Source organism: Mercenaria mercenaria, chromosome 13 (assembly GCF_021730395.1).
Source record: "Mercenaria mercenaria strain notata chromosome 13, MADL_Memer_1, whole genome shotgun sequence".
NCBI lineage: Eukaryota > Metazoa > Mollusca > Bivalvia > Venerida > Veneridae > Mercenaria > Mercenaria mercenaria.
In genome coordinates this window covers 20,648,987-20,893,697 of record NC_069373.1, presented here as the reverse complement: position 1 = coordinate 20,893,697, position 244,711 = coordinate 20,648,987, and the positions used below count along the sequence as shown (strand labels likewise).

At 35.5% G+C, this 244,711-nt stretch overlaps 4 protein-coding genes across 18 annotated transcripts; 2 read left to right on the top strand and 2 right to left on the bottom strand.

The window, feature by feature from the left end:
• Nucleotides 1-8,817: 8,817 nt before the first annotated feature.
• Nucleotides 8,818-53,350, top strand: LOC123529461 (tyrosine-protein phosphatase non-receptor type 13-like). 5 transcript variants are annotated; one of them, XM_045309790.2, is made up of 8 exons: nt 8,818-8,946; nt 9,315-9,414; nt 35,041-35,814; nt 38,793-38,937; nt 40,994-41,090; nt 44,990-45,080; nt 45,520-45,625; nt 46,385-53,350. In XM_045309790.2, exons 2-8 carry the CDS (start codon nt 9,328-9,330, stop codon nt 47,002-47,004), a joined length of 1,920 nt encoding a protein of 639 aa, XP_045165725.2. In that variant the 5' UTR covers nt 8,818-8,946; nt 9,315-9,327; the 3' UTR covers nt 47,005-53,350. The 5 variants fall into 5 exon arrangements, with proteins under 5 accessions (XP_045165725.2, XP_045165728.2, XP_053377283.1 ...); XM_045309793.2 differs by lacking the exons at nt 8,818-8,946; nt 9,315-9,414 and adding an exon at nt 14,372-14,526; XM_053521308.1 differs by lacking the exons at nt 8,818-8,946; nt 9,315-9,414 and adding an exon at nt 19,906-19,930.
• Nucleotides 53,351-54,386: 1,036 nt separating this feature from the next.
• LOC123529462 (uncharacterized) lies at nt 54,387-124,586 on the bottom strand. 6 transcript variants are annotated; one of them, XM_045309797.2, is made up of 12 exons: nt 124,487-124,586; nt 106,605-106,781; nt 100,693-101,578; nt 83,516-83,691; nt 83,008-83,112; nt 78,055-78,090; nt 77,001-77,132; nt 73,565-74,801; nt 70,696-71,239; nt 69,282-69,525; nt 64,333-64,486; nt 54,387-63,918 (listed from the first exon to the last, which is right to left on the bottom strand). In XM_045309797.2, the coding sequence occupies exons 2-12, from the start codon at nt 106,746-106,748 to the stop codon at nt 63,389-63,391; spliced, it is 4,188 nt and encodes a 1,395-aa protein (XP_045165732.2). In that variant the 5' UTR covers nt 106,749-106,781; nt 124,487-124,586; the 3' UTR covers nt 54,387-63,388. The 6 variants fall into 6 exon arrangements, with proteins under 6 accessions (XP_045165732.2, XP_045165733.2, XP_045165730.2 ...); XM_045309798.2 differs by having other exon boundaries at nt 124,371-124,503; XM_045309795.2 differs by lacking the exon at nt 124,487-124,586 and adding an exon at nt 109,616-110,316.
• On the top strand, nt 124,385-143,776 carry LOC123529464 (uncharacterized). 3 transcript variants are annotated; one of them, XM_045309803.2, is made up of 10 exons: nt 124,385-124,463; nt 129,742-129,849; nt 131,761-131,916; nt 133,136-133,788; nt 134,058-134,160; nt 135,095-135,169; nt 139,268-139,312; nt 140,629-140,686; nt 142,054-142,188; nt 142,871-143,776. In XM_045309803.2, the coding sequence occupies exons 2-10, from the start codon at nt 129,772-129,774 to the stop codon at nt 142,966-142,968; spliced, it is 1,401 nt and encodes a 466-aa protein (XP_045165738.2). In that variant the 5' UTR covers nt 124,385-124,463; nt 129,742-129,771; the 3' UTR covers nt 142,969-143,776. The 3 variants fall into 3 exon arrangements, 2 of the variants coding, with proteins under 2 accessions (XP_045165738.2, XP_045165736.2); XM_045309801.2 differs by lacking the exon at nt 124,385-124,463 and adding an exon at nt 124,613-124,815; XR_006682147.2 differs by lacking the exons at nt 124,385-124,463; nt 140,629-140,686 and adding an exon at nt 124,610-124,815.
• A 26,666-nt stretch (nt 143,777-170,442) lies between these two features.
• Nucleotides 170,443-234,342, bottom strand: LOC123529466 (NXPE family member 2-like). 4 transcript variants are annotated; one of them, XM_045309810.2, is made up of 8 exons: nt 234,104-234,342; nt 196,420-196,546; nt 191,392-191,537; nt 189,927-190,204; nt 188,970-189,235; nt 179,514-179,692; nt 173,490-173,533; nt 171,190-171,298 (listed from the first exon to the last, which is right to left on the bottom strand). In XM_045309810.2, exons 1-7 carry the CDS (start codon nt 234,114-234,116, stop codon nt 173,514-173,516), a joined length of 1,029 nt encoding a protein of 342 aa, XP_045165745.2. In that variant the 5' UTR covers nt 234,117-234,342; the 3' UTR covers nt 171,190-171,298; nt 173,490-173,513. The 4 variants fall into 4 exon arrangements, with proteins under 4 accessions (XP_045165741.2, XP_045165742.2, XP_053377280.1 ...); XM_045309806.2 differs by lacking the exon at nt 173,490-173,533 and having other exon boundaries at nt 170,443-171,298; nt 234,104-234,339; XM_045309807.2 differs by lacking the exon at nt 173,490-173,533 and having other exon boundaries at nt 170,443-171,298; nt 234,120-234,338.
• Nucleotides 234,343-244,711: the final 10,369 nt, after the last annotated feature.

The window sequence follows — 244,711 nt, the reverse complement described above, 5'->3', positions numbered from 1 at the left end:
TTGTATAGATACATGTATCTTTTCATTCATAATATAAACAGGAATTCTCATGGATCACAACACTTCCCTGTTTGATATTATTTATTTATTTATTTTATGAGAACTTTGGTTGATTAGTTTAATATTGGTGTTTATCACATAATCGATCTTAATGGATCATCTCGCCCCAACTTATAGTGTTTAACAGCTGAAGTGAATCCAGCCGCTTTCATTGTAAAAGCAGCTTTTCTATAGACTTGCCTAAAAAATTAATAACACTGAAATTAGTATGAAATGTTAAATCATATTTTTTCAGAAGTTAGAAATGTGCGCAAAAGGTTTATTTTCACTATTTTAGGTAACCGTCCATATTTGAAAATTTATGCGCATGAAAGTGCTATTATTAATATAGGTAGCACTGTACATGTTTCACAAGATAGCCATACTTACGAATTCACTTCATTTTGTGAGCACAAAATTTTGCAGTTCCAGCCAAAAATGGCTAATTTATAGGGATATATATTAGTGGATTTAGACCTTTGAACATAAAATGAATGTAAATTTTACTTACGTTGTGATTTGATTTTGTGAATTGACTTGACCATGAAATCCATGGAAAATTAACCTGGCAACTCAAGAATTATTAACGATTTTACAGTATATCATCAATATTTTGCCTCGTGATCCAATCAAGTTTTGGATATAGTAGTATTCTTTTCAACTTCTGTCATACTGAAATACCTTCAACCTTTACCCTGCTAAATTTCTAAAATGGACTGGTCCATCATTCAATTTGGGCAGTACCATTTATTATTCAAAGGGGTGTTCAGTGAAAAATTATTGGATAACTTATTAGACCAAAATACAATGTGGCAAGACAAAAATAAGGTCGGTAGGAACGGAAGTGTTTTCCTTTCCCTTCTTTTTCCTGTACTCTGGGCTATGGTTTTGCTAAGTATGAGGGTTTTTATCATTCAAGACTTCCTTCAACCTTTACCATGCTAAATTTCTAAAATGGACTGGTCCATCATTCAGTTTGGGCAGTACCACTTACTATTCAAACGGGTGTTTCACTGAAAATATACTGACTGAATAGCGAACAGTGCAGACCACGATCAGACTGCACGGATGTGCAGGCTGATCTTGGTCTTCACTGGTCGCAAAGGCAAAATAGTTTCAGCCATCAGACTAAAGGTTAACATTTTGGGGAAAAATACTAAAATCTGTAGGTGAGCTGCTTTAATAGTTGGGAACATTAAGCTAGGCAGTCTTGCTGAAAGAAAAAATCTAAAACTTGCTAAGCAACTTTAAAGTTACAGAATTAATCAGCCATAGCAGAATTAACAAATTACACTGTGCAATCATCAATTACAGAAATACTGTCGTAAATTATTTTTTAATGGTATATTGAGTTAGCATTATTGAAACAGATCAAGGTTGTATTGACACAAGCATGCTACCAGGCTTGGGGCTGATTACTTACATCAGTAATTGATTACATTACAATTACTTTGACATTTTCTGATTACAATCACAATTAATTACTCTAAATTTGCATCAATAATTGATTGAATTACATTACTTGCTTCCAAGTAATCATGATTACATTTGATTACTTTCAATAAAGCCTTTTGTTTGGACGACAGTTATATGGGCATACATTTGTATATAACTGAATTAATATATGGTTAAATTAACTTTATTTACAAATATGATAATGGAATTAATTATTCATTCAATATTGAAATCCAGAAACTGCATTTATGACATTGTTACATGTTTCTCACTGTATGGTATCATTGTCCTTGATAATCATTAACTTGCGAAAGTTTTCATCACTTAGACAAAATTGTTCAGATCTAAAGATTTGTCCTGCAATACTAAACAGTCGTTCTACTGGAGCTGACATTTTGAACAAATCATTTTAATAGTTAGAAAGCAATCTGCAATGATGCTTGCAACGATTGAGTCATTTTATTGTTGTATTTGGAGCAGATTTTGTCCATAGCTTGTTTTAATCAAATTGTGATTGGAATAGTTAAACTGGCCGTAACATTCACATCTGCTTGTATTCGAATTGTTGCTTCTTCAAAGGGCTGTAAAATTGTGCACAGTTCGCTTAGAAGCTTACGTTCATATGAATTTAATTTCACTGTGTCAAGTTTTTTTCAGCTTTTCTTCAGGAATGTTCAAGACTGACCTTAATATCATTGTCAGTTTGAGTTCCACCAAGTAACATCTGCTGTCTTTTGCCATTTTTCACCTTTGATATCGACAATGTACTCCCAGAAATTATGGATGGGCACATTTTACATTTGGCCTTCATGGGCCCAGAACAACCCTTGCGTATATCAAAATAATCCAGCACCCACTTTGACATCTTTCAGTAAAGTCATGAAAGGACAGTTTGGTTACAATTAAATGCTCACAAAAATCTGCATTTTGAAGGATAAATTATAATACTAATAACATTCTGATTTCAATTCAGGCAAGTCATGGTTGCATTACCAAGGGTCATTGTTTAAATTGTTTTTATATTAACTGCTAAATGTCATATTTTCATATTTGTCACCTTTCCTCACTTGTGCATAATACATTGAATCCACAGTAGATAATGCAGGTGTCAGTGGATTATTGATCCTTAATAGTGGCCAAAAGCATGTTATAATGCCAATTGCCTAATAAACTTGTAAATAAGTTAAAATTACATGTATAAAAAGATGGCAATTTAGTACATTTACCATACATTTTGTACCTCTCAATTGATTAGGGAAATGTTTTTGACTACATTGAACTTATTTGGAATATTCTCCAGATGAAGTGAATCAAACATATTAGATAGATAATCACTTACATTGTAAATTTATATATTTATACCCCGATGTCATACTATTCCTTCGGTAATCAGAGAGTAATCAAAAGTAATCACAATTACAGCCACACATTTTTCACTTGTCCACGGACACTTAAAAATCCACTTGTCCATAGTCGAATTTTACTCGCTCGAATTTGTAATATTAAACCTTCTTGAAACTGTAAATAGACTGGAGAATTCTTTATTTAGAACAATGAAAAGAAAAGCATATCACAATAACTGTGGTAAAAAAATAAGCTGTTAGAATATTTGCCTTTTAATGTTTATAAAAGTCTGAAATCGCACAAGCAGGGTTCATGATCTTTTGATGCCATGCCCAAAACACTGTCCACGCAATGGTACAAAGCCAGATGAATTCAGAGAAAGACTCTTAAAATGTTCCGACTTGTTTTCAGTCATATTCCTCTGTGTGCTTTTGATTTTCATTTGGCTGACTACTGGCTCCCATATTCCCTTTGACAGTGACTTACTGTCTCAGCAGTTGGAATTCTACTAACAAACTTGTCGAAATACTTTTTTTTAAGTTGTTTATGTTGCTGTTTTTTTATCATAGTCACCGAGTTACAGTGTGCGCAAGACCTAGCAAAAGAACCAATTAGATCATGGAAAGTGATGCTTAAAGACACAGATGCATGTTTTTTTTTCTAAAACTGCAGCAATCGAGAGACTCAGCAAGTACATCACGGATTTCACACATTAAATTATCTTTATCACCCATACACTTGAAGCAACAAACAATCTAAATGATATTTTTTGTTTTCTCATTTTATACGTGAAAAATTCTGCTTGTCCGCGGACACACAGAATGAAAAATGCACTTGACTGCTGGCAAAAAAAATCACAAGTTGGACAAGTTGGATATAGGAATCCCACATCCCTGCAGGGCAGGACGGGTCAAAGAACTTTGAGCATTTATAGTTCATACATAAAGTACAGACGAACACCTATTTTTTCATTTGGTTAAATTTTATCCATTCTAAGTTAGTATTTATCCAGTACTGTTTCCTATACCAGTCAGGAATTATCCGCAAATCAAAACCCACCTCATAATCAATACAGTTTTTAAGCTATAAAAATGAATTTCAAACTTTGATATTGTTAAACATTGTCTAAGAGATGTTTATTGAACTAATACAGTTGATAAGTAAGGTCTTATTGCAATTTCTGGTACTTTAAAACAGTTAGAAACATAAAACACGTTCATTTTGAAGACTTCTTTGAGTACATTTTAATGAATTCCAACCACATAATGTGACTTGTCGATTGAAATATTTAGTACACAAAACACATTATCAATACAGGAGATCATGGCTATCAAAAGTTTTACGCTAACATTGCATACTAACATAAAATCATGAAAAAAGACAGGGAAATTAACTACATACATCGTCTTTCTGTCAGCCATGTTGGCACTGAGTTAGGGTGGCTGAACAGAGTTAGGATTATCCGGGTACATAGTGTGTACAGGGCCTTCATGGCCCTCTTGTTTTACATAGCAATTATTCATTAATTTAGGTTTAGAATTTTAATTAAAGCAGTCCTTGAAATGTCCTTGAAATCTGAAAAAAAATTGCAACATGTCCTGAAATACTACTTGAATTTATTTCTATGGAATTCTGTATAAACCATGGGCTACGCGAACCAGCTTTTTTATGCCCCCGAAGGGAGGCATATAGTTTTTGAACCGTCTGTCCGTCTGTCGGTCTGTCAGTCTGTCAGTCTGTCCGCAATTTTCGTGTCCGGTCCATATCTTTGTCATCGATGGATGGATTTTCAAATGACTTGGCATGAATGTGTACCACAGTAAGACGACCTGTCGCGCGCAAGACCCAGGTCCGTAGCTCAAAGGTCAAGGTCACACTTAAACGTTAAAGGATAGTGCATTGATGGGCGTGTCCGGTCCATATCTTTGTCATCGATGGATGGATTTTCAAATAACTTGGCACGAATGTGTACCACAGTAAGACGACGTGTCGCGCGCAAGACCCAGGTCCGTAGCTCAAAGGTCCTAAACTCTAACATCGGCCATAACTATTCATTCAAAGTGCCATCGGGGGCATGTGTCATCCTATGGAGACAGCTCTTGTTTTCTAAAATTTTAGAGGAATTTTCTACGGTAAATTGTTGTCAAAAGGAATGAAATCATACTCGGATTTTCTCTGGTGTCCTGCCCAACTGAGAGCATCAGTAGTGGGAACCAATACTTGCTGACTTTCTACTTTCCAGAACATTTCAGAAAACACTGTTCTTGTTTACTCCATTGAATATGTGCATAATGTTTGATTGGTCATTGTCAAGCCCGCTTGTGGAAGCAAAGACATAGTCGTCCAAATGGCTGTTCGGTGTATGTACATGCGTGCGTCCGTCTGTCCGGATTTGTTAACTTTGACATGCATGGAGCAATCTTGTTTATATTTGGCATGAATGTTAACCTCAGAGAGACGGAGTGTCATGGGCAAACCCCAGGTTCCTATCTCAAAGGTCAAGGTCACAGTTGGAGGTCAAAGGTCATGTCAGATCTTGTACGGCCCATAACTTTGATATGCATTGAGGAATCTTGTTTATATTTGGCATGAATATTAAACTCAATGAGACAGTCATGTGCAAACCCAAATCTCAAAGGTCAAGATCAGAGTTAGGGGTCAAAGGTAATTTTAGAGCTTGTCCAGGCCATAACTTGATAAGTATGGAGCAGTCTTTATTCTTTGGCATAATTGTTCACTTCTGTGAGACGGAGTGTCGTGCACAAACCTTACAAAATCCACGATTGTTTGCCTCAATGGGAGTCTGTTGGGTGTTAGTTTTTGAAAGGTCAAGGTTCTACTTGGGGGTCAAAGGTCAAAAGCTGATGCAGTTTCTCTTGTCTGGGCTGTAACTTAGCCATGGATGGTGATGTTCTTAAATAACTTGGCAGAAATGTTTGCTGCAATCAGTTCTGTCGCCGCCAGATAGTATTATAAATGTTAGCCCTTTGGACAGCTGGCGGGCTCAACATGTTACCCATGGGCATCTAGTTTATAAAGAGCTGTCTGTCTTGTATAATACTGGTTCCTTGATATGCTAAAACCATTTTGTAAAAAAGAGAGTGCCATTTATAATTTGTAAGTGTGTTGTTATCATCCAGATGTAAATTTTTGAGCTCCTGGCACACTTCAATATGTTAATTGCTTATTTCAAAATTTACAACTTCCTGTAAAGTCATGACAATAAATTTTGCAACAGCCTATAGATTTCCTGTTATTAAAATACAAATGTAAGATAGCTTTAATGTAATACCTAAGTAGGTATTTTGGTAATAAAATTTAAATGAATTATTGAAGCATGTTCATTTACACTTGCGCCTAATTTAAGCAATTTAACTTCCCGATGATGTCAGGATACAGCATTGATGATTTAAAGCATTATGCATGCAGATGTACGTCACAATTCATATTCTTTCAAGAAAGCAGATTGCAACATTAATAAAATATGTAGAACCTAAGTCACTACCATTTGACTTGGATAATTTAAGAGGATGAAATAAACAACAGTAGCTGATTCTTGTGAAGCAATATTGGCCCTGTGCTTACTGCATTTTCTAAAAAATCTTTATTATTTAATACTGCGAAACATCACTCACTGCTGGAATGTCGGGGTTGTCTCCAGCAATTTCTATGGTTCCCAGCCATTTTCCCAATATTTTCTTTGGATTGCTCTTAAATAACTCCATCATTTTGCTCGTCCTCTTGCAACCTCCGCGCAGGAATATTTCAAGCAAATCATGTGATGATGGTTCAACCATGTGATCCTAAAATGGTGACGCGCTTGGCAACGCCTGGTAAATCAAATGCTTGCCATAATCAACAAGCAAATTGACATTTATGTTACAACCTTTAAGAACTATTTAAGCTGTGCCATGGGAAAACCAACATAGTGGGTATGCGAACAGCATGGATCCAGACCAGCCTGCGCATCCGCGCAGTCTGGTCAGGCTCCATGCTGTTCGCTTTTAAAGCCTATTGGAATTGGAGAAACCATTGGCGAACAGCATAGATCCTGACCAGACTGCGCAAATGCGCAGGCTGGTCTGGATCCATGCTGGTCGCAAAGCCACTATGTTGGTTTTCACATGGCGCGGCTCATTTAATGTATCTCTATTTTGCAGGGTTAGATTCACCAATTTCTCCGAGTGTACTCGGAATCCTGTGAAAAAATTCCATTGTTTACATTTTCAGCAGGTGCATGTCAAAAGAAGTAATTTTAATATTACTGCATTATTGTTTTAGTTTTTGTACCCCTCGACAACAAAGTTGTAAGGGGGGGTATACTGGTTTCAGGTTGTCTGTCTGTCTGTCCGTCCCTCCCTCCGTCCGTCCGTCCGTCCGTCTGTCCATAGACACAATCTTGTGCGCACCAACTCTCCTCATCCCCTTGACACAATTTAATGAAACTTCACAAAAGTGATCAGTAACAACAGTAGTTGTTCATGATGCATGTTAGGTTCTTTCAGAATTTTCTTTTGCAGAGTTATGGGACTTTGTTTTTTGTTACTATACTATATACATAGACACAATCTTGTGCGCACCATCTCTCCTCATCCCAATGACACAATCTAATGAAACTTCACACAAGTGTTCAGTAACAACAGTAGTTGTGCATGGTGCATGTTAGGTTCTTTCAGAAAAAAAAATTGCAGAGTTACGGGACTTTGATTTTTGTTACTATACTATATACATACAGTCTGCATATGCAATCTTGTGCGCACCAACTCTCCTCATCCCCGTGACACGATTTAATGAAACTTCACAAAAGTAATCAGTAACAACAATAGTTGTGCATGATGCACGTTAGGTTCTTTCAGAAAATTTTTTTGCAGAGTTATGGGACTTTGTTTTTTGTTACTATACTATATACATAGACACAATCTTGTGCGCACCAACTCTCCTCATCCCCTTGACATAGTTTAATGAAACTTCACACAAGTGATCAGTAACAACAGTAGTTGTGCATGGTGCACGTTAGGTTCTTTCAGAAAAAAAAAATTGCAGAGTTACGGGACTTTGATTTTTGTTACTATACTATATAAATACAGTCTGCATATGCAATCTTGTGCGTGCATAATCTCCTGAACCCATGCACACAATTTAAAGAAACTTAACACAAGTGATCAGTAGTAACCCTAGTTGTGCATTGTACATGTTAGGTTCTTTCAGAAAAAAATTCTTCACAGTTATGGGACTTTGTTTTATGTTAACATACTATATACATACAGTCTGCATATGCAGTCTTGTGCGCACCTAATCTCCCGAACCCTTGCATACAATTTAATGAAACTTCACACAAGTGATCAGTACCAACCCTACTTGTGCATGGTGCATGTTACATTCTTTTAGATAAATATTCTGCAGAGTTATGGGACTTTGTTTTTTTGTTACTATACTATATACATAGAGTCTTTATACTTACAGTCCACATAATTTTGCAGTCATGTGTGCGTCAAATTGCAATGTACTGTGTCAGTGCATGCGGGGGTACATTCATCACCTTCAGTGATAGCTCTAGTTTTTGCATGTTTTACAAGCAAAATGTTTGATTTAACTATTGAAATTACAAACTTTGTACAACAAAATTTAAAAAAAATGAAAAATACAACTGGGTTGAAATTCAGCCCAATTTATATGTGATGGCAGTGTCTACTATACTGATAAGGGGAAGTAACACTGTGTTGGAGTTTGATCCCCTTGAGAGATTTGAGCAATCGGCATTTTACTGTCTTACAATCATTTTACATCAGTTTCTTTCTGCATAAGTGATGCACTACATATTTTTACAGAATACACAAATTCATAAATCACAATCACCTTTCTTGGTACAATTATTAACAAAATTTATGAAAATACTATTTTTACATTTTGACAAAATGTGTAGGCATGCTCCTTTAAACTAAAAAAAAAATACTGATGTACCATTGAAACCTAGCAATGAAATTTAAAAAGTTGCGGGTTTTGTGTTATAATGATTATTAAACGATGAATTAAGGTTGGATTACTGTGTGTGAAGAGGTTTTGGTGTAGGTGTGTATCTGGGGAATTATCTTTTTATTTAAAAAAAAGGTATGGTTTGTATCCTTGTTTCTTGAAATTTTGAAATAAAGAAAGTTTTGTTTTGTTATTTGATGAAATTAAATGATGCAGTTAGGAAAATTAATTAAATAAATCAACAATTGAAGGAGTGTCTGTGTTCAGTTAAAAATTAGTAAGGCTGTGCATCTTATTATTTAATACTTATGCACTATTTTGTGAAAAATCTTAAAAGAAAAAGAAAAAAAATGATGGGTTAATTACATGAATTAAGTGGTACATTTTTGCATTGTATTAGATGATTAAATCGTGTTTTTTTTCACTTCATATTACGACTGTGTCATTAATTATACAGGTATTTGAGTTGTATGAAAATCATTAACTATAATTTTTTATTTCAGAGTTGTTTGAATAATGAAGCTGTATGAAGACCCAGTTTTGTATGATGTGGTCCCAAATTGGAATTGGCACCACTTCACTGTACATGGTTTACCTAGTCAGGTAGGTACTTTAACAAATTATATGTGTCTTTTATATATGTTTGTTGAATTTATCCTGTTGTGACATGATAATAGAAGAATATGATGGGATGACGATGTACGGGTGTGGTATATCTAGCAGGGAGGTAGAAAATTTGAATCTCGTTTAAAGCTGATAATGTGAAACCATTTGATATTGTGGACACATTTCTTTATGTAAAAACAGTTATTTCGTTGGGAAATAAATTTGTTGATTTCAAATTTTAAGTATAAAATGAATGGGAATTTTTACTAATACGTTTGGATATTAATTTTGTTGATACACTCGTCTACAAAATCCATGAATATTAGTCCCCCCACAAAATTGATATTAATGATTTAACAGTGTAGTATAGTCTTGACTTCAGGTCGTGGAAAAAAGACTGAGTTAAGAATTATTATTGGTATCAGTTAGATGAATTTGTTTGAATCTGCTATATTCCAGATATTTGTCATATAGAGAGTTCTGTGCTTTCTGTATTTTTAGCGGGAGTATTCAAAGAATAAGAAGAGTTCTTGCACTTGTCTATGCATTGGAGTATTTTTGTCTGGATCCCAGTTTGGTTAAGTTTTCTGTGTGTTTTGGTATCTCAGTATCCACAAACAGGAATGGATTGAAACTTCACACACTTGTTACCTGTGATGAACTTGCATGTAGTGCACAAGTTCAATAACTCTGTTCTTTTGCATTGATACTTGTTTAATATGACTGTCTATGTTTTCATTCGTTAACATTTTTTAGTGGCAATGCTTTAGAATAGTCGAACATGTTGGTGATTCTTGATAGTTATAACATTATCTAGTACTTGTAGAAAGAAAAACTCTGATAATCTATTGAATAACCATGTTCTTCACTGCAAAATAGATGAAATTTTTTCGGTAAGCCTATGACACAGGACACAGATGGTGCTCCATATCAATGTCATTCATACAAAGCTCTAAAATTTTGAGGAGGAATATTATATACCGTCAAACTTCGGTATACATTTTTATCAGAACAAGCATGTTCGTTAGATTTTATACAAAATAATTTTTAACAAATTATTTGCCTGTCGTAAGTGTACTAGTTATTGACACAAATTGAAATGAGTTATGGTATATGGTTTGATAAAATCTTTGGGGTAGAGATCGCATAGAATTAGCACAACAGGTTTAGGTATTGTAAAAAGGGTGGGTTCAATCTGCCATACATGACAAATTTACTGTAAATGGATGCCCCCATATTACATGACTTTAACAGCTGATAGAAATCTGAAAAATGATAGATTATCATAATTTCTTTATGTAAAGCTGTCATTTTTACTGATGAGCAACCAGCTCTGTTGAAACTAGGTTAGCTGTACTAAGTGGGTATACCATGTTTTTTTTCTGGCCAAATTGGGGCCGAAATTGGGCCCCAATCCTAATGGCAAATAGTACGGTATGTTTTTTCCCAATTTCAAAGCTAAAATCCCAAAAGTTTCATTTATTATCTTTTTTTTTTTTTCAACTTTTTCAAACAAGACTGAAACCTTCAACATTTGAAACACAAGACAGTTTGCTAACTTGATGCTTAAGAAATAATAAATTTGTTCCTATATTTTATCAGTTAATAAAATATGGGCAGGAGTTTGGATGAGTAATAATTAAATCACGAGTGCATAGCACGAGTGGTTTAATTATTCGCATCCAGGCAACTGCTCAGATTGTTTGTACTTTCAAAGATGTTTCGACAAAATTCAATGCACTGTATGCATTGCTAAGAATAAAATGAATTTAAAATTAAAAATAAAAGGTAAATGATAGAATTTAAAAAGGAAATGAATTTAAAAGACAATGCTGTAATTAAAAATAAAATGGAAATGATGGAATTTAAAATGGATGAATTTAAAAAGCAATGTTGAAATTGAAAATAAAAGGGAAATGATGGAATTTAAAAGGGAGATGAATTTAAAAAGCAATTTTGCAATTGAAAATAAAACGGAAATGATGGGATTCAAGAGAAATGATGGAATTTAAAAGGGATTTGAATTTTAAAGGAAATGCTGCAATCAAAAATAAAAGGGAAATGATGGAATATAAAAGAGATTTGAATTTAAAAGGAAATTCTGCAGGTGAAAATAAAAGATACGATGGTAAATTATAGGGAAATAATGGGATATATTTCTTCAATTCAAAAAAAAGGGGGAATAGAAAATAAAAACTTGGAAAAGAGATGAAAAGTTATGATTATAAGACAGCAATGGGAAAATGAAAGGAAATGTAAGATTGAAAAAAATAAAAGCAATCCAACCTATCTAATTTTTAGCTCGACATTGCACTTGCCCCGGCATCGGCGTCACATTTGGTTAAAGTTTTTGATAAAGTCAAATATCTCTCTTGCTATCAGGCCTTCACTTGAACTTGAAACAGTTTTTTACTATCAATGTATACACCAGGAGAAAAATCCGTATAACCCTGGTTTGAATTTTGACAGAGTTACACCCTTTTTTAACTTAGAATTTTTTTGGTTAAAGTTTTTTGATAAAGTCAAATATATTACTATCAAAGCTATTGATTTGAAACTGAAAATAGTTATTTACTATCAATGTCTGCACCAGGAGAAACAATCCCCATAACTCTGGTTTGAATTTTGACAGAGTTATGCCCCTTTTTAAGTTAGAGTTTTTTGGTTAAAGTTTTATAAAGTGTTTATAAAGTGTTTACTGAGAAAGCTCTAATTCAGAGATAAACACCGAGAAAAGTCAAGTGTGCTTGTCTTACAGACACCTCTTGTTACTGTTAAGGATTTTTGTAAAGCATGACAATTTAAAATAAAAGCCTTTATTTATTCTTTCCTTAATTGAATCGTTGACATATTTTGTATTAAAGAGATCTACAAAAATTTTTTAAAAAAAGTAGACTTTCAGACAAATAGAATGATAAAGATAAATCACTTGGACCCAATCAAAACCTGGGGTATTTATACAGGGTTTATTGACAAAAATATATTAATTTAAGTATGAAATATTGTAATTCTATAGCATGCATAAAATTTGATAATATAGTATTAAGAAATTATGCTATAATAATATGGCTAATAAGGTATTAACCTTTAGCCTGCTGGCGGCAATTGATTCTGCCTTTGCGACCAGTGCAGACCAAGATCAGCCTCCACATTCGTGCAGTCTGATCATCGTCTGCACTGTTCACTATTTAGTCAGTAAATTTTCAGTGAACACCCCTTTGAATAATAAATGGTACTGCCCAAATTGAATGATGGACCAACCAGCTCATTTTAGAAATTTAGGAGGGTATTAAGGGTTAAATGAATTTTATCAAAAATAATGCTCTTTGTGAAGGAGAACTTTTATGGCTTTCTGGTTGACCAGCATATAACCTACATGATCTTTTGAAGTGTGAACAAGTCATGATAATTAAACAGTACATGCACCTAGGTGAGATAATCAGGATGGATAATCTAAGTTTAGCAGGCCAAGTGATGGCCTGAAACCTAAACAGCCTTTTGTTTTCACATTAATGTTTCTTTGTGTTTTATGGAGACAAACTTTTTAAGTACCATGTACTTAAAGGTTAACTGGTTACATTTGGACAAAGAACAGTAATACTAATTGTGGTTAAGAGTACAAAATTCAGCAATGTCGTTTAGCCGCAAAGTTGGTCTTTTTTTACAGAATGCTTTTCAGAGGGGTAGGAATGTGGGGCAGGGGGATGGGGATTATATTTCTGTATTTTCCTCAGCATTTGGATTCACTCAATGCTGTGTAATAATCTTTATATTACATACGTATCTGCATGTAAAATTATTATATAAAAGATTCATTTGTTATAATTAAGCTTAAGTGAAATTGAAAATATAGTTGTTAAAGAACTTTTAAACGTGACAGCATACATGATACTGACATCATAAATGACATCACTCCCACGATATGAAATTTGAACGTCAATATGGAAGAATATTGACATTTCAGTTTCCATTGAAACTTGACGGAGTTTTTAAACGAGTATATAATAATATATTCATATTCTATCAAATGTTTTAGAATGAACAGAAACAAAACTTGAAAGTAAGTAATATTATAATATAGAATCCAAAATACAAGTGTTTCTGGTGAAAAATATATTTTTTATATTTTCTGTAACAAATACTTGCTCGATCTTGTTTCATTACTTATGAAATATTATATGTGTTTTGTAACATCAGTCTGACATAATGCAGTTTTAGTTTCACTTGTTTGTATAATTATTATCTTATAAAAAAGACAAAAAAAAAAAAAAAACAACATATCTCTGAAATGTCAGTGAAATTTTATTTGTGTTGATCCTACAAGTTTTGTAAAATGTTTAAAAGTATGTGTTTAGGCAATAAATGACAGATAAAAGAGGATTACAGACAGACCTATAAAAAAAGTTATAATCATCTATACGAAAATATATTAGAGGACACAAATATTGTGGTGTTGGAAGCTGACGCATACATGTGTGTTAAATAGGATGGCTAGTATATTAAAATACACCACCCATCATAAAATACAAAGCTGCTTTGCTGCATATCATGAATAATATTATAACATAATCATTAAATTTTGTTGCATTAGATGGAATTGACATAGGTCATTCAAATATTATTACATCTGTTGAAACAATGGTTGCTGTTTTTATGATATGAGCCCTTAGGCTAAAATTGGAATGTTTCTAGGAAAACATTAAATTTTCACATCTGCATTATAATCATTGCAGTGCAGTTTTTCTAGTTGACAATAAATTTAACAATTCATTGCGAAATAATGACAATTTTATAGCTTTCGATATAGATTTATTGAAAAACTACAAAACGGATCATGTATATTGTGGTTGGTGTATTCAGTAGGTATTGATCAGTTAATTTAACTCCAACTTTTAAAAGAACATTGGGTTAATTTATCGTCTGATCAGATCTGTGACACAATAAGTTAAGGTAATTTGATCCTAAGGGGTTTTGTTTATCTGAATTGTTCGCTTTGTGGTTTGATCGACAAAAAGTGTTGTCAAACATATATCCTGCTCAGTATAACGGATAGGTTTCCGAACGGTAGGGGACACGATTTTTTTAATCGGATATGGATCTCGATTAGAGGTAATATTCAATTTGTTAGATTTTCATAAAATATCGTATTAATTTTTATTTATGATAAATTATGCTTTAATTCATGATCGCTTATGATATGTTTGTGTTAAGTAATCAAATACTGTGATCAAAATATGGACTGTATTTAAATAATTTTGAGACATTCTTTTACATGAAATTCTGCACTTTTAGGTGTAGTAGATTGCACAGTAGCTGTATTTTCAATTAACTAACAGAAGTAACAATAGAAATCATGAAAAGTTTATGTAAAATTAAAACTTTGCCAAATTTTAATTTGTAAGTTTGGCATATTTTTCCTGGCTTTAAAAGGCCTATATTTGCATTGTTAAAATGTTACTTAAGGAAAACAAGAAAAGAAACAACCAAAACAGAAAAGTGCAGACTTTGCGGTTATGATTTTACTACAGTTGACTGTGTATGATCACGATGGTGTTGGTGGTATTGCGTAAACTCTAATTACGTGCAACTCCTGCTGGATCATGATGACAATACGAACTGTGGTTAGTGAAACAGTCATGCATCACGTCATGATTATAAGATGTATATAATGTATAAACATGCAAATGATGCATGTTTTCTTTTATGTAGTTGTAGACATGCATGTATTAATGCAATGCAAAGGTATTGTTTTAGCGTATTGACGTTGTTGCGATATTCTTATTGGGAAGAGGTGGTGTGTTCCCCACCCCCCACACAAAGTTATAGGTATCAATCCCTTTCTCAGGTTTTGAAATGAAGTAGCCTCATATCCCTATCACTGCAAATAGAATGATAGATTTTTCATTCATTTCTATTGATTTTTATTTTGTCATTTTTTCGTCTGTGTGACAGTGCTTACCATTCTAAAAAGGGAAAAAAAATGTGCACATTTAATACAGTAAGAAATTCTTTAGTGATTTCTTTTAATTACTAGATTTAGCTCCCTTTCATGTCTCCACTATCACATACTTACAAAAAATAATTCAATGCTCCTTAAAAAACACTTTTAAACCCCAAACTTTTGTGAGTCAGCACAATTTTATTTACACACAAGCAGTTCAGCAACATTTGAGCCATGCCATGGGAAAACCAACATAGTGGGTATGCGACCAGCATGGATCCAGACCAGCCTGCGCATCCGCGCAGTCTGGTCAGGATCCTTGCTGTTCGCTAACAGTTTCTCCAATTCCAATAGGCTTTAAAAGCGAACAGCATGGAGCCTGACCAGACTGCGCGGATGCGCAGGCTGGTCTGGATCCATGCTGGTCGCATACCCACTATGTTGGTTTTCTCATGGCACGGCTCATTTCATGATTACTCGGTGCGTGAAAATTAGTTCAGTAGGTTTTTTTTTCTTGCAATTCAGCATTTTGCGAGTTGATGAGATTAGAGTAACTTTTGACTTCATTGTTACACTGCCTTTTAGTCCCAATAATACATTGTCAAACAAATAGTTAACGGCCATGGTTTTTAACCGATATATTGTTTTATTTGTAAGTAATTTGACTGGCGCTACCAAGATCAGATAAACATTTTGTATTAGTAGACCAAAGGTCCTTTACAATGCCGCAGGTATAGTAAAAAATTCCTCTCTTCCTAAGCTAACAGATATTTTCATTGAGAAATAGGGTATTTAAAATATATTTACCTGTTGTAGGTATACAATTATTTGTAAGGTGATTATCGTTGGGGAGTATTACTATAATAGTATGTTATGTGAACAACTGTAATCCCGCCACTTGGTTGTTATGCTGTGAAAAATTATTACGTTTGAATGCTTTGTGTACTTTCTCGACATAATCCTGTAATAATATTTTACGAAACCTAGTAGATGGACAGAAGAAATGTTTCTGTCTAATTTGCATGCAAACATTTAACATTTTTAACATTAAACAGTATTAATTTAAATGTATGAATCAGAGTATAATTAATGTACAAGTGTAACTTTGGAAGAGATAAAAAAAATGATGATAATGCATGAAAAGTTATTCAGTTGACTTTTTAAAGCATAGTTGGGACTTAGATGGCAACTGTTTTCTGTCCAAAAATACACAAGTTTCCTGATAAATGACTGGTACTTTTTCCAGAGCAATGACCTGTATAATACAGACAAATATGGGTATTTCTAGCAGTGTTGTTGCTTGGAGGTTGCACTGTAAACAGCATCTGTGATACAAATAAATCTCAGTCTTGCCAGCAGGGTCGCTCCATAGAGGTTGCACTGTAAACAAGATCTGTAATACAGATAAATGTCAGTCTTGCCAGCCGTGTCGCTCCATAGAGATTGTACTGTAAACAGCATATGTAATGCAGACAAATCTCGGTCTTGCCAGTAGTGTTGCTCCATAGAGGTTGCACTGTAAACAGCATCTGTAATACAGACAAATCTCGGTCTTGCCAGCAGTGTGGCTCCATAGAGGTTGCACTGTAAACAGCATCTGTAATACAGACAAATCTTGGTCTTGCCAGTAGTGTTGCTCCATAGAGGTTGCACTGTAAACAGCATCTGTAATACAGACATTTCTTGGTCTTGGTCTTGCCAGTAGTGCTGCTCCATAGAGGTTGCACTGTAAACAGCATCTTTAATACAGACAAATCTCTGTCTTGCCAGCAGTGTCGCTCCATAGAGGTTGCACTGTAAACAACGTCTGTAATACTGACAAATCTCGGTCTTGCCAGCAGTGTAGCTTCATAGAGGTTGCACTGTAAACAGCGTCAGTAATACAGACAAATCTCGGTCTTGCCAACAGCATCTGTAATACAGACAAATCTCGGTCTTGCCAGCAGTGTTGCTCCATAGAGGTTGCACTGTAAATAATGTCTGTAATACAGACAAATCTCGGTCTTGCCAGTAGTGTCGCTCCATAGAGGTTGCACTGTAAACAGCATCTGTAATACAGACAAATCTTGGTCTTGCCAGTAGTGTTGCTCCATAGAGGTTGCACTGTAAACAACGTCTATAATACTGACAAATCTCGGTCTTGCCAGCAGTGTCACTCCATAGAGGTTGCACTGTAAACAGCGTCTGTAATACAGACAAATCTTGGTCTGGTCTTGCCAACAGCATCTGTAATACAGACAAACCTCGGTCTTGCCAGCAGTGTTGCTCCATAGAGGTTGCACTGTAAACAATGTCTGTAATACAGACAAATCTTGGTCTTGCCAGTAGTGTCGCTCCATAGAGGTTGCCCTGTAAACAACATCTGTAATACAGACAAATCTCGGTCTTGCCAGCAGTGTCGCTCCATAGAGGTTGCACTGTAAACAACATCTGTAATACAGCCAAATCTTGGTCTTGCCAGCAGTGTTGCTCCATAGAGGTTGCTGTAAACAACATGGGTAATACAGACAAATCTTGGTCTTGTCAGTAGTGTCGCTCCATAGAGGTTGGTTGCACTATTAACAGTGTCTATAATACAGACATTTCTTGGTCTTGCCAGTAGTGTCGCTCCATAGAGGTTGGTTGCAGTGTAAACAGCATCTGTAATACAGACAAATCTTGGTCTTGTCAGTAGTGTCGCTCCATAGAGGTTGGTTGCAGTGTAAACAGCATCTGTAATACAGCCAAATCTCGGTCTTGCCAGCAGTGTTGCTCCATAGAGTTTGCTGTAAACAACATGGGTAATACAGACAAATCTTGGTCTTGTCAGTAGTGTCGCTCCATAGAGGTTGGTTGCACTGTTAACAGTGTCTATAATACAGACATTTCTTGGACTTGTCAGTAGTGTCGCTCCATAGAGGTTGGTTGCAGTGTAAACAGCATCTGTAATACAGACAAATCTTGGTCTTGTCAGTAGTGTCGCTCCATAGAGGTTGGTTGCAGTGTAAACAGCATCTGTAATACAGACAAATCTTGGTCTTGACAGTAGTGTCACTCCATAGAGGTTGGTTGCACTGTTAACAGTGTCTATAATACAGACATTTCTTGGTCTTGTCAGTAGTGTCGCTCCATAGAGGTTGGTTGCAGTGTAAACAGCATCTGTAATACAGACAAATCTTGGTCTTGTCAGTAGTGTCGCTCCATAGAGGTTGGTTGCAGTGTAAACAGCATCTGTAATACAGACATTTCTTGGTCTTGTCAGTAGTGTCGCTCCATAGAGGTTGGTTGCAGTGTAAACAGCATCTGTAATACAGAAAAATCTTGGTCTTGTCAGTAGTGTCGCTCAATAGAGGTTGGTTGCACTGTAAACAGCATCTGTAATACAGACAAATCTTGGTCTTGCCAGTAGTGTCGCTCCATAGAGGTTGGTTGCAGTGTAAACAGCGTCTATAATACAGACAAATCTTGGTCTTGCCAGTAGTGTCGCTGCATAGAGGTTGGTTGCACTGTTAACAGTGTCTGTAATACAGACAATTCTTGGTCTTGCCAGTAGTGTCGCTCCATAGAGGTTGGTTGCACTGTAAACAGTGTCTATAATACAGACAATTCTTGGTCTTGCCAGTAGTGTCGCTGCATAGAGGTTGGTTGCAGTGTAAACAGTGTCTATAATACAGACAATTCTTGGTCTTGCCAGTAGTGTCGCTCCATAGAGGTTGGTTGCACTGTAAACAGTGTCTATAATACAGACAAACTTAAGTGCTGTAGATTGGAAAATATTTGTAATGGTTTTGTTTTTGGTAATATTTTAGAAATAATGCCAATTGGGAATTCAAAATTTATCTGCAACATGTCCTAAAACACAAACACTCATGTTTTGCAAGTTAAACAAGTCGTGGTCTTCTGTGAAGAGATACTGCTTTGATCCTTTCTAGATTTGAACCCTTGACATCTGTATGAGTGGTACAATTGCGATCTACATTTTACTTTTGTGATGAGTTTTAAGAATAGAACTACATCATAACTTGTTCATTGGGGGCAGGTACTGATTTTCATTGATTTTAAAGTTGCATTAATCTTCTGAAATTAACCCTTACCCTGCTATATTTCTGTAATGAACTTATCCACCTTTCAGTTTGACAGTACCTTTAACTGTAAAGTGGTGCTTACCAAAAAGATACTCACTGAATGGCGTTTAAAACTGACTTTGAATTCCATAATCTTAACGAAATGTAGCTATATTTTGGTCAAAACCTTGAAATTTAATCCCATTGAAATTAAATGATTCACAGTTTTGCCAAGGACAGTAGTGCCCACGCTTTGTGAATCATAAAATCCAGGTCAGTCTTTTGGCACTATCTTGGCAGACTTGGTAAAAGGAACCAATTAACCTGAAATGAACATTGATTAGTGGAATATTGAAAATAAAATTGATCTGTTCTTGTGTAACTAGATACTGAATTATTGAAAGAATTAAGTAAACCATAGTAGACCTTGGGATAATATGGAACGTGGAACTCTGCTAGAACAGTATATATTTACCTGAAAGCATTTAACTAGGGATTCATGGGAGTTAAAATTTGAAACAAAATGTAGGTAGGTGTTGATGAGTGATTGATAAAAAAGTAAGGTCAGTGTTCGAATTAGTTCTTGATCTGTAGGAGTTTAATAGTCAAATTTATATGGGTGTCAAAAATTAACTTGGACCGATCTCCAAATGAACAATACAAATTGAAAATTATATGACAAAATGACTAAAGAATTATTTAAATTTATGTAGGTGTTTGTGTTTTGTTAATGTGTCATTTGATGGATTACTGAATTATTCAGTTGTTTTCTTATAATATACGTAACTTTCTTAACATAAAGGGATATGCTTTTTACCTGTGGTTAATGATTCACAGATGCTTTGATGTTTCATTTTTTTTTAGAATTTACACTTTTATCATTTAGTAAAAAGATACATTTCTTTGTGTCATTTAATATTGATGATCGAGACGTAATCGAGAAACTTTTAACCTTCTGTGTTGTGATAATTTAAGAACATTTTAATCAAACCGTAACAAAAAATTAGAAGAGAGAAGCTATTGTATTAATAAAAACGTAAGTAAATAATCCATTATTGAACTTCTTTGATGGTATTTAGTATGTAAGAAAGAACGAACATGTATTTGTTTGTTGAATTTGTGATTGTGGATTGAGTCTGTATATAAGAGGTTCATTTGAGAGATAATGAAAAGTGCAACACCCCTCACGCCCCCTTGCACAAGTTTTATTTTTTCAGCCAATGCATTTTCATTCTGTAAAATGCTATCACTTGACTGCCTATAATAAAGCTAGCTATCCATAATGCATATTGTAGTAAGAGAAGTTAACCATGTTATAACTATGAAGGGAAGTAATTTAACATAAGTATAAGAAAAGACTATTACTGGTAAATATAACAATCAGTCTGTCTTGTAACATAACTCTGTCATAGATAGTGATTTGTCTCCCTTGTTGCAATTTATTTTTGACATGTTTGTAACACACCTGTTGATAGGTGGCAATGAGAGACAACACAATGCACAAGAAACATAACTCTGTTTTGAATATTTTTCAATTTATCTCCCTTTTTACACTGATTTTTAGCATAAGTTTGTTTGCAAAGTATACTTAAAGCTGTAAATTGAATAAAACTTGGTATTAACATACATTGACCATTACAAAATAAAATCCCTTTTCTCTTCTCTTTAGTAATATATCTATGTCCTTTATGCAAATATTTGCACACTTCCTGTGTCAAGCATATATCTGTGGAGCATGCAAAAGTTTACAGATAACTCTTGCTTCAATATTAACCCTTATTATGCTGGACACAATTGATTCTGCCTTTGCGACCAGTGTAGATCTTGATCAGCCTGCATATCCATGCAGTCTGATAATAATCTTCACTGTTCGCCATTCAGTTAGTATCTTTTTGGTAAGCATCCCTTTTAACAGTCAATGTAGACTAACTCCTATACTATGATATATCTTTTTTACATTTTTATGATTGAATGTAGTAAACTGAGCCAGTCTATATCCTATGTCCAATACCATACTGAATCATTTCAAGATTATTCCTCTGTGAAAATCTCTGAAATAGACTGGCTTTTGTCTCTATGAAATTGAATTCATCAAAAAAGGAAAAAATGTAGAAATATATTTATTATCAGTCTAGTAGCTAGTCTACAGTCAATGGTACTGTCCAGATTGAAAGATGGACATTTTCATTGTAGAAATTTAGCAGGGTGATTTAAAGTACCAAAACTCAGTATATTTCAAGTTATTCATACAGCTTATCTGTACATGTTACTGGTAAAAATGAACATGTGAAGCCGAAATCGTAAATTTTAAATGTGTGAATCTTAATGTACCGGTAGCTGGTATAACTCAACTAAATTTTTGCCAATTTTTTAGCATCATTTTTTAATGTAATATTATGTGTAGAGATTTACACATACACATACACATCTTGAAATCAGAACCTCTCTGTTGTCAGACCTAGCATATTTGTGGTAACAGAATTCTTTGTATTTTAACAAGAGAACTTGTGCAACAAAGACATGTATTAAAGACAATCATAACCTTGAAACTGTATATTCTAAATCCCAAGCAATTTTTTGTTTGATTACATTCTGAAGTACTGTTCTAAATATCAGATACTGGTCAGCTGGAAAATCAGATTACAGGATTTAAAAGGTGACCATGACCCTTTTGTATTCTCGACAGATGTCCACTGTTTCATTTTGTCTTCAGGAAAACTCAAAGTAGCACATCTTTCTTAATAACTCTGCATACCGTATTTGTAACAAAGCTGCTGTGTTTAAATATTTTGCAACTGCATTTTTTTATGGATTTCATTGTAAATATTTCAGGTGACTGGCTAAATCTATTAATAATAGTTATGTGAAAGTTACAGATATCTTAGAACTATTTTAATACTTAATTTATTTTTATAGTACCTGATGAGACCCAGTGTTGATTGGAGAATCATTCTGCAGACAAACTTTTCAGAATTTTTTTCCTAAAATCTTATTAATAAACATTTTTACCTTCTTCAAGGAGAATGTCAAAAATTAATTAAACCGTTCCCAAAAAGTGCTTTAATTTACATTACTAAAATACCATAAAATCCCCCACCCCACCCCCACTCTACCTTTTCCCACCACACCTCTTACCAATGTTCCCAACACTTAAGTAAATATGAATTGTTGTTTTTAACCCTTATCATGCGGGACCCGATTGATTCTGCATCTGTGAAGTCTGATCAAAATCTGCACTGGTGGCTATTCAGTCAGTATCTTTTTTGTAAGCACCCCTTTAAACAGTTAATGATACTGTCCAAAGTGACAAGTTCATTATAGAAATTTAGCAGGGTAAGGGTTAAGTTTATTATATCGCTCATGAAAACCCATATTGGTGACTCCTTCAGAAGACTGCATGTAAGTATTTGAAGTTAGTGGGAGGATAGTGCAAGATACAGAAGACGCTCCCATTCCAGAAACTTCCCTGGTTCTTTAGAAGGCCAGGTCTAAAGCACCCATACACGGGACTCTTATCCCAATGTTAGTCATTTTAATTGGAGGAGCGGGGACCTCGAAGTCGCAAGCCCTTAGTGTTGTAGTCAGAAAGTCCACTACATCCACTCTGAAATACTGTTTGATGTTTAATAATGTATACAACTGAGCAATTTACAAGAAATTAAAAAAATTATGTCCATTATTATGTGGCCCATATGTCTAGAATTGAATATTGTGAACATAAAAAATTTCATACAACAATTGGAAATGGATTATTGGTAACGTACCTAATATTGACCATTCTCAGCAGCTGTTACATACTTAAATAAAACTTTGATTTTTACCATCAGATAAAAATTAAATTTCACATTTATAGGTTTAATAATGTATTTGTAATAATGGCATGTCAGCAACTTAATTATAACATACATTGTAAAATATGGTTTATTTTGTGAAGTTTACGTAGAAAAAGATCTTTTCATATACTATATGGATTATATATTTACATACTATTCTTTCTTGAATAATGCTTTTGTGAAATTCTGTTGACGAATGGGTTTTTGTGGACAATAATTTCTCTTTGCCCGGAGTTTAGAATGTTTGCTTTTGTTATTGGACATTTTACTTATTAGACAAAAGAAGTGTATAATATCAACATTATTATATTTTCATTCTACTGTGTCAAAAACTCGATCAAGTGATTTTCGCAACATTTATGCATTCTTTAAAGGGTATCTGGTTATTAAATTCGCCTTATGTGAAATGTAGAAGGGATTGTAGAGGCAGGAAGTCTTTTGTTATAAGGTAAGACAGTTAACATCTGTTATAATTATTTTACGGAAATCTTTGAATGGAGTTTAATAAGGTACTTATTGCAATTCTATGTAAGTTCAAGAACTGTCATTTTTTTACGAGTGCATGTTCACTGATTGCATTGTGGTTATGTTTATTTTGAAAATTCTATTGTACATTATTGATGGTCACCATTAAAATGCCGAATTGAAATCTTTGGCGATTTCATTTTTTTTTTTACTATTAAGTAGAGGAATTCACAGCATATTTCTGGAAAATACACTATCACTTATCCAGCTATAGTAAATTTAAAGCCTTATTCGATCATGTGATAATATGCTGAAGCACATTTATGTGGCAATATGTGGTCGCACAAAAACGTGAAAATGGAAATCCGCCAATGAAGTTGAAACTTTGGTATCTTTCATTTAAGTGAGAAAAAAGAAAAGTTTGAGATAAAATTGATGTTTCTAATTTATGCACAGAAAAATTGAGTGTCTGTAAGATTGTCGTCTTAAATAAAAACCATCAATATGTTGTAACATTATATTAAACGACAATTACTGGAATCTGCTTGATCATGATTTTGTTACTACCGGTATATCTACCCAGATACAGCATAACATTAACACTAAGTTTAAAAGAAATCAACATTTTTGCACCAAAATCAACCAAAAAATGTAAAAGTATGACCCTCTATATTTTTTTTATCCTCAGTGTGATATTATTATAATCAAAGATGTTGCCTCCAAAACATTACAAAACACTACATAATTTTATATACATGATAAAACTTTTGGTTAACAGAAAAATCCACCTTACAGAATCTGTATGTTTTACCAAGAGTAGGTTTTCCTAAGATTTGAGGCATTTGGCGCTTTTGTTGTGAACCTTGTGAATTTGAAATTTAAAGGTCATGTCTTTATCTTATTATGGAAATTATTTGTACTTTCTTGTTATCTCTAGAATGTTTTTTGTCCAAATCTATTTATTTTAGGTAACGTAAATTATATTATGTATTCAAAAACCTATAAATTGAATTTAAAAAAAGAACAACAGAAGAGTGATTTTATATGCTAAGTAAATGTTTGTCTAAAAACTGCAAAAGTATTAAGTATAACATATTGATAAAAAATGAGGTGGTAAATTTTTATCTAAAATCTTAAAAGGTGTTAATAATCTGTTGGGTGCTTACTTGCACAATGTCATGCTGTAAGATATTATCAGAAAAAAAGAAAAATGTAATTTACAAGTTACTGATGTTATCGTGTGTTATTCTTACTAATAGTGACTGTAAATATTGATGTTATCATGTGTTACTTTGACTGATAGTGAATATGTAACTACCCTTTACCACCGTTTTCTGTGACTATTAGCGGCTTGGTTGGCAAGAGTCAGTTGCAGTCTGTTGTCAAATATTAGCACCTCTTTTCTTAATGAAATATTGCTAGCGTTAATTATCACATGTTGCCCGAATTTATCATATACGGTTATATTTGATTTAATAATATAGTGCAACTTTTTCCTAATTTTTATTCTGACTTTTGCTGCTGTTTGTTAAATGGATATATTTGGAAATGGTCTAAAATCTTTAACAAATTAACAAAGTGTTTTGTTGAGAAAATGGCAGTATGACTGAATTTTTGCCAAAAACTGTACAGCACGGAAACAATAATATGTTTCAAAAAATATTTATATAGTTTTTAGAATACTTCATTCATCTAGTTTAACAAGAAAAGACGAAGTAAAAGTTGTGCAAAATGTTTTTGTTTATTTAAAAGTGTACCCAAGCTTGTCTGTAAATTGAAATTATAACATACTTGGAAGTTAAGTGTAAAATTTAGTGAAATTTAAAAACAAAAGGAACATTTGATAAAATTTTACTTTTATTTGGGACAATTTGGTCATAGTATACCTGTTTGGCGCCATATAACCTATACTGTGTTGGTGCGCCGTAAAACCCAAATAAATAAATAAATAAATAAATAAATTAAATTAAGTGTTAAAATGTGTCAGAAAACTTTGTCAAAAAATAAAGTGAACACCCCTGCAACTGTGATAGTGGAACAAAATGTTCCTCGAAGGACAAGGGTGACAGCAAAATCTGTGAAGTGGAAAAATGAGGTAGGAATCAAGATCTACAGTGATTCTAATTTATTATTTCCAAGTACTGATAGTGATTTTACTCTTTTTATGCCCCCGGCATCTACTGATGCGGGAGGCATTTAGTGATTGTCCTGTCCGTTCGTCCGTCCGTCCATCCGTACGAGGTTAACCAAATGGGACCGTTTCGTCTAGCATCAATACCCCTTACTAGAATGACTTGATACTAATGCAGATGTAACCTGTGACCATTCCTCATCTTCAGACATCACCTGACCTCAGTTTGACCTTGAACTTGACCTCGTTTTGGACATAGGTTGCTTTGTATCGACAAGGATGCCACCGGGGGAATCAAGCGTTTATTGAACGCAGCTTCTTGTTATACTTTTCAATACATAATTTTAAAATTGCCCTTGAAGATTTCACAACAGTCATGCTAAAACACATAATTACAAAACCAAACATTATTAGTCATTTATTATGCACTAAAGACATTTTGATGTAGCATGTTGTGTTTGCAAATACATGTATTTGCATTATTTTTTGCATTGTCAAGGCTAACTAAATTTTTAATTTGGTTAGTGTCTTAGTAGCATGTTCAAACCTTGCTGTGGTAGTAAGAATTGAGTCGCACCATGAGAAAATCAACATAGTGGCTTTGCGACCAGCATGGATCCAGACCAGCCTGCGCATCCATGCAGTCTGGTCAGGATCCATGCTGTTCGCTTTCAAAGCCTATTGCAATTAGAAAAACCGATAGCGAACAGCATGGATCCTGACCAGACTGCGCGGATGGTTTTCTCATGGCGTTCAATTCTTTTTAAACTTTGATAACCTGGTAGGCTGATACAATTTTTTAAGTTTTCATTTTATGGGCATACTGAGTATATGTATTTCCAAATAGGTAAATTTCAGTTAAATCAAAATTTAAATTTCTTACATTTTGGAAAAACAAATTGAATTTTATGCGGATCAATTTACAAACAAGGACAAAAGTTTGTAGCCCAATTTGACATAAAATACCGCATTAAAAACGGCTTTTGACAATAAAATTAAAAAAGGAGAAAAATGAGATATTTAACATTGAAAAAGTTTCTTTCAAACATGTTTGCGTTCTTTAGAGAAATGAAGCTAGTGCGTATCTTTGTGTTAAAGTTAAAAAGAAAAATGTATAAAAGTTAGAGATATATCTTCAGACAAAAGTAAAAAGTACTGAATTTTAACGTTTAACATTATTTTTTCAACAGTATTTCATTTAAACCAACCTATGGCCAGTATTAACTGACAGCTTCTCCACATGTATCAGACAGAGACCTAAGATGTTGATGATGTCTTCTTTCTACTGACTGGGCTGATGGTATTGACACTGAGAGCCATATTAGCTAGCAGGTTTAAACTTGTACACTCTACTGACTTGGCTGACGGGATGGACAAGCTGTGTGGGCTGAGAGCCCTACCAGCTAGCTGGTTTAAACTTGTGCACTCTACTGTCTGGGCTGAGAGCCCTACCAGCTAGCTGGTTTGAACTTGGCACTCTACTGACTGGACTGAGAGCCTTACCAGCTAGCTGGTTTGAACTTGTGCACTCTGCTGACTGGGCTGACGGTACGGACAACCCGTGACAGAGAAACAAGTGGGATACATCTTTTAACCGTCACCTAGTAATTAACAGGTTTAATAACGAAATGAATGATTATATGAAATGACATCACTGCACAGGTCACTTAATACAGGTTTAATGTTGTTTGGTATATAGTTATTATGTAAGAAAGCAACATCAGATATTTGTTATTTGAATGTTGAAGTGGATAGATCGAGCTTAGAGCTAAAAGCTTGTGAACAGCATATTTTATTGAATTTTTACTTAAGTTGATTCTTTTGTTAAGACTGACACAATGACGTTTGTCACTGACTCTGGCCTAAGCAAATATCCTGCCTGTTGAATAATAAATAAATTCTGAATTTCGCTACTTTGCAGATTGATTGTTTGCCGATTTTTCCAGTTGATCAGTTAGTTGGAGTTTCGCTATTTATTTTTCTAATAACGTTGCTCATAGGAGATTTAATTGTCCTCGGGACTGACAGTTAAACGAACCCAACTGTATACAGTTATATCAGATAAATAACGGGTCGTCTGTTTGCTGTATTGTTTAGCGGGTTTTTAAAATATTGAGCATGGTTTGGCAAATGTCAATGCTCTTTCGTACTTGATACAGCATGACCTCGCTACTTTGTTTTTGAAAATTGAACTCTTGTTTCTTTTCTTTTCGGATATATGACTTTATTGGGACTTAAATTACTGTACTGAGGATGTTCTGTAAAATGTGCTGCGGTCCAGAGGAGTTGGAACCCCCCAAGGTATATATCTCTGATAATGAAATCTGTACTGCAACATTGCAGACTTTTGTCTTTATCATTTTTTTTTTCAATTTTCTTTACTTTAGTAAAAAGGTGGATTAGATTATTTTCTGAGTTTTCTCTTTCTTTGATGTGTATTTTATCTTTATTTGTGCTGAATGTTTTATTATAAGGGAGTAGAAAGGTTTAAGATCAGTAATAAGAGTTTGATAGGAAATACAGAAGCAAAACTGAAGTACTCTTATTTATTAAAGGAATCTGAACAAAATATTTGAGCTGCACCATGAGAAAACCATGATGGTTATTTTTTCTTATCTTTCTCATTTTGCACAGTATTTTTATATTGATTCTCTTTTCTGCAAGGCTTTAAAGCAAATCAAGATAACTTAATTTATATTGTAGTATAAGAGGATTTTGCCTGTACCTGGGTAATATGTTGTACATATTTTGCTGTCATTAAGAGTGACCCGCTTAGAAATAAGCATTCTTTTTGTCCAATTTCTACTGAATGGAATCATGTTATCTAGAGTAATTGCGCTTGAATTGACTTTTAATTGCTATTTGTTATTGCCTTAAGATTTCTTCAGAATGACACATTTTGTCCCTTAAAATTTGCTGAATAAATTGAAGAAGAAAAATGAAATACTGAACATGGTTATTAAATAACTAAATTTCTAGATAAATGAAAATCTAAAGTAAACACCTTAGAAATATTTTTCCTTTTTGTTTGAAATGGCATTGAAAAAAGTTTGAATTACATGTATCCAACATGCACACACAATAAAACCGCTGCGTTTTTCGACACTGAAGATTTGATCGTAACATTGATAAGATTTTCTTATTGCCCTCTTTAGAAAAGATGAGATAATATTTAATTAATTCTCCATTTAAGATGTCAAGAAAGAAATTGGTGTAAAAAGAAGCCAAAATCTTGATTTTTTTTTTTTTGGAAGACTTCATAATTTGAGCCGCACCATGAGAAAACCAACATAACGCATCCGCGCAGTCTGGTCAGGATCCATGCTGTTCGCTTTCAAAGCCTATTGCAATTAGAAAAACTGTTAGCAAACAGCATGGGTCCATGTTCAGGTCGCAAATGCACTATGTTGGTTTTCTCATGGTGCGGCTTAAATTTTTATTTGACAGACATGTAGTAATTATGTTTTGACTGTATTTCAATTATCAAAAGCAACATGTCAATTTGGCCATAATTTATAGAAAAGTTGCATTGTATATACACCTACACAAAATCTGTTTCCTGGTTATATGCTGAGACTCCCAGCAGGAATTATCTCCCTTCGCATAAAGTCACTTTTTCCGTAATGAGGGTTTCACTCAAGACAATACTATTCATACCATTCAGTATGAACTTTTTAAATTTTCGAAATAAATTCATTCTTTAAAATACCATCTTGATTTTGCTGAAATTCATGAAAAGTTGAAAACCCCTGTCACAGATTTGATGGATGAAACAGAAAATTCTTTAGGAATTTTTTTTTGTTATAACTTCATCCTAAATAAATCTAAAATTCAATATAAAATGTTTTTAACAGTCTTGAAATTTGATCACTATTGGATGTAATGACTACATTTCAAGTGTTTATTCAGCGTTAAAATGATATCATTAGATTGTGATACGATTGCTCATTAATTTTAACTCGAATATTGAATAATCTAAACATTATTTGATATTGTGTAAACTTATACATTTTTGTACAGTGGCATATAATATTTCTACTACTTTACAATTCACGCATAATAGAATGGTATTTGAGACCTTGAAGAATAAAAATTATTTCTACATTTAGAAAATTGGAAATTGGAAAATTTGCGACCACAATAACACAAGGTATTTTAAAAAGTACAATCAGTTCTATTGATTAAAACAACATATAACAAAGACTTGACCCTTCCGCACATGTGGCAGGTGTCCCCGGTCTCGTGCCGAGGCAAATGAAAGAGATCGTATCATACAGGCAAATGATTGTTGAATTATAGATTTGTATAGGAGACATTGTATAGTCTTAAGTTTTAGTCATTGTTTAGACATGCTGCACTTTTTTTCAAGGTAAAGTGACTGAAGGCATGTTGCCTGACAAACATCAAAAGCTCGAAAAGGAAAAGGAAAAAAGAAAAAAAAGAATCAAGTAGAAAAATCATCCTTTTGATAGAAATAACCAGCTGAAGAATTTTTACTTTAAAGCCAAGGTCAAGGTCACCTTGGGGTTCAAATAGCTTTGGGTTTTTTTTTGCATGCAGGGTTCAAAATATTGTTCTTTTTTTTATGCTCTTTATCTTGTAAAGCGCTTGAAAGAATTTCTTAAAACTAGCATCAGTTCCCCCCCTCCCCCACCCACCCCCCAATCATCAAGTTGATGTGCACAGCACACATTAGAAGTTATTAACTAGGTCCAAGGTCAAGGTCACACATGTCTTGTAAAGCACTGAAAAGATTTTCATAGCATTAGTATTAATTGTTAACCAAAAAAAGTTCAGAGCACACAACACAAAGTATTATGTCCGACCTCAATCCCTGTATCAGAGTGATGTCTTGGGGTATTAATCGCCTTTAGTGATAGCTCTAGTTTGGATTGAAGTTGAAAAAACTTATGAGAACGTGGATTGAATCAGCTGCAGTGATTTTGCTCAGATATATGAATGTTGATCGTAAAATGATGATTATAGTCAATAAATTTAAACAGTTTGTATATAAAATAAAGAAATCAAGTTATTTTGATATAATAAATATTTACTTAGACAGAAATAAAAAAGAACTGTTGACATGAAAATTAAGTATAGTGGTAATGTACCGGTAATATGCTAGATTTTAAACTTGTCAAGAACACAGTTTGAATAGTCACTGAATTAAGAAATTTTACGTGGGACAAAAATATTTTGTTACAAGTGAATGGTTTAATAGATTTATTTATTTTTTGCTTTTATAGGGTTTAAAAATTGTGGGCGTTGTGTTAGAAATATAACTTGTGATGTCTGTATTAAGTGAAGCAAGCACATTGAGACAAATATATCAAACAAAAAATGATTCAAAGTAATTTTAACTAACATAATTGTGAACATTTCAAAAGGCAGATAAATGTGGAAAAATTTGATGAATTAGTTTCTTGTCAGTTTTATGGGGGGGGGGGGGGGGGGGGGGAATTGAAACTTAAAAAGTAAAATAGATGGGAGTTTTTTTTTATTCATTAAGATTTGAGGCAACCACCAAAAAAATGCACTTAATCTGCCTTGAATTTAAATGATTTGACGGTAAAACGAGTAATGAGATTTGCTTTATTTTAAACACTATTGTACTGTTTAAAGTATGCATGTTTTATAATTCAAGGAATAATGCAGGTAATGTTGAGAATTTTTTTTAAGAAATGATATATCACAAACAGTGATTTGTCATTGAATAAATTCATTGTTTGGTGTTTAGATGCAAAGAAATTGTATCATCAGGCAGCTGCAATGACAAACAATGATTTTATTTAACATTTCTGAAATGGACTGGTCTATCATTCAGTTTGGACTGGTCTGTCATTCAGTTTCAACTTGTTTATCAAAGGAGTGTTCACTGAAAATTTACTGACTCAGTGACTGTATAGAAAACAGGGCAGACCATAATCAGCCTGCTTGGACATGCAGGCTGATTACACTGGTTGCAAAGGCAGAATCACTTGCCACAAGCAAGTTAAATGTTAAGAGCAAGTTACTGTTCTTTCATGGATTCTAACAAGATACAAGGATCTTTGAAGACATTTATCAAATATTTGCTTGCTTTATGTGGGTTTTCTTTAAAGGTTTGATGCTATGACATCATAATTGTGACATACAAATAATGATGCTGTTGCATAATAACACACAGTTTCTGCCTTTGATCTGAGTTTAATAGGAAAATAAATGGGGTTGACTGTGTTAGAATATATTTTACTATGCAGCGCAGCCTCAGGACAACCAAACTCCAATGCAGTGATCTCCCTTGCCGCTTCGCTCATTGATCACTGCCACCACAACATTCACGTGACCATAGTTCATCATGTGATGATCTATTTATAAGTTAACATACATATTAATATGATATACCAAACTTCTGTCAATAACATATCTTGGCCAGCAGGAAAATATTCAAAAGCCTCCATCTGTTTCGGCTTGGGTCAAATGGCAGCATTATAATAGTGAACCGCGTCAAAGATTAATGTCGACATACTCGTTTGTTTACTTTCAGTTTCGTTGCAGGATACTTACCGGTCATGTAAATAAATACCTATTTTCATTCAAAATCATTATCTTTTTCATTATGGAACATTCGCCTGTGCTAATAGAAGTGTAAACTTCGAAAACATTGGGGAAAAAATAACTAAATGATTATATAACTAAAAGAAGTCCACTTAGCTGAATTTTAGCTAAAAACATTGATCAGTGAGCGAAGCGGCAAGGGAGATCACTGTGTTGGAGTTTGCAGGACAACTTGTGTCTGATAGGAAAGAAAAACAGGAAGTAAATTGCACAGCAGTGTTGCAACCACGAAAAATAGTCCTCCATGGATATTAATGATTTCACAGTATTTATCAAATTTTAACTTCTATGAAGTCAAGTAGATAAGTGTGAAATGAAAAAAAGCACTTGTTATAAAATTTATGCTGACTCAGCATGAATGAAAAATATTGTTCACAACTTTTTCCCTGTACGTATACGTTTTTTGTTAGCAACTTGTAATTTCCCCAACAAACTAGTTGGGAAGAAAGGTGAAAGAGTAACCAACATTCTAATCTGAAATGGAGTATTCAGAATTACTTATAAGTTGCCTTATATGTTCTAGATGTGCATATATACTATGCCAGTAATACTGATAACTTTATTTATTACATACTCAGTTATGAACTCTGTAAAGTTACAGTGGAAACTTAAATGTCAATATTTTTACCTACTGACGTTCAGTTTTCGTATCGGATGTATGATGTCATTTGTGACGTCAGTTTCGTGTGTTTTGTCTTGTTTAGAATTTCTTTAACAACATTTTTAATTGTACTCATTCCAAAGAACAAATCTATACAAGTTTTATGATAATTGTTATTGTAGATGCGTATGTGGTAAAACCATTATTAGATTGCATTGAGAAATAATTGAGCTGTGCCATGAGAAAACCAACATAGTGCGTTTGCGACCAGCATGGATCCAGACCAGCCTGCACGTCTGCCCAGTCTGGTCAGGATCCATGCTGTTTCGCTTTCAAAGCCTATTGCAATTAGAGAAACTGTTAGCGAATAGCATGAATCCTGACCTGACTGTGCAGATGCGCAGGCTGGTCTGGATCCATGCTGGTCACAAATGCACTAGTGGGTTTTCTCATAGTGCAGCTCATATGCACGAGTTCTTTGGCAGAATAATATTACTCTCCTAAAGTTGCGCAGTACTTCAACTTGTCTCTCGATACAAGTCTGATGACCTACAAATAAATTTGTAATAATAGAAGAATCTACTAACAAAATCCCTTAAAAGTTATACTCAGAAAATGAGAAAAGTCCATATGGATGTGAGAAGTTAGCATCACCTGATATAGAAATTATGTTGAAAACTACTCAAATTAAAATCTTATCCTTTAAATACAGTGAGATTAAACTTTTTAGCTGACATCAACCATTTAGCCTGAAAACCTATTACAAAATGATAAATGGATGTCATGGGGGCCCTGATAAATCATGAAGTAATCAGCTGAGTTTTAAATGGAAGCTGCTTTAACATGTTCAAGTATTTAAGATTTTCCTGTAATTTATAATAAATGCGAAATTTAAACTGTGTTCTTTATGTTTGATAAATCATCCATGGTATGACAAGCAGCTTTCTGAATTGCTTGTTTGATAATCTTTATCTCTCATCAGTGATAACTGAATTATGGATGAGGCAATTTAAGTATCTATGGTGAAGTGACATCATCTACATTACCATTAATTATGATAGATATTAGAAGGTAAAGATATTTATTGTGTGACGAAACAAAAAAAAAAAAATGAAACTAGAAAATTGAAGACAGAAATAGAACTAAAATTGAAGATAGAAATAGTGATTAAAGTAATCCATATCATCCTAAACTTCCTCCTCCTCCCCCTCCTCATCATCACCAATACCATCATCATCATCATCACTATCATCATCAACAACAACAACAGCACTACCACCACCACCATCATCATCATCATCATCATTAACTTTTTTTGTAGAGGGTTCCATTGGAATTGTATTATGGTAGGCTGCTAAATATTGATGTATTTGTCACTTGCAAAAATTTAAGGGCATAAAGCAAAAAAAAAAGCTTTTTACATTCTTTGTACAAATGGAGATAGTACCCTTTTGCTTTCCACTCTTAAACTATTAAGAGAAGTTATTTTGAAGAAGCCTTGAAGGTTTTGCTTATTTGAACTTTTTTTTAAGATTTTATATACAGTATATGGGGTACTTGTTTGTGCAATTGTTAGTATAATTGGAGTGACAAATTATTGTATTTATAAGGAAGAAACAACCCACAAACTGGAATGTTCATCATCTTATGAGTATTGTTCTTCTCAAAAAAGGCACAAAGGGTCATCTTTCATAAATTACATGTACGGGATTTAGGGATTTATTGATGTGTGGTTATGAGTGAATCCACATTTTGTTTCAGGAGATATTGATTCATGACTCAATCTGTGAATGAAATCAATGGTCAGACTGTTGCAGCAGACGTCAGTCCTTTGTTTCCTACCTCCTCATTAGGAGAGTTATTCTTTATGAACACAAAGGAAAGTTAATTACCGGTAACTTTACTCCTAGTGAAAACAAAAAAATGAATTTTGCTGTAAATTAAAAAAAAAAAAGGGAGTGGAAATATTAACTTTTGGATAAAACTGTAATATGTATTACAAATATTTTCAGGTTGCCTTTTTTCCCAGTGAACGTCACTGGACGTGGAAGCCCTTACAACGTGCATACAGACAACGCAGTTTAGAGCAGCAAAAACAGAATAAAATGGTGGAGTCAAAACGAAGTGAGACAATATTAAAGAATTTAGCTCAAGAATTGCTAACTGATGAAGAATGTCAACTTTTTAAGCAAGCTTTGCATCATTTTCGAGTCTCACATTCAGTTCCAACATTGTGCCAACAGCTTAAACAAGTGATAAACACAACTTCAAAAATTCTTTTGTTGGTGGAATTAAGTATGCGCATGCCATCAAATCTCCAGGAAGATTTCCATAGGTTATGTTCATTACAATTTCCAAATTACGATTCATATCTTAAAATATTCAGGAGTGGTAATTCTAACGAAATGCCACACATAATTGCTCAAGACTCCTCCGGAAAAATCAGAATTGTTTCAAGAGGAAGTGAAAAGAAGATGATGATGAAATACAATAATCAAAAACAGACATATGAGTTGCGCTCACTGCCAGGAACCAGCATTACTAGCGGTGTTTACAGCAATGGTAGTGATAGTGAGGACGATTTCGATGAAATTGAAGCAATTAAAGACAGTCAGGGTACTGGCAGAGCAACACCTGTTCATTTGAAAGGGAAGAAGAATGTCCATAAAGTGTTTCTGAACCGCCATGAAGATGGGAGTCTGGGTCTAGGTATTACAGGCGGGAAGGAATATGGGACAGAACTGATTATAAATGTTGTCGAGGAAGGCGGACCTGCAGCTTTGCAGGTATTACTGATGTGCTTTTATGTTTATTGAAATAATTTTTTCACTTATCAGCTGGTAAACTTAAAACTTATTTGTGCAGTGGAATATTTTTTTTTCTGAAAAGTTTGACAGTTTTGAGTACTAAACAATGATTCAATGTTTAATATTTTATGGAATATTTACCTGTACATAGAATTAAACATTTATAATGCTTCAGTTAGTATAACATGCACTGAAAAATCATTAGAATTTGTACAGGACTAATTTTTAGCTCATCTGGGCACGAAGTGCTCAAAGGTGAGCTTTTGTTATCGCCCTGTGTCAGTCGTCCGTCAGTCGTCTGTCAGTCGTCCATCCGTCATTGTCAACAATTTGACTGTTAACACTCTAGAGGTCACAATTTGGCCCAATCTTAATTGAAATTGTCAGAATGCAGCAAATAAAATCTTGGTGAGTTGATATTGTTCTTCTGAATGACGTGGTCTAAAAATAGTCACATGGTTAATATTTAATGGAAACTTTAACCTACTAGAAGGTCAAACATTTTGGCAATCTTATGAAACTATGAATCAAGAATTGTACACTAATTTTAAGTCTTGGAAAAGTTCAATGATTGTGTTCGTCCTGGGTGTCCTAAGAACTAGTCGTCCACCGTCAAGTCAAATTGAACTGTTAAACACTTACAGGCCAATTTTGGCCCAATCTTAATGAAACTTGGTCTAGAATGCTAACAATGATATCTTGAATGAGTTCGATATTGAGTCATCTGGGGTCAAAAACTAGGTCACCAGGTCAAATCAAAGGAAAAGCTAGTTAACACTGTAGGGGCCTATTTTATGATCATATCTTAATGAAACTTAGTCAGAATGTTACTCTCAATAAAGTCTTGGATGGGTTTGTTATTGGGTCATCTGGGGTCAAAAACTAGGTCACCAGGTCAAATCAAAGGAAAAGCTTGTTAACACTCTAGAGGTCACAATTTTGGCCCAATCTTAATGAAACTTGGTCAGAATGTTACCCTCAATAAAATCTTGCATGAATTCAATATTGGGTCATCTGGGATCAGAAACTAGGTCACCAGGTCAAATCAAAGGAAAAGCTTGTTAACACTCCAGAGGTCACAATTTTGGCCCGATCTTAATGAAACTTGATCAGAATGTTACTTACCCTCAATAAAATCTTGGATGAATTTGATATTGGGTCATCTGCAGTGTAAAACTAGGTCACCAGGTCAAATCAAAGGAAAAGCTTGTAAACATTGTACAGGCCACATTTATGACTGTATCTTCATGAAACCTGGTCAGAATGTTAATCTTGGTGATCTAAAGATACAGTTTGAATCTGGGTTATGTAGGATGAAAAACTAGGTCACCAGGTCAAATCAAAGGAAAAGCTAGTTAACACTGTAGAGGCCACATTTATGACCATATCTTAATGAAACTTGGTCAGAATGTTAATCTTGATGATCTTTAGGTCACGTTCAAATCTAGGTCAGGTGGGATAAAAAACTAGGTCACTAGGTCAAATCAAAGGAAAAGCTTGTTAACACTCTAGAGGCCACATTTATGGTTGTATCGTCATTAAACTTGGTCAGAATGTTTATCTTGATGATCTTTAAATCAAGTTTGAATCTGGTTCATGTGGGGTCAAAAACTAGGTCACCAGGTCAAATCAAAGGAAAAGCTTGTTAACACTCTAGAGGCCACATTTAAGACTGTATCTTCATGAAACTTAGTCAGAATGTTAATCTTGATGATCTTTAGGTCAAGTTCGAATCTGGGTCATGTGGGGTCAAAAACTAGGTCACCGGGTCAAATCAAAGGAAAAGCTAGTTAACACTTTAGAGGCCAAATTTATGACCATATCTAAATGAAACTTGGTCAGAATGTTAATCTTGATGATCTTTAGGTCAGTAGGTCAGGTGAGCAATACAGGGCCTTCATGGCCCTCTTGTTATGGATTTCGTGGTTATATAAATCCACAAAATTAAATCCCAATGTACAGAATGATGAAAATGCCATTCATTTTATATTCAGAAGTTGAATTCCACAAATTCATATCGCCACAAAATAGCCGTTTTAGCTGAAAGCACGAAATTTCATGCCTACGAAATTAAATGATTTTATAGTATGAGTTTATAGCATCTACATAAGACCATGCTGTTCTTTATTTCCTTACATGGTATTAATTTCATACCTAGTTTTTGCTTCATAAAGTCGCAGTGATTTTACTTTGTTCTGGCTGATGGAATTATTTCCAAATGGCTTATGTCTATTACCTATTATTAAAGACATAATTATGCTATACCAAGAAATTATTCCACGCTTGAATTAAATGAAGCTTGTATTTGTTTTGACTCATTAATGAGCCGTGCCATGGGGAAACCAACATAATGGCTTTGCGACCAGCATGGATCCAGACCAGCCTGCGCATCCGCGCAGTCTGGTCAGGATCCATGCTGTTCGCTTTCAAAGCCTATTGCTATTAGAGAAACTGTTAGCGAACAGCATGGATCCTGACCAGACTGCGTGGATGCGCAGGCTGGTCTGGATCCATGCTGGTCGCAAACCCACTATGTTGGTTTTCTCATGGCGCGGCTCATTTATTTAAAGCAGATTCAGTATTTGAGATTTTTAATTGCACTATCATACAAATGTAAATTTCCTTGCATCGTAAAATGGGTTTTGCCTGATGAGGTTGGGAGGGGAACAGCAGAGGGAGGGATTTAGGACATATTGTGGCAACTTTCTAGCTTTAATGGCTACAGAAGACACCTTGATACATCATATCTTACATGGGTAGGCAACCATCAGCAAGCTGGCACACAGAAGAATTATGTACCCCTCTAACAGTGGTGGCAAGTGTTTGGAAGACAAAGGCCTTAGCTACTCAGCAATGGAGGCTCCAACAAAGAGCATAAAAATGAGAAATTAATGAAATAAATATCACGTTTATTGATAAATCATGCATGAAGGAACTAATATTGAATAATATTTCAGGGCTTACAGGTGGGGGATAAGATATTGGAGGTGAATGGTCACAACTTCCACAACATTACACATGCTGAGGCTGTCATGATCATGAGAAATGCTTGGAACCTCATTATATTGATAGAGAGGCCCGACGAAAATGAGGAAAATACAGGTACGCTGTTTGGCTAGAATTTTATGTCTTCATCACCTTAAAGTCTACCAAATTTGAAGTATTTGGTGAAACAAACAATTAATTTTAGCTGATTTTATAACCTTAAATAGATTGAAAGCTTAACCTTGTTAATGTCTCCCTATATATTTATTGATTTTGTATGTCTTGTCATACTATGACAATATGTCATATTCTTTAAAGTCTTTAATTCAGGAATTAATGTCCTGCGGTAAGAGTCATTTTGGCTGAAATCACAAGAACTTATGCCAATAAAATTCCACAGTTATAGAGAAAGAATTCTAAAAATTTCAATATTAGGCCTAAAAAAATACTGTTTGTTTCCGGTAACATGCCCCCCCCCCCCCCACCACACCAAAAAAAATAGGGGAGGTAGGATGGATTTTTTTTGTGGGGGGTGGGGAGGATTTTTTTTTAACAATGAAGAAAGAACAATTCAAAGCAAGAAGTATAATAAACAGCGAAAATATCGATTTTTTTCAAACACTATAAAAACATTTAGGGTCGCATAGGTCGGGATATTTATACGGAAATAAACAATTTTTTAGGCCTTAAATTCTTCATGCTTTTAAAGACCACTGTAAAAATAGAGAAATATTTTAATTGCTATAAATTGACCCCACATAAAAACATTGATGAAATATGAAATGAAAATAGCATTTTTCGTGAAGGAGGATTTTCCTCATTATCGTTCTGTATTTAGCACAATGTATTATTTTTGGATTAAAAGTAAAGGTGCGCTTGTGTCATTATGGCCTTAAACCTTGTTTGCTGTCTTTAAATCCAAAACATACAAAAATCTTGGAGGAGTTTATATAACTGAAATGTCCTGATTTTGATATGTATAGCATGAATGCAGTATTAACTTATTTCTACACTAATGGGGTGAACATTTAAATATATTTTAATGAGAGCGATTTTTGACCTCTTAATGTCAATATTGAAATAAGTTTATAGAGCAAAATAGTTGTAAAATAGTTTAATATTTATGTATGTTTTTAGTAAAATGATACCAGTGTATGTGATGAGATATTTATGGGTGAAATTATGGTCATTCGAAAAATGTTAAACGTTACAGTTTCCTCATTTAACCCCAGCAAGGACTTGCATTTAAAAGACTGCCATAAATGTTTTACCAGTCAAATAGTTTGATTGTTTGATGGAACAGTGACTTAGTATTACTAAAAACCTGCCTTCAGACCCTCCTTCCCCTAACCACACACAATTTCTACCTTCAATGTGAAGATACCTTTAGTTTTTTTAAAAGAACCCAAACAACTAAAGAAATGATAAACCATCACTCTGCTACAGAAATTCGCCCTATATATTCACTAAAATGATATGCATTGAAACAACTTAATATAAAATGTGAGAATTATCTCCCTTTTCATGTCAGTTAAAATGTTGTCTACAAAAATTAGTGGTGTTGTTAACTACATATCACATAATGTCATAGTGTGAACATGTGCTAAGTAATTGTTTAATCAAGAGTATGTTAACAGAGGTTTTTAGCTCGACTATTCGAAGAATAGGGGAGCTATCCTACTCACCCCGGCGTTGGCGTTAGCGTGAGCATGAGCGTCACACAAATATAAAAGTTTGCGTACCACCCCAAATATTTTCAAAGTCCATTGAGATATTGCTTTCATATTTTGCATACTTGTTTACCATCATGACCCCAGTCTGTAAAAAGTAGGAGGCAACTCTATCAAGCATTTTGACTGAATTATGGCCCCTTTTCAACTTAAAATAAATGTTAAAGTTTGCGTACCACCCCAAACATTTTCAAAGTCCATTGAGATATTGCTTTCATATTTTGCATACTTGTTTACCATCATGACCCCAGTCTGTAAAAAGGAGGAGGCAACTCTATCAAGCATTTTGACTGAATTATGGCCCCTTTTCGACTTAGAATATGCTTATTGTAATGTTAAAGTTTTACTCATTGCTTATATTATACTATCAAGCACTGAGAATAGTCGAGCGCGCTGTCCACTGACAGCTCTTGTTTATTTTTATTTTTTGTTTCAATTTTTAGATGCTGTTGACAGAACTACCATTCGACAACAGATAAAGGACCTTGAACTTGTTGTGTTTCCATCCAACACTGGACGACTTGGCTGTGTAACACAAAGGTATGTAAAAATCATAACCTCACACTTCTTACATTTAAGGGCAAAGTCAAATAAAAAAAAAAAAGATAGACAGAACTTTCTATGTAGTTTTTAACTTTGTAACATTACATTTAATGCACCCACCATCCAAATTTTTGTTTTCGTGGAGGCATATACTAGTAGTTGCCACCTTGTCGATCTGTCCATCTTACAGTTTTCAGCGGCTTTATTCCAAACCTATTGAAATGTATTTCTGTTAAGTGAACTTGCACATATTTTTTAGGACAATTTATTTGTCAAAATATACAAGAACTACTGTACACTCCAAAATAAACCCCCATCCTCCTAATAAACGCACTCCCTCCTATTTGCTCCCCTCTCCCACCAACCCTGCTAAAAAAAAAAGAATGCTAGGTATTATTTTAAATTATAGTTATTTTTTGCGAATTGGGCTCCTAAAATAAACTACCCCTTTTAAGGATGTACGAGCGTTTTTTTCAGGATATCCACCATTTTGAAAAATGTTTCTTCAAATATTGCTTTCTAACAAAAGTTTTGCCAAAATTTAATGCTAAATCATTAAAATATGGCTAATAATGTACCATTTACCGTAACCAAATAGATTCTGCTTTTTGCGAAAAAAATTTGTTCACCCTTATTTTTGGCTGGCATTTGCCTAAAATTGACTAAGTTTTACAACTGGGTAGGGGTAGGTAATTAAACTCAAATATCTATGAAAGTAGATGAGATTTGGTTTTGATATTTTCCTGACTGATACATATAATAATAAGCTATAACTGTAATAAAATTTTTCAAGATATCACTTTATTTTATCTAGAAAATATAGATTAAATAAAAATGAACACAAAATATCGAAATTCATCAGTTTTTGGTAGTTTTTTCTTAATAAATCTCTTAGATGCACGGTGACCCCTACTTTTTTCTTTCCATTTTAAAGCATTTTTGTGTGTCATTAAAACTGCAAAATATTTTTAAAATCTTACCGTCAGAATTTTTTTTGTAGATCTAAATACATTTTTCCATTGAAAATAAAGTGGGTAAGGTAATTATGTCAACTTGTGAAAATGACAGAGATTTGTTAGTGACATTAATGCTTATTTTTTTACTGAAGTCACCTTTATTCATATTAACCTGTAAGACATGAAATCCCTATAACATTAAATGGGATATTATTTGTTTTATAAGGTACCACCATTTTTAGCCCACCATCATCAGATGGTGGGCTATTAAAATCACTCTGCGTCCGTGGTCCGTCCGTCCGTCATTCCGTCCGTCCGTCCGTCCGTCCGTTAACAATTTCTCGTTATCGCATCTCCTCAGAAACTACTGGGGGGATTTTGACCAAACTTTGTCAGAATGATGTATTGGTACCCTAGTTGTGTCCCCCTGAAAATCAGACTGGTTCAACAATTTATGAGTGAGTTATGGCCCTTTGTTTATTTCTATATTTTACATAGATTTATATAGGGAAAAACTTTGAAAACCTTCTTATCCAAAACCACAGAGCCTAGGGCTTTGATATTTGGTTTAAAGCATCATCTAGTGGTCCTCTACCAAGATGATACAAATTATTTCTCTGGGGTCAAATATGGCCCCGCCCTGGGGGTCACATAGTTTATAATGACTTATATAGGGAAAAACTTTGAATAACCCCTTGTCCAAAACCACAGGGCCTAGGGCTTTGATATTTTGTATGTGACATCATCTAGTGGTCTTCAACTAAGATTATTCATATTATACCCCTAGGGTCAAATATGGCCCCGCCCTGGGGGTCATATGATTTACATAGACTTATATAAGGAAAAACTTTGAAAATCTTCTTGTCCAAACCACAAAGCCTAAGGCTTTGATACTTGTAATGTAGCATCATCTAGTGGTTCTCTACCAAGTTTGTTCAAATTATCGCCCTAGGGTCAAAAATGGCCCCGCCCCAGGGGTCACATGGTTCATATAGACTTATATAGGGAAAAGCTTTTAAAATGTTCTTGTCAATAACTACACCATTCAAATTTGGACCACATGTATATTTTTGAGTGGCAAGATGACCCTTGACATGAGTTGACCTTGATTTTGACCTAGTGACCTACTTTCACATTTCTGTAGCTACAGCCTTCAAATGCGGACCACATGTATATTTTTGAGTGGCAAGATGAACCTTGACATGAGTTGACCTTGATTTTGACCTAGTGACCTACTTTCACATTTCTCAAGCTACAGCCTTCAAATTTGGACCACATGCATAGTTTTGTGCACTGGAAAAAACTTTGACCTTGATTTTGACCTAGTGACCTACTTTCACATTTTTGAAGGTACAGGCTTCAAATTTGGACCATATGCATAGTTCCGTGTTTCAAAATAAAATTTGACATTGATTTTGACCTAGTGACCTACTTTCACATTTCTCAAGCTACAGCCTTCAAATTTGGACCACATGCATAGTTTTGTGTACCGAAAAAAACCTTGACCTTCACATTGACCTAGTGACCTACTTTCACATTTTTAAGGTACAGGCTTCAAATTTGGACCACATGCATAGTTTTGTATTCCGAAATAAAATTTGACCATGATTTTGACCTAGTGACCTACTTTTACATTTCTCAAGCTACAGCCTTCAAATTTGGACCACTTGCATAGTTTTGTGTACCGAAATGAACTTTGACCTTTACATTGACCTAGTGACCTACTTTCACATTTTTAAGGTACAGGCTTCAAATTTGGACCACATGCATAGGTTTGTATACCGAAATGAACTTTGACCTTTACATTGACCTAGTGACCTACTTTCACATTTTTAAGGTACAGGCTTCAAATTTGGACCACATGCATAGTTTTGTATTCCGAAATAGAATTTGACCTTGATTTGGACCTAGTGACCTACTTTTACATTTCTCAAGCTACAGCCTTCCAATTTGGACCACTTGCATAGTTTTGTGTACCGAAACGAACTTTGACCTTAAGATTGACCTAGTGACCTACTTTCACATTTCTGTAACTACAGGCTTCAAATTTAGACCACATGCATAGGATTGTGTACCGAAACAAACTTTGACCTTGACATTGACCTAGTGACCTACTTTCACATTTCTGAAGCTACAGCTTTCGAATTTGGACCACATGCACAGTGTTGTGTACAGAAATGAAATTTGACCTTGAGGTAGTCAGTAAGTCTTGAAATTTGGAATACTCAAAAATGGCACATTGGTGGGCGCCAAGATCACTCTGTGATCTCTTGTTTTCAATTTTACAAAATTTCAGAAATGCTTAAACAGTCAGTGAAGAAAATGCCCTATAAAAGTAAAACGAGTTCGGTGACCTATGTTTTTTCTTCTCTTGTTTGTCTTGGAAACTACTGCTTTTCAAGCTCATAGAGTATGAAAAAATTCTTAAAGCTAGAAAAAAATTGTTCATACATTCTTAACTTAACCATTTGAAGATCAAGGAGGACTATTGCACTCGCCCAAGCATCGGCATCCGCATTGGCTGGAGTTTTTTTGTATAAAGTCTAATATTTTCTTAATTACAAAAGATACTCAATTGAAACTTGCTGTACTTCCTCATAGTGATAATGTACAATAGTGTGACAAGATGCATAACTCTGCCTTCAATACTTTCCCTAAAATATGCCCCTAAAAAGCATGATTCAGTTTACTGTTTAGCATCAAATGAGCCGCGCCATGAGAAAACCAACATAGTGGCTTTGTGACCAGCATAGATCCAGACCAGCCGGATGCGCAGGCTGGTCTGGATCCATGCTGGTCGCAAACGCACTGTGTTGGTTTTCTCATGGCAGGGCTCAAATCATGTTATATTGAAAATCTTTGTCAAAATAATTTCAAATTTCGGTTTTCTTTTTGAATAAATTAATGATACAGAAATAATGTATATTTTTTACTTCATAGACTTCAAACAGATGACTTGCTTGTAAAGAGTATAGAAATGAATTCCTCTGCTGAAAAAGCTGGACTGAAAGTACATGATCTTATATACAAGGTAAGCTTGCTCAAAGGCTATAAAACTAAGACTGGGGACCAGTCTGTGAATGCTGTAATACCATTGGTTGATTTCAAATTTGTGTTCAGAAACATCCAATCAAGTTTCCAAGTTTGGAGAGCAGTCCTGCAAAAAATATCAATATCTGGACTGTGCTCAAAATCAGTCAACCAGATACTGGAGTTTTTAGACTGGTTTTAAAAGGGACTGGACTGGCTAAAATAATCTTTTTTAAAATTGGAAGTCATTTATCCCCCATGTGTGATTTTTTTTTTGAAGAAATTTTCAGGAAAAATGTTAGTACTATGTGTACCAGTACAAAATCCAGGAATGCTTATGTTCAATAACATCAGAAAATTGCATTATTTATACCGATAATATATAATGAAAAGCAATTATTATAACTTATTTAACATTCTCTCTTTTATCTGATGTACAGGTTGATGGTGTAAGTGTACGAGAGTTGTCCGAGAAACAGATTGTAATGCTTACCAATGCAAAGAGAATCAATATGAACGTCAAACGATATGTCGAATTTGAAGGAGGTAAGTTGTGTATTGCTGAAACTATATCCATATAATGTGTTTAATTAATTATCAAATATTTATCATTCCCATAAGTTTTCATTCAAGCAGTATGATCCATTCAGCCAAGTTGTTCACATATTGATAAACCCTTGTTTATCACTTTTGTATTCATTTGCTTATTTCAGCATTGCAGCAATACCAAATAAAAAACAGAAAAATTGCAATATATTTTTCTTATTCTTGAACAAAACATATATATAAGTGTGAGCACCTATTTTCTTAGTTAGATAATCTTCGGTCTGATGTTGATGATTTTGATTCAAAGCTTGGTAAAAACTTGTATTTGTAATTTTTGGTGCGGAGAGCAAAAAAATAAAAAACCTCGATAAAAACAGGTGCGGAATCGTTTATTTAGAATAATAATGGTGAAACAAAAGTATGACAGATTCTACTTAGCTGCAATGTTTTTATTTGTAGTTTTGCATTAACTATCTAGCAGTCTGTTTAACGGTAATCGTGAAAAAATTAATAATTGTGAACAGACATTCTTAAAGTGTTATATATATATATAGGTAGCATCAACTTTCATAACAGTTTTAATAGTAGGTTTTCAGTCTTCAAATGGTTTTTTCCTGACCATTATTTGATATCTCAAATTTAAAAAAGTTGGTAAGCAAAATAAACAGATTGTAAGCATTTTCTTCATGCTTTTTTTGCCATAAATGATATGTGATATATACTTTTATTATATATATGATGCACTAATTTCTGTCACAGGAGAAGAGGTTGATGGTCCTGGAGTAAATTTTCACACACCAACGCCACAGAGACCATTCAGGAGATCGGAGTCAGAGCCTCGATCAGATGGAGGCCGCCATAACTCCTCGGAGTCCCGTCATTCCAGCCACTATTCAGGATATCCCTATGTGTCCAAAACTGAGAAACAGAGATCGGTAAGCGCCTTTAACTCTCACTCCGCTCACCAAATGGCTGGTCATCCAGAGCATTTAGTTTACGGTAATCGACCAGCACAGGAAGCTAACTGGATCATTTCACCAAAGCCTCGCGAACACAGATACACCCAGAGAAGAGGAATGGTGGTAAGGGGTGTAACTCCGCATTCATTTCCAATTCATGGCCGTAGTCGCTCTGAAGAACGTTATCGTTATGAAGCACGTCCTAAAACTGTAGTAAGAGAAATCAGTGTACCCAGTGGTAGTAAATCAAGATACATTCGAAATCGTTCACATTCGCCGCATAAAAACACGATACAGCGCGTACATCATGAGGACAATGTGATAAGAGCTATACAGATGGGTCTCGAGAAACGACAACATGCTGTAAGACGGTCTCTCTATCAGATGCCCGATCCGGTTGACTACGAATGGGAAATTTAGCAGGATATAAATAGACATAACTTATAAACTAAGTCATAGGAAATATCTCTCCTTTTCTAAAAAGAAGTACTGCAATGATATTGATGGTTAAAAATGAGAAGAAAACTTAAATGCGAAAACGAGAATGTGGTTGACACAATGATATGGAAAAGTAAATTATGCTGACATATATTTTATGCTGACATACAAGTGTATCATGATATGTACAATAATGTCATACTGATATACTGTAATGCTGATATTTTAGTGTGTAATGCTGATATGTCAGCACATTAGCATGTTATACTGATATTCGAGTAAATTAAGCTAATACTTTAGTTATGTCCTGTTGGTATTCTAGTAATTTATGCTGATATTCTAGTATGTTAAGCAGATATTCTAGTATGTTATGCAAGTATTCTAGCATGCTAAGCTTGTATTCTTGCATGTTATGCTGATATTCTAGTATGTGGGGCAAGTAATCTGGCATGTTATGCTGATATTCTAGTATGTTATTCTGACAAATATATTATGTCATGTTAACATATAAAAAAGCTATTTTTGGATTAAAGACTAGAATGTTATGCCGACTAAAATACTAAATTTTAGAAATCCTTTTACTAATATTTATTCTGTTTCTACTTTTGTTAATAAATAAGATTTATTGCAAAAGATTTTGGATACGGTAGTTGTTGTTGTTGTTGGAAGGTAGTGTTAAAATGATGACTAAAGTATATTTATTGCTAGATTATTATTCATTATTCCAGTTTTTAGCTCACCTGTCACATAGTGACAGGGTGAGCTTTTGTGATCACCCTTCGTCCGTCGTCCGTCCGTCCAAAATTTCTTGTGAACAAGATAGAGACCACATTTTGCAAGCAATTTTGATCAAACTTGTACAAAACATGTATTGGCATGATCTCTCAGTTCCTTTCAAAAACTGGCCAGATCCCATCATGGGTTCTAGAGTTATTGCCGTTTAAAGGGCCAGAATTTGCTATTTTTGTGCGTTAACAATTTCTTGTCTGCACAATAGAGGTTTCATTTATGATTTTATTTTAACCAAACTTGCACACAACTTGTATCACCATAAGATCACGGTTCCTTTCTTGAACTGGCCAGATCCCATTATGGGTTCCAGAGTTATGGTAGCTATTTTGACCTTGTCTGCACAATAGCGGCTTCATTTATGGTTTTATTTTAACCAAACTGGCACACAACTTGTATCACCATAAGATCTCGGTTCCTTTCTTGAACTGGCGAGATTCCATTATGGGTTCCAGAGTGATGGCCCCTGAAAGGGCCAGAATTAGCTATTTTGACTTTGTCTGCACAATAGCAGCTTCATTTATGATTTGAATTTAATCAAACTTGCACTATACTTGTGTCATAATAAGATCTTGGTTCCTTTCTTGAACCGGCCAGGTCCCATAATGGGTTCCAGAGTTATGGCCCCTGAAAGGGCCAAAATTAGCTATTTTGACCTTGTCTGCACAATAGCAGCTTTATTTATGATTTGATTTTTTACTAAACTTGCACACAACTTGTATCACCACAAGATCTTGCTTCCTTTCTTCAGCTGGCCAGATTCCATCATGGGTTCCAGAGTTATGGCCCCTTAAATGTCCAAAATTTGCTATTTTGGCTTTTGCAGCCGTATAGAGACTTCATTTATAGTTTTTTTTTTAATACAAACTTCCAAAATATCTTCAACAACAATAAATCGTAGGTTCCAGAGTTATTTTATATATGATTACCTCCCCTGATTGCAATCAAAATGGATTTATATCAGTAAGTACTTATAGGACTTATTTGAAATTTCATTATTGTTATTAGTTGGACTGAGACAATCAGGGTAGATAACTATGGACTGATTTTATGTCAAATTATCTCCCTTTATTTCAATTTAAAATTGCTCTATCTCCATAACTAATGAAGATACTGATCTGAAATTTCATTTATGTCAACAGATTTATTTGGCAGATCCTTCTTTTGTTCACTTACAGTATGTATTCTTTTTTTAATTACTTCCTTTTTACATTACTATAAATAGCTTATTTTTAGTAACTTTTTTATGATTGGTCGTACGGAAAAACCCGAGACCACTTTTCTGTGGTACAACATAGATGGTTCTTCCCAATTTTTAGGTGTATTTTAACATATCTATACCTTGTAAGATTTTTTTTTTCTTTTTGGTTAAATTTCTTCCCTTTGTTGTTCCTGTCCTTTGGACTTAGATATTTTTTCTTAGGACCTTCTTCTCCTCATGTGCAATGATAACAGGTGAGCAATATAGGGCCATCATGGCCCTCTTGTTGTGATTTTGTGACTAATAGTGACACGACGTATCTGTGACATACAGAGAAAATAATTTGTGCAAAACAGACCTCAAAGGATAACTTTGTCACAACATAAAAGTACACCCGTTTCTGTCTGTGAAACACATGAGGATATTTAGAATACAGTATTTTGAGATGTTTTGGACATGGTTTTTAACTGGCCAAATTGACTTGCTCTAAAGCACGGCAATTGCTAGTACAAAGATAAGCGAGGATATTATATGAATCTTTCACTGGTTGAAGTTGTGGATGGAAATATCTGGATTTGGGTAACTGTTCAGATGGTAACGAGGCTCTGCCGAGTTACTGCAAAACAGTTACCCGAGAGCCAGATATTTCCTTCCGAACTTTGCCTGGAGAGGAATTCTTTTTCTTGCATGCCATATTATACAATTAACAGGAGAAATAAAGTAACATGAATGATTTTTCTTTTAAGCGCTATATTATTAAAGTAGCTTATGAATTTAGACATTTATTAATAAATTACAGCAAAGGAGTAATCTTGCACCCCTTGGTGTAAGACCAGTTTTTCAAAACACAGGAAGATCCTGTCTGGCATGCGTGAAAACAGTATACAGTAAGGTATACACTTATACCTGAACTATATCAAACTATTGTTAAAACACTCTTATTACAAAATTATTCTAGTCTTTACTTTGGCCCATCAAATATTTACTAAAAATTAAAAAAGATCTTTTTGCAGCATGAAAAGTTGTGAATATTACACAAATAAAAAAACGCTATCCTGCTATAGAGCTACAATTGTACAAAATATGACTATGCCAGAAAAGCTCAAAGAACGGTAATATTTGAGCTTGGCGCAGGTACCTCACTGTGTCGGTGTGATGAATGAAAGATAAACACTTTTTCTTTTATTAGGAATTTTATTAAGACATAAAGGTTTGAATTTGAGCATGGACAGTGACAGGATAGTCGTAAATGACCTTTTAGCTCAAGAAATAATCTTCAGAAAAAATAAATAATTTCTGTTTATTGCGAATGACTGTTTGTCCCAACACAAGTGCCATAGTCATTTCCATCAGCTGTTAAATAATGTCGTTCTTGATTTAAATATGGTTCTAAAAATAGATTAAGGTAGTGGATGTCAAAAAAATCCGTAATTTCCGTCTATTGCGTATTCTTTATGTGCAATTTTGGGGGTTCTAGGCTGGTACAAAGAAATGTACTCATGAGCTAGCATTATTAGCAGAAGAATATCAAAATATTTTAAAATAGCATTGGAGAAAAAGTAAATCGCTCGAAAATTATCGATATTGTTGTTGATCCACTACCTTACTAGGGAACTGTTTTTGAAAATCGTTTCATTTGTGATTGTTCATACCAAGAGATACTCAACCTTTTTGCATATTTTTATACAATTTAAATATTCAGATGATACTGTGTTCCTTTCAAAATCAAAAGTTTACTCAGAACCTTACTCCTACATCTTCAGTTTACAGCTTTTGAATACTTTATGGTCATTTTTTGCACTGCCAGCTATTTTGTCTGTACAATCATTTCATGTTTCCATTTCTCTTTTGAGAAATATGTCTGAACATTATACATGTAAAAGTGAAAATAATGTATTATGCATGTTTTAACATGACTCAATGGGTAGATAAGGAAAAAAATAAAACTTCCGTCTTGGAATTTCTTAGCAGTGTTCTTTCATAGTTGCTCAGAAAAAATGTCTGTCTCAATATAATTACAGTCAAACCTGTTCTTAAGACCACCTAGCTGTAAAAACTGTGTTATCTTCTTATTTTGTGGATATGAAATCTTGTTGATTTTACTGGTAGAATTAGTTGGAATTTTCTTTGTCCATTGAGATTTTTGTAGGTGAGGGTCAGGGGTGGAGGGTAAACTTATGGATTTCACATTTTACTGATAAAATTAGTAGGATTTTTCTTTCTCCACTGGGATTTTTGTGGGTTAACTCAACAAAAGTAAATCATCCGAAAATTAATGATTTCTTAGTATTGTCACTTCAGAAGAAAATCCAGCCGGTCCCACAAGTAAAGACCACATTTAGTTGTCCCAGGTGCGGTCATTGTTTACAGATTTGACTGTATTCATAACAAATCATTTTGTAGCTTTTTCTTGTTTTTCAAATTAATTTATATCTTGTGTGTTTCCTGTATCATCTTCTATTTTGTCTTTGTTTTGTTGTGTTATTTTTAACAACCGTCGCAGTTTTTTTGTGTTTTTTTTTTTTTACATATGAAGACATAGTCAGATTGTATGTTATAATGTTACATACTGCCCTCACGTTTTATGGAAAAAATGAAATAAATCTTAGAAATTAAACCAAATTTCAAGAAAATGATTAATAGAGCAAGCATTTATTTCTGGCAGAAAAGGTGAAAATCAGTTCAAAATTGTTAATTGTAATCTTTTAAATTATTTATCCAACATTAGAAATTGTACTAATTTTACTAATACACTAGTACATTGTACTGATACTATACGGTATTCCTCCTTGAGGGAACAGACTGGTAACAACAGAGCATTTATATTTTTATTTTACAGAATGAATGTAATATATAATAGAGTTTTTCTCATCTATTTTAGTTAAATAGTTATCTGTATCCTCTGGGTTGGTGGATGGGGTGGGGAGCATGCTCACAAAATATCTTTTGATTTTATCTAAGTTTGAGATTAAAATTTTGATAGATCTAGCCAATTTCACTAGAATTTCATAATAAAATTCCAGTTGAGATTGACCATCAGTACAAAAGAATCACTTGCAAATAGTTATTTATAACTAAACATTTAATCTTAAACAAGTAATTAAGATATAAATGACAAATAAAGTTTAATTATTCAACTCATATGAGGCTGAAAATGTTTTGTGAACATGAGGCCTGTACTTTGTTTGCAGAGGCAAGGATTTGAGGGAATAGAGAAAATGATTTATCCGAATTTGACTACTGGTATGTGACATTTTACGTGATTGATAGGTTCCAAATGAACGTTGTAATTTGGTTACATTTTTGCCAAATTTCAAGAATAAAATACACGTAATGAGGAAATCCTAAGGTTATATACTGTGATATATACTAGATTAGTTGTGCAGTTGATGTATTATATGTGTGGGTCGTCGTGTAAAAAAGAACATGACGACGCAAGCATGTACACATTAAATTTAAAGTAGATTTAGAATAGGTTTGTTCCAAACTATTCTTAAGGTAAAACATAAATTTTCTTAGAATCTAAAAAAGAACTAAGAAACATAATTATAATGATTCATCTTGATGGCAAAAAAAGTCGTTAACTGCATTGACATAGAGAAGCACTTATCCACTTTTTGCATGGAGGCGTTTATTATATTTTATAGATTTCATCAGAATTAAGTCATCATAACTATTCCACATAATTTAAATACCTTAAATAAAATCATGTGTATCAGTACATTCATATATATCAGCTTTAAATACTGTTCACGACCTGTTTTTCATTATAACTCATACACTCTAAATGCCATAATTAACACTAATCTCTTCAAGATGTCTTAGACGTCAGCTTTTGCTTACATGAAGTTGTCTGGATTTCTATTTGGAAAAAAAAAAATAGTTTTCATAATATAGCATTAATCTTTATCATATCTGGATATTGATGGCTCTATTTATATTTTCTATACGTAAATATCAGCAAAATATTTCACATACAAAAATGCTGCGTTATGCAACGACAAACTTGGGATTTAATGTTGTTAAATCCAGGGCCAGAATTCTTCAGTTTCAGTCAATTGGAGATAAAATTGGTCACCTTCACAAACTTGTGTGTTGTAAAAATATATAATGGACTTGATGGTTTAAGAAAGTCTAGACTTCTAAAATCATTATCTTCAGACTTTTCAAAGTTGAATAAGATTTACACAAAATGCAACTTATTTATATATCTTAGTGTTGAAATAGGAACTTTTTTCAAGTAGTATCTATATACGTTTCCCAACATATACTTTGTTTATACACTTGTTGTATATGCCTTGGTTGGAAATCTAAATAAAAATTTGTGAAAGAATATAATGTTTGTTGTTTTTTTTTCTCCAGCAGTTAATCTCTTTATAATAGGAAAGTGACACACTGCCAGACCCTTGATCAAAATCTCCTTCACTGAAAAATGACTGGGTGTTACAAAATCCCCTTCTCTCTGAGTGTATATCAAAATCCCCTTGATCAAAATCCCCTCCACTGAAAAATGACTGGGTGTTACAAAATCCCCTTCACACATTTGCAGGGGTTATCATAATCCCCTCTGTGATTAACATTATAGATATATAGATATCAGTGCTCCAAATTATATTATGTTTGCTAAAGGCATTGTATTTACGTGCTTCATGCAATAGACTTTTAAGTTGTATATAGTTGTATTTGAACTTGATGAAATAAGTAAAAATCACAGAGGGGATTATGATACCCCCTGCAAAAGTATGAAGGGGATTTTGTAACACCCTGTCATTTTTCAGTGAAGGGGATTTTGATCAAGGGGATTTTGATTGTCTCCCTCTCTAAACATTTAAAGTCATTGATGTCAAATTTATCTTCCTACACCAGCTGTGGTTTGAACATTGTGAGGAAAAAAATCTTTCAGTTGAAGGACCTTATCTTGTTGGCTTATAGAAAACAGCAGTTCTATCAGAGTGCCTGCTGTAGTCTGAAGTAATGTCTACAGGGGAACTTGGCAAACGTGTGCATCTTAATACTGGTAAAAAAACACCATTTGTCCTAAAAATATCACACTGTTTGATAAGAATCTACACGGTACTTGGCTTTCTGCTTAACCCTATTTTTCACATTAGCTCAGCAACCTTTACTTCCGAATAATTGACAATGATTCACATAGAGTGGAAGGTTTCCAATAAAATAGCACAAAAATGTGCACTTAGCTCCTCATTGGTCTTGGGGAAATTATCCTGCGTAGGTTGTATTGTTTTTTTTCTTCAACTACACAATTGCTTTTCTAGTATCTATTATTCACATTTTAAGTGGTGCCACTTCTACATTGTGCACATACTATTATATAATGTCGATACTTTGGTTTGAAAATAAGACAAAAACAAAATAAGCAAAATATACAAATATAATTCAGTCAGCACTAAAAATACAGCAAATTGCAATGTAAGTGGCAAACAAATTTATTGAATGGGAACAATAACATATTCACCGTTAACAATATACGAAAAGTTATTTGCTAATATGTGTATGGTAATACTGTAATTTCTCCACTCCTTAAGGCTTCAACAAATATGTATCAAAAACCACAAAGTTTTGCGAGAGCACTTCAAATTCATAATCTAGACAATACAGTCTTGTAATAATGTTGTAAACCAAAATACCTGCATCCTGTCAAATTTTAATTCACCACTTTCGGTTTTGAGAAAAAGTTTGTTGATCACATTTTAATGTACCAGTATGCGTTTCTTTTTAAGAAAAACTGACTGAAGATGATATAGAGTAATGTGCCAAATCAAAGTTCACAAATGTTTTTCAACCATTGACTTAGATCTAATGCATTTCCAACTTCTATAAAATGATATCATAATCTCAGAATGCTGTAATGTGTATTTCTTGAAATTTTATTCTGTTAATACCCTATATAAAGTACTAAATAACACTACTGTTTGCTCCACAGTTTCCGTAAGATGAAACCTAATTTAAAAAAAAAATCAATTCTGTTTTCAGGATATCTTTGTTAGCATAAAAACAACATTTTCAAGCCAAACTTCTGTAAAATTGTGATTTTGCCCAACTTTTACCAAGGGATGTTAAAATTCAAAAAAGATCCTACCACCACCTTCTGAGATCTTTACAATGATGTATATATGTCTGCATCTTGCAATACAGCCGCAATTCATGAAAAAGCCCGTTACTGGTTCCGTGGATCAAACACTGACTTAAGAATTTAACAAACTTACACACTTAGTCATCAATGATTTCATCATTTTTTCATTTGGTTTATCTTTGACATTTAATTAAACAACACATTCTTCAATCTGTTTATCCAAAAATATCTGTTCTTTATAGATATGCAAATGTATGTCATTCTGATAAAAAAGTTTTTTGTAACTGAATTAGTTTAAAGATAGGAAAATATATTAATTTTCCTAATATGTTACATTTGTATTTTTATGAAGGCTGGTAAAACTGAAAAATTGCAGAACTGTTTACAAAAAATATGGAGGACGAATGATTTCAGACACTTGTCTTTTATCAAATTGTCACAGAGAACATATGCCCCTCCTGTGTATCCGACTCCTGATCCACAATCCATAGATCTGTGCTTTCCCCAGTGAACTAAGCGGGCGAGCTGCAAGAAATATGAGAAATACATGTAAATCAATGGTAAAAATTGCTTTATGAACTTTCTCTCTCATGTAACTGTATGATCAAAACCTAAATAATTAATTCATATAAACTGTGTTGACTTGATTTAGGTTTTATGACACACCAACACAGTACAGGCTATATGGCGTCATATGAGAAGGTGCGTTCATGACCCCAGTGGGCTCAAACTCAAGACCCCTAGGTTGAGCAGTCAACACTTTAACCGCTGGAACTACGCTCCCCTTAAATTTTCATTGGCACGTCCAATAATGTTATTATACACTTATTGAACGGGATGTCAGTCAGTAGTCTTGACTATTAACTGGCAATCCATTCAATAAAATGTTTTATCACATGACATCAGAAATGAGTTTTCAAGTTTTGATTTTAGTCCATTGAACATCTCTTGAATCTCACCAATCATTAAATACAAACTAATTATACAGCACAAACTTAAGGACGGGTGATGTATATAGTAAGTTATGTGATAAATATAAAAATACAAAACCAAACTTCATTCCCTAAATATGCAGCAGGTATGGCAACAAATTTAAAAGGAGAAGCATTATATACAATTTTCTACATGCAAAGTTCTATACATTGCATACAATCTCATTAAAACAGAATATATTACAACAAAAAAAAACAACAACAAAGAAACACCAGAGATTCAATAAAAATGTAACATAATTAATATCACATCCAAACAGTTATTGCTTTATAAAATATGTGTACTATCATTTGACAAATACCCAGAAAGAAACCAGCATGAAATAAAAACAAATAGGGCCATGAAGGCCCTGTATTGCTCAACTGACCTAATTTATTAATTTAGATTTCGTAAAAACACACATTTTCACAAAGTTTCATGAAGATCAGGTATAAAATATGGCCTCTGGAGTGTTAACAAGAGGACTATGATGGTCCTGAATTGCTCACCTCTTCCCATATGACCCAGTTTTGAGTATGACGTCGTTTTTTCTATTATCTGACATAGTAACCTAGTTTTTGAGATCATGTGACCCAGTTTGGAACTTGACCTAGATATTATCAAGATAAAAATTCTGACCAATTTTCAAGAAGATCCATTGAAAAATATGGTCTCTAGAGAGGTCACAAGGTTTTTCTATTATTTGACCTATTGACCTAGTTTTGGAAGGTACGTGACCCTCTTTTAAATTTTACCTAGATATCATCAAGGTGAACATTCTCACTAATTTTCATGAAGATCTCATGAAAAATATGGCCTCTAGAGAGGTCACAAGGTCTTTCTATTCTTATACCTACTGGCCTAGTTTTTGACCGCACGTGACCCAGTTTCGAAACTGACCTAGATATCATGAAGGTGAACATTCAGATCAATTTTCATGAAGATCCATTGAAAAATATGGCCTCTAGAGAGGTCAAAAGATTTTAATAATTTTAGACCTACTGACCTAGTTTTCGACCGCAGTTGACCCAGTTTCAAATTTGACCTAGATATCATCAAGATGAACATTCAGACCAACTTTCATACAGATCCCATGAAAAGTATGGCCTCTAGAGAGGTCACAAGGATTTTTTTTAATTATTTGACCTACTGACCTAGCTTTTTAAGGCACGTGACCCAGTTTCAAACTTGACCTAGATATCATCAAGGTGAACATTCTAACCAATTTTTATGGAGATCCATTTTTGACCACACATGACCCTGTTTTGAAATTGACCTAGATATCATCAAGATGAACATTCAGACCAATTTTCATACAGATCCCATGAAAAATATGGCCTTTAGAGAGGTCACAAGGTTTTTCTATTATTTGACCTACTGACCTAGTTTTTGAAGGCATGTGACCCACTTTCGAAACTGATCTAGATATCATCAAGATGAACATTCAGACCAACTTTCATACAGATCCCATGAAAAGTATGGCCTCTAGAGAGGTCACAAGGTTTTTCTATTATTTGACCTACTGACCTAGTTTTTTTAAGGCACGTGACCCAGTTTCAAACTTGACCTAGATATCATCAAGGTGAACATTCTAACCAATTTTTATGGAGATCCATTCACAAGTATGGCCTCTAGAGAGGTCAAAATGTTTTTCTATTTTTAGACCTACTGACCTAGTTTTTGACCGCACATGACCCTGTTTCGAAACTGACCTAGATATCATCAAGATGAACATTCAGACCAACTTTCATACAGATCCCATGAAAAATATGGCCTTTAGAGAGGTCACAACGTTTTTCTATTATTTGACCTACTGACTTAGTTTTTGATGGCATGTGACCCACTTTCGAAACTGATCTAGATATCATCAAGATGAACATTCAGACCAACTTTCATACAGATCCCATGAAAAATATGGCCTCTAGATGTCACAAGGTTTTTCTATTATTTGACCTACTGACCTAGTTTTTGACCGCACATGACCCACTTTCGAACTTGACCTAGATATTATCAAGGTGAACATTTTGACCAATTTTCATGAAGATCTCATGAAATATATGGCCTCTAGAGAGGTCACAAAGTTTTTCTATTTTTAGACCTACTGACCTAGTTTTTGACCGCACGTGACCCAGTTTCGAACCTGACCTAGATATCATCAAGATGAATATTCAGACTAACTTTCATACAGATCCCATGAAAAATGTCGCCTTTAGAGAGGTCACAAGGTTTTTCTATTATTTGACCTACTGACCTTTTTTTTGATGGCACGTGACCCAGTTTCAAATTTGACCTAGATATCATCAAGATGAACATTCAGACCAACTTTCATACAGATCCCATGAAAAGTATGGCCTCTAGAGAGGTCACAAGGATTTTTTTTAATTATTTGACCTACTGACCTAGCTTTTTAAGGCACGTGACCCAGTTTCAAACTTGACCTAGATATCATCAAGGTGAACATTCTAACCAATTTTTATGGAGATCCATTTTTGACCACACATGACCCTGTTTTGAAATTGACCTAGATATCATCAAGATGAACATTCAGACCAATTTTCATACAGATCCCATGAAAAATATGGCCTTTAGAGAGGTCACAAGGTTTTTCTATTATTTGACCTACTGACCTAGTTTTTGAAGGCATGTGACCCACTTTCGAAACTGATCTAGATATCATCAAGATGAACATTCAGACCAACTTTCATACAGATCCCATGAAAAATATGGCCTCTAGAGAGGTCACAAGGTTTTTCTATTATTTGACCTACTGACCTAGTTTTTTTAAGGCACGTGACCCAGTTTCAAACCTGACCTAGATATCATCAAGGTGAACATTCTAACCAATTTTTATGGAGATCCATTCACAAGTATGGCCTCTAGAGAGGTCAAAATGTTTTTCTATTTTTAGACCTACTGACCTAGTTTTTGACCGCACATGACCCTGTTTCGAAACTGACCTAGATATCATCAAGATGAACATTCAGACCAACTTTCATACAGATCCCATGAAAAATATGGCCTTTAGAGAGGTCACAACGTTTTTCTATTATTTGACCTACTGACTTAGTTTTTGATGGCATGTGACCCACTTTCGAAACTGATCTAGATATCATCAAGATGAACATTCAGACCAACTTTCATACAGATCCCATGAAAAATATGGCCTCTAGATGTCACAAGGTTTTTCTATTATTTGACCTACTGACCTAGTTTTTGACCGCACATGACCCACTTTCGAACTTGACCTAGATATTATCAAGGTGAACATTTTGACCAATTTTCATGAAGATCTCATGAAATATATGGCCTCTAGAGAGGTCACAAAGTTTTTCTATTTTTAGACCTACTGACCTAGTTTTTGACCGCACGTGACCCAGTTTCGAACCTGACCTAGATATCATCAAGATGAATATTCAGACTAACTTTCATACAGATCCCATGAAAAATGTCGCCTTTAGAGAGGTCACAAGGTTTTTCTATTATTTGACCTACTGACCTTTTTTTTGATGGCACGTGACCCAGTTTCAAATTTGACCTAGATATCATCAAGGTGAACATTCTGACCAATTTTCATGAAGATCTTGTGAAATATATGGCCTCTAGAGAGGTCACAAGGTTTTTCTATTTTTAGACCTACTGACCTAGTTTTTGACCCCACGTGACCCAGTTTCGAACTTGACCTAGATATCATCAAGATGAACATTCTGACCAATTTTCATGAAGATCTTGTGAAATATATGGCCTCTAAAGAGGTCACAAGGTTTTTCTATTTTTAGACCTACTGACCTAGTTTTTGAAGGCACGTGACCCAGTTTCAAACTTGACCTAGATATCATCAAGATGAACATTCTGACCAACTTTCATAAAGATCCCATGAAAAATGTGACCTCCAGAGTGGTCACAAGCAAAAGTTTACGGACGCACGGACGACGGACACCGCGCGATCACAAAAGCTCACCTTGTCACTTTGTGACAGGTGAGCTAATAAGTTTATTTAATGCATTTATCTACTGACCTTGTTTTAGACACAAGAAAACCCTGTTTCATACTGTCTCACTATGATTAAGCCTAGTGACTTAGTTTGACATCTAAGATCACCCAGTTATTAAATGGACCAAATAATTTATTCAGACAAACACTCTGACCATGTTTCATAAAGATCAGGTAAAAAATGTGACCTAGATTATTAACAAGGTTTTTCTATTGTTTGACCTAGTGACCTAATTGAACCAATATCCACCTCAACAAAGAATGTACTAAGCAAATCACTCTTGACTAAGTTTCATTAAGATTAGGTTAAACTTATGACTTCTAGTGCTGATGACGCATGACAAGGGAAACAGAGTGATCACAACAGCTCACCTTGGGCATTTTGTGCTCAGGTGAGCTAAAAACACAAAAAGCATAAAAAACACAAAGAAAACATTTAGTTCCTGAGATAAAGTTCAGAGACAAAGTGGATTTCTTAATATCTTATTGATTGTTGAGCTAAAACATAAATTCAACCATTACTGAATCAATATAAAACTTTCAGAATATCTTAGTGCAAAAATATGGCAAAACAACAGATGTCAGAGAACAGCAATGCACATCTATTCAAAAGCCTTGTTACTAGAAAAGTTGTATCAATAAATACCAATTAGAAAATGGGGAGTAACTTAGCAAAAAGTAAAATGAAGTTATGGATCCTATGCATTTTTCATGTCAGATCATCAAAATAAACAAGTGTGTACAGTTTTAATCCATTGCCACTAGTGGTTATTGAAGTATCAGTTTGCATACAAAAACTTAAACAGAAAGGGTGCAAGTCCAAACAGGGGCATGGTCTTGTTTAAAGCAAATTAGCATTATAGAATCTGTACACTGGTCATTACAGTGAACATGTGTGTGAAGCTTCATTCCTTTCCCACAAGTGGTTACTGAAGATACACGCTTGCATACAAAACCTTAACCAAGAATTTCTAAGTTGAAAAGGGGGCATAATTTTGTAAAAAAGCAAAATAGAGTTATGAAACCTGTGCAATGGAGGTCAGTTTATCACAGTGAGCATGTGTGTGAAGTTTCATTCCATTCCCACAAGTGGTTACTGAAGATAAGTAACGAGCTTACATACAAAAGCAACAAAACAATGTTAAGTCGACAAAGGGGCATAACTTTGTAAAAATGGAAAATAGAGTTATGAAACCTAGATCATCACATTGAATATTTGGGGTGAAGTTTCAACCTATTCCAACTTGTTGTTACTGAGATACCAGCTTACATATTAAAACTTACCACAAATTGCGAAGTCCAAAAGGCATATTGACAAATGCAAGGAAAGAGTTATGTAACTTGTGCACTGCATGCCAAATCATCACAAAGAATAAAATGCGACCAGTCAAGCTAAACAAGAGCTGTCTAATGACTGTCTAATGACAGCGTGCTCGACTATTCAAAGCCTTTCTACCTAATACTAAGTAACATATAAAAGCTTTAGCAAAATGTTTAAAGTTGAAACAGGGGAATAATTTTGACAAAAGCTAGAGTTATGTAACTTGCCAAATGATGTCATCTCAAAAAGCCATGTATGAAGGTTGAAAGCATTTTGAGAAACCTGCTTTCATGCAAAACTTTTACCTGAAGTTTGAAGTTAAAAGGGAAATAATTTAGACAAAAAATAAGCTAGAGTTACGTAACTTGTCCTGGAAGGTCATCTCATAATGCCAGTTTGAAAGCATTTGGCCTAGTAGTTTCTGAGAAATGTGTTTACATGCTAAATTTTCCTGACATGGATGAGGACGTGAAAAAAAGGGCGAGTACAAAATCTCCTGTTTGAAAAATTTCAAATAGTTGAGCTAAAAACAACACAGAGCATGGAAGTTCTACCTTAATAAATTTCTGAAGAATGTAAAATAAAGATGCACAAGTTCCTTACAATTTTGCGTTCAAGAATAGCTGAAGTTAAAAAACAGTGTTAATAGTACCAAAATATTAATTTTATTAAAAAATAAATAAACAGAGTTCAAAAACAATGTACAATTTCTACCACCAGATGTTTCTACTACTATTTATAGATTAAAGAATGCAAAAAAAATCTAGAACTGGTTTTAGGTGTGTTGGGAAAATCCAGCTCTCGGGTAGCAAATATGGAAGTGCATTGTTACTACCTAAATAGTCACCTTATAGCCAGATATTCAGATCTCCATCTACAATCTATGAAAACTTCTAACATAAACTGTCCAGCAGACTTGCATCGTAAGGCCATTCAATAAGGAGAATCTGTATTTCCACATGTAAAAAAATTCCTAGATGCAGGTACTCATTTTCCATTCCATCAAACTTTAAATAAATATAGCACTTCTGCCTTGCTACATGTTTCATTCACTACTTAGAAGAGATTTATGTTCTGTTTTCCACAGAGAAGTAAGTGGTTAGAGGCATGGTTAGAAGCACTGAGCTCACATAGCCAATTAAAGTGGTGAGTCTGCACAGCTGAAAGCAGTGAGTCCACTCAAAAGCAGTGATTCCACTTAGATGTAGTTAGTCTGCACATTACAAAGCAGTGAGTCCACACGAGTAGCCACTGTCAGTCCACTCATGAGTCAACTGATGCAGCAAAATGGAACACTGAACTAGTTTGCACAGTTAGCAGCAGTGAAAGAGTGTACTCAGATGCAGTGAGTCTGCACATTAAGAAGCAGCGAGTCCACACAGTTTGTAGCAACGTCCACTCTGAAGCAGTCAACTCAGATGTGTCAAGTCAGCACAGTAAGAAAAATCAAGTCCCCAGAGTTCGTAGCAATGTCAACTCTGAAGCACAGTCAACTCAGATGCCTCAAGTCTGCACCGTAGGAAGCAGTGAGTCCTCACAGAAGGAACCGAAGTCCACTCATATTCAGGGAGTCCACACAGTAAGTCCCACACAGTAAGATACAGTGAGTCCACACAGTTTACTACAGACAATTCTGTTACAGGGACTGCAAATACAGTTCTTGTATTCATTCATGTCATTGTGTTAACAACTAATAGGTTTCCAACAAGGACTTACCCGGCTATACATGAAATTGATATTTCAATACCACACAGTTTTTCAACACATTTCCAGTTGTGTAACGAAGTCATAGTTTTCCAACTTGTTCTGTTAAAGTAATTGACAACTTTCACACAGGAGACAGAAGTGAAAGACAAATTATTCTGGACATAATGCCTTGCGTAAAATTGTCACAGAGAACATTTTCTTGTACCTAGTGAGTAAACATGACCCATGAATGGGTGGTTAAAAGCAATCGATACCTAACTACTGGATTTAGTATCATTTGTATCTAATGGAACTATGATTGTTGGAGAGGTCCTGTTCTCCGTGGTGTCTCCACTGGTGTTATCATCATCTCCGTTCCAATGCCTGTAACTACATCTACCTTATTGTTATTGTCTAGATTGTTTAATTTCACGCTGAGGCTTGCACTATGGCCAACACCATCCTCTATACCAACATTAGCTACACTTCTTTCTGCCACCGTTATATTTCCTTTAGGTATGACATGAGAGACCATTTCATTCTCTCTTCCATCATAAGCCACACCCCTTTCACTGACAGTTATATTACTGATTGGTGATAAATCTGCATTAGGCGTGTCTACTGGTGATGATTGACAGGTACTTCTGGAGACCAATGAAGGTGACTGCTGAAGGGCTTGTTGAATGTCTGATATGATATCCTCTCTGTCAAGTTCCGAGAGAAGGGACAGAAGTTTTTCTATGGTAGCATTAGTGGAACGTCCCCAGTCACACAGTAGTGCTTGAACTGGTTCTTTAGCTGTCTCATATACATCCACTTGTTCCACACTATATCCCATTTGACCTGGAAAAGCAAACAAATGCAGTATTAAACAACAGTGTATAGTTTAACAAGTCCGAACAGTTAATTCAGTAGGGAAAGCTTAAATCTAGCTAAACTGAGGTCACAAGTTTGATCAACAGATGTTTTGTCTGTAACGATTTGTCAATTTGCATCTGACTGACTGATTTATAAGTGATTCTCGTAAGTTACAAGTGGGTTAAATACAAGTTCTGGTGAAGAATCAAGGAACACTATGAAGATTTTCTAAGTGTTAACATAAATGACCGGAAATCTTTAATAAGTTTATATGAACAAGACACCAATAAATATGGTTCTATATTTGATCAGTTAATAAAGTACAGGCAGAAGTTCGAATGTGTACTAATTAATGCACAAATGCAAGTTTTATAAAATGCTGTAGCTGAGACTACAGACCTGCAAGACCTTTCCAGTCCCTGCCCAGTGGGCTGGTCACCTTGAGTTTGAGACACAACTTGTGGAAGACAGACCAGGGTAATTCCATCACCGTCACTGGCTGTTTCACAGGCTTACTTGTCCTCTGTGAGGATACACTCTCTGGTGTCACATGCTGGAGAAATATAAACATACCATTTGCAAACAGTAATTTCTCAACCATCTTGGAAATGTAAATAGCTTGTGGCATAAAAAATGGACAACCAGGTGTTACCATGAAGGGGATACCCTTTCTTGCCTATACCCCTACTCACAGTTTCACTATTCAATTTTGCACCCCTTTTATAAAATCCTTGCTACAGCAATGAATATGTCGACATATCCAATGCCTTTCTGTTTTTCTAGTTGCTATGTATCGTGCAGCCCAAACTTCTTAAAGAAAACATCGGCTGTTTTTTTTTTTAATGCTGAATAGTAAGAAATACTATCATATATAACAACTTGCATATTACTTCTGATTTGCATCAGGAAGGACTATCGTTGTTGTTGAGTTTAACTTTTAGCCTGCTAAATTTCTATAATGGACTGGTCCATCATTCAATACCATTTAAGACACAGCTTGTGGAAGACAGACCAGGGTAAATCCACAGGTTTACTTGTCTTCTGTGAGCCTACGGCCTTCGTGATATATTCTTACGCATAAGAACTAAAAACTTGGGTTATTCTATAATAAACCATGTTTGGGAACTTATTATTTCTTAATTATTCGAAATGGTGTTAACAAAAAATTTACAGACTAAATAGCGAACAGTGCAGACCATGATCAGACTGCACGGATGTGCAGGCTGATCTTGGTCTGCACTGGTCACAAAGGCAGAATCATTTGCCGCCAGCAGGCTAAAGGTTAAGGTCACTCCCCAGGTGTCTCCAAGCATTCCAGGCAAAGGCAGGCCCCCGGGTAGATTCTCAAACCTTCTTAGTCAATTGAAAGACTTCCCCACATGGGAGAATTCTACCTCCCAGCAACAGGCATACAGTCTATAAATAGCAAAAAGGGAACCACACCTCACTGTAATCTTTCTTGAATAAAGACTTCTGAAGTTGCCCTGTCATATCTATCCACCTAAAAACAGCAATAGTTTGTGAGTAACTGGGAAATTATTAGGTCCAGTGACATAAATGTTAACAATATTACGGACTTCATTCAGGTTTTACTCTATATTTAACTTTGCCCTTAACATTCTGTTTGGCTAAGTAACCATTAAGTTTCATGCATTTTGTTTAATAATGAACAAGTAAGATTTAATGTCCCACAGGCAACGGCAACAGACCTGGCTTTGACACCGGAAAAGTGAAATATTGTGATCATGACTTTTGACCTCCTAAGCAAAAACCTCCTCCAACTGTAACCTTGACTTTGGAACCTTGGTTGTGCACTCTACATGCTGTCTTAAGGTAGTTCTGCACGTTTGGATCGAAATTTTTTCTACAATGTAGAATTTGATTAAACTCTGATTTTTCAAAACTTCAGAATGTACCCAGAAAATTCAGCAAATAAAAAGGACAGGGTCGTGTGCTTGATTTTTTGCTAGACTGATTTGAAAATTTCGGACCTCGCGCAAGTTTTCATAATGGGAGTCTATGAGAAAATAGCAACTTTCATAACATTTTCGCGAATAGAAAATTTTCCACAATGTAGATTTTAATGAAACTTCTCACAGTCGTAAATAAACATATGGCCTATAATATAGTGAAATAAAATGTATAGGTCCGTGTGCTTATTTCTAAGATATTTGGCCATGATTAAAGTGAACCACCTATTTGAAGCTGATTTTAAGATATTATTTTGAATTATTTAACGTGTCAGATGTTTTAATATCATATTTTAACTTTAGAAAGATAGAGACTGTTACAATTTAATAAATTTATTCACAGGTTGCCTTTAATTCATAAACTGATTTTTATTTCCGTACGCCGAATCCAGGCTTTATTCTACGTTTTCGGGATAAATGACGTTACGCCATCACTTCCGGTTTATCAAACGTGCAGAACTACCTTAATAAAACAAGAGGACCATGATGGTCCTGAATCGCTCACCTCTTCCCACATGACCCAGTTTTGAGTATGATGTTGTTTTTGTTATTATTCGACATAGTGACCTAGTTTTTGAGCTCATGTGACCCAGTTTTGAACTTGACCTAGATATTATCAAGATAAAAATTCTGACCAATTTTCATGAAGATCCATTGAAAAATATGATCTCTAGAGAGGTCACAAGGTTTTTCTATTATTTGACCTATTGACCTAGTTTTCAAAGATACGTGACCCTGTTTTGAATTTTATCTAGATATCACCAAGTTGAACATTCCCACTAATTTTCATGAAGATCTCATGAAAATTATGGCCTCTAGAGAGGTCACAAGGTTTTTCTATTTTTATACCTACTGGCCTAGTTTTTGACCGCACATGACCCAGTTTCGAAACTGACCTAGATATCACCAAGGTGAACATTCAGATCAATTTTCATGAAGATCCATTGAAAAATATGACCTCTAGAGAGGTCAAAAGATTTTTCTAATTTTAGACCTACTGACCTAGTTTTTGACCACAGATGACTCAGTTTCAAACTCGACCTAGATATCATCAAGATGAACATTCGGACCAACTTTCATACAGATCCCATGAAAAGTATGGCCTCTAGAGAGGTCACAAGGTTTTTTATTATTTGACCTATTGACCTAGTTTTTATCGGCACGTGACCCAGTTTCAAACTTGACCTAGATATCATCAAGGTGAACATTCTGACCAATTTTCATGAAGATCCATTCAAGGGTATGGCCTCTAGACAGGTCACAAGGTTTTTCTATTTCAAGACCTACTGACCTAGTATTTGATCACAGTTGACCCAGTTTCAAACTTGACCTATATATCATCAAGATAAACATTCTGACCAACTTTCATACAGATCCCATGAAAAATATGGCCTCTAGAGGTCACAACGTTTTTTCATTATTTGACCTACTGACCTAATTTTTGATGGCACGTGACCCACTTTCGAACTTGACCTAGATATTATGAAGGTGAACATTCTGACCAATTTTTTATGGAGATCCGTTCAAAAGTATGGCCTCTAGAGAGGTCACAAGGTTTTTCTATTTTTAGACCTACTGACCTAGTTTTTGACCGAACATGACCCTGTTTCGAACTTGACCTAGATATAATCAAGATGAACATTCAGACCAATTTTCATACAGATCCCATGAAATATATGGCCTTTAGAGAGGTCACAAAGTTTTTCTATTATTTGACCTACTGACCTAGTTTTTGATTGGACATGACCCACTTTCGAATTTGACCTAGATATCATCAAGATGAACATTCAGACCAACTTTCATACAGATCCCATGAAAAATATAGCCTCTAGAGAGGTCACAATGTTTTTCTATTATTTGACCTACTGACCTGGTTTTTGATGGCATGTGACCCACTTTCGAACTTAATCTAGATATCATCAAGGTGAACATTCTAACCAATTTTCATGAAGATCCCATGAAAAATATAGCCTCTAGAGAGGTCACAAGGTTTTTCTATTATTTGACCTACTGACCTAGTTTTTGATGGCACGTGACCCACTTTCGAACTTAATCTAGATATCATCAAGGTGAACATTCTGACCAATTTTCATGAAGATCTCATGAAATATATGGCCTCTAGAGAGGTCACAAGGTTTTTCTATTTTTAGACCTACTGACCTAGTTTTTGACCGCACGTGACCCAGTTTTAAACTTGACCTAGATATCATCAAGATGAACATTCAGACCAACTTTCATATAGATCCCATGAAAAATATGGCCTTTAGAGAGGTCACAAGATTTTTCTATTATTTGACCTACTGACCTAGTTTTTGACGGCACGTGACCCAGTTTCGAACCTGACCTAGATATCATCAAGGTGAACGTTCTGACCAATTTTCATGAAGATCTTGTGAAATATATGGCCTCTAGAGAGGTCACAAGGTTTTTCTATTTTTAGACCTACTGACCTAGTTTTTGACGGCACGTGACCAAGTTTTGAACTTGACCTAGATATCATCAAGATGAACATTCTGACCAATTTTCATGAAGATCTTGTGAAATATATGGCCTCTAGAGAGGTCACAAGGTTTTTCTATTTTTAGACCTACTGACCTAGTTTTTGACGGCACGTGACCCGGTTTCGAACTTGACCTAGATATCATCAAGATGAACATTCTGACCAACTTTCATAAAGATCCCACTAAAAATGTGACCTCTAGAGTGGTCACAAGCAAAAGTTTACGGACGGACGGACGGATGACGGACGCTGCGTGATCACAAAAGCTCACCTTGTCACTATGTGACAGGTGAGCTAACAATTGTTGCTAGTGTTATTAAAATTATTCGTTGTTTAGAAGACACAGAGGGGACATGAATTTAAGCTACTTGACCTTTTAACACAATGTGACCTTGACACTGAACCTAATGACTTGGGTCATATGTGAATTTCTGTTTGATGGTAAACATTTATGAGTAATTATTTGGAAATCGATCACACAGTTTGACAAACAGCAATTTGAACCTATGACATTGGACCTAGTGACTCAAGAAATGCACTATGCACATCATCTTGATGAGGTAAACAATGATGCTAGTATTGTAAAAATCCTTCCAAGTAGTTCAGAAAATATGGATAACTAAAAAAAAGGTAAAGCTGCATGATCTCTGACCCCACAGTATGACCTTTGACCTTGTAGAAAAACCTGCTGCAAAACAGTTATGACAGACCTATAGACAAATGACCCAATGTGCTTGACTCCAATTTAGCCTCCATATACTTTGTATCTTGAAGAATGATACAACCAAATTTTATCCTTTTTTTAACTACAGGATGTGCCCTGTAAATCTTGCATTATTTAAATTAAACACATTTTCTAAATATTACTTTTTACTGACCTCTGTATCTTTCTGTCTCCAGATTCTGATAGGATTCAGAGTATCTATTCTGTCACTCCCACAATACTGAGGTTTGGAGTCTCTCAGGTCAATCAAATGAGTACCCACAGCAGGACTCCTGTGGCAGGCCTCGCCCAGGGGGCATAGAGAACACAAGGTAAATGGAGTCTCTAGATATCGGTGACATGTCCCATATAACCAGCTGAATAATTCTGCCGGCTTTGTCCCTAAGCTCTTATCCTCTCTGCAAAACAAAAAATCATACATGCTTTCAAATAAAATACATTTGCATACAAACTAATTCCGTCTGCTTCTGAAATGTAAAGTATAATCATCAATTACAGTTTTAAAACAAAAGCACCGCCTTGTGGGTGCAGACGCTCATCTGATATTTTTGTCTCTGTATAATAAAAATATTGTCCTACCCCTTTTCTAAGTCCAAAAAGGGCCATAATTCTTGCAAAAAGCAGGATGGAGTTATGTTTCTTGCTGTACAGAGTCAACTTATGATGGTAAACAACTGTTGCAAGTTTCAAAGCAATAGCTTTGATAGTTTAGGAGAAAAGTTCACCTAAAACATAAAACTTAACCAATAAATCAAATTTTCTAAGTCCAAAAGGGGCCATAATCCTTGCAAAAAGCAGGACAGAGTTATATTTCTTGCTGTACAGGGTCAGCTTATGATGGTGAACAAGTGCTGCAAGTTTTAAAGCAACAGCTTCGATAGTTTAGGAGAAAAGCTGACCTAAACACAAAACTTAACCAAGAAATCCGATTTTCTAAGTCCAAAAGGGGCCATAATTCTTGCAAAAAGCAGGATGGAGTTATGTTTCTTGCTGTACAGGGTAAGCTTATGATGATGAACAATTGCTGCAAGTTTCAAAACAATAGCTTTGATAGTTTAGGAGAAAAGTTTACCTAAACATAAAACTTAACAAAGAAATCTGATATTTTCTAAGTCCAAAAGGGGCCATAGTTCTTGCAAAAAGCAGGACAGAGTTACGCTTCTTGCTGTACAGGGTCAGCTACTGATGGTGAACAAGTGTTGCAAGTTTCAAAGCAATACCTTTGATAGTTTAGGAGAAAAGCTGACCTAAACATAAAACCAGGCAACGCAGACGCCGATCAAGTGATGACAATAACTCATCATTTTTTTTTCTAATGACATCTTTGAACGTGTACCACTCACAGGTAAACATGTTTTTGTTCGACAGAGCTGCCTTCGAGAGCCAGACATAATGTTAACTTTCAAGCACTGACTTTGACTAGGAAAGACTTATTTACATTTTTACACAATACTGTACTTTCCATCCAAAATTGCAAATGCTTCCATTCAACCACAAAATATTTTGTTTAAATACTTATTATCAGTTTATTAACAGGAGTGATCTTACTCACGCTACAGTACACATACCTGCATAAAATAAACTTGATTCTGTCCTCAATTTTCTGATGGAAAGCTGTCACAAGGAACCCTTTGTATGTGAAGACAGCACAATTGGTTCCCGGAACTGTAAGACTGTCAATATTGTCTGAGTGCGCAGCCAGGGTAAACACGACCTGGTAAAAACTTTGACTGGATTCATGCTCTGTAAACTGCAGATATAGCTCTAGATCTTTTCTCCCAGCTAAAGGTATTTCATTACTGCTTGGCACTTGAGAAAAATACGGGATAAAAAACTCCGTCTCTCCCATTTCGGATGACTGTGGCTTACGGAATATGAGTCCATTACATTCCCAAAAGTCTATGACATTTCTGCACATAACATCTGAGAATCCGGTCAAATGAGCAAGATCGGATTTCCGGAGGAAGCCGGTGCAAAGTGTACGGCTCCATGTTTGTTTGTCCTCATATATCACAGATAATACATAGTTCAGACTGCCTAGTAGAAACTTTGGATTCAGAATCACACGACTTTCTATAGAGTGCACACCTTGAGAGAAATAAGGCGTGGCCTCTGAAATAGACAAACAAGAGGACCATGATGGTCCTGAATCGCTCACCTCTTCCCACATCACCCAGTTTTGAGTATGACGTCGTTTTTTCTATTATTTGACATAGTGACCTAGTTTTTGAGTTCATGTGACCCAGTTTTGAACTTGACCTAGATATTATTTAGAGTAAAAATTCTGACCAATTTTCATGAAGATCCATTGAAAAATATTGTCTCTAGAGAGGTTGTAAGGTTTTTCTATTATTTGACCTATTGACCTAGTTTTCGAAGGTACGTGACCCTCTTTTGAACTTTACCTAGATATCAAAGGCGAACATTCTCACTAATTTTCATGAAGATCTCATGAAAAATATGGCCTCTAGAGAGGTCACAAGGTTTTTCTATTTTTATACCTACTGGCCTAGTTTTTGACCACACGTGACCCAGTTTCGAACTTGACCTAGATATCATCAAGGTGAACATTCAGATCAATTTTCATGAAGATCCATTGAAAAATATGGCCTCTAGAGAGGTCAAAAGATTTTAATAATTTTAGACCAACTGACCTAGTTTTTGAACGCAGTTGACCCAGTTTCAAACTTGACCTAGATATCATCAAGATGAACATTCAGACCAACTTTCATACAGATCCCATGAAAAGTATGGCCTCTAGAGAGGTCACAAGGTTTTTCTATTATTTAACCTACTGACCTAGTTTTTGAAGGCACATGACCCAGTTTCAAATTTGGCCTAGATATCATCAAGGTGAACATTCTGACCAATTTTGATAGAGATCCATTCATAAGTATGGACTCTAGAGAGATCACAAGGTTTTTCTATTTTTAGACCTACTGACCTAGTTTTTGACCACACATGACCCTGTTTCGAACTTGACCTAGATATCATCAAGATGAACATTCAGACCAACTTTCATACAGATCCCATGAAAAATATGGCCTTTAGAGAGGTCACAAGGTTTTTCTATTATTTGACCTACTGACCTAGTTTTTGAAGGCACGTGACCCATTTTCGAACTTGACCTAGATATCATCAAGATGAACATTCAGACCAACTTTCATACAGATCCCATAAAAAATATGGCCTCTAGAGAGGTCAGAAGGTTTTTCTATTATTTGACCTACTGACCTAGTTTTTGATGGCACGTGACCCACTTTCGAACTTGACCTAGATATCATCAAGGTGAACATTCTGACCAATTTTCATGAATATCTCATGAAATATATGGCCTCTAGAGAGGTCACAAGGTTTTTCTATTTTTAGACCGTCACAATGTTTTTCTATTATTTGACCTACTGACCTAGTTTTTGATGGCACGTGACCCACTTTCGAACTTGACCTAGATATCATCAAGGTGAACATTCTGACCAATTTTCATGAATATCTCATGAAATATATGGCCTCTAGAGAGGTCACAAGGTTTTTCTATTTTTAGACCTACTGACCTAGTTTTTGACCGCACGTGACCTAGTTTCGAAACTGACCTAGATATCATCAAGATGAACATTCAGACCGACTTTCATACAGATCCCATGAAAAATATGGCCTTTAGAGAGGTCACAAGGTTTTTCTATTATTTGACCTACTGACCTAGTTTGAAATGGCACGTGACCCAGTTTCAAACTTGACCTAGATATCATCAAGGTGAACGTTCTGGCCAATTTTCATGAAGATCTTGTGAAATATATGGCCTCTAGAGAGGTCACAAGGTTTTTCTATTTTTAGACCTACTGACCTAGTTTTTGATGGCACGTGACCCAGTTTCGAACCTGACCTAGATAACATCAAGGTGAACATTCTGACCAATTTTCATGAAGATCTTGTGAAATATATGGCCTCTAGAGAGGTCACAAGGTTTTTCTATTTTTAGACCTACTGACCTAGTTTCTGACGGCACGTGACCCAGTTTCGAACTTGACCTAGATATCATCAAGATGAACATTCTGAACAACTTTCATCAAGATCCCATGAAAAATGTGACCTCTAGAGTGGTCAAAAGCAAAAGTTTATGGACGCACGCACAGACGGACACCGCGCGATCACAAAAGCTCACCTTGTCACTTTGTGACAGGTGAGCTAAAAACATCATCCAAATTAACAACAAAATATTCACCTTTTTTTCCCCATAGCCTCTTCTATAAATATTAACCTTCCCTTTGTAACAAAGATGTGTGAAAAATGTTTTATTTTCTTCATGAAAGAAAAACCTTTTTAAGAAATGTACCAGACAAGAAATTTAGCTGATGGTCTGCTGGTAGCAGGTTATTCACTTGTCAAGTTTTTAATGAAGTTGATAAAATAAGCCAAAATTAGTTTGAAAATAATACTAACTTCCCAACATGATTTCTCCAAATGTATTCAAATATGTCAAGATCATCTGGTGGACATCTAGCTTATAATCAGGCAGCCTAGATTTGATAACGCTCATGAACTGCTCCTCCGTGAGTAGCATTTCCTTGTCACGAAGAACGTGTAGATAGTCTACGACTAACAGAGACGGTTGTAACACATGCTGGCGCTGAATAGTGTCTGTAACAGTCTTCCACAGCAGACTCTGATGCGTGTGACTCAAATGAGTAATGTTACTGGCCGATTGACTGGACTGCAGGTTTAAAAGTTCTGGTCCAGAAACATTGTAATTCTGAAGACGAGTATTAAACGGTGTATAAAAAAGTGCTCTCACTTCATCCAGCATGTTATTCGCCTCAGCGCCACTTTCCAACAACCCGCACGACATGATATGACACTCTTCACCAGCAAAACTGCGTATTGTGTGTGATAAACTCCATAAACGTGAAAATTCCTGGGGAGCTGCGCGTAACATTTTATCACCATCAAACGTCAGTATAAACAGACTGGATTTTGTAAACAAGTATGGACAACAACAATAAAACAATTTATCATCAGGGACAACAAACAGATCAACATTAACTATTGTACCTATAGCACTGGACGACATATCACAGCTGAAATCATTTCCACATTGTTTACAGTTCACATCGCCACCTCCCCTTAGATCTGACTGGTTTACATTAGACAAGTATGAATTTAATCGATTGCTGGCGTCATACAAGTCTGAGCAAATTTTTGATGTCACTACATTTCCAAAACAATTTGTTGCCATAGAAAATTCTACATGAGTATATCCAATGTTTTGAAAAATTGTTTCCACTTCTGATTCTTTCAACAATAAATCAACATACTTTTCCGCCTCACTCCCACAAACAAATATCCGTACTTTTGGAAATTTCACAGTTCTGGGAAATGGGGCAATACCAGAATCAGTTTCACTGTTGCTAAGTGACATGTCAGAAAAGTAAATATTCTGTTGCCGAACCATTTTTACCGGATCTTTCTTCGGTTCAATTATTCCCGGAATTAAAGGATCCTGCTCCTTTCTTTCTGGAGACGGAGTGTTTTGTGATGGAGATGGCGATCTTGCAACCTGCAAGTACGTTTCTGATTTATCTGAGCTAACGCTATTCGGGTGTTGGGAGAACCCGACTGGTCTCTGAATAACAAGACGCATCGTGCTGCTTCCACTGCCGCTGGTTATAAGTCCAAATGCCTAAAAAATGTATTTTTTAAATTTTTTTAAAAGTCTTATTATTGAATTTAATCAATACAATCCCATCAGCAAAATGGTAAAATAAGAACAAATGATGTGTGGTATACTTTTGAAATACACTGCCAGGATTTGTTAAGACATGAGGAGTGGACAACATCAAATACTTTTAGACCTTAGTATCAAGATTTTAGAATCCAGGAACATTAGTAGCTTATCCGAACACCAACAGGCAATTTACCTTAGAAGTATCATATTGCCTTTGTTTATAATGTTGCTGTCACATATTTTTGTTATGAACATAAAATATACATATATTTTTTTCTTGTTAAATCCTGTTTTCAGTAATTGTTTTCTCATGTAATGCCAAATTTTTGAATACTGATTGACTTTCTAGAACAAGAGGACCATGATGGTCCTGAATCGCTCACCTCTTCCCACATGATCCAGTTTTGAGTATGACGTCGTTTTTTCTATTATTTGACATAGTGACCTAGTTTTTGAGCTCATGTGACCCAGTTTTAAACTTGACCTAGATATAATCAAGATAAAAATTCTGACCAATTTTCATGAAGATCCATTGAAAAATATAGTCTCTAGAGAGGTCACAAGGTTTTTTTATTATTTGACCTATTGACCTAGTTTTCAAAGGTATGTGACCCTGTTTTGAACTTTACCTAGATATCATCAAGGTGAACATTCTCACTAATTTCATGAAGATCTCATGAAAAATATGGCCTCCAGAGAGGTCACAAGGTTTTTCTATTTTTATACCTACTGGCCTAGTTTTTGACCGCACATGACCCAGTTTCGAAATTGACCTAGATATCATCAAGGTGAACATTCAGATCAATTTTCATGAAGATCCATTGAAAAATATGGCCTCTAGAGAGGTAAAAAGATTTTAATAATTTTAGACCTACTGACCTAGTTTTTGACCGCAGTTGACCAAGTTTCAAACTTGACCTAGATATCATCAAGATGAACATTCAGACCAACTTTCATACAGATCCCATGAAAAATATTGCCTTGAGAGAGGTCACAACGTTTTTCTATTATTTGACCTACTGACCTAGTTTTTGATGGCACGTGACCCAGTTTCAAACTTGACCTAGATATCATCAAGGTGAACATTCTGACCAATTTCTAGGGAGATCCATTCACAAGTATGGCCTCTAGAGAGGTCACAAGGTTTTTCTATTTTTAGACCTACTGACCTAGTTTTTCACTGCACATGACCCTGTTTCGAACTTGACCTAGATATCATCAAGATGAACATTCAGACCAACTTTCATACAGATCCCATGAAAAATATGGCCTTGAGAGAGGTCACAACGTTTTTCTATTATTTGACCTACTGACCTAGTTTTTGACGGCACGTGACCCAGTTTCGAACTTGACCTAGATATCATCAAGATGAACATTCAGACCAACTTTCATATAGATCCCATGAAAAATATGGCCTCTAGAGAGGTCATAAGGTTTTTCTATTATTTGACCTACTGACCTAGTTTTTGACAGCATGTGACCCACTTTCGAACCTGACCTAGATATCATCAAGGTGAACATTCTGACCAATTTTCATGAAGATCTCATGAAATATATGGCCTCTAGAGAGGTTACAAGGTTTTTCTATTTTTAGACCTACTGACCTAGTTTTTGACCGCATGTGACCCAGTTTCGAACTTGACCTAGATATCATCAAGATGAACATTCTGACCAACTTTCATACAGATCCCATGAAAAATGTGGCCTTAAGAGAGGTCACAAGGTTTTTCTATTTTTAGACCTACTGACCTGTTTTTGAAGGCATGTGACCCAGTTTCGAACTTGACCTAGATATCATCAAGATGAACATTCTGACCAACTTTCATAAAGATCCCATGAAAAATGTGACCTCTAGAGTGGTCACAAGCAAAAGTTTACGGACGGACGGACGCACGCAGGAACGCACGACGGACACCGCGCGATCACAAAAGCTCACCTTGTCACTTTGTGACAGGTGAGCTAAAAATATCATCAAATTATATTAAGATTATCTCCCTTTATGATTCTGTGTACATTCATGCGTAAAATTGACAAAAATAGTATTTTCTGTAACGATTCGTTTGAATAGCTCCTTTATATGTTTTTAACATTAAATCAAAAGCCCTATAGAACTTTGAATTCAATACAAGAAAACTAAGAAAAACACTGTCTCACCTCTTGTGCTTTCTGAATTGGTGTACCATTGACTGATCTTATCCAGTCTCCCAAATGTAATTTCCCCATTGCAGGACCACCCTTGTCAACAGACTTTACCAAAGTATAAACTTCAACACTAGTGTCCTGATTCTGAAAATACAAGATAAAGAAAATTTCCACAATTATTTCGCTAGTTCTGTCAGTTAAGTACAAACTGTTTACTAAAATACAGAAACTGATCTCACTGATTTTTCAAAAGATGAGAATAAATTATTGAATACAGAAACCTGAAGCAAAATGGTAGTTTTTAGGTAGTTCCATTTCATGTAAAGAAGTTGGGTTTAGAGCCACATCTACACTATTTAACCCTTACCCTGCTAAATTTCTATTATAATGAACTTGTCCATCTTACAATTTGGACAGTACCATTTACTGTTAAAAGGGGTGCTTACCAAAAATATCTTAGCAAACAGTGCAGACCATGATCTTGGTCTGCACTGGTCGCAAAGGCAGAATCACTTGCAGCCAGCAGGCTAAGGTTTAGGGGCTCCTGTCTCTACTGGTACAGAGCCTATAGAGTTTGTATTCATGCAGTATTATGCTTCTTCAAGTTTTACAGAAACAAACTGTAAGGCATAAATATGGTAGGTGTATATATATTTTTGTCCCGCCGCCAGAACTATGGACTACAAAAAGATAGGCTCCTTGATAGGCTATAATACAACTGATAGTCAGTATGCAACAAGCATGTACTATATGAAAATTAAAATAATACGCAAACTTTATGTCTTTGATAAAAAAAGTCATAGTTTAGAATGAGGCATCCACGATTCAAAGATTACAGATAAAACTGCATGCCACACGATGATTCTGACAATCAAAATTCTTTCAGAAGAATGTTAAGCAAGCAGTGTTTAAATGTTTTCTTGAAGAAAAGAAAAAAGATTAAAGAAAAGAAGAACTTCTTGGTATTTGCAAAGTCACTATGCTGGAAAGTCATTATGCTAGTAAGTCACTATGCTGGAAAGTCACTATACTGGAAAATTGTCTGTAGAATTTATGAATAAAATACCTTTTTGTTCAGAAATCCCTCAGCATGTCCATATTCCTAGAAATAAAGTTTCTTTGACACTGTAATGATACTGACTGCCCAAAAACTGAACACAATCATGTATAACATGTACTTTTTACCCAATCTTCAGTTACATAGTGGTGTTTTGTCCTATAGATTCCCTTTTGATATGTTTAAACAAGGGTTTCATTAAGGGCCATTTGGGTTGGGGATTTCCCCTTGCTGTAGTGGTCTTAAGCCCCATTTATTTTCCTAAAGTAAGTTCTAAATGGGAAGAGCTTCAAATCATACCTCACTATTTTGCAACCTTAAACCTATCTATGTTGCAAATAAAAGAAAACTTTCAAACACCCATTTCTAAAGACATTTTTTTTTTAATTTCGTAACTCTGTCATATATGCCACTTTTTTGGCAGAAAAATGCAGTCCTGGGTAAGTTTGACTTAAAACAGAGTGATTAATATTTTCATTACAAAAACATCATTTATCTAAAAGGCAAACTGTGATACTAGGGAAATATTTTCTGTTAAAAAAATTATCCAAGTTGAAAATTTCACAATTACTGGTCAAAAAGAACATTTCATCGTAATTATCACTTTTACAAATCACTTAGCAACCTTTTTTTTGCATCATATCTGTTTGGAATACATAATATTCAATCTTTTTTAGAAAAGATCTCATAATTGTGCAAAAAATCTTGTAATTATGAGATCTTTTCTTGTTTTTACAAATTTTTTTCTAGTTTAAAACAACTAAATACAGTGTTTCTTTATCATGAGAAAGTTATCTCAGGTTACTTGTTTAATGTAACTAGAAACCTATAGTATCATATGACATTTAGTATCAGTATCAATTGACCCTTAAAACATTTAGTATCCTATAACCCTTAAATGTCTGTATCATGTGGCCTCAAAACATTAAGTAGTATGTAATCCAAAAGCGTTTAGAAATACTCAGGAAATTTTAAGAATTATGTAACCCCAAAAGATACTCTTCTGGAAAGAATCATGTTAACAAAAACTTAATGTACTATCTTACCCAAAAATATTTAATAACATGTAACCCTAAAAGTTCTAATATCAAGTAACACAAAAACATTTAGTAAAGTGTAAAAGATCTTGAAAAACAAGCAACTATCTCATAATAACATTTAAGGACCTTGTAATAATGAGAAAGCATCTTGTAATAACAAAAATGACCTCTTCATTACGAAATAATTTTCCCATTTCAATCAGATAATATATCTTAACCCTTACCCTGCTATATTTCTAAAATGGACTGGTCCATCATTCAATTTTGGCAATATCATTTATTAATCAAAGGGGTATTTACTGAAAATTAACTGACTGAATAGCGAACAGTGCAGACCATGATCAGACTGCACGGATGTGCAGGCTGATCTTGGTCTGCACTGGTCGCAAAAGTAGAATCACTTGTCGCCAGCAGGCTAAGGTCAACATCCTCTTACAAAAGTATTGGCTCATAGCCTTGGGCCAATACGACCATCCTCGGACAAATAACACGGCCAATGTGAAATCAGTGGATTAATAACGTTATAATATTACTGCTAATTCAAGGTAACCTTAAATAGGATTTCTGAGTAAAACTACACTTATCAAACTTTTCTGACACATTTTCAAAGAAATTTTTAGTTTTTCGTAACTCTGGGGAAAAAAACCTCTAATTAATAGTATATTATAGTGAAGTACACACCCCATTATGAAGCCAGCCTATATGATAAACTCAACAGCTAAATAAGGAAGTAGTTCAAAGTGTAAACAGGAAACTGTAAATTTAACATATTACAATACTTCAGAATAGATGAACTTGTCTTCTGCGTACTTATCTACATGACTGAAACAGTCTATATTTAACAAGTGTGCCCTTTTCTTTAAATTCTTAAACTTTAAACTCCTGTTTAGAACTGAGTTCCTTAGACCCCCTCCAATCCCTCTGCAAGAAATATGGGTGAGAAGACGGTTTTGGAAATAATAAATATAACAAGAGGGCCATGAAGGCCCTGTATCGCTCACCTGACCTACTGACTTAAAGATCATCAAGATTAACATTCTGACCAAGTTTCATTAAGATATGGTCATAAATGTGGCCTCTGGAGTGTTAACTAGCTTTTCCTTTGATTTGACCCAGTGATCTAGTTTTTGACCCCACATGACCCAGATTCGAACCTGACCTAAAGATCATCAAGATTAACATTCTGACTAAGTTTCATGAAGATACAGTCATAAATGTGGCCTCTGAGTGTCAACAAGCTTTTCCTTTGATTTGACCTAGTGACCTAGTTTTTGACCCCACCTGACCCAGATTTGAATTTGATCGATAGTTCATCAAGATTAACATTCTGACCAAGTTTCATTAAGATATGGTCATAAATGTGGCCTCTACAGTGTAAACTAGCTTTTCCTTTGATTTCACCTGGTGACCTAGGTTTTTATCCTACATGACCCAGATTCAAACTGGACCTTAAAATCATCAAGATTAACATTCTGACCATTTTTCATGAAGATACAGTCATAAATGTGGCCTCTACAGTGTTAACAAGCTTTTCCTTTGATTTGACCTGGTGACCTAGTTTTTGACCCCAGATAACCCAATATCGAACTTGTCCAAGAATTTTTTAAGGGTAACACTCTGACCAAGTTTCATTAAGATTGGGCCAAAATTGTGACCTCTAGAGTGTTAACAAGCTTTTCCTTTGATTTGACCTGGTGACCTAGTTTTTGACCCCAGATGACCCAATATCAAACTCGTTCAAGATTTTATTGAGAGTAACATTCTGACCAAGTTTCATTTAGATTGGGCCAAAATTGTGACCTCTAGAGTGTTAACAAGCTTTTCCTTTGATTTGACCTGGTGACCTAGTTTTTGACCCAGATTACCCAATATCAAACTCATCCAAGATTTTATTGAGGGTAATATTCTGACCAAGTTTCATTAAGATTGCGCCTAAATTGTGACCTCTAGAGTGTTAACAGTCAAATTGTTAACGACGACGGATGCCGACGGTCGACGGACACAGGGTGATCACAAAAGCTCACCTTGAGCCCTTCATGCTCAGGTGAGCTAAAAATAGTATTCATTACATCATTTTTCTTTGTATTTTGTTTATAATTAAAAACAACCAACAGCATAGCTAAAGTATTTCTTGGAAGAAAATGTATGTTAGCAAAAATATCAACTTAAAGGCATATCTTCAAGGTTCAAAAGGTTAAAAGGACTAATGTACACATTTCTGAAAGTAACTAGTGGTACAAACTTATTGACATAAGATTTTTGCTACATATTCTTATTTTGAATAAAATGAACAAGTTGAAAAATTTCACCCAAACTGCGGGAGAGTAGCTTTAAATACTACCAACAGTATAACGAAAGTATTTCTTGGCAGAAAATGTATGTCTGTTAAGTAAGAATATCAACAAAGAGCAATTGTGTTACAGGCATATCTTTAAAGTTCAAAAGTTTAAATAAATAAAGTTTCTTAAGCCTAATTAAAAAAAGGTTTAAAAGCGAAAGATACCCACTATGTGCCCGGTGAAGGATACTTCCGAAGATCAGCATAGCATTACAATCTGCCTTTAATCTTTAGAAAAATGTTCTCTATCCTTTAAATGCTTTCAATTCTAAATATTAGACTTAACCTTTCAAAAGAATTTAGCAAACAACAGAATGAAAAATGAATGCTAGTAATTGAAAAAACCTTGTTTACAAAATTACATTTTGGACAAAACGTGCTTTTAGCTACGAACCTCGGAGTAAATAATTCAAACTGTGTACCTAGTTTAGAGTAAACAATCCTAATTTCTAGTGTTGTTTATGGTAATGAAAACCAGATCAAATTACTTATATAACTGATTCATATCATAACAAAAATAATTCTGCTATTTTTTGAAACAGGATAAAATGAAAAAGGATAAACTTTATAAAAATGACTTACTCTCTTGAAGTTTAAAAGTGGTTTTAAAGTATTGCTGTAAAGAAAACAAAGCTCCTAGAGTCCATTTTTTACCGATTCTGTTTTTGAATTTCTATTTTGTTGTTTTTGAAGACAGAAATGTCTACATCTAAAGTCCTTTGGTGGCTTTCCAGCTTTCCTGATGTAAGAGCCTCTCTAGTCACATTATAAATTGGTTCAATGATCAACTACTTAAAGCCAGTGATCATCAACAAGCTAGTGATCACCTACAAGCCAGTGATCACCTACAAGCCAGTGTTCTCCCACATGATCACCCACAAGCCAGTGATCACCCACAAGCCAGTATTCTCCCACAAGATCACTTACAAGCCAGTGATCACTTGCAAGCCAGTATTCTCCCACAAGATCACCCACAAGCCAGTGTTCTTCCACAAAATCACCTACAAATCAGTGACCATAAGCTAGCAATCACCAACAAGCCAGCAATCACTTATAAGCCAGCAATCACCCACAAGCCAGCAATCATTTATAAGCCAGCAATCACCCACAAGCCAGCAATCACTCACAAGCCTGCAACCACCCACAGGCAAGCAATCACTTATAAGCCATCAATCACCCACAAGCCAGCAATCACTTATAAGCCATCAATCACCCACAAGCCAGCAATCACTTATAAGCCAGCAATCACCAACAAGCCAGCAATCACTCATAAGCCAGCAATCACCCACAAGCCAGCAATCACTTATAAGCCAGCAATCAATCACAAGCCTGCAACCACCCATAAGTAAGCAATCACTTATAAGCCATCAATCACCCCTTGGCGACTGATCATTCATGTATCAGTGATCACCTATAAGTTAGAGATCATCCACAAGCCAGCTGAATAGCTTCCTCATGAAGGAAAATGACTGAATCTGACTGATGTGAAGGGCAAACCATTCTAGTTCAATTACCTTAACCACTCTGTTAAGAGTACCCTCCCCACAAACCTCATGAATGTAAAGTGTTCAATAAAATACAAACCTTTCCTATTTTGACTTTAAAAGAGAAGCCAAACTCCTTGGCCTGACCTTTGTCAATCTCTACCACATGTGTATTTCTACCATCCCAAACTGCCAGGTGAGGGTTCTGTAACATAATACAATATTTCATTGAAAAGACAACATAATTATGAGACTCAGTGTCTCCTTGTCAAATATTCCACAGTATACCATGTTTTGAAAACTAAACTAGCTATGGACACATCATGCACTAACACAGATGACAGACACAGGGTGATCACAACAGCACATCTTGAGCTAAAAAAAATTCTAGTGTTTTATTGGCAGGTCACAATTATTCCGTGTTAGCTATACATGCATTAAGTGTGTACTATTTCAAACCTAATGCATTGTACTATTAACTGTTAATAATGTGTAAGTAGTAATTGGTCATGTTTCTAAACATGAAATTTGGGTCTAGTATATACCAGTCAGTCTGCATGTATTTACGACTAAGAATGTTCATGAATATTCACATTTTTACACGATACCTTAAGAAGAAAATTCCCATAATCCTCTGGCAGAGGTTCCTGGGAATCTATAAATAGTGACACCCCAGGACTTGTTGTCTTCTTTGGACTTGAGCCCGGCCTTGTTCCACAACTGTAACATACTCTTGACTCTGAGGTACCAGCACAACTGGGACACTGACACTGGCTCAGATGACCTGAAAAAATAAATAAAGCTTATTTGTTTGTTTCAGAGCAAGTCACCCAGTGAACACCAGAAGCAGTATTTTCTCACGAATGGCACAGTCACAAATGAACATGTGAAGTCTGGCATTTACCAGTGACAGATATTTTCATCTAAAACAAGTGTTCTTTTTATATTATGTCTTTTCAATGATTCGAACCAATGCCTACCCATTCTATCTGCCCAACACATCATGTCATAGTTTATGTTGCAAAAATTAAACAAGCAAATTCGATGAATTGGTATCCCCCGCCGGAAGGGTCTGCGGTGAGGAACGGCAAAAAAAGATATCCAGCAAAAAGTTAAGAATGCTACAAAGAAGCAAATAATTTCATTAGTCAAAATCAAATTAACAGATAATAAATGTTTTTTTTTTTGCGTGTGTGTGTGTGTTGTGGGGGGGGGGCAGGCAGAGAGAGTACAAAACTTTATATGTTGATTATAAATATTGATGGAAAATTAAAAAAGAAAAAAAAAAAAAGATTTTTTTTGGGGAGGGGGGGGTGGTTGGGAGGGGGAGGGGGAGGGGGTGTGACCAAGGCAAGGTGGCAACCAGGTGTGGGTACACAACTTCACATGTTTATAATAAATGTTCAAGGATAAGAATGAAAGAAGTTTAATGAAATTCTTCCAGTTGGTTAGTTTGTTATGTACAAATCTGTGGATTTTTAAAGAATTAAAGGGCAATAACTGTATGGAAAATTGACCAATAAAACAAGAAAATGACGGGCATCATCAAAGTATGTTGATTCATATTTATTTCAAGTTACATGGAATTCTACAAACTTGTTACTGAGAAATGGCTGCAGACGTCTATTTTTCATTAAATCAAGGGCAATAACTCTAAGGGAAATTGACCAATCAAAAAAAAAAAAACTTGACGGGCATCATATCAGTATGTTGGCTCATGTTTATTTCAAGTTTGATGAAATTCTACCTGCTAAGTACTGAGAAATGGCTGCAGACGGACATTTTTGTGCATTTTTCATTAAATCAAGGGCAATAACTCCAAGGGAAATTGACCAATCGAAAAAAAAACAACTTGAAGGGCATCATTGCAGTATCTTGGTTCATGTCCATTTCAAGGTTGATGAAATTCTACCTGCTAGTTACTGAGAAATGGCTGCGGATGGACATTTTTCATTAAATCAAGGGCAATAACTCTAAGGGAAATTGACCAATCAAAAAAAAAACTGACGGGCATCATTGCAGTATGTTGGTTCATGTTTATTTCAAGTTCCATGAAATTCTACTAAGTAGTTACTGAGAAATGGCTGCGGACGGACGGACTGACGGACGGACAACGCCATTTCAATAACCCGCTCCCGATTTCATCCGCGGGGGATAATAAATCTATGAAATTTATAGAATCCTAATCCATTTTAAACAAGAGATGTATGTAAAACATGTATGCACCCCATGAATTGTCCCATTTTCAACATGATCACTATGACCTTGACCTTTGACCTACTAACCCCAAAAGCAATTGGGGTCTTCTACTTCATAAAGCCCTATCATGCTATCAAGTCTGAAGGTTCTTGGTCAAGTGATTCTCAAGTCACTGTGCAGAAATAATTTTCAATGTTTAGGTCTCCTTGATCTTTGACCTACTGACCCCCATACAAAACTAAGCTATCAAGTTTGAAGGTTCTGGGTTGAGTGGTTCTAAAGTTATTGAGCAGGAACCATTTTCATGGTTCAGACCCCTGTGATCTTGACCTTTGGTTTACTGACCCCCAAAACTATAGGAGTCATCTATTTCATAATCCTAATCAAGCTATCAAGTCAAGTGATTCTCAAGTTAATTGGTGGAAACTCGTTGTGACCCTGACCTTGATCTTTAACCTTCTGACCCTGAAAAACAATAGGGGTCATCTACTTCGTAAGTCCAATCATGCTACCAAGTTTGAAGGTCCTGGGTGGAGTGGTTCTGAAGTTATTAAGTGGAAACCATTCCCTCTACTGACAGACAGACACACCGACTGACCGACATACCGACCGAAAGATGCGAAGCAATAAACCTCCACTTCTTGGAAGTTGGGCACAAAAATATAATAATATTATAATGGGTGTATATATTATTATGATCTTTATGGTATATATGTACATCATTGTTTGTACTGAAGTACCTGAGTGTTTGATTATTTATAGTTCATATTCATGTTAAAGTACAGTTTCATGAAGTTAAATGATCATATTGATATCTTCACTGTTTTAAACAGTTAAATTTATAACTGAAATCCATTATTATATTTCAATAACTTACTGAAAAAAACATGAAATAACAAGTGACAGAGAATTGCAGTGTCAACAGTGCTAGGACTAAAAATGCTTCAAGGCATTTAGGATCTAAGAAACAAAAACTATTTTTACTTAAATTTCAATAGTGATCTTGACCTATATATCATGTACACAACCCTTTGTCTCAACACGGGGAACATTGTGCAGTACTAACTTAATCCATCAATGCACATAAAAGTTATTGAGCAGAAACAATTTTACTTGACCTTCAATAGTGACCTTGACCTTTGACCGACACCTATGGGTCATGTGCATGACACATAGTCTAATCATGGGGAACATTTCTGTGTAGTGATAAACAAGAGGACCATGAAGGCCCTGTATCGCTCACCTGACCTACTGACCTATAGATCATCAAGATTAACAGTCTGACCAAGTTTTATTAAGATAGGGTTATGAATGTGGTCTCTAAAGTGTTAACTAGCTTTTCCTTTGATTTGACCCCGTGACCTAGTTTTTGACCCGACATGACCCAGATTCGAACTTGACCTAAAAATCATCAATTTAACATTCTGACTAAGTTTCATGAAGATACAGTCATAAATGTGCCCTCTGAAGTGTTAACTAGCTTTTCCTTTGATTTGACCTGGGGACCCAGTTTTTGACCCGACATGACCCAGATTCGAACTTATCCTACAGATCATGAAAATTAACATTCTGACTAAGTTTCATGAAGATACAGTCATAAATATGGCCACTAGAGTGTTAACAAGCTTTTCCTTTGATTTGACCTGGTGACCTGTTTTCTGACCCCACCTAACCCAGATTTGAACTTGAGCTATAGATCATCAAGATTAACATTTTGACCAAGTTTCGTTAAGATAGGGTCATAATTTTGGCCTCTATAGTGTTAACAAGCTTTTCCTTTGATTTGACCTGGCGACCTAGTTTTTGACCCCAGATGACCCAATATCGAACTCTTCCAAGACTTTATTGAGGATAACACTTTGATCAAGTTTCATTAAGATTGGGCCAAAATTGTGACCTCTAGAGTGTTAACAAGCTTTTCATTTGATTTGACCTGGTGACCTGTTTTCTGACCCCACCTAACCCAGATTTGAACTTGAGCTATAGATCATCAAGATTAACATTTTGACCAAGTTTCATTAAGATATGGTCATAAATGTGGCCTCTACAGTGTAAACTAGCTTTTCCTTTGATTTGACCGGGTGACCTAGTTTTTGATCCTACATGACCCAGATTCAAACTGGACCTTAAGATCATCAATATTAACATTCTGACCAAGTTTCATGAAGATATAGTCATAAATTTGGCCTCTATAGTGTTAACAAGCTTTTCCTTTTATTTGACCTGGCGACCTAGTTTTTGACCCCGGATGACCCAATATTAAATTCTTCCAAGACTTTATTGAGGATAACACTTTGATCAAGTTTCATTAAGATCGGGCCAAAATTGTGACCTCTAGAGTGTTAACAAGCTTTTCCTTTGATTTGATCTGGTGACCTAGTTTTTGACCCCAGATGACCCAATATCGAACTCATCCAAGATTTTATTAAGGGTAACATTCTGACCAAATTTCATTAAGACTGGGTCAAAAATGTGACCTCTAGAGTGTTAACAAGCTTTTCCTTTGATCTGACCTTGTGACCTAGTTTTTGACCATAGATGACCCAATATCAAACTCGTCCAAGATTTTATTAAGGGTAACATTCTGACCAAGTTTCATTAAGATTGGGCCAAAATTGTGACCTCTAGAGTGTTAACAAGCTTTTCCTTTGATTTGACCTGGTGACCTAGTTTTTGACCCCAGATGACCCAATATCAAACTCGGCCAAGATTTTATTGAGGATAACATTCATCAAGTTTCATTAAGATTGGGCCAAAGAGTGTTAACAGTCAAATTGTTGACGACGGACGGACGGACGACGGACACAGGGCGATCACTAAAGCTCACCTTTGAGCACTTTGTGCTCAGGTGAGCTAAAAAGACACTGTGTCTGAAATCTACAACTTGTATGAAGTTAGGTAACTGCTAACTTCTTCATACTAGTAGTAGATTTCAGACACAGTGTCTTCTATCAAACTATCATGGACAGCATACATACAGAGAACAGGTATGTACTGGTACAGATTCCAGAAACACTGGTTAGGTTATTACCCACTGTCACATGACTGTAATACTGTTGAAAAGTTGCGCTTCAGGAATACAGCACTGAACTCCTGATCCTGAGGTTGCAGGTTCAAAAGCCTTCACCTAGGCACAAGTACGGGTTCAGAATCTAGGAGGCAGCTATAAAGCATAGTTAATTTGTGAGAATTTTCTCCAAACAATGTAAATTAAATATTTCTTAACTAAACTAAATTCCAACATAAGTAAAGGTAAATGTATTTTAAAACCTTCCAAACTTTGATGAACTTAACTGATTAGATATCTCAAGGATAGAGTCTGAAAAAAGGAAACACTGGTCCAGCCTCAAAGTGGCCACAAATACTTACATTATAACCAGCACTTTGCTGATAGTAATCTCTATTTTTGATTGCCTCCATTGTTTGTTTTTAAATGACTGATCAAAAGCACTCGTAAACAAAGTATTCTAATGATAAGACATGCTCCAAAAATGACCTTATACGTGTTTGCGGTGGTTTGTTCGATAGTTTGTTTTATATATGTTAAATGAAATTTTCAACAAAATTTAAATTACATAATGGCTAGTTTTCCTGGATTCTGCATCAGTAAATCAGTAAAAACTTTTCCTTTGCAAAAAAAAAACAACAACTTCCCCACATGAAATAGAGGTTGAGCTTAAATAAGTAGAGTTAGACACCTGATACTGTCATCCATTAAATCATTATAGTTATAACACACGAAATAGCTGTTCTTCTTTATTCTATATAAAATTGACCTATTTCCAATGACCACAGCACACAGCAGGACCCATTTTAAGTGTCTGTTACTTACATTTTCTTGAAGAATATTGTCAGTGCTAAATAAAAATCAAAAGAAAAGTGGGGGTCATGTTCGATGCAAGAAAAATATTTTCAGTCATACACACAAACTGCAAAATAAGCTAAAAAATGAGACCCAAAATTATAGTGGTGGTGTATGATCTAAGTTTTCATGAAAAATTCTGTCATGTCGTTATTTCATTATGAAAATGCTACCTACATGTCAAGCATAGATCTGTCATGTAATTTTAGCAAATAAATTGCAAAGAAAATAAGGAAAATAGCTCTACAGAGCAAAAAAAACTGAGGACTATTTGTATCCGCCATTATGCGACTACCATTTTTTTTTTGCGCCATTTTTCTATTTAGTGTCTGTATGCCTTATGGTGAACACAGCCTTGTCGGCGAATCAAGTTCACTAACTTTTTTTGCACCATTAAACTAGTTTAAACTCTCCAGTGGTGTTTTTGCCTCTGACCGATCAAAGGGGGCACTCTACTATTTTCCGTCTTCATGTATGTTTTGTAATCTGTTTAATACTTCTTTGTTATTATAGCACTGGTTTGTGTTACTATGTTAATGTGCTCAGCCACCGTGTACACAGCTTCACATACCCATAATTCCAAAGTTACGGAGTGATGTATGGATGACAGTGTTCTTTGAATCTGGCTTGTCATGTTGAATGTTTGTCTTTGTTGGGTTTGTCAATTTTGCAAAATACCTAAAGAGCTAATAGGGTCAGCATGCTTGTGGCGGAGCCACACTAATGTCAATAAATATAAAGAATGGCTATCAAACTTTAAACAGATATTACATTCTACAACAAGCGTGACCCACATAAACTTCAACAAACTGTCTCAAACAAATCACAAAATTCCACATAAAAATAAAAACTGATTCAAAATTACAATAATGAATATCACTATATCTTTACAAAGTGTTTTCTGTCTTATTTTGAATACATATCCTTCAAAGTTGCCACAGAGATTAATGTAAAAGTCAATGGCTTAATCTATGGAGCATATTTATCAATTCTAAGTAGCAATTTGTAAACAATATTTCCTCTAGATATAAAGCAAGAGTTATTTCAAGGTAAAAAGTAATTGTAAATTTTGAATTTCATTTTTGTCATATCAGGTGCAAAGCAAAGAATGCAACAAACTAATGCTTCTCAGTCAGTTTCTGTTTAGACTTCATGTCAGCAATTTCTTGATGGAAAATACTGTAAAATTATTCAGTTTTGTGGGCATGAAATTTCAGGATTTTAGCCAACAAAATACGACAGAAAACACTTTTGTAAAGATATAGTGATATTCATTATTGTAATTTTGAAGCAAGACAAGATCACGCAATGTCAAATCATGAAAGTCACGAAAATTAGCCACTACCATTTCACTCTACAAATATTAATGTTTCACAGTAGTGTAGTTTTCAAAATCCCCTAAATTGGCTTTCATAAAAAATAATTTAAACTTGGACAAAAACATAAATCTACCTGAAAAACAAGAGATCACAGAGTGATCTTGGCGCCCACCAATGTGCCATTTTTGAGTGTTCCAAATTTCTAGACTTATTGACTAGCTCAAGGTCAAATTTTATTTCCATACACAACACTGTGCATGTGGTCCAAATTCGAAAGCTGTAGCTTGAGAAATGTAAAAGTAGGTCACTAGGTCAAAGTTTGTTTCGGTACACAATCCTATGCATATGGTCTAAATTTGAAGCCTGTAGCTACAGAAATGTGAAAGTAGGTCACTAGGTCAATCTTAAGGTCAAAGTTCATTTCAGTACACAAAACTACGCAAGTGGTCTAAATTTGAAGGCTGTAGCTTGAGAAATGTAAAAGTAGGTCACTAGGTCAAAATCAAGGTCAAATTTTATTTTGGAATACAAAACTATGCATGTGGTCCAAATTTGAAGCCTGTACCTTCAAAAATGTGAAAGTAGGTCACTAGGTCAATGTAAAGGTCAAAGTTTGTTTCGGTACACAAAACTACGCATGTGGTCCAAATTTGAAGGCTGTAGCTTGAAGAATGTAAAATTAGGTCACTAGGTCAAAATCAAGGTCAAATTTTATTTCGGAATACAAAACTATGCATGTGGTCCAAATTTGAAGCCTGTACCTTAAAAATGTGAAAGTAGGTCACTAGGTCAATGTAAAGGTCAAAGTTCATTTCAGTACACAAAACTATGCAAGTGGTCCAAATTTGAAGGCTGTAGCTTGAGAAATGTAAAAGTAGGTCACTAGTTCAAAATTAAGGCCAAATTTTATTTCTGAATACAAAACTATGCATGTGGTCCAAATTTGAAGCCTGTACCTTCAAAAATGTGAAAGTAGGTCACTAGGTCAATGTGAAGGTCAAAGTTTTTTTCAGTACACAAAACTATGCATGTGGTCCAAATCTGAAGGCTTAGCTTGAGAAATGTGTAAGTAGGTCACTAGGTCAAAATCAATGTCAAATTTAATTTTGAAACACGGAACTATGCATATGGTCCAAATTTGACGCCTGTACCTTCAACAAGAGATCACAAAGTGATCTTGGTGCCCACCAATGTGCCATTTTTGAGTGTTCCAAATTTCAAGACTTATTGACAAGCTCAAGGTCAAATTTCATTTCCGTACACAACACTGTGCATGTGGTTCAAATTTGAAAGCTGTAGCTTGAGAAATGTGAAAGTAGGTCACTAGATCAATTTCAAGGTCAAAGTTTAATTTGGTAAACAAAACTATGCAAGTGGTGCAAATTTGAAGCCTGTGCCTTCAAAAAGTGAAAGTAGGTCACTAGGTCAATGTCAAGGTCAAAGTTTGTTTCGGTACACAATCCTATGCATGTGGTCTAAATTTGAAGCCTGTAGCTACAGAAATGTGAAAGTAGGTCACTAGGGCCAATCTTAAGGTCAAAGTTCATTTCGGTACACAAAACTATGCATGTGGTCCAAATTTGAAGGCTGTAGCTTGAGAAATGTGAAAGTAGGTCACTGGGTCAAAATCAAGGTCAAATTTCATTTCGGAACACAAAACTATGCATGTGGTCCAAATTTAAAGCCTGTACCTTCAAAAATGTGAAAGTAGGTCACTAGGTCAATGTCAAGGTCAAAGTTTTTTTCGGTACACAAAACTATGCAGGTGGTCCAAATTTGAAGGCTGTAGCTTGAGAAATGTGAAAGTAGGTCACTAGGTCAAAATCAATGTCAAATTTCATTTTGAAACACAGAACTATGCATATGGTCCAAATTTGACGCCTGTACCTTGAAAAATGTGAAAGTAGGTCACTAGGTCAATATCAAGGTCAAAGTTTTTTCCAGTGCACAAAACTATGCATGTGGTCCAAATTTGAAGGCTGTAGCTACAGAAATGTGAAAGTAGGTCACTAGGTCAAAATCAAGGTCAACTCATGTCAAGGTTCATCTGCCACTCAAAAATATACTTGTGGTCCAGGTTTGAATGTTGTAGTTATTGACAAGAAGATTTTAAAAGCTTTTCCCTATATAAGTCTATATGAAGCATGTGACCCCCGGGGCGGGGCCATATTTGACCCTAGGGGGATAATTTGAACAAACTTGGTAGAGAACCACTAGATGATGCTACATTACAAATATCAAAGCCCTAGGCTTTGTGGTTTGGACAAGAAGATTTTCAAATTTTTTCCCTATACAAGTCTATGCAAACCATATGACCCCCTGGGCAGGGCCATATTTGACCCTAGGGGTATAATTTGAACAATCTTAGTCGAAGACCACTAGATGATGTCACATACAAAATATCAAAGCCCTAGGCCCTGTGGTTTTGGACAAGAGGTTTTTCAAAGTTTTTCCCTATATAAGTCTATATAAACCATGTGACCCCCAGGGCGGGGCCATATTTGACCCCAGAGAAAAAATTTGAATCATCTTGGTAGAGGACCACTAGATGATGCTTCATACCAAATATCAAAGCCCTAGGCCCTGTGGTTTTGGACAAGAAGGTTTTCAAAGTTTTTCCCTATATAAATCTATATACAATATAGAAATAAACAAAGGGCCATAACTCACTCATAAATTGTTGAACCAGTCTGATTTTCAGGGGGGACACAACTAGGGTACCAATACATCATTCTGACAAAGTTTGGTCAAAATCCCCCCAGTAGTTTCTGAGGAGATGCGATAACGAGAAATTGTTAACGGACAGACGGACGGAATGACAGAAGGACGGACCATGGACGCAGAGTGATTTTAATAGCCCACCATCTGATGATGGTGGGCTAAAAAATGTACAGGTATTGTATTTTTCAATTATGAAAACTTAAGCATTCAAATATGCAAACAGTAAACTATAATATTTTAAGTAAATCAATTTTTGAATATTAAATGCCAGACAAATAAAGATTTATAAGTCATTATGCATTATACCTCTCACTTTAACATTCTGTCTTGTTTTCCTGAGTAACACGACAATTCTTCGCATGTTACCTCAAGAAGTATAAAAACAAGAGGGCCAAGATGGCCCTAGGTCGCTCACCTGAGAAACACACCATAACAGTGTTAACATGTCTGACCTAGTGATTTCATGGAAAAAAATATTCTGACCAATTATCATTAAAATTGGAGTAAAAATCTCAAGTATAAACTAGTATTTTTTATTTGACCTAGTGTCCTAGTTTTTGATCCCAGATGACCCATATATGAACTTGACCTTGATTTCATCAAGGCTATCATTCTGACCAAATTTCATGAGGATCAATTGAAAAATACACCCTATAGCGCATACACAAGGTGTTTCTTTGATTTGACCTAGTGACCTAGTTTTTGACCAAGGACTACCCATATTCGCACTTGACCTAGATTTTATCAATGCAAACATTCTGACCAAATTTTATGAAAATCCAGTGTAAAATGCAGCCCCTTTTGCATACACAAGGTTTTTCCTTGATTTGACCTAGTGACCTAGTTTTTGAACCCAGATGACCCATATTCGAACCTGAACTAGATTTCATCAAGGCTATCATTCTGACAAAATTTCATGAAGATCAGTTGAAAAATATATAGCCTCTATTGCATACATGAGGTTTTTCTTTGATTTTACCTAGTGACGTACTTTTTGACCCCAGAAGACCCATATTCAAATTCTACCTAGAATTCATCAAGGCAATCATTCTGACTTAATTTCAGGAAGATCAACTGTAAAATACAGCCTCTATCGCATACACAAGGTTTTCCTTTGATTTGAACTAGTGACCTATTTTTTGACACCAGATGACTCATATTTGCACTTGACATATATTTCATCTATGCAATCATTCTGACCAAATTTCATGAAGATAAATTGAAATATACAGCCTCTATCGCATACACAAGGTTTTTCTTTGATTTGACCTAGTGACCTACTTTTTGACCCCAGATGACCCATTTTCAAACTCGGCCTAAATTTTATTTATGTTATCATTTTGACTTAATTTCAGGAAGATCAATCGAAAAATACAGCCTCTATCGCATACACAAGGTTTTCCTTTGATTTGACCTACTTTTTGACCCTAGATGACCCATTTTCGAACTGGGCCTAGATTTTATCAATGTAATAATTCTGACTAAAATTCATGAAGATTAATTGAACAAGAGATCACAGAGTGATCATGGCGCCCACCAATGTGCCATTTTTGAGTGTTCCAAATTTCAAGACTTACTGACTAGCTCAAGGTCAAATTTCATTTCCGTACACAACAGTGTGCATGCGGTCCAAATTCGAAAGCTGTACCTTCAAAAATGTGGAAGTAGGTCACTAGGTCAATGTCAAGGTCAAAGTTTGTTTCGGTACACAATCCTATGCATGTGGTCTAAATTTGAAGCCTGTAGCTACAGAAATGTGAAAGTAGGTCATTAGGTCAATCTTAAGGTCAAAGTTCATTTCGGTACACAAAACTATGCAAGTGGTCCAAATTTGAAGGCTGCAGCTCGAGAAATGTGAAAGTAGGTCACTAGGTCAAAATCAAGGTCAAATTTTATTTCGGAACACAGAACTATGCATGTGTTCCAAATTTGAAGCCTGTGCCTTCAAAAATGTGAAAGTAGGTCACTAGGTCAATGTAAAGGTCAAAGTTTGTTTCGGTACACAAAACTATGCATGTGGTCCAAATTTGAAGGCTGTAGCTTGAGAAATGTGAAAGTAGGTCAGTAGGTCAAAATCAAGGTCAAATTCCATTTCAGAACACGAAACTATGCATGTGGTCCAAATTTGAAGCCTGTACCTTCAAGAATGGGAAAGTAGGTCACTAGGTCAATGACAAGGTCAAAGTTTGTTTCAGTGCACAAAACTATGCATGTGGTCCAAATTTGAAGGCAGTAGCTACAGAAATGTGAAAGTAGGTCACTAGGTCAAAATCAAGGTCAACTCATGTCAAGGTTCATCTTGCCACTCAAAACCATACATGTGGTCCAAATTTGAATGTTGTAGGTTATTGACAAGATTTTAAAATCTTTTCTCTACCCGTGCAGAAATATTTTCCTGTTCTCAGGAAATCCCAGGATTATCCTGGGATATCCTGAGATTCCTTTAGCAAGGCTGCATAAAAGTCTTGAAGACAGGACTTTAACACTGAAAGACAGGACTTTTGATAGAAATTGTCCTGTTCTCAGGAAAAAGACAGGACTTTTGATGGAAATTGTCCTGTTCACAGGAAAGAGACAGGACTTTTTCTAAAAGATACAGAGTGAAAGATGGTAATTAATTTGAAACATGATCTTGTAACGGTCTAGTAAGTTAATTACATCCTGGTGTTGAAGACCCATGTTTTGGGAAAAACTGCATTATTAAGCATTTGTGCTGTGGTGTTGTAGGAATAACAGGAATATATTCTATCTTTGTGGTAATTAGCAAATTATTTCTGTTTTAAACTTTTAGAAATAATACTAAATATATACCTTCATTCAATTATTTTACAAAACAATACCAGTAAGTTATTTAGAAAAGTATTTTTCTTTAAAATCAATCAGAGCGTTAAAGAGTGGTAAGAGTGAAATATGTTAGTACTGTTTAGATTATTTGTACATGCTTGATCAAAGGAAGTTTCACTCTTAAAAGGAAACAGATCATAGAATGATAAGAGCTTTTTGCTCAAAATGAAGCTCATAATTTGATGTTTCTAGACTATATATTACACCTAGTGTTTTTGCCATGTATGCACATAATTTTATTTGAACTGATAAATTGATATTTCTGCTATGACAGGTTGTATGTTTCAATGTACATGATGTATACTTTTTAACTAGAAAATATTTTTAATATTTGGAAATGATAATCCTTAATTATTATTCTTGCTGTAAATACAATTGAAATTTAACATTCATTCAATTTGTTAACTGTATTTCCCGCCAAAGAGAATTTCAAATCATGTTTACAAGGTATTCAATTACATGTTCTGGAAACTTTCCTGAAGACAGGACAATTGTCCTGAGATTTCCTGACAACAGGAATTCCTGGGATTTCCTGAAGACAGGACAATTCTGGAATTTCCTGACATTAGGAATTCCTGGGATTTCCTGAAGACAGGACAATTGTCCTGAGATTTCCTGACAACAGGAGTTCTTGGGATTTCCTGAAGACAGGACAATTCTCCTGAAATTTCCTGACATTAGGAATTCCTGGGATTTCCTAGGGGCAGGACAATTGTCTTGGGATATCCTGACTTCAAGAATTCTCAAGACATTCCTGGGATTTCCTGAGAACAGGACAATATATACTTTTATTACCTGACATCAGGAAATCCCAGGACATTCCTGGGATTTTCAGGATAGCAGGACAGCGTAGATTTCTTGTTGTTCTGGTGTCCTGTTTTTTTTCTGTTCACAGGAAAATCCTGGGATTGTCCCATTCCCATTTAACAGTGTGAAAAGTCCCAGGACTATCCCAGGAATTCCTGAGATATTTTCAGGACATTATCCCAGGATAGTCCTGGGACTTCCTGGGATAATCCCAGGATTTCCTGTTCCTTTTTCGCACGGGCATGTAAGTCTATATGAACCATGTGACCCCCCAGGGCGGGGCCATATTTGACCCTAGTGGGATAATTTGAACAAACTTGGTAGAGAACCACTAGATGATGCTACATTACAAATGCCAAAGCCCTAGGTTTTGTGGTTTGGACAAGAAGATTTTCAAAGTTTTTCCCTATATAACTCTATGTAAACCATGTGACCCCCGGGGCGGGGCCATATTTGACCCTAGGGGGATAATTTGAACAATCTTAGTAGAAGATCACTAGATGATGTCATATACAAAATATCAAAGCCCTAGGCCCTGTGGTTTTGAACAAGAGGTTTTTCAAAGTTTTTCCCTGTATAAGTCTATATAAACCATGTGACCCCCGGGGCGGGGCCATATTAGACCCCAAGGAAATAATTTGAATCATCTTGGTAGAGGACCACTAGATGATGCTTCATACCAAATATCAAAGCCCTAGGCTCTGTGGTTTTGGACAAGAAGATTTTCAAAGTTTTTCCCTATATAAATCTACGTAAATTATAGAAATAAACAAAGGGCCATAACTCACTAAAAAATTGGTGAACCAGTCTGATTTTCAGGGAGACACAACTAGGGTACCAATACATCATTCTGACAAAGTTTGGTTAAAATCCCCCCGGTTGTTTCTGAGGAGATGCGATAACAAGAAAGAAAGGACAGACGGACGGATGGAAGGAAGACGGACCACGGACGCAGAGTGATTTGAATAGCCCACCATCTGATGATGGTGGGCTAAAAATATAGCCTCTATTGCATACACAAGGTTTTTCTTTGATGTGACCTAGTGACCTAGTTTTTGACCCCTGATGACCCATTTTCGAATTCGGAAAACATTGCATCAAGGTAATAATTCTGACCAAAATTCATGAAGATTAACTGAAAAATACAGCCTCTATCGCAAACACAAGGTTTTTCCTTGATGTGACCTAGTGACCTAGTTTTTGACCCCTGATGACCCATTTTCGAACTCGGAAAACATTGCATCAAGGTAATAATTCTAACCAAAATTCATGAAGATTTATTGAACAAGAGATCACAGAGTGATCTTGGCGCCCACCAATGTGCCATTTTTGAGTGTTCCAAATTTCAAGACTTACTGACTAGCTCAAGGTCAAATTTCATTTCCCTACACAACTGTGCATGTTGTCCAAATTCGAAAGCTGTAGCTTGAGAAATGTGAAAGTAGGTCACTAGGTCAATGTCAAGGTCAAAGTTTGTTTCGGTACACAATCCTATGCATGTGGTCTAAATTTGAAGCCTGTAGCTACAGAAATGTGAAAGTAGGTCACTAGGTCAATCTTAAGGTCAAAGTTCATTTCGGTACACAAAACTATGCAAGTGGTCCAAATCTGAAGGCTGTAGCTTGAGAAATGTAAAAGTAGGTCACTAGGTCAAAATCAAGATCAAATTCTATTTCGGAATACAAAACTATGCATGTGGTCCAAATTTGAAGCCTGTACCTTCAAAAATGTGAAAATAGGTCACTAGGTCAATGTAAAGGTCAAAGTTCATTTCGGTACACAAAACTATGCATGTGGTCCAAATTTGAAGGCTGTAGCTTGAGAAATGTAAAAGTAGGTCACTAGGTCAAAATCAAGGTCAAATTTTATTTGGAATACAAAACTATGCATGTGGTCCAAATTTTGAAGCCTGTACCTTCAAAAATGTGAAAGTAGGTCACTAGGTCAATGTGAAGGTCAAAGTTTTTTTCGGTACATAAAACTATGCATGTGGTCCAAATTTGAAGGCTGTAGCTTGAGAAATGTGAAAGTAGGTCACTTGGTCAAAATCAATGTCAAATTTCATTTTGAAACAAGGAACTATGCATATGGTCCAAATTTGACGCCTGTACCTTCAAAAATGTGAAAGTAGGTCACTAGGTCAAAATCAAGGTCAAAGTTTTTTTCCAGTGCACAAAACTATGCATGTGGTCCAAATTTGAAGGCTGTAGCTACAGAAATGTGAAAGTAGGTCACTAGGTCAAAATCAAGGTCAACTCATACATGTCAAGGTTCATCTTGCCACTCAAAAATATACATGTGGTCCAAATTTGAAGGCTGTAGCTACAGAAATGTGAAAGTAGGTCACTAGGTCAAAATCAAGGTCAACTCATGTCAAGGTTCATCTTGCCGCTCAAAAATATATATGTGGTCCAAATTTGAATGTTGTAGTTATTGACAAGAGACAAGAACATTTTAAAAGCTTTTCCCTATATAAGTCTATATGAACCATGTGACCACCAGGGCGTGGCCATTTTTGACCCTAGGGGGATAATTTGAACTAACTTGGTAGAGAACCACTAGATGAGCTACATTACAAGTATCAAAGCCCTAGGCTTTGTGGTTTGGACAAGAAGATTTTCAAAGTTTTTCCTTATATGTCTATGTAAACCACATATGACCCCCAGGGCGGGGCCATAGGGGTATAATTTGAACAATTTTAGTTGAAGACCACTAGATGATGTCACATACAAAATATCAAAGCCCTAGGCCCTGTGGTTTTGGACAAGAGGTTATTCAAAGTTTTTCCCTATATAAGTCTATATAAACCATGTGACCCCCAGGGCGGGGCCATATTTGACCCTAGAGAAATAATTTGAATCATCTTTGTAGAGGACCACTAGATGATGCTTCAAACCAAATATCAAAGCCCTAGGCTCTGTGGTTTTGGACAAGAAGGTTTTCAAAGCTTTTCCCTATATAAATCTATGTAAAATATAGAAATAAACAAAGGGCCATAACTCACTCATAAATTGTTGAACCAGTCTGATTTTCAGAGGGACACAACTAGGGTACCAATACATCATTCTGACAAAGTTTGGTCAAAATCCCCCCAGTAGTTTCTGAGGAGATGCGAAAACGAGAAATTTTTAACGGACGGACGGACGGACGGACGGAATGACGGACGGACGGACCACGGACGCAGAGTGATTTTAATAGCCCACCATCTGATGATGGTGGGCTAAAAATACAGCCTCTATGGCAAACACAAGGTTTTTCTTTGATTTGACCTAGTGACGTAGTTTTTGATCCCAGATGACCCATTTTCAAACTAGGCCTAGATTTCATCAAGGTAACCATTCTGACCAAAATTCATTAAGATTAATTGAAAAATACAGCCTCTATTGCATACACAAGCTAAATGTTGACAGACGACAGATGCCGGACGACAGACAGACAGACGCCGGACATTGAGCAGTCAGGGGTGTAACTGTTTCAAGTTATCGCAATTTATAACCCATATGAGTTATTGGTTAAACTTCCATAACTTGTTTCAGTTATCATAAAATATTACAAAGCCCTCCTGTGCCAATTCCTCATTTTGAAAGAGACTAATGCAATTATTTCCTGAATCCTTGACCTTTTATCTTTCCAGCTATGCAGTAAAAATTTTTACCCAAGGCTGATAAAGTTTTAGCCAAAAATTTTAAAGCTATAAAACTCTTAATATCTCATTATTATCCCATTATGCTTATCAGGTCATGCTCAGACTAAAAGAGAATTTGATTAACCTCAGTTTGCTACTAATTTCACTTTAAAGGTCACTTTGTGAGAACAGCAAAAAGACTTTTTTTAAATAACTTACCTGAGTTAACTATATTTTATAACTAATACAGGTTATAAAATGCTTGAAAAAGTAACTGAAATAGGTTACATAACTTAAAACAGTTACACCCCTGACTGTTGAGTGATCACAAAAACTCACCTGAGCATTTGAGCTAAAAATTGGAGCTGCACTGTAACGACCAATACAACATTTATCTTTCATACCTACCAGCATGTGTTGGCACTAAGCCTTGTTCCTCAAACATTATATCCTGCATAGAGACAGCTGAATCTTTGGATATATGCAACTGCGGTGAGAGATTAAATTTCTCAGATTTTCCATGAGGTACGGGTGACAGCGCATCAGTAGCCCTCAAGTTCAGGGGTTCAAGTTCTGCCCGATCAGGACTATCTGTACTTCCCGGCTTGAACAATGGCCGCACAGACTTGTTCTCCTTAGATCTCCTCATTCCTTCTTTCTTTAACAGCGGAAAGTCAGAATTCACAGACTGGTTACTGCTGCTTCCAGAAACTTGACTGTGTCCTCGTTTAATAATTCTAGAACCATTCTTAACTTCCAAATCACTCAACCAGGTTACACTAGATTCTGATTCATTGCTAAGCCTGTTATCATTATTTTCACTTTCAGTAAATGTAGTCTCGTTCTCTATGCCACATTTTGGGTTTCTTTTCAATACTCTCTCTTGCTCCGATAATTCACATGATAGCAACGTTAAACTTATATCTTGGGTAATACTAGCTTTAGTGTTGTTGCGACTAAGTCTACCAGCACTAGCCGTACTGATAGTTTCAGAATTTTGCGATGGACTTCGTAACTGCTCAAAAGAATTCGAACAGTGCTCCTGTTTGTCTGTAAAAATGTCTACATGTTTTAAAGCAGGTCTATCGTAATGTATGCTATCCACATATGTAACTGTCAGAACGATGTTGGATTCCGGCAGATTTTGCAACTTCCTAAGAACACATTTTCCAGTAATATGTACAATACTTTCGTTGTCAATGGATACGATGCGATCAAATACATTCAACAATCCTCTACGAATACAGCAATCGTCCTTCACTTTTGTGACAACTGTATACCAGTCTGTTTCACCCTGAAAAAATATCAGGAACAAAGTTTCGTTATCTCTCAACGCAATTTCCTACTTCCTTTTAATATGTGAAATAATTTGAGCGGCAATATAACAAACATAAATTCTAGGTATTACACCATTACACAACATGCAATTAAGTGAGATAAAAAAGGCAACTTTACAAGTGTCAACACAACACTGGCATTTTATCTGAGAATTGAAGAATGTTACACAAACTTCATCAGCATGTTTCTCTAAAATGAAGATAAAACAGCTGTAGTGGTAATTCCTTCTCAATTGACAAATGATACTATTACTAATAGAGTAAACTTGTAAACAAAATTAATCTATCATAAGAATGCACCTAGTCTGTACTGTACAAAAAAAAACAAAGGACAAAGCATATCTTTACAGCAAACAAAAATATTGTAAAATAGTTTTATTTTCGAGCGCATAAAATTGCGAGGTTTTGGCAAAAATGGATTTCATGGGGTACATGAATTCCTGGATTTAAAGTTTTCATCAAAATTTATCTTAATTTATTTTGTTGGGTTTAATGTTGCTGCGACACAATTTTAGGCCATATGGCAACTTTCCAACTTTGATAGTGGAGGGGGATCCCAGGTGCCCCTCTCTGCATTATTTCATCATAAACGGGCATCTGGGTAGAACCATAAACCTTCCGTAAGCCAGCTGGATGGCTTCAGTACGTGAACAATTCAACACCCAGAGTGAGGATCGAACCCACATCGATGAAAGGCAAGTAATTTGAAGTCAGCGACCTTAACCACTCGGCCACGGAGGCCCCTTTAAATTAAAAGGAATATTACTTAATTTTGTCAACTGACGCAACAAAATCCACAACAAGAGGGTCATGGAGGCCCTGTATCGCTCACCTGACCTACTGACCTAAAGATCATCAAGATCAACATTCTGACCAAGTTTCATTAAGAAAAGGTCATAAATGTAGCTTCTAAAGTGTTAACTAGCTTTTCCTTTGGTTTGACCTAGTTTTTGACCCCATATGACCCAGATTCAAACTTGACCTAAAGATCATCAAGATTAACATTCTGACCAAGTTTCATTAAGATATGGTCATAAATGTGGCCACTACAGTGTTAACAAGCTTTTCCTTTGATTTGACCTGGTGACCTAGTTTTTGACCCAAGATGACCGAAGATTAACATTCTGACCAAGTTTCATTAAGATATAGTCATAAATGTGGCCACTACACTGTAAACAAGCTTTTCCTTTGATTTGACCTGGTGACCTAGTTTTTGACCCAAGATGACCCAATATCAAACTCGTCCAAGATTTTATTGAGGGTAACATTCTGACCAAGTTTCATTAAGATTGGGCCAACACTGTGACCTGTAGAGTGTTAACAAGCTTTTCCTTTGATTTGACCTGGTGACCTAGTTTTTGACCCCACCTGACCCAGATTTGAACTTGACCTATGAATCATCAAGATTAACATTCTGACCAAGTTTAAGATATGGTCATAAATGTGGCCTCTACAGTGTTTACTAGCTTTTCCCTTGATTTGACCTGGTGACCTAGTTTTTGACCCTACATGACCCAGAATCAAACTGGACCTTGAGATCATCAAGATTAACATTCTGACCAAGTTTCATGAAGATACAGTCTTAAATGTGACCTCTACAGTGTTAACAAGCTTTTCTTTGATTTGACCTGGTGACCTAGTGTTTGACCCTAGATGACCAAATATCAAACTCGTCCAATACTTCATTGAGGGTAACATTCTGACCAAGTTTCATTAAGATTGGGCCAAAATTGTGACCTCTAGAGTGTTAACAAACTTTTGCTTTGATCTGACCTGGTGACCTAGTTTTTGATCCCAGATGACCCAATATCAAACTCATCCAAGATTTTATTGAGGGTAACATTCTGACCAAATTTCATTAAGATTGGGCCAAAATTGTGACCTCTAGAGTGTTAACATTTTTTTTTTAGCTTTTCCTTTGATTTGACCTGGTGACCTAGTTTTTGAACCCAGATGACCCAATATCAAACTCGTCCAAGATTTTATTGAGGGTAACATTCTGACCAAGTTTCATTAAAATTTGACCAAAATAGGACCTCTAGAGTGTTAACAAGCTTTTCCTTCAATTTGACCTAGTGACCTAATTTTTGACCCCAGATGACCCAAAATCGAACTCGAAGATTTTATTGAGGGTAACATTCTGACCAAGTTTCATTAAGATAAGGTCAAAATTGTGACCTCTAGAGTGTTAACAGTTAAATTGTTGACGACAGACAGACGAACGGAAGACTACGGACAAAGGGCAATCACAAAAGCTCACCTTGAGCACTTCGTGCTCAGGTGAGCTAAAAATGAGACTCCACCAAATAATAATCATTGTATAGTAGTAATGCTTATTTAAGTTTATTTCAAACTTAGGTCAATTTCTCTTTACTTTTAGCCTGCTGGAAAGTGGTGGTAAGTGATTAGGCCATTGCTACGGGTTACCTCTAAGTAAAATGTGTTTGTTTCGCAGAGGCTGATGCTTTGTAAAGGCTGATTATTTTACGTCGAGTTTTAACGGAAAATAAAATATTTGCCTGAGTAAAAAAGTGCTTGTCTTTGGAGATTTTGTTCAAGGAAGTTATAAATGCTCTAATTTAAGTTAGCTAGTTATACTCTATACTCTACGTGGCATTTCTATGCTTTATTGTGTCTGAAAGGGGCGGATGGATTGTTATTAAACTTAAACACTGACTGACAGCTAGTTATACTAGAAGGAAAATTTGAAAGCTTCTTGTAAGTATTATAGACAGCACTTCCTCATCAACATTGACTCGGTGACCTTCAAGTAATATATCTGAAACACCTTTATCCTTAGATTATCAGTTTCTTTTTCATACAATTTTATTATTTTAGGCAATAAATCTGAAGGGAGCTTCTTCTACAGCATAGAAGTCAAGTGAAATAAGGAGGTAGGTTACCTTGTTACAATGGTAAATTCAAGTTAGTTTAACCGCAACATGTTTTTGTATTTCGTGTAATATGATGTTTTAACTGCTACAATCTCAATTTCGTTTGTCTCTGTCCCTTCAAGTTCAATTTTTATCTAGGTTTGAAGAACATGACCCTCTAAAGATATTTCATATTAAAAGAAGAAGGAAAATACGGATATTTAACACTTTTCAGCGTATTTTAGTTTCATTGATATTCGTAGAAGTCTGCATAAATATTAATTTTCCTAGTATGCACGTTAGCTTTCTAATATAAGCTTTAAATGCATATGTCGCGGGGCTCGTGTTTCCATGGTAACGCATTTTCTCTCATTTTTAAACAACTATGTATAAAAATAGGGGTTTTCGACGGCCTAAGTGGCATTCTGTTAATGACTAACATGGATATTTGGGAAATATTAGAAGCAAAATACCATGCACTTTACATGGTACCCTAGTTTTCTTAAAGTTTACAGTAACCATGGCAACATAGATGTTTAAAATAGCTTATATCTTACTTTTTGTCGTAATTTCTTATAAAAAAATATTGAATAAGATTATCTTTCTAGTTACTGTAGCTTTAAAACATATTATTTCTAACGTAAGTTATAGTTTCTTGTTATTTGCATTTATTCAAACAAATTTTACAGCTTAGAATACATACGGCAGTACCCCTCGCCTGGCATTTTTCATGGAAAAATCGTTCAGCATGCTGATATTATTCTTATGGATATTGTTGAAATGAAAATAAAAAGCCGAAGTTGTGTTTCTTAAATAGACCAGTGTCAACGCTTTTGAATTTTACATTTAGATACATAGGTCACGGGCTTCGTTTCCATGGTAACATCAATTAAATTTAAGGAATCACATTTTTCTACTAAAAATTGAACAGTTTTAGATCTTATTTTTAGTATATAAGTAACAAATTATCAATGGAACCTGAAAAATAGGTAATACAAATCAAACTGCTAGATTTTTTATTTGAAAATGGCCGTTACAAGTAACCTTTCATCCAACTATATTCCAAATAACATTGGTTACCATCATCCATTTTCTTACAATCCGCATAACGTTTCAATATAATTACATAAAAGAAGCAAAATATTGATGATTATTCAGAGCAAAAGATTCATAACAAATATTTCAGCAAATATTGTTATTTGAAGATAGTTAAAATAAAGAAAATGCACAGAAATACGTACTTTCAAGATAAAAGCTATTAATTTTGCGCGGTAACTGACACGTAACGTCATGACGTCAATGACGTCATTTTAAGGCAACATTGTTTTGAAGCGTTTCTGCGGCGATTGATTCATTATTTCTGCATTATTAAACCATAAAGTAACAGATCGGAGGCAGGTTCATGATTTGTTTTCAGGAGAATGAATATACAAACACATTTAATTTGTCGTAAACGTCGTCGTAAATCGTCACGTTAGCTTCCGGTTGGACATGCGCACATACAAATATGAAGGTAACCTACCTCCATAAGTCTGTTTTTGTTTCAAGTCACACCAACTAAAGTTGTGTTTGCATGTGTCTGTTACGGTTTTGCATCATTTCAACAATTTTTCAGTCATACAAAATTAATGATGGTGTCTGCTTGTAGTATCGTGCCCAATGCCAAACTTTATAGTGCTTCCTCACTCAAACATTATGCTGCAGACATGAAATGATACCTCACCTAGTCACGAGGAAGCTACTTGTAACATTTTTCAAGTCTGGTACAACGCAGCCAGGGAGTGAGCCCAAAACCACATGCACTCAGAAGCTGGCGTTTTACCACTAGGCTACCAAGGCAGTTGCTGACTCAACTTAGGTGGCACGGTGACTTTCAGGTGGAACAGGACCCCAGGTGTCCCTCTGGCACAGTTATACAAATGGGTAGAACCAATGACCTCAAACCAGCTGGATAGCTTTATCACATGAATAATTAGTACCACTCAGCATCAGTGGTTTCTACCAAAACAAGAAGACTTTGACAAACTGTTTGCACAAAAATGCAAATCTAGTAAATAATACACCTGAATACAAATGAAGGGTAGAAAATACCCAACAATCTTCAACATACCTTAAAAGAATTAAGTTTTATTCCCAATTTTCCAGACCTTCCCTTACAAATGATAACTTCTCTCGGTGCCGACCATTTAATCCTATCTGGTTCTCGTTCCAAAATTTGCAGTAAATGTTCATGGGAAATGGGAGTTGGGCCCATTCCCTCCACTACGTTGCTGTCATGTGGATACACCTGAAAACATACCAAGTAATTTAGCAGGAATCAATACATAGGGACTGAACATAATTCTGGTTCCAGATTTACTAAAGCTTACTGTGGGGACCAGTCTAAGAATCAAGCCTTGTGATTGGTTAATTTTATAAGAGTTCTCCAAAACAGCCAATCAGACGCTAGAATTTTTTGACTGGTCTTCTAACCAAGCCTTCTCTCCTTTGATGCTGCCCAACGGAAACTTTCACAGCAGTATGACTGTTAAAAAACATTAAAACAGCAAAGCTTTTCCTACGAGCTATATATCTTAACATTAAGTCAGTGGTAGAGAGACATTTTATGTATATATTTTATCAAGGTTGCTTAGATGATAACAATAGCAACATCTGCAGGTATAAATGGTCATCTTTAACCTTTAACTTTTTACCAAGGAATTCAAATTTTCCAAATACAACAAGAGCTGTCACTACTGGTGACAAATATCCCCTGAAGCGTGCCCAAGAATGCTACAGTTATCTGCGCAAAATATGCTAGAATAGTTTAGGTATGAACCATTTTGTGACCTTGACCTTGACCTGAGAGACTCAGGTCATAAAGGCGACACATCTTCTTAATATGGTTAACATTTGTGTAAAATTATTTTCAAATCCCTTGATAAATGGCAGAGTTATGGAGCAGACAAGAAACGGACCATGTTAACCTTTGACTTCTAAGTGTGACCTTGACCTTGGGGCTAGGGCCCTGGGTCTGGGTCTTGGGCATGGCACGTCACCTCATTATAGGGAATATTTATACCAAGTAATACTGAAATCCCTTCATCGATGGCAGAGTTATAGACCAGACAAGAAACAGACCATGTTAACCTTTGACTTCTAAGTGTGACCTTGAACTTTAAGAGCTAGGGGTCTGGGTCTTGTGCACGACAAGTCATCTCATTATGGGGAACATTTATGCCATGTTATTTCAAAATCCCTTGATGAATGGCAGAGTTATGGACCGGACAATAAACAGACCATGTTACCCTTTAACCTCTAAGTGTGACACTGACCTTAGAGGTTGGGGTCTGGGTCTTGCACAGCACATGTCTCATTATGGTAAACATTTATGCCAAGTTATTTAAAAATCCCTTCATGGATGGTAGAGATATGGACCGGAAGAGAATTTACATGGACGTACACACGGACACCCCAACATTTTGGTGTTAGATGGTCATTCCATTGTTTGAAAACAATAGAATAACCCCTTAAGGAACAAAGACTTAGTGGTTACGGAATGAATACAAAGGATTTCTATTGTTCTAGGCCACACCAGCTACCATCTAAAGTATCAACTGTTTGCTTGGACCGACTGACAGACAGTGTAATTTTAATATGCCCACCTTCGGGGAGCATAAAAAAGGGCCATACTTCTGACAAAATGCACATGAGAGTTATGGCTCCTGGCCTACTTTGAGAAAAAGTAGACCTAAACAAATATCTTACTAAACGCCGACAACGATGATCAAGTGGCAACAATACCTTGTAGATTTTTTTCAAGTGTCAGACAAGCTAAAATGAAATCCCTATATCCTAGGAATATCACTTTAAATAGAACCCATCCAGAATAGAAACAACAGATATAACAAGATCAAAGTTGCAAGAAGCATAAGTTGCGAATTGTCCAATTACTGCAGACAATCGTGACTTCTAATTTCAAACACAACAGTTGTGAATATTTATTAATAGCAACATTATCTGAATGTCTATTTTCAGCAATGATTCAGTGTCATTACAATGTTTATTCTATCAAACTGTGAAAAACAAAAGGCCTAAGTCATTCGCCAGAAACTGACTATTTGACCTTGAATATTATGTATGACACATTAAATCATGAATGGTAATAACTGTGTTTTAGTATAAAAAGTATAAAACAGGTCAAGTGTCCCCATTTGAACAAAAATGAGAGGCCCTTACAAGTGTGCTATAAACCAAATTTAATGAAGATCCACACAAAAAAGTTGTTTAAAGATATTTCTACTTTTAGCTTTATAAAATGTCCCCTTAAAGGGGCTTAATAGCGCATGGCAAAAGCACTCACTTGAACAAACTGGAAACACAGCACCATACCAAGATGCTACAGACCAAGTTTGGTGTAATTCCGACTGGTATTTTCTGCATAAAAAGATATCAATGGAAATTGTGGAAGACAGACAACGGAGATGAAGAGTGATGGATGCCGGACCATCTGCCTATACTAACAGCTCACCTTTATGAGCTAAAATATGACGCTTCTTTCTACAATTAGGGAAAAGTGCCCTGAAGAATTAAGAAATGTACATAAAGCAAACAAGTTTTCTATTCCCTGAAAATTTAACTGTATTTATAGAAGAAATTTTTTTTGACTTAATACAAAGCAGTACAAATTTGTGTAAAATTTACTTATTTCAGTATCTTACTTACTTTGATATGAGCTGCGCCATGAGAAAACCAACATAGCGCATTTGCGATCAGCATGGACCCAGACCAGCCTGCGCGTACGCGCAGTCTGATCAGGGTCCATGCTGTTCGCTTTCAAAGCCTATTGCAATTAGAGAAACCATTAGTGAACAGCATGGATCCTGACCAGACTGCGCGGATGTGCAGGCTGGTCTGGATCCATGCTGGTCGCAAACGCACTATGTTGGTTTTCTCATGGTGCGGCTCGTATGATTTGCTTTGATCTGATTTACTTCGAAAGACATTACACCAAACAGGAGTTTACAGTTCCCATTTAGTGTTAGATCATAAAGGATACATTAATTTTAATTTTTTCAATTTAGGTATCATTCAGAGACATATAGATGATAAAACATTGACATAATATACACTGAACTTTACCTTTGATATTCCAAGTTTAAATGTTCCCATTACCAATCAATAATAAACAAAAATGAAATTGCAAAATATCAAACAAATATTTTGCCTGTCCTAATCTCTTACTTCTTCACATAAATCACTGAACTGGCTGATACTGCCAGTATTCACATAACAAACAGAACAACTCCACTTTTGTTTTTATATGATCACAAATTCCAATATCACAAAGCTCCAGTTTTGTACTTAACATAGGCTTGTCTGTTTTCTTCTTACAGCGTATCTTTTTTCAGATCTAACATGTTCCGATTATGAAAATGAATGAAAACTAGACACCATAAAAACATACTATTGCTTTGTGGTTTAAGCATGAACATTCCCTGAAGAATCACAATGTGCAGCAAAGTCCAATACGCAGTTTTTTGTCTACTCTATAATAAACTACCGATATATATATACAATGTGCACCGTTTCTCTCATAATGCAACAACTTGCGATACATACACCCATCAGATACACAAAAAGATTTATTTCGCAGACTATTGTGATAAAGAGTAATATCAATTAATTCTCATCATCATGCTGTTTACACTTAAATATTTACACACTTATGGAAACTGTTGTCTCATTTGTATTCGTTTAAATACACAACTGTCACAATATGAAACCACAAAGCACAAATTATTGCAACATTTTATCAGCGCAATAATAACTTGAAGAGAAATTGTTGCCCAGCTATTAATGCCTATATTAACCTTTAGCCTGCTAAATTCCTAAAATGGACTGGTCCATCATTCAGTTTGGGCAGTACCATTTAGTATTTGAAGGGGTGTTCACTGAAAATTCACTGAATAGCGAACAGTGCAGACCATGATTAGCCTGCACGGATGTGCAGGCTAATCTTGGTCTGCACTGGTCGCAAAGGCAGAATAACTCGCCGCCAGCAGGCTAAAGGTTAAGCAGCTTTTTTTAAATGTCATAAAACCTCATTTTCTAATTCGGTATGCAAAACATAATATTAACTAAATTATCATCTGCACTATGTTGCATTTTACAGCAATAAATATCCAGCTGTTTGAACAGAGCATAGTAAGGATCCATTTAAATATTAAACCACTCAATCGATATTAAAGATGTACAATATAAGTGGTAAAATGCTTGGTCATTTAACAACCACTTCACTGATGTGTCAACAAATTTGATATAATATTTTATCAATCATTCTTAAAAGACATTGTTATCAGTAAACAATGTTGAAATTTAAAAACTATTTCCTTGTAACTGAAGCAGTAAATTAAGCAGTTCTTTGTTTTGTTTGTGTACATAAAATGATTTAACCTTTAGCCTTCTAAATTTCTAAAATGACTGGTCCATCATTAAATTTATTATTCCAAGAAATTCATGAACAGGCATACCATGATCAGCCTGCACAGATGTGCAGGGTGATCTTGGTTCTATGCAGGCTGAACTTGGTCTGCACTGGTCGAAAAGTCAGAATCACTTGCCGCAAGAAGGCTAACCGTTAAATTTGACATAATTCTTCATCTGCAAAACTCAGAAAATACTGCTGTCATATATGATGTGAAGTTTATGCAACAACAAAGTGCATGAGAATAAGTAACCCACAAAGTAGTCCAAATAATACAATGGCGTGATAACTTTTGACTGTTGCTGTCCTGTCATACATGTATAAAATACATTTATCAGATCATAAACAAGAGCTGTTGGAGGACAGCAACGCTCAACTATTCAATAGCCTTGTCAAATGAATGAATACAGAAGTAAACAAGAGGGCCATGTAGGCCCTGTATCGCTCACCTCACCTATTGACCTAAAGATCATCAAGATTAACAATCTGACCAAGTTTCATTAAGATATGGTCATAAATGTGGCCTCTAAAGTGTTAAATAGCTATTCCTTTGATTTGACCCGGTGACCTAGTTTTTGAAACCACATGACCCAGATTCGAACTTGACCTAAAGATCACCAAGATTAACATTCTGACTAAGTTTTATGAAGATACAGTCATAAATGTGGCCTCTAGAGTGTTAATGAGCTTTTCCTTTGAAATGACCTAGTGACCTAGTTTTGACCCCACCTGACCCAGATTTGACTTTGACCTATAGATAATCAAGTCATAAATGTGGCCTCTAGGGTGTTAACAAGCTTTTCCTTTGAAATGACCTAGTGACCTTGTTTTGACCCCACCTGACCCAGATTTGAACCTGACCTATAGATAATCAAGATTAACATTCTGACCAAGTTTAATGAAGATACAGTCATAAACAAGGCCTCTACAGAGTTAACAAGTTTTTCCTTTGATTTGACCTGGTGACCTAGTTTTTGACCCTGGATGACCCAATATCAATCTCGTCCAAGACTTTATTGAGGGTAACATTCTGACCAAGTTTTATTAAGATTGGGCCCAAATTGTGACCTCTAGTGTTAACAAGCTTTTCCTTTGATTTGACCTGGTGACCTAGTTTTTAACCCCAGATGATCCAATATCAATCTCATCAAAGATTTTATTGATGGTAACATTCTGACCAACTTTCATTAAGATTGGGCCAAATATGTGACCTCTAGAGTGTTAACAAGCTTTTCCTTTGATTTGACCTGGTGACCTAGTTTTTGACCCCGATGACCCAATATCAAACTCGTCCAAGATTTTATTGAGGGTAACATTCTGACCAAGTTTCGTTAAGATTGGGCCAAAATTCTGACCTCTAGAGTGTTAACAGTCAAACTTGTCGGCGGACAACGGACACAGGGCAATCACAAAAGCTCACCATGTGCACTTCATGCTCAGGTGAGCTAAAAATTGCAAAATTCACATGAAAGATTCTTTTTATTTTAGAGAAAATTTCTCATACAGTATACGAACTAGATGTGTGCCGACAGGACACAGGTGCCCCACACTTCTTATCACTATTACATTGTTTCATGACTCTATGTGAAATATTTTTAGGACAAAAGCAAATTACCGGTAAACTGTATTTTTTGATTAAGTCAAGGACCAAAACTATGGTCTCGCTGGAGTGAAATCCCAAACAAAACACTAGGTTTACAACTTCAAATGCTTTATAACAATCCTCTAATGTGTTACAACTCTGGGTCTTTTATGTGACACAAACCTTTATGCCCTTAATGCATATTTTTGGCTATGACAAGTGCCATAACTTTTGTCTTGCTATGTGAAATCTAAAACAAAAATTCAGGTCCACAAATTCACATGTTGAACAATATTACTAAATACTTTCTCAAGTTTAGGTCAAATACTTTTTAAGATATATGCAACACAAACCTTTAAGCACTTAAAAGTGTATTTTTCACTAAGTCAAGGACCATAACTCTGGTCTGAATGAATGGTCTCCCAAAGAGAACACCAGGTGCACAACTGCACAATACTTTAAAACAATCCTCTAATGTTTTATGATCTAACACAAACAACTTTTTGAGACACATGCAACATGCATTTTTATGCCTTTCTATGAATTTGACCAAGTCAAGGGCAATAACTCTGGTATGGCTGAGTGAAATCTCTATTAGAACCCCAGGTGGACAACTTTACATACTGAATAATAATCCTATGTTTCATAATCCTAGGTAAAAGACAACTGTGACAATCAAGGGCCATAACTATTTTGTGGCTGTGTGAAAATTCAAATCAAAATTAAAATGCTAGGTGCACAACTTCACATGCATGCTAAATGACAATCCTGTGATGTTTGACATTGGGTTGAATACTTTTTGAGATATACATGAAACAAATAAGATAGACAGATGGACAAGGGCAACTCTAAGTCTTGATTTTTACAAAAACAAAAAAAAAATCCTCAATTTTAACAAATATTTTTTTTTCTTTTGCTGATTTCTGACAGCCTATATTGTTAAATATGATATCCTATAGTTGCGAATAATTGTTATTAGCAACATTTATTATTATTGACTATTAAGTGTGAATTCTAAATAATGCAAACAGCATGTTGCCTACCAAACTGCAAAATAAAACTGACGCTTCTATATACATGATTGTATATAAAATACAGAACAGTGCCTTCAAAGTGATATATTATACACATTCTAATATGCTTGTTGCTGTTAAAACACGCTTACGCTAAAATGACGGCACAATATTTTTATTGCGACCAAGAAAGAGCGCTTCTGTATCTTATCTACTGTTTTATATTAAAAGCATATTCGAATCAAAACAATGTAAAGCAAAATCATGTTTTACTTAAATTAATACACTCAAATCAGGTATAAATCCCCAGAATAATTCACTCAGGCTATGTCCTTGTGAAATGTATAACATATTTTCGTGCATTAACATTGTTAAAACACAGTTTTTCTTTAATACATTATTTCCTAATTATATATAGGTTACATAGATGGGTACGGGACAGGACAAAGTGATTCCTATATAGCACCTATACCAACACAGCCTAAAGAAATTTTGATGGGGGGTACAACATATAACGAACATGCATTTTTTCATGTTAGAAAAGATAATGCACATATTAACACGCCACAATTTATGGATATCTTCATATATCATAGAAATAGTATTGATCATGAGATAAAGAATGTGGAAGTCATCAAAAAGTTATGCAATTCTGATGTAATACATTTTATCATTTTTATCTCTAGTGATTTACTATTTTAAATTTTACTTATGTATTTAAATTAAATTAAATTAATACCATTTAATTGAATTAACATAACCAGTGTCCATAAATAATTTTATAATTATAAAAGTACCGTATTTTGGGGTGTATTGGTCACACTTTTTTTTACAGTTTGCTTCCTGTGACTTATACTACAGAACATTGCCAGCCGTGGCACTCGCAAAATTAGGTGCATTTGTTACGAACGAACAAAATTGAACAAAAAGATCAATTTCAGCGGCGTTTCAAGGAATAGCGGTTATTTTCAACAAGAGCTCGTCGAACACGAAATGTCCCCCTTGATGCATTCAGTAATTGCACAAGGAACAGAAATTATTTGCTCACTGTAAACAAAAGTTCTACTGTTCTGGTTCAATGTGACATTGACCTTTGACCTATTGACCTCAAAATCAGGGGTCATCTCCTGGTCATGATCAACCTCCCTATCAAGTTTAGTGATCCTAGGCCCAAGCATTATCAAGGTATCGTCTGGAAAGGGTTTAACTGTTCCGGGTCAATGTGACCTTGACATTTGGCCTACAAAGCTCAAAATCTATAGGGGTCATCTACAGGTCATGACCAACCTCCCTATCAAGTTTCATGATCCTAGGCCCAAGCATTCTCAAGTTATTGTCTGGAAACGGTTTAAATGTTCCGGGTCACTGTAACCTTGACCTCTGACTTACGGACCTGAAAATCAATAGGGTTCATCTGCTGGTCATGATGAACCTCACTATCATCTTTCATGACCCTTGGCCCAAGCATTCTCAAGTTATCGTCCAGAAACCATTTTAACTGTTCCTGGCCAATCTGACCTTGAACTTTGACCAAATGTCCTCAAAATCACTAGGGGTCATCTGCTGGTCATGATCAATCTCCCTATCAATTTTCCTGCTCCTAGGCCCATGAGTTCTTGAGTTATCGCCCGGAAACCGTTTTACTGTTCCTGGTCACTGTGACCTTGAACTTTGACCAAATGACCTCAAAATCACTAGGGGTCATCTGCTGGTCATGATCAATCTCCCTATCAATTTTCCTGCTCCTAGGCCCATGAGTTCTTGAGTTATCGCCCGGAAACCGTTTTACTGTTCCTGGTCACTGTGACCTTGAACTTTGACCTACTGACCTCAAAATCAATAGGGGTCATCTGCTGGTCATGACCAACCTCCCTATCAACTTTCACGATCCTAGGCCCAAGCAATCTTGAGTTATTATCCGGAAACTGTTTAACTGTTCCGGGTCACTGTGACCTTGAACTTTGACATACTGACCTCAAAATCAATAGGGGTCATCTGCTGGTCATGACCAACCATCCTATCAACTTTCATGATCCTAGGCCAAGCGTTCTTGAGTTATCATCCGGAAACTGTTTAACTGTTCAGGGTCACTGTGACCTTGACCTTTGACATACAGATCTCAAAATCAATTGGGGTCATCTGCAGGTGATGATCAACCTTCCTATTAACTTTCATAGTCCTAGGCCCAAGCGTTCTTGAGTTATCATCCAGAAACGGATTGGTCTACAGACCGACCGACATCTGCAAAACAATATACCCCTCCTTCTTCGAAGGGGGGCATAATAAGGTATATTGTAAATATCCCACATAGGCCATTAAAATTATGAATTACTACAATTCCATGACATACTTGCAGTTTGAATTACATTTGTATCTTCTTTCGTTTTACACTGGGTTGGATAAAATCCGGACATGGCCGTCCTTCCATTTCTTTCTTTGTTTATATGAATATGGTGCGTAATAAAAACTTGAAAGATAAAATTTGTATTTTTATTTTTGCAAAAAATACCCCCCCCCCCCCCACCTCCCCCCTCCAAAAAAAAGATCTTATGTTATTTTTTGCACTCAGAATCAAAGGAACGCGCTTAATTTCTTAATATGGAGAGGTGTCATAATTGATGTGCAAACAATTCACACTTTAACTTGCATAATTACAGAATGTAAACACAAGCCGACACATCTTTTTTTTTCAGACTAAACTCAGCTGCCACTACTACCGATGGTACGAAACGGTACGGGGTCGAAAATAACGCTGTATGCTGAACGAAATTAAATGGTTCTACAGTATGTAAGAAAACATATTATCTTGATAGCACAGCATTTATATACAATACAAAGATGTTTCCCAGAGATTTGGCTCAAACAGGAAATACATGTAGGCTATTTAAGAGACTATTTCACAACATAGGTCTTCAGTCATTGACGTTAAACAAAATTGCTTTAAGTGGACAAAATTTATTGCATCTTTCTATCTTGAATTAAATGTAGTATCCATGAACTATCATCATGAAGTGGACATGGAGAATAGTCAATTTCATTTGACAAATCACTTGAAATTCACTTTCATCTACTTCTTAGGTAAACTCATTTTTGCTGATAACTGCTGATGGATTAAATAGTCATACACTTACTGAATGGCTTGCTTGGCTATAGTCAAAAACTATTTTCCTGAGGTCCAAAGAGCTCATTTAGTGTTTTATTTTACAACATCAGAAATAATTCTCAAAGTTATATTTCTCAAGTTTTTCTTTAGTCCAGCAAACCTGTGTTGGACTATAAACTGGTCAACAGCAAAAACTGCAGAAAGTTTATGAAATTCATTTTGACTACCAATTACCTGTAGCTTGTTTTACTAATTTCTTCAGTCTCGTAAATTTGGGCTCGACAATTACTCTACTTACCAAATAAATTTTCTTTTTTTTTAATCTTGCATCCTTGTTATATATTTCACACAATTTTAACAGTTGTATCTGATGCTGTAATGATATGAGCCGCGCCATGAGAAAACCAACATAGTGGCTTTGCGACCAGCTTTCTGTTCGCTTTCAAAGCCTATTGCAATTAAACAAACCATCAGCGAACAGCATGGATCCTGACCAGACTGCTCGGATGCGCAGGCTGATCTGGATCCATGCTGGTCGCAAAGCCACTATGTTGGTTTTCTCATGGCATGGCTCATATATAAAGCTTCAATGAAAATGTTAGTATTCATCTTGTATAAAGAAACTAATAGATATATGATCAGATCTGCGTTTTTTGTAAATGAATTATTTTCCTTTTATAGACAGTATTAATTTCTTTGATGAAGTAAACACTTTTATATTTGATACTTTTCTTACTATTATATTTACATGTATGATAATGTTATCAAAAAACACCTTTTATTTTTTCTTAATTCAGAAACCTTTCAAAGAATATATTCAAGGATTTAAAAATGCTTTGAACATCTGAAAAAATTAATCCAAGATTTCTGTATCAAATGTATATATATATTTTATATATATATAAAATATTATGGATTTTATGAATTATGTATATTAAGGTGCTTCACAAAGCACGAGTGACTGACATTGACAAGCTCATTATTCTGATCTATTTTCTCCGATATAGCTACATAATTTATTATGGATCTGGCTATACTTTCACAAAACATTTTTCGGTTTCGGCTGAGTTTGAGATTGAAATTTTGATAGCAAATTTAAATAGAAGTTCATCGAAACTGACTATCAACAAGAATAATCACTTGAAAATAGTTATTAACTAAACATTTAATTTTAAACATGCTATTTAGATATAAATCGACAAATAATAGACCTTTAAAAAAATCCGGAAATTTTGAAACAAATGGTTGTCCATAAGATTGTAATCAACTTCTTTTTGAAATAACATTTAAACTGTGTTAATTTTTACACAAGCTGAGTTTCATTTTTAGGCTACTTTTCAAACTAAAAAAAAATAATTTGTGTCTGAAGAAAAACATAATGATTCACCTACATTATATAATCATTTTGAGTTCTGTACAGGGAGTATTGACAATATTATAAATAAATGGAATTTTCTGGTACCAGCTGATCTTAAATGAACTTACAACTTATAGAATAGTTTAATTGATCGATAATCACTGATACACATTTCAGAAATCTAAAATGAACATACCAGGTAGCACAAATGCGCCACTGGGGCATTAGGACTGGCATATTACTGTGAAATAGGCAAATACAATTCGGTGTGTATGCAAGGCTATTAACATAAGAAAAGTTTGGTTGAAAACATGCCAGACAAAAAATAGTGCTGGCTTTAAGACTGAATATTCATGAAATATCTAAAATTCAAAATAACAGAGCACTGCGTTATCTTAATTCATATTAAATTTACAATACAAAGTGCGAAATAATTATGTTGCACATGTATCAGATATGAAACAGAAAACAATTTTTTTTTTTTCAAAGAATTAATATTGACCTGGAGGTTTAGTGCATACTTATCACTCTAGGAAATAAACTACTGACATAATTAGGCCTCAGCTAAGATGATCAAAAACAAGTTATCTACTGAAATAAATCACAATCTTTTTACCAAACGAAATTAATTTTACTAAAGATGTATTCTTTTGCTTCAGAAAATAAATTTTGATAGAAAAGTGGAGTTGAAACTAAAATAATGATAGCTAGTGATATCCAGAGCAACAGATAACCTTCCAGAGTCAATATTGGGTATTACCCTATCATTCTGGTTTGAATTGCAGACTCGCTAAACTGAATTGAGTATTTAAGAACATGTTATTCCATGAATTTCATATCAATTGCATATCTGTGTATTTCAGTTTGAATTTCTAAACAATTAATCATAATGAATTTGCAATGTTCATAAATTGTAACTTACATTGCACTACATGTATTTTGATGAAAAGTGTCATACACAAGTATTCTCGCATAAAAAGTCCTCTGTCCAAAATATTTTATTTTTCCTTCTGTCAAAAACACTTTGTGCCATTTTTTTAATTTTAGTGTTGTAATTTCTAACAAAATGTCATATTTAATAAAATTTATTAAAAAATAAGCAGTTTTCAGATGTTAAACCTGCGACTTAGTTAATTAATATATGAACTGTTTTGAGCTTAAAGAAGTTGATGACATGTACATAAGCCGGAGACGTTCCTGTTTACTACCATTTGGCTTATATTCGTAAAATTGCTGGTCACTCAGTTATCAATTCGGTTTGTCAATCAAGCACCATAAACCTCTTATCAACAGTGTATTTCAAACTGTGATTGGAGAATGACACATGTCCTCCATCCATCTAAATTACACTAAGTGTGACATAATTTTATGACCTCAGTGCTGTAGACTCCAGTTTGTTTGATTTTGAGTCCAAACGCTAATACACATGCATCAAATACAGAAAAAATTGTATTTTGGATTTATATATGCGTTTTGATATGCATTTTGTATATTTAACACAAATACACAGCCGATCTGTTAATTGCTCTGAATATCATTCATCATCTATTAGACTAAGAAACAGTCATTAATAAGCACCATTTCTGAATATTGACATATAAGACTGACTGCATTTTTCATATTAGGAATAGTATGTCTGAATTCATTCTCCCTACTGTCTGTATTTTATACCCTACAACTATCCATATTATCCGGATTTTCACCTATGACAGAAAACACACTGCAGCAATGTTTCAGGCCTAGACTCCTTATTAGTAACAACTAAAATATAAATATCCAAGGAAAGGAACAAGTGAAAGAAAATGTTTTTGGCATTGTAGTGTATGTCATAAGAAGAAGGAACCTCATACAAAGCCAACCTGCAGAAAGTTTCCATATCTATTCATCAAAGGCAGAGCGGAAGCAGTGGTCCACTGTGTGACTACGAAACTTCAGGTCATGAGTTTGAGCCCCTGATCTTCCAACTAAAAATTACTATCATTGGGATAAGAGTCCTGTGTATGGGTGGTTTATATCTGGCATGCAAAAGAAACAGGGAAGCTGAACAAAATTCAGCTTCAGAGATGCTGTTACGGATCTATGAGCTGAAACTAACCCTGTACCTATTAGGCTGTTACCTATTACCAGAAATCATGTTAGAAATCTGTCATGCTATAATTTCTTCAAATCGAACACCACAGACTCACCTTTTACTTGAAAATATTTTGAAACAGACTGACATAAAGTAAACCTTACAACACAACCAATAGATGAGTTATACATGTACACACAAGCTTCAAATGGGTACCGCTACACACCATTGCAGTTGTCACGTGATTGATTTTGAAAAACAAACAGGCTGTATAGAATCATTATTTATGTGCCTTTTAAATTGTGAATCGTAAGCGGTCAGCTGATTGCCGAGCACGTGAAAAGTGTCCTGTAAAATTTCTTCTAGCAAGCATTAAATTAGACCATTGTTTAACATAATAAGTATATATCTTTCCAGTCTGATCCTACCTTAATTTCAACCAGAAAATCCACAAATTTTAATGAATTTCGGAAGCAAAAATAAGTTTAGAATATCCGTTCACGATTCTAATTACACCCGATGTCGTATGCAAATTTTCAATAATTCCCTCAAAAAGCTGACTATCAGTGTTATATTTTATGATAAGCAACATCACAATTTGAGGAATTATCTCTGGTTTACTTTAGTGAGTCAAGTAAACTTAGCAAAAACCATTTTCACATGACATTCCGAATGTGTACCAGTATCCGGATAGTACTACATTTTGAATACATTTTTTTTTTTTTTAAATTCCTAGCATTTTTTCTGTTAATAAAATATTGATGAAAATTAATATGACATGAATTTTGATACATATAAGTTTACAATGTGACCTGAAACTGACATTTTTATGTTGTAACATGATCTTGGCTTCAAGCTACATATAACATATAAAAGCCCTCCACTATATATTATATCATACTCATATGAATAAGTTGACATCCCTGGTGACATTTTTTAAGAAAAAGGCTTCAATGAATGGTTTGAAAAAAATATATATAGTAATGTAAAACCCTTTGTAAACTCTGTTACTGGTTTTGGGAACATACCTTTTACCACTTTATTCTGTAATTTAAAAGTATGTGCACAATAATCATAAATGTAATGAATACATAACTATAAACATCTAGAAATGTAACTACTGCTGCGGTAACTTTCCAGTTTAAAACGGCACTCTGCCCCTTTGGGCAGCACCCTGCCCCTTTTAGACAGCACCCTGCCCTTTTTGAGCTCTAGAAATAACACTATATGAAGTTGGTATGGCGTCATCAGTTTCTCACGGGTCAGTGTGCAGCTTATGTGGCTTGACACTGGTTTGGTAACCAAAAGATGTTATGCCATAATTTAATAGCAGAGCTACCGGCGCCGCAAAGCGGTGCCGACAGCGTCGCATTACAGTTAGACGTATGAAAAAGAAAATGAATAGAGAAATCTAACTGTGTATACTATCCAGTTGAAAATTCGTGGTACTTTTTGGAATCGGTGTTGTTCGGAATTTTTCATGTGCACTATGCACACAGTAATTAATCAGTAAAGACGTCAGTAGACGCTTACTGTTTACAGTTGACAAAAGCGTCTCGCTTACTGCTTTGAATATTGAATAAAAATGCAAATGAGCGTTGATAATAAGAAATAAATGCTTAATTCAATTTCTACGAAGACAAAAAGAAATAAAACACAATATTTTCATTTTGAAACGACTTTCGTCACGCTGCCATTACTGAACTTTATTATATATACTTATGTTTGTCTCATGACGTCATAACTCCACAATGGTGTAGTGGTTAGCGAGTTCGCATTGTAATTCAGAGGTCGTGAGTTCGAACCTCACCTTGACCAGAATTTTTTTTATTTCATTTATTTGTATTATTATGAATTTTGAAAATATTGTATAACTAAAGTCATTCATGTGAAATTTAACATGTGTTTAGTTTTGATGTCAGGTTCCACTGTAGTGCCTGTGTAGTAGTCAGTAGACATAACTTAAAAAAGGAAAGCTTTAGGATCAAAATGTACAGGCATTAAACTATGAAAAGCAAATAATGCTCTTCTCCCCTTTCGCATTAGCTTTAAAATCACTGATTTATTAAAATTATCAAAAAAAAAAAAAAAAAAAAAAAAAAAAAAAAAAAACAATTTGCGATGAATTATCAACAAACATCAAAAAGGTTCTTACTACCAGCCCTATTCTATAGTGCTAAAAGATTAACCACTTTTGGGTTTAAAACAAGCTTTGTACAGTCATGTAAATTATTGTAATTTTCTCATACCAGGCGTCTATTTTAGCAGTATTTTTGACTGAAAGTTGGATACATTCTTCCTTCCAAAAGGACCAAAACTTGACAATAATGACATTTAAAAGAATTACAATAGTCATTTCCTGGATTACGTAAATTCTAATTTCTATTAACTTTGGAATTGGAACATTAACTTTTTACATCAAGTCCTCATTGCATCTACATCTACATCTACATCTTTCACCCAACCGTCGATTTCCGACTATCACTGGGCGGCGCTGTCAGAGAAACAGTTGTTAAAGAAATGATATGTTACAATGTTAAAATAATAAAAGCTAAAAAAGACAGTATGCTACAGTTAAAATGGGGCAGAGGCAATAGAATTACATACTGACCACCGCCAGCCTCTCTCTATAGATACCGAGACTGGGGCTAGATTTAACATAAGTTGGTAGGGAGTTCCAGAGATGGATGGTCCTTGGGAAGTAGGAGTTAGAAAAGTACTGAGTGTGAGACATGGGGATTAAGTAATTTAGGTTTCTAGTTGGAATAAGATGAGATTGATCGACTGCAACTGTCTGGGTCATTATTTTATAAAACATTACTAATGAGTTGTGTAACCTTCTATATTGGAGTGTATTCCATTCTAAAGTTTTCAGCATTTGTGTAACACTACTGGTGTAACTGTAGTCGTACATGACGTACCTAGCAGCTGACCTTTGGACATTTTCGACTTTGCTAGTGAGGGTTTTTTGCCAAGGATGCCAGACGCTTGAACAGTACTCAAGTTGAGGGCGGACATAGGTGTTATAGGCAGCAATTTTGACCTTTTTATTGTCAGTTTTCACATTCCGTTGTATGAAGCGAAGAGTGGAAGTTGCTTTGGAAGTGATATTGTCAATATGTTTGGACCAGTTTAGATCTTTGGAAATGGTTATGCCTAGGTATTTAGCTGCCTCACAAGTTTTTAACTCTATGTTGTGAAGTTTGTAGGGGTAGAACACAGGATTTTTCTTTCTAAAGATTCTAAGGACTTCACACTTGTCCGGGTTGAACTCCATGGACCATGTCTTCTCAACGTTCACACGCAAAGACACAGAATTCCTTTGGCTATTGGCCTAATGAGATTCTGTTAGGTTTGAAATTTTCAAAGTTCAAGCTTTTCAATTTGAAGCAGTTATCATTTTGTGACTGGTTTCCAGTATGATAGTAAGTTATGTAAAATTGTTGATGAAGTACGTGTTAAGAAGAATAACTGAACATATTCAAATATGTTTTTTTTCTTTATCTTGGTACAGATGTTAATCTGTAATCTGTACCAAACTTTCTTTTGATTATATACAGAATATTTGTGGAGTTTTCACATGTCGATAATTAATCTTGATGCAGTCTAAAACATGCATTCAGAAATTATGAATTATCATTAATAAAGAACATAAACTTCCTAAACAAATCCATAATTCTTGATAATTCCAGCACCACTCCTTTAATTTTTAACGGGCACTGGTGATTTTTCATGGGAGCTCTGCCTTTTAGGTAGCACCTAATTTCATATTATTTTTGGCCATGACCATCAGAAAATAAAAATAGCATCAGTTATGGTAGCCAGAACTTCAAATTGGACACTTCTAGGGATTAATTATACTAGATCAAGAAACTGTACTACATGTACCCTGTCCCTTCCATATTCTGTACCATATTAGAAGGTTAGGGTTAGCTTTATATTTTTATTAAATACGTATCTAGAGGTTAAGGGCTATAGATATAACGAAACTATAGAACTACTACAAAATCTAGATCTATAGGCTTCGACTATGTTGTACAGGTCTAGATAAAATATGTTTTATTTAAAGTTGGCAAGAAGGCAACATAAAACAACATAAGCTCTGAGTCTGAAGAGCTTTGAACCATCTAGAACGGTCTCCCAGACTTCTATATCTTGTATTAGTAATCTCCCATTAACATTACCAATAGTCTTCTGGATTAGTCACCCATATGAGTTACGGGTGGTTTACATGTATACACGCAAAAGAAAAGCAAAGGATGTCTAGCACAGCAGCATTTGTACCTCTCAGTCCTCTGTCGGGAACACTGGAAAAGGGCGAGGTGACAAGACAGGGCTGCTCCAGACAGCTAACACTAAAGCATATCATGAATTCTTGTTAGTATAAAAGATAAGCTTACATCTTTGTTTTTGCGTAATGTCTATGTTAAATTACAACGAAAAAAGTGTAGATCAAATATTCCAAAAAAACTATTGACAAATTATCCGGTGTTACATACAATTTGCACGTTGTGATTACCATAAGCGGCATGCGGCATTTAATTTTGCAATGTTTCAAATAATGCTAACACATTTGTATCTAAAAGTTTTTACTGACTGTTGTGACTGAGACGCCGAGACTGATAATTACATCAATTTTTTATAAACTGTGATTGAAAGTAATCAACAGTTAAACGAAAAAGGCCATTTGTCATCCGTTTTCATGGTAGGGATTGTGGCAATTGCGCAGGTAAGCATAGAATAAACAACTACTGAAAGCCGAAGTACATCAGCCAACATGTTTAAATAAAAATTACACACCTTATGGTATTGAGTGACCTTTTAAACAACATAAATTTACCAAAAAGGTAGGGGTCTTGTATAAACCAGTGGTCGAAAATATTTCGATGTTCAGATTGCTTTATAAATTATAAGAAGTATCTAGCCGTCTGGTAACTGGACGCCTAGCCTGCGTTCTAGCCGTCTGGTTATCGGATGGCTAGCAAAATCCTCGGAAGATTTTGTAGCCATCCGGTAATTGATTCCTAATAATAAGTAATAATACCTGTTATTCACTAAAGATATCGCCGGATACTTCTGTCTATCTACGTTGTATGTTATATTGTCATCTTTGACCATGATATAATGGTGCACAAGAAAAAGAAAAGAGAAAAGCATACAGAGTAAGAAAAGAAAAGAAATCGGTTGCAGTTAAGATAAGAGAAAGATAAAAAGCAGTGTACCAAACCACTACACCCCATCAGAGAGACCAATTCGGCTTGCGTGGCGCTACCAGGACACAAGGTCCCGCCGACACAGCTCACTCGTCATTTGAAAGTAAAGTAGTAAGGCATCAGATCCCCTAGAAGGGTTGGGATGACAGCTCCCTCTTGAAGGATACCAGAGAGGGAGCCTCAGCGACGTTGGCTGGGAGTCTGTTCCAAATGGGAATGGTCCTTGGGAAGAAACTGTACTTGAAGTAGTCACTAGATGGAGAGTACTGCTGAAACATATGCTTATGTGCTGCTTGTGTCCTGGAGGTTACTGATTTAAGATATGTGGCTGATGGTATATCCACTAGTTCATTTACAATCTTAAACAATAATGTTAGTTGGGCTTTTTGCCGTCTAGTTTCTAGGGAGTCCCATTCTAGATATTGTAACATGTCTGTCACACTGCTGGTGTTTCTGTATCTGTTTGTTACAAAACGTGCTGCCCTTCGCTGTACCATTTCTATCTGATGTATTTGGTCCTTTTGATGAGGGTTCCAAACTGAGCAGCAGTAGTCCAAATTTGTTAGCTTTCTTTGATATCCTGTCAAAGTTATCAAACTTATCTGCAAACACAATTTTGTGTGAATACAAACTAAAGGTCTCGCATAAATCACTGCATTATTCAACCGATAAAACGAAAGTTTGCGGAAATCAATAATGGCGAGATCGCTGTGACGTCACTCATTAAAATATGACATTTAAATCAATAGCTGATGTGTGATATTCAAAACTTTTAGAAAAACAATAGTTAAGCATTCATAATTAATCCATTTTATTTCGGAATAATAGTCAAAATTAATTAATGACTTGCTTGTTTTACATGCTCCAAGATATTTATTTATAATTTTGTGTTTTAAGAATTAAAGTTCAGGCCGTTAGAAAAACATCACTTTTTACAAATAACATGGACATTCGGAATTTCTAAAAATAGAATATCAAGGGATTTGTATACAAACATGATGTCATTCGTTTTATCGATTGGAAAATCAGATAAGTATTGATATCTTAAGTAAATAACAATTAAAACTATCCCGGCACAACCAGTTTTCGACCGCTTAACAAGCTTTCTGTCCAGTTTTGTACAAATGCATGTCCAAATCTTTGGTTAATTGTCTCACACCTTATATCAGCATAAGTGCTATAAAAGCTTACCAGTTAAGTTTCAAGTTTCTTACTGATCGAATCCCTGGCATGATGATTTTGAAAGCCATCCATAGGAAGTCATGCTGAAAATTTACAAACTAAATCCGACCACGGATGGTATTTTCCTTCCAGCAAAAAGAAACAGCACTAAACTTTTACTGTAGTTTCATTACATCATGCCAAACTTGGAACACTCAAATCGAATCTGGCAACAAACACCAAAAGCAGCATGGCAGATCAATATACTGTAGGTACTCTTGCTTAAATTGGCAGCTAGATTACAGGGGGTAGGGTAAAGTAAATGGCAAACAAAAGTTAGTGTATTATCTAAAGAACTATATTATGTGCTCAATAACTCCAGAGAGTCAGGGTGTCACATCAGCTACATTGATAACTGTCGCAGATAAAATTGTATTATATTATTGCTAAGCTTTTGACACTCCAAATATTTCAAAATGCTTAGAAACTGAAGAAAATTATTGCAAGGACAGGCATCAGGATTGCATTGTCAAAATAATTTAATAATAGTATGCTTCACAGTTTTGTTAGTATATGTTAACAGTCAGGGGTGTAACTGTTTTAAGTTATGTATAATGTAACCTATTTCAGTTACATTTTCAAATATTTTATAACCTGTGTTAGTTATAAAATATAGTTAACTCAGGTAAGTTATTAAAAAAAAATCTTTTTGCAGTTGTTACAAAGTGACCTTTAAAGTGAAATTAGTAGCAAACTGTGGTTAATCAAATTCTCTTTTAGTCAAATCATGACCTGATAAGCATAATGGGATGTTAAGAGCTTTATAGCTTTAAAACTTTTGTGTAAAACTTTATCAGCCTTGCGTAAAAAATTTTACTGCATAGCTGGAAAGATAAAAGTTCAAGGATTCAGGAAATAATTGCATTAGTCTCATTCAAAATGGCACAGGAGGGCTTTGTAATATTTTATGATAACTGAAACAAGTTATGAAAGTATTTAGCAATAACTCAGATGGGTTATAAACTGTGATAACCTGAAACAGTTACACCCCTGACTGGTTAAGGAATATACATTTAGTGCAAAAGATATATAAGTATACTGATATAATTGGTTTAGGTAAGAATAGGTAGTAGCCATGGAAACATGCAGGTTTTTTAGTAATAAGAAAAACCTCATGAAAACATGGTACTGCTATATAAAAGGAATTTATATAAACTTCCAAGTACCAAAACTGAAGGAGAATAGGTTTCTAACATGTTTTGTCTCTGCTATACACAGTGAAACAATCAAAACTGACTTGGCTTGTAAAGATTTTCGTTATACAAAGTCTTAGGCAGTTGAAAATAGGTTGTGGTCAAAAATAGGTTGTTTGGGGATATATAAAATCATTACTTATTCTTTAAGAAATCAATTACCAGCGGCTAGAAAATCCCCTGAGAATTTGCTAGCCATCCGGTAACCGGACGGAAGAATGCTGGCTAGGTGTCCGGTTACCGGATGGCTAGACACTTTCAGTTTTATATTTGTGACTGGCAATCTAAACGTCAAAACTTTGAAGGACCAAAATAATGGAGGATGAATCACAGTACATAGTCATGTAAAGTTACTGGTTTTATTGCTTGCGCATATTTGCGTGTATACATAATTATGTTTAAATCACCAGAAAATTCAGAATTTTGGATATTATTTGATAATTTTACATAAATCAATGAGGAATTGAATCCCCTTTTGATACATGTAAGTTTTATTTGAATTTATGGCCAATTCGTGAAATAATCAGCATTTATACCTATAGCACGTAAAGTGTCGGCAGCGATAAAAATTTCATCAGAAATTGCTTCATCTATTTTGGTCTTTCGAGTGTTTGACGTGAGTGGGGATATTGCCCATATGAAAAAATTATCTCAATATTTCCTAGGATCGCGTCAAGTTAGTTGGACTAACCAGTGGTCATAAAAAGCTGGTTGAAAATGTCTTGTTTAAGATCATTCTGTGTTCAAATAATTGATAAGTGGAATAACTTGCAAGACAATATTGTCAATGCAATTGAAATCTTATTTCGATAAATATCATGGTGATACTAGATTTGATACCACTAACATTTATTATCAGCCACCATTATTGTATCGTTCAACCTCATTAAACACATGAAGTGTATTAAAAAGGTTAGAAATTGATGTAGAAGAAGAGTACCAGAACTCAAGAAGATTCTACAAGACAATACAGTCATGTATCTCAGAAGAGGTTTGAAAACTCTTAATCCAGTATCTCCTTTGCCAAAGCATCAAGATGCAGCTACCCGTAAACCAGGGTTCAAATTTTCTACTTGATAAATGAAACACAGCTTGCATTTTCAATCGGCAATATACAACTCAATGAGTGTAAGGTACCCAAATATCCTTCTAAACTTCCATTTGCTCTATTGTAAATTATAGGTTCTAAGGATTTCTAATAAACACTATACATGCCTTAAACTTCATGATATTGTTATGGGTATGCATACTTGTAAGCAATTAAATACAGTGCATGTAAATAAAAGAATTATCAAAGTTAACCTTTTGTTAATGATCCCTAGCTTTCTAAAATAGACGAAATACAGTGCAATAACTGCGATTTGTCAAAGAAGGAACAGCTTTTAAGATTGTAGATTGAAAATGCCAATCATTTGGTGTAAAATTTTCACTCACAAATAAATGCAAGTTCTTATAAGGTCTCAAACTCACAATTTGAAATCTTCACCTACATTTTGGGAGTATGAGAGTTTAAATTCAAACCCAGCTACCATCATGAGAAACAAACTTGGTGAGCAGATTGTAGAAGCCAGACAAACTGACACAAGACTTAACTTGTTACTTTTTATAAAATTTTTCACTGCTTAGTTGAAGTCCTATTGCCTGGCCATCATTCCTTGTACACCCAATGGGAATGAGTCAACAAAATCCATTCCCTTGAATAGTGACCAGATATGTTCCTCTTGTCTTGCTAATTGTTTTAAATTTTCTTTTATATGAATATGGGATATCCCTTTTTCACATGTTGTTTCATTTGTAGGCAACCTGTTTTTTGATAGCTTCAACCAGGCCATACACAAATTGTAACCTTTTAATTGACCTTATGACATGCTGTTCTCAACTTCTAAAGCTTTTGACAATTACCAATTTTTTTCCATCTTTTTTCTGGAGCTGACATGCATATAATACCAGAGTTTCAAGATCAGTAAAAGAAAGACAGACAAGACATATAGGGTCAGTTGATTGTATATTGCTCTTTTTTTGTTCCAGATCTAGGTGTACATATGATGGCAGATAGGTATGGACACATCAACTACAACATTCTGTAGATTTTCTCCTTTGAGAACACCAAATATACAAAAAAAAAGTTTGAAAAAGGTACTTTTTATTTTTAACCAGGTTTTTGAAAAAAAAATGTTATTAATATTTTAGACTCACTTGTTTTTCAAAACCAGTATATGTGAAATGATATTTGAAGTTGACAGAAGACTGGAAAAGTATTTAACTCTTTTTAGCTCATCTGATTTTTTGAAAAAAAATGATGAGTTATTGTCATCACTTGAGCGGTTGTCGGCGTCGGCGTCGGCGTCTGCGTCGGCGTTGCCTGGTTAAGTTTTATGTTTAGGTCAGCTTTTCTCCTAAACTATCAAAGCTATTGCTTTGAAACTTGGAATACTTGTTCACCATCATAAGCTGACCCTGTATAGCAAGAAACATAACTCCATCTTGCTTTTTGCAAGATTTATGGCCCCTTTTGTACTTAGAAAATATCAGATTTCTTGGTTAAGTTTTATGTTTAGGTCAACTTTTCTCCTAAACTATCAAAGCTATTGCTTTGAAACTTGGAATACTTGTTTACCATCATAAACAGACCCTGTACATCAAGAAACATAACTCCATCTTGCTTTTTGCAAGAATTATTGCCCCTTTTGGACTTAGAAAATCAGTTTTCTTGGTTAAGTTTTATGTTTAGGTCAGCTTTTATCCTAAACTATCAAAGCTATTGCTTTAAAACTTGCAACACTTGTTCACCATCATAAGCTGACCCTGTACAGCAAGAAACATAACTCCATCCTGCTTTTTGCAAGATTTATGGCCCCTTTTGGACTTAGAAAATATCAGATTTCTTGGTTAAGTTTTATGTTTAGGTGAACTTTTTCTCTTAAACTATCAAAGCTATTGCTTTGAAACTTGCAACACTTGTTCACCATCATAAGCTGACCCTGTACAGCAAGCAACATAACTCCATCCTGCTTTTTGCAATAATTATTGCCCCTTTTGGACTTAGAAAATCATTTTCTTGGTTGAGTATTATGTTTAAGTATACTTTTCTCCTAAACTATCAAAGCTATTGCTTTAAAACTTGCAACAGTTTTTCATCATCATAAGTGGACACTGTACATCAAGAAACATAACTCTATCCTGATTTTTGCAAGAATGATGGCCCTTTTTAGACTTAGAAAATCATGGGTAGGACAATATTTCTATTATACAAAAAAAATCAGATGAGCGTCAGCACCCGCAAGGCGGTGCTCTTGTTTTTAAATCGATATTCTGGTTCATGCTGCCCATTTAATGGCTGTTGGCACCAAAAATATATCTTTTAATTAAGCGCTTGTTAGTATTATTTTTATAGATGAAATATTTTTTGGGGCCACTCAATTTAGAGTGTAGCAAACAGCTTGATTCCAACATACTGTTGAGGATAAAGAACTGTAGAGGTAACTGATTAGTACAGAAAAAGATGGCACGGTAATTAAGATTTTTGTTGACATGTCACTTCATACACCAGGGCTCAACAAATTGTTTAAAAGCAGGTCGTTCTGCAGGAAAAGCTGCTTAGAATTTTCAGTATTCAACCTGCAATTAACTAGAGAGAACAGATTTTTATGCTTCCCGAAGGGGAAGTTTATAGTCCATGCATCCCTCCCACATCTCTTGTCCAGAGTATTTCTCAGCAACCAGAGATTGTAATTTAGCAAAACTTCATAGGAAGCTTCACCATTGGGAGGAGATGTGCATATTATCTTTGTGTTCCGGTCTGATGATTTTTCTCAGAGTTTGCTCTTTGATTATTCAGCAATAGTATTCTGTAGCACAATTCTTGTCTGGAGTTTTTCTTAACAACCACCTGTTGGAATTTAGTGAAACATTATAGGCAGCTTCTCTATCAAGAGGAGCTGCGTATATTATTAATTACAATATGTGTTCTTGTATAGCGTTCCATCGAAGGAAAAAAGATTTGACTGTCAATATTTCAGTTTTCTGCTTTGTTCCATATATTTAAAGTATGACTCGCCCATGAAGGACGTCAGTGACACAGAATCTTTAGCATCTGTTGTAACCTCAGAGATTCGTAGCATTGCACATGCTGTAAGCAATAGACTGAAGAAAAGTTCTGATATTGGCATGATGTCATCGGATGATGATCTTTTCATATCCCAGGTAAAACTTGCTGTTGAAATGGTTCGTATGTTAACTAAACAGGTCTTAAAACACAAGTATTGTCACTCCCCTGAATAACATTACCCCAGATAGCATTACCTCTGACAACAGTATACGCATACTGCAGAATTGTTGACAATACATAATATTGTTTAAGATTTGGCAACAATACTTGTATATCTCAGAAGAGATAATTTTCAGATATATAGTTGATTAGCAGTCGGGACAGTAAATTTAGCTTTATAACACCAGAGGGGACTATAGGAATGCCATCCATCTGTCCAATCTTAAATTTGCATACTTAAGTGGCTATAGAAACAATAGGTGACTGCACTTTTTCTATGGTGTTATTCATTCCATAAGCTTTTATGTGGTTATTTTACTTTAACCTGGCTAAAAGAACAATAGAGAGAACAAAAGAGTAGCCATATGTAGGAACGTCCGTCCGTCCACAAACCTGGATCCTGCAATAACTCAAAAGTATTGAAGCTAGGTTCATAAAACTTGGTATATATATATAGAGGGCAATATGTAGATTATGCATGTACATGACTTGTGCTTCTAGGTCAAAGGTCATGATCACTTTTGAAGGTCAATTAAAAATTGTTTCTGCTCCAAAACTTTGATTATCTTAGTGCTATACACAAATATTCCCCGTGGTGAGACAACGTGACACGCACATGACCCATGATTGTCTGTAAAAGGTCAAGGTCACTGTTCAAGGTCAAGTAAAAATTTGTTTCTGCTCCATTATTGTTAATTGCTTTGAAGGGTTCTTTTAGTACTACACAGGAATGTTCGCCATGATTAGACTATATGTCACGCACATGACCCATGGTTGTTGGTCAAAGGTCAAGGTCACTATTGAAGGTCAAGTAAAAATTTGTTTTTGCTCTATTACTTTTAACTGCATTGAAGGATTTTTAGTACTAGACAGAAATGTTTCCCATGATAATGATTTAATAGACTATGTGTCACACACATGACCCATGGTTGTCAGTCAGAGATCAAAGTCACTGTTGAATGTCAAATAAAAAAAAATTTCACCGGTAAGGGACTTCTATATTGCCACTGCAATACTTGGCCGCTTGTTTAACAATCTTTAACAAATCTTATTAATTTGCAGATGATCTTGGGAAGTAATTACAATTTCTTCAACAATTTTCTGATTTACTTTTTGTGCTAATCCATGATGAGTGTTATTTTTGTATTGTTACAGAGCAAGAAAGTTGCTAGCCCAGTAAAATCAGCAAGGAAGAGGACAGTTTCTGACAGCAACTCAGACTCTAGTAGTCTTGATACCAGCTCAGATTCTGAACCTGATACTGTGAAATCACCAACTTCTAAAAACCCAAAAATGTTATCACCTAAAAAACGTGTAAAACTTGAAAGTGAAGTTATTAGTTCAACAAAAAAGTTAAAATCTCCTATTAAATCCTCAAGTAAGTCCAAAAGAAAAGAGAAAGATCATGAGATAAGTGAGGATTCTGAGGATTCCTCATTCTCAGAACATAACTCTCCAAAAGGGATGGAGAGTAGTGTAAGTAGTGTGCTCACCTCTACTACTGACTCTTCAAAAGGAAGGAGAGGAAGTGTAAGCAGTGTGGCTTCTTCAAGCTCTTCAGAAGAAAGGAAGAAAAAGTGTGACTCTGATTCAGCAGACAGTGATAAAGGTGATTCAGATAGTGACAGTAGTAGTGAATCCATAGAAAAAAGAAAAAAGGTGAAAAAGAAAAAAAATAGGGCACACAATACATCTGAGGATTCAGATTTTGAAACCAGGATGCCAAAGGCAAAGAAAAATCATGATAAAAGTAAATCTGTTGTTAGCAAGGAGTCATCACTTGGTAAAAGTGGTAGCGAAAAGTTATGGTATGTATACATGACTTAATAGGATTACATTTGGCTTTCACAGTACAGTATCTTATGAGCCAAAAATAGTTTGATGTGATAGGTGTATATTGTGACTGACAGTTTTCTTCAGCACATGTTGTATAAAATTTGGCAAACATTTAATATAAAGCATGTAATCTTTAGATACCTAATGAAGAAAGACTGATTTGATTAAAAAAAAAGTGGGGCATGCACTAAATGAAGAAAGTATTATCTCACTGTAAACTTTCCTTATCTTTTAATTGCAGGTATAAGATACCAGAAAATTTTGAAATAGACACATCTCCAAAATATTTAACTAAATCAGAAGTGCAAGGGAAACAACTCTGGTTGATAACAGCTCCAGATGATGTAAGAAAAGTTAGCCACTGGCGGAATTCTTGAATTTACTTAAATATTAAATTAAACTATTAATTTTTAATTAACCTTTAGTCTGCTGACGGCAAGTGATTCTGCTTTTGCGACCAGTGCAGAACAAGATCAGCGTGCACATTTGTGCAGGCTGATCATGGTCTGCACTGTTTGCTATTCAGTCAGTAAATTTTCAGTGAACACCCCTTCGAAATATAAATGGTATTGCCCAAATTGAATGATGGACCAGCCCATTTTAGAAATTTAGCAGGGTAAGGATTAAAACAAGTATGAAACTGATTATCTTTCTTCAGTGTGTATGATATAGTATAAAATTTCAAATGTTTGGAAGAAATGATTTTCAAACTGTGTAAGTACCAAATTCTTGGGGTTGGAAATTACCTTTATTTTACAGTTAGTAAAAAACTTGACAATTTTGTATTGGCAGAATGAAAGACGCATATTTTTTCTGATATTTGGTCTGTGCCTCAGGATATACTTGCCCATTATTGGCATTGCAAACAACATTTATCACATATCTGTATGCTTCCTTTATGAGATAAAAAAAGAAAGATTTTATAAAAAGGACATTTTTCAGAAGGATCTGGGATATCGGAGATAAAAAAAAAAGATTCATCTGCAAACTGAGGACATTTCAAGAAGTGTCATAAATATACACAATTGTATTGCTTCTTAAAATAGAATGAGCAAGTACACTTGTAGCAACTTACAAAATTTTGTCAGTAGATGAAGTTACAGCTTGCATTCTGCAAAGTCTGCTTGGATTTCAAACCCCTGAATCATGTCTTCAACTCAAACTAAATACTAATTCCAGATGTTAGCATATTGTGTGTTACGACCTCTTCAATGTACTATTTATAGAATGAGTGTCAAGAGTTGGACTTTGTTCTGAATGTGTATATTTAACTTTCAGTTTGATATATCAGTATTGCATAGACAGAAAATAGACCTGACTGGTTCCAGTATAATAACAGATGAAGAAGCTGAGGTGAGATATTGGTTAGTGGAAGGACATGGAGTAATAATTACATCAAACCTTTTTACGCGATAAAATGTAGGGATTATGCATGTGAAAACCAAGGGATTCTGAAGACGTTAAAACACGAAATGAACATGTGCTAACGATATTCTAGCATAAAATGCGAAAAAAACCTAATAAATGATTACATCCTCCCTCAGCGTCATGAAACTTCCATGAAATGTGCAGGAATATTTGAGTTGTTCTTTCACGTTGATGTCATTTCTATTTGAATTATCTGTTAAAACATCCCCGGAAAGTGACAAGAACAGCAGTTTTATGCTAGAAGAACTGTTTGTACATCATAGACCCAAACATCATGACAGCTCACTGAAAATAAATATGACACAAAACAAGCAAATTTTTGTTGAATATCGCGTTAGAATTTCATCAATATATCTAAAAAGTTGGATATATTATTATTTCTTATATTCATCTGCACCTTGAATGCAACACTGGCTTAAAGCAGCAATGTATACTATCTGGATTGTCTAATATGGACTAATAATTTCTTATGATCCATAGTGTTATCACAGGATTAAAAGTGCATTTTCTCTGTAAAAAAATCTTATCAGAAACATCTTCCTTGGTGATGCATAGGTAGTTGATCCTATATGTCTTAGTTTGAAATGTTTCATTTTTTAGCTCCACTATTTGGAGAATAGGGGTGCTATTCTGCTCGCCCTGTCGTCGGCGTTCGCATCAGCGTGAGCTTTCTTGGTTAAAGTTTTTCGGCAACCTTTGTGTTTCTGTCATATCTTTGTTACTATTGCTTATATCTTACTGTAAGTTCACATAAACATTGTCCAGCATACAAACAAAAGTATGCGCTGGGGCTGGGCCCATTATACATAAGGTCAAGGTCACCAAGGTGTTATACTTATGTTATTTTAAGGTTAATGTTTTTCGGCAACCTTTGTTTTTTTTGTCATATCTTTGTTACTGTTGCTTATATTTTACTGTAAGTTCACATAAACTTTGTCCAGCATGCAAACAAAGTATGTAAAGGGGTTGAGCCCATTATACCCAAGGTCAAGGTCACCAAGGTGTTACACTGAAGGTTATTTTTATGCCCCGGAAGGGAGGCATATTAGTTTTCAACTGTCCGTCCGTTCTTTCGTTCGTTCGTTAGTTTGTTCGTTCGTCACAACGTTAACTTTTTGCATGAAGGCACTTTACTCGCGAACCACTGCACCCAGGACCTTCAAACTTCACCTGCTGATAGTACTTATTGAGTACACGACCCGTACTGACTTTGGGGTCAAAGGTCAAGGTCAAGGTCAAAGGTGAAGGAGCTGCAGGAGGCATTTGTCACCATTAGTGACAGCTCTTGTTCAGGTTAATGTTTTTCGGCAACCTTTGTTTTTCTGTCATATCTTTGTAACTATTGCTTATATCTTACTGTAAGTTCATATAAACATTGTCCAGCATACAAACAAAGTATGTGCAGGGGCTGAGCCCATTATACCCAAGGTCAAGGTCACCGAATTGTTATACTTGGAATTATTTTCATGTTAATTTTTTCCGAAAGCTTCGTTTGTAGACATATCTTTTGATTTTAAAAGATAATGACTTGAAATTAAAAATATTTCTTTATAATCATCATTTGCATGTGTGGTTACAATCCCCATAACTCTAATTGTATTTTTGACAGAATTATGCCCCTTCCAAACAAAGTTTTTTTGCAATCTTCGCTTTCTAGATATAACTTTAGTACACTATAAGATAATGACTTGAAACTTAAAATGTATCTCTGTCATCATCATCATCAGCATGTGTGATAACAATCCCCATAACTATTGATTTGTATTTTTAACCAAATTATGCTCCTTTTATATTAAATGTTTTCACAAACTTTGTTTTCTGGACAGAACTTTGGTACTACATATGTATATAAGATAATGACTTGAAATTCATTTTACTGTCAAATCGCTGAATAGTGGAATGCACTGTCTTACGGACAGCACTTGATATTTAGACTATTACCTCCCTTGCGAAGATAACTAGATAAATGCATTATTGAACATTGATATTTTTATAATCATACGACTGCTCAAATATGCTTTTATCAGTGTAAACAAAACTTTCACAAAAGATTTGAAAAGGACCAAGCAATGAACTTTTTAATTGCTCGTTTAAAAAATGGGTCTTATTATGTTTTCACCCTTACGGGGTGGGTGGGCAGGCTAGCATGGGGTGTTGCAGGCAGAAAAATTGGAATTAAATGAAACTTATACAAAGTGAGTATCTCCTTAAAATCTATGCCAAGATCAATAACAAGCCAGTTTGGACCAGTATCTGTAGAGTTACGGTCCTTGAATAGGTCAAAATTGACATATTGGCTCGATAACTAGAGTAATTGCTTTTTGATGTCAATAATACTGATACAGAAGATGTATTACTGTAAAATCTAGGCCAAGTGTGATAACCAGCCAGTTGGATTAGTATCTCGAGAATTATGGCCCTTGAATTACTCAAAATTGCAAAAGTTGACAGTGTCTGCTCTTTAACTTAACTTGAGTATTTCAATTCCAGTGTTCAATAATTTAGTCACAATGTTAATATGCATAGTATCTCTGACATGATCAATGACCAGCTGGATAGTCCCAGTCTGTCTTGAGTTATGTCCCCTGAATTACAAAAAAAATGCAAACATTGACAGTGTCCGATTAAAAACTTTAGCTCTTCTTATTCAATGTTCCACAAACGTTAATGAGTACAGTATTTTAAAAGTCAAAAGTAGTTTGTGGAGAATGGCACTATTATTTGTTATGTTTTTCTTACGTTGAAGAATTATGGTACTGTTTCTATATCTGAGTCTGTATAAGAAGTGGTTGATGAAGTGACTATATGTACAGACAGACTGTGTGTTGAATGACTTAGTTTCAGCAGATGCAAAACAGTTTTAAGTATTTATATTTCCAGAACAAGAAACAGTTTGAACTGCTTATATTTTCAGTAAAAGAAACAGTTTGAACTGTTTATATTTCCTGAACGAGAACAGTTTGAACTACTTATATTTTCAGAATGAGAAACAGTTTAAACTTTTTATATTTCCAGAACAAGAACAGTTTGAACTGTTTATATTTCCAGAATGAGAACAGTTTGAACTGTTTATATTTCCAGAACGAGAACAATTTGAACTCTTTATATTTTCAGAACGAGAAACAGTTTGAACTGTTAATATTTCCAGAATGAGAAACAGTTTGAACTACTTATATTTTCAGAATGAGAAACAGTTTAAACTTTTTATATTTCCAGAACAAGAACAGTTTGAACTGTTTATATTTCCAGAATGAGAACAGTTTGAACTGTTTATATTTCCAGAACAAGAACAGTTTGAACTGTTTATATTTCCAGAATGAGAACAGTTTGAACTACTTATATTTCCAGAACGAGAACAATTTGAACTCTTTATATTTTCAGAACGAGAAACAGTTTGAACTGTTAATATTTCCAGAATGAGAAACAGTTTGAACTGTTCATATTTTCAGACCAAGAACAATTTGAACTCTTTATATTTTCAGAACGAGAAACAGTTTGAACTGTTTATATTTCCAGATCGAGAAACTTTTTGAACTCTTTATATTTCCAGAACAAGAACAGTTTGAACTGTTTATATTTCCAGAACGAGAAACTTTTTGAACTGTTTATATTTCCAGAACGAGAAACAGTTTGAACTGTTTATATTTCCAGAATGAGAAACAGTTTGAACTGTTTATATTTTCAGAAGAACTTTTTGAATTCTTTATATTTCCAGGATGAGAAACAGTTTGGACTGTTTATATTTCCAGAACGAGAAACAGTTTGAACTATTTATATTTCCAGAACGAGAACAATTTGAACTATTTATATTTCCAGAACGAGAAATAGTTTGGACTGTTTATATTTCCAGAACAAGAAACAGTTTGAACTACTTAATTAAATATATTTCCAGAACGAGAACAATTTGAACTATTTATATTTCCAGAACGAGAAGCAGTTTGGACTGTTTATATTTCCAGACCGAGAAACAGTTTGAACTGTTTATATTTTCAGAAGAACTTTTTGAATTATTTATATTTCCAGGATGAGAAACAGTATGAAGTTGTTGCTAGACCAATTACTAGCCAGGTATGTTTAAACCTTAAATACATTCTTACTGCACAGTTTCAATATCACTCATGTTCATTTGTACCTTTATGTTAAAAAGAGATTAGATTTAAGTTACTTGAAATTCATTCAATTATTTTAAAGACCATACATGTAATCAGGTATTTTGTTGGGTTTTAAAGTATAGTCACCTGGTTTAGTTGTCACCTGCATGCCTTGTGAACATGTTCAGAACTTTTAAGTCAATAAAATGACCCTTTATGTACCAGTAGCATGGTTATCAAACACAGATAGCTGCCAGCAAAGACCACCAAAAATGCTCTAAAACAAAAATATTTGATATATACTAGTGTACCATTACATTAAATTTGCTTAAAGTTAAGATGATTTAATTTACAAATAGCAGGTGTTTGTTCATTGCCTTTTTTTCAGCTTATACCCCGATTTCACAATAGATTATACACAAACAAGCAAAGATTTTGAGTTAGATGCATCAGTTCGGGAAATTAAAAAATAATCAAGGCCAGGGAATTTTGAAAGTGTTAGATGCATTTTGAAGTTTGGAAAATGTCAAGAAATTTTCTTTTTCTAGCTGTCAGTTGTGACATTTTAATTTCTGAAAATAGATGAAAAATCCACTATTTCTTGTTTCCTAAAATGGCTGGGTTTTTTTGTTTGTTTTTTTTTACCAAAACCATGACGAAATTATATAATACCGTGTACATTAGATTCGGTCTTAGCATGTTTTGAATTTATGGTTTTGTTTAGATGTTTCAAAAAAGTAATTAAGTATGTTAAATCTTACAACTATGACTCACCCCTTGCTTGCTCTAGCATCCACAGCTTGAGTACCAGTTGACAATTATTGTTGTTCCCAGCTGTTTTATGTTTTCCTTGCTTGGATTATCCGAAAACCCTTTATAACTCAAGCTTTTTGTTCATCCTCTTTTGACTTCAAATGATCTGTGTTTTACTGTATTCAGGGAACTAGACAACTTTTGGGGACAGGTACCCATACCCTTAGAAGGGGAATTTTTCGACATTTTAAGAAGAAAAGGGGAAGTTTAAGCCATGTATATGTAACTACTTTTCACACTTATTAATACTGTTTTCAATCATTTCTGACTGATGTGACTATATTGCAACAGTAATCTTCCTAAGAGGCACTATATAATATTAAAAGAAAGAGTTGATATCTATTTGTGTCAAACAACCTATCATCAGGGGAATTTTCTTTTGAGAAAGGGGAAAAAATATATTATTTTAGGAGGGGAATGGTACCCATATTCGGCCCCAAAAATGGCCAAACGAGTGCCCTGGTATTATATACTTTTCAGATGCCCAGTTTCAGCAGTGCAGCATCACAGTCGTCTGGTAGTGAGGAGTTTATCCTTGGTGCGTAGATGATAATTATAATTTCCTATTGACCCTGTGTTCTGTCCATCAAATCTCCTAAATGGTGGGGCCTCAGTGGTCAAGTGGCAAAGATCACTGACTTTGAGTCACTAGCCCCACACCGATGTGGGTTCGAGTCTCACTCGGGTCATTGAATTCTTCATGTGAGGAAGCCATCCAGCTTCGTCCATCATCTGTCCATCCGTCTCATCTGAAATTTCATTTATACCATCACATGGACTTGGACAATCAGTTTAGATACATATTGACTGAATTTATGACAAATTACCTCCCTTTATTTTTTATGTAAATGAATATACATTAGCAGCTTCTAATGAGATTGGTTTTAAATGTTATTTATGTCTTCCAGGGTAAGGAATAGTCATGCTAGTGCAAAAATGCAACATTTGAGCCTAGGACCCTCAAACTTTGTATGGAGATTGGCCCTGACTAGTACGTGACCCATAGGTCAGGAGGGACTGTTACAAGAAAATATTTATCCTGATGATATTTAATGTGTATGCCTATGTGATCTATGTCAAAACTTGATCTTATCATTAAGTGCAATGGTACTCAGGTGAGCGGTATAGGGCCATCATGGCCCTCTTGTTTTAGGTTTGAAGTTTAAAGGTGAAGGTCATTTGAAGATCAAGGTCATCTGTTTATAGTAAAGTTTGTAGCTAATGCCACAAGGTTTGTTGAGTGTGAATAAAAACTAAACTGGGTCATTCATGTTGGCTGTAGGACCAAAATGTTCTGTATTAAGGTTTTAAGTTTGAAGGTGAAGGTCATATGAGAGTCGAGGTCATTTATATATACGTCATTTTGTAGGAGTATGAACTAAATCGGATCATTAATGTGGGCTGTAGGCGAAATGGTAAAATCTGGTTCTTACAAATGGACTAATGGACAAATGGACGGACAGTTCAATAATCACTATATGGCCTGGGGCATAAGAACTAGTTGTCTCTTTAGGGAAGTCAATACTATACACATACCTCAATAGTATAGTAGGTATGGCTATCCTGCTTATAAGTGAAGACTGGTTTTCTAGCCTGTTTATTGGTTGCCTGCATATTCTGTAAAATCATTTAATTTCAAGAGCATAAAAGTTCTTGGTTTTTTTTCCAAAATGGCAGTTTTGTTGGGATAGGAAGTCCTGGATTACATTATTTAAAGATATAATGAATGGAAAATTTATGTGTTCATTTTGATGATATTTATGGATTAACAACCACGAAATGTATGAAAATTAGTCCTCCACAAAGATTGATGGTTTTACAGTACCTTATCAGCTTCTTTACTTAATGTTGTATGAAATTACCTCTGATATTGTAACTTTAACAGAATCACACTTTACCCTACAGGGTCAGAGATAAGTGGTCAACTGCAAGTAATAGGTTGGATCCCATGTATGCCCCAAGTGGAATTGGCCGTATCTCCCCCAAAGAAACACAGAGTACCGGAAGACCTTAAACCAACATTCGTACCATTTGGGTCAAGTAAGTAGTTGTATATCCAGTAGTTTTTATCTAACTCTGCATAGCTGCAGAAGTAGAGTACCTGATGCTTGACTGGGACTTTGTGGTCACTGTGTTGATGAATCACGGCATGATTTGCTTGTTTGTCATAGTATTTTTGATTAATACTCTTAAAATCAACCTTAAAGTGACATGGCTCCAGATCAGCATGAAAATTTGAGTTTCTTTTTACATTAGAAGGGAATTGAAATTACACGTTTAAATTGGTAAACTGGTATTGTTTAAATAGTTATTTTTATTTGCATGACACAAAGTACAGCTAAATTTCTTCTATTTTGTAACAAAGTTCAGTGTCATGACAAGTGCATTTTGAGAGTTTTCTACATAGCTTATTCACAACAAAGGTGCTGTTGAAGATAACAAGTTCCTAAAACATAGGGAATCACTTATTAATGTCTTTCAGTTGGCAGGTAATAACCCCAGAAGGTATTTTTAGAATTTAGAAAAATTTGGTGTGCTTTCAGATCTTTTAAGGAAAGATTTTCAGAGAGTGTAGTTAGGAAATTTCCACATTATGATGATGTTTGATACCTTACAAAAAACTTATGAAACAATTTTGTGATGTTTTGAGCAACTATGACTTTCAACAGTTTAATAAAATGTTATTGTTGGTGGTTAACCTTTCCTTCCTGTTGTATTCCAGAATCACCAAATAGACAGAATGGTGAAGAATGTCATAGTATTGAAAAGGTAGAGAAGCACAAGAAAAAGAAGAAAAAGAAAGATAAAAGAAAAAAGTAATTGTAAAAGATAATGCTTCATCAGACAGGTGCTACATTTGTAAATGGAAAAGTGATTTTACTGTGAAACTATTTGATATTCTGGTACTGATGATAAACCCGGACAGATGATAAAGTTGACCACCTTGGAATTATTCCATTTCAATCAGTTATTTATAAAATTGAACAGGCCATCTAATAGCAACCACTTACAACACCAACTGGAGTAAACAAGAACAAAATTGGTAAATATTCTGTATAAATAAATGACTTACATTTATCTGTATAACAAGAAAATATTTATCCAAAATTACTGGTGGGTGGTGGGGGTGGAGAGGGTGTTTTTTATGCATGCTCACTGTCAACACATAAAGGCCTGACATTGGGTCAGTTTTCATTATTTGATCCGGAATGACTGTTGCAGCATTTTTGGGAAAGTTTCAATATAAAACTATGAGGAAAGTTTTGTAAATGACAAAGTGGTCAAATTTATCATCAGTCAACGTTCGTACAGTTCCCATTTTAAATACCCCTTTCAGGGCCTCACTTCATGTGAGTTTGCTTACTAAACATAAATTTGAATTATGTAATGTTTTCAGCAAATGTTAAGCTTTATTTTGATACCAACCATTGATAACAATTTGCAGGAATAAAGAAGTTGCAGGTAAAAAGCCTCATTTTCTGTTCGGGTTTATCATCAATACCAGTTTATGTTTTCATTCAAATTTTCTTTCAAAGTTTCTAACACCAATATAATTGCAGTAGAATGCCAGTTATTATGTATAATTGTTCATGTATATTTTACTGAGTAAAAAAGTGAAGAGTAACAAGTTTGTATTTATTATGTTACTTTCCAAGTTTTGAAGTGCTAAAAGTCACCATTTCTTTTGTCACTTCCTGACACTATTTCATCAAAGTTTAAAGGAAATGTCAGCAATAAGCTGGGAAATTGGTGACAACATTTGCTTGCAGGGCCTTGGAACCTCAGATAGTTTGCACACATACAACTATGGACGTTGAGTGTATGTCACATGTGTTGGTGTATGTTCCTGGCTCAATACAATAAAAAACTGTCCACTTGTCGTTATGTGGTCTTCATCAGTCTGGATCATACCATATAAGATGACATCACAAGATGCAGACTGCCTTGGCTTGTTCCTTAGAAAAAGTGGAGTGTCTGTTTAGTATAGCCTGCACATACACAGGTACTAAGTAAGTGGGTGGAATGTCTCTTGAGTATTGCCTACATATAACCAGACATTCAGTAAGTGGGTGGAATGTCTCTTGAGTATTGCCTACACATATCCAGACATTCAGTAAGTGGGTGGAATGTCTCTTGAGTATTGCCTACACATATCCAGACATTCAGTAAGTGGGTGGAATTTCTCTTGAGTATTGCCTGCACATATCCAGACATTAAGTAAGTCGACTGGCTTTTCAGACATTCAGTAAGTGGGTGGAATTGCTGTTGCATATTGTCTACACATATCCAGACATCAAGTTAGGGAATAAGTAATTACTTTATCAGACAAGGTAACATGTTAGGCGTCCCTGTCCTCTACCTTGGCCTCACTCTACACATATACGTATACATAAAATTTTAAAAGGTGATATAGCTATAGTACAATGTAGAAATTTTCATATTATAACTGCATTTGAAGAAAGTTCAGCCAGTCAAAAAGATACGGTCTTGAGCTTGGTTTTTTGTTTGACCAATTTGAAAACACTGGTCCTCTGGTCAAGAAATATTTGAATGTAGAAAACTTTTCATTAAGTAGATTTTAATGAAACTTTTCAGACTTCTAGACTTACCTTTTTAGCTCACCTGTCCTGTAGTGACAAGGTGAGCTTTTGTGATCGTCCGTCATCTGTCCACAATTTCTTGTGAACACGAAAGAGACCACATTTTGCAATTGATTTTAATCAAACTTGCACATAACTTGTATTGGCATAATATCTCGGTTCCTTTCGAAAACTGGCCAGATCCCATCATGGGTTCAAGAGTTATGGCCCATTAAAGGGCCAGAATTTGCTAATTTGGCTTGTGAACACAACAGAGACCACATTTTGCAATCAGTTTTAATCAAACTTGCTCATAACTTGTATTTGCATAATATCTCGGTTCCTTTTGAAAACAGTCTAGATCCCATCATGGATTCCAGAGTTATGGTCCCTTAAAGGGCCAAAATTTGCTATTTTGGCCTTTGCAGCCATATAGAGACTTCATTTGTGGTTTCATTTGATGCAAACTTGCAAAATATCTTTAACAAGAATAGATCTTTGATTCCATGATGAATCCATCGGATCCAGTCATAGGTTCTGGAGTTACGTCCCCTGATTGACCCCTGAAAGAGCCAAAATTTGTTAATTTTTAACTTGTGAACACAACAGAATAGACATTTTACATTCGATTTTAGAAGATCTCAGTTCCTTTCGAAAACCGGCTAGAGTCCATCATGAGTTCTAGAGTTACTGCCCTGAAAGGGACAAAATTTTCTGTTTTGGCTCTTTCAGCCATGTAGAGGTTTCATTTATGCTTTGATTTGATACATACTTGCACAGAATGTTTATCTTGATTATCTCTAGCTAAAGTTCAAATCTGGGTCAAAAACTAGGTCATCGGGTCAAATCAAAGGAAAAGCTTGTTAACATCCTAGAGGCCACAAATATGACCATATCTTTATGAAACTTGGTCAGAATGTTTATCTTGATGATTCCTATTCCAGATTCCAAACTGGGTCATATGGGGTCAAAAACTAGGTCATTCAGTCAAATCAAATGAAAAGCTTGTTAACACTATTGAGGCCACATTTATGTTTGTTTGTTTGTTTGTTTGTTTTGGGTTTAACGCCGTTTTTCAACAGTATTTCAGTCATGTAACGGCGGGCAGTTTACCTAACCAGTGTTTCTGGATTCTGTACCAGTACAAACCTGTTCTCCGCAAGTAACTGCCAACTTCCCCACATGAATTACCAGAGGTGGAGGACTAATGATTTCAGACACAATGTCGTTTATCAAATAGTCACGGAGAACATACGCCCTGCCCGAGGATCGAACTCGCGATCCATAGACCGACTGCCTACTGAGCTAAGCGGGCGGGCTCCCACATTTATGATCCTATTTTCATAAAACTTGGTCAGAATGTTTACCTTGATGATTCCTAGGCCTAGTTTGAAATTGGGTCATGTGGGGTCAAAAACTAGGTCACCCGCTCAAATCAAAGGAAAAGCTTGTTAACACTAGAGGCCATATTTTTGACCCTATCTTCACGAAACTTGGTAAGATTATTTATCTTCATGATTCCTAGGCCAAGTTAAAAACTGGGTCATATGGGGTCAAAAATTAGGTTACCACTCAAATCAAAGGAAAAGCTTGTTAACACTCTAGAGGCCACATTTATGACCCTATCTTCTTGAAACTAGGTCAGAATGTTTATCTTCATGATTCCTAGGCCAAGTTTAACAGGTGAGCGATATAGGTTCATCATGACCTTCATGTTTTAGTTCACCTGAACATTAATTTTTCTTTGGCAATCTTTTGTGATCACCCTGTGTCAGTCGTCAGTTGTACGTTGGCCTCAATAAAATAGGTCCGTCCTTACGCTTCATTGTTCATAATTCTATAAATATCAACTGGAGAATTATGTCTCCCCCAGGAGACATATTGTTTTTGCCCTGTCCGTCCGTCCGTCCGTCCTTCCGTCCGTACGTCACACTTCATTTCCGAGCAATAACTGGAGAACCATTTGACCTAGAACCTTCAAACTTCATAGGATTGTAGGGCTGCTGGAGTAGACGACCCCTATTGTTTTTGGGGTCCCTCCGTCAAAGGTCAAGGTCACAGGGGCCTGAACATTGAAAACCATTTCTGATCAATAACTAGAGAATCACTTGACCCAGAATGTTGAAACTTCATAGGATGATTGGTCATGAAGAGCAGACGACCCCTATTGTTTTTGGGGTCACTCCGTCAAAGGTCAAGGTCACAGGGGCCTGAACATTGAAAACCATTTCCGACCAATAACTAGAGAACCACTTGACCCAGAATGTTGAAACTTCATAGGATGATTGGTCATGAAGAGCAGACGAACCCTATTGATTTTGGGGTCACTCCGTCAAAGGTCAAGGTCACAGGGGCCTGAACATGGAAAACCATTTACAATCAATAACTAGAGAACCACTTGACCCAGAATGTTGAAACTTCATAGGATGATTGGTCATGAAGAGTAGACGACCCCTATTGATTTTGGGGTCACTCTGTCAAAGGTCAAGGTCACAGGGGCCTGAACATGGAAAACCAGTTCCGATCAATAACTAGAGAACCACTTGACCCAGAATGTTGAAACTTCATAGGATGATTGGTCATGAAGAGTAGATGGCTCCTATTAATTTTGGGGTCACTCCGTCAAAGGTCAAGGTCACAGGGGCCTGAACATTGAAAACCATTTCCGATCAATAACTAGAGAACCACTTGACCCAGAATGTTGAAACTTCATAGGATGATTGGTCATGCACAGTAGATGACCCCTATCGATTTTGGGGTCACTCCGTCAAAGGTCAAGGTCACAGGGGCCTGAACATTGAAAACCATTTCTGGTCAGTAACTTGAGAACCACTTGACCCAGAATGTTGAAACTTCATAGGATGATTGGTCATGAAGAGTAGATGACCCCTAACGATTTTGGGGTCACTCCGTCAAAGGTCAAGGTCACAGGGGCCTGAACATTGAAAACCATTTCCGATCAATAACTAGAGAACCACTTTACCCAGAATGTTGAAACTTCATAGGATGATTGGTCATGAAGAGTAGATGACCCCTAACGATTTTGGGGTCACTCATTCAAAGGTCAAGGTCACAGGAGCCTGAACATGGAAAACCATTTCCAATCAATAACTTGAGAACCTCTCGACCCAGAATGTTGAAACTTCATAGGATGATTGGTCATGCAGAGTAAATGACCCCTATTGTTTTTGGGGCCACTCCGTTAAAGGTCAAGGTCACAGGGGCCTGAACATTGATAACCAGTTCCGATCAATAACTTGAGAACCACTTGACCCAGAATGTTGAAACTTCATAGGATGATTGAACATGCTGAGTAGATGACCCCTATTGATTTTGGGGTCAGTCTATTAAAGGTCAAGGTCACAGTGGCCTGTTCATGTAAAATCATTTTTTGGAAATAACTTGAGAACCACTTGACCTACAATGTTGAAACTTAATAGGATGATTGGACATGCAGAGTAGATGACCCCTATTTATTTTGAGGTCACTTGATCAAAGGTCAAGGTCACAGGAGCCTGAACAGTGACTTGAGAACCACTAGGCCAAGAGTGTTGAATTTTAGCGGGATGACTGGACATGCCAAGTAGATGATCCCTATTGCAGCTAACCATCAGTGTCTCTTTGACTTTCGCTCCTGACCCCTATTGACTTCTTGCCTATAGGACTTTGCATTGGGGGAGACATGCGCTTTTTTACAAAAGCATTTTCTAGTTTACATTGCTGCTTAGTTTAAGTCGATATTTTGTACTAATTTTTAGCTCACCTGAGCCAAAGGCTCATGGTGAGCTTTTTTGACCGCTCAGTGTCAGTCGTCCGTCGTGCATCCGTCAACATTTTCTAAAAAAATCTTCTTCTTGAAAACCACTGGACAGAATTACACCAAACTTCACAAGAATGATCCTTGGTGGCCCCCTTTCAACATTGTTCAAAGAATTGAATTCCATGCAGAACTCTGGTTGCCATGGCAACCAACAGGAAAAACTTTAAAAATCTTCTTGTCTAAAACCGCGAAGCGTAGAGCCTTGATATTTGGCATGTGACATCATCTTATGGTCCTCTCTGAAGATTGTTCAAATTGTGCCCCTGGGGTGAAAAGAGGCTTTACCCCAGGGATCTCCAGTTTCATTTTTTAAAAATCTTCTTGCCTGAAACTGCAAGGCCTAGGCTTTTGATATTTGGTATGTAGCATTGCCTTGTGGTCCTCTACCAAAATTGTTCAAAATATGCCCCTGGGGTGAAAAGAGGCCCTGCCCTGGGGGTCCCAAATTAACATAGACTTCTATAGGGGAGAAAAAATCATCTTGTGTGAAAGTTCAAGGCATAGGCCTTTGATATGTATAGGATATCGATCAAGTACGAGGTCTTTCTCTGTAGGAATGACCTTTGCACGGGCTTCTTGCGAACACAGAGTGCGAAGCGCTCAAAGTGTTTTCAAGATGCCCGTGCGCAGGTCTTTCCTACAGAGAAAGGCTGATGTACGAGGTCGATATCCGACTTACATACCGTCATTCCTTCTCAAACGATTCTGTTGAAATTTTATCACAGGCATTAGATCTATATATAACAAGCAAATTCGATGAATTGGTATCCCCCGCCGAAAGGGTTTGTGGTGAGGAATGGCAAAAAGATATATCTAGCAAAAAGTTAAGGATGTTAATAAGAAGCAAATAATTTCATTAGTCAAAATCAATTTAACAGAAAACAAATGTTTAATTAAAGAGTACACAATAAATGTATGATACTTTGATCCGGACTAAAGAATTTATTTTGAATGGGATATGCTTACTGTAATAAGCTTAGCTTTTAAAATTAAATGCAGTTAATTGAAATGTGAGCTTGAAGTTTAACTGGAATGAAATATTGTCTTTGAGTGGTTTGGCACCAGGTGTTGCTGTTTTACATGTACATTTGAACTTAAAAGATCAGATGTCCTTAAGAGAACACAGATAAGATATCTTGAACATGGCTGAGGGCAAGGTTTGTGCAGTCACAACTTAACATGTTGAAGGTTTGAACATTTAAAAAAAAAAAAAAAGGATGGAAATATATATCTATATATAGATATATGTATATATTTATTTTTTTAGGGGGTGGGGGTGCAGGGGAACGGGAGAGGAAACAAAATTTCACATGCTGATTATAAATATTGATTGAAAATTAAAAATGAAAAAAAAAAAAAAGGTAGAAGGGTGAAGTTGGAGTGGGAGGGGGGGGGGGGGTGCAGAGGATGCCTGATCAGTGGTGGGCATGACTGGGTGGAGAAGTGAGGCAGGGGAATAGTACAACTTGGAAGGTTTGAAAAAAATCTAAAATAAATGAAAAAAAAAAAAATTGGGAGGGGGTGGGAGTGGGGTTGAGAGGGGGAGGGGGTGTGACCAAGGCAAGTGGGTGACCAGGTGTGGGTGCGCAACTTCACATGTTTATAATAAATGTTCACAGAAAAGAATGAAAGAAATTTAATGAAATTCTGCCAAATGGTAAGTTTGTTATGTACAAATATGTGGATTTTTAGACAATTAAAGGGCAATAACTCTGAAGTTACAAAAAGAAATCCGTACAAAATTGTCTGTGCACAACTACATTATAGTGCTGTAAATTCTGTTAAAGTTTCATAGTTCTAGGTCAAATATATCAAAAGTTATGATGCAGAAATTGGCATATCTATAGATCTATAGTACCCTATATAGTTAACACTAGAAACTTCTAAGGGCCATAACCCTGGTGTTACTTGGGCAATCTGTCTGAAACTTGATGGGCCCCATAACCTCATAGTGGTGAACATGTATATGAAGTTTGTTTGAAAAAAATCTAAAATAAGGAATGAATTTTTTTTTTTTTTTTTTTTGTGTGTGTGTGTGTGGGGGGGGGGGTGTGATCAAGGTAAGGGGGCGACCAGGTGTGGGTACACAACTTCACATGTTTACAATAAATGTTCATGGAAAAGAATGAAAGAAATTTAATGAAATTCTACAAAATGGTAAGTTTGTTATGTACAAATATGTGGATTTTTATACAAATAAAGGGCAATAACTCTTAATTTACATATAAATCCAAATGAAATTGTGTGTACACAACCACATTATGGTGATCTAAATTCTGTTTAAGTTTCATAGTTCTAGGTCAAATATATCAAAAGTTATGATGCAGAAATTGCCATATTTATAGTACCCTATATAGTTAACACTAGAAACTTCTAAGGGCCATAACTCTGGTGTTACTTGGGCAATCTGACTGAAACTTGACGGGCCGCAAGAACTCATTGTGGTGAACATGTATATGAAGTTTTAAATAAATATTCCCAGCCATTTCCTAGATATGGCTCCGGACGGAAAGACGGACGGAAGGACGGACGGACAGACAACGCCAAAACTATATCCCTCCGACTTTCGTCGAGGGATAATAAACATGGAGACAGAAAGATTTTCCTGACACAGAAACATACAAGTAAGAAATTAATGTTGTTTTTAGAAAATTACTTTAAAAAATAAGCAGTGGGGCTCAGAAAAGTCATCATCATCATCATCACAATTATTTCTTTAATCATCCCATCATCATTATTTATCGCCACAATTATTTTTATCATCACTGTCATACAAGTGTATCGTTTATTCGTAGAAATTATGGCATGATAATTGTTATCGTACTTTGGTTTATATAGGTGTAGGAAGTGGTAATAGTATACATGTAAGGCCGGGAATGTTTGTTACCCCATCAAATATTACCTGAAAGGTTTATGCAGAATAATCGCCTGCCTACCAAAACAGTACTTCGATATCTGTATACAATTTGAAACCCCAGGAAAGTAAAAAATAGTTTCATTTTTGTAGTTTGTTCGTGTCTCTGCCAGAAATATGTCATTTATGGCTGAATTGATCTGACGTGCCGAGCGTAAGACCCAGGCCCGTAATACAAAGATCAATATCAGACGTGTAGGTCAAAGGTCATGAGGTCCTAAAAATGTATGCACATAGTGTGTTGATGGTCTAATTGAAAGAACAGCGTTTTTATTCTCTTTTTGTAAAGCGCTTGAATATCTGTCCTGGCAAGAAGATTGTAGAAAGCTTTTCCGGTACCGATTCGAAAATTTTCCCCCTACTTTGAAAGAAGTGATGTTTTAAAGATCCTGACTCTAAGTTTTGAAATATATCCTCTTAGAGTATAAAAGATCATCCTGTGTATAACTAGAAACTATATAAATGGTTGACTTGATACTTCACACAATTTAAAGAAGTAAATGAGAGGATGTGCAGTGACAAGTATCATAAATGCAGCTGACAGTTTTTTCAAAGAATAGATATGTACCTAGATATTTAGAAATTTAATGGAGGATTACTTGTGCAGTATAAGAAATGCTCATAATTATAAAACACATTGAGGACAAAGGCACAAACTGCAACCAACCTTTGCCTTTATCATTAAAATCTGTGTTGCTTAGTATTCAATTTTCCAACCTTATTCACCTAAAAATATTGTTATGAGTGGAATATGCTGGAAAATGGTGAATTATAAAACTTTTTTGTCTGCCTCAGTTTTGCAGCGGTTATTCTTTATTTTCACTTATTATTTTGATTTCACATACATATTTATTCCTTTATAGGAAATTGTGTTGTTGTTTTTTTTTTCTAACTTAAATCATGCGTACATGTAAGAAGAAATTTTAATAAAATTATGCCTTTTCTTGAAAATCCGATTTTTTACCACTGACTATTTTATTAGGTAATCATGATCAGTCAGGATAAAATCACCAGAAATAAGCATGTTACTGAAACATATTTATGCGTTTAATAGATGCTTTTCATCACTTTTTATACGCCCGTTTGAAAAACGGGACGTATTATGGGAACGCCCCTGGCGGGCGGATGGGCGGGCGGGCGGGCGGCGTCCACAGACTTTGTCCGGAGCATATCTTCTTCATGCATGGAGGGATTTTGATGAAACTTGGTACAGTTATTCACCATCATGAGACCAAGTGTCATGCGCAAGATCCAGGTCCCTACGTCTAAGGTCAAGGTCACACTTAGAGATCAAAGGTCAAATTCAAGAATGGAAACTTTGTCCGGAGCATTTCTTCTTGATGCATGGAGGGATATTGATGTAACTTGGCATAAATGTTCACCACCACGAGAAGGAGTGTCTTGCGCATGAACCAGATCCCTAGGTCTAAGGTCAAGGTCACACTTAGAGGCCAAAGGTCCGATACAAGAATGACTTTGTCCGAACCATTTCTTCTTCATGCATGGAGGGATTTTGATGAAACTTGGAACAATTGTACAACATCATGAGACAATTTACTTCCCTTTGTTGTTACTATAAATAGCTTATATTGTAACTTTTTCATTACTAGTTGTAGGGAAAAATCGAGACCAATTTTCTGTAGTACAACATGCATGTTACATCCAATTTTTGAGGTGTAATTTGACCTATCTCTACCTGATAAGGATTTTTGTGTGGACTACAATTTTTTTTTTGGATTTTTTTTTTTTCATGCCCCCGAAGGGAGGCATATTAGTTTTCAACTGTCCGTCCGTTAGTTCGTTCGTTCGTCACAACATTAACTTTTTGCATGAATGCACTTTACTCGCGAACCACTGCACCCAGGACCTTCAAACTTCACATGCTGATAGTACTTATTGAGTACACGACCCCTATTGACTTTGGGGTCACCAGGTCAAAGGTCAAGGTCACCAGGTCAAAGGTCAAGGCGCTGCAGGGGGGCATTTGTTACCATTAGTGACAGCTCTTGTTTTTTTGTTTTTTCTAAAGATTAACTTCCCTTTGTTGTTACAATAAATATCTTATATTGTAACTTTTTTTATAATTGACCGTAGGGAAAAACCAAGACCACTTTTCTGTGGTACAACGTTGATGTTACTTTCAAATTTTAGGTGTATTTTAAGGTACCTCTACCTGGTAAGGAGTTTTTATGAGGATTTAGAAAAACAAAAGAATTACAAAAATTACTAAACAACCACAAAATTAAAATTCCATTTGCAAATACAGGTGCTAGTGTAAAGAAATTTGCTGTGACGGGCGTATATTGTGACATTCTGGCACTCTTGTTTACTTCTCACGTGCTCAGGTCTGGGTCAGAACAGCTAGACCTCTGCACGAGAATTCTTTTGTTCAAACAGGTCTTTCAGAAAAATATAGACCTCAGTCTAACAAAAGAAGAGGTATGTATTTGGTATGTAGCATTGCCTAGTGGATCTCTAACAAGATTGTTCAAATTATGCCTCTTGGGTGAAAAGAGGCCCCGCCCTGGGGGTCACTTGTTATATGAGTTATATAGGAAAAAATACTTCAAAAATTATCAGATCGTATTTCCTAGACTGTTTAATCATATTTACTGACTGCGACCTTGACCTACTGACCTACTTTCTTGTTTTTATAGCTCACCTGAGCACGAAGTGCTCGAAGGTGAGCTTTTGTGATTGCCCTCTGTCCATCCGTCTTCGTCAACAATTTGACTGTTAACACTCTAGAGGTCACAATTTTGGCCCAATCTTAATGAAACTTGGTCATAATGTTACTTTCAATAAAATCTTGGATGAGTTTGATATTGGGTCATCTGGGGTCAAAAACTAGGTCACCAGGTCATATCAAAGGAAAAGCTTGTTAACACTCTAGAGGTCACAATTTTGGCCCAATCTTAATGAAACTTGGTCAGAATGTTACCCTCAATAAAATCTAGGATGAGTTAAATATTGGGTCATCTGGGTTCAAAAACTAGGTCACCGGGTCAAATCAAAGGAAAAGCTTGTTAACACTCTTAGAGATCACAATTTTGGCCCAATCTTAATGAAACTTGGTCAGAATGTTACCCTCAATAAAATCTTGGTCGGCTTTGATATTGGGTCATCTGGGGACAAAAACTAGGTCACCAGGTCAAATCTAAGGAAAAGCTTGTTAACACTGTAGAGGCCACATTTATGACTGTATCATCATGAAACCTGGTCAGAATGTTAATCTTGATGATTTCAAGGTCCAGTTTGAATCTGGGTCATGTAGGATCAAAAACTAGGTCACCAGGTCAAATCAAAGGAAAAGCTAGTTTACACTGTAGAGGCCACATGACCATATCTTAATGAAACTTGGTCAGAATGTTAATCTTGATGATCTATAGGTCACATTGAAATCTGGGTAAAAAACTAGGTCACTACTAGTATTAACAAGCTTTTCCTTTGATTTAATCTAGTGACTCACTAGATTAAATCAAAGGAAAAGCTTGTTAACACTCTAGAGGCCACATTTATGACTGTATCTTCGTTAAACTTGGTCAGAATATTAATCTTGATGATCTTTAGGTCAATTTCAAATCTGAGTCATGTGGGGTCAAAAACTAGGTCACCGGGTCAAAGGAAAAGCTTATTAACACTCTAGAGGCCACATTTATGACTGTATCTTCATTAATCTCAGTCAGGATTTTATCTTGATGATTTTTAGGTCAAGTTCGAATCTGGGTCATGTGGGGTCAGAAATTAGGTCATCAGGTCAAATCAAGAAAAGCTAGTTAACACTTTAGAGGCCACATTTATGATCATATCTTAATGAAACTTGGTCAGAATGTTAATCTTGATGATCATTAGGTAAAATAGGTCAGGTGAGCGATACAGGGCCTTCATGGCCCTCTTGTTTAGCTCGACTATACATCAAATAGTAGAGCTATTGGAATTGCCCATGCACCGGCGTCAGTATCCACTAATGGGAATGGATTGAAACTTCACACACTTGTTCACTGTCATTATCTCATATGCACTGTGCAGATCCCATAACTCTACTTTGCATTTTTTCAAAATTATGCCCCTTTTCCGACTTAGCAGTTTTTGGTTAAGTTTTTATGCCCCCGGCATCTACTGATGCGGGAGGCATATAGTGATTGTCCTGTCCAACCGTTCGTTCATTTGTTCGTCTGTCCATCCGTACGAGGTTAACCAAATGGGACCGTTTCGTCTAGCATCAATACTTCTTACTAGAATTACTTGATACTGATGCAGATGTAAACTGTGACCATTCCTCATCGTCAGACATCACCTGACCTCAGTTTGACCTTGACCTTGACCTCATTTTGGACTTCAGTTGCTTTATATGGGCCATCTCTTGGTTAACCAAATGTTACTGTTTCGTCTAGCATCAATACCGCTTACAAGAATGAATTGATACTAATACAGATGTAACCTGTGACCATTCCTCATCTTCAAACATAACCTGACCTCACTTTGACCTTGACCTTGACCTCATTTTCGACTTAGGTTGCTTTGTATCGACAAGGATGCCACTGGGGGCATCAAGCATTTATTGAACGCAGCTCCTTGTTGTATGTAAGCTGGTATCTCAGTATCAACTAATGGGAATGGATTGAAACTTCACACACTTGTTCACTGTCATGATCTGACATGCACTGTGCAGGTCCCATAACTCTACTTTGCATTTTTTTCAAAATTATGCCCCTTTTTCGACTTAGCAGTTTTTGGTTTAGCTTTTGTATGTAAGCTGGTATCTCAGTATCCACTAATGGGAATGGATTGAAACTTCACACACTTGTTCACTGTCATATGACATGCAGTGCAAAGGTTCAATAACTCTACTTTGCATTTTTACAAAATTATGCCCCTTTTTCAGCTTAGCAGTTTTTATGTCTCCCCACACCCCCCTCTGACGGAGACATATTGTTTTTGCCCTGTCCGTCTGTCTGTCCGTCCATCTGTCACACTTTATTTTTACGATCAATAACTGAAGAGCCATTTGACCTAGAACCTCAAACTTCATAGGGTGGTAGGGCTGCTGGAGTAGACGACCCCTATTGTTTTTGGGGTCAAGGTCAAGGTCACAGGGGCCTGAACATTGAAAACCATTTCCGATCAATAACTTGAATACCACTTGACCCAGAATGTTGAAACTTCATAGGATAATTGTACATGCAAAGTAGATGACACCTATTGATTTTGGGGTCACTCTGTTAAAGGGGTCACAGGGGCCTGAACATGAAAAACTGTTTCCAATCAATAACTTGAGAACCACTTGACCCAGAATGTTGAAACTTCATAGGTAATTGGACGTGCAGAGTAAATGACCCCAAGTAATTTTGAGGTCACTCTATTAAAGGTCAAAGTCACAGGGACATGAACGTGGAAAACCGTTTTTCGGTCAGTAACTTGAGAACCACTTGACCCAGAATGTTGAAACTTCATAGGATGATTAGTCATGCAGAGTAGATGACTCCTATTGTTTTTGGGGTCACTCCATTAAAGGTCAAGATTACAGGGGCCTGAACATTGAAAACCATTTCAGTTCAATAACTTGAGAACCATTTGACCGAGAATGTTGAAACTTCATAGGATGATTGGTCATGCAGAGTAGATGACCTCTATTGATTTTGGGGTCACTTCGTTGAAGGTCAAGGTCACAGGGGCCTGAACATGGAAAACCATTTCTGATCAATAACTTGAGAACCACTTAATCCAGAATGTTGAAACTTAATAGGATGATTGAACATGCAGAGTAGATGACCACTATTGATTTTTGGGTCACTGATTAAGGTCAAGGTCACAGGGGCCTGAACATTGAAAACCATTTCCGATCAATAACTTGAGAACCATTTGACCCAGGATGTTAAACCTTCATAGGATGATTGAACATGCAGAGTAGATGACCCCTATTGATTTTTGGGTCAGTCTAAAGGTCAAGGTCACAGGGGCCTGGTCATGTAAAATCATTTCCAGAAAGTAACTTGAGAACCACTTGTCCTAGAATGTTGAAACTTAATAGGATGATTAAACATGCAGAGTAGATGACCCCTATTTATTTTGGGATCACTTGATCAAAGGTCAAGCTCACAGGAGCCTGAATAGTAACTTGACAACCACTAGGCCAAGAATGTTGAAACTTAGTGGGATGACTGGACATGCCAAGAGGATGATCCCTATTGCAGCCAACCATCAGTGTCTCTTTGACTTTTGCTCCTGACCCCTATTGACTTCTTGCCTATATGACTTTGCATTGGGGGAGACATGCGCTTTTTTACAAAAACATCTTCTAGTTGGTTAAGTTCTTATATGTAAGCTGGTATCTCTGTACTCACTAATCGGAATGGATTGAAACTTCACACACTTGTCTACTGTCATGAGCTGATAAACACTGTGTAGGTTCCATAACACTGTTTTGCATTTTTACAAAATTATGCCTCTTTTTCGACTTTTGTATTCATTCATTTGACAAGGCTGTTGAATAGTCGAGCGTTGCTGTCCCCAGACAGCTCTTGTTAAGTTACAGCCCTGAAATTTGGATGGCATGTACAGTTTTGCACACAGATCTTAAAACTGACTTTCAGTGACCATGAATGTGACCTACTGACCTACTTTCCAATCTTTTAGCATGCATTTGAAACATGTGGCTCATATTACTCAAGTGAGCGATTCAGGGTCATCATGACCCTCTTGTTTATTAAAACCTATCTATTTTCAAAATTAACCATAAGAAAGACAGTAGCCCAGGGTGTTAAAACACTTAATGCAAAAGATGTCATAGATTGTGTAGTGAGATTGCTGGTAACATTTATGCTGTGTAACGGCTACCAGACACTGTTCTAGGTTTTCCAGATAAATGACAGGTCATTGTCACTTCAGGTTAATCAGACATGCAGATCTACCATAAGATATGATGCTTTGAATTGTGCAAGTGATTCAGAATTAATGAGTAGTAAGGGGAATGTCATTTCACAGTTTTAGACCGAAGTAGTCCAGTGACTTTCGAAAAAGTTCTAGATTTGGTTTAGGAACTACTACATATAATTCTTCGTTGTTTAGAAATTTTTAATTTTGCTAATGTACTTCATGTTTTGGGTGGAATATTTTTCTCATGTACTTGGTAAAGAAGTTTTCATTGACAGACTTTAATCAATATGCTTTTTAGCTTGTCTATACGAAGTATATGGAGGGCTATCCTACTTGCCACGGTGTCGGTGTCTTTCTGCGTCTCCACCTTGGTTAAAGTATTGATGCACTTTCTCTTTTTTTCTCCTTATCTCTGTTATTACTTGATGGATTTAACTCAAACTTTAAATTGTTATTCTTAATCATCACCCACATCATCTGGTACAAGGGCCATAACTCTCACACCAATATTTTATGAATTATCCCCCGTTTTTAGCTCACCAGAGCACAAAGTGCTCAAGGTGAGCTATTGTGACCGGTCATTGTCCGGCATCCGTGGGCGTCTGGCGTCCATCGTGCGTTGTCCGTCAACATTTGCCTTGTGAAAACTCTAGAGGCCACAATTGTGATCCAATCTTTATGAAACTTGGTCAGAATGTTAATCTTGATGATCTCTAAGTCAAGTTTGAAACTTGGTCATGTGGGGTCAAAAACTAGGTCAGTAGGCTAGATCAAAGGAAAAGCTTTTGAACACTCTAGAGGCCACAATTATGAAACTTAGAATGTTTGTTTTGATGATCTCTAGGTCAGGTTTGACACTGGGTCATGTGGGGTCAAAAACTAGGTCAGTAGGCCAGATCAAAGGAAAAGCTTGTGAACACTCTAGAGACCACAGTTGTGACCCAATATTTATGAAAAATGGTCAGAATGATTGTCTTGATGATGATTTCTACGTCAAGTTCGAATCTTGGTCATGTGGGGTCAAAAACTAGGTCACCCGGTCAAATCAAAGGAAAAGCTTGTGAACACTTTAGAGGCCATAATTTTGACTCAATCTTTATGAAACTTAGTCAGAATGTTTGTCTTGATGATCTCTAGGTAAAGTTTGAAACTGGGTCATGTGGGGTCAAAAACTAGGTCAGTAGGCCAGATCAAAGGAAAAGCTTGTGAACACTCTAGAGGCCACAGTTGTGACTCAATATTTATGAAACTTGGTCAGAGTGATTGCCTTGATGATTTCTAGGTCAAGTTAGAAACTGGGTCATGTGTGGTCAAAAACTAGGTCACCCTGTCAATTCAAAGGAAAAGCTTTTGAACACGTTAGAGGCCACAATTTTAACTCAATCTTTATGAAACTTTGTCAGAATGTTTGTCTTGATGATTTCTAGGTCAGTTTTGAAACCAGGTCATGTGGGGTCAAAAACTAGGTCAGTAGGCCAGATCAAAGGAAAATCTTATCAAAACTTTAGAGACCACAATTTAAGTTTGAAACTCATGAGAATTAATCAGAATATTTGTCTTGATAATTTATAAGTCATGTTCGAGTTTGGGTCATGTGGGGTCAAAAACTAGGTCACCCGGTCAAATCAAAGGAAAAGCTTGTGAACACTAGAGGCCACAGTTGTGACCCAATCTTTATGATTTTTGGCCAGAATGTTTATCTTGATGATTTCTAGGTCAGTTTCGAAACTGGGTCATATGGTTTAAGAAACTAGGTCAGTAGGTCAGATCAAAGGAAAAGCTTGTGAACACTCAAGAGGCCACAGTTGTGACTCAATCTTAAAAACAAATTGGTCAGAATGTTTGTCTTGATGATGTCGAGGTCAAGTTTGAATCTGGGTCATGTGGTTCAAAAACTAGGTCAGTAGGCCAGATCAAAGAAAAAGCTTATGAACACTCTAGAGGCCACAGTTGTGGCTCATTCTTTATGAAATTTTGTCAGAATGTTTGTCTTGATGATCTCTAGGTCAAGTTCGAATCTGGGTCATGTGGGGTCAAAAAGTAGTCAGTAGGCTAGATCAAAGGAAAAGCTTGTGAACACTCTAAAGGCCACAGTTGTGATCCAATGTTTATGAAATTCAAAACTGGGTCAAGTGGGGTCAAAAACTAGATCAGTAGGCCAGATCAAAGGAAAGCTTGTGAACACTCTAGAGGCCACAATTTTGACTCGATCTTTATGAAACTTGTTCAGAATGGTTGTCCTGATGATCTCTAGGTCCAGTTTTAATCTGGGTCATTTGGGGTCAAAAACAAGGCCACATGGTCAAAACAAAGGAAATGTTTGTGAACACTCTAAAGGCAACAGTTATGACTCAATCTATATGAAAACTTGGTCAGAATGTTTGTCTTGATGATCTTTAGGGTAAATTCGTAACTGGTACATTTGGGGTCAAAAGCTAGGCCACATGGTCAAAACAAAGGAAAAGTTTGTGAACACTTTAAAAGCAACAGTTGTGACTCAATCTATATGAAAACTTGATCAGAATGTTTGTCTTGATGATCTTTAGGGTAAATTCGAAACTGGGTTATTTGGGGTCAAAAACTAGGTTAGTAGGCCAGATCAACTCTGGTGAGCGATATAGGGCCATCATGACCCTCTTGTTACATGTAGGATCAAATATCTTTCACTAATGAACACCTTACCTTACATTTTCACTCCTGGCTTGGCAACTTGTGAAAATGTTGCATGAGAGATATTTCAGTCAGACACTGAAACAAACAAATATCATCTATTCATTCTTCACAGAATAAACATCAGTTGAAAAGAATGTTGAAAAAAAAACCACTAAAAATTTGTAAGATATTTATGACATATAAACCCCTGATTGAAATATGGCCATTAAGTGCTCAGTCATTGTGTTGACAAATGGATTAACCCAGTGATGATATATTTATTGCTATCATTTTGCACAGTCAGATTTAAAGAGTCAACTGAATTTAAATTTGACAAACTGTACAGAAATTTTCTTCCCAATATGATTCTAACCAAAGGCTTATGGATTAGGACTTAAAGTAGTCAAATCTATTCTGCCTCTTTTCAGACTAACTGATGTGCATTAAATCTTTAGTGACATACTATGATCATTAAAATGTGATTTAGTAATTTTATATTCAGACTTATTGTTTATGCGCTTGGCTTATCATGGTTAGAGTATTAAAATGATCAGATTTAATTTTCCTTTCAAAAAAAATGCATGTTGAAAGGACAAACTTAGGTCAGGTGCTATGTTAGAATTTACAAAACTAATTGGTTAGATAGTAGCAGGTTTGATATGACCCAGCTGACACTAAAATTGTCCTAGGATAAAGATTTATACTGGATTAAATCAGGTTGTGTCACCATAGTGATATATATATTACAGGCTGCTGTTCACAAGTGCAAATGTAAGATCTTTTGTTCACAAGTGAACATGTGGTCGGTAGATGAATGCTTTGTTTTTGTGGTTTAACGTAGGCTATAAAGGTCAAGGTCACATTGTCTTTGAGACTGAAAATGGTTTCTGTTCAACAACTAAAGAACATTTTGCCGTACTTCATAAGTTAATTGCCTGTGGTAAATGGATGAACAGCATTGTATTTAGGTCAGTAGGTCAAAGGTCATGGTCACACAGACCTTGAGACTAAAACGATTTCTGTTCAGTAACTAAAGATTGATGTGGCCTACAGACACCAAACTTTATAGGATTATTACCTGTGGTCTGTAGATGACCCTTCTTGTTAGCTCAACTATTCGAAGAATAGGGGAGCTATCCTACTCACCCCGGCGTCGGTGTGAGCGTCACACAAATGTTAAAAGTTTGCGTACCACCCAAAATATTTTCAAAGTCCATTGAGATATTGCTTTCATATTTTGCATACTTGTTAACCATCATGACCCCGGTCTGTAAAAAGGAGGAGGCAACTCTATCAAGCATTTTGACTGAATTATGGCCCCTTTTCGACTTAGAATAAATGTTAAAGTTTGCGTACCACCCCAAATATTTTCAAAGTCCATTGAGATATTGCTTTCATGTTTTGCATACTTGTTTACTATCATGATGTGTATAATGGCTGTTCGGTGTCATTTTTATGCAAATGAACTGTATACAGTACACTCGCGATCCTACGAAAAGCCAAGGGACTGGCCGTTTTTTCGTAATATCGCATTTTCGTTCGAGCATAGCATAGGAAATTTCGCTATACAGCACCTTAATATCTACACGTCATAACACGTGATATTAAACATGTGATGTTCGTATCGGAGTACATGTGTACAAATTTTATATGTACATCTGGTTTTACTACAAATCTTATTGAATCTGAACTCAGATGGTATGTAGAATGTAGAATGTTTTTTTTTTTCTTCATTTTTTATTCACTGTACATAAAACATATACAGGGTACATTGTTGCACGAGAAAAAAAATCGCAATTGCATATTCTGATACCCTCAGCCACCCTTTACTGAATTGTTTGGTATAATAAAACGACAATACACAGACGATCAGGACTTAAATATTGTTTTATTTTCTTTATGCAGTGATTGAGACGTATAGAAGCAAGTGTGTTTTGTATGCCAACCGATTGGATAGTTATAGGAGAAAAAAATAACCACTAACTTGTGTCATAGTGTACAGCATATGCTTCGAATTTAATTACTAAGTTTTCACACTTTAATCACTGTTTACGCCCAGCTAAATGATAGTGACACTTTCCACTCTAAAGCATTTTCACGCCGTTATGGAAGGTGTGAAAACTTAGACAAGTTGAAAACAGGCTTTAAGGGCATAACAATACATTTGTAGGAGCGCATTTTTCGTAAAATTGCATTTTCATAAAACCGTGACTTTGTTACATAGAAATAAGAAGGAAAGCAGCCGGGACCACAACATCTTTTTGTAGTATACCGGTATTTCGTTAAATTGCGATTCGTAGCATCGCGAATGCACTGTAATTGCATAAAATGATTTGAAGATACAAAATACATTTTGATATGAAAAGTGTTGAAAAGGTTAGCAAGAGAGAAGTTTATATAGGGTATCAGTTGTAAATATGACACCCCTATTTATTCAGCAGGGAGTGTGAAATTCATCCTTTGTAGATTGCACAATATCTAATACAGGTAAGATGTTGAACATAAAGATCCTGCATAATCTTTTTGAATGAAAGTTGAATTTGATTAATTCAGAATATGCAGTTCTGAATTTTAAATAGAATGTAATTTTTTTGTGTAAGCAGATCTTAACTGCCTGTTTACTGTGTTACAGTCAGAAATGCCTTAAGTTCTCCAATCAAACGGTTTTAAGACAGGTCTCTAGTAATGGAGTGACCTTTTTACGTGTGCTGAAGTTGATTGAACACATACTTGGTCATGTTGATGTGCACTTCGTGGATGGATATTGAAAAAAAAACAATCCACAGAGGCAGTCATGAGTCTAGAGTTTATGGTATAATTTCCCATCTGAATTGGAATATGTTAATTTGTATGTTTTCTTTTAGTTTAAAATGTAAAACATGTTTTTTTTTACGTTCTGCTAAGATTAAGTTATAAATAAGACATTTAAATATCGGTAAAATCAAGAATAAAATTTTGTGATATGACGTCTGCACCTATTTTAACCTTTACCCTGCTATATTTCTAAAATGGACTGGTCCATCATTCAGTTAGGGCAGTACCACTTATTATTCAAAGGGGTATTCTCTGAACATTTCCTGACTGAATAGCGTACAGTGCACTGGTCGCAAAGGCAGAATCACTTGCTGCCAGCAGGCTAAAGGTTAAGCTTTTGAATATATCTGAAAATAGTTAATTTTTGAAAGAATGAATATTGTCTTTAATAAAATTTATAATAATTTTGAAAAAAGAAAATAATGCTTCAAATCCTCATCTTCATTGCCATGTCTTAAAACTAATTGTATAAAATGGATTGATGGATGAATGGATTTTAATGCTAACTACATTTTATATCTTTTGTTTTATGCATATATAATTTCTTTAATTTCTGTTCAATACTTGTTACTACGATCATAATACGTTCATTCTTGTCCTAAGAGGACCCCATGTAAGATTAGCTTTAATAGCTAAATTAATTTACCCTCTAAAAATAAAGAATTTTCTTACTTATTTACTTACTTACTAAAAAAAATGATGCCAAACTTATTAATTTCAACCTATACTTTACACAATAAAACTACCATATAAAAAAATGATTAAGTTCAGATATTCTTTTAAAAAGTTACTAAATTCAGTTAATTGGATATTCATGAAAATGGATGATAAAATTGTTGAAATTGATCTGATATTTCAAGTTGTTGCAATAAGTACATACAATTTATCTTCATTTACCTTAAGTCATTTGCAAACAATAAGAAAATTTACAAGGGCAAATTCAACATGTAAAAGTACTCTGTTTTACTTTTTTTTTTTTTTTTTTCGTTTTTTTTTTTTTTTTTTATCATCATACTTAAAAACATCTAAATTTCATGCACTGAGGACCCACTTTCAAAAGTCTCAAACTTAAAAAACTTAAAATATTTGACTTTATAGTGATTAGTGATTATGATAAAATTTATAGATTACAAGTTTTGCGACTATGAAGTTGTGTGACTTACGGAGCGCAGTGTTGCTCCATGTTGTGTGACTTACGGAGCGCAGCGTTGCTCCACAAAAGAACAAGATTTAACATCAACGCATATTTCTGGATGCTAATTAAGCAAACTTGCATTGTGTAGAGAATTGTGGAGATCCATGAAGCAGCCGCTATGCACAAATATCTAATATATAAATATATATATATAATTTTTAGTGGGAATACATTTCGCAAGATGCACATTTTTATACGCCTGAAGGGACGTATTATGTTATGACGCCGCTGTCAGTCCGTCCATCTGTTTGTTAGCAATTTTGTGTCCACTCAGTAACTCTTGAACCCCTAAGAATCTGGACACAAATGTTCACCACATCGAGACGACGTGCAGAGCACATGTTTCAGATGGCTCACTTCTAGGTCAAGGTCATACTTGGGGGTCAAAGGTCATACCTTCGGGTGTATATTGCTCCGTATTGCGGTGCTCTTGTTGTATGTGTTTTTGTTTTGTTTTTGTTGGGTTTAACGTCTCACTGACACAATTATAGGTCATATGTTGACTTTCCAGCTTTGATGGTAGAGAAAGACCCCAGGTGCCCCTCTGTGCATTATTTCATCACAAGTGGGCACATGGGTAGAACCACCGACCTTACATAACTCTGGCACCAATATTTCATGAATTATGCCCCCTTCTTACTTAGAATTGCAGTTTAATATTGGTGCATTTTCACTTTATCTGTAATATTACTTAATGAATTTGATTCAAACTTAAAATAGTTCAGTTTGTGCTGGATATATCTTAAAAATATTTCTCCTAGAGTGATGAAACCATGTACAATGGCAAGAGTGGAGGCATCTTTGGCCAATGGACGCACATCTGAGCCGTGCCATGAGAAAACCAACATAGTGGGTTTGCGACCAGCATGGATCCAGACCAGCCTGCGCATCCGTGCAGTCTGGTCAGGCTCCATGCTGTTCGCTTTTAAAGCCTATTGGAATTGGAGAAACTGTTAGCGAACAGCATGGATCCTGACCAGACTGCGCGGATGCGCAGGCTGGTCTGGATCCATGCTGGTCGCATACCCACTATGTTGGTTTTCCCATGGCATGGCTCATCTAGTTCTTTTATGAGATTATTAGGTGTTAAATTAGTGTTAAGAGTAGAAAAGTTGAAAAGCTGTAAGTACTTACAATCAAACATTTGTAGTGTTCATTTGTTTTTAGGTTGAAACCACGAAGTGGTTGAGACCTATAATTACCGTATTCCAGAGCTTGCAAAAAATATCAGACTAACCATTTTCACTGAAGGACAGATTAATCCGCTGTAAGGTTTTTGCCCGTTTTTTCGGGCTAATCGACAGATATTCTTATTGATATAAACTGTTTTCTGAACATTGTTCTACAGTCGGTTGATATTTTCATACATATGTAAATACAATAAGGTTAAAGAATGCGTCATTTCGCATTAAATTTTTGTTTTGAAGTCTGTTGATCCATCAAGCATGGCTAAGTTGAAAAGCGAAGGTGTATTCCTTTAAAACACTTCAGAAAAACCCCAGGAGTGACCGAAGTGCATGAAAATATGCCGTGAAAAAATAGTTTGAAACGTATAATAAAGATTTCTCTAGTTTAGCCTTAATACATCATGCACTCGTCAGTAATAAAACAGCATATGATCTGAATCATTTTTTCTTGTTGTATAGGATATAGATCTGCATGCGATTCTTTCTACCTGTCCTGATTTGAATGACAAGGGAGATCACTGTGTAGGAGTAAGCTAAATGATAAACTGCTTTATTTCATTAAAAATAAATTTGATTTCTGAATTACTTCCCTTTATTCTTATTTTATCCTTATTTTTGTACAGATTTTATAATGACCGATTCGTATTATTTATTATTTAACATTTTATTTTATCGTTTCAATATCTTTGTACGATTTATGTAAAACTGAGTCAAAATGTTTGTTTAAGATTTCCTTTTTACAAATAATTATAACTGTAGTATATTAATTACTATAATATTCCACTGGGACGCTGGGCCTACGATTGATTAGTTTGACTGGAAACAGTCATAACTACGCAGCGCAGCGTAAACAAACAAAAATGAATAAAACAAAACAAAACCACTGTAACACGGAAGATGAAATAATGCACGGAGGGGCACCTGGGGTCTTCCTCCACCATTAAAGCTGGAAAGTCGCCGTATGACCTATCATGTGTCGGTGCGACGTTAAATCCAACACTGTAACACGGAAAGCTACATGTTTAAAGTGAAGCAAATGGTCGTGCTGCATGTGCACGTCTGGTCAATTTACATATTTGTCTCAATATTTAATGTAACAACCTATTTTTAGTACTTACAAGATAAATAATTGACATTCCTTGCAAATCCTGAATATATTTAGATATAAACGGTACTTTACTATGACTTTTAACAACATTACATCAGTTCCGGATTTGTATTTTAATTGTTGTTGAATTGAAAAATTCACATGAAAGTTGTCATTTTGATAAACGTTAATAAAACAGAGTAAAAAGCTACAGAGTTTTTAAAATAGATTATTAAGCAAAATAGAATCAAAGCAGTACATAACGAGAATTTATAGTGGGTTAAAAATCTCATCAGAGCTTATGTTACTTGTACTTGTCTCTCTGACTCAATTAATAAATCTTATCGTGGGTGTTTGCCTGATGTGAAGTTTCTCAATGTTGGCCTACATATGTGTCCCTGATAAATGAAACTGTTTGATTTCATTTAAGCAAAATTGAATCAAAGCATAGCAACAGGGCATTTGCGTCTTCTCCCGGAGATTTTCATGTGTATAGTACTTTTTCTTATCTCAAAACTGCATGGTAATCGAAACAGTAGGATCTTGGGGTAGATACAGGTCTAGTTTCTAGCTTGGTGGATCCCACTGACTTCTACTGTTGTTTTAGCAGGGTCGGTCGTTTGTACAAATATTTTTAACAAGGTAGCGGAGTTTAAAGACAACAACCCATGAATTAAAAAGTACGGTTGCAACATTTTTAATGTTTTGGTGTCACGATTACTTAAGTCGTGACGTCAATACCTTTTATTTCTAGGGTCGGCTAAACAAGAAGTTGATTTCGCAGAAATGTGTAGAATTATACAACCCTTGCTCCAAGAATTGTGAAAGTTGGTGTATTATGTGATATCGTGTTAAATTTTGAAAAATAATTAGATTTTTCTATTCTACCCGATACTTTGAACCAAGCTACATAGAAATACTTTTTGTACCCCCCGACAACAAAGTTGGGAGGGGGGGGGTGTATACTGGTTTAAGGTTGTCTGTCTGTCTGTCCGTCTGTCCGTAGACGCAATCTTGTGCGCACCATCTCTGCTTATCCCCTTGACAGAATTTAATGAAACTTCACACAAGTGATCAGTACCAACAGTAGTTGTGCATGGGGCATGTTAGGTTCTTTTAGATAAAAAATTTGCAGAGTTATGGGACTTTGTTTTTTTGTTACTATACTATATACATAAACACAATCTTGTGCACACCATCTCTCCTCATCCCCTTGACACAATTTAATGAAACTTCACACAAGTGATCAGTACCAACAGTAGTTGTGCATGGAGCATGTTAGGTTCTTTTAGAAAAAAAATTTGCAGGGTTATGGGACTTTGTTTTTTTGTTACTATACTATATACATAGACACAATCTTGTGCGCACCATCTCTCCTCATCCCCTTGACACAATTTAATGAAACTTCACACAAGTGATCAGTAACAACAGTAGTTGTGCATGGGGCATGTTAGGTTCTTTCAGAAAAAAAAATTGCAGAGTTATGGGACTTTGTTTTTTTGTTACTATACTATAGACATAGACACAATCTTGTGCGCACCATCTCTCCTCATCCCCTTGACACAATTTAATGAAACTTCACACAAGTGATCAGTAACAACAGTTGTTGTGCATGGGGCATGTTAGGTTCTTTTAGAAAAAAAATTGCAGAGTTATGGGACTTTGTTTCTTGTTAACTATGTACATACAGTCTGCATATGCAATCTTGTGCGTGCCTAATCTACCGAACCCTTGCACACAATTTAATGAAACTTCACACAAGTGATCAGTACCAACCCTAGTTGTGCATGGTGCATGTTACATTCTTTTAGATAAATATTCTGCATAGTTATGGGACTTTGTTTTTTGTTACTATACTGTATACATACAGTCCACATAATTATGCAATCTTGTGTGCGTCAAATTGCAATGTACTGTGTCAGTGCATGTGGGGGGTACATTCATCACCTTTAGTGATAGCTCTAGTTAAATTATGTCTTCTAGCTTATAGACTAAGTTAAGAATAAGATTCTTATTTGTCAAAACGTTATTCTATATATCTGAAAATTGTGTTTTTGATTTGTAGAAGTCGACAAAATGGCTCTTCTTAATAAGTAGTCTTATTTTTTAATACATAACGATTTGCCAGGAAAACATTCACTCAAACAGTATATGTACAATGGACTGGTAAACATAGAAAGTAGTATTGATTAGGTCAAGAATGTGTACTATTGAACTAACTTCTTAACAGAACCACATGTTTTTCGAAAGGTTTCAACCTTTCTGTGCTTTCAGCGCTTTGATTGATAATATCTATGAAATTCTTGTTGTATCAAAACAGATTAACAGCTGAGTTCTCATATACCTTTCACCATGGTCTTTTATTGCAATTGGACAGAAATATTTTTTTAGTACATAGTATTGAATTAACAATGATTATATTGGGTTTTATGCAACTTTGGGATACAAAAATAAATAGGGAGCTTTAGTTGTTACCAGTTCCGACTTTAAATTGAGCCGTGCCATGAGAAAACCAACATAGTGGGTTTGCGACCAGCATGGATCCAGACCAGCTTGTGCATCCGCGCAGTCTGGTCAGGTTCCATGCTGTTCGCTAATGGTTTCTCTAATTCCAATAGGCTTTGAAAGCGAACAGCATGGATCCTGATCTGCGCAGGCTGGTCTGGATCCATGCTGGTCGCAAAGCCACTATGTTGGTTTTCTAATGGCGCGGCTCAATTGATACTTTGATCTACATGATCAAACATGATAAAGTTGTGGTTACACTTCAACATTTCAAACATGGAATTGTACTCAGATGAGATTTCATCTTCTGTTAGTGTTCAAAATACAATGGCACTAACCCAATTTCATACTTTTTTCATTACTGTGTTTTTAATGGAAAATTCAAACTTTGGATAAAATATTTCAACACATACTGGATAGACTAAGAACATTGTGACAGCAATAAAAATATATAAGCCGCATCCGCGCAGTCTGGTCAGTATCCATGCTGTTGGCTTTCAAAGCCTACTGCAATTAGAGAAACCATTAGCAAACAACATGGATCCTGACCAGACTGCGCGGATGTGCAGGCTGGTCTGGATCCATGCTTGTCGCAAATGCACTATGTTGCTTTTCTCTTGGTGTGGCTCATACTTAAACAAATTACACATAATGAAACTACTAGTTGATTTAATAATACTTTATTGCCTCTGAACACATGATAATACATGCAGCACATATACATAATGGGTAACAGTAGCAAATGGATTGGACTACAAATTATTACAATTAGAATTTAGACCTTCCCAAGTGTAAGGTAAGCAAGGTAAGGGTTAGATACAGAATATTAATTTTAGTCAAAATGTATATCATTCATTGATCACAAGCATAACTTAGCATTTGGTCTATCATAGCATTTACAACATTTTTTGGTGGATGGATATTGTCGTTTGCATGAGCTAAAGTTATGTCCATATTATTTAATAAAATGATTCTGTCTTGTAACCCCTCGAATACTTCAGAAATAATCTTACTATAAAGATACCCAAAATAATCACTGTGTCTGAATCTTGTAGTCTGATTGACTTCAAATGTATGTGGTCCTTTTATCATAACTATGGAATATTTATTTTTTTCTAAAAACGTTTCAACGCTTTTACGAATGATTTTCATTTTTTGTCGAAAAACGCTATGATGAAATGGTAACATATGCAGGAACATATGTATAACTACAATAGTACGTTCAGTTTGTGGTATATTGTCTATACGGCGAGAGATTGAATATAAATTATAGCGCACATCGTCCCATTTATTTGTAACAAAATATGGATGAGCGTGCGGATACCATCCTGCTTTGAAATTTATTTGTTTGTTGAAACATTCCGACTCTTTATGCCACCTCCACATCCACCACTTTTCTGTGATACGTTGACATTTGAATCGGTTGAGAATTTCTTTATACCAGGCCCTGGTAGTAGAATCGCCAAACAAATATAAATGCCTATTTTCCAGACATTTCTTATAATCATTGCCCTGGAAACCTGGAAAGTAAAAAGAACATTTTTTTTAACAATACATATGCATTGACCATATTCTTGTAGACAGCTGAGATGAATTCTGGTTATACAGTAATAGTCAAAAAGATGTTGAAAGAGATTAACTTCTGCTCTTTAAGTTAGCATAGGGTATACCTAGATTTACTTCAAACTGACATTTCCTGAAGCGTAGAGTATACATAAATTCATTTCAAAATGACGTTTCTTGAAGCGACACTAGGGTATACATTAATTCATTTCAAACTGACATTGCCTGACACATAGGGTATACATAATTTCATTTTAAACTGACGTTTCCTGATGCAAAGGTTATACATAAGTACATTTCAGACTGACATTGCCTAATGCGTCCCGTGTACACAAGTTCATTTCAGACAGGCAATGCCTGGGGTGTAGGATGTACATGAGTTCATTTCAGACTGGCATTGCCTGAAGCGTAGTGTGTGCATAAGTTAATTTCAGACTGGCATTGCCTGAAGCGTAGTGTGTGCATAACATCATTTCAGACTGGCATTGCCTAAAGCATAGGTTATACATAAGTTCATTTCAGACTGGCATTGCCTGAAACGTAGGGTGTACATAAGATCATTTCAGACTGGCATTGCCTGAAACGTAGGGTGTACATAAGACCATTTCAGACTGGCATTGCCTAAAGCATAGGTTATACATATTAAGATCATTTCAGACAGGCATTGCTTGAAGCGTAGGATGTACATAAGATCATTTCAGACTGGCATTGCCTGAAGCGTAGGTTATACATAAAATCATTTCAGACAGGCAGTATCAAGCATAGGTTATAGGTAAGTACATTTCAGACTGGCATTGCCTGAAGTGAAGGATGTACATAAGTTCATTTCAGACTGGCATTGCCTCAAGCAAAGGTTATTCTTAAGTTCATTTCAGACTGGCGCTGCCTTAAGCTTAGGTTATACATAATTACATTTCAGACTGGCATTGCCTGAAGCATAGGGTGTACATAATTACATTTCAGACTGGCATTGCCTAAAGCGTAGGGTGTACACAAGTTCATTTCAGACTGGCATTGCCTTATGCGTAGGATGTACATAAGTTCATTTCAGACAGGCGTTGCCTCAAGCATAGGTTATACTTAAGGTCATTTCAGACTGCCGCTGCCTTAAGCGTAGGTTATACATAATTACATTTCAGACTGCCATTGCTTAAAGCGTAGGGTGTACATAAGTTCATTTCAGACTGGCATTGCCTAAAATGTAGGGTGTTCATAAGTTCATTTCAGACTGGTGTTGCCTAAAGCATAGGTTATACATAAGTTCATTTCAGACTGGTATTGCCTAAAGCATAGGGTATACATAAGTTCATTTCAGACTGGCATTGCCTAAAGCGTAGGGTGTACATAAGTTCTTTTCAGACTGGCTTTGCTTAAAGTGTTGGTTATACAAAAGTTCATTTCAAACTGGCTTTGCCTGAAGTGTTTGGTATACACAAGTTCATTTCAGACTGGCTTTGCCTGAAGCATAGGGTATACATAAATTCATTTCAGACTGGCATGACCTAAAGCATAGGTTATACATAAGTTCATTTCAGACTTCTTTACCTGAAGCATAGGGTTTGCATCAGATCATTTCAGACTGGCTTTGCCTGAAGCATAGGTTATACAGAAGTACGTTTCAGAATACATCAGTTCATTTCAGACTGTCATTGCCTGAAACATGTTATACAGAAGTACATTTCAGACTGGCATTGCCTGAAGCGTAGGGTGTACATTAGTTCATTTTAGACTGGCATTGCCTGAAGCGTAGGGTGTACATAAGTTCATTTCAGACTGGCATTGCCTGAAGCGTAGGGTTGACAAAAGTTCATTTCAGACCGGCTTTGCCTGAAGCGTAGGGTATACACAAGTTCATTTCAGACTGGCTTTGCCTGAAGCATACGGTATACATCAATTCATTTCAGACTGGCATTGCCTAAAGCATAGGTTATACATAAGTTCAGACTTCTTTACCTGAAGCGTAGGGTGTGCATAAGATCATTTCAGACTGGCTTTGCCTGAAGCATAGGTTATACAGAAGTACATTTCAGAATACATAAATTAATTTCAGACTGGCATTGCCTAAAGCATAGGTTATACGTAAGTTCATTTCAGACTGGCATTGCCTGAAGCATAGGTTATATATAAGTTCATTTCAGACTTTTTTACCTGAAGCGTAGGGTGTGCATAAGATTATTTCAGACTGGCTTTTCCTGAAACATAGGTTATAAAGAAGTACATTTCAGACTGGCATTGCCTAAAGCGTAGGGTATACATATGTTCATTTCTGACTGGCATTGCCTGAAGTGTATTCATTTCAGACTGGCATTGCCTGAAGAGTATGTTAAACATAAGTACATTTCAGACTGACTTTGCCTAAAGTATAGGGTATACATAAGTTTATTTCAGACTAGCTTTGCCTGAAGCATAGGTTATTCAGAAGTACGTTTCAGACTAATTTTGCCTGAAGCATAGGTTATACATAAGTTTATTTCAGACTGTCTTTGCCTGAAGGATAGGTTATACACAAGTACGTTTCAGAGTGGCTTTGCCTGAAGTGTAGGGTGTGCATAGGATCATTTCAGACTGGCTTTGCCTGAAGCATAGATTATACAGAGGTACATTTCAGACTGGCATTGCCTAAAGTGTAGGTTATACATAAGTTCATTTCAGACTGATGTTGCCTAAAGCACAGGGTGCACATAAGTTAATTTCAGAATGGCATTGCCTGAAGCGTAGGGTGTGCATAAGATCATTTCAGACTGGCTTTGCCTGAAGCACAGGGTATACATAAGTTCATTTCAGACTGGCATTGCCTAAAGAATAGGGCATACATAAGTTCATTTCAGACTGGCATTGTCTGAAGTGTTGGGTGTGCATAAGTTCATTTCAGACTGGCATTGCCTAAAGTGTAGGTTATACATAAGTTCATTTCAGACTGACGTTGCCTACAGCCTAGGTTATACATAAGTTCATTTCAGACCGATGTTGGCTAAAGCATAGGGTATACATAAGTTCATTTCAGAATGGCATTGCCTGAAGCATAGGGTGTACATAAGTTCATTTCAGAATGGCATTGCTTGAAGCATAGGGTATACATAAGTTCATTTCATAATGGCATAGCCTGAAGCATAGGGTATACATAAGTTGATTTCAGACTGGCTTTGCCTGAAGCGTAGGTTGTGCATAAGTTCATTTCAGACTGGCATTGCCTAAAGCGTAGGTTATACACAAATACATCTCAGACTGGCATTGCCTAATGCGTAGGGTGTACACAAGTTTATTTCAGACTGGCTTTGCCTGAAGCGTAAGTTATACAGAAGTCATTTCAGACTGGGATTGCCTAAAGCCTAGGTTATACATCAGTTCATTTCATACTGGCTTTGCCTGAAGCATAGGTTATACAGAAGTACATTTCAGACAGGTGTTGCCTAAAGCGTTGGTTAAACATAAGTTCATTTCAGACTGGCGTAGCCTAAGGCGTAGGTTATATAGAAGTACATTTCAGACTGGCATTGCCCAAAGCATAGGTTATACATAAGTTCATTTCAGACTGACGTTGCCTAATGCCTAGGTTATACATAAGTGCATTTCAGACTGGCATTGCCTGATGCATAGGTTATACATAAGTTCATTTCAGACTGGCATTGCCTAAAGATTAGGTTATACAGAAGTCATTTCAGACTGGCATTGCCTAAAGCGTATGGTATACATAAGTTCTTTTCAGACTGGCATTGCCTGAAGAGTATGTTATACATAAGTTCATTTCAGACTGTCTTTGCCTGAAGCATAGGTTATACATAAGTTCATTTCAGACTAGCTTTGCCTGAAGCATAGGTTATACATAAGTTCATTTCAGACTGTCTTTGCCAGAAGCATAGGTTATACACCAGTTCATTTCAGACTGGCTTTACCTGAAGTGTAGGGTGTTCATAGGATCATTCAGACTAAAGCATAGGTTATACATAAGTACATTTCAGACTAGCATTGCCTAAAGCGTAGGTTATACATAAGTGTATTTGAGACTGGCATTGCCTAAAGCGTAGGTTATTAATAAGTTCATTTCAGACTGGCATTGCCTAGAGCGTAGGGTATACATAAGTTCATTTCAGACTGGCATTCCCTGAAGCATATTCATTTCAGACTGGCATTGCCTAAAGTGTAGGGTATACTTAAGTTCATTTCAGACTGGCATTGCCTAAAGCGTAGGTTATACATAACAGAATGGGATTGTCTGAAGCATAGGGTGTACATACGTTCATTTCAGAATGGCATTGCCTGAAGCATAGGATATACATAAGTTTATTTCAGACTGGCTTTGCCTGAAGCGTAGGGTGTGCATAAGGTCATTTCAGACTGGCTTTGCCTAAAGCATAGGTTATACAGAAGTACATTTCAGACTGGCATTGCCTAAAGAATAGGGTATACATAAGTTCATTTCAGACTGGCATTGCCTGAAGCGTAGGGTGTGCATAAGTTCATTTCAGACTGACGTTGCCTAAAGCCTAGGTTATACATAAGTTCATTTCAGACCGATGTTGGCTAAAGCATAGGGTATACATAAGTTCATTTCAGAATGGCATTGCCTGAAGCATAGGGTATATATAAGTTCATTTCAGAATGGCATTGCCTGAAGCATAGGGTATACATAAGTTCTTTTCAGACTGGCTTTGCCTGAAGCGTAGGGTGTGCATAAGATCATTTCAGACTGGCTTTGCCTGAAGCACAGGGTATACATAAGTTTATTTCAGACTGGCATTGCCTAAAGCATAGGGTATACATAAGTTCATTTCAGAATGGCATTGCCTGAAGCATAGGGTTTACATAAGTTCATTTCAGACTGGCTTTGCCTGAAGCGTAGGGTGTGCATAAGATCATTTCAGACTGTCTTTGCCTGAAGCATAGGTTATACAGAAGTACATTTTAGACTGGCATTGCCTATAGCATAGGTTATACATAAGTACATTTCAGACTGGCATTGCCTAAAGCATAGGTTATACATAACATCATTTCAGACAGGTGTTGCCTTAAGCCTAAAGTATAGGTTATACATAACTACATTTCAGAATGGCATTGCGTAAATGGTAGGTTATACATAAGTTCATTTTAGACTGGCATTGCCTAAAGCGTAGGGTATACACTAGTTCATTTCAGACTGGCATTGCCTAATACGTAGGTTAAACATAAGTACATTTCAGACTGGCACTGCCTAATGCGTAGGGTGTACACAAGTTCATTTCAGACTGGCATTGCCTAAAGCGTATGGTATACATAAGTTCTTTTCAGACTGGCATTGCCTGATAAGTATGTTATACATAAGTACATTACAGACTGACTTTGCCTAAAGCATAGGGTGTACATAAGTTCATTTCAGACTAGCTGTGCCTGAAGCATAGGTTATACTGAAGTTCATTGCAGACTAGCTTTGCCTGAAGCATAAGTTATACATTAGTTTATTTCAGACTGTCTTTGCCTGAAGTGTAGGGTATACCTAAGTTCATTTCAGACTGCCTTAACGAGAAGTGTAGGGTGTACATAAGTACATTTCAGACTGGCATTGCCTAAAGCATAAGTTATATATAAGTTCATTTCAGAATGGCATTGCCTAAAGCGTAGATTATAGAGAAGTCATTTCAGACTGGCATTGCCTAAAGTGTAGGGTATACGTAAGTTCATTTTAGACTGGCATTGCCTGAAGTGTATTCATTTCAGAATGGCATTGCCTAAAGTGTAGGGTATACGTAATTTCATTTTAGACTGGCATTGCCTGAAGTGTATTCATTTCAAACTGGCATTGCCTAAAGTGTAGGGTATACATAAGTACATTTCAGACTGGCATTGCCTAAAGCATAGGGTATACCTAAGTTCATTTCAGACTGGCATTGTCTAAAGCGTAGGTTATACATTAGTTTATTTCAGACTGATGTTGCCTAAAGCATCGGGTGTACATAAGTTAATTTTAGACTGACATTGCCTAAAGCGAAGGGTGTACATAAGTTCATTTCAGACTGGCATTGCCTAAAGTGTAGGGTGTATGTAGGTTCATTTCAGACTGACTTTCCCTAAAGCATAGGCTATACATAAGTTCATTTCAGACTGGCATTGTCAGAAGTGTAGGGTATACAAAAGTTCATTTCAGACTGGCGTTGCCTAAAACATAGGTTATACAGAAGTCATTTCAGACTGGCATTGCCTAAAGCGAAGGTTATATGTAAGTTCATTTCAGACTGGCATTGCCTGAAGCGTATTCATTTCTGACTGGCATTGCCTAAAGCATAGGGTATACTTAAGTTCATTTCAGACTGGCATTGCCTAAAGCGTATGTTATACAGAAGTTCATTTTAGACTTATGTTGCCCAAAGCTTAGGGTGTACATAAGTTAATTTCAGACTGATGTTGCCTAAAGCATAGGGTGTACATAAGTTCAGTTCAGACCGGCATTGCCAAATGTGTAGGGTGTATGTAAGTTCAGTTCAGACTGGCTTTCCCTAAAGCATAGGCTATACATAAGTTCATTTCAGACTGGCATTGCCTGAAGTGTAGGGTATACACAAGTTCATTTCAGATTGGCATTGCCTAAAGTTTAGGGTGTATGTAAATTCATTTCAGAGTGGATTTCCCTTAAGCGTAGGCTACACATAAGTTCATTTCAGAGTGACATTGCCTGAAGCGTAGGATATACATAAGTTTATTTCAGACTGGCATTGCCTAAAAAAGGGTAGGGTATACACAAGTTCATTTCAGACTGGCATTGCCTAAAGGGTAGGGGGGGTGTACATAAGTTCATTTCAGACAGGCATTGCCTGAAGCATAAGTTATACAAAAGTTCATTTCAGACTGGCGTTACCTAAAGCAGTTTATTTCAGACTGGCATTGCCAAAATTGTAGGGTGTACATAAGTTCATTTCAGACTGGCATTGCCTGAAGCGTAGGATGTACATACATGTAGATTCATTTAAAGTGACGTATGCAGAAATTTATCTTAAATTGGTGTTACCTTAGGCTGTAATGTTACAATGTATTAGGAAAGTGTAATTGTTGAAGATTTGTGAAAAGAAATGTTTTCACAACAATTAAAGGATCTGTTCGACAGACATTTACATTGTATTTTATAATGGAATTTTTGATGCACTTATATTCAACTAGACCCTAAATATTTTTATGAATGAAACCTGTTCTATAATACACAAAGTTCTAAGAATTTATTGTGTTTAGAACTTTGAAGAACTTTAGAATCTTAATTAACAATTGTAATAATGTGAAAATCATGGATCAGTAGATGTAGTTAAGTTTATACAAAGAAGGACACAAATGTGTTCTAGTTATGTGTCATTCACGTATAATTTGATGGAGTACTAGGTACTACTAACCTTGATGAAAATATTGAAATATTTACTAAAGTCAGATGAAATAATGTCTTTTTTCCGACATCTTTGTGTATCACCTTATTATTTCTCTCTTCTGAAATATTTCTTTGTTTTCTCTTACTCTTTGATTTGAAATAAAGGAACAATTAATTTTACATCAGCAACTGTACAACACTATAGTAATTTTTGGCAGCGATATATTTTTTGTTATTGTTAAACAGCCCTCATAGTTAATAGCTTAAATCGCATAGACTAAAAAATGTATGCAAATATCACATGGACTTACAACAGTGTGCAAAAATCACATTGACTTACAACAGTGTGCAAAAACCACATAAATTTACAAAAGTGTGCAAAAATCACATAGATTTATAAATGTGCAAAATTCATGCAGACTTGCAAAAGTGTGCAAAAATCACACAGACTTACAAAAGTGCACAAAAATCACATAGATTTACAAAAATGCAAAAAATCACATAGACTTCCAAGAGTGTGCATAAATCACATAGACTTACAAGAGTGTTCAAAAATCATGTAGCCTGCAAAAGAGTGCAAAAATCTCATAGACTTACAAAAGTGTGCAAAAACCACATACACTTATAAAAGTGTGCAAAATCCTCATAGACTTACAAGAGATAGAATTACAAGAGTGTGCAAAAATCACATAGACTTACAAAAGTGTGCAAAAACTGCATAGACTTACAGAAGTGTGCAAAAACCACATAGAGATTAAAAGATCATGTAGACTTACGGAAGTGTGCAAAAATCATACAGAATTACATAAGTGTGCAAAAATCACACAAACTTAAGAGTGTGCAAAAATTACCAAAACAATTACGAAGATTCCATTTTCCATTAAAGAAAAAGCCAGTTTGTCCTCTGGACCGCCACAAAAGGGAACTATTGTATGATGAGCAAGGTACACTTGGTTTGTCTATTACGTGGTTATCTCCAATTTTATTTTCTACTTTAACACTTAAGGTCTGCCTAAAAGTACGTTTTCCTCTGAAATAAAGATGTTTGTAATAATGAAATAACACTAAAATATTTTGAAGTGAATGCTAACCTATAGCCTGCTAATTTCGAAAATGGACTGTTCCATTTTTCAATTTGGAAAGTACCACTTATTACACGGTGGGGAAACCACGTGACTAAATCGGATAACGTGCACGCAAAAGTGCTAAAAATAGGCCCGCTTCAGGTATGTTTTTTCACTATAACTTTTTTGATCCGCAATTGTTTTAAACGAGATAACGTGCATAAACCCCGCAATAAAAAGCTCTTTCAGCGGATATATGTAACCTGATGAAACCCCCTCCCGTTTTTACGTAATCCTTGCCCAACCGATTCGAAAGATGCAAAATATTTTGGTAACGAACACGTCTGTTCACAAGTTACGCATCTAGGACATATTCTGCAGAGAATTTTCGCTGGAATGTAGGTTTAGAATAAAGCTTGTCATTGTCCAAAGTCCTGTACCAAATATTTAACATGACTATTCATGAATATTGAAGATATCGTAAGACAAAGGGTGCGGTAACGTACACGTTGCGGTTTTCAGGAGGTAACGTACACGTCATTTTTCCCCAGAGGGTAACGTACACACGTCAAAGACTATTTATCATGCATGTAGAACATATTTGCCCTTACAGAAGAAAAAGGCCTGCTGCGTACTCTTGCTGTGTACATACAGCGTATATGATGCGTACATGATGTGTACTGAAATCAATAGTACGCAGGATATACACCGCACATACGTCGATAGTACGTTTGTAGTACACTTTTGACATGCAAATGAGCTCTGCCGCGTACTACTTGCTGCGTACATGCTGTGGACTACATAGTACACAGGATGTACGCTGGAGGAATTTAGTATGCGAGAAATAGTACGCAGCATGTACGCGGCACATACACTTTTCACATGCAAATGAGCCTGCGGTGTACTTCCCCTGCGGCGTACATGCTGTGTACTCCTGCGGCGTACATGCTGTGTACTACTGCGGCGTACATGCTGTGTACTCCTGGCCCGAGTCCTGCGGCGTACATGCTGTGTACTCCTGCTGCATACATGCTGTGTACTCTTGTGGCGAAACTGCTGTGATAATGTAAATTCCGTACCCCACCAACTTTCGTATGCAAATGCTGATCATTTGGACAGAAAAAAACAGAAAAAAGGTAAGTGACATGCATCAATAAGTATTTACCCTTACCAAAATAATGTAGATTGATGTTATCAAATAAATTAGTATGCTTTTCTCCATCCACTTTTCAATGAAATAAATCAATTTTTGTAGCATGTAATTTGGTAAACATTTGAAGAAAATGGCGTAACTGCATCAAGGGGAAACAACTTTAATGCAACTAAATATAAGTGTTATGATTTATTATAGACGATGTGTGCGTAGTATGTATTTATTTTGATTAAAATCCATCTGAGAACAATCTAGGACTGGAATTATATAAGCATTTATACACTTTTACGTCCGTAAAAAGTAGCGCACCAAAAAATTTTGGATTGATTTTTTCCAATGGGGCAAGCGCAATTAGCCAAAAACGTTCTGAAAATATACGAGCGACAAATCCGATAAACAACTTTTTAATTTGGTGAGGCCTTAATGAGTTAACATAATGAGCATTAAAGCCTTTATAAAACATGATAGAGTGGTGTTTTGCTTAAGAGTATTCAAATAACAGTGAGAGCTATTAATTCTTCTCATTCGGGCGCTGTTGAGGCATTATCTTTGTAATTATTTCATGTATTACAAAATGTAATGCAACGAAGTTCAAATAAGGCTTTTCAATTATCCAAGTTAGAAAGCTCCAGGATTAATTCAAAATGAAAAAGAATATATTTTTACACTGCATGCAAGGTGCAGCTCAGAAATCACTAAGATGTAAGCTTCACAAATGAACATTGCAAATAGTTTGGCAAATTTTTATTGTTCAGAATACCGGTAATCTGAACTATTCTATGCTATTAAGATAAAAGTTACTCGGAAATCAAGTTCTTGCTTCCAAAAAAAAAAAAAAAATGAACAAATCCTTCCTGCATGAAGTCCCTCCCGTGTATATGAAGTTTACTTCAGACTTTAACTTATAAAAAAAAACTAAGTATAAATGCCAAAAGAAATTGTACAAGTCTTTCCCGCGTATATGAAGTGTACTGCACAAATTTCAAAGTATCTGCGGTGTACATGCAGTGTACTATTTTCTTGTACAAGTCCCTCCTGCGTACATGCAGTGTACTCCTTAAATTTTCAGAGTCTGTGCTGCGTACTTGAAGTGTACTAGTGACCTCCTGCGTACATGCTGTGTACTCGTCGAAATAGTACACGGCATGTACGCGGCATGCGGTGTATGTAAAATGTACTCCTCTGGCGTACTACTGTGTTCACGGCATATACACAGCAAATACGCAGCATGTACGCCACAGAGGCTTGCTTCTGTAAGGGTGTCTTTAAATGATTGAACTGTAAACATTTTGATATTGTTAAAAAGATGCAGATGCTGGAAATAGGCTGTTTTTCTTTCGATAGGTTAGTATATACACAAAAATGCTACAGTGAAAATGAGCAGCGTCATTCCTCACCCTAACTTGGAAATAATTATACGTTTACTGCTCTTTAAACGTTTCTTGTATATCTATACATAAAAAGGTAAAATGATAAAATTTTGAAATTATTTTGCTCTAAATATATCATATGCACAACCGACCATGTATCTTTGAGTGAAAATGTTGACAGTTGTTTACGGGGGATGGAAGCCTAGTACTTGTTCTTTCCAGTAACGATGGTTAGTTTAGTTGTCCGCACCATATGATTATGACGTTTGAAAGAGGACGTAAATCAAAGACAAACAAAAATAAGTATTAACATTTAATACGCACATAGTTATCATTGTTGCACCGAGGGTAACAGCATTAAAACTATAATAATTATTATCTATTTATAGCATGGAGAATGAATAAATGTGCCAGGAGTGCAGAAAGTCTTTTCGGAGAAAAAGTAATTTAAAGAGCACGAGAAGAGACACAGTGGAGCGTGTCCTTACCACTGTTGTGGGAAAAACTACTCTTCAAAAGCCCATCTAACCAGACATCGGTAAGTTCGGATATATTCAATTCATCAAAATCTGTTTTTAATTTATCAGTCTAAATCTAAGATCATAATGTATGGGTAGAGCGTTGGACTTGTAGCCCGGAGGCCGCGGGTTCGAATTACGTCCGCAGTATTTGACTGCTACCATCACAATGCATTCGTTCCTCGCGAGTACTGGCAGAACTCAAGGAAACAGTCATGGAGAGTGGACGATATAATGTGTATGAATTTTACTCTACAATCGATCTAAAATTATAAATTATTAAAGAAACCTATACACTTTAAGTTTTTTTTCTATCAAGGATCGACTAAAATGATGCCACAGCAAGTACTAGACTCCCATTCTCTATAAGCAACTGTCAACTTTCCCAAATAACGTTTGAACGTGGCAACATTGCATGGAAAGTCTTACAGCGCTTGTAATGTTATGATTTATCCTTAGCGTTGGAGTCCTGAAATTATGGTTGCAGGGGTGTATGCGCTAGATCGAATCTAATTACTAATGTTGGGGAAATGTGTAAGTGGCTCGTAAGCTCAGTCGGTAGAGCTTTTGCCTTATAAGTAAAAGGCCCCGGATTTGAGTCCCAATCAGGCTGCATATCGTTAGCGAGGGGCTCGAATTCATGACCGTCTATCAGTAAGAGGTTACAGCGACTTGAGATAAGCGACCTTAAGCACTTGACAACGGAGACGGATCATAAATGTATGTGGTAACATTGTTCAAGAGTAAAATAAAACGTGAAAAATAAAGGTTTCCTTTAAATCTAAATTTCAAAGGAATCTTTATTCGATGGCGGGCTTTCCAGTCCGTCAGCATTTCACAACAACTTTGGCCAGGCTCCTAATATTAGGGTACGCCCATGTACTGTATTCCATAACATTAAACACTTTTAAAAAGTTCCAACATATCATCAAAGGCTTAAAGATACATGAATACTTATGCCAATGATGATCTGGTACTATAATGTTAAAATACTGTACACATGTGTGGTTGATATGAGTGGCCTTGCGAAGAAGGTAACTTTGTGTTTCATCGACAGGTCAAATTATCCATTTGATATTCATGAAATCAGTACTCAACTGTATTAAATTATTGTATGGATTTTTATAACTGAAAAATGGGACTACCTAGAGTTATGGTTCTTCGATACTGCACATCCTCCCATTGTGTTCTATCATTGTGTGAAGTAACAAATTAGCACCATTAATACTTCTTGAGTTATGCTCCGGACAAGAAGCGTGACGGACGCCTATCAGTCGGCAGACGGACAGACAGATAGACGACGGAAAAGTGATACCTATATGTCGCAGCTACTTTGTAGCAGGCGACACAAAAACTGTCTAAGTTATCTGTACTTGTTTAAAAATACTCACATTTTTATAAAATCGCAATCCAATATAGCTTAGTTTAGTTTAATAGTTAATTATAATCTCTTTAATGTTTATACATGTACAATAAATTAGGAAAAAAATAAAATCATTATCAAAACATATAAGATATTTGATTTTGTGACTTAACCGAGTCTGTTATTTTAAAGCTTTGAATGTAATTGACGCATTTATAGATCTATATTATCAGAATATGTCAGCATTTATAACTTAATCAATCATGGAATGGCTATAGTCTTTAGATATGCTAAATTTAGGTCAATACTGATATGTTGTTTCAGTAAGGAGGTCTAAATGAATATCTAGCTGACCAGCAAAATGATATGTCACTAACCTCCAGAAAGAATAACATATTACTCCCGCACGATAGTTTAAACGACAACGTGTTTATATTATTGGTTGATTGTTATGGTCCCATGCATAACTGAACTGAAAAATGTTGTCAATGATACAAATAAAGTGCATGCTGTCATATTATACAAAAAGATTTTCTGTATTGAAATGTTTTAATGAAGAAAATCATGGTTATCAAACATGTTATTCGTTCGAGTTATCGGTCGGAATTTATACTAATTCCAGCATCTTTTAACAACACCAAAAAATGTTTACAGTTCAACGGGGTCATCAAAAAGATTTGAACACATGGATTTGATTAAACACCGCTGACAGACAAAACTATATGGTTTATTCCCAGAAACCTAATCGACTTTTGATATTTGGAAAGAAAACAAGTTGACATTTAAAATGGAAACTGCTAACAATGTCTACTTGTCAAAATAACATACACGTTTAGACCATAAAATTCCAACTGCTGCTCATTTTCACTGTAGCATTTCTGTATATAATAGCCTATCGAAAGAAAAACATAAAATTCCAACTGCTGCTCATTTTCACTGTAGCATTTCTGTATATAATAGCCTATCGAAAGAAAAACAGCCTACTCCCAGCATCTGCATCTTTTTTAACAATATCAAAATGTTTACAATTCAGTCATTTAAAAACAAAGATGTTCTACATGCGTGATAAATAGTCTTTGACGTGTGTACGTTACCCTCTGGGGAAAAATGACGTGTACGTTACCTCCTGAAAACCGCAACGTGTACGTTACCGCACCCTTTGTCTTACGATATCTTCAATATTCATGAATAGTCATGTTAAAAATTTGGTACAGGACTTTGGACAATGACAAGCTTTATTCTAAACCTACATTCCAGCGAAAATTCTCTGCAGAATATGTCCTAGATGCGTAACTTGTGAACAGACGTGTTCGTTACCAAAATATTTTGCATCTTTCGAATCGGTTGGGCAAGGATTACGTAAAAACGGGAGGGGGTTTCATCAAGTTACATATATCCGCTGAAAGAACTTTTTATTGCGGGGTTTATGCACGTCATCTCGTTTAAAACAATTGCGGATCAAAAAAGTTATAGTGAAAAAACATACCTGAAGCGGGCCTATTTTTAGCACTTTTGCGTGCACGTTATCCGATTTAGTCACGTGGTTTCCCCACTGTGTATTAGTTGAAAGGGTGTTCACTGAAAATTAACTAACAGAACAGCGAACAGTGCAGGCCATGATCATGCTGGCTGATCTTTGTCTGCACTGGTCGCAAAGGCAGAATCACTTGCCGCCAGCAGGCTAAAGGCTAAATATTTAGTTCAAGTTATGAAGTCCATTGTAAGTAATTCTTACTAAGTGTGGGCTTATGGCAAACTGGATAGGACATGAGATGTATACAATGGACCTCATAATTTAAATAAGAGCTGATGGAGAACAGCAATATTCAATTATTCAAAATCATTGTCAATAATAACAAGAGCTGTCACTATTGGTGACAAATGCCCCCGAAGCGTGTCCAAGAATGCTACATTTGTCTGCGCAAAATATGCCAGAATAGTTTAGGTATGAATCATTTTGTGACCTTGACTTTGACCTAGGAGACCCAGGTCATAAGTTCAACACATCTTCTAAATATGGTTAACATCTGTGTCAAATATTTTCAAATCCCTTGATAAATGGCAGAGCTATGGACCAGACAAGAAACAGACCATGTTAACATTTGACTTCTAAGTGTGACCTTGACCTTAGAGCTAGGGTCTGGGTCTTGTGAATGACACTTCGTCTCATTATGGAGAACATTTATGCCAAGTTATTGCAAAATCCCTCGATGAATGGCAGAGTTATGGATTGGACACAAAACAGATCATGTTAACCTTTAACCTCTAAGTGTGACCTTGACCTTGGAGTTAGTGGTCTGTGTTTTGTGCATGACACATCTTCTCATTATGGTAAACATGTATGCCAAGATTTTCAAAATCCCTTCATGGATGGCAGAGTTAAGCCTGGAAGAGAATTTGCATAGATGCAAGCACGGACGCACAGACGGACGGACAGTGCAATTTTCGGGGGCATAAAAATACAGACATAAACCAGTGAAAAAGAGGGAAAAAATTTTTTGTCGTAGAACTTTCCTCTCTTATAAGGCTTGAGGAATAACAGATCAAAAAGAGATTAAAATTGCTTAGTAGAAAAAGGATCATACCTTTGTTAAAACAAGATGGTCATGATGACCCTGGATCGCTCACCTGAGTAATGTGAGCTACATGTTTCAAATGTCAAACTGATGTTAAAATATTAAGAAAGTAGGTCAGTAGGTCACATTCACAGTCACTGAAAGTCAGTTTAAAGATCCATGTGCAAAACTGTATATGTCATCCAAATTTCAAGGCTGTATCATAAAAAACAAGAAAGTATGTCAGTAGGTCAATGTCACAGTCAAATGACCCCTACTTTGGGTCATCAAGTAATTATAATTAAACAGTCTAGGAAATATGATCAGATAATTTTTGAAGTATTTTTACCTACATAACTCATATAACAAGTGACTCCGGGCAGGGCCTCTTTTCACCCCAGGGGCATAATTTGAACAATCTTGGTAGAGGACCATTAGGCAATGCTACATACCAAATATCAAAGGCCTAGGCCTTGAACTTTCAGACAAGAATTTTTTTTTAAAAATTTCCTATATAAGCCTATGTAAAATTTGGGACCCCCGGGGCAGGGCCTCTTTTCACCCAAGGGGCATAATTTGAACAATGTTGGTAGAGGCAATGCTACATTCCAAATATCAAAGGCCTAGGCCTTGAACTTTCAGACAAGAATTTTTTTTTAAAAATTTCCTATATGTCTATGTAAAATTTGGGACCCCCGGGGCAGGGCCTCTTTTCACCCAAGGGGCATAATTTGAACAATGTTGGTAGAGGCAATGCTACATACCAAATATCAAAGGCCTAGGTTTTGTGGTTTCAGACAAGAAGATTTTTTTTCCTTTATAAGTCTATGTAAAACTTGGGACCCCCGAGGCAGGACCGCTTCACCCCAGGGGCATAATTTGAACAATCTATATAGAGGACCATTAGATGATGTCACATACCGAATATCAAGGCTCTACGCCTTGTGGTTTTGGACAAGAATATTCTTAAAGTTTTTCCTAAATAAGTCTATGTAAACCATGTGACCCCCAGAGCGGGGCCATATTTGATCATAGGGGGATAATTTTAACAATCTTGGTAGAGGACCACTAGATGATGCTACATACCAAATATCAAAGCCCTATGACCTGTGGTTTTGGACAGGAATATTTTTAAAGTTTTTCCTTTTGGTTGCCATGGCAACCAGAATTCTGTATGGAATTCAGTTCTGTGAACAATTTTGAAAGGGGGCACCCAAGGATCATTACTATGAAGTTTGGTGTAATTCTAAAGTGGTTTTGAAGAAGAAGATTTTTTTAGAAATTGTTGACGGACGGACGACGGACATTGAGCGGTCACAAAAGCTCACCATGAGCCTTTGGCTCGGGTGAGCTAAAAAGAAGAGAGCTATGGGATCAGTGCACTGAATGTCAGATCATCACAGCGAACAAGTGTGTGGCGTTTCAATCCTTTCACGGCCTACCTAGTTGTGAATACTGAGATACCAGCATACATGTAATACTTAAACATAAAAACTTTGTTGAAAAAGGGGCATAATTTTGTAAAAATGCAATCTAGAGTTATGGAATCGCGTACGGCATGTCAAATCATCACAGCGAACAAGTGTCGAATCCCACCAGTGGTTATTGATATACAAGCTTACATACAGATCTTAATCAAATTGGGAAGTGGACCCCGGGGCAGATGCCAGCGAACGGGTTAGTAAAATAGCCCTACGTATTCTTCGAGTCCTAACGACATGTTCGGGACCATATACGTTACTCTATTTTGGTTGGCTAACCAGGACAGGAAAATAATATCTTGAAAACACCACCAGTGAAACTTCAGCTTAGACCTATATTGAGCGCTAAGTGAATGAAATTTAGGAAGATTGAGTTTGCTGATGCAAGGTTATGAAATGTACAACACAACTCGGCTTTAACAGAACAATTGAATGTTCTACATGATTCGAAAGGACCAAAACATATAACAATACAAATAAGTAAACGTGATTACATGTTGAAGTATCGAACAAATCCGTTCTTTGACTAACTCTAAACTACTACCGGTAGATATTTTTGCATAATTATGTTTAGAATAAACTTCATTTGTCATGCTAAATTTTATTGTCTACATGGTTTAAATGTATGTTATTGTGATCTCATATCTGAATAAATTTATCTATTCACCTTTTTAAGGCTTTTCAATACACTCTAAACCTTAACATAAGTTGAAATATCTTGTTTAACAAGATTTTTTCATCACACACTTTTCTGATAATATCTTTCATTTCTTGAAATTCGTATTAATAAGCTATTGAGTTACCTGTTCAATAACGTTTGCTCACATTGTGTAGTTTGAAAATCCGGGAACATTTCCGCTTGTCTAACGAACTGCCAGTCTTCGCACAGCAAATGCTCGCTTTTAGGTTTCCCGCAATAAAATGGCATTCCTGAGTTCATGTATGTCATATTACAAAGTTCGCTGTAATTTGTGTGCTTCAGAAGATGTATATTGTCTGGATGACAGGTAGTGATTTCGCTGTAGTTTCTACTTTTGAACAATCCCTCGAGAACATGAGTTGCTAAAACCTGATTATGGTAATATAACATTACTACATTTCGATTTTTGCTTTTGGTTACTCTAGGACTGGCATGTGTTTTGCAGTAGGTCATAACAGTTGCAACTTAAATGTAAATAGCTAGAGAATCCAGTTCTATGATCAGCCCATATTTTAACAGATACAATACTCTTGTAATTACATTACTCTATTAATCTTAAATGCGATTTGTTGCAAATCTTGACAATAGTAATTTATATGTAATCATTTTGATATCCAATTATCAGATCAACCCTTATTTTTAACAGCTAAATACTGACAGATATAATACTGATTAAACGTTTCACCTTTCAAAATTCCATACTTGTTCGAGTGACGTACTTCTGATGTTTTAATATTCATGATAATCTTATAAGAAAATGTTAACTTTTGAAAACTCCATACAAGTTACTGGAAGTTAAATCCTGATATATTAAATCATGTTAATACTTCAGTGTACGTTTTATTTTTGTAAATAATCCGAAAGTGTCTATATACCGGGTATTCAGCGTTTGTTCAGACAACAACGATTTATGTCCCCAATTAGCGGCATATAGTAATTGCAGCATCCGTTTGTCCGTTCGTCCGGATTCTACATATCCTGTCTGTATCTTTGACATTCATGTATTGAGTAAAATGACATCACCCAAATGTACAATATGTAGTACAAACTGCAAACCTACTTGTGTTTTAAGACGATAATTGGTAGCAATTGTCTCTACTGTATGTGCTAGAGTTACGATGATTGTTGAAGTCCCTGTCCACAATGCCTCACACGCAACCGTTTGTATTCCATCTTTGTTGTCAGTTACTATACAAGGAGCTGATGCCTTTAGTACTTTGTTTTGTATTCTCGCTCTCAGATGATCGCCTCCTGAATATTTACGTTTATTGTAACCATCATGAAGCGTTACAGTTGCTTGAATTGTTTCACCAATGTTGTATGTCCTATTAACATGATCTGGAAAAGAAAAGAAAACCCATCAAGTTACTTCTGTACAGAATTTAAAGATTTTTTTTCACAGCTTACACGTGATGAATTCTTTCTTTTTGAAAGGCACTAGCCCATAATATTGGAAATGTATTTTGGATTCCATGGCTGAATTCTACAACTGATGCATTCTACCCTTGACATACGGATCAAAAGCTCTTTTCCAACACTATTGCGTCTCCACAGTACGTCCTTAGCATATGCTTTTCTGGGAGACCCGTCTATTACCCATTTCATTAAATTCTCAGTGAATTAATGTTATTCATAGGTGAAACAAGTGCATTACATACCGCAGTTACTACCAAACAGACATACAAAGCCACAATTATGAAATTTTCAAAACAGTGGCGTAATTATTTGGATGGTAAAAATGAAACAACTATTTTATTGATATACACTATTATATGTGTTCGAGTTATTGTATCATGCTTTGGCAAATTACCCAAAAATCATAAGTTCACGTTAGAGCGATTGTTAATGACTGTATAACCCCACATTTTGTTTTGAAATGGCTTGAAAGTGAGAAGATAAATATCTATTCACAAAAGCTATCAAAGAAGATAACGCCCACGTCAATTTCGATGCGTGGTTGTGCGAACTTTGTAAACTGGAGAAATCAGGCATTCATGAAAGGATATTGAACTATTGTTGGAATGTTCGCGTTTGCATCCACAAGTGGAAGAAGTTCTATAATGATATAACGATGGCGAGAAATAGAGAAAATATTAAACATTTCGTCAGTGTATGCACGATTTTGGGGCTGTATAGGAACTGATATTAAGCAAATCCAAAGAATAATGTCAAAGCTATAGTAAAGAGGCAAACACATGTATTTCTGAACTGTTTAACAAAAGAACATAACTGACGATATAAAAGCCCAAAAGCTCTATGTAGGTGATGAGGAGAAAAAACTTGTATAAATTATTGTCCCTTTATTTCGTAATGCCAAACTGAAGTGATCCAGCATCCCTAATTAACCTTTAGCCTGCTTGTGGCAAATTGTTCTTGGTCTGCACTGTTCGCTATTCAGTCAGTAATTTTTCAGTGAACATCCCTTTGGTAATAAGTGGTACTACCCAAACTGAATGATGGACCAGTTCATTTCAGATATTTAGCAGAGTAAAGGTTAAAATCAATGAGTAAAGTATGGTTGGTACTTGTCAGTGATATTATTGATCGTTGTACAGAAGCTGCTTTTTTTATATCTTTGCATCGTTCAAACTTGAGCGCTTCCTCTTCCAGAAGAAGGTTGTAAAACCTTGGATTACTTGGATCACCGGTGGTATAGTCCTTTGGTGTGTAACTGGAACAAGAAAAACTCAAGGTATTCCATTCATATAGAATTTAAAAACTATATATATTGCAAGCATAAGTATACACAAATACATTTTCCAATTATGAATACCTTTCACTGAGCTAAATTACAAATACAGCCTATCCATCATCCAAACCCATACTTGCAAAAAAAAAAAAAATTAAAAACACCAAACTGATAGTACAAGGGTTATATATTAGTAATTATATACACACAAATACGCATTTACACAAAACACATGTAAAAATTAATATTCTACACAGCTTAAAAAGTAATCTTTAATATGAAAACAAATCAAACTTGTTTCTATCTATAAAAATCACAGGACCCTATATATTGTAGGTGTGTCAGTAATGTAATCAAAATGAACTCCTTAGGCTTTATTCATATAATTCTATAATCATAATAATTTCTTTTTAGCTCACCTGAGCAATGCTCATGGTGAGCTATGGTGATCAGGCTGTGTCTGTCGTGCATGTGTGCGTCCGTCCATCGTCAACAAATATGTTTTAGACATCTCCTCCAAAACAACACAATGGATTTTGATGAAACTTGGCATTAATGTACCTTGGGTAGTCCTCTTCCAAAATTGTTCAAACGGTTCCTCTTGGTTGCACATAAGGGCCGCAAGAGCTAAGTAGAAATACATTCTGCATGCCTACGGGCAGAATGTCGAGCCCGCCAGCATCTTTGGCCTCTAAGTGTGACCTTAGACCTAGGGACCTGGTTCTTGCGCATGACACTCCGTCTCATAATGGTGAACATTCATGCCAAGATACATCAAAATCCAACCATTGCATTAAGAAGAAATGCTCCGGACAAACTCATTCTTCAATTTGTCCTTTGACCTCCAACTGTGACCTTGCCCTTTGAGATAGGAACATGGGGTTTGTGCATGACACTCCTTCTCATTGAGGGTAACATTCATGCCAAATATAAACAAGACTGCTTTATGCATAACAAAGTTAATTATGGCCCGGACAAAATCGGATGGACGGATGCACGCACACACATACACCGAACCACCAAAAGTGGCGATTAAGTCGAGCTCACCACAAGCGGGCTTGACAAAAATGACCACGCCCCTGTGTCTGACATGTACTTACTGTAGGCTTTTATATAAGAAACTTTGAAAATCTTCTTCTCTGAATCAATAATAGCTAGAGCCTTGATATCTGGCGTGTGATGTCTACCATAATTGTTCAAATTATTGCCCTTGGTTCAAAATGTGTGTGACATGTATATAATATAGGCTAACATAGGAGAAACCTAACTCTGTACTTTTACAAACACACTTAAAGCCTTGTACACTGGTGAGCGCTTTAGGTTCAATGAACCTCTTGTTTTAACTTAAATTTCTAATAAAAGTACATGTTTAAGGTATGTGTAACCAGTTCGAGTAAAAAAACCTGACGTTTTCCGTGTATGTCTTTAAGGAATCAGTTTTCAAACAAGTCCTTGTCAAATTTTCAACCCTGCACATTATTTGACGAGCTCTTTTTCAACGTTAAGTTTAAAGGTTAATAAAAGTAAACAAAAGGGCCATGATGGCCCTATATCGCTCACCTGAGTACCATTGCTTTAACCAAAAACAAAACGAAAAAATTCTTACAAGGTACAGATATGTCAAAATACACCTAAATATTGGAGGTACCATCCATGTTGTACCACAGAAAAGTGGTCTCAGTTTTTCCCTACAGCCAATAATAAAAAATTTACTAAATAAGCTATTTATAGTAACATAAAAGGGAAGTAATAAAAAAAATATTGTAAGCAAACAAAAGAAGGATCTGCCAAAAAAAAAAGAGCACTGCAATGCAACGCAAATGCAGAGTAATATTCACATAAAACAAAGTCATATGACCTTTGACCCCTAAGTGTGACCTTGACATTGAATTTAGCCATCCGAAACATGCGCTCTGCACATCCTTTCAATGAGTGAACATTTGTGTCAGGTTTCTCTGAAATCCATCAAGGGGTTCAAGAGTTACAGAGCGGAAGGGAAATTGCTAACCAACACACAGACAGACAGACGGACACCGAGGCGATAACATAATACGTCCCTGTGGGCGTATAAAAAAGAATCGAGATCTTATGGTGATACAAGTTGTGTGCAAGTTTGGTTAAAATCAAATCATAAATGAAGCTGCTATTGTGCAGACAAGGTCAAAATAGCCAATTTTGGCCCTTTCAGGGGCAATAACTCTGGAACCCATTACAGGATCTGGCCGGTTCAAGAATGGAACCAAGATCGTTTGGTGACACAAGTTTTATGCAAGTTTGATTAAATTCAAATCATAAATGAAGCTGCTATTGTGCAGACAAGGTCAAAATAGCTAATTCCGGCCCTATCAGGGGCCATAACTCTGGAACCCATTAAGGGATCTGGCCGGTTCAAGAATGGAACCAAGATCGTTTGGTGACACAAGTTTTGTGCAAGTTTGGTTAAAATCAAATCATAAATGAAGCTGCTATTGTGCAGACAAGGTCAAAATAGGTAATTTTGACCCCTTCAGGGGCCATAACTCTGGAACCCATAAGGGAATCTTGCCAGTTCCAGAAAGGAACCAAGATCTTATGGTGATACAAGTTGTGTGCAAGTTTGGTTAAAATCAAATCATAAATGAAGCTGCTATTGTGCAGACAAGGTCAAAATAGCTGATTTTGGGCCTTTCAGGGGCCATAACTCTGGAACCCATAAAAGGAATCTGGCCAGTTCCAGAAAGGAACCAAGATCTTATGGTGATACAAGTTGTGTGCAAGTTTGGTAAAAATCAAATCATAAATAAAGCTGCTATTGTGCAGACAAGCTCAAAATAGCTAATTGTGGCCCTTTCAGGGGCCATAACTCTGGAACCCATAATGGGATCTGGCCAGTTCAAAAAAGAAACCGAGATCTTATGGTGATACAAGTTGTGTGCAAGTTTGGTTAAAATAAAATCATAAATAAAACCACTATCGTGCAGACAAGGAATTGTTGACGGACGGACGCACGCACGGACTGACGACGGACGACGGGTGATCACAAAAGCTCACCTTGTCACTATGTGACAGGTGAGCTAAAAACCTGAAATCATTTAAAATTACTAGTGACTAGTCCGCACCCTTAACCAATGTGATATGAACAGGTAGGTCTACTGATAGTTTTAAACTATTCATCGACTTTCTATTATAGACGGATATTTATTATTTACACATCATATTCATTCAGTGTCTACACTGCTCTTTATTGCCATTTTAGAAACTGTCTTTATTTTAAATCTTAGTAAAACTTGATTATTTCAGTTAGACTATTACAGATTTATTTATCTATACCTGCAGTATCCAGAGGTTTTTGCATTTTCGTACTGTCAAGTGAAAAATGTTAATTTATATGAATACGTTGTGTTAATGTTGAGATCCTGATTTTTCTAAAATCAAAAATGTATTTGGAAGTATAGAAAGCAACCAAGCAATATAATAGCAGACACGGTTGGATTAAGTCTGTTGATGACAGGTAATGCAATTGTGCAAAACCCCTCAAGCCGCTAAGCACCAGCTTAAAGGAACAAGAAGGCCTGACAATAAGTTAATTTTATATGAAAGCCATTCTCAAGCCTAACATATTAAAGCTGAAAGATTTTTTTTTAAATCGGACCACTATTGAAAAAGATATGACAGTTCGAAATTTAAGAAAATGGCTGATGATGCAGGCAGTTTAGTGTGCTTATGACGTCATTTACACACTGCTGAATTCTTTATTTAACCCTTTTAAATAGATTTATTTAATATGTACTTGAGTGTTAGATGTAAAACATGGTAATTGCTTTCATTAAAGCTGGAAAAAGTAGAGAAATTAGATTGTATATCAGAAGTAAGTAAATACAGTTCAAACATGTATCTTGAAATTTAATAAATACGCCATTTTGTTTTTTGTTGCTTTGGAAACAAAATAGCCGCCATTTTGATCAAATATTTTCCCTTTAACTGGAATTCTATTACAGTAAAGGAAAAAAAAGGATCAGAAAACGTAACAAAACCATATTATAAGCATTTAGGTCTGTAAGAATAATCTGCGTTTTCTATTTGTTCATCCAATAATTAAAGGAAAATTGGTAAAAGACACTGTGTGAATATAGGTAACACCGGGAAACACAAGAGCCCTTTACTCCTCCTTTTAAGTTGTTTGAAATTCTAGATTTCATTCAGATTCTATTTCATGTAATTCTAACAAACACTCTGTGTGTACAATAAGAATAAGAGCTTGCTGAACGCCTTTTAGAAATGAACGTCGAATGATTTCCTTGCATTTAGTACTATTAAACCTTTTTTTCATTTATACACAGAAAAGTAAGCCATAGAGAGTGTAAAAAACTTTGTTTCACAAACAATTGTTTAGAATCATAAACGGGTGTCATTATTAGATTTGATGACAACCTTTTTTTCATAAGATTTGACAACATCATTTAAATAAAACTGAAAATGTAGAACTATCTTTTTATATCTGTTTATAACTTATTGTCTCAGTTTGGTTATATACACTTATCTAACCATTAGCTCAGATCACATCTTACTGACAATATTTATTTATTTATTTTGCTCAGTTGCAGGAACACAATCATAGGTCATATGGCAACTTTCCAGCTTTGATGGTGGAGGAAGACCCCAGGTGCCCCTCCATGCATTATTTCATCACGAGCAGGCACCTGGGTAGAACCACCGACCTTCCGTAAGCCAGCTGAGCTGGCTGGCTTCCTCACATGAAGAATTTAAAGCCCCGAGTGAGGCTCGAAGACACATTGATGAGGGGCAAGAGATTTGAAGTCAGCGACCTTAACCACTTGGCCACGGAGGTCCCCTATTGACAATAAGTCTGCTGACAAAGACTCACCTAGTAATTAGTTCTGGTGTCACTGGTCTTGAAATGTTGAACATGCGTATGACATGAAACATGAATGCAAGTGCAATCACTAGCAATGCTGCAAGAATAAGCACCAATGTTTTCCCCTTGACCATTACTGAAATAAATAAATAGATAAATGGAAAGGAATGTGCTTCTAGATTTAATACCTTAAACTTGAAAGAAAGGCCAGTATTATACTTTAAACAATAACACAATTTATGCAATTCAGTTTAAACTAGATTATGTCCATAGGAAGGACAGTATTATACTTTAAACGATAACACAATTTATTCAATTCAGTATAAACTACATAGATGTATGTCCATAGGAAGGCCAGTATTATACTTTAAACGATAACACAATTTATTCAATTCAGTTTAAACTAGATGTAAGTCCATAGGACACAAGTGCCCCCATCCCACTCCTGTCACTGTACATGGGTTTTATATGACTCAATGTGAAACATTTTTAAGATGTTTGCAACATAAACTTTTCAGAACTTAGTGAAGTGAAGGACCTGGCCTAGCTCAGTAAAATCCCAATGAGAATACCCAGTGCAAAACTTCATAGGCGATAAAACAATCCTTTAATGTTCTATGACTCTACGTCAAGTACATTTTGACATACATGCGGTACAAACTTTTATTTTTTGACTAAGTCAAGGGCCATAACTCTGGTCTTGCAAAATTAAAAAAGAACTCGGGTGCACAAATTAACATGCTGGATAACATTCCTACATGGTTTCATGACTCTAGGTGATTTTTTAAGATATACATTGCAACACAATTAAGCACTTTATGTGTATTTTTCACTTAGTAAATGGCCATAACTCCAATCTGGCTGAGTGGAATCTCAAACAGAACACCAGGCAGGTGCGCAGCTTCACAAGATATATAACAATCCCCTAATGTTTTATGACTCTACTTAGTCAAATACTTTTTGAGATACATTGTACCCCATTATGCATATTTTTGACAATCAAGGGCCATAACTCAGGTCTGACTGATAAAAATCCCGAACAAAATCCCAGGTGCACAACTTCACATGCTGAATAATATTCCTATGATGTTTCATGACCTTACGTCATGTACTTTTTGAGATATATGAGACACAACATTTATGCCTTTTTATGCATATTTTTTACTAAGTCAATGGCCATAGAACTCTGGTCTGACTGAGTGATATTTCTCACAAAACCCCAGATGTACAACTTAACATGTTGAATAACATTCCTGTAATGTTTCATAATACTGGGTTACATACATGCGACACAAACTTTGGCGCTTTTTATGCTTATTTATGGCGAAGGGGATATTAGAAATGTTCTCCGTCCGTGCGTGTGTCCGTCCGTCCGTCCGCAACGATCTTTGTCCGGAGCATAACTCCAAAAGTACTGGAGGGATTTTCTTCAAACTTCATACACTGGTAGAACACATTGGGAGGAAGTGCAGTATGCAAGAACAATAACTCTACCTTGCCTATTTTTTGAGTTATTCCCCTTTATCTTAATTTCTTAAAAACATTTGTCCGGAGCATAACTCCAAAAGTACTGGAGGAATTTTCTTCAAACTTCATACACTGATAGAACACATTGGGAGGAAGTGTAGTGTGCAAGGACAATAACTCTACCTTGCCTATTTTTTGAGTTATTCCCCTTTATCATATTTTCTTAAAAACATTTGTCCGGAGCATATCTTCTTCACGCATGGAGGGGTTTTGATATATCTTGGCACAAATGTTCACCACCATAAGGCGGAGTGTCATGCGCAAGAACCAGGTCCCTAGGTCTAAGGTCAAGGTCACACTTAGAGGTCAAAGGATACAAGAATGAAAACCTTGTCCGGAGCATTTCTTCTTCATGCATAGAGGGATTTTGATATAACTTGGCACAAATGTTCACCACCACGAGACGGAGTGTCATGCGCATGGTCCAGGTCCCTAGGTCTAAGGTCAAGGTCACACTTAGAGGCCAAAGGTCAGATACAAGAATGACTTTGTCCGAAGCATTTCTTCTTCATGCATGGAGGGATTTTGATGTAACTTGGCACAATTATACACCATCATGAGACGAAATGTCATGCGCAGTTCCCTTCTTTAGAATTACTTCCCTTTGTTGTTACTTTAAAAAACTTTTATTGTAAATTTTTCATTACTAGTCGTAGGGAAAAATCGAGACCACTTTTCTGTAGTACAACATGCATGCTACATCCAATTTTGAGGTGTATTTTGACCAATCTCTACCTGGTTAAGATTTTCATGTGGACTTACAATTTTTTTTTTTTTTTTAAGATTAACTTCCCTTAGTTGTTACTATAAATAACTTATATTGTAACATTTTTATAATTGACCGTAGGGAAAAAACAAGACCACTTTTCTGTGGTACAACATAGATGTTACTTTCCAATTTTAGGTGTATTTTAAGGTATCTCTACCTGGTAAGGAATTTTTTTGTGGACTTAGAAAAATAAAAGACAATACAATGATTACTAAACAACCATAAAATTTAAATTCCGTTTGCAAATACAGCTGCTAGAGTAAAGAAATTTGCTGTGACGGGCGTATATTGTGACATTCTGGCACTCTTGTTCCCTGTTAGCTTTCCATTCCTTCTTTTTACAGTAGCCATATAGAAAAACATCATAGCTATACTGTTCATGAAAATTAATAAAATTTAGCAGTAAACCACCTCACCATGCACTGACTTATTCTTTCTTCCACATCTTTAAAACCCCTGATGCGGACCACAACTAAACGGTTCTTCAAAGCTTTCCCCAAAATTAATACTTTCAGACACTAACTTGCCAGGAACTTTAGCCTTCAATTATAATATGCCCGGCGGGGGGATTTGCCATGTCTAACATGGCTCTTGTTTTTACTATTTAGTCAATATATAGCCATAACTCTGGTCTGACTGTGAGATCCACATTCTAACCCCTGGTGCATAGCTTCCCGTGCTGAATAACAATCCTGTGACGTCTGATGACTCTGGGTCAAATACTTTGTGAGACATGAAGGACACAAATTCGGACGGACTGACAGACAGTCAAGGGCAACTCTAAGTGTCCCCACCCCAAAATGAAAAAAAAATGTTGGGGGTGGTGGCACAAAAATGCAATAGTCCATCATATAAGTAGATTACCTTTAACAAAGTACTTTTAAAAGTTTACAACAATTAAGTACGTTGATCCTGAACCTGTAGCTTTCTTAAAGTTCCACATATTTTAATTTACACAGAACACCGTGCATAAAAACTTACGTTCAAGTTCCCAACAGAAATAAGATCTACAATTTGCTGAGAAATGATCGACACCTTTATAGTAACATACACCTAAGATGTATCAGAAAAAAATGTTGTTTTTTATTATTTTTGTATTATTATCTATAAATGACGTAGCTTCAAGAAGGTTCTTTTGTTGGCCGATATATGCGTCGCAACGATATGTACTGTAAACCTAGAACTGTTCGCGGATACTATATTTCGCGTTTTTCAAAACATGGACATTTTCGCGGATACAAATATTCGCGGAATTACATCCATCCCGAATCCCGCGAAAATTAAATCGCAAGTGAACATATTAGTATACTAAGGTAAGTATCACTGCATAGCTGCATTTATAGTATTCTTGAGAACGTTCAGTTTTAATGCACCCTAATCCTTTTCATCCATATCAACGGTTATTCACACCTCCAATTATTGACAGTCAGTAAATTGCTGTTATTACACTCTCATTTGTTTGCCATTTAAATAGGCGATTAATCCACTTCTAGCAGAAATAGACACAATATTTTTCTTACAAATAATGTATCGTACTGGCTGCCGACTGAAAACTACATGTATACATGTCGTTCGATAGATCATATTGTATTTGTTTTTATCCGCTGGCTGCCTGACGGATAGATATTGAAAGGCTGTTGCTTCATACTTAAGTAACTTTTCAATCAATTGAAATAATATGGATTTGTGCACTCGTGTAATACAATTATGGTACTATTAATATCCAGGTATGTGTAAACACAGAACCATTTTTAGCTCATCTGATTTTTTGAAAAAAAAAATGATGAGTTATTGTCATCACTTGATCGGTGTCGGCGTCGGCGTCGCCTGGTTAAGTTTTATGTTTAGGTCAGCTTTTCTCCTAAACTATCAAAGGTATTGCTTTGAAACTTTGAATATTTGTTCAACATCAATAGCTGACCCTGTACAACAAGAAACATAACTCCATCCTGCTTTTTGCAAGAATTATGGCCCCTTTTGGACTTAGAAAATATCAGATTTCTTGGTTAAGTTTTATGTTTAGGTCAACTTTTCTCCTAAACTATCAAAGCTATTGCTTTGAAACTTGCAACACTTGTTCACCATCATAAGCTGACCATGTACATCAAGAAACGTAACTCCATCCTGCCTTTTTCAAGAATTATTGCCCCTTTTGGACTTAGAAAATCAAATTTCTTGGTTAAGTTTTATGTTTAGGTCAGCTTTTCTCATAAACTATCAAAGCTATTTCTTTAAAACTTGCAACACTTGTTCATCATCATAAGCTGACCATGTACAGCAAGAAACATCACTCTGTCCTGCTTTTTGCAAGAATTATGGCCCCTTTTGGACTTAGAAAATATCAGATTTATTGGTTATCTTTTATGTTTAGGTCAGCTTTTCTCCTAAACTATTCAAGCTATTGCTTTGAAACTTGCAACAGTTGTCCACCATCATAAGCTGACTCTGTACATCAAGAAACATAACTCCGTCCTGTTTTTTGCAAGAATTATGGCCCTTTTTGGACTTAGAATATCATGGGTAGGACAATTTTTCTATAACACAAAAAAAAATCAGATGAGCGTCCATCAGCACCCGCAAGGCGGTGCTCTTGTTATAGCGATCTATTTAAGCTGAAGCTAGAATCTTTCGCGTTTTTGTTAGATCCGAGTTTTTCGCGGCTATTTAATTTCACGGAAGTATACTACCCGCGAAAGGCGCTAATTTAAAAAGCGCGAAAACAATTCTAGGTTTACAGTATACCAAATTGTCAAGATTTTGCTATGTTACCCAAGGAATGTTCTACACATTGATATATCTCTAGCACTGAAATAGGTCCAAACTCTAAGGTGGCCATGTCTTAGACTTTGTGAAAACTGCAAGCTGCTGAGACTTATCTCATATATATGGTGGCATATTTCTGCCGCGAGATAGCTAGGTAGCTATCATGATAATATTGTAAATTTTCCGAGAAATATGTACATTTTTCTGAAAACATTTCAGCAAAATATAATATTTTCTAGATATTTTATTTCTTTCCTTAAAATATTTTAGCGCAAAATTTCGCGTTAGTGCTTAAAACTGCCACGAGATACTTGATAGCTATCACAGTAACATTCTCAACTTTCCAGAAAAGTTGTGCATTTGTTTGAAAATATTATCGCAATAAATTATCTTTTTCAAGATATGCTTTTTATTTCCAGGAAACGTTTAGGCTATTGAGATAAAGTTTTCAGAAAACTTCACTTTATCAAAAAAACATTTTTAAGTATCGCGATAGCTACCTAGCTATCTCGTGGCATAAATATGCCACCACACATATTTGGGGGGGGGGGGGGGGGGGGCAACGACGTCTACCATGCATCCCTCCCTAGACTTTTTTTCATAGGTACCAAATTGTTCGGCAGGACTTACTCTTTCAAAATAAGAAAAGTTCCCATGAGAAAACTCTTTTGAACTATATATGATTTCACTGTTTCCACGACAACCGTTCATTTTTGGAAAGGACAAGCATATTGATGACCATCAGTCACATCTTGGTCAGTTTTGGTGATAAAACAATAAAAATTGTATCAAAATGGAGCAAAGACATTGGCCTTTAAATAGCGGCACTTTTATGTTAATTTACTAATTTGCATATTCATGAATATTAATTAGAATGCTACAAAATGACAAAATTTTATTAGAAAATAATATTTTCTTAGTTTTAAACCAATTTAAATGTACCAAACAGTTTTGATCTGTTTTGAAAGTCTCTCGGTATTTTCTTCAATAGTATTTTGTAAATCTGATGGATTTTTTTACTCCAAACTAGGTATGTTTAGCTAATTTGCATAAAATGAAACACTGCCACAACCAACATCTCAGGAAACGAGATCCTGCTTAAATTGAATAAAATGATATAATTAATTTTTATTAATAAAATACCACTTATGTGAGCTATATTGTTTAGAAATATAGTTTAAACATCTATTTGAAGGAGGAATCAGTATGTAACATACTTTACACATGTAACGCACATTCTGCCGGAGGGGTTGTAGGACATTTACCCGCAGGACATTTGCCCCCCAATGAAAAAATGAACTGCTGGACATTTGCCCCCCAGTTGAAATGGCAGATAGGACATTTGCCCCCCCCCACCCCCCATTGCTTAGTTTTGGAATGGACATTTGCACCCCCCCCCCACCCCCACACCCCAATATTTTTGTCCTATATGCCAGTATATATAACTGTATTTTTTATTGTTTTATTATCAAAATGTCCGTTTCAGAAATAAGCACTGGGGGGCAAATGTCATATCTACCATTTCAACTGGGGGGCAAATGTCCAGCAGTCCACTTTTTCATTGGGGGACAAATGTCCTGGGGGGCAAAGATGTCCGGATCCCCGCCGGAGGACTCGTCTATCTATAAAACTCCACAATCGTGTCTGTTTGAATATGACTTCTTTGAATGTTTGAGCGAGGATTTTTTACAATATAGTTCCCAAGGGGAAATCTTTCTTGCTGGGGACTTGAACTGTCGAACAGCAGAATTAAAAGATTATGTTGGAAACTTACGGTTAGACAGATTTGTAAACATACCGCTAAACAATGATAGTAGCATAGATGTCACTTTGGGGTCAGGTTTGTCCATGTGTGACAATCACGTGCACAGCACGTGCGGCGGCCATCTTGAAGAACAAGCTCGCGGCGGTCTTATTATTACAATTAACATAAGTTGTGAACAATACCAAGAGCGAAACATGAATGAGATCGAATGTACATCTGTATATAAATTGCACACTGATATAAATGGATAAAAACATATTACATATATTGTGTATTAATAATTACAAAGTATCTTATATTTACTTATAACAAAGGAATAATGTATCGCGCTCTCGGAAATGTATACAAGTACATGAAAAAAAAAGTTCTTTAATGAGAATATTTCTACAAACAAGCTTAGACAAGTTCATGCTGCGTCAATAATTGATTTGTCCGTGGGTTCCCACCCTTACAGAAGCAAGCCTCTGTGGCGTACATGCTGTGTATTTGCTGTGTATATGCTGCGAACACAGTAGTACGCCAGAGGAGTACATTTTACATACACCGCATGCCGCGTACATGCCGTGTACTTTTTCGACGAGTACACAGCATGTACGCAGGAGGTCACTAGTACACTTCAAGTACGCAGCACAGACTCTGTAAATTTAAGGAGTACACTGCATGTACGCAGGAGGGACTTGTACAAGAAAATAGTACACTGCATGTACACCGCAGATACTTCGAAATTTATAACACTTATATTTAGTTGCATTAAAGTTGTTTCCCCTTGATGCAGTTACGCCATTTTCTTCAGATGTTTACCAAATTACATGCTACAAAAATTGATTTATTTCATTGAAAAGTGGATGAAGAAAAGCATACTAATTTATTTGATAACATCAATCTACATTATTTTGGTAAGGGTAAATACTTATTGATGCATGTCACTTATCTTTTTTCTGTTTTTTTCTGTCCAAATGATCAGCATTTGCATAAGAAAGTTGGTGGGGTACGGAATTTACATTATCACAGCAGTTTCGCCACAAGAGTACACAGCATGTATGCAGCAGGAGTACACAGCATGTACGCCGCAGGACTCGGGCCAGGAGTACACAGAATGTACGCCGCAGGAGTACACAGCATGTACGCCGCAGGACTCGGGCCAGGAGTACACAGAATGTACGCCGCAGGAGTACACAGCATGTACGCCGCAGGAGTACACAGCATGTACGCCACAGGGGTAGTACACCGCAGGCTCATTTGCATGTGAAAAGTGTATGTGCCGCGTACATGCTGCGTACTATTTCCCGCATACTAAATTCCTCCAGCGTACATCCTGTGTACTATGTAGTCCACAGCATGTACGCAGCAAGTAGTACGCGGCAGAGCTCATTTGCATGTCAAAAGTGTACTACAAACGTACTATCAGTGTATGTGCAGTGTATATCCTGTGTACTATTTAAAGCCCTTGATTTCAGTACACATCATATACGCTGTATGTACACAGCAAGAGTACGCAGCAGGCCTTTTTCTTCTGTAAGGGGCACTTGTAATTATACGAGATCGTTAAAAACCTATTATTAAAGTACACACAAAACTGACCTCTCTACTTGTAATTAAAAGATCCCATCAGACCCCTAAATAGAGACAACAAATGCATGCGAGATACTTGTAAATCATTACACCTAATAACCCTTGAAGTACTTTACAAGCATAGGCATGTTCATGCTTCAACATGTACGTCTGTGAAATATAAAGTTTGCAGAAATGATCAAAATTAGTTATTTCTTACACAACCTCAACATGAAATTAAACGCCTCTGTGTTTTATAGCAAAGGAATGATGTATGGCGCTCTCGCAAATGTACTTATAACGTAACAACTTAACACTTCTGTTCTTGACTGATTTTAATAAAAAGATCGTCAAAAACACGAACAAGTTATCTATAAGTCACTTATGATAATACAAGTACATGAAAAAAAAGTTCTTTCAGGCAAAATCATTCAGAAGTCAAATCATGGAAAATAGCTCGGGAGTATTCGAGAATATGATGAATTCCTTCGCTGCTGACCTAAAGGAAGTGTGTCCAGTACATCACAAAGTATGGATTAATGAAGCGCATTACAGTAAACTACATTTTGGGTTTTCGGAAGACATTTGGGTAGAATTATTGACAAGCTATATAAGAAACAGGACGAATTTGAATGTAGACTTCTCCATCATCCACACTGGTGATCCGTATACAGACATCGGGATTTATTTGCCTGGCGGTCATTATTTGGTAGACATAGAGTGTGCTTTACGCGACTTCCTGAAAGCCAAGGGGTGTCTCTATGTTAAGTACAAGGACATAACAAAAACGAGAATTGAATTTGATATGAATTACTCCACATGGATGTACATGCTCCGAAACTACATGAGCAAATATCATCCGAAAATAGATCTCAAGTGGTGCGAACATAGCTTGCAACCAAATTCCTATTGCCCTGTAACATCAGTACGGAACCTGAAGGACCCGAAAATACCTACATAGATATACTTACTATGCTCTGTGATCATCATGCAAACAGAAATTGGTAGATTTAAAAGCGTGTCTGACTTGAATTCGTTGCTGATTTGTGTTGATCAAAATGTGTATGAAGGACAGACTAAAGAGACAGTTATATAAAGAATAAATGATGGATACGTTACCATTGGATCTCTGTAGAAAAATATTTTCCGACTGTGTAGAAAGACCCTACATACCGTTATATTACATGTTGGAGTATGAGCCGTATAGAATGGTTCTTAGTAAAATAACAGCACAACATTTTCCCCAAGAATGCACAAAACAGTGGTTAAAGCAAAAGAGCACTTTTATATCTTTTAAAGACACTTTGATCGACATGATTCGTTTTTATAAGATGAATTTGAGTATTGAGGCGATCAGTGAAAGTAACTGGATGACATATATTCCTGAGAACGAGGAAATAGCACTTGATGTCAACGATGCGATACGAGGTGGTGGCCAAGAATTTCAATACGATTGGTTTCCAGTCCAAGAGATAAATAATAAACATAATCTTATTTTACTTACAAAATCTGTAGATATTATTGATGCAATTCTTCATTTAGAACTGCTAGAGACGCTTATTGCGAAGCATAATATCAATTTGTGAAACGATGATGAAGAAATAAAATACAATAAAGGAATATGTTGTTTTATTTGTGTACACCATCACATCTACTAACGCTTCATCTTTTCTTTCAAAGCAAATTCAAACGTATATGTTATAAATAACAAATGCATATTGTTTTTTTCAATCTTTTATTGCCAAAGCTTGTATCACTTATACAGGTTACATGTATCAACTAAAATAAGACACAATAAATTCATCATTCAACTTCTTGCGATACACATCAAACGGTTCTAAAATGTCCTTCATTTTTCGTCCAGAACATCGGTTCATAATATAATATACGCAATACAGCCCGCATATGTTTGAATCCGTATCCTGTATTTGACTGAAGTTCATCCAATAATGCTTCTTTAACGCTTGCTCAAAATGAACTTTGTAGTGTTCTGGTCTATTACCTAGTGATTCGAAAAATTCGTCGGGTCCTCTTTTTGGAAAATAAAAGGCCACCCAATGTTTTCCTGATCCCTGGCTCGTGTCTGTATTCGAAATGACGTATTGTCCCCTACGTATTTGAAGTTGATCCGCAGCGCATATTGTCACAGGGTACTCTTTTAACATTTCCTCGAGCTCGTAGTTATTCATTTTAAAATGTATAGGTGTTCCAATCCAAAGTATCTTGTGTCATGCTTTCGCGATATTTCTTACGTCGTGGGCTGTCTAAATCACGACTCAAAGGTGTGTCCATTTTATCCCTATGCCGCTTCAGATCACTATGCTTTCGTGACCGTCTTATTTCCAACCTAGCAATATCAACGGCTTGGGCTACGGGTGTCACAAGGTTTACTACGGGGAGATCTTCTCCTTTTTGTTCGTGTTTCATTGCTTCTCTTTCTTGTTTCTCTTTCATTTCGGCCATTTTCCTAAGATGAGCACCGCTACCCACAATGTAACGGCCCATATGATCAGGCCGTACGTATCCGTCCCTCAGGTCTTTGAAGTGTTGTATCCACTTTTCCGGGTCCGGTTTATCCGGTACCCATTTTTCTTGTTTATAATCGTATACCTCTATGGAACCCATTTTGGCATGTGAAAGTTAATGCACGCCAATCCTTCTTACAACATTCATTCATCATCATCCGATTCCTGATCGCCATCAGCTTCTTTATTATCATCCATTGAATATTCTTCTTTGCTTTTATGATCGGGCCACAACTCATTAAATAGGCCTTTTCTAAGCGCAATGGCTTGCTGAATAGATTCTTTGACAATCATGCCGTGCTGACTTCTTAGTTTCTTAGCCGACTGTAGAATCTGCTGCTGAGTAGGGTCGTTTTGTAGCTCATAAAAGTCAATTAGAAATCGGGCATAATTTTGTCTCAGTCTCTTTCTTAATTGAGGCAATTCGCCATTAGCGGTGCGACGGTAAGCTTCTTCGAAAGAGAGCCCTTGTTCTGAATAGTTGTTAACTTTAGCTTTAAATTGTTCTTTAATAGATTGTCTGAGAGGATCCTGAAAACGCTTATCCCATATCTCACGGCGTGATCGCTCTTCTATAATCTCAACTTTTCTACGTTTACCGGGAGGTCCCTTGAGCAAAGATCGTTTCTTTACAGAGCTTGTGTCATTTCTATTTTTTGTTTCATCATCACTATCATCATCAACATCATCATAATGGTCATCATAATCCTCCTCCTCATCTTCAACCTTGTCATCATTTTTGTCAGATGAGTAGCCTTCTCCATTGAAATAGTCTTCTTGTTTATATTCATCATCTGTTCGTTTTCTTTTTTTCTGGACTGTTTGCCTCGAAAATATTATCACGTAAACGGTGTTGTTCTGGGGTGCTCGATTTTAAGTCTATTACCAAATAACCGTGCGGTCTTGATGTCGCTCGTTCAAACCGTTTCATAAAGATATGTAATAGTTATAGTATGTGTGAGAGTGTGTTACCAGGATATATCAGAGCTAGGGGTACATCGAGGGTATTTTTCTCTGCACATATCGTCGAGGCCGGTAGGCCGAGACAGATATGTGAAGAGAAAAATAACGAGATGTACCCCTAGCTCTGATATATCCTGGTAACACACGAGCACTACATATTATAACTGTTTTATCGCATATTTTATCATTAAAATTTATATATTATTTTCATTTAAATTTGTTTATTATTATTTTTACTATTTTGATTCCCTTTCTGCGCCTCGCTGACTGAAACACTAAAACTTCTGTTTTAGAAAATGTGTTCCCCAGATAAAAGTACCCAACAAATTTCTGCATTGGTTTTAAATCTTTGCATTTCATTGGCCAGACATATTGTAAAACTTGTTGTTTTGTTTGTAAAAAAAATCAAAGAAAAAGAAACATTTGAGAAATCTCAGAATTTCATATATTTCATGTATTTCTGAATTTGGCAATAACTATCAAGTTTTTGAAATATTCTAGTTTATTTATTCTTTTACTTTATAAATGTAGGTGTTTGTGACAATTCTTTCTCTGTGAACTGTAAATTGGAGCTAAAATCATCTTTTCTTTGAAAGGAAAAAATTATACTCCCTTGATAGGACCTCAATAGAGAAAAAGTGTTCCGATATATATCGGAACAGTTTTACTGTGCTGATATATATCGGAACACTTTTTTTCTTATGAAACTCCATAGAGATTTCCGTGTTGATATATATCGCAACAGTTCTGTAATATCCCTTACAGAAGCAAGCCTCTGTGGCGTACATGCTGTGTATTTGCTGTGTATATGCTGCGAACACAGTAGTACGCCAGAGGAGTACATTTTACATACACCGCATGCCGCGTACATGCCGTGTACTTTTTCGACGAGTACACAGCATGTACGCAGGAGGTCACTAGTACACTTCAAGTACGCAGCACAGACTCTGTAAATTTAAGGAGTACACTGCATGTACGCAGGAGGGACTTGTACAAGAAAATAGTACACTGCATGTACACCGCAGATACTTCGAAATTTATAACACTTATATTTAGTTGCATTAAAGTTGTTTCCCCTTGATGCAGTTACGCCATTTTCTTCAGATGTTTACCAAATTACATGCTACAAAAATTGATTTATTTCATTGAAAAGTGGATGAAGAAAAGCATACTAATTTATTTGATAACATCAATCTACATTATTTTGGTAAGGGTAAATACTTATTGATGCATGTCACTTATCTTTTTTCTGTTTTTTTTCTGTCCAAATGATCAGCATTTGCATAAGAAAGTTGGTGGGGTACGGAATTTACATTATCACAGCAGTTTCGCCACAAGAGTACACAGCATGTATGCAGCAGGAGTACACAGCATGTACGCCGCAGGACTCGGGCCAGGAGTACACAGAATGTACGCCGCAGGAGTACACAGCATGTACGCCGCAGGACTCGGGCCAGGAGTACACAGAATGTACGCCGCAGGAGTACACAGCATGTACGCCGCAGGAGTACACAGCATGTACGCCACAGGGGTAGTACACCGCAGGCTCATTTGCATGTGAAAAGTGTATGTGCCGCGTACATGCTGCGTACTATTTCCCGCATACTAAATTCCTCCAGCGTACATCCTGTGTACTATGTAGTCCACAGCATGTACGCAGCAAGTAGTACGCGGCAGAGCTCATTTGCATGTCAAAAGTGTACTACAAACGTACTATCAGTGTATGTGCAGTGTATATCCTGTGTACTATTTAAAGCCCTTGATTTCAGTACACATCATATACGCTGTATGTACACAGCAAGAGTACGCAGCAGGCCTTTTTCTTCTGTAAGGGATATCAGCACAGTTTTGTAGTAATAATGTGTGTTACTATGTATAACATACTGCAAAGATCAAAGGAAAATTGCCGCACTATGCGATAATACTAGACGAAGGATATATTCTTCTTGCCAATGTAGCTACTTGCTGTCTATCAATAGGATTATTAAATAGCACCAGATACTGCGTATTCAAAGCGATATCTCTGCAGGCTTTACCTTGAGGAAACAAATTTTGGGTGAGATATACGACAGATATGTTCCTGTGGTGACTAACCTTGGTAAAGAGATCAGCAATTCTTTGATCGCATTTAACTTCAGTCATCAAGTCGTCAAAGACCAGCAGATTCCTTTGATTAACATTTATATATTGGGAATCATTCAAGTAGTCTGGAATACCGTGTACAAATTCAACCCGGGGGATCTCACGCTGAAGTTTATCATACAATGGTTGCCATTGTCCAAAACACCATATGATACGCTGAGGCTGAGGTCTTACAAGATTTGATGATAACAGTTTTCTTGTCCATTCAGTTTTTCCACTACCACTTGGTTCTGAAACGACCATAGAAAATGGATGTTGAAACGTCGTCTCTCTTGAGATGTCCCATGTTTGTAATGGCGGTGAAAAACTGTCAGTGGCTTCGTCATTTCCGCGGACATAACGTTGATGTCTCCGCATGTTGTCGACCCTAGAAAAAGACTGATGGCAAACAGGACACTGATGCATTTGTGAAACCGATGTAAGTTATATATCTTTTATCAAAAAAAAACAACACTGCTTTATTCTGTTCTATTAGCCATTCTTACGTTTTCTTGGGGTAGTGGAGAAGGAAGAGGTGGAGGAGGAGGAGTGGAGGAGGAGGAGGAGGAGGAGGAGGAGGAGGAGGAGTGGAGGAGGAGGAGGAGGTGAGGAGGAGGAGGAGGAGAAGTGGAGGAGGAGGAGGAGGAGTGGAGGAGGTGTGGAGGAGGAGGAGGAGGAGTGGAGGAGGAGGAGGAGAAAGATGAGTGGTAGAGGAGGAGTGGAGGAGGAGGAGGAGGTGTGGAGGAGGAGGAGGTGTGGAGGAAGAGGAGGAGGAGGAGGAGGAGAAAGATGAGTGGTGGAGGAGGAGGAGGAGTGGAGGAAGAGGAGGAGTAGTTGAGGAGGAGGAGGAGAAAGATGAGTGGTGGAGGAGAGGAGGAGGAGGAGGAGTGGAGGAGGAGGAGGAGCAGGAGGGAGGGGAGGTGGTGTCGATATATACAGTAACTCGTAACACCTTCAGTCATGGTTAAATTTACTTTTGACTTATATGCGTGTGATCCCTGAGTGACCAATCAGAATGCGTGGTATCACAAGTCAATCAGAGCATTGCTAAGCTATACTGACTAATCAGAACATTGCTTTGGCTCTATTAATTATATTTCTCCCTGTAAATTCATTCACTGCCATTTTGGTTATCAAAGTGTAAGGATCGGGTAAGCTTACTTTGACGCATTTCTCGCATGAGTGATTTGACTTCCGGTTTAAGTTTATTGCCTTATAGTACTTAACGAGACCTTTGGTTAGATACCCTATATGCCTAGCTTTTGTTCAATAATGAAGGAGTTAAGTATGCATTTTCCGAATCTTTTTGACGAGACCTTTCCTATGCTACCTTACTTGACCAGGTTCGAGTCTAGAAACGCGCAGATAATGTTGATTTTACGCGTGATTGATCTGAGTGTACCTACTTATAGTACTCGTCGGGACCTTCGGTTAGATACCCAATATGACTAGGTTATCCTTAATAGTAAAGGCGTGAGACCGGGTGTTTCCGAATGAATGATTCCGATTTTAACCTTAATATCTGGAAAATGGATAGAGATAGACCTAGCTATACTACACTATACTATGCTATTCTATTGTGTATGCTATGGTTATGCGCTGCTATGCTATGCTGTACTATTGTGTATGCTATGCTGTACTATGTAATGCTTTGCTGTACTATTGTATATGCTATGCTATGCTATGTTGTACTATTGTGTATGCTAAGCTATGCTATGCTGCACAATGTAATGCTTTGCTGTACTATTGTGTATGCTATGCTATGCGCTGCTATGCTATGCTGTACTATTGTGTATGCTATGCTGCACTATGTATTGCTTTGCTGTACTATTGTGTATGCTGTGCTATGCTATATGCTATGTTGTACTATTGTGTATGCTTTGCTGTACTATGCTATGTTGTACTATTGTGTATGCTATGCTATGCTATATGCTATGCTGTACTATTGTGTATGCTTTGCTGTACTATGCTATGTTGTACTATTGTGTATGCTATGCTATGCGCTGCTATGCTATGCTGTACTATTGTGTATGCTATGCTGCACTATGTAATGCTTTGCTGTACTATTGTGTATGTTATGCTATGCTATATGCTATGTTGTACTATTGTGTATGCTTTGCTGTACTATGCTATGTTGTACTATTGTGTATGCTATGCTATGCTATACTATGCTATGCTATATGCTATGTTGTACTATTGTGTATTCTATGCTATTGCGCTGCTATGCTATTGTGTATGCTATGCTGCACTATGTAATGCTTTGCTGTGCTATACTATACTATACTATGCTATACTATTGTGTATGCTTTGCTATGCTATACTATACTATACTATGCTATACTATTGTGTATGCTATGCTATGCGCTGCTATGCTATTGTGAATGCTATGTTGTACTATTGTATATGCTATGCTATGCGCTACTATGCTATTGTGTATGCTATGTTCTACTATTGTGAATGCTATGCTATGCTATTCTATTCTATTCTATACTTTACTATACTATACTATACTACAGTGTAATTTGAAGAAAAATAGAAATGCATCAATTTCAGCTATTGTTTACATGTTTCAGGTTGAAATTTGGTAGAATTTAGACTGACTCAGTTCTCAACTTGTTGAGAAAAAAATACTTATCATGATTTTAAATGCAACTTAAAGGAAATTCAAGTTCGTTTACACTTTTTTTTATCTAATTTCGTTTCAAGGTCCAGTCCTATGAAGTTGTGGTTAGTGATAACAGCAGTTTTGTATATTCGGTATAGACTGGTATTCAATTAGAAAACGATAACGCTATCTGTCAGCAGAAGAGCGTGTATTAAAGATTTATTTTCCTTTCACCGTTAATGCATGGTAAACCATTTGCTGAGAAACATTCTAAGAAATTCTATTCATATATAGGGGGCAAGTAATTACAATAATTGAAGTAAATGACCACCACTTCAAAACTCTACATTCAAAGAAATATTTAATTGAAAAATGCATGAGGCATCTTGAAGAGGGTTGCTTTCCTATAATTAATCTAAAAGCCTGGAAAAGAAGGGACTCTCTATTCCAGTTTTTTTTTTTCATATCAAGGTGTATTTTTAATTCAAATGCGAGCTATGCAGTTTGTTTCTACACTCACACATGAATTTGCTCATTGTCTATTACCATATAGTAATAAACATGACACCGCCTGGCATGAAACTAATGCCTTTTTAATGGGAATTGTCTCTTCAAAATTCTGTTTTGAAGATATGGACAAGTATGTATTCTGTTCTGTGGAACGAGGAATAAATCTTGTGAAAAAGAAGTGAATGAACAAACTATTAAGTGTGAAGCGCACTTTCAGTATTATTTTCGGCACTGTGTAAAATATGGAGTGGAGTCGTGGAGTGGAGTGGTGGAGTGGAGTCTGGAGTCGATTTTGGAGTCAATTTTGGAGTGGAGTCTTTTTTGGAGTCAAAATTGGAGTCGATTTTAGGAGTGGAGTCTTTTTTGGAGTCACATTTGGAGTCGATTTTGGAGTCTAATTTGGAGTGGAGTCAGTTTTGGAGTCGATTTTGGAGTCAAATTTGGAGTGGAGTCTTTTTTGGAGTCAAATTTGGAGTCGATTTTGGAGTCAATTTGGAGTCAAATTTGGAGCAGAGTCTTTTTTGGAGCCATTTTTGGATTGGAGGCATGGGGTGATTTCTCTCGGGTCTGTAGTCACTAAATATATGTAATTGTCTCTTAATGAAACAGTCTTGATTGATAAAATGGGTCTTAAGACAAATGGTCTCTAATTTCATGCGGCCTCTTAAGCAGGTTTTTTTTTTTAAATGTTTAAAAGGGATTTTGTGAGTGGAGTCTCATTGATGCTTAATGTTACTGAAGTGTTTGGTCTATTAATTATTATTGTCATTTTGTGGTGATTTAGGAATGGAATTCCTTGATTTTATGGTCGAAGAAAAAAACAACACTGGTTATAACTGTTTTCATCACGGTTTTCCTGGTTATAAAATTTCTGTTAGAGTCTGTGTTTAAGACAATGGTCCATGACATTATTGGTAATATATGGTTTTTACAACGGTATTAAGGTCCCAGAAACACTTTGGATATTATAATTTCAAGTAGCATTTATTTCACGAAGAAAGAATTCAAAGATATCAGCCTCTCTACAAATCTTGTTCGGTCTTAAGCATTGTTTTCATAAGAACGTCTGTAGAAATCTTATCAAACCATTAAATGATGCATAGAAATTTCCAAACTACTGAAAACAACGAGGGTCATTGCAGACTTAACGTGAAAGGGAACATAATAGCAATAATTCTGAATAAACACTTAGAACATTTTTTCGATTTCGCCCCTCAATATGTCTTTGTTGATTTATTTTAAAGTTACAACAAAACCCTGCGTTTTTTAAACCAGTGTTTTTAGAGATTTGACCATTTACTTTATTCAAAAGATCGGTCAGTTTGTATAGAAAAGGGATAGGTGATTTGCTCTGTTTTAGGGTGCATATTGGCTCGATCCTATTGTATGTACTGAAAAATATCTGTAATAAAAATGTCTCTTTACTCTACTTGCAGACCTGCTGCATATTTTTTTTCACATGCGTGTAGGTCTACTAAAATAATACATTTTGTATGAAATTTATTAAAAACAAAACAAACAAAAAAAGAACAAGGTTTACGTTCACTGTATTTACTTCAAATATACCCAAAATGCACCATTTGCTGTTCTCATTTTAAAAAAATTCTTGGGGGAGGATACCCCCGTACCCCCAACCCCATCCCTGCGTACTATGAATAAGGTCCTGGCTACTCGCCTGCAATCTTTATAGCTGACTGAAGAGTAACATTGATATTTATAAATTCTGACCTTGTTATTTTCTCAATAGCTATAGCCCTTCGTTATTTAATATAGGTATCATTTATAAATTTTGAATATTGACCAGCAAAGACCATGGCTGATAATGGTTTGCATTGTTTGCAGAAGGCAGACCTATTTACTTGTTTACTATTTAACAGTCTGAACTTAAAATTTACAAAATGCAAATCTTAAAAAATGCAGATGTTTTGTCTTTATTCATAGTTGAGCCACACCATGAGAAAACCTACATAGTTTACTGCATTTGCATCGAACTAGATCAGCCTGCACTATTTTCATCTGATGTCCGACATGGTACCCGAGAACCGTGGCAGAGCTCTTGTATGCGAGAATGGCCTGCACAGGCATGAAGCTGATCAGAATTCATATAGTTCTTTAACAATTTGTCTTACTTGAATGTGGTTTGAAAGCAAATTTTGTATGGAATGAGCAGACGAATCAAGAACCAGACTAGTGCAAATGTATTTTTTTTTTGTGAATTGTACTATTGTCTATTATAAACATAATTTTTATGCATAACACACAGTATTCTATCCTTCATTAATTTCATGAAGTATTGTCATGTCTTATAATGTGTCTTATTATATTATGCCGTTTGTAGTAGATAGTAAATATTTAATTACCTAAGTTTTTGTACCCCCCGACAACAAAGTTATAAGAGGGGGTATACTGGTTTCAAGTTGTCTGTCTGTCTGTCTGTCTGTCCATCTGTCTGTCTGTCCGTCTGGTCGTCTGTCTGTAGACGCAATCTTGTGCGCACCATCTCTCCTTATCCCCTTGACAGAATTTAATGAAACTTCACACAAGTGATCAGTACCAACAGTAGTTGTGCATGGGGCATGTTAGGTTCTTTTAGAAAAAGAATTTGCAGAGTTATGGGACTTTGTTTTTTTGTTACTATACTATATACATAGACACAATCTTGTGCGCACCATCTCTCCTCATTCCCTGGACACAATTTAATGAAACTTCACACAAGTGATCAGTACCAACAGTAGTTGTGCATGGGGCATGTTAGGTTCTTTTAGAAAAAAAATTTGCAGAGTTATGGGACTTTGTTTTTTTGTTACTATAATATATACATAGACACAATCTTGTGCGCACCATCTCTCCTCATCCCCTTGACACAATTTAATGAAACTTCACACAAGTGATCAGTAACAACAGTAGTTGTGCATGGGGCATGTTAGGTTCTTTCAGAAAAAAAATTCCAGAGTTATGGGACTTTGTTTTTTTGTTATTATACTATAGACATAGACACAATCTTGTGCGCACCATCTCTCCTCATCCCCTTGACACAATTTAATGAAACTTCACACAACTGAATCAGTAACAACAGTAGTTGTGCATGGGCATGTTAGGTTCTTTCAGCGACAAAAATTGCAGAGTTATGGACTTTGTTTCTTGTTAACATACTATGTACATACAGTCTTCATATGCAGTCTTGTGCGTGCCTATCTACCAAACCCTTGCACACAATTTAATGAAACTTCACACAAGTGATCAGTAACCAACCCCTAGTTGTGCATGGGCATGTTACATTCTTTTAGATAAATATTCTGCATAGTTATGGGACTTTGTTTTTTGTTACTATACTAATACATACAGTCTATATACATACAGTCCATATAATTATGCAGTCTTGTGTGTGTCAAATTGCAATGTACTGTGTCAGTGCATGCGGGGGGGAGGGGGGGGGGGGTACATTCATCACCTTTAGTGATAGCTCTAGTTTTTCTTGTTTTCATTTTCCTGATTCATTTTAAAATCTAAAAACAATACTTTCTCATTATTTAACATTTTAAGTTAGAAATGTTTATCAATTCTCTCTGAGTAATCTTCAGGCAACATCTGGCCCAACATCAAACCATGAAGGAACTAGGGGTCAAGTCCTGATAAGAATGAGATATCATGCTGAGGTGCTGTACTGGTACCTTCTCCAGCAGAATTGTAGAAATCTGTCATAAAGTAGAGAGTGATTTGTTGTAATTAACTATCCAATGCAATGGCAAGTTATTCTTACCAATCTGATAAGGGTCATTTGAGAAAACATCAGTAACTGTTATTGTTATTTCTAGAGGAGTATGATATTGAGCCCATTCATGATTCAGCAGTTTACTAGTAAATGTTAAGTGTGAAATATTGTATGTGGATAATTATTTGGAGGTGACATATAAACGTAGGATCTTTTAATGAATTTTTAGGTTTTATTACATTTTGATTCCAAAACTGACTCCAAATTAGACTCCAAAATTGACTCCAAAACAGACTCCACTCCAAATTTGACTCAAAAAGTGACTCCAAATTTGACTCCAAAATCGACTCCAGACTCCACTCCACCACTCCACTCCATGACTCCACTCCATATTTTACACGATGCCATTATTTTCTTGGAAATGGATTTGTGAAGTACAGAAGAATATTATTTATACATTTTTGCGCTATAGAAATACATTTGTATTTGTATTAACTAAGTGACTGTGGTTTATTTCACATCAGTCTGTAAAAATACAGTTTAATACGATCATGTTGTAAAAATATAATGTAGATTGAACACTTACCTTGTTCGTGACACAAAACATTGATAATAAAGTGCACGTAGAAATAAAGATTTTTTAGGACTAAGCGCCTCTTGTATATACTGAGAACTGACTTGATTAAGTCCAGTACTCCCAGGGTTATAATGTGTAATGAATTTACAAGTATCTCGCATGCATTTGTTGTCTCTATTTAGGGATCTGATGGGATCTTTTAATTACAAGTAGAGAGGTCACTTTTGTGTGTACTCCAATAATAGGTTTTTAACGATCTCGTATAATTACCTACAGGCAGTTGAAGTGGGAACCCACGGACAAATCAATTATTGACGCAGCATGAACTTGTCTAAGGTTGTTTGTAGAAATATTCTCATTAAAGAACTTTTTTTTTCATGTACTTGTATACATTTCCGAGAGCGCGATACATTATTCCTTTGCTATAAGTAAATATAAGATACTTTGTAATTATTAATACACAATATATGTAATATGTTTTTATCCATTTATATCAGTGTGCAATTTATATACAGATGTACATTCGATCTCATTCATGTTTCGCTCTTGGTATTGTTCACAACTTATGTTAATTGTAATAATAAGACCACCGCGCGCTTGTTCTTCAAGATGGCCGCCGCATGTGCTGTGCACGTGATTGTCACGCATGGACAAACCTGACCCCAAAGTGACATCTATACTACTAATGATATTGATATACCCGTAAGAAATTCACAAGATAAAGGTGTTAACTCTTTTTTGCACAGACTGATTGCATTGTGTAAAGAACACGATCTGCTTATTGTAAATTGGCGTCTGAAGCCGGGAAAATGCACTTACTATTGTCTAAATAATAAGAGATAAGGGGCTAGTCTAGTTGATTATTTATTAACAAATTTAAGAAATTTTGAATGTATTTCTGATATGATAACTATGGAATTGACGGAATACTCTGATCATTGTCCAATAACATATAATATCATGTGTCAGAAAACAGCTTTCTCGAATAGCGGGAACATATTAAATTGATAAGATATATTAGGATTCTGGAAGGTCTATGGATTTATTAGCATCACTGGAAGAAAATCGAGAGGTTTTTGATCGATTAACGAATACTATTGTGACTGATAATGAAGATATTGACTCGAATATAGAAATGTTATCTGAAACTATTTACCAAAATTGTTTTAAGATTTTTGGTAAGTCTGTAAATTATAAGCCAAACAAAACTAAAAAAAGAAATGAGTGGTTTAATGATGATTGCAGACGGGCTAAAAATTTATTTTTAGATAACAAAAGGAAAGTAAAGATGTGTGGAAATTCTGAAAATATTGTCGAATTTCTGCAGAGTCGTAAATATTAATTATTGTGAAGTAAAACGTAAAGCAAAGTACAACTTTTTTCAAAGGAAAAGCGCAGTATTTCTGAACTTAGTCGCAAATCACCGAAAATGTTTTGGAAAAAAGTAAACAAGTATAGAAATTCAAGTAAAACAAATTGTCGATGTTGATGTTTCATTATTTGAAAATATTTTTTCTAAAATTCTAAATACACCTGTTGAAAGTAGTTTTGTTTCAGATAATGTACATATAATAAATGAAATGGATCGATATGTTGATATTGATTGTTTAGATAAGCCTTTTGACGTACAAGAAGTAAGTAAAACCATATCTTTTTTAAGCAGGAATAAATCTCCAGGATGTGATCTTGTTGTTGCAGATTTTTTTTATAGACGCCAAACAATTTTTAACACCATATTTGGTTAAAATTTTTAATAAAATTTATCATGATGGAATATATCCCATATCATGGACAAAAGGAATAATTGTCCCACTACATAAAAAGGGGGATAAATTTGATCTTTCTAATTATAGAGGAATATCACTGATAAGTACTATGGCCAAGATTTTTTCTTTGTTATTAAGAAACAGATTGAATAAATGGTGTGAGCACCAAAATGCTTTTATTGATGTGCAATTTGGTTTTCGAAATAACAGAAGTAACAGAAGTGTTTTTATTCTTCTTAGTAATTATACAAAAGATTATTTCTATGAATAGATCATTGTACTGTGCTTTTATAGATTATGAAAAGGCGTTCTATACAGTTAATAGGAATACCCTGTGGTTTAAATTATTTGAAATAGGTATCAGTAGTAAAATGGTTAAAATGCTTTAGTCAATATACAAACATGTATCAGCTTGTGTTAAGGTTTTTTCAAATGTTTCTGATTTTTTCGAGGTTTCGTTTGGCTTAAATCAAGGGGAACCACTCTCGCCAATACTTTTTATACTCTTCGTGAATGATGTAACAGCAAACCTTGATTTTAACTCATTAACAGATCACGACTTGCAACAACTTTATATTTATTTGTTGTTGTTTGCAGACGATATGGTACTATTTACTACTGGCCAGAACAGTCTTCAGGCACAGCTAGATAGCTTGTTTATTTACTCTGTTAAATGGGGACTTAAGATAAATATTGATAAAACGAAAATGTGTATTTTTAGAAAAAGAAGACAGAATATTAATTTTCAATGGTACATTAATGATACACCAGTGGAAACTGTGAACTCTTTCTGCTATCTTGGTGTGAAATTATTGTAATGGAGCTTTATCTGAAGCTATAAAGGCACTGTCTGATCAAGCACTTAAAGCTGTTAATGGTCTATATTCACTATTTTTTAGGTTAAAACTTGATGTTAAGACTAAATTGACACTCTTTAATCGTATGGTTGAACCAATTTTATTATATTGTGCTGAAGTATGGGGCATATACGATACAAGTTGCTTAGATAGAATACATATGGAATTTTGTAAAAAGATACTCGGTGTAAAAATGCAAACCCCAAATATGGCAGTGTTGGGGGAACTTGGAAGGTATCCTCTCTCAATACTGTGCAAAGAGAGAGTTCTAAAGTACTGGTTAAAGCTTGTAAATAATCCAGATTCTATCATGACTGATATTTTTAGAGACCAATGTAACAATGTCAATTCTCTTCGATGTAGAAACTGGCCCAAATATGTCAAACTCTTTTAGAACAACTAGGATATGGACCATATAGCGCCAGATATAAACTATTTTCCAATGCTACAAAAAACGGTTAAGAGATCAATTTATACAGGAATGGCATGGTAGTATTACAAACATGCCAAAACTGGAATATTATTCAAGATTTAAAACGCTGTTTATGTTTGAACCATATCTCACAAATGCTGATAATGATTACTTAAGAAAATTACTCAGTTGTTTTAGAATGTCTTCGCATTGCTAAGCTATTGAAACTGGAAGGTATATGAACATTTTGAACTAATCCTGGAGCTTTCTAACTTGGATAATTGAAAAGCCTTATTTGAACTTCGTTGCATTACATTTTGTAATACATGAAATAATTACCAAGATAATGCCTCAACAGCGCCCGAATGAGAAGAATTAATAGCTCTCACTGTTATTTGAATACTCTTAAGCAAAACACCACTCTATCATGTTTTATAAAGGCTTTAATGCTCATTATGTTAACTCATTAAGGCCTCACCAAATTAAAAAGTTGTTCATCGGATATGCCGCTCGTATATTTTCAGAACGTTTTTGGCTAATTGCGCTTGCCCCATTGGAAAAAATCAATCCAAAATTTATTGGTGCGCTACTTTTTACGGACGTAAAAGTGTATAAATGCTTATATAATTCCAGTCCTAGATTGTTCTCAGATGGATTTTAATCAAAATAAATACATACTACGCACACATCGTCTATAATAAATCATAACACTTATATTTAGTTGCATTAAAGTTGTTTCCCCTTGATGCAGTTACGCCATTTTCTTCAAATGTTTACCAAATTACATGCTACAAAAATTGATTTATTTCATTGATAAGTGGATGGAGAAAAGCATACTAATTTATTTGATAACATCAATCTACATTATTTTGGTAAGGGTAAATACTTATTGATGCATATCACTTATCTTTGTTCTGTTTTTTTCTGTCCAAATGATTAGCATTTGCATACGAAAGTTGGTGGGGTAAGGAATTTACATTATCACAGCAGTTTCGCCACAAGAGTACACAGCATGTATGCAGCAGGAGTACACAGCATGTACGCCGCAGGACTCGGGCCAGGAGTACACAGCATGTACGCCGCAGGAGTACACAGCATGTACGCCGCAGGAGTACACAGCATGTACGCCGCAGGGGTAGTACACCGCAGGCTCATTTGCATGTGAAAAGTGTATGTGCCGCGTACATGCTGCGTACTATTTCTCGCATACTTAATTCCTCCAGCGTACATTCTGTGTACTATGTAGTCCACAGCATGTACGCAGCAAGTAGTACGCGGCAGAGCTCATTTGCATGTCAAAAGTGTACTACAAACGTACTATCGGTGTATGTGCGGTGTATATCCTGCGTACTATTGATTTCAGTACACATCATGTACGCATCATATACGCTGTATGTACACAGCAAGAGTACGCAGCAGGCCTTTTTCTTCTGTAAGGGTATACATTCCGAGCCGTTTGTGAATATTTCGTTCAGAACTGAAGAAGCATAGTTTTGGTTAGAAAAGTCACCAGAAGCCACCCTTCCTGTTTGTTTGCTCTAAAATTTCCATGGGGGAGGCTCCCCGGACCCCACCGGAAGAGGAGATTCCTCTCCACCACACTCTCCCCTTGAATAACATTTAAACTGATCACGCTACGCCCCTGTGCGATATGTACGAGAATTTCGTAATTAATTTGTGCATGGTACTGTTTACAGCGTACAGTTATCTTATACATACATGAACTTTGGTTTGAAAGGTTCTCAGAATTACCAGCGTTGACAAATTAGAGAACATAGGGCTTGTCTTATTAAGATAACCGTAAGGGTTACTACGAAAACATTGTAAATGAGCTCGGATATAAAATTTCTTTCTATTCGTCATAATATTGGGTTATGCTGCATTACTAATAGTAGACCTTTACAACGGACACGGACAATGTAAACGTACCATGTACTTATTTGGCAAAATCTGGGGGATTTCTCAAAACATAATTTAAATTGAAAAACATAACCGCTGGGATGCGTTTTATTTTCTAAGACACTAAATTCAAATGTTTTTGCCTAATTATCAAGACACAGCATATTTTTTATAATTCTTGACAGTGTTATACTCTGCTGTGAATAAATATTGTCTGTGTAAGGAGAAATGATTAGATCTACACAGTTCTTCGGTAAGAAGTATTTTGGAGGAGTAAAATTTAATTCAACATTTTGAACGTAACTTTGTCAAAATAGAAATATTTTTATGTACTGTACTTATCATGTGTCGCTTTCAGATCAACATTAATTAGAAAATATATGCTTGGGTCCCCGTAGTTTGCTAGCTAAAGCGATGTTCATCAGCGATGTTTCATGCATTACCAACTTTAATAAAACATATACTCTAAAAGTTTTTATAAACAAGAATTCATCGAAGCAAACATCTTTTCATTCGATTTATCATTGATTTCTATGAATGGTGTAAATTTCAAATTCTGTATATGCTTTCAACATAATACAGAATCACATAATTAGCTCGACTATTCATAGAATAGTGAGCTATTGCACTCGCCCATGCGTCGGCGTCGGCGTCGGCGTCAGCGTCCGCGTCCCGATTTTGGTTAAGGTTTTGTATGTAAGCTGGTATCTCAGTAACCACTTGTGGGAATGGATTGAAACTTCACACACTTATTCACTGTGACAAACTGACTTACATTGCACAGGTTCCATAACTCTATTTTGCTTTTTTACAAAATTATGCCCCTTTTTCGACTTAGAAATTTTTGGTTAAGGTTTTGTATGTAAGCTGGTAACTCAGTAACCACTTGTGGGAATGGATTGAAACTTCACACACTTATTCACTGTGATGAACTGATCTACATTGCACAGGTTCCATAACTCTATTTTGCTTTTTTACAAAATTATGCCCCTTTTTCGACTAAGAAATTTTTGGTTAAGGTTTTGTATGTAAGCTGGTATCTCAGTACTTACTAATGGGAATGGATTGAAACTTCACATACTTGTTCACTATCATGATCTGACAAGCACTAAGCAAGTCCCATAACTCTACTCTCTTTTTTTTTCAAAATTATGCCCCTTTTTCGACTTAGCAGTTTTTGGTTAAATATTTGTATGTAATCTGATATCTCAGTATCCACTAATTGGAATGGATTGAAACTTCACACACTTGTTCACTGTCATGATCTAACATGCACTGTGAAGGTCCCATAACTCTACTTGGCATTTTTACAAAATTATGCCCCTTTGACTTAGCAGTTTTTTGTTAAGTTTTTGTATGTAAGCTGGTATCTCAGTATTCACAAATTGGAAAGGATTGAAACTTCACACACTTGTTCACTGTCATGATATGACATGCAGTACAGAGGTTCAATACTTCTACTTTGCATTTTACAAAATTATGCCCCTTTTTCAACTTTTGTATTCATTCAATTGACAAGGCTGTTGAATAGTCGAGCGTTGCTGTCCTCCGACAGCTCTTGTTTTGATAAATATTCATTTGAGTGAATTATCTGTAAGGAACATATCGACAGTCTTAACACTTGCAATTTACGAATGTTTGTGAAATATATAAAGGATCTTAAATGAGTGAATTTTGTTCCTGAATTTATTCAACTAGATCTAGTGAATTAACATATTTAAAACCTGAGGCTCGTGACGAGCATTTTATTATTAAATAAATAAGGCAAGTGTTTCTTTCTCGTTCTTGTAAGTGAATCTTTGCTGTAGAATTTCCAGCATGTCATTTGAGCCGTGCCATGGGAAAACCAACATAGTGGGTTTGCGACCAGCATGGATCCAGACCAGCCTGCGCATCCACGCAGTCTGGTCAGGATCCATGCTGTTCGCTAACAGTTTCTCTAATTGTAGTAGGCTTTAAAAGCGAACAGCATAGATCCTGACCAGACTGCGCGGATGCGCAGGCTGGTCTGGATCCATGCTGGTCGCAAACCCACTATGTTGGTTTTCTCATGGCGTGGCTCATTTGTGTATTGAATACAATTTACAAATAACGACTATTTTAAGAAATAGAACACAACAAAATAAATAACAGCAGACTTGTTTTGTTTGTGTCTGTTCAATGTTCAACACCCTGCACGACCCCTGGCAACGGCTCTATCACACAAATATTAAATGAACTTGTATGGCTATTGTCTGTGTAAAGTTAATGTTCTAAACTTAAGCACATAGACGCTTATTGAAATGAAGAATGAAATCCTACATGAACGCGTGCACGAACAAGTATCACCTCTCAATCTAAAAATATGTACACAAAAAATACTATTATCACATACACGTGCACTTCGTGAACTCTATGGAATCGATATTGCAAGGCTATATTTGCATGGACGTGATCAAGTAATATGTCAATAAATCAAACAACTTAAATGAATAGGACATTTTTTTTCATATATTTATTATGCGTCACGTTGATAATGGAACTATTTTTAATCAGCAAAATTATTTTTTCCGTCTTCCTCGTGTGATGTTAGAATATTGATTTTGGGCCGTTTCAGTAACTCATACATTATAGGAATATTATGCACGCCTGCATGATTAAAGTACATTTGAAATGATTTGTTTTGTTTTTGTTTTATTCATTCTTATTTGTTTACGCTGCGCTGCGTAGTTATGACTGTTTCCAGTCTAACTAATCAATCGTAGGCCCAGCGAGATTCGAATTTTGAGACCCGTTGCCAGATACAGGTCGGCGCCTGGATCGATTCCAAAAAATTAAATTCATATGATATAGTTAAAAAGGGACCTTAATTCAAGGCCCGGGTGTTATTTTTGAACATGTCTGGGTCTTGGCTGGAGTATTTATTGTTATTATATTGTTTTTAAATGTTATACCCCCCTAAACTGCATCATAATTTCCGAAATAATAAATAGGTTATAAAAGTATTTAAATTTATTAAATTTTGTCATCCAGGGTAAGAGCCGCGACTACCTTACTAACACTCCTGAAGCGCCTGAGAAAAACTGCCACTGACCATGAACTACATCTATACTCTTAAGCTTTATTTTATTAATATCAAAACTTTAAAAACATTAAAACTTTAAAAATACGTTTAAAACATAGCCTCTATATACGTCCGATTGTTGACAGTACACAGGTTATTTATAGATTACACGCCACGCCTACTGCATAAATGTGTCATATCGATAAATATGCTTATTTTATATTCTCGTAAACATTCAATGTGCTTCACCGATACCGTTTTACTATATTTTTAAAATGCTGTCATTTTGTCATTTTTTAATGTTTTTCAGTTCTGTTTTTTGCACTTTATAGTCCAAAGTCTGAATTTAATGATTATATCGGTATTAGTTACTTTACATATTACATGTAAAAGATATTTACGATCGCGCTGTATGAAATTTTGCGGTTGTTTTTATCAAAATTCGACCGTTTCTACGTGATTTTGGTTATTTTAATGATATTATCTTCCTAAAAGTGGTCTAGCAATATAGCTATATGTGTTCTTTAGCGATTCTGCAAATTTAAAGATAAAATATATATTAATAAATGTTTTACACGCGAATCCTGTGTACCCGTCGCCTAAATTACGCGTAAGAATTTTTACTTAAAATTTACCTGTTTAGGCCTACCTGTTGTTTGTTTACCGTTGTGTGTCGGCGTCTGTATGTTTCCGGATCATCATCACTACTGGATTTTCCTATGGTGGCGTCTTTCTCGGACTGGGTCATGCTTATGCATGCCACCATAGGTCCCTATCACATATATACAGTGCTGACCAATACTTTATATTATTTTATAGCTTTATTTGATATTGGTTGCTTATGGTTTTATGATTTTATTACTGTTATTATAGAATTTGTATAGAAAAGTTAAAATTGAATAAAAGTTGCTTAAAAAGCTAGCTAAAATTTGATAAAATTTGATAAAATCAGAGTTGACCTTTGCCGAAAAACGAAAACACAAAGACTCTTATTTCTGATTTTTATTTTGCCTAAAGTTTTTAATAAAATTAAGTTATAAAAATATATTTAAAACTAATTTAGTAAAAACAGGTGACCATCCTTGCCGAAATGTAAAGTGTTTGCAAGGATGTGTCTCCTAGTTTTAAAATCATTGTCTAAAATTAGCCTAGTTATGGCTTAAAATTACGTATATGTTTAAAATCCGAACAATTTAAAAGATACTGGTTGCTAAAAGAGTATTTGGCCTTTTGATTATTATATAAAACAATAAAAATAACATATGTATATATACATTTTAACAACTAAAAGTAAAATACTATAATATAAATTATGATATTAAAACCTCTTTCGGGCTTATTTTGGTATACTTCATATACAGTCGGCTCCTGTTACTATGTTATTCTTGAATTTATTTCTAGCTGTTCATAGTTGAGGCCCGACCCTAGCAACTTTAATAGATAGCGCCCTTCACCCTGAGGACATATCGCCTGTATTGACCGCACCAGTGCCGTTAAGCCTTACATGGTACCCCCAGACGGGGTGCATATCAGCCCCCCTGGTTATTGACGCCATCTCTTTTGAACGAGGTTTAGGATTTTAACATGTTTATACACGTTTCCCCAGAGATTATATTATCTCTATTGACCGCACCAGTGCCGTTAAGCCTTACATGGTACCCCCAGACGGGGTGCATATAGAGATTCAAACCCCCTGGTACTTTGTGATATTAAATTAAGGCCAAAGTTGTAAAATTCATTGTTAGGTCGGGCCCCTCCTATGTAATGTTTATGTTTTGTTTATATTTTGTTCAAGTAACCTATTTTGGTGATGAAATGTATTAGGAGGCTGTAGACCTGCTGCTCTACTTCCTTTGGAGGGAAGAGGAGTGTTTTTCTGTCTATACAGACCAACCCGAGTTTCAGGAGTCCACATTCAAGTTCCAATCTGTGTTCTGCATTTCGTGTACACTCTTTGTGTATGTCGAAGAATACGTGGTTGAATGTTTCGTATTCTGTACAGTGTGGGCATAGATGTTTATCTGAGTAGTTCTCCCAGCCCAGACCGTTCCGCCCCAGCCTTAATCTGGTAATGATCTTATCATGGCCGGTGTTTGTGCTATAAATTTGCATTTTACTGGGGATATGTTCTGAGAGGGCGCAGCGCATTGTGTCTTGTTGTAGCCATCTCTGTCTAAAAAACTCCCTTGATTTGGCCTTTATTATGCTATTAACCTCAGATACTGCTAATTTGACCTGTTTTGGGACTCCATTTTCGGACCCTTGCTTTGCTAGTTGATCGACCCTTTCGTTTCCCATGATGCCTACATGACTCGGGACCCATATTAGGGAAACATGTATACCTATTTTACTGAGATGGCTGATTTTATGAATAATGTCAACTATTACATCAGATCTTGATTGTGACCTGCCTGTATTTATTGATTGTAATACAGACAAACTATCTGTAAATATAGCTATGTTTCTGGGCATGTTTTCGGGTATCCATTTCAGTGCATGTTGGATGGCTGTTGCCTCACACGTGAATATGGAGACCCTAGGGTCTAGTTTGAGAGCCGACGAGCAAATTTCTTTGCTATAGGGATCAAAGACAACAAAGGCCGCGCCCGCTTTATTTTCGCTGGGATTTTTGCTACCGTCTGTATATATATGGTAATGTGACCTATAATGCTTCATTATATGCATTTCTGTTATATGTTTGGCCTGGGTGGTATCTTCTGTTTTATTAATGAAGCATTTAAGGCTTAAGTCGGGGGTTGTGACCATGATCCCAGCATTATATGAAAACACCGGCTCTTGTATATTTACTTCATTTAATTGGTATTTATCTAGTAACCTATTAACCTCTCGAGTGTACGGCTGGGTTCTAAGCTCTTTCCTACCAGTGTGACCGTTTCTAACCCTTTCGATGGTACTGGGGCATTCTTTCAGTGCTTTGATTGTATTATTTATGGGCAGATTTTCACCACATTTGAAATGAAACAACCTTAATTACATATATACTCGTATATGCCTTTCAGTAACGTTAACGTTAAAATCCCGATCGGAACTTAACTTTGTTTTGACAGTGTTGATGGCATTAGGGTGAATGCTTTCAAGGTCAAAATATCACACAAAAAATAGAAGAAAAATCGCTCAATAATCATTACCAACTTTTAGTAACATCTCTAAACCGATAAAGCGGGGCAGATCTACCTATCATAAAAATCAATAAAACCAGTAATCCAATATCATCGCTACCGGACGGATTCGTTGATTTCCGTACTAATTGTTGTTGTTGTAGTAACACGGGGGCAAAAATCGATAATTAACAGCTTTGGTCATTATCTGATGCATTTACAGACGGGCGGTTTTCTATATGATATATCTGAATGAAGTTTTAATAATTATTAAAGTGAAAATCATTATAATTATTATAATACTTTATTAATTGTCAAATAAAAGTAATATTTAAGAATATGAATATGTTATCTGAAATATTTAGAAATCGTTACATTTTATACATCGAACACAGATTTACTTTCTTTTTAATGCATGAAACATCATGCTAACATATATCTATTTACAGAAAAGAAATATTTACGCACAAGAAACTGTCTCTAAATAAAATAAATATTCATGAATATGAATATGTTATCTAAAATATTTAGAAAGCGTATATACTTCCTCTATACGCGCTTTCTTTCACATATTATGAACATTAGAGTATGAGCTTTTGTTTCTAAAATATTTTCAAAATTCTAAATCACTAACGCTTTTCGATTTTTATCGTAAAGGGTAGTAAAACAGCAAGTTCTCATGTATTTCCGTAACAAAAAGTTTGTCAGTAATTAAGTTTTGAAGCCTTCATAAGAAATATAGCTTTTTTTTCAAGATATCTAAAAAGTATTTTTGTTGTCGAACGATTTGGAGACCAGTCGCTTTAAAGAAAAAGAAGTATAGAAATAAGACTTATACTTTTAAAAGGAAATATTTAACCCTTACCATGCTGGACACGATTTGTTCTTCCTTTGCGATCGGTGCAGATCATGATCAGTCTGCACGGATGTGCAGACTGATCATCATCTGCACTGTCTGCCATTCAGCCGGTAACTTTTTAGTATGCACCCTTTTCATAGTACTGTCCAAATTGAAAGATTGACAAGTTTATTATTGTAATTTAGCATGGTAAGGATTAAGCTTCTTATATCGTGCCTAAATAGAAATATCATATTTGCGTGACTTGAATAGGTACTGCTGACAAATACTTCTACCATAGTATACTTTAACTATAAATATATCGTTACAGGAAAAAATCAACATTAAATAACAATAACTTAATCAATACCTCAATTTTAGAATAGCAGACATACTAAACTATAATTTTAGAATAAATAAGTTTTTTCGTGAAATTTGGGCCAAGATCTTTACTCAGTAAATATTTACGGAACAACGACGTGAATTCTAAATTTGTACTGTCATACGATTCATGAAATAAGTGTAAAAATCGTAAAAACAAAGTTCCTGAAAGAAAGGGAAAAGACTATATAAAGACAGAAGAAAGTGAAATAAATATATTAAAACGCAAAAACCATAAAACCATAAAAATACCTATCACTTGTAGTAAGTGGGGTAACATATTTTTTATGACCTGGCTTGAAACAACACTGAACGGATACTGTTTACCCCTAGGCAATATTGTAATACACAATAAAAGTCAAAGGGTAATTTTAAGATATTTGTTACAATTAAATTATTTTATGCTTGATGTGATTGTGTGCAATCTTGGGACTAAAACAAATAATAGATATCGTATGATTTAAGAATGTACCAAAAACATGCATTAATTTAAGAATACATCTATACAAAGAAGTATAAAATACATTATAGCTCTTTGATCTATAATACATACAAAGTAGATTCGGAAAGAAGCAGAATTATCAGTTCATCAAGGCTATCTTTCAAATTCAAGTTTGGTCATATTATGAATAATAGAAAATGATTTTTTTGTTTCAAAATTATTAAAAAAAATCCCATATGAAGAAAAAAAGTTGACCGCGTTGGAGATCGGACCCTGACCGCCGCGGCAATAAAAAAGTCACCAGCGGCAAAAAATAATATAGGTACTATAGGTATCTGGAAATTAATTATCGCTATATTTCTTAAGAATGCTTTGAAACTCAATTACTGACAGACTATATTTTACGGAAACACATGAGAATTAGTTGCTTTAAGTATCTTTTTTTTTTTGCGGTGAAAATTAAAAGCATTTGTATATTTTATAAATGCGAATTGAACACTTAATCCTCCATAGCGTTATTTTAAACGACAGCAGATCTAGGTTTCGGAGTTTCTGAGTTCAACAATTAATTTGTTTTAATTTGTCTTATTACAATCTCAGTTTTTTGTTGTTGTTTTTTTTTTGTCAATGTGAAGTTGCCTACAATTTATAGGCTTTGAGCTATAACAACTTGAACCGACAAAGTCAGGCTAGCAGACGACAATATTTTCCGTAACAGCTTCCGAGTACTTACGGATAACGGCGGAAAAAGCCGGATTTTTAAAGAAATGTTCACTGTACACACTAAAATGCAAAAAGGACCAAACAAACCATTATCAAATTTAAAACAAATTACACATAACGAAAATTGAATAATTTTTCTACATTTTTAGGGGTATCGAATTTTTGATTATTTGCGGAAAATATCTCATTTTATCTGTTATATTTGAAAAAGTCAAATTTTTTAACCCGTTTCCTACAGAGTCTATATGAACTGAGGTGGGTCTATCTAAAGTAAAAAAGGACCAACCAAATATTAAAATATTTTTTAAAATAAATATTCATAATATCCGGAATAAATTAAACTTTAATTTGTGGGGTATCGAATTTTTGATTTCCAAATAGAACTTTTTCTATTTAAGTTTAAGTGATTTTTTCCTTCTTTGTTTATATATAGGCAAATTTATCGATTTTCCGATAGATCGATGTTACTAAAAGTTGGTAATGTGGATTGGAAAGCTGAGCAAAATGTTTCCAGTCTATAGCATAAGTTCATATTGACCAATTGTCACCAAAGTCTGTATAAAGCAAGCTTCTGTAGAAGCTAGTTGGACCGCCTGAGTCAATGTCAAGGTCGCCAATACTTAAAATAGAACAGAACAGAAGGTTATTCTATAAAGAAGGTTATTCAATAAGGTTGACTTGAACACAGTATAATATAATCATGGTATGATATAAACACTAAATTAGTAATATTTAAAACAGAAAAAAAATCAGTTCAATACCTCTCAATAAGACTGAAATATTACCACGAAGCTTTCTAGTATTTGGGACCGCTTGATGTAATTTTAACTACACGGTTACTAAAATAGATGAAAACCAGTTTTCGGCCAACAACTTTAGCTTGTAATAAAATATTATCCGCCAAACATGGTATATAACATGCTAATATTATGACTGATTTTGTGACTTTATTTGACGCCGCTGTTTATTGAAGCTGACTAGTTCCGAAATTTATGTTTTGAGAAATCCCCCGTATTTTACCAAAGTACATAGTACGTCTACATTTACATGTTAAGTTATTATTAAGTATTAATACAAGTGCTCCGTCATGGTCAACAAGTTGCAGAATGATTTATTATTTCAACGAACATCAAAGAGAACATTTGTTGCAATAGAATACAGATAATCGAACATATACTCAGCTTATGTTGGTAAAATGTTTAAATATAAATTGAACACCTTTCAAATGTTTTAAATTCCAATGACCAAACAATTTGTTCAATCTTTTAAACCAAAAATAAAAGTATAAACTAATAATTATTAATGTTCTACTAAACATCCTAAACAGGAAGTACTGTATGTAATGACTTTTGTGATGAAGTGTCCTGCAGACGATGTCTTTGTACAACCTTCAATGCCTGCTGCACAGTAAATGGTCCAAATGTGTTACCATCAAAGTCAAAAAATAAAGTTCAATACTAGTATTTCTAACCGGTTAAGCTTTTCCAACGAATTTGTATGTTTTGACTTAATGGAAATGTAATATCTAAGATAACGTCTGGCAGATTTTATTCTTATTCCGGGGCGTGCCTGCGCATACGCCTATAAGGAGGTTAGGTGACTATTTAAAGTCTTTCATTTGAACAATATCATCTGAATGAGATTTTCAAATTCGTTTTTGAAATATTAGACTGATTTGTGTTTTTTTAATAATCGTGAATATAGAAACACATAAAAGGTAAGTGTAGATTTCCTGGAAGCATAGAGCACAGTAAACACAGCAAGAGACACAGATCGCCAAATAGGCCTGCCACAAATAAAAACATGCACGCACGCACCAACCCACGCGCGCACGCACGCACGTACAAGTACACAGACTGACAGCGTGGACAAAACGAACGGATAAAGGAACACATTGAGCACTGCCCAGGAAGGGCCGCAGAGGCAACACATTCGAACGATACCGTATCTATTTATATTTTTCTTCTTTCCAAGTCATATACTGTTTACAAACAAGCAATTTTACAGATGAAAGCTGGTCTTCATTACTGACAGTGTTTTTTCTGTATATCATATTTGCAGTGATCATCAATTTTCATCAGTGAAATTAATATTATTGTAACCAATAGCGCAAAAGTAAACAAACCTCAAAAAGTGAGTACGGACATAATACCTGGTGTCGATAAAAGTTTTATTAATATTTCAGATATCGTACATTTTTGATCGAACATGTAAAGGTTTTCACAACTATGTCATATGATGATTACACATGTGTATATTGGGCATCCCTTGGTTTAAGTTTTCTATAGATGACATTTCGCATAGATATGTCTCACAAGAACCAAAATGCCAAAGTGGCAAACTTAAGTAGAAACACCCGAACAATGAAAGTAAAGCAAGTGTATTAATGTCATGGAAAATATGCAGGTAAACCCTGAAACGTTTAGGAAGTTTAGTAGAAGATGATCAATTAAAGTAAACTTGCAATATTTTACAAGTACGTGTTGTGTTTCAAAAAAAAAATATCCAGCATTTAACAGTGTTTAATGTTGGGAGGAAATCCCGGTGCCTCATTCGGACATAACTTAAGTCATGAACTGGTACCTGGATAAAGCCATGAATTGTTCACAAAGTCAGCTTGGCGGCTTACTCTTATAAAAAATTAGACACCTCGTGCGGAGTTTTGAACATAGGTAGGTAGGTAGATAGATAGATAATTTTATGGAACAAAATGTCATAGACCCTTGAGTTCACATTGTATATATTATAAACAGTGCATAGTATATTATGTTCAATGGTGGTGCAATCATATAAAACATATTATAAATACAGAAATTGATAATCACCATAAAATTTCATTACCAGTGTATTCTGAGTGACCAGGCTGTTTTTAAATCCTTTTACTGTACAGGCTGTTTTTAATCCTTTTACGCAGTTTGAATTAATTAATCGCCTTTTTACTAGCACTATCAGCTTTGTCTCAAATTCTCACAAATACTTTATGTATTACTTTATTTCTCCTGTACATTCCTGCTTTTAAACGCTTATGCACTGACGCGCACCTGCATAAAATACTCGCAAGGGTGTCATGCAGTATTTATAGATAGATAGTATATGATGAGGTAAAATAAAATATTGCAGAAATGTGTTTATACATACTATGTCATGATACACAATTTAATGCAAATTATACTTTCTAATATAACATTAATAAGCATTTTCTGTATCGAATAATTAGAGATCAACTTTAAAGATTGCAAATGCCTTTTCATAGCTTTCAAATAAGGTGCAACATATTACACTGACTTGAAATAAAACTTTCTATAATTTATAAATGGTTATTAAGGTAAACGGTTATCAGAAATGTGCAAGTATGTATATATAAATGCCAATTTTAAGTACAAATGAATATGTAGCATGAAGAGAAAAGTGTTAGTTTTATATAGTAAATAAGTCTACAGAGTTCAAATGCTTTATACATAAACATTGACAGATTTTTTTTTCTGAATCAGGTTAGCTAAAAAAAAGTTACGCTTAATATAACACTCTTGGCGTGATATTGAAGATTTTTCTGGATACAGAAATACCATTTAGCAATTTACGCAGTTTGAATTAATTAATCGCGTGAGAAAACTTGAAATATTTGCAATTTTATCAAAAACCTGTCAAAATGCGAATGCAGAAGTCATGCATTAAATTAAACATTGATGAAGATTTCAAAAACGATAACAACAAAAAACTTGAATATCCTTAATATGTGAATATTGCTTATGCAATCTTCACATTGTAGAGGATATTAAATAAGCAAATAAATAAACAGATTATGATAATAACATGTTCCGAATATGCGATTTGTTCACATGTGTAGCAGTTGGGATTAAGTAAGAGGTTAGATGCAGTTACCCTGACAGACACATTGTTAGGTCGGGTCTTGACAGTTGTACAATAAAATATATCACAATAAAATATATCAAGGACACAGTGTTTCAGTGACACAAATATTTTAAAACATATCTATATACTGTTGATTTACAGTTGTTGTGTCTGTATTGTATAGAGCAATTCACAGAACTCTGATTTTCCAACATTCTAAATCTGGCATAATTCATCATCAGTTAGTTATTTATCGTTGTATCGAAGTAATTCAAGGAAAAATCTGCGAAACAGATATTAAACATTTTAAAATCTTAGATAAAGTCATTAATGAATACCAGTACGGGCCAAGTATCATGCCAGAGCGATCGTGCTATTTAAGGGTAAAGTTACTCAGGACTCTATACGAAAAATGGTTGTATTCCTCAAAATGTCCGTGTCAAATGTGACAAACAAAATATATTAATGCTGGAATATAGCAAGAGAACGCATCTTGCCGAAAATGTTTCAACATTTTCAAGGGGAGGCCCCAAAAACCCAATTCTCCGGGAGATGGAGACCTCCTTCCTCACCTACCCCATACTCGCAGCATCTCTGCTTGGTTCGCTATATATGCTGCTCATATCTGGCGCACAGTTAAAAATTATCCAGGTACGCCCCTGCTATTCTTCCTTTTCTATTAAAGTTTAGGCAAGGGGACGAACATTACATGAGAATGCTTGTTGTTTTTGAAGCTGCAGATGAAAAAGTTCACCTGAATTCAACCAGTTTTTGGGGATTGGGAGCAGGGCCCTTTACAAAAGGAAAATCACGTCGTATACCAGTGACCAAAATACTGAAAATAGTGCGCATAAAATAGCAGAAGTATTTTTCACAAATATGTTACTCCAGGAGAAAATGGCTTTAGAACACATTAATTCTAAAAGGTACCGTTTATATGAAGCACTGAGATATTTTGTTGAAAAAAAGAAGAAATAAGTGGGGAAAAAAACTGAATTCTGGAAAAGGGTTGCATAAGGGGGCCACACTTTCGGACAGTTCAGCACCTTTAAAAACACTATTTTCAAAGAAGTTTACTTATCTTCGTTTCGATGCGTTTGCAATAATGTCCAAGTGCTGAACTTTCACATAACTAGCATAACTAGGTTGAACGTAGTTTTCAGCCATTTTTAAAGTTTCAAGTTTCAAGTTTATTCATAAGAACACGACCCCTAACTGGGGTGTGTGCATACATGTTACACAAATATAATATACAGGACTGAGCGATACATATTACTATGAATGGCTACATCTAACTGGACTTAGATTGATACAAAAAAAAAAAAAACAATAAAAAATTACAATAGATTATTTGCAAGTACAACTCCAGCAATCTGTACCGGCCACAAGTCCCAATATAGGGGAGGAATATTAAATGGAATGACTGGATGATAATTGCACCAAAGTCTTGTGGACCATCACCGAACACTAGAGTCGCAATCCCAAAACATTATAATATTGAGACATCTATATAATACTATATTCAGAGAGATTAAAAGTCAGGTGACTTAGCATTTACAGACAAATGTGTAATAAAAAGGAAAACACTATTGCAATTTAGATAGTACAACTTTACAGAATTTTGCTAACCTGAATAATATACTAACAATTCCTGAATTAAAACAGTGCTTTCATTTTAGTAGTGTTATGGTTTTATTATAAACATCAATGACTTAACATTTACAGACAAATGTGTAATTAAAAGGAAGACACTATTGAAATTTAGATAGTACAATTTTACATAATTTTGCTAACCTGAATAATATACTAATATTTTCAGAATTAAGCAGTGCTTTCATTTTAGTAGTTTTATCGTTTTATAATAAACATCAATCATTTAACATTTACAGACAAATGTGTAATTAAAAGGAAGACACTATTGAAATTTAGATAGTACAATTTTACAGAATTTTGCTAACCTGAATAATATACTATATAACAATTTCTTACCATCCTAGTTATCATGTATTAGCTATCATGTATATAGTTATATAGATTGTGTTACATGTGATGTATTGCACTCTCACAAATTTACTGGTATATGTTTATTATACTAGGTATTACCATGTTTTCGTATTCATGCATGTATATATTGTTGTATATGAAGATGAACTGTATATGCTTAATTCAAATAAAATGTATGTTCTGTTCTGTTATGTTTTTTTTAAAATAAAAATCAATCATTTAACATTTACAGACAAATGTGTAATTAAAAGGAAGACACTACTGAAATTTAGATAGTACAATTTTACAGAATTTTGCCAACCTGAATAATATACTAACAATACCTGAATTAAACAGTGCTTTCATTTTAGTAGTGTTACGTTTTTTTTTAAATTAAAAATCGATCATTTAACATTTACAGACAAATATGTTACATGTAGTAGTTTTATCGTTTTATAATAAACATCAATCATTTAACATTTACAGACAAATGTGTAATTAAAAGGAAGACACTATTGAAATTTAGATAGTACAATTTTACATAATTTTGCTAACCTGAATAATATACTAATATTTTCAGAATTAAACAATGCTTTTATCGTTTTTAAATAAAAATCAATCATTTAACATTTTTACAGACAAATGTGTAATTAAAAGGAAGACACTATTGAAATTTAGATAGTACAATTTTACAGAATTTTGCCAACCTGAATAATATACTAACAATTCCTGAATTTAAACAGTGCTTTCGTTTTAGTAGTGTTATGTTTTTTTAAATAAAAATCAATCATTTAACATTTACAGACAAATGTGTAATTAAAAGGAAGACACTATTGAAATTTAGATAGTACAATTTTACAGAATTTTGCCAACCTGAATAATATACTAACAATTCCTGAATTAAACAGTGCTTTCATTTTAGTATTGTTATGTTTTTAAAATAAAAATCAATCACTTAACATTTACAGACAAATGTGTAATTAAAAGGAAGACACTATGAAATTTAGATAGTACAATTTTACAGAATTTTGTAACGAATAATATACTAACAATTCCTGAATAAACAGTGCTTTGATTTTAGTAGTGTTATGTTTTTAAATAAAATCAATCACTTAACATTTACAGACAAATGTGTAATTAAAAGAAGACCTATTGAAATCTAGATAGTACAATTTTACAGAATTTTGCTAACCTGAATAATATACTAACAATTCCTGAATTAAACAGTGCTTTCATTTTAGTAGTTTTATCGTTTTATAATAAACATCAATCATTTAACATTTACAGACAAATGTGTAATTAAAAGGAAGACACTATTGAAATTTAGATAGTACAATTTTACAGAATTTTGATAACCTGAATAATATACTAATATTTTCAGAATTAAACAATGCTTTCATTTTAGTAGTTCAATCGTTTTTAAATAAAAATCAATCATTTAACATTTTTACAGACAAATGTGTAATTAAAAGAAAGACACTATTGAAATTTAGATAGTACAATTTTACAGAATTTTGCCAACCTGAATAATATACTAACAATTCCTGAATTAAACAGTGCTTTCATTTTAGTAGTGTTATGGTTTTTAATAAAATCAGTAGGAATGTATTTCTTTCTTTCTTTTCTAAAATAATGGTATTCAAAAATATAGTGATACCCATCCCCAAATTAACTCGCAGATGCGATCATCTTTTCTACTGGTAGTTTATGGTTAATACATCTGAACTTGCTCAAACTTATTCTAAAATCAGTCGGCAGTCCATTCAGATAATATTCAAAACAATGAGATGTTTTAAGTATCCTATAATTTAAACATTTAGGCATTATATATATAGAATTATACCAGTTTTGCTTAAACTGATCGCACAACCTGTTTTTCACCATTTTAACAAGATTGAAATTTTGATGTACATACTGATTTAGCCAATAACCTGGAAAGAGTTTCTTCAATTTTGCATTAACCATTTAGAGTGAAAAATATCAGAATTTATAATGTAAATGTAACAAAGGTTATACAAAAAAACAGATATCTTATCTTGTTTACCACTTACAATTCTTTTCCTGAAACCAACCATTCTGGCTTTGATAAGAATTTCAGCTGGGTATCTGCCCAACTCACTATAAAGTATAGAAGTTGGTGTGGTTTCTTAAAATGAAGTATATATTTGTAAAACTGAATAAACAGAAACTCTATTACATCGCACTTTTCAAATCCAAAATCTTCAGAACCATACAATGCTATTGGAGCAATCATGCTGTCAAATAACTGGAGTTGCATACCTAAAGGTAACGCCAACTTCCTGGCTTTTTGTAGAACACCAAACATGGCTTTTCTAGCTTGTTCTATCAATACACTTTTTGCCTATCAAATTTACCATTACTAGTAAAGGTCATACCTAAGTACACAAAATCATCAACTACCGATAAATTTTCCCCATTAAAAGTAAATAAAGGTTTGTTTCTTCGCTTCTTCTTGCTGAATACAAGGATCTTTGTTTTAGATGAGTTAACCTCTAACTTCCATGCTTGACAATATAAGTACATAGCATTTAAAGCAGCCTGTAACTGTTCCTTGGATTCAGCAAGAATAACGGCATCATCTGCATATAATAATAATTTGAGATAAACATGCACCTCTTAATTATCAAGCAAAGCTCCTGCAATATCATTCACTAAATCTAAGCCATCATATGCTTTTGAAATGAAGTCAACAAGATCGTTTCAAAACATAGAAAAAAGAATCGGTGATATATTTTCATTCTGACGAACACCAATATTACTTATGAAAAAAATCAGACAGTTTAGCATTTTATCTGATACAAGATTTGGCATTTTGGTATAAGCTGTGGATAATCTTAAATATTTTACCATCAATATTCTTCTGTAAGAGTTTCATCGACAATGATGCTCTATTGATAGAGTCGAATGCTTTACGGTAGTCAATAAATGCACAGTACAAAGGTGCTTTAAAATGAAGGTAAATATCCACTAAACAAATGTGATCAATTTTGCTATAGTCCTTTCTAAAACCGGCTAGTACATTCATGGAATCTAGATACTGATTCAAACGATTATTCAAAACAGCCGTAAAAAGTTTACCAAAACAACTTAATATGGTAATACCTCTGTAATTATCTGGATCCGTGGGATCACCTTTATTTTTATATATTTGTTTATTTTTATTTCTTTACAAATGATTCGTTTTTAAAGGGGGACAACTTTTGAGACTTTTTAAGTATCCATCTTTTTTTTTTTTGGGGGGGGGGGGGGGGGGGGGGGGGTTAACACCGTTTTTCAACAGTATTTCAGTCATGTAATGGCGGGCAGTTAACCTAACCAGTGTTCCTGGATTCTGTACCAGTATAAACCTGTTCTTTGCAAGTAACTGCCAACTTCCCCACATGAATCAGAGGTGGAGTACTAATGATTTCAGACACAATGTAGTATCCATCGTACGGAACAGTAATGGTAAGGCAGATTGTTGGTAATGGTGTGGTCCGTTTATCAAATATTTCTGTGTTTTGAAGATATACTCCTAAACCTTAAATAATAAAAGTTAGATTTCCCTGAAGCACCCTGTACAATGTGAAGTTGAGCCATAGAGCCATGCATGGCAAAGTAGGCCCGTAACAAAAAATATAGCAAATGGTGCTTCAAAAAATACATTTTCATTGCATGCAAAATACAGGATGGTTAAGAGGTAGATAAAAAGATGAGGTGTTGGGAAAGTTGGAAAAAAGCAAGAATGAATATTCAACAGGGAAAGCCTCGCTCCAAAACCGCGGTCTCCCTACACTGCAAACCACAGCAGCGCTAACACGTACGTACACAAGACAAAAACAAACAAAACACATACACACGCACACACAGCAAACAGAGAAGCACAAAAAAAAAAGAAAAAACACAGCGGGGCAACGCTCAGTGACTGTCGGTGTCCAAAAGCTACTTGCGGGGATCAAAAAGAAATTAATATTAATTCTAACACGATCCGCAGCAATTGCTATATAAACATATAGCAAAATCGCCTATACATGAATCTACGATAAAATATGGTTGACTGTTACATTTCACCCCCCTATGATTGTGACATAAGAGATTCTACTTCAGTTCCATTACAGACGAATTATTTCAGGGTCAAGCGGTTGAAAACCGCATTTCAAAAACATAAATATAATAAAAAGTCATACTGACTAATGTGTAGGACCGTAAAACACGTTTTGATCTCTACGAGCGAATTCAGTTAGCTTAATTATGATTCAGCGGTGACATAAATGTATGACATAAAGTATGACGTCATAATGATGTGACGTCATATAAAGTTAAGCTCGTAACTCGTAACACAGGGTCAACTCGCCTAATTTGATAATTCTCTTCATGATTAGTTTGCGAGCTGTTAGATTACTAATTCATAAATACTTCTCAAAATTCTGATAAAAAAGAAACAAATATCTATACGTTCCATTGGCTATGCAACACTTTCTGCCCATAGGGGGTAAATTGTAACAGCATATGACCCGAATGACATATTACGCTGACGATGTAGATTCTAGTATTGTAAAATGCGAATTATTTGCGTTGTTAGAATCGAAATAATAAATATGTTCCAATAATTTTATCAATTAATAAAACATGGGCAGTTGTTTGGATGCGAATAATTAAATCACTCGTGCTACGGCATACGCACTCGTGATTTAATTATTACGCATCCAAACTTCTGCCCATATTTTATTAACTGATAAAATATAAGAACAGATTTATTATTTCTTAAGTAAATTACAAAGTATCAATAAGACCCAACAGTGTACTAGAGAAAATGCAAGGAAATATTCTATACAAGTATTTGATACCATACGTTGCTCAAATTTGTACAAAATACAAATTCATCGATCGAGGATATGTCAATGTAAATGAGTTTAGCGTTACTTTTCTAAGAAAACGTCGCTAAACTTTCTAACACAAATCACGCGTGCACCATTCTTTTAAAAAAAAATAGATCTATGTCCGGCATATTTTCTTGAGTCAAAGAAATAAAAGGAGCATTTTACCTAAAATATGATTCACTTCATATTATAAATAAAGTATTCTGTTTTTATAACTTTACACTGACCGATTTTTGTGATCAATTTACGATCTCTCACAATAAGAAAATAAAACTGACGTATCATCAGAATTATGCACTTTATTCGGATTCCTGTACATCGCGACGTTACAAGAAATTTGTAAACATGAGCCGACAAAACGAGTGTTGAAAGTTCTGGACTTTTCTAAGATATGTTTAATTTCTTTAATTTTCTGATACTCTGAACTTTACACAACCTAAGTGTATGCACAGACATAACGAAGAACTTATGCAATATATCCCTTAGTACAAATTTTGGACCTATCTTTTCCAGCCATGGGTTTTTTTTTTTCGTGTAACGTGATAACCTCGCCTCCGAGGCTCCTATTGTTCGTGGGCGGTCATAGGATACCACCCCATTGTTCCTGCGCGGTCATAGGATACCCTCCCCATTGTTCGTGCGCAGTCATTGATGACGTCATGGGGTCACGTGGTTGGCTCCAGGCAGGCTGCCCAACCGATTGTTATATACTACTGGCCTCGTTTATTGACGAATATAATTTGAACAATCTTGGTAGAGAGTCAAACAAGGACCATATGGGAAAATTATTTTAAAATCGGACCAGCAGTTTCTTTCCAGGAGATTTTCAGAAGTGACCACAGCTCCTAGCGGCCATGTTCAGTAGCGAATCAGAAAAATTTGAATAACGTTCGTAAAGTGTCACCAAAGGAACATTTGTGAAAAATTATTTTAAAATTGGGTCTGCGGTTTCTGACAAGAAGATTTTTAAAGTTTCCAGCATATACATATTGGCAAAAGTGACCACAACCCTCTGGCGGCCATGTTTTTGACGAATCGAATAATTTAAACAATCTTTGTAGATGGTTGCATTAGGATCATATGTGTGAAATTATTTTAAAATCGGACTGGCGAATCTTCTATTATTAGCTCTGGTGCCCCTATGCGCAATGGTTTGAACAATTTCGGAATTAAACCAGCAAAGGTACATCCAAGCCAAGTTTCATCAACTTCCACCACACGGTTTCTTGTGGTCCTAATGTAACCCACTACCAAGACAGCCATCTTAGAATAATACACAAATGTTTCACGGGTGACCATTTGCTGATATTGTACAAATAATTCTGTTTCGTCAAAAAAAACCAAGGCCGTAACGGGATTGTGATCACTTTTCCATAATATATTATATCGGCGACGCCCTTAAAGTTAAAGGTCGCAAGTGAAAAGCAGTACTTTTATAAGAAAACTGAAAAATTACTTAAAATCTTTTTATAGAGTTCTCATCGAAACTGTTCATATCTGTATTTCAACCTTCAAGTACTGACAGCACCGACGGTCATGTATTTATCGACATGATAATATTTTAGAAATTGTATGCCGTTTTACAGTCGCCCATAATGAAAGGTCGTAAGATCTGCTACTTACGACCTATTTACTACTATAGTATATAATTGTTGTATCCAAAATCACATAATATATAAACTTAAAATGTTAATAGTGGCAGATACGACCTTTGTCTTCCGTTGATATTTCTAAAATTGATCAAAATTGGGTCGTAAGTAACAGATACGACTGTCTATCATTAACAATGTTTCATTTTTGGTGCAATAAACAAGATCTTATGTTCAGGTTATACCCATTTTAACGAGCTTTTTGAAAATGTGTAAGGTCATATAAGGTCGTAAGCTATGACCTTATTTTTCTGGGACGTCGATATGTATGTAGTGGTAACTGTTTGATATAGTATCCTATATCAGCATTCCTCTAAAGTCTTATAGCCAACACTCTCCTTCCTCCCCTACCCTGTGGCCAACATACATTACCTGCCCGTATTTATTAAGTTGATACTTTTAAAATATTCTTGTTGTAAAACATCGGCACTAATTCAAAATAATTTCACAGACATTTTCCTTGTATAATCATCTATCAAAACTGATCAAGGAAGTAGTGTAAACTGATCAAGGAAGTAGTGTAACTCAGGTGATCATTCTTGGGCCATACCATGGTCCTCTTATTTGTTTGAGTTGTAAGTAAGACGTTTTAAAAAATTTGTTAAGATTTTTCGATTATGATAAGAGAAAATAAACATCTTACTAAACTAAAATCAAATCTTTCATTTAAGCTGATATTTCAAATGCCTTTCCTTGTCGTATATGGCCTCCGTGACCTTGTGGTTATATACACTGACTCCAAATCACTTGCCCCTTACCGATGTGGGTTCAAGCCTCACTCGGAGTGTTTATTTTCATGTGAGGAACCCATCCAGTTGGCGGTTCTACTTACAGGTGCCCGCTCGTGATGAAATAATGCCCGGGGTTGCACCTGGGGTCTTCCTCCACTACCAAAGCGAATGTCGCCATATGGCCTATAATTGTGTCGATGCAACGTTAAACCCAACAAAAAAAAACAAAAAAAAAACAACAACTAAATAAATATTTAATTTATTTCAATGAAATAACTTACTAGTTTCACTATCCTTAACTGCTATACATTTTGAATCTGTTAAAGTAATTACGTTTC

Bases quoted from the DNA above. Each gene is read 5' to 3' on its own strand.
- LOC123529464 (XM_045309803.2), top strand. From the start codon at position 129,772: ATGGACACATCAACTACAACATTCTGTAGATTTTCTCCTTTGAGAACA. The intron at 131,917-133,135 runs GTAAAACTTGCT...GTATTGTTACAG, and splicing joins ATGATCTTTTCATATCCCAG to AGCAAGAAAGTTGCTAGCCC. The intron at 139,313-140,628 runs GTATGTTTAAAC...TATACTTTTCAG, and splicing joins CTAGACCAATTACTAGCCAG to ATGCCCAGTTTCAGCAGTGC.
- LOC123529462 (XM_045309795.2), bottom strand. From the start codon at position 109,645: ATGGGAACATTTAAACTTGGAATATCAAAG. The intron at 83,692-100,692 runs GTAGGTATGAAA...TTATTTTTTCAG, and splicing joins CTTAGTGCCAACACATGCTG to GTCATCTGAGCCAGTGTCAG. The intron at 69,526-70,695 runs GTATGTGTACTG...TTTGTTTTGCAG, and splicing joins ATCAAGTTTATTTTATGCAG to AGAGGATAAGAGCTTAGGGA.
- LOC123529466 (XM_045309806.2), bottom strand. The intron at 179,693-188,969 runs GTAACTCAATAG...TCTTTATTTCAG, and splicing joins GAGCAAACGTTATTGAACAG to AGGAAAACGTACTTTTAGGC. The intron at 171,299-179,513 runs GTAATTTTTGCA...TTTACTTTCCAG, and splicing joins GAATCTTCGTAATTGTTTTG to GTTTCCAGGGCAATGATTAT.
- LOC123529461 (XM_045309790.2), top strand. From the start codon at position 9,328: ATGAAGCTGTATGAAGACCCAGTTTTGTATGATGTGGTCCCAAATTGG. The intron at 35,815-38,792 runs GTATTACTGATG...ATAATATTTCAG, and splicing joins GCGGACCTGCAGCTTTGCAG to GGCTTACAGGTGGGGGATAA. The intron at 45,081-45,519 runs GTAAGCTTGCTC...TCTGATGTACAG, and splicing joins TACATGATCTTATATACAAG to GTTGATGGTGTAAGTGTACG.